General features: G+C 42.8%; 1 protein-coding gene across 1 annotated transcript; it reads left to right on the top strand.

Annotated features, from left to right (window-relative positions):
• Nucleotides 1-52,944: 52,944 nt before the first annotated feature.
• On the top strand, nucleotides 52,945-158,068 carry NR6A1 (nuclear receptor subfamily 6 group A member 1). Its single transcript, XM_082263331.1, has 8 exons — nucleotides 52,945-53,003; nucleotides 90,437-90,492; nucleotides 107,912-108,069; nucleotides 108,181-108,408; nucleotides 116,342-116,596; nucleotides 146,055-146,176; nucleotides 151,407-151,559; nucleotides 157,961-158,068. The coding sequence occupies exons 1-8, from the start codon at nucleotides 52,985-52,987 to the stop codon at nucleotides 158,047-158,049; spliced, it is 1,080 nt and encodes a 359-aa protein (XP_082119457.1). The 5' UTR covers nucleotides 52,945-52,984; the 3' UTR covers nucleotides 158,050-158,068.
• Nucleotides 158,069-288,358: the final 130,290 nt, after the last annotated feature.

The following is a 288,358-nucleotide window of genomic DNA, read 5'->3' on the forward strand; positions in this document are numbered from 1 at the left end:
AAACAATCTGGCATTGCTTGGCTATTCTTTGACTTACTTTATTAGCTACTTGTCAGCTATTCTGTGTGGCAAGGGTATTTGTCTGAAACTCAAATCCCCATGACATTGTACTTTGTTTGTATTCGGGCTTATCCCTGTTGTGCTTTCTGTACTCAACTAAATGCACTGTTAACTTTGTGGTGGACGTGTAGTCTAATGCCAAATATTCAGGACACCCTGGGTAGCCTTGTGTAAAAAGAATCCTGGAAAACCAATTATTGGATGAGTTTCCTTTTTCTTCTGTTCTTTTATTCAGTTTTGCATCACTTGATGGCTTCATCTGATGGGAGGGGGTCAGCCAAATTCAGCAAAATCCAATCTTTCAGCACAAGGGTTACTGTGCAGGAAGTCCACACAGCTGAGGGGGTGGGTGGTTTCACAATGTGTGTCTGTTGGGGGAGGTGGATTTCAGCATCTGTAAGGGATCAATAAGTGACAAGACCCCTTCAGCTCTTTGTGTTTACCTTTTAATTGAGTGTAATCATTTTCCAGGGTTACCAGCAGAAGGGTCAGAAATCAGATCAGGCAATTTGACTTGGTTTCCAGTAACCACCCTTTCCAGACTGGTGGAGATCCAGTTCGGTTGGATTGCAGCACTGAATAACGCTGGGATCTTTTCAAGCTGTAAATTGCAATGCCAAGCCGCTGCAAGCAAAGCCAACAGAATACTGGGATGTATAAAAAAGGGGATTCACTCCAGAAATAAAGAGATTATTCTCCCTCTCTACAAGACTCTAGTCCGGCCACATCTGGAGTATGCTGTCCAGTTCTGGGCACCGGTCCTCAGGAAGGATGTGCTGGAACTGGAGGGAGTCCAGAGAAGGGCAACAAAAATAATTAGGGGAATGGAGGACATCCGCTATGAGGAAAGACGACAAGCACTGAACCTATTCTCTCTGGAGAAGAGACGATTGAGGGGGGATATGATATCAATGTACAAATACTGTACTGGTGACCATAGCACAAAGAACAAACTTTTCAGGGGAAAGGGAATAAAATAAGGGGCCACTCACTAAAACTAGAGGAAAAACGGTTTAACCTTAAAATATGTAAGGGGTTCTTTACTGTTAGAGCAGTGGGGATGTGGAATTCTCTTCCACAAGCAGTGGTATCAGCGGGGGGCATCAATAGTTTAAAAAAACTATTAGATGGGCACCTTAAAGACCACAACATACAGGGGTATACAATGTACGGTTAACATCGAACACACACACACATCATAGGTTGAACTGGATGGACTGACGTCTTTTTTCGACCTCACTAACTATGTAACATTACCTATAATGTCCTATTGCGGGTCAAACCATGTGATTGCTTTTAGTATCACCTGCAATTTTTGCATATTTTTAGGGATTATAGGGTAGCCTATCCCATATGCAAAGTTAGCTAATTTTTGCCATGTCAGAATGCCTTTTCAAACAATTGTTCAAAGATCCTTTTACTACTCCTTTTACATGTACAGCATAAAGGTCTGGTAAAGTCCATTGATTGGTTTGAAGGCGTTCAGATATAGTAGTTGTCTGTCTAATGCCTCGTACACACGCAACGATTATCGGCCGACCGATCGTCCGACTTTTGTCCAGAGTTGTGTTTTGTTGGTTGGAATGTGCCTAGACTGCACACAAATTTTCTCGGCCAACAAAAATCTACTTCAGAAGTGATGTCATGTGTTGGTTTATTTTCCGTGTGTTTTTTCTTCTCTGAGCATGCCCAGTCTTGCTCATCAGATTTTTGTCTGCCGAAATCTGTACTGACTGATGGAAAATCAGCCGTTGTGTTGACGGCCAACAAAAATTTTATAGCCTGCACACCAGATTTTATTTGATCACATTTAGTATAAATAACAATATAAAAAGGCAAGTGGGGAACATAAGAACCCTAAACTTCAGAAGGGCAGACTTTCCAAAATTGTACTCATTGATGGAAAGGGTAAACTGGGACCAAACCCTGGGATCACTGACCACAGAGGAAAAATGGGAATGCTTTAGAACAATATTAAGCAAAGGCATCTTGCAGTGCATTCCTATGGGGAATAAATTTAGAAGAGACAAAGCCAAACCTGGCTGGCTAAACCGTAGCGTTAAAAAACTTATTAGGGGAAAAAAATTGGCCTTCAAGAAATATAAATCAGAGGGCACCGTATCGGCCTTCCAGCAATACAAGGAGGAAAATAAGAAGTGTAAACACGAAATCAAGATGGCTAAAATCAACTTTGAGAGACAAATAGCGGAGGATAGTAAAAAAAACCCAAAGAAATTCTTTAAATATATCAACAGCAAAAAAACTAGGGCAGAGCATATTGCACACATAATTAGCGATGATGGGAGGATGGTTACAGAGGACACTGAAAAAGCAACCGTGCTGAATTCTTTTTTCTCGTCAGTCTTTACGCAGGAAAAGGAAGGGTACACTGACCATGACTGTATGGTTAGTAGTAATACACAGGACTTGCCACTATGGCTAACAGAGGGGGAAATCAGGGAAAGACTGGATAAACTTAACACAAACAAATCACCAGGCCCGGATGGCGTACATCCGAGAGTGCTCAAGGAACTCAGTATGGTTATATCTAGACCACTGTTCCTGATCTTTGCTGACAGTATTAGGACAGGAGATGTACCAGGGGATTGGAGGAAGGCTAACGTGATTCCGATATTCAAAAAGGGCCAGAGACATATCCCGGGAAATTATAGGCCTGTCAGTCTGACATCAATAATATGTTAACTTTTGGAGGGGATGATAAGGGACTATATCGTAGAGTATGCTAAAGACAAAAACATCATCAGTAGTAACCAGCACGGGTTTACAAATGGGCGATCTTGTCAAACCAATCTCTTAGCATTCTACGAGGAGGTAAGCTGTGAGCTAGATAGGGGGAGACCAGTGGATGTGGTGTACTTGGATTTCGCTAAGGCGTTTGATACAGTTCCCCACAAGCGCTTAATTTATAAAATAAGGTCTGCAGGTATCGACAGCAGGGTTTGCTCTTGGATACGGAATTGGCTAAAAGGCCGTGTCCAAAGGGTAGTAATAAACAGCGCATACTCAGACTGGTCTGAGGTAGTAAGCGGGGTGCCCCAGGGCTCAGTCCTGGGACCAACCTTGTTCAATTTATTCATAAACAGCATTGAGGACGGGATCAGTAGTTCGTTATCAGTTTTTGCAGATGACACAAAATTGGCCAGGGCAATAACTGCACAGCATGAAGCAGATATCCTACAGAATGACCTGGACAAAATTACCGAGTGGGCAACGACATGGCAAATGAGGTTTAATGTGGAGAAGTGTAAGGTTTTGCACTTGGGGACCAAAAACATAAAAACACAATACACGTTAGGAGGGGAACCCTTGGGGGAATCAAAAATGGAGAAGGATCTGGGAGTCTTAGTTGATGATAGATTAGGCAACAGCATGCAATGCCAAGCGGCAGCTTCCAAAGCCAACAGAATATTAGCATGCATAAAGAAAGGGATGTATTCCAGAGATAAGACTATAATCCTTCCACTTTATAAAACTCTGGTCCGACCGCATCTGGAGTATTCTGTCCAGTTCTGGTCGCCAGTCCTCAGGAGGGATGTGTTGGAGCTGGAGAAAGTCCAGAGAAGGGCAACTAAACTGATTAGGGGGTTGGAGGACCTTACCTATGAAGAGCGGCTGCAATCGCTCGATTTATTTTCCCTGGAGAAAAGACGTCTGAGAGGGGACATGATAGCAATTTATAAATATCTTAATGGGGATCTCAGCTTAGAAGAAAAGCTGTTCATTCGAAGGAATTGCATGAGGACTCGAGGACATACAATGCGATTAGAGGAGAAGCGTTTTAACCTCAGGCAACGTGGGGGGTTCTTTACTGTTAGGGCTACAAGATTGTGGAATTGTCTACCACAAGAGGTGGTTTCTGCGGGTAGTATGGTGACTTTCAAAAGACTCTTAGACTTACATCTCAAGGATCAGGAGATTGAGGGCTATGTTAGATGATTACAGTCACACACACCTACACAGGTTGAACTGGATGGACTATTGTCTTTATTCAACCTCACCTACTATGTAACTATGTAACTATGTAACTATATTTGGCCGAAAAGTCAGAGTCGGTTGTCGGAAGCATCATACTAACAAGCCGAAAAACGGCCGATCGGACGTTGGCCGAAAATTCCCGGCCAATAATCGATGCGTGTGTACGAGGCATAAGCTGCGAAGCTATAGAAGCCCAATAAAGTCGCAGTGTATTGTATAGCTTACCATATATGGTGATATGTTCTATAGTGTTATGATGTATTGTAATTATTGCAGTGTTAAAAACATCTGTATAAGGATTCCTATATAAGGACTTCTAATTCCTAAACATTTTATCTAACCTGAATATCAACTGTAAATCAAATATCACATAAAGCAGTCCATACACTACTTGAATTCCTCTGCAGTGTAAAGCCCTGCTGGCATCGCTTTGTTTGAACGAAATTGATTGCTTGCTCTCACTCACTTTTGGCAAAGGAGCCTGTCGGAAAATTGCCCACCAAACAGTGCTCACATCCAATCAGAAGCCAGCACTGGTTGGGTATTCTGGCAGTTGGGGGCCCCTGCAGGGGGGATTCCTCCATGCGCACTGTTAGCATGGATGAAGGAATTGTTCGATTTCTTTTGTTCAGCCTGCAGGCTGAGAGAAATAAAATGTACAAGTGTAAGGCCAGCTTAAAGCGGTACTATACTCCGCTTTTTCATTTTTACCTACAGGTAAGCCTATAATAAGGATTACCTGTAGGTAAAATTAATATTATTATTATAATATTCACCCTACATGCAGCCACTGACACCAGCAGCGCATGCGCTCTGAAGGTCTTGCCGGACCTTCAGAGCTCCTTGCCGGCTCCTTGACATCATCGTGGCTCCGGCCACTCACAGCGCCGGAGCCACTGAACACGGAAGAGACGCCGAGGGAACATGTCAGCTCCCTCAGCGGTGTCCGGGCGACCGTGTGGGGGGGCTTTGTTCTAAGGGAAGTATTTCATAATTCATCATCATAGCACAATAGAGAAATGTCCAAAATGCAAAGAAGTTAAACTTAAAACTCAGTTGAACCCTCTGTAATGCAGTCAGGAGTCAGGCTGCAGATATAGCAATAAATATGCTTGTCTTTATTTTAGCTGCTAGGTGCTTCAGCAATCATTAATATTCCTTGTGCTGGTAGTATTTAAAAGTGTCAGACTACTGCTCACTAGTGATCGACCAATATTTTTTTTTCATTGCTGATACCGATATTTTGGTCATCGCCTATCGGTATTGGCCGATATGGGCCAATATTTTCATACTTTTAAAACATTTTTTTTTTAATTTAACAGGTACTGTTGTTGAGTGATCTGGGGTCTAAAAGACTCCAAACCCCTCCTTTGCACTTAAAAGCATTCAAAACGTCAAGTTTGGCTGTTTTGAATGCTATCATTTTTTTTTAATCTGGCACCAGTACCCGGAAGTGACGTCATAACATCACTTCCGGGTTTTTCCATGGAGACCCGATCAGAGCCGAATGCGGCTTTGATCGGGTCTTCGGCGGCCATGCAGGCTGGTTGCCCAGGTCCCGCGGTGGGATAGGAGACCCAGGCGAGCCGCAGGAGGGGGGGGGGACGTCCCCTTCGGCTTCTTGTAATGACAGCTGAGCGGCTTCTCAGCCGAATCGGATGTCATTACAAGACAGCTGACGATCGGCTATGGACGCCGCTACCGGGGTGATGCCTCTAGCTGCAGGCATCACTCTGGTACAAGCACTTTCCGAAAAATCGGTAATATCGGCCACCTTGGCCGATTCTGAGATATCGGGGAAAGTGCATATACTCTACATTGAAGGGGGCACGCTGTGGTCACTCTACATTGAAGGGGGCACGCTGTGGTCACTCTACATTGAAGGGGGTACGCTGTGGTCACTCTACATTGAAGGGGGTACGCTGTGGGCACTCTAAATTGAAGGGGGAACGCTGTGGGCACTCTACATTGAAGGGGGCATGCTGTGGTCACTCTACATTGAAGGGGACATGCTGTGGTCACTCTACATAGAGGGGGGCATGCTGTGGTCACTCTACATTTATGGGGGCACGCTGTGGTCACTCTACATTGATGGGGGCACGCTGTGGTCACTCTACATTGATGGGGGCATGCTGTGGTCACTCTACATAGATGGGGGCATGCTGTGGTCACTCTACATTGATGGGGGCACGCTGTGGTCACTCTACATTGATGGGGGCACACTGTGGGCACTTTACATTGAAGGGGGCATGCTGTGGTCACTCTACATTGAAGGGGGCATGCTGTGGTCACTCTACATTGAAGGGGGCATGCTGTGGGCACTCTACATTGAAGGGGGCATGCTGTGGGCACTCTACATTGAAGGGGGCATGCTGTGGTCACTCTACATAGATGGGGGCATGCTGTGGTCACTCTACATTGATGGGGGCACGCTGTGGGCACTCTACATTGAAGGTGGCATGCTGTGGTCACTCTACATAGATGGGGGCATGCTGTGGTCACTCTACATAGATGGGGGCATGCTGTGGTCACTCTACATTGATGGGGGCACGCTGTGGTCACTCTACATAGATGGGGGCACGCTGTGGTCACTCTACATAGATGGGGGCATGCTGTGGTCACTCTACATTGATGGGGGCACGCTGTGGTCACTCTACATTGATGGGGGCACGCTGTGGGCACTTTACATTGAAGGGGGCATGCTGTGGTCACTCTACATTGATGGGGGCATGCTGTGGTCACTCTACATTGATGGGGGCACGCTGTGGGCACTCTACATTGCAGTTGTACCCTCTGCACACTTCTCTTCTCTACAGTGCTCTCTCTCCATGAATTTTGGTTGGGGCAGTGTTCAGGGGAGTATTCCCCCCCCCCCCCCCCACCGATTCTTGAGTGAGGGCTGATTCACACTACATGCAGTCCAGTGTGTTTTCTTTCTGCATCAGAAACGCATGGCTTATAGGTTATATGGTTTCCAATGGCAGTAAAACACACTGGAACGCACCCCGGAACGCACACGTCCCCCTTTAAGGTGAAGAAAAAAAAGGGGAAAATGCACTGGAAACCATCAAAAACGTGCATGCAGAAACTTATCCGGAATGCATCGGGACAGCGTTTCTATGGTGTGAACTGGCCCAGAGAGCAGCAGACTGATTCTCTCGCATGCATAGATGTTATTATTATTATTATTATATAGTATTTATATAGCGCCGACAGTTTACGCAGCACTTTACAACTTGAGGGCAGACAGTACAAATACAATACACTTTAATACAGTAGGAATCAGAGGACCCTGCTCGTTAGAGCTTACAATCTAAGAGGGACGGTCAAGAGATACAAGAGGTAATAACTGTGGGGGATGGGCTGATTGATAAAATAAGAGTACAGTTGTTAGGTGGTTGCCAGATAGGTTTCTCTGTTTTCAGATAAATATGCTTTAATTGAATTAAGATTGCCACACCTGACAGTAATATTTATACAGCTGCTGTTACTTTGTAAGAAGTCGGGTTATTACTACTTTGCAGTCATTCAGTCATTTTGGGTTTAATGCATTCATAGACATATGATACTTATTATAAATTGTATTAACGTTTTTGTCATATTGATTTGATGTGTTTGTGGATATTCTCTGACATGAGCAGCAATTTTTAGCTAATGGATTATAGAAAAAAGGACTTTTGTGACACAGTATGATGTGAATATAATGGTTTTCAGTTACTAAAACTGGAGAGTGCAAAATCTGGTGCAACTCTGCTTATAAACCAATCAGCTTCCAGGTTTTTTTTTTTTTTTTTTATGTCAAGGCCTAAGTTCACTTTTAGACCGGAAGATCTTACCCCCTTCCTGACCAGGCCCTATTTTGCGATTCGGCACTGCGTTACTTTAACGGACAATTGCGCGGTCATGTGACGCTGTACCCAAATTAAATTTACGTCCTTTTTTTCCCACAAATAGAGTTTCTTTTGGTGGTATTTGATCACCTGTGCGATTTTTTTTTTTTATTTGAAGAAAATGTTTTTTTCACATTCTGCTATATAACATTCCCAAAAAAAAAATTAAAAATCTAAATTTCTTAACATTTTAGTGCCCATTCACACTACCGCAACTTGTCAGGTGACTGGTCAGCCTGACAAGTCGCGGTCCATGCAGTGCTACGGGAACCGTTGTAATAGGAGCGACTTAAGTCGCTCCAACTTAGAAAATAGTTCCTGTACTACTTCGGGGCGACATCGGAGTGACTTGCATTGACATTCATTGTATGAAGTCCGTGCAAGTTGCGCCGAAGTCACGGTGCACGCGGCTTCACAGGTCGCCCCCGAAGTCGTGCCGCGGTAATGTGAACCGGCACTTAGGCCGATTTGTTTTCTGCTACATATTTTTGATAAGCGTATTTTGATTGGTTTGCGCAAAATCTATCGCGTTTACTAACTGCGGGAAGGATTTATGCCATTTTTTATTGTTTTTTGTTTTTTTTTACTAGTAATGGCGGCGATCTGCATTTTTTTTGCGAGACTGCGACATTGCAGTGGACAGATCGGACCCCTAACTGACATTTTTGACACTTTTGGGGGGACCAGTGACATTACTACAGTAATCAGTTGTTACTGTAATAATGACACTGGCAGGGAAGGGGTTAACACTGTAGGTGATCAAGGGGTTAAATGTATGCCTCATGCTTACTGACGTGTGTGGGGGGGGGGGTTCTGTGACACAGACAGAGATCGCAGGTTCAGCTATGCTGAATCCTGTGAGCTCTTCCTGTCTGTCACAGAGAAGATCCGCCTGCTTTGTTCACATAAGCAGGCGGGTCTTCTCAGTTTCCCCGACAATCGGGGACGGGAGGCGGCAATCGGCCGGAATCACGTGAACTCCAGCGATGTAGGTCTACGTCTCTGGACCCAGGAGAGCCGAGGTAGTGATGTAGGTCTACGTCTCTGGACCCAGGAGAGCCGCACTGCCGCAGTAGGATTACTGTGAGCAGTCGGCAAGTGGTTAAAAATGTGCAATAATTGTTTTTGGTTGCAGGGGCCTGCAAACCATTGCCCCAGCGATCAGCAGATTGCATAATGCCATGCAAGTCTCTTGCACACTGTCAGTGTATTTATATTTTGAAAAAATACTAGTGCGTTTTCTTAAAATTTAATATACGTCCGATAAAAATCTGCAATGTGTGTATATTCCTCGTGAAAAAAAACTTGTGAGACATTGCTCTATAAACAATGGCATAAATAAGTGATACTGTGTGACCAATGCCATAAGCAGAAACATGAAACACTTTCATATAACTGTAAGGCCTTTTACACACGATACTCCTGTTTGAACATCTCCTTTTTCAGCCGTAAGTTTCAGGCGTATTTTCGCGCATTCGCGTGTATCCTCGTGCATATGCGTTTGCGCAAATTTGCATCGTTTCACGCAAAAGTATTCTTGCATTTTTGTATAATATGCAAATTAGCATTTTGCAGATCAACAGTATGTTAGTGTGTGTTCCTTTGTTCGCAATTGCGCGCATTTGCACACATTAGGTGTAAATTACTGTCCAAAAATGCAGATTTTTCTATTTTCATAGGCACATTACAATGATTAGGCTAAAAAAAAAAAAAAAAGCTGTACCGAGCTTTTTTTAAGCTGCCGTGTGCAAGAGGCCTAATAATATCCCTAAAGAAAAGTCCCATGTGTAAATGGAAAAAGAAGAGTCATGACACCCCCACAAGATTTTCACATACATGGGTCTGCTGGACACACTTCCAGTCAACAGACAGCTATAAATGCATAATTCACCAGGAATCCACGGAGCCCTCACGCTAGACTCTGCAACACTCCATTACCATCCCGACTAACGTCCCTACCAGTTTTCCACTGGTGCTGGCCCTCCCACCCGTACACAGGGGCTGATGGTGGGAGGTCACCACACCAGATTAGCTTTATTATGCAAAGAACGACTGTAATCTAACCATACACATCATGTTTCTCCCTCACTAATCACTACAAAGTTGACCACTTTTTGCTTTCGGGAAAGATCTGGGAGGATAAAACAAGACTTTAAACCAAGAGAATTTCTTTGTATCCCCCCCCCCATTTTTTTTCTTCCTCCCTTCTCTCCCCCTCTCTTCTTTTCCTTCTCTCTCTCTCCCCTGGTCACCTCCTTTCCATCCCCTGCCCAATTTCTTTCTCGGTGAAACGACAAACAAACACAAGGGCGCAACGGCCTAGTGCATTATCCTTAAAACAGATTTATTAAAATGATTAATTAAAATTACTCACAAACGAGTTCTTGATAAAAGGCACATCAAACAAGCATAAAATCCTCAGCATCAAGATCGGGATTCCATCGTCCCCCGAAGCTGTACAGGCTTACCGGTTTCGAGGCAGCGCCTCTTCTTCAGAGCCAATTTCTTTCTCAGTCTCCCCCTCTACCTATCCCATCCCTTTTCCATCTCCCATTTTTTGGCTTTAGCTACGAAATAGATCTAATATAGAGCCCTACGCAACTATTAATTCACCTTACGTTGGTCCCGCCCGACCATAACATAATCTATTGCACACATTCTCCTAACTTTCTATAAGCTCACTTGGTCTCTACAACGAGTTCACAAATCCCGTATACTGGTAACCAACTTAAAACTATATGGCCGCGCCCATTCTAATCTACTACCTATGCTTAATTCTGCCCAGAGTTTTATGATATCTTTAAGAAATCGGCAAATTTTGTGCTTCATCTCTTCATGCCCTGTGTGTTACCACATGTTTGTATGCATTTCACTTCTGTTTGGTTCTTGTAGTTGATATTTTACCCTTTGACCATAGATGCCTTACTCTGTAATAGACAATTGTACTAGACTAAAGTCGATATCTTGTAATGCTCTATGAGGTTTTTTCTTAATAAAAACTTTTTGTTTAAAAAAAAAAAAAAAAAAAAGAATCAGTCCCAAACATGTGAAGAACCGCAGGTGTGCTGTTCAGAGACTCCTCCAAGTGCTCAGTGAAACACCTCCGTGCTTAATGATAAGTAATGGCCACTTACCAAACGCCAGCGGTGAGACAGCATATAGAAATGCTCTGTTGAATCAACATCAATCCATGGGCAACTCCCGGTACATACCAGCAATCCGACCACATATAGCAATGCTTCACTAAAGTAAGCTCAATCGATGGATAGCTCTCAGCTCATGGATATGGAGGAAAGAAGGACTAATAGTGCATTATCTTCCACACATATATTTATTGAAAAACATTGCACTTACATCCATATGTTCAATCTAGGCATCAAACTCATGGGAGCATGGTCGCCTGCAGTGCGGATCATGCACGGTGAAGACACGGTTGGCTCCATCTGACGCATTTCCCCTCAGGAGGCGTCAACTGGGCAGCTTAAAGCGGATTTCCACCCTCTCTTTTGTTTCCTCCCCCCTCCGGTGCCACATTTGGCACCTTCAGGGGAGGGGGAAACTGGTACCTGTTTTTCACAGGTACCCTTCTCCACTTCCGGGACATGGCGGCGTCCCTCGGAAGCTCGGCCCTCTCCTCCCCCGCCGAGCCAGTAGGAATGCGCAGCGCGCTTCGCACATGTGCAGCAGGGACCCGCCCGGTCACTGTGGGGTTCCCTTACCGGCAATGGTGGCGGCAGCACCCTACAGACGATGGAAACATCGGCTGCGGTGCCGACATCGCTGGACTCCTAAAAGTGTCCTAATATTAAAAGTCAGCAGCTACAGTATGTGTAGCTGCTTACTTTTCATTTTTGGAGGGGGTGGAGGGGGACGCGGAACTCTGCTTTAAAACATATAATACTCTTCTCCCGGTATTCAGGGAATTCTAGGTGCAGCAATCTGTTTGATTGGCTAGTGCATCCTATCACCTTTTTTCTATTGTGAGTGTATTGGCTACATTGGTACATGCTATACTCGCTAACAGGAAGTCTCAATGAACTACCACAGCACCGTAAAGAATGTCGGGGCTTGTAGTTCAGTCAGAAACACGGAGCTATGTGTCTGAATGACGCGACCGTGTAGGCGGAGCCCCGCACAGCATCACTGTTTTCAAACAGAGCCAGCTAGTAAAGGGAACTTCTTCCTGTACTGCTGCCACGGGGAGGGGAGGGGAGGGGAGGAGAGGGGGTGCAGCGTGCGGCAGCTGCAACACTGGGGACATGTTATATGTTCCACCCTAAAATCGGGTGGAACATGTTTCCAAAGGTGAACTTATCCTTTAATTGAACAAGCTGAAGTTTGGATACCATGCACAGCTACACCAGATTTTGCACTCTCCAGTTTTTGTAAATCAACCCCTAAGTGTTTGTAGATTAGAAATGAGCATGTCTGTGTAGACATTTAAAGAAGATAGTTTTGCCTTCTCATTGATGCAAGTACATCTACTAACCAGAAGATTATAGCGCTAGGTCATTGGTACAAAGGATTCTGTCTCAGTACAGGCGATTATGAAAACAATGCTTATTTAACCACTTTACCTCTGAGTACCGGAGTACTACTGCGGCAAAGTGGCTCGTTATTGTCTGACGACGTAGACCTACGTCTCCAGACTCCTCCCCCTGTAGGCGGCGCTCGAGCGCCGCTGGAGGCACGCTCCCGCTGTTTTCATTCACAGCGGGAGTCGGGCCAGGGGAGGAGCAGTGGCAATCGCCGCTGCTCTGCCCCGATCGTCGGGGAATCCAGTTTGGAGATCCGCCCGCCTGTGTAAACAGAGCGGGCGGATCTCCTAAGTGACAAGGAGTGACAGATCGGAGTGTTCAGCATAGCTGAACATGCGATCTGTCCCTCACTCACTCAGTTACCTCCCCCCCACACGTTAGTAAGCACCAGGCATACATTAACCCCTCCCTCTCCAATAAAATTAACCCCTTTCCTGCCAGTGTCATTTTTACAGTAACAGTGCATATATATAGCACTGATTACTGCAGTAATGTCACTGGTACCCCCAAAAGTGTCAAAAATGTCAGTCAAGGGTCCGATCTGTCCGCCGCAATGTCGCAGTCCCGCAAAAAAAAATCGCAGATCGCCGCCATTACGCGTTAAGAAAAAAAACACCAAAAATGACATAAATCTTTCCCATAGTTAGTAAACGCAATAACTTTTGTGCAAACCTATCAAAATACGCTTATTGCGATTTTTTTACCAAACATGGGTAGCAGAAAACAAATTGGCCAAAAATTTTAAAAAAAATTGGTTTTTACATCTTTTTTGGGGGGAATTTCGTATAAAAAAATGTTAAAAATATTGTTATTTTTTTCAAAATAAACGCTCTTTTTTTGTTTATAGCGCAAAAAGTAAAAATTGCACAGGTGATCAAATACCACCAAAAGAAAGCTCTGTTTGTGGGAAAAAAAGGACGTAAATTTCGTTTGGGTACGGCATTGCATGACCGCGCAATTGTCAGTTAAAGTCGCACAGCGCCGAATCGCAAAAAGTGGCCCAGACGTAAGACAGCAAAATGCTCTAGTGGTAAAGTGGTTAAAGACACTTGGTCCAAATGGCAAATAAAAAAATGATGTCTTCTAGTTTCCCTACTTCTTTTATTACATAATTACTGGCCTTAAATTTGCAAAGAGGACAGAGTGAATCAAGTTCAGCCTCTGCCAACTCTGGAAGCTGTGGTTTGGAAGAAGTCTGCTGTACAACTGTTGACAATTTGCCAGAAAGGAGAACAATTTTCTTACTGAGTGCCCAAGGTCGGTAGACACAATTCCTTGGATTAAAATTCACTATATTGTTAAAAGTACCTGACCTTACAAATGTGCTTCAGGAAGAATGGTCAAACATTCCCATAAACACACTCCTAACCCCTGTGGACAGCCTTCCCAGGAGAGTTGAAGCTGTTATAATGGCAAAGGATGGGCCAACTCAATATTGAACCCTACAGACTAAGACTGGGATGCCATTAAAATGCATGTGCGTGTAAAGGCAGGCATCCCAATACCTTTGACAATATAGGGTGCAAAAGGAACACTGTCTCCTTCTTGTGACAAACAGCCAAATGCCAAGAAGCAAGAACAAAATCTGCATTACTTCCTCCATTGTTGTTCACTGTGTAGCTTTCGTTTTCACGTGAGAATTCTCTACGTTCCGGCATACACCACGCCTATCAAGTGACATCGATCACTACTTTCCAGCTACACCACGCTTATCATGTAAGGGTACTGTTGGCGGTGGAAACGCAAGCCTGATCAAGGTGTACTGTTCGGAACCGTAACTAAACTCTACCGAACCATACCGCTGAGTGGAAACGAGGCTTTAGTGTATTAACACTCTTCCATAGTTCAGTAAGTAGACAGGCGATGACACAACACGGCAAAGCTGGAACAATTGTAAAAGTGTAACCTCCGTGACTGTGCAAGATGGATAGCAGTGTATGACCATACAGCTTTTAGAGCCTGCTAAAAAAAATAAATAACAAATAAATAACCTGAAAAACAAAGGCATAATGAGCTTGTTTATTAAATACTTACCTTAGAACGACGCCCTTCCAGCAGCGCCCACACACTGCTGAGACGGCCGACATGTTCACCTGTCTTCCTTTCGGTTGCGTGTCCTCCAGGCATCTAATTGGCCAAAACCGCGATGCAGCTGTTCATGGCACAGGGTTCTGAAGGATTGGCACAGGTGGCTGTTCCTTCAGAGCGCATTTGTGCCAGTGATGTCAATGGCTGCATGTAAAGTAAATATCTCCTAAAAGGTGCACATTTAGGTGATATTTACACTACCTATAGGCTTTTTTATAGGCCTACCTATAGTTAAAAGTTACAGAGGGAAGTTTACTTTCTCTTTAAGGCTACTTGTACACGTCTGCTTGTACATTTATGGATGGTACAACAAGGTGCAATATATGCACAGTTCATCGTGTTACCATTCATTTTTAATGCCATCTATGAATAGCCAAAAAAGAATTTCTAAAAATAATAACTTTTAAATGAAAGCAAACTTCTTAATATTTGGGAGAGATGGTTGGTCTTGCCCCCATCCGGACACAGTTGGCTCCCAATAGGGGTGTCCGGTTGTCCTGGGGGCACGACCAACATCACCATTATGTTACAGACCCCTCATACTTATTGTTTTTATCATTAAGTTGGCTTGGAACAGCCAACTTACTGATATTGTATTTAAACTTATTATTATTCTTCTTCTTCTTATTATTATTTTTCTGGCCGGTAAATTTTTGGACACTATCTCCTCCTAGACCGTTCAAGCTACATACTCCAAACTCGGCACAGACCTTCATACTGTTCTGACTCGGTGTGCTATATCTTTTCAGACTGGTTTGAGTTACGGTTTTCCTAAAAATTAAAATTAAAAACCCAAAAAATGCCCATAGACTTTCATTGACAGGATGTTCAGATGACCCAAGCTCCAAATCCCATTAGACTCAATCAAGCTTTGATGCTAATCAATGTAAACTCATTCAAACTCATCTAATCTATCTATCAATCGATCTTCAAACCTTTTCGATCGATCGATCAATCTTCAAACCTTTTCGATCGATCGATCTTCAAACCTTATCGATCGATCGATCTTCAAACCTTATCGATCGATCGATCTTCAAACCTTTTCGATCGATTGATTGATCTTCAAACCTTTTCGATCGATCGATCTTCAAACCTTTTCGATCGATCGATTGATCTTCAAACCTTTTCGATCGATCAATCTTCAAACCTTTTAGATCGATCGATCGATCTTCAAACCTTTTCTATCGATCGATCGATCTTCAAACCTTTTCGATCGATCCATCTTCAAACCTTTTCGATCGATCAAACGATCTTCAAACCTTTTTGGTCGATCGATCGATCTTCAAACCTTTTCGATCGATCGATCTTCAAACCTTTTCAATCGATCGATCTTCAAACCTTTTCTATCGATCGATCGATCTTCAAACCTTTTAGATCGATCGATCTTCAAACCTTTTCGATCGATCGATCGTCAAACTTTTTCGATCGATCAGTCTTCAAACCTTTTCGATCGATCGATCTTCAAACCTTTTCGATCGATCGATCTTCAAACCTTTTCGATCGATCGATCGATCTTCAGACCTTTTCTATCGAACGATCGATCTTCAAACCTTTTCTATCGATCGATCGATCTTCAAACCTTTTCTATCTATCGATCGATCTTCAAACCTTTTCTTTCTATTGATCGATCTTCAAACCTTTTCTATCGATCGATCGATCTAAACTTTTCAAACTTTCTGGTCAGGCTTTTTCAAGCCAACTTAAAGTTTGTCTCAAACTTTTTTTTCTAGTTCTGTTTTACTTTTCTTGTATTGTCGGCATTGACTATGTTAAGTCATGCACCAATGTACTTATCCATATATTGACAAAAAATGGATGGTGTCCTATCTGGATGTTATGTATTTTTATTTGAAAATCTTCAAAAAAACACGGTAAAAAAATAAAAATGGTTCTCTATGCTGGCCACAAGTAGACAGATCTTATAGTTACATAGTTACATAGTAGGCGAGGTTGAATATAGACAATAGTCCATCCAGTTCAACCTGTGTAGGTGTGTGTGACTGTAATCATCTAACATAGCCCTCAATCTCCTGATCCTTGAGATGTAAGTCTAAGAGTCTTTTGAAAGTCACCATACTACCCGCAGAAACCACCTCTTGTGGTAGACAATTCCACAATCTTGTAGCCCTAACAGTAAAGAACCCCCCCACGTTGCCTGAGGTTAAAACGCTTCTCCTCTAATCGCATTGTATCTCTTTCCATATTTTTTAAAAAATCTACTCTTACTTGTTTTAATTGCCTAATTGATACTCTTTGACTTTTATCCTTAATTTGACTGCCATATTTAGGGAGCTTAAACATGCTGAAAGTATTGTTTACTGATGGTTAACATGCTGAAAAATGTATTAGGGATCGACCGATTATCGGCAAGGCCGATATATCGAGGGCCAATATGCACTTTCCCCGATATAGCGGAATCGACCTCGGAGGTTACTGATATTGCCGATATTGTCGTGACGCGGTGGTGTATGTTGCGCCATGCGCCTCCGCCCACTGGGATAGCTTCTGCCTTCTTAGGCCGCCCCCCTCAGCCTGGTCTGGAGTCGGGGAGTCTCGGGACAGTGAGTGTATAGTGCACATAGTGTGTTTAACACATCCGCCACAAACCTACACCCACCCACAGCTGCCTGGTGCCAGCCAGCCACCCACACACCCACAGGCCTGTACCAGCTAGCCAGCCACAGGCCCTGGGCCTGTACCAGCCAGCCACCCACCACAGGGTGCCAGCCAGCCACCCACCAAAGGGTGAACATGAAAATGTTCAGTAACAGATTTGTATTGAAAATTGTGTTTATTTTGCAAAACTTAAAATTTTTTAAATATCGGCCGAAAAACCGATATCGGTCGATCCCTATTATGTATATCATGAGGCCTGGGCTACTGTGAAGTAGTTCATAGACATTTTGCTTAACTTGCACATATTGTCTGGCCTGGCAATCTTTACCCATGTATGGCACTGATCTTATCTTGAAATTCTCTCTAGGATTGGTATTTAGTTAACATTCTATTGCCATAGAACTATCATCCAGCAAGTTAGCACTGATGTTTATGTGCGCTACAGAATTTTAAGGAATTCCTTTCTAAAATCTTAGAATATATTGTTTTGGAGTGAACTTTGTTTAGTCTAATTTGCATAGCTAATATTTTCTGGATTATAAATTATTGTTACATGAAAATCTGCTCGAACCTACTGCATGGCCACAACCTGACCCTAATCTGCCACAACGGATCACAGGCTTGGGAAGAAGTACAGGCTAGAATGACTGAGATCTGTAACCGTTTGTAGCATTGTTGTAGATAAATCCCTGGAATCCATATTACCAACTTTTTAATTCTGATCGTGAATTATGTATAGGCTCAGTTTGATCATTTTTGATGCATTCTTTTAATTTACGTTATTTCTGTTATTTTATTTTGTTTTAATCAGATATTTGACTTGGAAAATATTATTTGGTCTGGGGATAAACCATTCCATATTATTTGGCCATGTGACAAATTAGTATGCTCAAATTTGTCACATGGTCAAATAATATGGAATGATTTATCCCCAGACCAAATAATATTTTTAGTTACTATGTAACTATGTGACTAAAAATATTATTTGGTCTGGGGATAAACCATTCCATATTATTTGGCCATTTGACAAATTTGAGCATACTAATCAATATTTGGATGGTGCAAAGGGTTACGAGAAAATGTCTGAATGATGAAAATCTGTTATGTAATTCATTGAGCTTGCTCCGTTTTTAACAATTGAGAGCCTGAGGATCACGAAATTGTTTTTTTATCACTTTGTCAACTGGATGCATTTTAAATACGCATTTCTCTGTGTTGGAAATTAAAAATAAAGTGGTAACCCATTTCTTTATGATTACCATTTGATAATATCTTATAATGTGATTGACATTTAAAGAATTTTATTTAATTTTATTTAATTAAATTTTATTTAATTTTATTTATTAAACTTAGAAACTAAATTTCTAAGTTTAGTGACTCATCTTTACTTAAGTTCACTGGTTAATATCGAATAAAATTAAATAAAAATTAATTTAATTAAAGACACAAATATTGATTGTAGGACATTTAGCTATTACTTGGTTCAAATTTGTGTTGGACACTTTTAAGAAAGTCTAGTTTGTGTTGGTGATGTCACTGCAAAATATATTGTATGCGAACATGGATGGAACCCCACTATGACCTTTGAAACAATGCCCCCTTTAATGTGTGGAGGGGGGGGAGGGTTTACAGAAGGGAGGCCATAAAATTCTACAGGGTTCAAGATGAGGTTGAGTTGTAAGCTCTGTCATTTTCACACACTACAACTGTGTTTGCTTTAGCACTTGTGCTGCAATGAAGTTGGCCTACAGAGGCTGGACTAAAGATAAACTCCTGCTTTTGGTCACCACATGTTGTTGCCATAGTCCTTCACATATTTACCTTTCCCCTATACTCATCATTTCTTTTTTTTATTTATATCCGTAAACCATGTAATCCTAAAATATGTCAACTTTTTTTTCGGTTACAAATGTTATATTCTTTTGAAGATTGGTCTTATTTCCTTTTGGAATGACAGATTTCCATCATCTGGCCGTACTCATTAGGCTTCCGATTGGGTGAGAAAGATGCAAAAAATACTAATACAGTAAACCCCCCTCCATTGTGGGGGTTACATTCCGGACCCAGCCGCGAAAAGTGAAAATCTGCGAAATAGAAAAACCCTATTAAAATGCATTGTAGGCATGTTTTTTACTGTCACTGTACGTGTAAAAGCATTTTAAGGTCTTTAAACACACTTTTAAAACAATAGAAACTCATTTAAACACATAAAAGATACTGAGAGAGATAGCAAAAGCTATGGAAAACACAAAAATATTTCATCTTTAATGATTTATATAGTAAAATAACATTACAAAAAAAAAACCGCAATATACCGGGACCGCAAAAACTGAACCGCGATGGAGCGGGGGTTTACTGTATAACACAGTAAAGGGGGGGGGGGAGTAAAAAGGCTAATGAATCAAAATGAATCAAAAATAAAAATAAATTGGAATGAGAAAAAAATTAATAAATAAATCAAATATAGATATAAAGGTAACATGTATAATTGCATTGGTAATGCCAATTACATACATGTATATATAAATACTTGGGTTCCTAAATGTACATGGAGGGGGTTGGGGGTATAATATAATACAGTAAAAATGTTTATCAAAACCCTAAAAAAAAAAACAAAAAAAAAAACTCAGCAACGATACAACACCAATAACTCACCAATTAGATCTTTGCTTCCATAAGCATGCATAATGACGTCAGGAGCTGAAAGAGCTGACGTTATTCAAGCTTTTGTATACTATCCATCCATGTTTAACTATTAACCTTTACTTGACCTCACTTCATGTTTGGTAGCGTACAGTTTCTAAGTTTAGTGACTCATCTTTACTTAAGTTCACTGGTTAATATCGTAAAATTCATGCCATGGTTTCTTTCTAAGGCCTTTTCTTGCATTACAAATAAAATTGTGTATGCCACATCTATAATAAGTTGGCCAATTTTAAATTTATTTTCTCTACAATTCCAATGTATTTAAAAAAACTCACTTTTCAAAAGAAAGGGATGGAAGCGGGATGCTGTTTAAAAGCCTTTTTGATACAGCATATAGATTTCCTTACTCTAGTTTTCCCTTACGCTGTATATTTTTTTGTGTGTGTGTTGAAAGCAACATATATTCTTACTGCCTATAGGAAAAAATACTATATCTTGTGTTTTTCATCAATTGAAAAAAACTTGAAATGAATTTTTTTTTTCTTTGGGTTATTTTTTTTTTTACATATGTGCCATGAACAACACTGTCCACATGCAAAAAAAAAAAACTTTTCCTGAAAGAAAAACAAAAAAGTATAGTTTCATTTTTTTTTTTGTGGGGGGGGGGGGGGGGGTGGGATTTTAACACTGGGTTTTAAACTGTCTCTAAGCTTAATGGTATTCCTTTACAGGGTGTGATCTTTGGTTTGTCCCCTAGAACTGGCCCAATTATCCAGTGTAAAAATGGTAATGCACTGGAGTGTGCTGTGTTAGAAATAAGATTTCTTTTTAGCTGCCTTAACCGCTTTAAGACCGGAAGGATTTGCCCTCTTAATGACCAGGTCACTTTTTTGAACTTGGCACTGCGTGACTCTAACTGACAATTGCGCGGTCATGCAATGCTGTACCCAAACTAAATTTAAGTCCTTTTTTCCCAATTTACGTCCTTTTCTTTTGGTGGTATTTGATCACCTGTGCGATTTTTTTTTTTTTTTTTTTTTTTTTTTTATTCTTTGCGCTATACACAAAAAAAGAGTGACAATTCTGAAAAATAATAACAATTTTTCACATTCTGCTATATAACATTCCCAAAACAAAAAAAATTAAAAATCAAAAATTTTTAACATTTTCGACTAATTTGTTTTCTGCTACATATTTTTGGTTGGTTTGTGCAAAAGTTATTGTGTCTACTAACTACGGGAAAGATTTATGTCATTTTTATTGTTTTTTTTTTTTTTTTTTACTAGTAAGGGCCCTTTCACATGGGCGTTCCGCATGTCCGTATATCATCCTATTTTTTTTGCGGGTGATATACGGACATAATGCATGTCAATGGCATTGCGGATGTCAGCGGATGACCATCCGCTGACTTCCGATTTTCGTCCTTTCAGTTCTGTTCAGTTTTTTGGAACAGAACAGAACCCTATCTTTGTTCCGTGTAAAAAACGGAACGGATGCAAAATCGGATGTCAGCGGTGTCATCCGCTGACATCCGCAATGCCCATAGACTTACATTATGTCCGTATATCATCCGCAAACGGATGGGATGATATGCGGACATACGGAGCGGATGACACAAATGTCATCCGCTCCGTGAAAAAAAAAAAAGTGCCGGAGCGGATCGCATTGCGAAAGAGCCCTAATGGCAGCGATCTGCGATTTTTAGCGGGACTGCGACATTGCAGCGGACAGGTCGGACCACTGACTGACATTTTTTTGACACTTTAGACATTACTACAGTAATCAGTGCTAAAAATATGCACTGTTACTGTAATAATGACACTGACAGGGAAGGGGTTAAACTTGAACCTAGGTGAGTGATTCTAACTGTGGGGGGGGGGGGGGGGGCGTGGCTTGTGGAATGACTATAGAGACATGTGATCCCATATAGAAACATCACAGGGGCTCTATGATCATTGCAGGGAGAAAAACGGTCAGCTGTGTTTACAACAACTGACCGTTCTTCTCTCTCAGTGGGAATGATCACGGGTGTCAGGCGGCAATTGGAGCCGCCTGCCCGCTGCATTGGCTTCCCCGCTGACGGGAGCACGCCGCTGGTGGCATGCGGTCGCCCCCTAGCCTCCTGCTCGGGATCGACATACATTTACGGTGATTCGCCTGGTTAGCGGCTGCCTGCCGCAGTACATCTGCGGCGAGTGGTCATATAGCGGTTAAAGAGGAATTAAACCGTGCCCAGTTTTAGCACATATGAAATACTTACCTTAGAACGAAGCCCTGCACTGCCGTGCCATCAGCTCTGACGGACGCTTCCATCTTCACCCGGTCTTTCTTCCGGGTTCGCATCCTCCGGCCGTCTGATTACCCGCATTGCGATGATGTCACTCCCGCACATGCGCAGAAGGGTATACCGTCCCTTCAGAGTGTATGCGCCGGTGACATCACCGGCTGCATAAAGTGCAAATATCTCCCAAATAGTAAAAGTTTAGGAGATATACAAAGTTCCTACAGGTAAGCCTTATTATAAGCTAACTTGTAGGTACAAGCGTGCAGAGTGGATTTACATCCACTTTAATGCAGCGCATGGTAACAAGGCATAATACGGGTTAACCATGAAGACCCGTGTTTCCGCAGTGCAACACTCCAAACACAGACTCAAATTAAACAACATTTTTAAAAAATATTTTCTGATAGTTCATATTGCATACTTCAGTCTATAATTAATGCTCCCTCCATATCTATAATTTCATATTAATGGCTCCCTGTGTAAGATGCACCCTTTTAGATTTCTGCATTCAAAAGTAATTAGCATATCCTTTTACCTAAATCTTTTTATCATTATTCTGGAATGGTCAAAAAATTATAGTCACAATACAGCTCAAACTTAATTTCTCGCTAGGAATATTTTGTATACAAAAATGGTGGTGACAACTAGATCTTGGTTTGGAGGCAGTTTTACCTTTTACTTCAAAGCTATTCTGTCGCTAAATTTTGTAAAAAAGAACATTTCATGGTAACCTCTCCTGCTGCGCACACTGCCGATCTCCACAAAAAAAAAATAAACTAGAGCAGGGGTGCCAAACTCAATTTTATCATGGGCCGCATTAGCATTATGGTTGCCCTCAAAGGTTTGGTTGTATCTGTAAGACTAGATGTCGAGAGCACCTCACTCCCCCTTAGATCAGATATAAAAAGAGCCCCCCATCAGAATTCAAGAGACCCGACTCTCCCTTACATCACAGTGTTAAGCCCCGTACACACGCACAGATTGTTGGCCAACGTCCGATCTGCCGATTGTAGGCTTGTTAGTATGATGATTCCGACAACCAACTGCGAATTTTCGGCCGAAAAAAAGCTGGTGTGCAGGCTATAAAATTTTTGTTGGCCAACAAAGAACGGCCGATTGTTCCTCAGTCAGTACAGATTTCGGCAGACCAAAATCAGATGAGCAAGACTGGGCATGCTCAGAGAAGAAAAAACACACGGAAAGTCAACCATCACATGACATCACTTCTGAAGTTGGTTTTTGTTGGCCAACAAAAGTCCAGTGCAAGTCTAGAGCACATTTCAACCAACAAACACTGGAAAAAAGTTGGCCGATCAGTTGGCCAACAATCTGTGCGTGTGTACGGGGCTTTACACCCCTTACCTTGTGCTGCTGCTTGACCCTCGATGTATGGTATATACATACAAAGTACCTACTTATAAATATACCATACATGGATTTCATTTTTAATCTAAACTCAATTTTAAAGCTATGCAGTGTTTTAGTGTTTTTAAAAGTACTGGGACTCCTCAACTGCATAGTGCAGTTCTTTGTGCAAAAGCTGATCTTCTGCAAGCATTTCTTCTGAGTCATTAGTGCATAGGGTAGAGCTCAGATCTGAGTGGTCAGCTGCTTACAACACATGATGATTCATAGACCTGATCAGCTTCTCACAGGATATACGTCTTTTAATCCTCTATATGTGCTATAAATAGAGATTGTAGCTTTCCTGTTCACTGCTGGAGGTTTTTGCTCTCGGAAATAAATTTAAAGGAAAAACACATTTCTTGTTCCTGTCTGTCCCAACTCATTCCAAAGCTTTTCCATCCAGTGCTGACAAGTTCCCAGCACATGCGTTGTCTACTAAACTACACTCATCCTTTGGTTATCAGTGTCCCTGTTCCCATCACTCATAGTTCCCTCAAAACACGTTGACACAGTGTTCACACTTGAGGCTTCTTCATTTCCAGTGTCTTCAGTAGCAGCTCCTACCACACTACTTTCTCTGACCTTCCTATTCCCATCCACACTATGTTCTCTACAGGGGCGTAACTACAGGGGTGCAGGGGTTGCAATTGCAACCAGGCCCCATGCCCCAGGGGGCCTGTGTGGCTCCCCTATACACCTGGCTAGGAGGGGTGGTGGGGGCAGCATGTAGAGAAATCACTGTCCTCCTTTTTCCTCCTGTAGCTGCAGGAGGAAAATGGAGGAGATTGGTTCCTCTGTATGCTGCCCCCGCCACTCTTCCTATCCAGTTCACTTGTGTTCTGCTGTCTCTGGGCCCCTGTGTGCTCCCCCGGTTCCCCCCCCCACTGTGCTCCCTTCCCTCTCCTGCCAGCTGCTGCAGGGGATGTGTCACAATAGAGAACCAGGAAGGGGCCGGTAAATATGTAATTAACCATCTCCTTCCTTTTCTGAATGGACAGAGTCATAGTCAGTGACATTGTAAAAAAAAATAAAATAAAATGATAAAAAATAATATAATAAAATACCAAAAAATAAAAACTGCTGACACCAGTGGGTGAACTTCCAGGATCGCAAAGGTCACACTTGCGACCGGGCCCTGGCATTCCACCACCGTGGGGAGGCCCCAAGATGGCAGGAAGGGGGCCCGCTGCAGAACTTGTGAAAGGGTCCTGCTGCAGGACTGTAATAAAGGGCCCCGCAATGAGAGCAAAGAGCCTCAGGATCAGTGGGAAGAGCCCCAGGATTGAAGGGAAGGGCCCCGGCCAGGGGGTCGGGGGGCCCTTCATGGTTTCTTGCACTGGGGCCCTGAAGGTTCTAGTTACGCCTCTGGTTCTCTAGTGGCACATCATTTTGTTGTCCATACTGTCTTTTCTAGTCATTCCCCAATCCACGCTGTGTGTACTGCCAGTTCCATCCAGTGTTGCCAACCATCAGTATTTTTACTACCAGCCAGTAAAAATTGGGCACTTTTCTTCTGCCAGTAAATGCCAGTGACAGGAAAAGGTTTCCAGTAAAAAATATGGTGGAGACTCTGCATATGCAGTTTCGGTCTGGAGCCAGCTGGGACCATCTAAGTGCCTGCTACAGTGTGTTAGAGTGGTGCCAGCGGGTGGTGGGTCTGGCAGGGATGGTGCCTGAGCGTGTTGTGTGATGCCATGGTGCAAGGGAGCTAGGTGGAGCGGCCAGGGCCTCGTGTGTGGATCTGCGGGACAGGAGCAAGGCAAGCCAGGGACTGTCAGTGCTGTTTTGACTGAAATGGACTGAAGGGACCACCTGGCATGGAGAGGGAATGTCACTGTGACTCAGGAGAGGGGACGTGTCATGTCGATGAGGTGTCATCATCATCTCTGCTGCTGCACACTGCTATCAGTGTCGTTGTGAGAGTAAAGCTGGATACACACTATACAACTTTTGTGGTTAGATTTCCTTCAGATTTACCTTTTCTATGTAGTGCAGGGGCCTGCCAGATTGCATACAAATTGAAATTGTTTAGGTTTGACCTCATATTATATGGTTTTGGTAAGTCTAAAGGAAAAAGTCTTCAGAAAATTTTATAGTGTGTATGGCCCTTTAATTTCGTTTTCGTGTGTGCCTTCCCCTTTCTAATTTATTTCCTGAGTCCTGTCCCTGAGCTACTTACCATATCGCACACAAAATAAGAAATATGTTTTTTGCCCTGCCCCTAATATCTACCTTAAATCACATTGCAAATTGAATATTGCCCGTTTGTAGCCTACATACTGAAAACTGCACTTAAAACTGTAATTTTTTTAACTTTTGGAAATGTCAGTAAAAACTTGGCTGTGCTAGTAAATTTTGGGTGTTGTCAGTAAATTTCAAACTGGTAGGTTGGCAACACTGATTCCATCCCCCTCAGCAACAAAGGGTGTGGAATATAGACAGGTAAATAAAATTGTCCGTCTCTGCACTGAGGAAGGCGTGCCCACACGTTACACCTTCCACCCTCCCTGGCCACTGTGCCCATCATACTGATAGGCTCATGGCCGAGTAGTTTTATGCTACAGGTGGGGGGAAACTGAAAGAATAGTTCCCTATCAGACCCACTTCACTTTTGATTGACCGAGAACGGGAGTGGGTGGATCCATAGCCGCTGTTCAGTCCAATAGCAGCTTCTAAATCAACCCTGTGCACTGTCAATTGAAAGTGAATCACACCTAATGGGAAACTAGTCTTTGTTCCCTATCAGGCTTAACCCATTTGATTCTGAGCCATTTCCCAAATATGGGCATTAACCATATTTGGGTAAAGACATCGCTTGTATCCCCAGTCCGTTTGTCAACATTTTGCTTTCAGCCGGAGTCTCCCAGCCGACAACTAAATGAGCCAGGGGATACCAACAGGAGTGTCTGCAGAACTTTTTTCAGGGGGGAGCATCATTTTAAGGTCAACCATGCTCTGCCCCTTTTCAACAATGTCATGAAGGGGAGGGGCTTGGTCATTATACTTATTTTGAATATTTATTTTTAAAGAGCAAACAGCAGCATTTATTTTTAAAGCATTTGTCAACCCAAAAAAAAAAAAAAATTGATTGTGTTCCCTTAAAGCATGTTATACAGCACAGTACTTTGCTGTGTAATTTGGCCCCTTCTATCACCTAAAATACCTGGCTGATCCTGCTTGGCTATGTCCTCCCCTCTGTAATCTGGCCATGGTATACCATGACTGCTGAGCCCTGACACTGTGGTCAGTTTATGTGCCCCTGTCATCCGCAGCCCTCCTGCCCTCCTCTGTCCTCTCTCCTCGTCTGTCTGCTCCTGTGTAAGTGAACGCCCCCCCCCCCTCCCCTCCTGTTGCTGTAGTTTCATTTAAAGTTTCATATCCTGTCTGCACTCGTTTTAATTATCCTGAGTGCCCCTTTGTTTTATAAAAATAAGCCATTCTTTACAAGTTTTCAGAGCGCCACTCGCCGCTCATGTGACCCGCCGCCTCTCTCCTCCTCTCCCCCTCCCCTCCCCCTCCCCCTCCACTCGCGACTGCCATCAGTGAGGAATCTTAGGCCCCACCCACTGCAGGCAGCTGTCAGACGGGGAGAGGGAAAAGAGAGGCGACTTTTCATGTGAGCGGCGCTCGGCCCTCTGAAAACTGGTAAAGAACGGCTTATTTTTTTAAAACAGACACACAGGATTAATAAACAGACCAGACAGGATGGTATAAAGTGGCTTAACAACCACTTGAAGATGAAAGTTTAGATTCCGGGGGACGGGGGGCATTTGCCCCTCACTGCAGACTCCCATGGATACGACTCTACAATCCCTGCTGGGAGAAGACAGTGATTATCTCTAGTGGCTATAGCAGCCACTTGCAATATTCAGAAGTGAATCCGGCAGGTTGGTTCCAACTCATTCCAGAGCTTTTCCATCCAGTGCTGACAAGTTTCCAGCACACAGGTTTTCTACTACACTATACACATCCTTTATATAATAAAGTGAAAATGTAAATCACCCAGCCACAAACATACAAAGAAACACATTAAGTGAAGCCACCCCCTTTGACAAAGTCGGAAGTGACGAAACACGTCAGGGCGTGGCTACACGGCACATCGGAGAAGTGATTGAAGGTGGTTCCCGAGTGTCCTTTTCGCCAGCGTGGAGATGGTGAGGACTGAGGGAGCACCCCAGACCCCCCTTATTTGTGACATGCGCTAATTTGTTTAACATCTTGCGAGTGCATCTTACGATGGGTTTTAATATTAGTTAATAAACATTAGAGACCTTATTGCACTAGTGGAGCTCTCCCTTTTTTTTTTTAATGCACATAAGAGAGGAGGAGTGGTTCAAGGTGAATGATCTAAGGACGACCCCCCTGAGTATAACTAGTGTTTCTACTGCGCATGGGCCCTAACCATGAAAATGGGGGGCAATATTATAGGTTGAGTTACCAGCTGATGGGAGCGGTATTACGAAGGTGGTGAATTTTGTGGTGACCCAATTATATCACGGGACTCTGATTACTTGATCACTAGTCACCTTATGAACTGTAGTGGACTAAATGCGGATTTGCTTTTGTGCACATCTTCTTTGAAAGATCACCGTTCATTTAATATTTATATTTTCACTTTTTGTCAAGTTTACATTTAGTTATTTATTTGACTTCACTTAATTGGTTTCTTTGTATGCGCGGCTGGGTGATTAACGTTTTCACTTTATTATATTGAGTTCTATTTGTTTAAGCCGCAGCAGGATAGTTTGATTATCATTTTGGTTATATGGATTATATTGGAACTACTCGTTTATAGGTTTAATACCTACCTGAAGCATGAGACCTTTCTCTTTATATACACATCCTTTAAATATCAGTGTCCTTATCCCCCATTTGCTTAACTCGGCTTAAGCCCTTATCCCTGCCTTCTGGGGTTCGTCCAATGTTCCCACGTCTAAACTTTGGCTGCAACAAGTTGAGGAAATGAGTCAGATAGAAGAGCTTTCTTTCTTGACCAAAGATAAGCTGGACATACACACGTCAACTTGGTGGCCCTGGATCTCTTTCAAAACCACCTCCCAGTACGTTCAGATTCTCTTAGACGCACCCTCAGACTGCACCACCACCATCACTGCTCCCGCTACTCCCACCGGGTAGCTTTATAAGCAAAGTTGGAATAGGATGTTAGATGGCAGATGTCTACTAGATATGTATTCTACGTGGTGTTACTGTCTCCACCTCTCCACTGCGAGGGGTTTTTGCACCTTTCAGCTTGGTGTTACCCTATACCCCCTGGCCTGCTTTCCCTACCCCCCACCCCCACCCTTCCTCCTGGCCTTTCCTTTCTTCTGCTTCTTTCCTTCTTTTCTCTCCTTTTCTCTATTTTGTGTCTTTCCATACTTTTCTCTCTTTATCTTTTCTCACTCTCAAAAAGAAAAGTGCCAAGTCTGACTTGTTCCTTCTACTTTTGTTGTCCTCCCACTCGCTGGCCTCATAGTTGTTCTTTTTGTATATTGGTTGTCGGGATTCACTGCTCTCCACCTGGGTGGATGATATTGGCTTGTTGTATACAGTACATATCTCAGTTTTTTCGAGATGTCATGCCCTATGTTTGTTGGTTTTGTCATGCACTGTTTCCAATGTTCATGTCTTTCTTGGCTTCAATAAACATATAATAAACAAAAAGAAAATATATCAGTGTCCCTGTTCCCATCACTCATAGTTCCCTCAAAACACATTGACACAGTGTTCACATTTGAGGCTTCTTCATTTCCAGTGTCTTTAGTAGCTTCTGTTGCAGCTCCTACCACACTACTTTCTCCGACCTTCCTATTCCCATCCACACTATGTTCTCTAGTAGCACATCCTTTTGCTGTCCATACTATCTCTTTTCTGGTCGTTCCCCCATCCTCAAGTTGATCGATCAACTTTGTACATCCAGCCTGCCCATTAATGGTTCGAATCCCGACCAGTTCCTACTGAACAGGCTGAGATTCAAACCGTGTATGGCAGGCCTACATGAACATTTACTTTCCTTTGTTTGCATCCTCTACCAATAATTAAATGAGCCCCAGTGTTTCTCTTTATTCATACACTCATATTTGATGAGCAATTTGTTAACACAAATTACTCACACACAATCCCAGAAGCCGACTCTTCAGTAGAAACGCGTCGGGGGGAGCCAGCCGTGCTGCTACAGGTCCCGGATCGCACTGCAGGCGACCGCGACTTCTTCTGAGCATTTTGCTGTATACCTCATCAGATGCTTGTAAGTGTTTTTACCATTTTTTATTCAATAAACTGTGGGTAACGCACTATCAGTCCCTTCCTCTTCTTTATTGTGGCCCTCCTGTTGGCAATTCTACCTGTGGAAGCCTCCAGACTCATAAAAAGATACCGGGAAGTTCTGTCCATCCAGCCATCCCACTGGATATCTTATCAATCGTGGCCGTTTGACTGGATTCCTTGGTACCACAGTACATGCTCCATTCTCTCTCTATTGTGGTAAGAGTCCATTCACATCACTGGGTGTCACTTTCAGTTTGCAGTTTTTGTACCAGGTCACGCTTTATTGGATTATTGTTTTGGTAAAAGGTTAATTCACCTATCACCAACGAGTTGGTCCAACATATACATTCTGTATAATAATAATTAGGTATTCTATATAAAGATAACAGGAAAGTATTAATCGTCTCTATACAGGGTGGTCCCTACTCTGAATATATAACTCTGGCATCCACATTGGAATATATTTACCGTATTAATAAATACACAGTGCGCGATTCTTATCCGGAGGTTATCCCATACCATCCAATGTACTGCTGTAGCATTTTTTTCAGTACTAAACATCTAAAAAGAAATATAGTTAAACCATTTTTAGTGAATATTTTGTTGTATGAGTGGTAATGCTTTAAAAAAAAAAAAAAAAAAAAAAAAAACGAAAAACCTTCCCCCTTGCCTGCAAAAAGGAGCTGGTGGAGGTTCTGAATAATAACACCACAATGTAAGTTTTCATTGTGAAGCCAGGGAGCCAATATGTAAAATATATTATTGATCTCTAAAAGTATAAATCCAAATCAAGGATGGAAAGTTGTCCACTGTATTGTATGTATTTTAACATTCAAATCTGGGGATATATTGTTACAAAAGGAAAGATTTAGCCCCTCCCTCGCTTTGATGACATTATGTTCTCTCAACCATCCCAGGCAGGTGGGGTGTAGTGTTAAAAAAAAAATATCTTGGAACATTTTAATTAGCTGCATTTGGTAAATGACATTTATATCTGCCAAAATCCTGTGTTACAATATAATGAATTAAAATGTAAGACAAATAATCCAGCTAAATCACTTCTATATTATTCGGATTAACTGGGTGACATTATTCCAGTATATGTTTATGAAAGGTGACTGATAAAGGCCTGCCAGGCTGGGCGTGATGACGTCATGCCCGGCCTGGCAGTTTCAATACTGCACTGATCTCGGCATTCAACTGAGATCGTTTTTGTTTTTTTTTTTTAAATTTCAGGTTTTTTAGCCTGTAGGAAAGATCTGAGATCTTATTGACCCCAGATCTCCCCATAAAGAGGATCTGTCATTCACTATTCCTATTACAAGGAATGTTTACATTCCTTGTAATAGGAATAAAAGTGATCAAAAAAATAAATAAATAAATTGAAGGGAAAGTGTAAAAATAAAATAAACAATAATAAAAAAAAAAAATTTAAAGTGTCCCCTTCCCTGCGTGCTCACACGTAGAAACGTACGTAGCGGCCACATATGTCAACGACGTTCAAACCATACATGTGAGGTATCGCCACGAACGTTAGAGCGAGAGCAACAATTCTAGCCCAAGACCACTGTAACTCTAAACTGGTAACCTGTAAAAAATTTTTAAAGCATGGCCTATAGAGATTTTTAGGTACCGAAGTTTGGCGTCATTCCACGAGAGTGCGCAATTTTAAAGCATGACATCTTAGGTATCTATTTACTCGGCGTGGCATCATCTTTCACATTATATAAAAAAATTGGGCTAACTTTAGTGTTTTTTTTTTCTAATTCACAATTTTTCCCCCAAAAAAAGCGTTTAAAAAATTATTTTGCAAATACCGTGTGGCATAAAAAGTTGCAATGACCGCCATTTTATTTGCTAGGGTCTCTGCTAAAAAAAAAAATATATAATGTTTGGGGGTTCTGAGTAAATTTTTAGCAAAAAAAAAATTATGATTTTTACATAGCAGCGGAAATACCAGAAATAACCCAGTACGGAAGTGGGTAATATTGCTAATCAAAGTAACATCAATATAAATAATGGTCTTTTTTCAAACAGAATACTGAATTATTTCCACCCGCATTTGAAAAATGTTGTGTATATTAAATAGAGAACCAACAGAAGTCACCTTTTATTAATATCAACACTATAATCAGTATAAAAAAAATGTGACTGTTTAGGAAATCATCCAAAAATATGTGTGCCCATCAGACAGATGCCTTTTCATTATTGATCATTTCCAAATCATTGTTTTAACAGTGCCCACTGTTCAACCGTAGCGCTGCACAAGTTGCGTATACAATTTTGCTCCAACCTTTACCAGTATCATCTATATTTGAAACCAGCTATACTGTACTGTGTTTGATCAACTACAAATGGTTTTTGGCCTTAAATAAAATTAGACCTCCTCCACCTCAGCTGGAGTTTTGCATAAGAACCCCTGCAGCTATTGCTAATCAATCCCATTCGGGTGGTCTTCCAGCTGTCAGGTACATACACATCGGAATAAGCTGCTCAGTAGCAATGCATTGTTGTCCATTATTCATCTGGTTTCTCCTCCTACTCCAGTACCATGCTGTGCTAATTAACAACCAAAAAAAAAGACTACCATCTTGAAATTCAGATCAAGTCTTTCTGTAAGACCAAAAACCGAGTGATCACATGATCACTAGTCTTCGAGCGGAGAGCAGTCAATGAAAGCTGGAGACAGCTGTCAATCAGGCAGCTGGGTGGATTCTGACAATATGGTAGTGATCCTTCCAGAGCCTGAAATGGCTCTGTGACATCCGCTAACAATGGGCTATAACCCACTATAAGTCAACTCTGGGTGACAGGAGTGCAAAAGTAGGTGCGCTCCTTTGACCCACAACAGCTGTATGGCCAAAGAACTTTGGCCATGCTTCTCTTTTAAAGAGTTCTCCGTGCAATTCAAGGATTTAGTGCTAAAATTCAGGAAACCTAGACAATAGAACACAACTACCACTACATGGCAGATGAGGTTTAATGTTGAAAAATGTAAAGTAATGCACTTGGGCGTCAGAAACACGAAAGCAAGCTACTCACTAGGGGGGAAACCTCTGGGTGAGTCTAGGATGGAAAAGGACCTGGGGGTACTGGTAGACAACAGGCTTGGCAGTGGCATGCAATGCCAAGCCGCTGCAAGCAAAGCCAACAAAATACTGGCATGTATAAAAAAAGGGATTCGCTCCAGAAATAGAGATTATTCTCCCTCTCTACAAGACTCTGGTCCGGCCACATCTGGAGTATGCTGTCCAGTTCTGGGCACCGGTCCTCAGGAAGGATGTGCTGGAACTGGAGAAAGTCCAGAGAAGGGCAACAACAATAATTAGGGGAATGGAGGACATCGGCTATGAGGAAAGACTACAAACATTGAACTTATTCACTCTGGAGAAGAGACGCTTGAGGGGGGGATATGATATCAATGCACAAATACTGTACTGGTGATGACCCTAGAATAAGCAACAAACTTTTCAGAGAAAGGGAATACAATAAGACACGGGGCCACTAAAACTAGAGGAAAAACGGTTTAACCCAAAATACGTGAGGGGTTCTTTACTGCCAGAGCAGTAAGGATGTGGAATTCTCTTCCACAAGCAGTGGTATCAACAGGGAGCATCGGTAGTTTCAGAAAACTATTAGATGAGCACCTTAGAAGACCACAACATACAGGGGTATACAATGTACGGTTAACATCAAACACACACACACATCATAGGTTGAACTGGATGGACTGATGTCTCTTTTCAACCTCACAAACTATGTAACTATGTAAGTATATGTGAACTGTTTTGCCTAATAAAAATTGTGCAATTCTTTTCAAAAAGTCTTGTAATCTTGAACCCATACACACATTCTTCATATTTCATACTGCACTGCAGCTAAGCAATACAGTCTGTTGAAAGGCCAGCCACAGTCTGTAATTGGTCAATGAAAGAGCAGCAGCTGTTTGATGAGGTCATTTCTGTGTTTTCTGCTGTGCAGAGAATAACAGAAGACTGATATCAAGATAGTTTCAGATCCCGAAAATACTCTTAAAGCCTAACTAAATGCTAAAGAACCATGTATAATTAACTAAATCATTAGTATGACCTCATCTGGAATATGCAGTTCAGTTTTGGGCACCAGTTCTTAAAAAGGATATCGGGGAACTGGAGAAAGTGCAGAGAAGAGCAACCAAACTGGTAAGAGGCATGGAGGAGCTCAGCTATGAGAAAAGATTAGAGGAACTGAATTTATTCTCTCTTGAGCAGATTAAGGGGGGATATGATCAATATGTATAAATACATAACGGGTCCATATAGGGAACTTGGTGTTGAGTTCACTTTAAGGTCAACACAGATGACAAGGGGGCACTCTTTACGTCTAGAGGAAAACAGATTTTGTCTCTAAATGCGGAAAGGTTTCTTCACCGTAAAAGCTGTGAAAATGTGGAATAGACTCCCTCCAGAGGTGGTTCTGGCCAGCTCACTAGATTGATTTAAAAAAAGGCCTGGATTCTTTCCTGGGTGTACATAATATAAATGGGTACTAATATTTATAGGTAAAGCTGATACAGGGAATATCTTGATAGCCTCTCGGGGGATCAGGAAGGAATTTTTTTCCCCTGCTGTAGCAAATTGGATCATGCTTTGCAGGGTTTTTTTTAGCCTTCCTCTGGATCAACTGCGGGTATAGGATTATGTATATGGGATTGTATGGTTGGGTTTTCATTACTGTGTTTTTTTTTTTGTTTTTTTTATAGGTTGAGCCAGATGGACTTGTGTCTTTTTTCAACCTGACTAACTATGTAACTACATTTAACAAAAAAAAATACTTGTTTTCACCTCTTATTCTTTCTTTTTCCTTTCTCTGGGCAGCTAAACTCCTGCAGCTCTTTGAAGCCAGTTCCATTTTAAGTGTTTGTTGGTTGGCATTTTTTTCAGGGCAGGTTTTCCTAATGGTGGCTGTAGTGGACCATGCCTACAAACTGTGTGTTAAAATGCCCACTTTTAGTCTCAATCTGAATAATATTTACAGTAACAAGGTGACAAGACAGGAGCCAAACTGGGAGACAGGGAAAGAGTGTTGTCACCCTATAAAAGGACGTGTCCAAACAAAAGCCTTCATGGCAGGATTCCCAGATACAGTGGGGCGTTTTTTACTTTAATGCATATGTAGCACTGCCCCCTAGAGAGCTGCTGAGAATTACACTTCTTGGGTTCCCCTGGGTTACCTTTAGCAACTGACAGCAGCTACATGGCATTAAAAGTTCTTGGCTCAGACAATAATCAGTCCAGGGGATTTGGTTTTGTGTTTTATTTAGAACTGGGATGGGAGAAGAGAAGAGTGGGATACTCCAACTAGTAACTATGCACAATTATGTGGACAACTGACTGTAGAATGCGGTGAGGCCGCTGCTTCACCCTGCCACTGAAGTGAAGTTAAATTGACCGTTCCCGTTTGAATATTCTCTTCAGGGTTAACTTGGCACTCCCTTTTGGCTCACTGTCTGTGTGCTGACACCCGTCCGCTGACTCTAGCCACTGGAGGGGTTCCCTTCCTGGGCAGACCCATTGGCAAGCTCCCCTTTACTCATGGACACTGTTTTTCCAGAGTTGCTCTGCCTTCACCTCCACAGTCAGCTTAACTGGGCCTCTGGATTCACCACACCACTGGTTCACTAGACCGACTGCCTACGACCACCCTCACAGCTGCAGAAGAGGAGACAGCCGTCACCCTCCTTCTGGGACTTGGCTTCCTGCCCACAGACCCCCTATCACATGTGCCCTTGGCTTTTATAACGTATCCTAGGATGCACCCCTGCTTGTGCAAACCCACTGAGATAGTTACAAAAGCCTGTGCGTCACTGGCTGGGTTTCCTCCACTGTCCGACATGCTCCCCTTTTGGATGCAGTGGGGACACTCCCTCAGCCCAGATGAATCACACCCTGGACATATGCAACAGGCCTAACTATTAATCAGGCTCTCCTGATAAGCAGACAGAGCAACTATACTTTCTCTGCCTAGCACCTACCTAGACGGGTGCTTCACATAGAATGTATTACGGCAGAAAATGCTTAGGCTTTAGAACTACTTAAAGCTAATTTTAAGTGAAAATACAATACATGATTTTCTTATAAACCCGTAACTAGATTTTTTTTTTTTTACCTGGAGTTCAGCTTCAAATTCCAGTCTTGTGTCCATATTGTTCCTGTGTAGTTGGTATATAGACACGGTTTGGAATATAATAATCTAACTTTATCTTTGTGCCCATGTGTTAGGTCAAGTTATATTGGCTGATATATATGGTATAGCTATATCTGCTTGTAAGTGTGCATAAAGGACAAAGCAGCTCCCACGGTTCATCAGTAGCCACTAAAATATTGAATAATTGAGGTGAAAAATTACATTGCAGAATTCCAAACTGTCTGGGTTATGTGGTAATCTTATAGCTATTCAAAATGTGTTTTGGGCAGGTAAGTTAAGACATTAAATCGTTCAGATTTGACCAAAATATAAATAGCTGCCTCCACCATGCTTTTACATCATATGACCAAAAATGATGCTGTATGGGCACCTTATATTTTATATTTTGTATTTTTTGGGCTAGATCCACCAATGCAAGATACAGGCCTTCATTCATGTAAAAATAGCAGGTAGTTTTGGGCAAGCAATTGATGTGGAGCATTTGAGGCAGACCGTTTTCTAAGTGTCTTTCTCTATTAAGACATATTGCTTTATACAGGAGGTGATTTCCTGAATGCCTGGCATCCACTTTATAAAACTCTGGTCCGACCGCATCTGGAGTATTCTGTCCAGTTCTGGTTGCCAGTCCTCAGGAGGGATGTGTTGGAGCTGGAGAGAGTCCAGAGAAGGGCAACTAAACCAGGACCTTAATTATGAAGAGCGTCTACAATCGCTTAATTTATTCTCCCTGGAGAAGAGACGCCTGAGAGGGGACATGATAGCAATTTATAAATACCTCAATAGTGATCTCGGCATAGAAAAAAATCTATTCAAGGATTGCATGAGGACTTGAGGACATACAATGCGATTAGAGGAGAAGCGTTTTGACCTCAGGCAACGCAGGGGGTTCAATACTGTTAGGGCTACAAGATTGTGGAATTCTCTACCACAAGAGGTAGTTTCTGCGGGTAGTATGGTGGCTTTCAAAGACTCTTGGACGTACATCTCAAGGATCAGAACATTAAGGGGTATGAGAGATGATTAAGGCCACGTGCGCCTACACAGGTTGAACTGGATGGACTATTGTCTTTATTCAACCTCAACTACTATGTAACTCATTTAAAATGCTGCTCTGTCACCCTGTGAAAGAGCGATCCACCACAGATAGTTTTTTTAAATAGATGCAATAGAGAGTGCCGATTTTGTAAACAAGCCCCTATGCCCCCGTTCACACTGGGGCGACCTGGTCGCCTGACAGGTCGGCGTAGGTCGCCTTCCATAGAGAAGCTGCGGACCCGTTCTAATAGGAGCGACACAAGTCGCTCCGACTTAGAAAAAGGGTCCGGAGCTTCTTTGGGGCAACCCGGAGCGACTTGCATAGACTTCAATGTTATGAAGTCCATGCCGGCCGCTCCGAGGTCGCGGTGCGAGCAGTGCGCCGCGACCTATGAGGTCGCCCCAGCAAGTAGCGTCGCCCCGGTGTGGACGGGGCCTAAAGATGGCCACCTCTAGGTGCCTGCACACCTATCCTCTTTCCATTGGTAAGCCAGGTTCCCTGAATTGTGGGGTGCTGTGATATGTAAAGAGCCTGGCATTGTCCCTTCTTACCTCCCAGACCTCGTTAGTGGTTATTGACTCGTCTAATTATACCAGTAAGTTAGAAGTGAAGAGGGTTGGGTCAAGATGTGATGTGATGGAGCTGGAGAGAGTCCAGAGGAGAGCAACTAAACTGATTAGGGGATTGGAGGATCTTAATTATGACGAACGCTTACAAGCGCTTGATTTATTCTCCCTGGAAAGGAGATGCCTGAGAGGGGACATGATAGCAATACACAAGTACCTCAATGGTGATCTCAACATAGAAAAAAAACGCAATGAATGCATGAGGACACGTGGCCATACAATGCGATTAGAGGAGAAGAGATTTAACCTAAGGCAGTGGTGTCCAAACTTTTTCAAAGGGTGCCAGATTTGATAAAGTGAACATGCATGAGGGCCGACCACTTTGCCTGACATTTGAACCATTAAAATTAAATACACACATACACACATATACACACACACACTATATATATATATATAGGAAATAATAAGCATCAGTACTTTATGAATAAAATCATACTGAAACAGGCAGTAGGATTGGAGAAGTGACCTCCTCGGTCAGCTCCATACACACATACATATGTATACATACACACACATACATACACACACACACATACATACACACACACACACACACACACACACATACATACGTACACATACACACACATCCATACATCATATATACATACATACACACCCATACATACACACACACACACACACACGCGCATACATACACACACACGCATACACACACACACACACATACACACACACACACACACACACACACATACATACATACACACACACACACGCATACATACACACACACACGCATACATACACACACACGCATACATACATACACACACACACATACACACACACACACACACACATACATACATACACACACACACACACACACACACATACATACATACACACATACATACACACACACACACACACACACACACACATACATACATACATACACACATATATCACACTTGCAGAAACAGGCAGTAGGATTGTAGAAGTGACATCTCCGCGGTCAACTCCACAGGATCCTTGGTCGGCTCCTACAGGTGGCTGTGTGCGGTGAAGGAGAGAAGGCATTCCGCACTCCCGCGCAGTCGTGGGTGGCGCCGGGCAGATAGAGCCAAGCGGGGGGGGGGGGCGGAGCGGGACTCAGGAGCAGCCGAGCTGCCGAGGGAGGCCAGAGGCCCCGCCCCTGAGCCATCGCATCGGCATCAGGGCGGGGATGTGAGGAGGCATTGACCAAAGGCATTTACAAAAGTCAGCAGTGTCTCAGGGGGCCGTATAAAACTAAAGGACGGGCCGGACTTTGGACATGACTGACCTAAGGCTACGCAGGGGGTTATTTTTTTACAGTAAGGGCTACAAGATTGTGGAATTCTCTACCACAAATGATAGTTACTGCAGGGAGTATGGCTACTTTTAAAAGACTATTAGACGTACACCTCAAGGATGAAAACATTCAGGGGTATGTGAGATGATTGTATCCACACACGCCTACACAGGTTGAACTGGATGGACTATTGTCTTTATTCAACCTCAACTACTATATAAGAGCTAGACCAGAAAAGCTGGTTGATATCTACACCCAGGGATTCAGTGGACTTTGAGGAAATGTTACTTGGTGCAGGCAGCCCAAGTGATCGGACACGATACCGTAGCGTCACATGTCTTTTAGATATGTACGAATGGCCTCAAATATCAAGGTTAAACTGACTGGTTTACATATTAAAGCCAAGGGATCATAGAGAGGTCAATGGTAATGCAGCCTCACTCCACCCAACACTTTGCAGTATAACACAAGGAGTTGCCATTAATATGCAGGGAAAGGAGAGAGCATGGGGTCATGTAATCAATAGGGCCTTGGGAGTCCTTAATAGGGTCAGCTGGAATTCCTGCAGGGCCTTGTAAAATCCACAGATTGTTATCCTCTGGTTTTTTTTTTTTTTACTGCTAAGTTTCACTGCCAGGTCCTGAAGAATGCAGTTGCTGATGATGCTGTAACACTGAATTGTTCAAAGTTTCTTTTACTTTTATATAACTGTATTTTATTTATAAATATGTTTCAAGCATACACCTAAATAGGTAAATTAGTGAAGTCATGCACAAAAACTGGTGTGAAACTAAATTGTGTGACCAATCAAATTTTATATCATCAATTTCAATATTGTATAAAATTCTGAAATATCCTGTACAATGACTTGTTTGAAATTCCTTTTGCATTTTATATACACATTTTTAATGCATAAATATGTTTATACGTGAACCTACATATGTAGGTATTAGTGGCCATTCACACTACCGCTACTTGTCAGGCGACTGGTCAGCCTGACAAGTCGCGGTCCATGCAGTGCTACGGGAACCGTTCTAATAGGAGCGACTCAAGAAAATAGTTCCTGTACTACTTCGGGGCGACATCGGAGCGACTTGCATGACATTCATTATATGAAGTCCGTGCAAGTCGCGCCAAAGTCGCGGTGCACGCGACTTCACAGGTCGCCCCCGAAGTCGTGCCGCGGTAGTGTGAACCGGCACTTAGTGGTTGCACAGATGAAAACTGTTGCAAAACTAAAACCTGTAAACAATCGACGTTCAAAACTTTATTTTTACTTAATACTTAATTTATGAAATATACTGCACACATGTTCACTTTTTCCAGATAAAATGTAAATGCTTTTATTCACTCCTAATGATGTCATACTCTTCATGGTGAATTCAAGGTCACGTGCAATGGGTGTTCTATGGGTGGTTGAATCCAGGCAATGCTATTATACTGGGCAGTTAGATCTTGGTGTGGTTCTTTTACTTGAATCGGGTACACCAGTCTCTGTTCAAAGTATGTTACCATCACTACTGTACAGTATATACAAACACAGTAGTTAACCTACTATTGTGATTTGTAGAGGAAACTGGAAACCTGTGGAAACTCAGGGGAAGAAATGTAAGCTTAAAGTGGTTATAAAGGCAGAAGATTTTTCATCTTAATGCATTCTATGCATTAAGTTAAAAAAAACTTCTGTGTGCAGCAGCCCTCCTAATACCTACCATCTCGATCCAGCGATATTGCATGAGGGCTCTCCCTCCTTATTGGCTGAGACAGCAGCGGGGCGCCATTAATGTCAATCAAACACAGTGAGCCAATAAGGAGAGAGAGGGTGTGGGGTCTTGGTGCATGAGATCCAACGATCCAGCATGAGAGACTCGGCTGTACGGGACTCTCCCTCCTTATTGGTTGAGACAGCAATGGGGCACCATTAACTCCCTCTGCTGTCAGTCAAAGGCAGTGAGCCAATAAGGAGAGGAGGGAGGGTGTGGGGTCTTGGTGATTAAGATCCAGTGATCCAGCATGAGAGACTCTGCTGTACGGGACTCTCCCTCCTTATTGGTTGAGACGGCAATGGGGCGCCATTAACTCCCTCTGCTTTCAATCAAACGCAGTGAGCCAATAAGGAGAGGAGGGAGGGTGTAGGGTCTTGGTGCATGAGATCCAGCATGAAAGACTCAGCTTTACTGGACTCTCCCTCCTTATTGGCTGAGACAGCAGCGGGGCGCCATTAACTCCCTCTGCTGTCAAACACAGTGAGCCAATAAGGAGAGAGAGGGTGTGGGGTCTTGGTGCATGAGATCCAACGATCCAGCATGAGAGACTCGGCTGTACTGGACTCTCCCTCCTTATTGGTTGAGACAGCAATGGGGCACCATTAACTCCCTCTGCTGTCAGTCAAAGGCAGTGAGCCAATAAGGAGAGGAGGGAGGGTGTGGGGTCTTGGTGATTAAGATCCAGTGATCCAGCATGAGAGACTCTGCTGTACGGGACTCTCCCTCCTTATTGGTTGAGACAGCAATGGGGCGCCATTAACTCCCTCTGCTTTCAATCAAACGCAGTGAGCCAATAAGGAGAGGAGGGAGGGTGTAGGGTCTTGGTGCATGAGATCCAGCATGAAAGACTCAGCTGTACTGGACTCTCCCTCCTTATTGGCTGAGACAGCAGCGGGGCGCCATTAACTCCCTCTGCTGTCAAACACAGTGAGCCAATAAGGAGAGAGAGGGTGTGGGGTCTTGGTGCATGAGATCCAGTGATCCAGCATGGGACACTCGGCTGTACTGGACTCTCCCTCCTTATTGGCTGAGACAGCAGTGGGGTGCCATAACTCCCTCTGCTGTCAAACGCAGTGAGCCAATAAGGAGAGAGAGAGTGTGGGGTCTTGGTGCATGAGATCCAGTGATCCAGCATAAGAGACTCGGCTGTATGGGACTCTCCCTCCTTATTGGTTGAGACAGCAATGGGGCGCCATTAACTCCCTCTGCTGTCAGTCAAACGCAGTGAGCCAATAAGGAGAGGGAGGTTGTGGGGTCTTGGTGTGGCTCCGTGTCTGAATGGACACACAGAGCTGCGGCACGGGTGCCCCCATATCAGCTGCTTGCTGTGGGGGCACTAAGCAGGATGGAGGGGCAGGAAGTGTTGAAGGGGGACCAGAGAAGGAGGATCTGGGCTGCTCTTTTCAAAACCACTGCACAAACGAGGTTAGTATAACATCTTTGTTATTTAAAATAAATAAAAAACGAGACTTTAGTATCATTTGGATGCAGACTGTGTTCCTGGTGGAAATAAAAAAAACAATTTAATTTATAAAATATGGAAAAGAAAGGTTGGTTTTTATCAAAGTTTTTGTAAACGAATGATTGCACCACCGTCAGAAAAGTATTTACTTACTATAAAAATGGTGAAAAATTAGTTAGATTGCTTGGATTCTTTACAGCGTTTTTTTTAGTTACATGGTCATGTAAATGCTGACGACAACCAAACATTCTACAGCAGGGGTATCCAACCTGTGGCCCATGATGGCTATAAATGCGGCCCAACAAAAAAATTGTAAACTTACCGTATATATTCGAGTATAAGCCGAATTTTTCAGCATGTTTTTTTATGCTGGAAAAGCCCCCCTCGCCTTATACTCGAGTCACGGTATCACTTACCTTTTCCCTGGTCAGTGCGCATGCGCCGCCACCGCTCGGGAAAGCCCATACATGTTAGGCTATTCCCGGGCAGACAGCACATGCGCGGTGACGTGTTGGCGCCGTGCGGCGCCATTTTTAAATGTAAGGCGGAAAGGTAAGTGAGACTCCTCCTCTTCAGGAGATGCAGTGCTGCGGGTATGGTACAGATTCTCCTGTACCATGCCCCCAGCACTGCATCTCCTGTACCATGCCTGTACCATCTACTGTTTCATGCCTGTACTATCTGTGCCATGCCTGTGCCATCTCCTGTGCCAGGCCTGTACCATCTACTGTTTCATGCCTGTACTATCTGTGCCATGCCTGTACTATCTCCTGTGCCATGTCTGTACCATCTCCTGTACCATGCCCACAGCCCTGCATCTTCTGTACCATGCCCGCAGCCCCTGTTTTGGGTCTCGTGGTGGTCCAGTTGGGTCCAGTAGCTGCTGCATTTCCCACCCTAGGCTTATACTCAATAAGTCAATAAGCTTTCCCAGTTTTTTGTTTTAAAATTAGGTGCCTTGGCTTATATTTGGGTCGGCTTATTCTCGAGTATTTATGGTAATTGAAAATGTTGATTTTTGTTTTGGAATTTTTCTGTTAAAATGCATTTACACTTTACATACATAGACGGCTGAAGAAAAATTTGCGAGTCTCTCTACTGGACTTTTATAGGTTTTATCTTTCCAAAGAAAAATATCCCACTTTTCACAATCACGTCATTAGTTTTTTGGCAGCACCTATATTTGTAAGCAACTATTTTCAAGGATGAAGCACATGAAGGGCACAATTAAAGCCAAAATATCTGATGAGCACCTTGAGATTTCATTGTGAACTGCCACTACATTCATCGAAGCAGATACTGGTGCATTTTTTAAAAACAATATCAATACAATGTCAATGTCAAATATTGCATTAGTGTCATGTTGCCCTCTTTTACTTGCTCGATTATCCCTCCCAGTTCTTAAACTACAGAACAGTTCTACTCTACAGAAACTACAGAAATAGTTATATTATCTGTCCATATATTGTCTAATTTTTCAGGCTGATGAAAATGTGTACATGGCCATATCCAAGGCCGGCCTTAGGTGTTCAGGCGCCCTGTGCAAGCTAATCTTGGGGCGCCCACCCCCCCATCCTTACCCCTCGCCCCCTGGTCACCTAAACATACACAGAGGAAAAAAATATTTGTAACAAATAAGAGCGATACAGGGGCTGCAGGCATGGTGCAGGAGATGCAGGGGCTGCAGGCATGGTGCAGGAGATGCAGGGGCTGCGGGCGTGGTGCAGGAGATGCAGGGGCTGCGGGCGTGGTGCAGGAGATGCAGGGGCTGCGGGCGTGGTGTAGGAGATGCAGGGCTGTGGGCATGATACAGGAGAGGCAGTGCTGCGGGCATAGTACAGGAGATGCAGTGCTGCAGGCATAGTACAGGAGAGGCAGTGCTGCGGGCATAGTACAGGAGATGCAGTGCTGAGGGCATAGTACAGGAGATGCAGTGCTGCGGGCATAGTACATTAGAGGCAGTGCTGCGGGCATAGTACAGGAGATGCAGTGCTGCGGGCATAGTACAGGAGAGGCAGTGCTGCGGGCATAGTACAGGAGAGGCAGTGCTGCGGGCATAGTACAGGAGATGCAGTGCTGCGGGCATGGTACAGGAGATTCTCCTGGAGAATCTCCTGTACCATGGCCGCAGCAGTGCATCTCATGAGGAGTTGCAGGGGCTGCAGAGGGGTCTCACTTACCGTTTGGTGAGGCGCCTTGCATTTAAAAATGGAGCCAACATGTCACCGCGCATGCGTCGTCTGCCCGAGAATAGCTGTGTATGAGCTTTCCCGACTCGCGGCGGCGGCACATGCGCGGTGTACCTGTCGGGCCAGCCGCTGACATTTTTTTTTTAAGGTGCATTGCTTTTTAGCCAGCCCCAGGGCAGGGGGACTTGTCCTGGCAGCACCTGCTGTGACTCGTCCTGTGAGTAACTGACTGCGAGCTGTGATGGCCGCATGGCGCCCCTGTTGCCCATGGTACCCTGTGCGGCCGCACAGCTCACACACCCCAAAGGCCGGCCCTGGCCATATCTAGTAAATGAATTAAAGGGACCATCATTTGTTTTCAAAAATGAAAAGAAGAGCGTCCTATAACGAATAATATTAATACTTATCTGACCCTCTACAGCACCCAGTTTACTCTCCATTTGGTTAGTAAGGAGGCGTAATGGTTATGGTTGGGACCCCAGACATGAACACAAAGTCTGAACCAGCAGTCTTTGTAGTTGAATTCCATGTTTTTGTATGTTTTATATGATTTTTGAGTACCCAGCAATGAACAGTTTTCTGTTTTAAATTCCTGTGCATTGGAAAGAAGTTGACTTAAAAATGGACAAATCCTGTAACATGGCATGTTGTAGAAAGGTTAATTCATTGTATTTTACCAGATAAAGTGGCGTGGAAGATTAGAAAATGAGCTGCAAAGTGGAGATGAGCAGGATTTGAAGCTTCTTCTTAGTCGATTGTTCAGGCAGATTGACAAAAGTTGTCTGTGATCTGTGGGCAAAACATTCCTGTCCTGACAACTACCAGCCCTAAACAACCTCCCAGAGAGGCCATAAATAAAATCACAAGCCCATCAGGCACACACCTTCACCATGGTAAAACCCAGCCCTCCTGATACTGCCTGTTCTCTTTCCCTTTTATTTTATGTCTTTGATTATTCAACTTTATTTATCAAAATCTCCAATGAAATTTCTAAGGAAATTAACTCATGTTGTGTGTTTAAGAAGTAAAAACTTATAAAAATGCACCTCAAAGGTGAAAATGAACAATGAGGAAAAGTTAAGTGACCAAGCTAAGGCAAAACTAAAAATTGGAATTGATAAAAACAATTGTATCTCAGTCAAAATAAAAGGCAAATGTCACAAATTTCAAAATTTTGTCTTCAGGACATTTACAGAAATATTTTCAATGACTTAGAAAAGACTGATTTTCAGATTATTGTAAAGAAAATTGTGACATTTTGCAAACTGCACTAATTTTTGGAAAAAGCTTGGCCACATCTTTTTTTTTTAAAACAAAAAACGCAGAGTGCCTCTAAGTGCAGTATTTAATGCGACAATAAAAGACAGTACATAGTTACTCACACAAGTATGAGGTTTAGGCATAGGATAGCTCCGGCGATCCGGGAAGGATGCTTACCTCATAAATAGATATGGGCAATGCCAGCAGGGGCAGTCAGGTGGAAGAGGGAGATGCAGTGCTAAGGAGACTGTCGGTGGCCCTCAGGGGTGCCCCCTAGTCTGGTGGGGGGGTGACTTTGGGGCAGAACTTGAGTGCTGGAGGATTCCTACTAAAACAAAGAAGAGGAAGTCTTCCTGGAGGCAGAGGAGCAAGAGAAGGACAGAGAGAGTAGCACTGTGGGGACCACAAAGGGGGCGGGGGGACTGCCACATGTAGCCAATCTCCCTTGAAGACAGCGGTGTGCCCAAGTCTTCAGCCTGTCTCTAGAGATCTAAGAGTCAGCCGGGTGGGCTGGTGTGAAGAGGCACATGCAGCCAGGTGGGTTGGCATTGCCTGAAGAAGTGGTACTAGGCTCAATGACCACAGAGGAAGTGAAGGACAGAGTTTGAGCTTTGTCACTCCAATGAACTACTAAAAAGGGACTGAGAGTTCCTGTCTATATCGGGGGGTCGCTGAGCTGACAGTCAGGCCCTGTCAACTCCCCTCAAGGAGTGAGCCATCAGAAACCGAGTGGAGGAGAAGATACCATGTATGCACAGGTGGCTGAAGACAAAGAGGCTGTATATAGAGACTGCATATAGGAAATTGTCTCCCCCCCCCCCCCCCTCCCTGTCAGGAGAGCTGCCGATCGGCTCTCCTCTACTCGTGCCTGTCAGGCATGAACTGAGGAAAGCCGATCAACGGCACTTCCTATTTACTATGTGACCAGCTGTGATTGGACACAGCTGGTCACATGGCAAAGAGCCTACGTCATTAGGCTCTTTACCGGGATCGGAGATGCGGTGAGTCAGAGTGACACTCCGCACCACCGATCGCCGCTCTGCTGGACGTCGTATGACAGCCAGTCAGGATAGAGCAACCACTTCCCGGCCGTCATTTTGCTATATGGCGGGCGGGAAGTGGTTAACCTGCAGCTCCTATATGGAGTGTGCTACATACTATATGATGTAAAGCAGACCCGTTGAAAGGATTTAAAAAATAAAAAATTATAAATTAGCCTTTCGACTTCAGTCTGTTTATAGCAATACACAGGTGAATGTTCAAAAATGGCTGCTTACATCCCCAGAGTTGGAGGAAGTGGGTGTTCAGCAGGAATTTCAAATGCACATTCAACGCTCTTTGCGTGGTTTAGGGTCTTTTATATCCGGCGATTTATTCGCTTATTTTTTGTGCATTATGCAAAGTGAAAGAGAAGCATGTTTTTTTCTTTAATGGTGCAGATGTGTTAAAATCGACAAAGCTAAATATTACATGTATTTTTGTGCATTTGCATTTACCATACTTCTCAATGGGCTTGCTTTACACTCGTAAACATAAAAATTTGGTGTGTTCCATATTTCAAAAAGTGCAACACAGAAATGTAACTGGGCTCTTAACGATGCCGTACCATTCCTAGTAACCCATTGTCTGCCAGGGAAAAGCCTCTGTTCTATGCAGCAACAGAGGAGTTAACATTCTCAGAAGCTAGCTGTTATTGTTCATCAGAGAGAAGAGAAAATGTAAATTGTATGTCCGCAAGCTAGAGGAGCTGTCATGTAAGATTTGGTATCGTCTGATTGTAACTTTCCCACTGCGACAGAATTGGGCTGCCGACTCTCTGAGCACAATCCTACTTGGCGTGCCGTCATTTTCAGGAATGGAGATGTCAGATGGAGAAATGAAACTGCTAGCATGATGACTGGAACATTCTACTTCGTTAACCTAGATTTATCCTCATTATCTTGGATCTGCGTTTAATCTCAAATCATGCTTCATATTGCAAGTCACTTAAAATAACTCCACCTCAAGTATCTCTGTACAGTATTGCACAGCAGGATTTTTCTAGATAAATCCTTCTTTTTTGGGGGTGGATATACTGGAAGATATAAGGCAGATATTAAAAACTTGTTAAAACCGCATGTGATTCAAAAATAAATTGCCAATGACCGAAATGGTTGGTAATTCTATTTTGTGCATCCAATTGTGCATTTTTTCTTTTGTTGTGATCAGTGATGTAAATACTTCCATTAGTAAATGGCCAAAAAGTAAATTTATTCTAGACCTACCTAGAGACCCTTGTTGCTGACCCACCAATTGCCTGATCCTGTCCCCTATGAGGATAAGCCAAAGTAATAGGAACAAAATGAAGCATCTGAAACAATCAGACAACAGACCTCCCAGAGCCTCGTACACACGCAACGATTATCGGCTGACCGATCGTCCGACTTTTGTCCAAGTTGTGTTTTGTTGGTTGGAATGTGCCTAGACTGCACACGAATTTTCTCAGCCAACAAAAATCTACTTCGGAAGTGATGTCATGTGATGGTTTACTTTCCGTGTGTTTTTTCATCTCTGAGCATGCCCAGTCTTGCTCATCTGATTTTCGTCTGCCGAAATCTGTACTGACTGACGGAAAATCGGCCGTTCTGTTGACGGCCAACAAAAAATTTATAGCCTGCACACCAGATTTTTTTCTGCCGAAAAGTCGGAGTCGGTTGTCGAAAGCATCATACTAACAAGCCGAAAATCGGCCAATTGGACGTTGGCCGAACATTCACAACCAACTATTGATGCGTGTGTACGAAGCATAACTTGTTGGTAAATTTGTGAGCAACCCATCCAATCTTAAAAAAGTGAAGTCTGTAGGCTCCCTTAACCACTTTAAGACCGGAAGGATTTGCCCCCTTCCTGACCAGGCCCTATTTTGCGATTTGGCACTGCGTTACTAACGGACAATGTGTGATCGTGTGATGTATCCAAATAAAATTGATGTCCTTTTTTTTTCCCCACAAACAGAGCTTCCTTTTGGTGGTATTTGATCACCTGTGCGGTTTTTATTTTTTGCGCTATAAACAAAAAAACAGCCACAATTTTGAAAAAAAAAAAATATATATTTTTCACATTTTGTTATATGACATTCTCAAAAAAAAAAAAATATATAAAAATCAAAAATTTTTAACATTTTAGGCCAATTTGTTTTCTGCTATATATTTTTTGGTAAAAAAAAATCGCAATAAGCATATTTTGATTTGTTTGCGCAAAAGTTATCACGTCTACTAACTACGGCAAAGATTTATGTCATTTTTATTGGGTTTTTTTTGCTAGTAATAGCAGCAATCTGCGATTGTTTGCAGGACTGCGACATTGCGGCGGACAGATCGGCCCCCTGACTGATATTTTTGACACTTTTGGGGGGACCAGTAACAATACTACAGTAATCAGTGCTAAAAATATGCACTGTTACTGTAATAATGACACTGGCAGGGAAGGGGTTAACATTAAGGGTGATCAAGGGGTTAAATGTGAGCCTAGGGGAGTGATTCTAACTGTGGGGGGCGGGGCTTCTAAAATGACCATAGAGACATGTGATCCTATATAGAAGGATCACATGGGCTCTATGATCATTGCAGGGAGAAGAACGGTCAGCTGTGTTTACAGCAGCTGACCATTCTTCTCTCTCAGTGGGGAACGATCGTGAGTGTCAGGCAGAAATCGGAGCCACCTGACACGCATCATCTTCCCCTCTGACGAGCAGGGATGGGAGCACGCCGCCGGTGGCGCACGCTCGCCCCCTAGCCTCCTGAGAGCGAGCAATGTATACCTACGTCGCTTTGCCTAGGACTGGCTGCCTGCCGCAGTAAATCTGTGGTAGGCGGTCGGTAACTGGTTAAAGGGTAACTCCACTTTCATGGGAAAAAAATAAAAACAAAATATATTAAAGCATATACCATTGCAACTCAATTCATATTCTGATTGAATGTTAATAAAATTTACTTTTTTTTTTTTAATATGCAGGTCTGTAATTTTCTGTAAAATGGAGTGCAATATGGCTACTTGGCGGTGTTCTGTACACAGAATGTGTATAGTACGCCCACTAGAAACATTTTCTGCTTGTGTGATTGGCTCACTGATTTTACCAGAAGTCTACACTAAGGTACAAATCAGATTTCAGGCATCCCCTGCAGAAAAAAATTACTTTTTGGTGAAATACTCCCAATAGGAAATCGCATCTAAAGGGATGCAGACCCTGCAATTTTCCTCATTAGAGCCTTGCAGGTGCAGCAGTTGATTGATGATGAAACCACTCCCATACAGACTCACTGAGCACATGGACACAGACAAACACACAGTGGTTTCTTCAGAATAACAAAAGGTAGGAATCTGCAACAACGTTTGTTAAAATCCTTGTAATCTACAACTGCTCAAAAAAATTAAAGGAACACTTTCTAATCAGAGTATAGCATCAAGTCATTTAAACTCCGGGGATATTGATCTGGTCAGTTTAATAGCAGAAGGGGTTGTTAATCAGTTTCAGCTGCTTTGGTGTTAAATTAACAGGTGCACTAGATGGGCAATAATGAGTCAACCTCCAAAACAGTAATAGTTTCAAAGGTGAAGGCCACTGACATTTTTTTACCTTCTCATCTTTTCTCACTGTTTTTCACCATTTTTGCATTTGGCTAGGGTCAGTGTCACTACTGGTAGCATGAGGCAATACCTGAACACTATAGAGGTTGCACAGGCAGTCCAAATTTTCCAGGATGGCACATCAATACGTGCCATTGCCAGAAGGTTTGCTGTGTCTCCCAGCACAGTCTCAAGAGCATGTAGGAGATTCCAGGAGACAGACAATTACTCTAGGAGAGCTGGACAGGGGCCGTAGAAGGTCCTTAACCCATCAGCAGGACCGGTATTTGCTCCTTTGTGCAAGGAGGAACAGGACGAGCACTGCCAGAGCCCTACAAAATGACCTCCAGCAGGCCACTGGTGTGAATTTCTCTGACGAAACAATCAAACAGACTTCATGAGGGTGGCCTGAGGGCCCAATGTCCTCTAGTGGGCCCTGTGCTCACTGCCCGGTACTGTGGAGCTTGATTGGCATTTGCCATTGAACACTAGAATTGGCAGGTCCGCCACTTGCACCCTGTGCTTTTTACAGATGAGAGCAGGTTCACCCTGAGCACATGTGACAGACGTGAAAGGGTCAGGAGAAGCCATCAAAAACATTATGCTGCCTTTAACATCGTTCAGCAGGACTGGTAGTGTTGGGTCAGTGATGGTCTGGGGAGGCATATCCATGGAGGGACGCACAGACCTCTACAGGTTAGACAATGGGACCCTGACTGCTATTAGATATCGGGATGAACTCCTTGGACTCATTGTCAGACCCTATGCTAGTGCAGTGGGTCCTGGGTTCCTCCTGGTGCACGACAGTGCCTGGCCGCATGAGCAGTGGTGTATTTAGGTTTTGTGCTGCCCTAGGCCTGACTAAAATTGTGCACCCCCTAATTTAAATAACATACCGGCAGGTAGCATTGTGACCCCTTTATGGGGGTGCCAGACTGATTTGCCTCCTTTACCCTGCCCTCTGGCCTAATTCGCCCTAGAAGACTGGCACTATACTAAAAGTGTAGCGCAAGCCGGCAGGGACCCTTTTTCCTGCGGGAGGAGGCTGTTTTTCAGTGCGGATAGCAGCTTTTTTGCTGCCCCCCTGCAAAGTGCCGCCCTAGGCCTGGGCCTTGTCGGCCTAGGCCAAGATACAGCACTGCTCATGAGGCGAAAGTATGTAGCCAGTTCCTGGAGGATGAAGGTATCAATACCAATAAATGGTCCCCACGCTCGTCTGACCTAAATCTTATAGAGCATCTCTGGGACCTTATGTTTCAGTCCATCTGACGCAACCAGGTTGCACCTCAGTCTGTTCAGGAGCTCAGTGATGCCCTAGTCCAGATCTGGGAGGAAAAAACCCAAGACACCATCCGTCATCTCATTAGGCGGATGCTCCGATATGGTCAGGCATGCATTCAAGCATGTGGGGGCCATACAAACGACTGGGTACCATTTTGAGTTGCTGCAATGAAATTTTAGCAAAATGGACTGGCCTGCTGCATCATTTTTTCTCTTTGATTTTCAGGGTGTCTTTGAATTTAGCCCTTTGCAGGTTGATCATTTTCATTTCCATCAAACAATGTGACATCCTTTCATTCCTAACACAATACCCAGTCCATATTAGTATAGATATTTAGCACAATATTTTTCCCCATTGAGATCTGATGTGTTTTCCTTTAATGTTTTTCTGCAGTGTACATAGATCATCCAAAGGGGGAATGTTTTTTTCTCAACAAAAGTGGAGTTGCTCTTTAGGCAACAGAGCAAATTGCATGGTGGGTCCTGGTGTGAGGACCCCCCATGTTGCCTGAGGTTAAACCGCTTCTCCTCTAATCGCAATGTATGCCCTCGAGTCCTCATGCGCTCCCTATGACTGAATAGCTTTTTTTCTATGCCGAGATTTCCATTGAGATATTTATAAATTGCTATTGTAAAGACTACAGGCATTGAACTTATTCTATCTGGAGAAGAGATGCTTGAGGGGGATATGATAGCAATGTACAAATACTGTACTGGTGATGACCCTAGCATAAGGAACAAACATTTCAGAGAAAGGGAATACAATAAGACACGTGGCCACTCACTAAAACTAGAGGAAAAACGGTTTAACCTTAAAATACGTAAGGGGTTCTTTACTGTCAGAGCAGTAAGGATGTGGAATTCTCTTCCGCAAACCATCGTATCAGCAGGGAGCATTGATAGTTTCAAAAAACTATTAGATGGGCACCTTAAAGACCACAACATACAGGGGTATACAATGTACGGTTAACAGCAAACACACACACATCATAGGTTGAACTGGATGGACTGATGTCTTTTTTCAACCTCACTAACTATGTAACTATGTAACTTTTATTGAGCATTGTAAGGTCACACTAAAATTTGATGGGATTGATCTAAATCTGTACGTCTTCCTGCCTGCTAATTCTGATGTAATAAAGCTGAACAACTAGCACTTTGGAAGTAATCTGTAAGTGATTCCCAGGGTCTGTCTTGTAGTTTTGGAAAAGTACTTGATTTACTTTGTAAGTTACGTAATACCTAGCTGTTCTTTCTCCTCCATAGATGACCGCGTTGACCAGAGGGCGTGCCTTATCTGTGGGGATCGGGCCACAGGACTACATTATGGGATCATCTCGTGTGAGGGCTGCAAAGGATTCTTTAAGCGGAGTATCTGCAATAAGAGAGTATACCGATGCAGTCGCGATAAGAATTGTGTAATGTCACGAAAGCAGAGGAACCGTTGCCAGTATTGCCGCCTCCTTAAGTGCCTCCAGATGGGAATGAATAGAAAAGGTATGCTCTTAAAACGCCACTAAACGTGTGTGGGCTTTTAAATGATGTGTTGTAAAAAGCACAGGTGAAACTCATCACTATCCCAATCATAATTTAGCTATAATTATATCAGAATCCGCATACTAAAGGATGCTGAGTTCTGATTGATGGCTATGAGGTAGAGGTTAAGCCTCGAAACGCGTCAGCCGTCATCTTATCGGATATGGACTAATTTATGGACTACTCCTGACATTTGAGCAACTGAGCTCGATATGATCTATTTTCACCTATGTTTGTGAGTAGCCATTTTTACATGTTGCATGAATAAAGCCTGTTAATGAGGATAATGCGCTAGGTCGGTGCGCCCTTTCTTTGTTTTTCTTTACCTAATAATACCCACCTGTAATCTTACTGAAATGATTTTCAGTCTAGAGGATCAATTTTCATATTGGCAAAATTTTTTTGTGGTTTAGAAGGGATGAGTGGGATACTCCAACTAGTAACTATGCAAGATCTTGAGGACAACTGACTGTAGAATGCGACAAGGCCGCTGCTTCACCCTGCCACTGAAGTGAAGATATTTAAATGTTCCCGCTTGAATATTCTCTTCAGGGTTAATAACTTGGCAACCCCTTTACTCTCACTGCCTGTGTGCTGACACCCATCCGCTGACTCTAGCCACTGGAGTGGTCCCCTTCCTGGCAGACCCCTGGGCAAGTTTCCCTGTACTCACGGACACTGTTTTTCCAGAGTCACCGTTGCCTCCAAACTCCACAGTCAGCTTCCACTGGACCTCCGGGTTCAGCCACACTTTCTGGTTCACCAGGCCAACTGCCTGTGACCACCTTCCACAGCTTCAGAAGAAGAGACAGCCGTCACCCTGTGGCATTGGAAACTTTCCCAATACAGGCAGTTGTATTCAATCATGTTTAAAAATTCCAGGAGGTTTCCCAGGCTGCTCTAGGTACAGATATGTCAACAACCGCTATATGGCTGCTCCTGGTCACGAAATTAGAGAATAATTTCCTGAAGCACAAATAAATGTCCAGTTATATGCCATCTCCTTCCTACCTAAATTTTCACAGCGTTGCCAAAGTTAGTGGCACAATTTTGCACGTATAAAGTGTATAAACTGCCTTTTTACTTGCATGAGGAAGAAGGTTTATACAAGAAATGGAACATACAGTATCTCTTTCATCTAGAGACTAGTTATTAAATGGATCGTATTTTGTGAAATTGTATAGGCCAGAAATTTGCTGCCTCCTTTTTGCATTCACTGGTTCTCTTCAAAAGTTCAATCGTTTTTTTTTTTTTTCCTGTCACGATAAAAATAGGAATACATACTGTACTTATTTGATGTCAGTGGCTTACTAGTGGAGTATATCCCCTGGGACTGCCCATGGGCGTAGCCAGACTTTTTTTCTGCCTAGTGTCCTACTCCTGTAGGGGGCAGTATAACCCAACAATTATGAAGATCTGAAGCTGTGTCCATCAATGAACAGCAGAGAAATGGGAAAGTCAAAAATCCCATTTTTAAAAAGCAAGTTTAGTTCATGTACTGAATAGTTTGTACTATTATTTCAAGCATAATACTTTTATATACACTGAAACTTAAAATTTTCTCTTTTGTTTATTGACGGACACAGTTCCTGATCTTTTGGGTTTTTGGGTTTACTGCCCCCTACAGGAGTAGGACACTAAGCAGAAACAAAGTCTGGCTACACCTATGGGCAGTCCCAGGGGGGTATACTCCCTCTCTCTGCTATAGGTACTAAGTTTTTTTCTGCCTAGTCAGGAGTAAGGACCTAGTTCTTTGCTGGGATCTCTGGTCCTGGCAATTTTTTTTTAGATAGATTTTTTTTCTCCTGTTTTTTTTCCTGTGAGATCTACAATCAACTGCCGGATTGGGCGATAGGCTGGATCATTTAGATCCAGTGGTCACCCCAGTCTGGCCAGCGAGCGCATGCTGACCTCAGCTCCGAGCTAGGTCGGCTGCATCACAGCCCCACCGGACAGGAGCTGGCCTGCGAGTTAAATGCCTCGTGAGGTCGCATACGACCGTGTCTCGGCCCAAGTCGCAACGTTCCTCCTAGCCGACAGCCCCCCCATTTCGATGGTGAGGGGTTCTGTCTGGAGCAGTGACCGCCTGGCTCCTGGTATGGTGAGTAGCTGTCCCCCCTCTCCCCCTTGAGGGTTTTGGGATGGAAGTGAGCCCCTCCATGGGACTGTCGAACCCCCTGGTTCCCCTCCTTTCCGTCAGGCACCCCCATCATCTGTCCCCCCTATCCTACCCACCCTCCTCCACTTAAGCTGTTACTGTGTGGGTGGTCTGGTAAACCACCTTGGGTGAGGGCAGGCCGCTTTGTTGGTGATGGGGGGGAATGCACCGCCGGCGACCGGACCATCAACGGGGGAGAAAGCTGTAAATAGTGGGGGCTCCAGCCTGGGCCTGTCCTTGAGACCTAGGGAACCCTCCTGGCTCCCTGGGAGCCTCGTGGTGCAGAGATTTTCTTGTAACGTGTGCTCAATGCATGCCAGCCATGTTTGTGTAGTCTGGTGGCCATTTTGCGGTGGTTTGCTATTGAACATAGTGGTGGCCGTGACAATGAAGCCCTCTGGGTGGCGATTTTGGTGGTGGGAGCCCCTCATCTCCTGGTGCTGACTCCTGAATTCTTTCATTTCCTGATCGCCACTCATGTAGTGCAGATTCTCCAGGTGGCTGCGGTGCCTGGTTTCTTGGGGGTGGTGAGTCTAGTGGGATCCTCTCCCTCTCTGCTGAGGATCGATTGGTGCTCTGACTGGCAACTGGGTGGTGCTGCCAGAGCGGAGGGGGTTGTCCCTTAGTAGTGCTTTACACTTTTTTTTTGTGGGGGTCTCCTGGTGACTCATGGAGTCTTTGGAGCACATTTCCCCACCTGATCCCCTCTCTGGGGCTGCGGGGCCCTCCAGGTCCCATCCATCCATCGATGCACTGACGGCTGTTCTGGAGGCCCTTGTGACCCGGGTGGAGGTAAGTTTGGGCGATGGGCTGGCATAAAGCGCCCCCCACCTTCCCCTGCCTCATCTGTCTCCTCAGAGCCTGAATCTTATTTGGCCGCCACGGACAAGGGTCAGTCAACCTGCTGGGTCTGTGACCACGCACCCTGAATCCTCAGATAGTGAGGATGATTCCTCTGCTTCTGCAACCGTGCACAAAAAGGTGTTAGTGGATGCACTTAAAAAAACATTTTTTACTTCTACCCTGCATCGGGAGTGATATCGGTCCGATGCAGGGTAGACCGATATCACTTCCGATGCAGGTTGGTCCTCCAAGGCTATAGAGGGGATCAGAGATGATCAAGTCTTTTATTGCTTCTGTGGCCAGTGTAAAAAAAAAAAAGACAAGTTCTTTATTGAAAAAAAAATGCCCCCTGGCGTAGATTCATCGTCAATCACAGCGCCTGGTGCCACCACCCATTGACTCAAAAAAAAGAAAGAAAACGGTCCACTTGTGCTGAAGACTTCCGCTGTCTGACAGTTCTTAAAAAATAAAGAGCGGGGTCACACTTGTCTCCTCCCTTTCCTGACTTGCTAGGCTGCATGCTCGAATAAGGACCCGATGCCCTATTTTAAAAAAATGTTTGGGTGGAGATCCCTCCCACATTGTTTTTTTTTTTTTTTATTGCCGGCATTTGTTTTTTTTTTTTTTACATTCCACTGTCAGCGGGGAACCACACTGACAGTTGATGACTCATCGGTTGTTAAGGACATGGCGACCATTCGCTTCTTAACAACCATGACAGTTACAGGTTGTTAAGAACGCCGGCGGCCGCCCTCTCCTTCACTGACAGTTGATGACTCATCGGTTGTTAAGGACGCGGCAACCATTCGCTCCTTAACAACCATGACGGTTACTGGTTGTTAAGGACGCCGGCGGCCGCCCTCTCCTTCACAACCAGCCAGTGACAGCGTGCGGTAAGGACACCGGTGGTAAATTAATGCAGGCTTTAACTACTAAAATACCGCATGACTTCACAAAAAATAACAGTGCAGTATTTTAGTAGCATTTTTTAGTGAACACTAAAAAGCTTTTTGGAAAACAATATGTGGTACCTTGCCACATACTCAGATGCAGTAAGATACAGCTTTGTGAATGGAGCCCAATGTTGCACGACTGAGTAATTGGTAATAAATCTGAACATTGGCCTGGGCAAGAAGGGGGTGAAAGTGTCTGGTATTGATTTTGATGTTAATAAAATGTCAACCTATAACTGCAAATCTATTGCTATTCTGTTAGGTATAGGTTAGAAAGTAGTAAATTAAAATCTTGACTTTAGGTATGCAGGGGCCTGTCCATATTAACCGCTTGCTGACCGCCAACAGTAATATTACTGCGGCAGTGCGGCTCACCTGGGTCCAGCGAGTGAGAAACGGAAACGGTGAGAAGACCTGCCTGCTTATGTAAACAAAGCAGGCGGATCTTCCCAGTGACAGACAGAAAGAGATCAGCAGATTTATCATAGCTGAACCTGCGATCTCTGCGTCTGTCACAGGACGCCCCCCCCCCCCACAAGTCAGTAAGCATGAGGCATACATTTAACCCCTTGATCACCCACAGTATTAACCCCTTCCCTGCCAGTGTCATTATTACAGTAACAGTGCATAGTTTTACCACTAATTACTGTAGTAATGTCACTGGTCCTCCCAAAAGTGTAAAAAATGTCAGGGGTCTGATCTGTCCGCTGCAATGTCGAAGTCCCTCAAAAAATCGCAGATCGCCGCCATTACTATTAAAAAAAAAAAAATACATAAAAATGACAAATCTTTCCCGTAGTTAGTAAACGCAATAACTTTTGCGCAAACCAATCAAAATACGCTTATTGCGATTTTTTTTTTTTTTTTTTGCCAAAAATATGTAGCAGAAAACAAATTGGCCTAAAATGTTAAAAAAATTTGATTTTAATTTTTTTTTTGGGGGGGAATTTCATATAGCAGAATGTGAAAAATATTGATTTTTTTTTTTTTCAAAATTGTCGCACTTTTTTTGTTTATAGTGCAAAAATTAAAAATTGCACAGGTGATCAAATACCACCAAAGCTCTATTTGTGAGAAAAAAGGACGTACATTTTGTTTGGGTACTGCATCGCATCACCTCGCAATTTTCCATTAAAATAACGCAGTGCCGAATCGCAAAATAGGGCCTGGTCAGAAAGGGGGCAAATCCTTCTGGAGCTAAAGTGGTTAAAAATCAATTAAAATAAATTATTTAAAGCAAGACCAATCCATTGCTTTAATGGTTTCTCTAAACTGTTACATTCAAGGCAAGTCGTTTATGATAATGGTTACAAGTGCTGGTGCTCTGAGCCGAACTGTAAGCCATCAAACGACTGTTGTCATAACTGATCACATGGGCAGCACAATGGCAACTGCAGGTCAGATAGTGGCTAAGCTGGCAGCTTCCTTGGCTGTAAAGGTTTAGTTCCTCTTGGTCCTCTTCCTGCTGGCCACACGTATATATACGGCCTCTCGGCAGGTGGGTTTTACTTCTGAGAGGCCACATATACATGGCCCTATGTAAACACAAAACTCTGCTGAGAGCGCGTGCCCGCGGGAACCGGAATGCTCCCGATGCATACTTGCGTTTGGGAGCTTTCCAATCATGTGACCGCGGTATCAGCCAATCACAGCGGTCACATGACACGAATGCCCGCCTCTGCCTTCCGCCATCTAGAAGTTCTGAAAGGGCCGGGAGGTGACAGTGGGAAGGGGTTAAGTTTTGAAAATGAAAAAAAAAGAAGCGGATTGTTTGATATGCACAGCTGCTCCAGATTCTGACTGTTTTCCAGTTACTTGTTGCAATAAAGTTTTCTATTGACAATTGAAGTTTTGTGAAAATAAAGAATACGTTTTAAAGAATATGTAACCACTTGCCAACTGCCCGTCGCATATATACTATGGCAGGCTGGCTTGGCTGCGCGAATCGCGATACCTGTATGGCACTTTGCAGGAGCGCTCTTGTGGACGGGCCACCCGCCCCCACTAGGCAGCCGGGATGCCGATCCACGGGATCCGCGGCACTGATTGCCGCCTGGCACCCGCGATCGCTCCCCACTGAGAGAGGAGGACGCTCTGCAGTTGTAAACACAGCAGACTGTTGTTCTCTCTGAAATGATCACAGAGTGCCTGTGATCCTCCTATATATAAGATCACATGTCTCTGTGTTAATTTCACAAGTCCCTCCCCCATACAGTTAGAAATCACTCCCCTAGGCTCACACTTAACCCTTTGATCACTCCTGGGTTAACCCCTTCCCTGTCAGTGTCATTATTACAGTAACAATGCATATTTATAGCACAGATTACTGTAGTAATGTCACTGGTCCCCCCAAAAATGTCAGTTAGGGGTTCGATCTGTCTACTAGGGGGATTGGAGGACCTTAATTATGAAGAGCGTCTGCAATCGCTTGATTTATTCTCCCTGGAGAAGAGACGCCTGAGAGGGGACATGATAGCAATTTATAAATATCTCAATGGTGATATCGGCATAGAAAAAAAGCTATTCAGTCAAAGGGATTGCATGAGGACTTGAGGGCATACAATGTGATTAGAGGAGAAGCGTTTTAACCTCAGGCAACGTGGGGGGTTCTTTACTGTTAGGGCTACAAGATTGTGGAATTCTCTACCACAAGAGGTGGTTTCTGCGGGAAGTATGGTGGCTTTCAAAAAACTCTTAGACGTACATCTCAAGGATCAGAACATTCAGGGCTATGTGAGATGAATACAGTCACACACACCTACACAGGGTGAACTGGATGGACTATTGTCTTTATTCAACCTCACCTACTATGTAACTATGTTACTATGTACTACATCGCCATTACTAAAAAAAAAATAAAATAAAAATCTTTCCCCTAATTTGTAAACGCGATAACTTTTGTGCAAACCAATCAAAATATGCATATTGTGATTTCTTTTTTTTTTTTTTTATCAAAAATATGTAGCAGAATACAAATTGGCCTGAAAGGATGAAATAAATAGATTTTTAATATTTTTTGGGGAATGTTATATAGCAGAAAGTTAAAAATATAGTTTTTTTCTTTTTTTTTCAGAATTGTCGCTCTTTTTTTGTTTGGCTGGAGCAGACTATGATTTACCTGCTACTCCTCTGTTAAGCAGGCAGAGCAAATTCTTCTTCCTGCCTAGCACCTATCTAGGAGGCTGCTACATCATGCAGGAATTTTCTACCTTTAGACTCTAGCCCATAAGCTTACACTTTCAAAAATCATGCTGGCATAGATAAACCCAGTGGCAGCTGGTGAATAATAATTTGAGGGGGGGGGGCGGCAAAACCAACCCCCCCCCCCCAGCAGGACGGCCGGAATTCAAATCTACCACCTCCTCCCCCCCCTCCCGGGACAGGCGGCTGGCTGGTTGCCCAGCCGGACAGTCAACATCCTTACCTGCTCCTTCCCCGAGCGGCTGTCAGTCTCCTCCGGCCGTACAACTCCCTTCTTCTTCCTGGCCAATGGCCAGTAAAATCGCATTCCTTTTCAGCCAATCAGGAAAGGGGTCTCACGACCCGCTTCCTGATTGGCTGGGAGGAAAATCAGTGTGATGATAGTGAATATTCATATATTCATTCGCTATTGTCATACAACTGGGTGGGCTGCGCCCCGAGCCCACTCTTTTTTGAAATAGTAATAAAGAAATATGACCAGCGCTACGGACTAGATGTTTGGGAGAGAAATATATTAGATAGAGGTGTAAGCTGCCCCAATCAGACCTTGGGTGTAAGGTGCAAGTGTTATAGAAGAAGTGTGAAGATTGGTAGTGGCGCTACCTCTGAAAAAAAATATAAATAAAAAATGCCCCTTGTGAAGTGTAAGGGGAAGTGTACTGGTAGACAATAACCCACAAATGGTGCAATATCTAAAAATAATAATAAATGGATAACAAAGATATATTCAAATCAAACAATACATGCGAAGAAATTGTATATATATATATATATATATAAACCGATGTGGTGACAAAAGACCCACAACCGAAGATATGTGAGTGATTTCCAAATGAATGTGCCACTTGATCTGTAACAGCGTGAGTGAAAAAAATATATAAATTAAAATAAAATAAAATAAAAAAGTGGATAAGTGAAATTCCACGAGTGGCCACTAGGTGGCGCAAATAGCTTGGTACAACCTGTATGTTGATGTATGGAGATGTTCCTTTTCGAGATGAACGAGCAGTCAGAGTAGTCAGCGGCGGGTGCCCTGAGTGCTCACATGAAAGGAAAAATACCCCATGGTGAATAATAGTAACATACAGTTGTAAATAAGCGGCGTAGTAGACTCACTCGTACAGTAGATCAGGGTCAGAATAGTCGTGTTCGCCGGGAGGCTTCCGCGTTCCACGGCCGACAACCGGAAGTGACGTTTGACGTCGGAGACTCCGCCCTACGCGTTTCGTCACAATGACGTCAACTGGAGCGGCGTCAACATAGCGTACTCCCGGAATATTTATAGCCGCCCGTATCCAGGTAACGGAGGGGACGGAACAAACACCGCCATATTGCTACTCCCTCTCCGGAAGCCATATTACTCAGCCACTAGCTTCATTATGGATGTGCAGGGGAACGGCCATACTTCATCATATCTGATCTCATTAATTTGTCCGAGTGTGCTACGAGCCTTTAGCTTACTAAAAACATAACTTTATTGTGATCAAATAAAACATGCTAAAAAGGCCGGATTATAAAAAATGAAGAATAGATAAAAGAATATACATAAAAAAGAGGGCCATATCTACGTATATATCATACAAAGAATAAAATTATATATAAATATATACGTATCTATATCTTCTTCTATACCACTCTTTTTTGAAGCCTATTAGAGGCTCTGGCTTTAATCACGTGCTTCAAAAAAAAAAAACCCTACTGGAATCCATGCGTCCGGCGCCCTGCATGTAGATTAGGGGGCCGGACGATTGGATAGGGGGGGCGGCGCCCCTGCGCCCCCATTGTACGGGCCGCCACTAAATAAACCCTGTGCTTTTCACAATCTCAATACCAGGAAAATGCATTTAAAAATAGGTGGTATGAGATTTGAGCATATGTTCTAATCTGTTAATATCCAGAACAAGAAATGTACAGTATTGATCATGATAATTAAGGAAGGTTCCAAAATCCTGGGGAATTTCTGTATAATGTAATTGGGAAATAGGATTAGTGAAAAAGAGTTCAAGCTAGGAGTAATTTCACAGAATTCTTTAACCGCTTGCCGACCGCCGCACGACTATTTACTGCGGTGGTCAGCCCCTCACAGGCAAAGCGACGTAGTACTACCCTGCTAGCCTGGGAGGGTCTAGGGAGCAAGCGAGCGCGCACCGCCGGAGGCACGCTCCTGCGCGGTCACAGACCCCCCCGCGCGTGTGACCGCCGGTCACTCGCGATCGTCCGTTAGAGAGGGAGAAAGGCAGGCGGCTGATGTAAACAATCCGCCTGTCATTCTCCCCTGTGTAAGAATAGTGATCATATGGTTCTACTATGTAGGACCGTTGATCATTGTTCCTAAACCTCAAGCCACAGCCGATCACAGTTAGAATCACGCCCCTAGGGACACACACAGCCCCTCCCTCTCAAAAAAGTTAACCCCTTCACTGCCAGTGTCATTTTTACAGTAACTGCATATGTATAGCACTGATTACTGTAGTAATGTCACTGGTAACCCCAAAAGTGTCAAAAATGTCAGTCAAGGGTCCAATCTGTCCGCCGCAATGCCGCAGTACCGCAAAAAAATCGCAGATCGCCGCCATTACGCGTTAAAAAAAAAAAAAAACAACAAAAATGACAAAAATCTTTCCCTTTGTTAGTAAACGCGATAACTTTTGCGCAAACCAATCAAAATCCGCTTTTTGCAATTTTTTTTTTTTTTACCAAACATATGTAGCATAAAACAAATTGGCCGAAAATGTTAAAAAATTTTGATTTTTACATTTTTTGGGGGGGAATTTCATATTAAAAAATGTGAAAAATATTATTGTTTTTGCAAAATTGTCCCTCTTTTTTTGTTTATAGCGCATGATCAAAAAATCGCACAGGTGATCAAATACCACCAAAAGAAAGCTCTGTTTGTGGGAAAAAAGGACGTCAAATTCATTTGGGTACAGCGTCGCACGACCGCGCAATTGTCCGTTAAAGTCCTTGCCGAATCGCAAAATAGGCCCTGGTCAGGAAGGGGGTAAAATCTTCCGGGGCTTAAGTGGTTAATAATGAACATAAACCATGGGTCATGAAAGTTATCTATATAAAATGGGATGCCACATGCTTCAATCCTCTCATTGCAATACAAGAAAAAAACGTGAAAAATGATATGGAAGGCTTGATTATATTCTAGCTTTTTGCCTCTTTAATAAAGGGAGTTTGTTTTTAAGGCTATTTAAATTAAAGTACCAAATGTACAAACACAAATGTTTGTCAGTGGAGACAACACAGTATTTCTATAGCAAATTGCCAATTCCAAAATCTGAACTCTGAACCAGAAGACGTTCAAGGTTGCCCATTTTTAAAGCTATGCATCCTAAATCACTGACACACCATATATTTTCATAGTGTGAGATCTCCACCTAGTGGTGAATCAAAGTTTGACTCCAAACACAATATCTTACCATTTAATATTATACAATCTCATTTTCAAAAATGTGGGACGCTGTGTAAAATTCTACATAAAAAACAGAATGCAATGATTTGAAAATCTCATAAACCCATATTTTATTTATAAAGAAAATAATAGAAAACACATCAAATGTTTAAACTGAGAAAATGTATCATTTTAAAGAGTAAGTTCACTTTTTTTTTCTAAATTCCAGCTCCCCCTATGTACCACTATACCCTTAACCACTTCAATACAGTGCCCTTTCACCCCCTTCCTGCCCAGGCCAATTTTCAGCTTTCAGCGCTGTCACGCTTTGAATGACAATTGCGCGGTCATGCTACACTGTACCCATATGACATTTTTACCATTTTTTTTTCACCCAAATAGAACTTTCTTTTGGTGGTATTTAATCACTGCTGGATTTTTTATTTCTTACAAAAAAAAAAAAAGACAGAACATTTTTGAAAAAAAAAAGTTTTTCTTATTTTCTGTCAGTAAATTTTGAAAATAAGTAATTTTTCTCCTTCACTGATGTGCGCTGATGCGGCACTGATGGGCACTGATCCGGTAGCACTTATGGGCACTGATAAGGTGGCACTCATGGGCACTGATGTGGTGACACTGATGAGGAGGTACTAATATGCCGCACTGATAGGCGACACTGATGAGCACTGGTAGGCAGCACTGTTGGCCAATGACGGGCGGCACTGATGAGCACTGACGGGAGGCACTGATGAGCAGGCACTGATGGGCACTGACTGGCAGCACTGTGGGCTTTGATTGTGGGCTTTGATTGTGGGCACTGTTTTTTAACTTTTCTGTAATCAGGGCACTGATGATCAGTCCCCGGATTACCTGTCCTAGACTTCCCTTTGAGGAGGAGCCACTGATCGGCTCTCCTCACCACACACTGACAGTGTGAAGCGAGGAAAGCCGATAAATGGCACTTCCTCATTTACATGTGACCAGCTGTGATTGGACACAGCCGATCACATGGCTAAAGAGCCACGTCATTGGCTCTTTACCAAGATCGGGTCGCGCCGTGTCTTAGCAAGACAGCGCGGCTACGATCGCTGCACTGCGCAGCCCCGCGGGCGCTCGAGAAAGGTCGTTCTGGGGCGCCGTCCTATGATGTTGTCCCAGAATGATAGCCGCACCGCCCTGCCGTCATTTGATGGTGGGCAGGCGGTAAGTGGTTAATGTAACCCTGTCGCAGAAAAATAAGCTTCCTTTAATTTTTAGAACAAGGCCTTACCTTAGCCCCTGCTGTATTTCAGAGACTCTCTGGTATATAGATTTGGGACAGAGAAACCAGTAAGACACAGGAAGGTGTTTAGCAGCTGATCTCATTAGCACACGTCCTTCACCCATCAACTATGTTTGCACAGCATCTCCGACATCTCGCCACCTGAATTTGCCTGGCTTGTCAATGTAGGCTGCCACAGCTGCTATGTCCGCATGCTAAACTCTCTGGAGCCTGCAGGTTGGACACCCCTGATGTAGAGCTGCACGATTCTGGCCAAAATGAGAATCACGATTTTTTTGCTTGGAATAAAGATCATGATTCTCTCACGATTCTCTGTGTAACATCTTTTACATTATAAAAAAAATTGGGATAACTTTACGGTTTTGTTTTATTTTTTTATTCATTAAAGTGTATTAATTGCGTTTGAAAGACTGCTGCGCAAATACAGTGTGACATAAAAATTTACAACAATCACCATTTTATTCTGCAGGGTCTCTGCTAAAAAAAATATATATAAATGTTTGGGGGTTCTAAGTACTTTTCTAGGAAAAATAAACTGATTTAACTTGCAAGCAACAAGTGTAGGAAAAAGGTTTAGTCTTTAAGAGGTTAAACTTCCTTCCTCCGACAGAGGGAAAGAAAAGATACAATGTAATCATTTGTGTTTACAGTTCAGTGGGAGACTAATGCTGATAGGCTTTTGCGGGAGACTCTTTTTTTTTTTGACAGCTGCTCCCTCACAGCTATGTAAAGAATCGAGCAAGTGTCATGTTAAGATCGTCAGAGGGAGTGAATCGCGATCTCGATTCTGTTACGATTAATCGTGCAGCTCTACCCTGATGTGTCCAGAGTGATTGGATAGATTGTGTCTCCTCCTATTCCATAGTTTTGGTAAATCTAAAGGAGATTATTCAATCAGATCGTATAGTGTATAGCCACCTTTATAGACATAAAATTAACTAGCTGCGCTTTCAGTGCAATTATTTTGTGCGAGAATGTGAGTTCCCACTATGTGAAGATGTGAATGGGGCCGACAGCTGAGTGTCTCCATCCGCTCCCTCCTATGTACTTGTATAAAGATGGCCATACACTATGCAATCTGATTGGTACAATTTCTTTTAGATTCACTAGAACTATATAACAGAACGACCCACCTGAACAAGCTATCAATTTGTATCAAATCAGACAGGCCCTTGCACTAAATAGATGGTAGATCTAAAGGAGATTGTACAATCATATTGTAATGTGTATGGTCACCTTAAGGGGTGGAGAAGTACTTGGCTTGACCCAATGCAATAATTGATTTCTGTAGCCAAGGTAACCGGTAACATGCCAGTAGGTACAGGCATTTAACTTATGGTAGTCTGCGCAAAACTGCAGACTTCCCATCTTTGTTTCGCTCCAGAACCATGAAAGCAACCCATGGGCTATAACTTTTTCAAATCACCCTGCTCTGTAGCATGTTGCGGAGCAAACCCTTGACGACCTGGCCTAAAGCTGGGGGAATATGAAGGTACCTCTCTCGAATAAGGGGAGCATCCCCCCATATGGATTGGGTGGTCGATGGCCTCAGTGTAGCCGTAGTCTTCCAGGTTGTTGGCAAAAAACAGTAGATGCTTTTCAAGCAGTTGGTGAAGCCAGCAGTTAGTGATGGCAGCCTTTGTTGCAAGAGGATAGTACCAGAAGGGGATGTCCAGCTCTTCCAACAGTAACTTGTGTTGCGTTTCATCCAGCAAGGACATGGCTTCTTGTAGTGGGGCACAAAATGCCTCCAACCCGGGTGGAGCCTTCACGACGCAGTGATGGGGCACTACGTATAGGTCTGCTAAGGTGGCATGGTTGGGGAATGAAACCAGGGTTGTCCTCAGGTTAATGAGCTGCAGCAGAACCTTTCCCTTATGAATCCTGAATAAGGTGTGTGACACTATCCACTCCCTTGACACCGCTGGGTCCTTGCGGGGTTCCACCATTACTCTTACTCCTTGAAGCTTCTTGTGGAACCCAATGGGAAGAGACCAGACTACCTCTTAGCGAGGGGCCAGGATTAGTTTTTGTTTGGGTGGGCTGCAGACGTCTCCCACTTGTTTTGGCTGTTTCCTCGCTGCCTTCTTTTGAGCTTTGTAGGCCTGTATCACATATAGCACCACTATCTCTAGCAATTTTTTTTTAGGATTATATAAAGCACAAACACTTTACCTCTAAGTGACAGATTTTATATAAGGAAATAATTTAAGCAAACTAAGCTGGGATCCGTAGCAAGAGGGCTGCACATATTTATTTATACACCATATCACCATTTTATATTCATTTAAATAGATTTTTATCTTGCACAACACTAATTTTATATTTATTAGTATGACAACCCACCCATCGAGGCATGGACTCCACTAAACCTCTGAAGGTATGCTGCGGTATGTGGCACCAAGCTGTCAGCAGGTTGCAAGGTGGGGCCTCCATGGATCTGACTTGTTTTTTCCAGCACATCCCAAAGATGCTTGGTTGGATTGAGATCTGGAGAATATGAAAGATTTAAAGTCCATGCCTCAAGCTCATTGTGTTTCTCAAACCATTCTTGAATTCATCAGACCAGGCCATCTTCTTCCATTGCTCTGTTGTCCAGTTCTGATGCTCACGTTGCCCATCGTTGACTGCGGACACGGGTCAGCATGGACACCTGGACGGGTCTGTACAGTGCTGTATCTTGGCCTAGGCCAACAAGGCCCTGGCCTAGGGCAGCACTTTGCAGGGGGGCAGCAAAAAAGCTGCACCCCACATGGAAAAAAAAACAGCCTCCTCCTGGCTCCCGCACGAAAAGGGTCCCCACCGGCTTGCACTACACTTTTAGTATAGTGCCAGTCCTATGGGGCAAATCAGTCTGGCACCCCCATAAAGCAGTCACACTGCTACCTGCTGGTACTGATGGGCACTAGTAGGCTTCACTGATGGCCACTGATGAGGTGGCATTGATAAGCTGCACTGATAGGCTGCACTGGTGGCCACTGATTGGGCTGTACTGATGAGGCTGCACTGATGGGCACTGATAAGGCGGCACTGATGAGACTGGACTGATGGGCACTGATAGACTGGTTGTGGTCTGTGGTTTACAGATGACAGGGCGGGTCATAAACAGGAAGGGGTGTGGCCTTTACAGGAAGAGGTGGGTCATATTTAAATTAGGGGCTGCACAAGTTTAGTCAGGCCTAGGGCAGCACAAAACCTAAATACACCACTGGGTCTGTAGCTATGTAGCCCCTTACGCAACAATCAAAGGTGCACTAGGTGGTCTGGTATTTTTCGATCAGAGTAAGCATTAACATTTTAATCAATTAAAGCTACAGTAGCTCTTCTATTGCATCTGAATACACAGGCTGGCATTTACTCCCCATGTGCATCAATGAGCCTTGGCCGCATATGACCCTGTCACCAATTTCCATTTTTTGGATCACTTTTGGTAGGTCCTGCAGAACAGGAAAATCCCACAAGCTTGACAATTTTTTTCTGCTTTTAACACACCCAATTCAGGGGCAAAATGTTTGCTTTCTGCCTAAAATCATTTTAACTCTGCGTATTGAATAAAACCCCCAAAAAGTATTTTTTATGAAAGCTAACACCCTAGAAAATAAAATAGTAGTTTTTTATGATATACAATATTAGTGCAAAGATCTCAAAATTTGCTCTAAACAAGGCAGATTGCCGTTCTGTCAGTAGGGAAGGCATTAATCCTGTGTTTCTGCAAAGCAGGAACATGGACCAGTGCCTTCCCCTATTAAAGGTACCTCCCGCAGTTTAGTAAAACACAGGGTAGGCACACATTTAACCCTTTGATCACCTTTGATGTTAACCCCCTTCCCTGCCAGTGTCATTAGTACAGAGACATTGCATAATTTTAACACTGATCATTGTAATAATGTCACAAAAAAGTGCCACTTAGTGTCTGATTTGTCCGCTGCAATATCGCAGTCCAGCTATAAGTCATTGATCGCCATTACTAGTAAAAAAAATAAATAAATAAAAATGTAATTAAAAAGTCCATAAATCTATCCCATAGTTTGTAGAAGCTATAACGTTTGCGCAAACCAATCAATATATGCTTATTGGGATTTTTTTTTTTATCAAACATATGTAGTAGAATACATATTTGCCTAAATTGATTTAGAAATTAGAATTTTTTTTTTTATTGGATATGTTTTATGGCAGAAAGTAAAATATATTTTTTTTTTTTTTCAAAATTGTCTGTCTTTTTTTTTTTTTTTTTTTGCAAAAAATAAACAACGCTGAGGTTTTTTTATCACCAAAAGAAAGCTCTATATGTGATTAAAAAAAAGGACATAAATTTTATTTGGGTACATCATCGCATGACTGTGCAATTGTCTGTTAAAGTAACAGTGCCGTAGTGCAAAAAAATGGCCTGGTCATGAAGGGGGGGGGGGGGGTAAACTTTCCAGAGGGCAAGTGGTTAAAGCGGAGTTCCGGCCACAGAATCTCTATATAATCCTGTTTTATACAGTGGAATAATATTTTTGCAAGCATAAAATCGTGCTTTTTAAAATTTCTGCAGAACGCCGCCATCTTTGTGCTGGTTTGCCGAGTCTGCTGTGGGGAAATTTGTGCCCTGCTTCCTGGTTGTAGTGGGCGGAGGCCGGTGAATCCAGCGCGAAATCTCGCGCATGCCCAGTACTTTGCGATCGGCTTGGTATTGGTTTCCATAGGGACGGCAGCCATCAGCACTGTGCTCCGCCTAACATTGCGTCATTTCCTGTTTGAAAATAACGCAATGAGAGGAGCGGCCGGGTGCCTACGTCACTGCCAATTGAATCCTGGGAGCGACGAGTAAGAGCTCCCAGGACGCATTAAGGGACAGGAAGTGACGGCGTGGGCCGCGGCCGAGGAAGGAGGAAGTGGATGTAAAGGTGAGTATATTATCCTCTGTAAAAAGGGAAGTAAAAAAAAAAAAAACCCCTGGGAATATCCAATTCTGGCTCATGGAAGGATAAGGAAGCGGATCCCATAAAATGTAAAGGCATGATTTTCTGCCCGGAACTCCGCTTTAAATTGTCAGAAATAGCAATTTTTTTTACAACAGTTGAGAATGTGTTTTTTTTTTTTCTTTTTGCTAATATGGCAAGAAGGTCTTTGGACAGTTGTTGAGCAACATTTGACCTTGCCTATCTATTCACCTTCTTGCGCATACGTGATTTTTATTACAGAAACTGTTTTTATGGCTAAATCATTCATCGCAAATGCTAAATGGTCCTTATTTAAACACCACAATGATTTAAAAAAAAAAAAAAACATTTTACCCAGCACTACTATATTAGAACTGGACAGCAGGCATGCCATATTAATATTTTAGGTATATTTAGCCATGCCTCTTGGCTCCAGTACGCAACAGCCATCTCTTCTTTATCTGCAATGCATTTTGGTGGATTTCTGACCAGTTAGGATTTTGTATAATATAATTTGCTGCATCGAAAGCATGTTCTGGTTTTCATGTTAATGATGAAGTATGTTGTAAAATAGGTGTCGACATGTATGATCCTAAATGAAAGGGGAACTAAGCCCTCCTATCCATTACAGCCAATGAAGTTGCCATTTTAGCCTGTTTGATCTGCAGTTACCATGGTGGCTTGACAGTTCACTTGAGAACACAACCAGCTGTGTCAGTTATCATTCAGTCGGTTCACACTATGGCGACACGTTCACATAATGGAAGTCAATGCAAGTCGCTCCGACTTCGGTCAAAAGTAGTGCAGGAACCTTTTTCTAAGTCGGAGCGACTTGAGTCGCTCCTATTAGAACGGTTCCCATAGCACAGAATGGAGCACGACTTGTCAGGCGACCAAGTTGCTTGACAAATCGTGGTAGTGTGAACCGGCAGTCATGGCGTGCCTTGAATATAACTATTTTGGAAAACAAATAAATTATTATTGTAGCACTGCCACTATGGGAGCTGCTTAGATTGGATTCCCCTGGGTTACCCATAGCAACAGTTTGATAATTCTTAGCACCTTAAGTCCTTGGCTCAGTCAGGAAACAGTCCAGGGGATTTGTTTTTTTTGTATTCTATTTGATCTTGGATGGGAGAAGGGATGAGTGTGATACTCCAACTTGACAACTATGCACAACTGGAGGACTTCTATTTGCATTGAGTGCGGCAAGGCCTCTACTTCACCCTGCCACTGAAGTGAAGTGTCGAAAGGCAAACTATTCAATAGATTACTCTTCAGGATCTAACTTGGCACCCCCTTTCTTGCTGACTGTGTGTGCTGACCTTCTGTCCACTGACCCCCATTGGAGTGGTCCCCTTACTGGGCAGACCCCCGGCAAGCTTCCTGTTTTTCCCAGGTGGCTCTGCCTTCATCTCCACTGTCAGTTTCTTCTGGACTTCTCTGGCTCAGCTCCACACCTGGCTCACTAATCCTACTGCCTGTGACCACCTTCTTCTCTGACAGGAGGAGAGACAGCCATCACCCTCCTCCTGGGACCTGGCTTCCCGATCAGACATCCTGTCACATGTGCACTTGGCTTTTATGGTCAATCCCAGGATGCACCACTGTTGTGCCCTCCCACTGGGACTGCCACAAAAGCCTGTGTGTCACTGGCTGGGTTTCCTCCACTGTCCAACAGGTTCCCCTATTGGACACAGTGGGGACACTCCCTTAGACCAAGTGAATCACACCTGGACACATGTAATAGGCCTAACTAGAAATCCTGCTCCCTGATAAGCCGGAAAGCAATCTGATGCTTTTACCAGCACTTGACTAGGAGTGTGCTACATTCTAATTATACAGGATTTACAGTATATACCGCCAACAGTTTCCCCGGCACTTTACAACATGAGGGACGACAGTACAGTTACAATACAAATCAATGCAGGAGGAAACATAACAAAACACAATAGGCATTAACAGCAAAAGTAAATATGAAACTGTAAGTCCTGGTTCACACTGGGGCAACTTGTCAGGCGACTTAGCTGCCTGACAAGTCGCCCTCCATTCAGTTCAATGGAACTGTTCTAATCGGAGCAACCCAAGTCGTTCTGACTTAGAAAAAGGTTACTGCACTACTTTGGGGGTGACTTTCATTGACTTCTATTAGAGAAGTTGTATGCAAGCCTCGCTGAAGTCGTGCTGCACGGGGCGGCTTCTGAGTCGGGCAACTTTGAAGCCGCCCCAGTGTGAACCCAGGCTAAGAAACAGCCTTGAACTCTGACTTATGGGTGTTTTCAGACTTCTACCACTGAAAATAGATCTCTTTGGAAGCCAATTTATTTAGGAGGGTGATCGGACAGGGCAGGGCCGGTACAAGGGGTGGGCGGAAGGGGCGGGTGCCCTGGGCGGTACCATTTAATAGAGGAAGGGGGGCGCAGGTGAAGTGTCGGCAGAGTACACTGTCTGTGTGTATAACTGTACACACCATTGGCTTTATATCAGCAACAATGTGCCGAGTGTGCTCCTGCACTCGGCACAAGACTGGAACTGCAGAGCCCTTCCCTTCCCGTGGAGATACTCCCCCTGACAGGACCTTCTCAATTCACAGTGCCGGCTTTGTGTGACGTCATTGAGACGCCGGCCGGCGGAGGCGGGATGGCAGAGGATCGCTGCCAGGGCTGAAACCTAGAGGAGGAACCAAGTGTGTATCCCACACAGGGGCGGACTGACTATTAGGGCGCTCGGGCATTGCCCATGAGAGGCTCAGTCCGCCCTCCCTGACGGTGGTTTCTGCAGCACTCGGAGAGGACTGAGAGGACTCTGGTGCTGGCAGGGATGAGCGAGCAGCGGTAGTTGCAGCAGTAGCCTCAGGCTCTCTGGGCACTTCTTCCCCCGGGGAATTAAGCTGAGGGGCGGGGCCACAATCCACATCCCCGCCATGTAGAGTGCACTGCAGAGTGGATCGGTCTCAGAGCTGGTAGCAACCTGTTTGCAGCACAGCAGCAGGTTAGTGTGTGATGGCCAGCCCTCTGCCCAGTAGTTTAGTATATCACTGCTTTAATCTATACCATCCAGGCTGAGTGTTGATTTCTGTATACACTGAGTGCACACTGATAACTGTATAGTGAGTGCCACTCAGTGTACAGATATCAGTGTTATATATAGGGAATAGCACTGAGTACAGTCACAGGTATTAGCACTCTGTACAGAGATCAGTGTTATTGGGAATAGCACTTAGTGAGTGCTATTCCCAATATATAGCACTGATATCTGTACTCTTAGTGCTATTCCTTATAAATAACACTTATATCTATACACTGAGCGGCACTCAGTATACAGATATCAGTTTTATATATATATAGGGAATAGTCCTCACTGTACAGATATCCAGGAACAGTCTGACCATTTGGGCACCAGGGCAGTGCCCGGGGCCATTAGGGGGCCCCATGAGAGCCCCTGTCCTAAATTTCTCTCCACTCCTCCTTCTTCATATGGAAAGGGTCAAGTTGAAGAGGAGCGGGCGACATGGGTTGGGGGTGGTGTGTACATGGAGGGCACAGTGTACAACTGAGGACAGTATACACTCTCACAGTGCGCAGCTCCTCCACATGTGAAGGGTCCTGTGATGAGAGGAGATGTGAGGAGAGAACCCACCCTTTGTCCTATGCTGTGTCTGGGGACAACCCCACTCATGTCCCTTCCTCCCAGGGCTGGACCCGATCACACTGTCAGTCCATTCTGGGCTCTGCTTCCCCTGCCTATCTTTTTGTTTCTCCACCTAACTCTGGAATATGTGGCAGGGAAAAGCCTCTGCTATGCCTGAACTGGGGGACAGCCCCCAGTGCCATTGCTGGGGATCATTGTTGCAGAAATTGATGCGAATGCTGTGGGTTATTATTGCGTAAATTGGGAGCTGTTTTATGTATTCTCTTGTTTTGAAATGACACTAAATCTTTCTTTACACGGGGGGGGGGGGGGGGGGGGGGGGGGCGCAGTTTGCCATCTTCGCCCTGGGCACCAAATTACCTTGTCCCAGCACTGGGACAGGGATACACAGCATGCTTTATAATATGTGTATGTTTTATGGCAATATGTTGGAGTGCACATCACAATGGAGCAAACTTCTTGAGGCCACATTATGTGGAGGAGGAATGGTGATTTGAAGTGTACAATGACTGTCCTTTTTCAGTACAATTACTATTTGGTATCAACATTCCTGAAGCCTTCAGGGCAAGTCAAGAGATAAACAGCTCTGGGAATAAATCCGATACCAAACAAAGACTGGGCACTAGAAGGACCTGTTTGGATGGACTCTGCTCCTAGTAAAGACAGGTCTTCGGTGTGTCAATGGTTAATCAGGATCAATGTCTTATCTCAGTTTTATCTGAGCTATTCCAACAATGAACTGATCATGATAGAAGTTGAAAAGGGTTATCAGTAAGTCACTGGACTAACATTTATTTTAAAAGCACCATAATTTTGTAAAATACCCTTGTCTGGATAAAGAGATCACACCCATGTTGTTGGATGCCTAAGGCAAAGTACTTTTTTTTTTTTGCAGTAGACGAAAGTGTCTGTTTGATGTGTGTGTGCTTGTTGTCTTATCTGCAGGGGGCTAAAAATAAAGGTTGAGACATGATTAAAGTGTATCCTGAATTCAGTGGACTATGCAAGCTGATTACAGTAACTTTGGGGAGGGGGAGATGCATACCAGATACTGCATGAAACATCTGTTGTGTTCCTTGCCAAATGCACTGGAACCAGTCTGTACAGTTTGTATATCGGGGTAAATATCAGCAATGCCCAACATTCTGTTACTGTCAGTGGGTGTGATTTTGCAAGCTTAACCATTACCTCCTCTCCTCTTTGCTTTTACAATATATAATGTCTCAAGAGTGTGCATAGCACCCTCTAAAAACAAAAATGTACAGTATCTCACAAAAGTGAGTACACCCCTCACATTTTTGAAAATATTTTATTATATCTTTGTGACAACACTGAAGAAATTACACTTTGCTACAATGTAAAGTAGTGAGTGTACAGCTTGTATAACAGTGTAAATCTGACGTTCCCTCAAAATAACTCAACACACAGCCAATAATGTCTAAACCACTGACAAAAAAAGTGAGTACACCCCTAAGTGAAAATGTTCCCTGCCCGGTGTCATGTGACTCGTTAGTGTTAAAAAGTTTCAGGTGTGACTAGGAAGCAGGTGTGTTAAATGTGGTGTTATCGCTTTCACTTTCTCCTACTGGTCATTGGAAGTTCAACATGGCACCTCATGGAAAAGAACTCTCTGACGATCTGAAAAAAAAGAATGGTTGCTTCATAAAAAGATGGCTCAGGCTATACGAAGATTGACAAGACCCTGAAACTGAGCTGCAGCACGGTGGCCAAGACCATACAGTGCACAGTGGCTTAACAGGACAGCCTTAATCAGCCAAGAAAGTTGAGTGCACGTGCTCAGCGTCATATCCAGAGGTTGCCTTTGGGAAATAGACATATGAGTGCTACCAGCATTGCTGCATAGGTTGAAGAGGTGGGAGATCAGCCTGTCAGCGCTCAGACCATAAGCCACACACTACATCAAATTGGTCTGCATGGCTGTCGTCCCAGAAAGAAGCCTCTTCTAAAGATGATGCACAAGAAAGCCTGCAAACAATTTCCTGAAGACGAGCAGACTAAGGGCATGGATTACTGGAACCATGTCCTGTTGTCTGATGAGACCAAGATAAACTTATTTGATTCAGATGGTGTCAAGCGTGTGTGGTGGCAACCAGGTGAGGAGCATAAAGACAAGTGTTTCTTGCCTACAGTAAAGCATGGTAGTGGGAGTGTCGAGGTCTGGGGTTGCATGAGTGCTGCCGGCACTGGGTAGCTACAGTTCATTGAGGGAACCATTAATGCCAACATGTACTGTGACATACTGAAGCAGAGCATGATCCCTCCTTTCGGAGACTGGGCTGAAGGGTAGTATTCCAACATGATAGCAACCCCAAACACATCTCCAAGATAATCACTCCCTTGCTAAAGAAGCTGAGGGTAAAGGTGATGGACTGGCCAAGCATGTCTCCAGACCTAAACCCTATCCTATCTGAAGGGTATCCTCAAATGGAAGGTGGACGAGCGCAAGGTTTCTAACATCCACTAGCTCCATAATGTCGTCATGGAGGAATGAAAGAGGACTCTAGTGGCAATCTGTAAAGTTCTGGTGAACTCCATGCCCAAGAGAGTTAAGGCAGTGCTGAAAAATAATGGTGGCCACACAAAATATTGCCATTTTGGGCCCAATTTTGACATTTCACTTTGGGGTGTACTCACTTTTGTTGCCAGTGGTTTAGACAATAATGGCAGTGTGTTAAGTTATTTTAAGGGGACAGCAAATTTACACTGTTATATAAGCTGTACACTCTCTACTTTACATTGTAGCAAAGTGTCATTTCTTCAGTGTTGTCACATGAAAAGTTAAGAAATTTTACTGTGTATATATACAAAATTTAACTTTAATTGGAGATTGAACTCCTCGCTATTAGTGAACCCAGAAATTCAAAAAAGTGTACAATATTCTCTAACAAACTACTTCAGGGAAAATTGCTCCCCTGATGTATCTCCGATGACTATCTGGGAGACCCACAAAAGTGTGATTAGGGCTGAATTATTCAAACAAGGCGCCAGAAAAAAAGAGAGAAAGGGAAGAAGACCAATTAAATATGCTCATTTCGAAAATTGCGTCTCTTGAAACCCAGCATAAACAATTTATAACACTAAAATTGGAACAAGAATTGCTTGTCCAGAGAAAGGCCCTCGCAAATTTATTCGATTCCAAAATGAAGAGGTCTTTATTTTTCAATAAATCCATCTATTATGAGTATGGTGACAAGGGCAGCAAGTATTTAGCAAGAGCTTTGAAGGAAGTCCATGCCTCAGGCAATATACACTGTATTCAAGATCCCAATGGCAAACCAGTGTATGACTCATGCAAAATTGTGGATATCTTTGGTGCATTCTACACCAAATTATATAATATACCTCTGCAAAATAAGCCGGCTGAACTTGCTTCCCCGAGGCACCAATGCATCCAGGGCTATCTCATAAGCAGCAGATTGCCCACCTTAATTAACATGGACATAGTAAAATTAGAGGGGTATATATCCCCAGAGGCGACTAAATTGTCCATTTTGAATTTAAAAACTGGGAAAAATCCAGGACCTGATGGTTTTACTTCCCAGTATTATAAACTATTTGAAAACCTCATTACTCAGCCCCTTACCAAAGCTTTCAATGTCCTTACTAAAAAGCACCAGCCCTTACGGGAATTTCTATTAGCTCATATCTCTGTGATACCGATGGCAGGTAAGGACCCTACTTGATGCGCGAATTACAAGCCTATTTCACACCTGAATATTGATTTAAAATTATTGGCAAAAATTCTGGCAAATAGAATCAAACCTCTTCTTGCTCAAATCATTGGGCCCGAAAAGGTGGGTTTTATGCCGGGTAGGGAAGCCTTGAATTTGATCCACGGTGCACATAGGTCTAGAATTTGCTGTCTACGGACGTCGAAAAGGCCTTCGATAGGGTCTCCTGGGATTATCTGGTGTCTACATGTAATCATATTGGACTTGGTGACAATATGATGTCATGGATACAGTGGCTCTATTCTGGCCCCACTGCAAGAGTCAAAATAAACAATCTATTGCTGGATCCCATTCATATGCATAACGGTACTAGACAGGGCTGCCCCTTATCTCCCCTCTTGTTCATACTTTCCTTAGAACCCTTAATCAGAACCATAAATCTGGAGAAGGCAATACATGGCTTTCACATGGGCTCTAGAGAATTTAAACTGTCAGCTTATGCTGATGATTTGCTTTTTTATATTTCTCAACCCCATATCTCTATTCCCAACCTAAACAAACAGTTTTAACTCTTTAGGTACTTATTAAATTTCAAAATAAATCATAGTTTCTCCAACTCTATCGGGAGTGATATGTTCATGGCCTCCGATTTGCTAACTATTACAAACTGTCCTTATAAATGGGAAAAAAACTTCTTTAAAGTACTTGGGTATTAAACTCACTCCTAGTTTAGATTCCCTATTTGAGGCCAACTTTCTTCCCTTGCTCAAAGTGATAGAGAAGGACCTCAATTGGAATTGGAACACAAATCATTTTTCATAGTTTGGCAGGGCGGCCATCTTGAAAATGACAGTGTTGCCTAGACTATTGTACTTATAGCCCGCATTGACGATTGAGATTCCATTGTCCTTCTTCTGAAAACTTAATAAAATACAAAGAACTTTTATTTGGGCTAATAAACATCCTAGAATTCAACCTAAATACTTACAAATGCCAAAAGTGAAGGGTGAAATGGGAGTTTCTGACTTCCGGAAATATTATGATGCCACGCATCTAACGAGGGTCCTCGATTGACACTGTCATAGTGAGAATAAGGATTAGGTTAACCTGGAGAGGTACTGGTCCAATTTCCCATCACACTACCTACTTTGGACAGATCCCCACAATTATCCAAGTTCGGTTAGGCATCACCCATTGATAAACACTACACTAAACATTTTCCAAAAAGTAGCACCTGGGCACAACTTGTCTACTAATCCCAGCCCTTTGACACCGTTGGCTAACAATCTGGATTTTGTCCCAGGTAATGGTAACTCTTTCCTTCCCTTTTCCCTCCAACAGACGGTATTGATCATCCCTTGCTGGTGACTCATTATTTACGTGACTCCAAGCTTCAATCTTTTACAGATCTTAAAAAGATGAGTACCCCGGATAATCCATTGAACTATTGGACATATGTCCAAATACACGATTTTATTCTTAATAACAAGCAGAAACAAATGTTTGTAAGACCAATAACCAGTTTTGAAAAAACCCGCCTCAGCCAAACGCCGATCAAAGGGGCCACATCTCAATCCTATAGTTGGATTATTGGTGCACCCGCTGATTTTGCAGACAGATATAAACAATTGTGGGAACGTGACCTAGGATGCGCATTCTCAAACTACCAATGGCAAAAAGCTGGTACTTTCTCACATAAATGCTCTTTGAGCACCCGCTTACAGGAAACCTCGTATAAGATAAGAACCCTGTGGTATATAACTCCTGTTAAAATTAAATCCTGGTCTTCCCAGAATTCTGATTTATGTTGGAGAAGTAACTCCGCCAGAGGCACGTTTCTTCATATATGGTGGTCTTGTCAGGCCATACAAAAATTCTGGAAAGAGGTCATACATTGGATTACATTAATCACAGAAACCTTTATTGAGTTAGACACTGCATGTTGTTTGTTCCATATTAATAAGCTTTCATACAGAAAATACAAGAAATCTCTAACCAGACATCTTCTCAATGCAGCTAAAACACCCATACCTTTACATTGGAATTCTAAAAGTATTCCTACAATGAATGAATGGATCTCCAAGGTTAAATCTATCTTTGAAATGGAAGAAATTCTGGCTATTAGGAAGGAAAATAATGATCAATTTCACAACCTTTGGGGGCCCTGGCAGTTGTATACTCTCTCTGTAGAATACAAAACCTTGTCTTCCAACTAACCTGAATAGTACATTTTTATAGAACAATGTTTGATGGTGGATACAAGATCTTTCTCTACCTCTTTATTTCCTTTCTTGGGGGGGGGGGGGGGGGGTTGTTTTTTTTCTCTCCCTTTCCCTTCTTTTTTCACCTTTCCCTTGCCGGCCAGACTCATCTGGCCGACATTGATGGATTGTGGCTCTTCCCAAGTAGAAGAGCCTCAATCTTGGCTTCTCTGGTTGCAGTCTTTGGGACAAATCTCTTTGTAAATACGATGTCTTATTACATGTACTGCAATAACTGTTTTCTTCAATTTATATTTTTGCTTGCCCTCGGGGTTTGACATACCAAAATGTTTATGACTTGGTTACAGTAGTTATCCTGTTCTCACGCACTGTATGTTTTTTTTTTTACCTGTAACTTAATTTGCAATAAATGTTTTATTGTGAATTAAAAAAAAAAATAATTAAAATAAAAAAAAAAAAAAAAAAATGCATATGAGAGACCGCAACAAGGTCGGAAGATCCCATCCAGCTCCAAATAAAGCCAAATGCAAAGATCAAAGACATTGCCAACATCTGGTTTCTCCCAGGAAGGATTCTGTGCTCAAAGTGTGAGGAGTGCAGTGTGAAAGTGGCTATCCCTGGATCGAAAACAGGCCTGTTCAGCAGGGACCATTTGAATTTCGTCCATGTATGAGCAGGCTGGTTGTACAGAAATCGATCTACTAATCAACTTCTGTACAACCAGCCTGCAAGGTTTTTCCCAAACGATCAGTGCCACCATCTATTTTCGCTGCCAGAACACAATGGCACAGTGACCATGATTCCCCAATCATCTTGAATGTCTGGATGGGGGGGACATTTTTTTCATTCAACCTACTTGGTTAAAAAAAAAAATATATATATAATAATTGGCCAGCTTTAGAGAAGACCAGAAAACTAGCCAATGAGACCAAAGTAGTGTTTATGGGTTGACCCCTAGATTGATAGGTAATTATTTCAAAAGCAAAAATGCTATTCATTTCTAGTATTTGTCTCCATATTAGGAGGCTGTTTGGATACCCATTGAAAGCGGAGCTCCAACTAAAAGGGGAAGTTCTGCTTGTTTGCACTCTCCACTGCCTCATTTGCGACTTATATGGGGGGAGTTGGTACCTGGTTTTGACTTGCAATCTGAGCCAGAAGTTTGCCCCCCCCCCCCCCCTCCTTCCCCCGCAGTCTTCTGGGACACATCACAGGTCCCAAAAGACTACAGAACCATTGACAAGGCACAGTGCGGCTCATGCATGCGCAGTAGGAAAAAGAGCGTAGAGAGTCAGAGTGTCTTAAAAGTTAAGATAGACAGAGGTGCACAAATCAATGAAAACCTGCATCTAAAAATTGTTAAACATTTTCAGAATACTGTTAATGTTCAAAACATTCCAAGAATCTTTTGATCATGCAAGGGACAAGGCCGAAACACAATATTGGATGCTTGTGATCTTTAGGCCCTCAGACGGCACTGCAATAAAAACATGCATGATTCAGTAATGGATATCACTATGCTCAAGAATACTTCCAAAAATTACGGTCTGTGAACAAAGTTCGCTGTGTCATCCAAAAATGCAAAGTAAATCTCTATCATGCAAATTAGATGCCATATCTGACCATGATCCTGAAATTACACCGACTTCTCTGGGGTAAATCTCATTTAAAATGGTCTGTTGCCAAGTGGCTAACTGTTCTTTGGTCAGATGATTAGAAAATTGGGATTTTTTTGGCAATTGTGGAGCGCCACGTCCTCCGGACTAAAGAGGAGAGGGACCTTCTGACTGATCAGTGCTCATTTTAAAAGCATTCATCTCTGATGGCTTTGGATTACATTAGTGCATATGAAATGGGCAACTTGCCCATCTGGAAAGGCACCATCAATGCTAAAAAATATATATATATTGAGGTTTTAGAGCACCATATGCTTCCATCCAGACAACATAGTTTTTAGGGAAGGCCTTGCTTATTTCAGCAGGACAGTGCTAAACTGCATACTACATCTATGACAACAGCATGGCTTCATAGTAATAAAAGACCCTATACAAAGAAAGTAAGGGTGCTGCTTCAGGCTCTTGTAGATCCTTATATGATGGTAACCTCTGGGAGTGCAGGCAGAGAAACAGCTCGTCTCAGCTCAATAGAAGTCAATATGGAAGGAAAAGAAGTCCCAGGAGTCTCACAAAAGCACTCATGTAAAGAGTGGAAGCAGCCTCAGCCTAGACTCCATTAAGCCCACACCCCCGACCTGTTTCACCCCACCCACAGGGGTTAATCATGGGAAGCCATGAGGCTGCTTCCACTCTTTAAATGAGGGTAACGTGCGTCTCATGGGACTTTTTTCCTTCTTCATATTAGAAGAGCTGGGTGCCTAACGGGCCGGCAGTACCTTTCACAAACTAAAAATATTTAAACAATTTTGAAATGAAAAATACAACAGTGTTAAAAGAAGAATCGGATCGCATGGTGGTTCACACTAGTGCAATCCGATTCTATGCAAACTTTCAGATCGCACTGCGATTTGCGATCTGATCTGGGGGTGTCGTTAACTTTTAATTGACACCCCCAGTGTATTGCATATGGCAGTGTGCACTGCCAGGGGTGCGGATGCAATGCAGGAACCCGCTGTATATTCGTAGCGTTCCCGCATCACAGAAATGTGAACTGGCACTTATAAAGCTTGCATTTTTTGGGCTCTTTTGCATGTTTTTTTGAGCTTTTTTTAACAAAGTTTTTTTTTTTTTTTTCAAAAAACCCTCCATTTGGCAAATTTTTTCAAATTTTTTTTGTGCGTTTTCAAACTTCTTTATGCTCTTTTGTGCTTTTTTAACATGTTTTAAGCTCCTCTTAAAAACGTGAGTTTGGTGGGGGGGTTCTGCCTGTAAGAGCTTATGCCTGTAAACTCCTGAAAAAGCCATAGCCATGGACACATGGGCTAACATGGAGGGGAGTTTCCAGGCAGACAAGTTAAGAGTTTAAAAAAGCTCAAAAGCCTGTAGGAGCCGCTTCTTTGAGCTGCAGTGTGCATAAGCCGTAAGTGTAATTGCTAATTTATTTCTATGCTATATTGCCCTAGGTATGGGTGGAATACATCTGTAGGCTAGATTTTGGTTTTCATTGTATAGCCTTTTTATACTCCTGTGTACAACTTAACTTGTTTAACCAGTTGGATTAAAAAAACTCTTTTTTTTCTGAGACCTTATCCCTAAACTCTAGCTTACCACTAATTTGTGGTCACTGATATATGCAAAACCGTCCCACCTAATCACCTAAGACAATGCAAAAAAGGTTGGGACTTTGAATGAGAGACATGACTGAGTAAAAAATGTTATATCATATTTATTGATACATAAAAAAGGGGGTAATAATAATGTATTGCACGTATAGGCTAGCATGGTATAATAACAGTAAAGTGATAAAGTACATATGTACACCCCGACAATAACAATCTCAAAAGAACCAACATGGCAATGAAACAGTAGTACAGAGTATTAGCATGACTTCATAACATCCATTGACTGACGCGTTTCGTGGACTAACGCCACTTCTTCAGAGTCGGTGTATGATCATATCTATAAGTAAATGAGTATAAGCGTATAAGTACATTGCATTAGATGGTAGTCTGGAAATTGGAAGAGAAGGGGAGAAAAAAGGGGGGGAATGGGAAACAAGGTCCCCATAGCCCCAACACTTACACAGTGGTTCCAACAGTGACTGGTTCTGGGGGTGGGGGCAGCAACCCCTGATGTCTCCCCCGGGAGCTGAGGGCACGAGGGGTCCGCGGGTAAGGCGAAGGTGTCACATATAGAGTAAATTTGTAGAAATGTTGCTGGGTAAGCGGAGTATATCTGAATAGAGTAAATGGCCATAATTAATGGTAATTAATTGTATTAGGTATACAACTTGATGTTACTGAACTGAAGTGTGTGGTGAAGGAGAATAAAAATGGTGTGAGGATGGAAAATTAAGTGAGGTGAAATAGGGGGATGTGATGAGGGACTGAGATAATAAATAAAAAAAAAAAAAAAAAAAAAAAAAAAAAGGATTGTAAAATGGTTATGGTTATGATAAATGTATAACAGTAGCCAAAGTATATCTATATGAAATGAGTATAAATATTAACTGTAATAGATAAGTATGTACTATATAGGGGATATAAGGCTACTTAGTTGGTATGTATAGTAATAGAATATCTACATGACTATGTACTTTGTGAAGAACATAATGCTAGTAAATGGTATATGTAGTAAGGGAGTTGTGGTAAGGGAATGTCAAAACATATTAGCTTGGAAATTATATTGAGTGAATGGGTGTGGGGGTGATATGTGGTGAAGTGAAGTAGTAAAGGCAGAAAAAGGGGGGAGTCATGGGATGGTGGTAAATTGTGAATGAAGTGATAGATGTGAATGAGGACGGAAGAAGCCCGACTGATAGCTGTGCCTGATTAAGGAAGCGTGTAATAGTGACTGAATGAAGAGCGGGGTGAGAAGGGAAGGGAATTGGTGTGAGAGTAGTAGAAGTAGAAAGATGATATAAGATGACCTGTAACAAGAGTAAATCCAGCCAGAAAGGAGAGTGTGACATACTATAACGCCTGAGCCCGCCGACCATCAAGCGCCCAGCGTCACGAGGTGCAGAGATATGGAGCCGCAGAGCGGAGGCAGACGCCATACCGCCCAGCCGGCTTCCTCTTATGCACCGGATGGAACAGCAGCCGTCGGCGTGCGGCGCCAGATGACGCCACACGCCGGCGCAGAGCGTGACGCCGATGTGTGTCGGGACCGCCCACCCGATCCGCCGTGCTCGAAGAGCATAGGAGGAAGGGGAGGGCCCCCGTCACACATCGCAGCTCCCGAGGTATGCAAAGGGGAGAGAGCCATCACCGCCAGCCAGCACCGCTGGAGCAAACTGGAAAGCCATTAGATGATCACATATAGGCCTGTGAAAATAAATATGTATCAAGTATAGAGTATATATTGTATATAAATATACGAATATAACTGGGGTTGATACCTGTGACTAAAGTGCAAAGAAACCCCCAGCGAAGCAGGAGGGAATCTATATTGACACAGCACGTTTAGGCTAAAAAAATGTAAGCCAATATGTGCAGTCAATGCACAGTGAAACAAAATTGTATCAACCTGTCATGTCTCTCCATCCCTAATTCAGGTAAGACAAGGAGGGGGGAAGGCGGGACTTTAAATGAAACGCACGGTGGGATTAGCCGTGCGCCTCCATCCCTAATATCAATTGAGACAATGCAAAAAAGGTTGGGACTTTGAATGAGAGACATGACTGAGTAAAAAATGTTATATCATATTTATTGATACATAAAAAAGGGGGTAATAATAATGTATTGCACGTATAGGCTAGCATGGTATAATAACAGTAAAGTGATAAAGTACATATGTACACCCCGACAATAACAATCTCAAAAGAACCAACATGGCAATGAAACAGTAGTACTACTGTTTCATTGCCATGTTGGTTCTTTTGAGATTGTTATTGTCGGGGTGTACATATGTACTTTATCACTTTACTGTTATTATACCATGCTAGCCTATACGTGCAATACATTATTATTACCCCCTTTTTTATGTATCAATAAATATGATATAACATTTTTTACTCAGTCATGTCTCTCATTCAAAGTCCCAACCTTTTTTGCATTGTCTCAATTGATATTAGGGATGGAGGCGCACGGCTAATCCCACCGTGCGTTTCATTTAAAGTCCCGCCTTCCCCCCTCCTTGTCTTACCTGAATTAGGGATGGAGAGACATGACAGGTTGATACAATTTTGTTTCACTGTGCATTGACTGCACATATTGGCTTACATTTTTTTAGCCTAAACGTGCTGTGTCAATATAGATTCCCTCCTGCTTCGCTGGGGGTTTCTTTGCACTTTAGTCACAGGTATCAACCCCAGTTATATTCGTATATTTATATACAATATATACTCTATACTTGATACATATTTATTTTCACAGGCCTATATGTGATCATCTAATGGCTTTCCAGTTTGCTCCAGCGGTGCTGGCTGGCGGTGATGGCTCTCTCCCCTTTGCATACCTCGGGAGCTGCGATGTGTGACGGGGGCCCTCCCCTTCCCCCTATGCTCTTCGAGCACGGCGGATCGGGTGGGCGGTCCCGACACACATCGGCGTCACGCTCTGCGCCGGCGTGTGGCGTCATCTGGCGCCGCACGCCGACGGCTGCTGTTCCATCCGGTGCATAAGAGGAAGCCGGCTGGGCGGTATGGCGTCTGCCTCCGCTCTGCGGCTCCATATCTCTGCACCTCGTGACGCTGGGCGCTTGATGGTCGGCGGGCTCAGGCGTTATAGTATGTCACACTCTCCTTTCTGGCTGGATTTACTCTTGTTACAGGTCATCTTATATCATCTTTCTACTTCTACTACTCTCACACCAATTCCCTTCCCTTCTCACCCCGCTCTTCATTCAGTCACTATTACACGCTTCCTTAATCAGGCACAGCTATCAGTCGGGCTTCTTCCGTCCTCATTCACATCTATCACTTCATTCACAATTTACCACCATCCCATGACTCCCCCCTTTTTCTGCCTTTACTACTTCACTTCACCACATATCACCCCCACACCCATTCACTCAATATAATTTCCAAGCTAATATGTTTTGACATTCCCTTACCACAACTCCCTTACTACATATACCATTTACTAGCATTATGTTCTTCACAAAGTACATAGTCATGTAGATATTCTATTACTATACATACCAACTAAGTAGCCTTATATCCCCTATATAGTACATACTTATCTATTACAGTTAATATTTATACTCATTTCATATAGATATACTTTGGCTACTGTTATACATTTATCATAACCATAACCATTTTACAATCCTTTTTTTTTTTTTTTTTTTTTTTATTTATTATCTCAGTCCCTCATCACATCCCCCTATTTCACCTCACTTAATTTTCCATCCTCACACCATTTTTATTCTCCTTCACCACACACTTCAGTTCAGTAACATCAAGTTGTATACCTAATACAATTAATTACCATTAATTATGGCCATTTACTCTATTCAGATATACTCCGCTTACCCAGCAACATTTCTACAAATTTACTCTATATGTGACACCTTCGCCTTACCCGCGGACCCCTCGTGCCCTCAGCTCCCGGGGGAGACATCAGGGGTTGCTGCCCCCACCCCCAGAACCAGTCACTGTTGGAACCACTGTGTAAGTGTTGGGGCTATGGGGACCTTGTTTCCCATTCCCCCCCTTTTTTCTCCCCTTCTCTTCCAATTTCCAGACTACCATCTAATGCAATGTACTTATACGCTTATACTCATTTACTTATAGATATGATCATACACCGACTCTGAAGAAGTGGCGTTAGTCCACGAAACGCGTCAGTCAATGGATGTTATGAAGTCATGCTAATACTCTGTACTACTGTTTCATTGCCATGTTGGTTCTTTTGAGATTGTTATTGTCGGGGTGTACATATGTACTTTATCACTTTACTGTTATTATACCATGCTAGCCTATACGTGCAATACATTATTATTACCCCCTTTTTTATGTATCAATAAATATGATATAACATTTTTTACTCAGTCATGTCTCTCATTCAAAGTCCCAACCTTTTTTGCATTGTCTCAATTGATATTAGGGATGGAGGCGCACGGCTAATCCCACCGTGCGTTTCATTTAAAGTCCCGCCTTCCCCCCTCCTTGTCTCACCTAATCACCTAATGTATACACACATTTTAGACAGCTGTGAAGGGATGCTGTAAAGTAAGAATGCTTTCAAATATACTCTGCTCAAAAAAATTAAAGAAACACTTTTTAATCAGAGTATAGCATCAAGTCATACTCTTGGGATATTGATCTGGTCAGTTAAGTAGCAGAGGGGGTTGTTAAGCAGTTTCAGCTCCTTTGGTGTTAATGAAAATAAAAACAGGTATACCGGATGGGCAACAATGAGACAACCTTTAAAACAGGAATGGTTTTACAGGTGGAGGCAAAATAATTTTTTTTCCCTGCTCATCTTTTCTGATTTTTCATTAGTTTTTCATTTGGATAGGGTTAATGTCACTACTGGAAGCATGAGGTGATACCTGGACCCTGTAGAGGTTTACAGGCAGTCCAACGTCTCCAGGGTGGCACATATTAATGCCGTTGCTGGAAGGTTTGCTGTGTTTCCCAGCACAGTCTCAAGAGTATGGAGGAGATTCCAGGAGACAGGCAGTTATTCTAGGAGAGCTGGACATTGCTGTAGAAGGTTCTTAACCCATCAGCAGGACTGGTATCTGCCCCTTTGTGCAAGGAGGAACAGGATGAGCACTGCCAGAGCCCTACAAAATGGCCTCCAGCAGGCCACTGGTGTGAATGTCTCTGACCAAACAATCAGAAACAGACTTTGAGGGTGGCCTGAGGGCCTGACACCCTCTAATGGGCCTTGTGCTCACTGCCTGGCACCATGGAGCTTTACATTTGCCATTGAACACCAGAACTGGCAGGTCTGCCACTGGCGCCCTGTGCTTTTCACAGATGAGAGCAGGTTCACCCTGAGCACATGTGACAGATGCGAAAGGGTCTGGAGAAGCCGTGGAGAATGTTATGCTACCTGTAACATCGTTCAGCGTAACCTATTTGGTGGTGGGTCAGGGGAGGTATATCCATTGAGGGGCGCACAAACCGCTACAGGCTAGACAATGGCAATCTGACTGCCATTTGGTATCCAGATGAAATCCTTGGACCCATGGTCAGATCCTCCTCATGTGGCGAGTATGCAGCCAGTTCCTGGAGGTTGAAGGAATTGATACGATTGAATGACCCCCCACGCTCGCATTGTTTCGGTCCATTCGACACCGCCAGGTTGCACCTCAGTCTGTTCATCTGGGAAGAAATACCCCAGGACACCATCCATCATCTCATTAGGAGCATGGCCCGACGTTGTCAGGCATGCATACAAGCACCTGGGGGGCCATACAAACTACTGAGTACCATTTTGAGTTGCTGCAATGAAATTTCAGCAAAATGGACTAGCCTACTGCAACATTTTTTCACTTTGATTTTTGAGGTGTCATTGAATTCAGCCATCTATATGCTGATCATTTTTATTTCTATCAAGCGATGCGGCATCCTTTCGTTCCTAACACATTACCCAGTCCATATCAGTATGGATATCCAGCACAATATTTTTCCCCATTGAGATCTGATGTGTTTTCAAAGTGTTCCTTTAATTGTTTTGAGCAGTGTATATATTTGAATTGCCTATTTTTATCAATTTATAAAATGCAAAGTGAGCAAACAAAAGAAAAATCTAAATCAAATCAATATTTGACATGACTAACCTTTGTGCCTCAAACCAGCATCAATTTTTACAATACCAAGTTTGGGGCTTCATTTCTGCAAATGAAGCTGCAGATTTGGTCGGGATTAATGGTGTCCTCACTACTGAGAACAGATACTTATCCATCATGCCATACCATCAGGGAGGTGTGTGATTGGCCCCAAATTTATTCTGCAGCAGGTCAACGACCCCAAACATGCAGCCAATGTCATTAGGAACTATCTTCAGTGTTAAGAACAAGGAGACCTGGAAGTGATGGTTTGGCCCCCACAGAGCCCTGATGTTAACATTGAGTCTGTCTGAGATTACATGAAGACAGAAGGATTTGAGGCAGCCTACATCCACAGAAGCTCTGCGGTTAGTTCCGAAAGATGTTTAGAAGAATTGATGCTGTTTCTTGAGAAGAGGAGATAAAGTGTCAACATGTATAAATACATAAGGGGTCCATATAGTGAACTTGGTTTTGAGTTATTGACTTTAAGGTCAACACAGAGGACAAGGGGGCACTCTTTATGTCTAGAGGAAGACAGATTTTGTCTCCAAATACGGAAAGGTTTCTTCACTGTTAGGGTCCTTTCACACGGCCGCTCCGTGTGTCCGCAAATCATCCTATTTTTTTGCGGACATAATGTAAGTGAATGGCACTGCGGATGTCAGCGGAATACCATCCGCTGACACCCGATTTTCCTCCTTTCAGTTCTGTTCCGTTTTTACGAATGGAACAGAACCCCATTTTTTCTTCCGTGTAAAAAACGGAAAGGAAGGAAAATCGGATGTCAGCGGTGTCATCCGCTGACATCCGCAGTGCCATATACTTACATTATGTCCGCATATCATCCGCAAACCGATAGGATGATATGCGGGCACACGGAGCAGATGACAGAAATGTCATCCGCTCCGTGGAAAAAAAAAAAAAAGTCCCGCAGCGGACCTTTCACATGGAGCGGCCGTGTGAAAGGACCCTAAGAGCTGTGAAAATGTGGAATAGACTCCCTCCAGAGGTGGTTCTGGCCAACTCACTAGATTTCTTTAAAAAAAGGCCTGCATTCTTTCCTGGGTGTACTTAATATAAATGGGTACTAATATTTATAGGTAAAGTTGATCCAGGGAATATCAGATTGCCTCTCGGGGGATCAGGAAGGAATTTTTTTCCCCTGTTGTAGCAAACTGGATCATGCTTTGCTGGGGTTTTTTTTTGCCTTCCTCTGGATCAACTACGGGTATAGGATTGTGTATATGGGATTTTTTGGTTGGGTTTTCATTACTGTTTTTTATTGGTTGAGCCAGATGGACTTGGCTTTTTTTTAACATGACTAACTATGTAACTATGTAATTTGTTAATTTATAAAAATAATCTATTAACACTTCTATTTCTAAAAAAAAAAACATTCCTAATTTACAGCATTTTTTCACACTTGTCTAGAACTTTGCACAGTAGTGTGCGTGTGTATTTACGTATGTGTATGTATATATATATATATATATATGTGTGTATATATTTATACAGTATATGTATGTGTATATATATATATATATATATATATTTATTGTTATTTCGTTTTTTTTTCTATTCATACATATTTTCTGAGGTAGAAACCTATATAGTTTTGAAACCTTTTTAATATAGGACAAAATTGATTTCTACATCCAGGGTTTGTAAAACTAGAAACCTTTTATAAGCTAGTAAAAAAAAATGCTTTTTTTTTCGTTTGCAGCTATTAGAGAAGATGGAATGCCTGGTGGAAGAAACAAAAGTATTGGTCCTGTACAGGTAAGACACTGGGCAATGCTGGGAACCATTTAAATTGTTGTACCTTAGAAGTCTGTGGGTTTCCTCAGTCTGAGCTCATTTGATTTTACTTACTGTACTTATTGTCATGTCTGGCCCTCAGCCTCACTATATGTGCATGTTTGCAATTTGGCATGACACGGACACAGCCACCTTTTTCCTTCCACTGGCACTAAAGCAAAGGCATTTTTTCCTTTCATTGACCCAGCACTCACACTGACGCCGTGGCATTTCTGTCTTCCCCACGGTTAGCAGTATTTTGTAGGTATAAAGATTGTAGCATATACAGGGAGTGCAGAATTATTAGGCAAATGAGTATTTTTGAGGATTTATTTTATTATTGAACAACAACCATGTTCTCAATGAACCCAAAAAACTCATTAATATCAAAGCTGACTATTTTTGGAAGTAGTTTTTAGTTTGTTTTTAGTTTTAGCTATTTTAGGGGGATATCTGTGTGTGCAGGTGACTATTACTGTGCATAATTATTAGGCAACTTAACAAAAATCAAATATACAGTATACCCATTTCAATTATTTATTTTTACCAGTGAAACCAATATAACATCTCAACATTCACAAATATACATTTCTGACATTCAAAAACAAAACAAAAACAAATCAGTGACCAATATAGCCACCTTTCTTTGCAAGGACACTCAAAAGCCTGCCATCCATGGATTCTGTCAGTGTTTTGATCTGTTCACCATCAACATTGCGTGCAGCAGCAACCACAGCCTCCCAGACACTGTTCAGAGAGGTGTACTGTTTTTCCTCCTTGTAAATCTCACATTTGATGATGGACCACAGGTTCTCAATGGGGTTCAGATCAGGTGAACAAGGAGGCCATGTCATTAGCTTTTCTTCTTTTATACCCTTTCTTGCCAGCCACGCTGTGGAGTACTTGGACGCGTGTGATGGAGCATTGTCCTGCATGAAAATCATGTTTTTCTTGAAGGATGCAGACTTCTTCCTGTACCACTGCTTGAAGAAGGGGTCTTCCAGAAACTGGCAGTAGGACTGGGAGTTGAGCTTGACTCCATCCTCAACCCGAAAAGGCCCCACAAGCTCATCTTTGATGATACCAGCCCAAACCAGTACTCCACCTCCACCTTGCTGGCATCTGAGTCGGACTGGAGCTCTCTGCCCTTTACCAATCCAGCCACGGGCCCATCCATCTGGCCCATCAAGACTCACTCTCATTTCATCAGTCCATAAAACCTTTGAAAAATCAGCCTTGAGATATTTCTTGGCCCAGTCTTGACGTTTCAGCTTGTGTGTCTTGTTCAGTGGTGGTAGTCTTTCAGCCTTTCTTACCTTGGCCATGTCTCTGAGTATTGCACACCTTGTGCTTTTGGGCACTCCAGTGATGTTGCAGCTCTGAAATATGGCCAAACTGGTGGCAAGTGGCATCTTGGCAGCTGCACGCTTGACTTTTCTCAGTTCATGGGCTGTTATTTTGCGCCTTGGTTTTTCCACACGCTTCTTGCGACCCTGTTGACTATTTTGAATGAAATGCTTGATTGTTCGATGATCACGCTTCAGAAGCTTTGCAATTTTAAGAGTGCTGCATCCCTCTGCAAGATATCTCACTATTTTTGACTTTTCTGAGCCTGTCAAGTCCTTCTTTTGACCCATTTTGCCCAAGGAAAGGAAGTTGCCTAATAATTATGCACACCTGATATAGGGTGTTGATGTCATTAGACCACACCCCTTCTCATTACAGAGATGCACATCACCTAATATGCTTAATTGGTAGTAGGCTTTCGAGCCTATACAGCTTGGAGTAAGACAACATGCATAAAGAGGATGATGTGGTCAAAATACTCATTTGCCTAATAATTCTGCACTTCCTGTATGTGCAGCGTATACAGCAAATGGGCACAGGTTCTGTTTTTTTCCTCCACATTTAGGCCACTCCCACTGGTATAAGTTTTATTCCAGATTATTTTTTATTGTAAGACAATTTTCTTAATACAAGAAGTCACACACAACTGAACAAAATCACTTCTGCCTCTGCCTCCAGACATTGACTTAAAAAAATATAACAATACTGGTGTAAATGTAGAGGGTGTGAGGCTAGAAATAAACAGTTGATTTAAAAATATTTGCATCGTTACCTTAACACAGTACATAATATAGAAATATGACCTGTACATTCATAATAGATGTAGCACCCCCCCCCTAGGCAGGCGCTAGAGAGTGAGTATACTTTTGGCTTTGTCGGAGGAGCAGCAGGCAAATTCTATATTGCTTTCTGAGCACAGAACAGAGAGCAGGATCTGTGAGTTAAGTCTGCTCATGGTGCTCAGTGTGTGATTAATCTGGTCTAGGGGAGTGTTTCACACTGGTCCAATAGGGAGGCATATTGGACAGTGGAGAAAGCCCAGAACAATTAGTTCACAGGCTTTGATAGCCCCAGTGATTGCCACAGACTGCTGTGCATTGTGGGGTGTGGAAAAAGCCAGGAGCACATGTGCCTGGGGTCTTTGGCTGGTGAGCAGAGTCCCAGAAGGAGGGTGGTGGCTGCCTACTCTTCTACAGCAATTGGTGTATGGTCACAGGCAGTCGGCCTGGTGAGCCAGAAGGAAGGAGCTGAACCCAGAGGTCCAGGAGTGCTGACTAGAAGGGTTGAGACACTGGAGAACCTGGAAAAATAGTATCGTGATTACAGGGGATTGTGTCTAAGGGCCTGACCAGGAAGGGGGCCACCCCGGAGTAGAGTAGTCAGAGGACGGGTGTCAGCTGGCGGACTGAAAGGGGGTGCTAGGCGAGTACCCTAAAGATAGTGTGCAACCTACTCTTTTGTTTAGAGACTCTACAATTCATCTAATTGCAAGGTGAAATTTGCAGCCTGGCTGCATCATCAGATAGAAGTCCTCAGAATTGTGAATAGTTCAAGTTCCGGAGTATCCCACTTTTCTCTTCTCCCATCGCTATTTATAATAAAACAACCAAAACCCCTAGACTGTTCAGTGACTGAGCCGGAAAAGTAAAGTGTTAAGTTCTGCATGCAGTTGAGATCGGTAACCCCGGGGATCCGAAAATTGAACAATCCAGCAGTCCTCTAGGGGGCAGTGGTACATATAGAAATTATGTTCGATTCCAAGTGTATCGCCACCATGGCAGTACCTATCTATAAAAAATCATTTGCCCAAAACTCTCGTAGTGTACCAAAGAAGCTTAAGTACAGGGAATGTGAGTACTTCCCTTGAAATATAGGTTAGTATACAATTATGACGCCAAGGTCCCACTAAATAATGGAAGTAGTGTATCAACATTTCCTGTTCTACAACTAGGGGCAGTAGAGAGCAGAATACTATTCTGAATCCCAACCATGGCGCTACCTGCCTTGAATTTGCATGTTCTCCCTTTGCCTACATGGGTTTCCTCCCAAACTCCAAAGACATGCTGGTATGTTAATTGGCTCCTGTCTAAATTGGCCTAGAATGTGTATGTAAGGTAGGGACCTAAGATTGTAAGCTTTGTGAAGGCAGGGACTGATGTGAATGTACAATATATATGTAAAGCGCTGAATACATGTTGGCGCTATGTAAATACCTGTAATAAATAATAATTCGGGTCAGCCGCAGTCCTGGAGTCTTTAACCAATTTTCCCATATTTTAGAAAAATTGTTAGAACAAATACTTTGTTGACTTACCAACCTTTCCCTTAGTAGCAGAGCGTTCACCGAGTTTATCCACATGTCATTTGTCTGAGGGGTAGGCGATGTTATGTGCAATTTTGCCATTCCCACCCTTGTATTTGTATTCTATCCCAGTATGCCCCACTTCCTTCATAATCTTAGGTATGCTCACGTGTTGTCACATGGTTTCGACCTGTTAAAGCTGGGTACACACGGATCGAAATTCAACCGTGTGTAGGGACTGGACAAGTCATGATCTGTGTGTAGCCCTCTCTGTTCAACCCTGCAGACGGTTGAATTTCGATCCGTGTGTACCCAGCTTTACCAAGTCCAAACCATGTGACAACACGTCTGTCAAACAGATCCACAGGAAAACCTTTTTCAATCATCGGGTGCAGTGCTGATTAGTGTACTACTGTCAAAATACAATGTCTCGTGGGGGGATTCCTGCATCCGCCTCACTTGTGAGGATGGAGGAAACTGTTTTTTCTCTGTCGCTCATTGACAGACGCAGTCCTCTTGATTAATATCAAATTGGGTTATACTGCCCTCTACAGGAGTAGGACACTAGGCAGAAGGAAAACATTCTGGCCACACCTTAGGGGCAGTCCCAGAGGGTATATCCTCTCTCTCCCTGCTACAGGATGTCAGTTTTTTTCTGTCATCTGAATGAGGACATTGTATTGCCTTCCCTGTGTCCTAAGCCCAGTCATCCTCGGGAGTGTGCGTTACATTCCTTGGATGTGGTTCGGGCAATCAGGGTATACCTGAAAACTACGGACTTGTTTCGTAAAACGGATTCACTTTTTGTGATCACGGATGGCCCCAAAAAGGGGTTGCCTGCATCTGCCGCGACTATCTCCAGATGGATCAGACAGACGGTGGTACAGGCTTATTCTATTAAGGGTCGGAATCCTCCGTTCCCTGTTAAGGCGCACTCCACTCGGGCGCTTAGTGCTTCCTGGGCCTTCCGCCATCAGGCGTCAGTGGTCCAGGTCTGCAAGGCGGCTACCTGGTCGTCGGTTCATACCTTTACAAAATTTTATAAAGTTGATGTGATGGCATCGTCGAATGCCTCTTTTGGCGGCAAGGTTTTGCAGGCCGCAATTTGAGGAGACCGTTGGTCTACCTCGAGGGTTTTTTTCTGTTGGGTTTTCAGTTGAGTCTCATCCTTTTGTCTAAAGAGCCTTTAAAACTTCTAGTTGGCACTGGTTGGGCCTTCTAGATTGGATTTTGATTTCTGTTATCCCACCCCTCATTTGTGGCACTGCTTTGGGACGTCCCAATTTGATATTAATCAAGAGTACTGCGTCTGTCAATGAGCGACAGAGAAAAATAGATTTTTGTAAAATCTTACCGTAAAATCCTTTTCTCTTAAGCTCATTGACAGACGCAGTACCCGCCCCTCTACTTTTGAGTTGGGTTGGATTAAATTCTCTGACACTGCTTTGTGACATAACTGACATCCTGTAGCAGGGAGAGAGAGGATATACCCTCTGAGACTGCCCCTAAGGTGTGGCCAGAACGTTTTCCTTCTGCCTAGTGTCCTACTCCTGTAGAGGGCAGTATAACCCAATTTGATATTAATCAAGAGGACTGCGTCTGTCAATGAGCTTAAGAGAAAAGGATTTTACGGTAAAATTTTACAAAAATCCATTTTTGGCTGAAAAAAAAAAATATGAACACTAAATGTGTACCCAGCTTAACTGTAAAACAGGGTATATTTCCCCATTTGGGTATTTATAAAGGTGTTTATTTAAGCTTTTTATATTGTAACATACAAAAACAACAAAAACAATTGCTATCTAAACCAAAGTGATGACATTAATGTTGGCTGTGCAGAGCCCCATAATAGTAAGAATAAGGGTAATACATAATACAACGTGTAGCACGACCCCCTTGAGAGCTGCTGGTTAGTGGAAGTTCCTCTGCACTCACCTGACCCTGAGAAGTATCCAACCCGCTAGGCACTATAGGTTCAGACATTTCAGAAATGTTCTCCAAAGATACACTGACACAATAAAATACAGGTTTCACTGTTTACTGAGATAAAAGGTAAATCAAACAACTTATTAAGAACAAATAGGATTCTGTAATAACAGATATTAGAGTGTCACTCCATTAAACCCCAATTACTACAAAAAGGGGCTCAAAAGACCGACACTGCAGGAATAAAGGCTTAATCAACATAGTATTATACTCCATAAGTGAGAGTGGCTGAAGTAATTATCAGCTTTAACTGTCAGAGCTACTATTGGATGTATTAACCTTGAATCTTGCTTAACTTCTACTAAACTCAGAACTGGCAATATCTCATGTTTATCTAATGAGAATCTATCATTATGTCAATGGGTCCCCTTTAAGAATTGTTAGTAATGAAGTTCCTGCTCTAGCAAGGCCTTGCAGAATCTTCACTGGCAGTTGGAGCTCTTTCACTCTTCAATGTGATATTTGTAATCCAAATGTAGCGGTGTCTATGAAATCTTATCTGTTGTCAGTGTACTTGCGATTTCCAGTGTCACCAGGCATTCTTTCACAGCAGCAGTGTCCACATGTGGCTCTCCGGTCCCCAGGCAGAATATCTCCTCACAATGCTGCATCACTGGGAATGTTCAGCTCTCATTGTTCTGGTTATATGGGCTCCGCTCTCTCTAGGCCGCACTTTCAGGCCTCCGTCACTGACTGTCTCCTCTGGCACCTCTCCGCTCGATCTGTCCTCCACGAGTCCCAGAAGCAAGAGAGTGCGAGCTTGGCCCCACCCAGAGGTATATCCCCTCTCCCATGATCCTTCACTCTCCCATAGCTCCCTGGGAGTATAGTCCCCTCTGCCATCTATGTAACAATCCACCTTCCTCACCAGACTACATCTCCCACAATCCAATTCGTCCATTTACGAGGAAAGTTGATCCTTCTCATAAACTCTTAAAGGAGCACTCTAGTTGCATTAGAAAGGTAACTCAGTTATATATACTCATGACATATATACATATACAGTAGTCCTAGCTTGGCTACACAACGTAACTACCACACATACAACCATAACCCATACACACACCCATACAACACATAGTGTTCTCTTCAGCTCCAGCTAGAGGACATAGATCTGACCCATTTAGGTAGACCAGGGATCTCCAAACTACAGCCCTCCAGTTGTTGCGGAACTATACATCCCATGAGGCATTGTAAAACCCTGACATTTACAGACATGACTAGGCATGATGGGAATTGTAGTTCCTAAACAACTGGAGGGCCATAGTTAGTAGACTCCTGAGATAGACGATTGAGAAAAGGCCAGATCCGCCATTTGAGAAACCGAGTTGTCTAGCCAAGGTTGCCATATTTTAGTTTTTGGAACAGGCACATCCCTTGTAAATACATTTATACAAAGGTAGTGCCTGGTTTATCAAGCGCCCACAATGTGGGTGGAGCCGGATCCTTCCAATGACACAAAAGCTCCTTTTTGGCATAGAAAAATAATCACACGAAACATGATACGGTTACAGGTAAATGGAATATAATTATCTAGTACCCCAAGTAGACAAACCTCTGGAGTTTTTGGAGCTTGCAGATCAAAATTAGTTTTCCGCAGATCAAACAATTCAGCCCAGAAAGAAGATATTCGTGGACAGGACCAAAACATATGCAAAACTTTAGCAGACACTTCCCCACATCCTGGACAGCAGGCCTTTTCCATCAACCCTATGGGATTAAGCTTAGCGGGTGTATAATGCAATTGATGGATACATTTAAAATGGGTAAACTTATCAGTCATACTAATAACATCTTGCAAGAAAGTTTCAGTGACCTCCTCCCAATCCTCATCCTTAAGATAGGCATGGTAAGTATGCCATTTCCCATAGGAGAAAGCAAAGGGGTGGGGTGCTGCAACTTGCAGTGCATAATAAAAAGTAGTCACCAATTTTTTAATATCCGGATCCGCCATGAGATGTTCCAAAGGAGAAGTAGATAAGTCTACCCTCAGACCCCTATGGGTATTGTTAATGTTTACATATTGTTTATACTTGTAGCACCTTCCTAGATAGGTGCTAGGTTAAAAGCATCTTTGTACTCCGTCTGCTTATCAAGGGAGCCTGATCTGTTAGTTTGGCCTGTTGCATGTTTCCATATGTGCTTCACTGGGTCTGAGGGAGTGTCCCCACTCTATCCAATAGGGGAGCCTGTTGGACAGTGGAGGAAACCCTCCTAGTGACACATAGGCTTTTGTGAGGGTCCCAGTGGGAGGGCACAACTGCAGTGCATCCTGGGATTGCTCATAAAGGCCAAGGGGACATGTGACAGGGCGTCTTTGGCAAGAAGCAGAGTCCCAGAAGGAGGGTGACGGCTGTCTCTCCTCCTGTTGTGTGAGGAAAGTGTTAACAGGCAGTCGGCCTAGTGAACCAGGTGTGGAGCTGAGCCTAAAGTATCCTGTGGAGCTGCTGGCAGAGTCATCTGGGAAAAACAGTGTCCGTGAGTACCAGGGGACTTGCCTAAGGGTCTGCCCAGGAAGGGGGACCACTCCAGTGAAGTCAGAGGATAGATGGTCAGCTCACACAGTACGGCAGAGTAAAGGGGGTGCCAAGTAGAACCCTGAAGAATAGGGGTAAAGGGGGTGCCAAGTGGGGCCCAGAAGAGAGAGTTTGCTTGTTAAATACTTCACTACAGTGGCAAGGTGAAGCAGCAGCCTTGCCACATTCAACTCAGATTAGAAGTCCTGAAATTGTGCATAGTTCAGTTGGAGTATCCCACTCATCCCTTCTCCCATCCCAGTTCTCAAATAAACAACAAAAAAACAAATCCACTGGACTGTTTTCTGACTGAGCCAAACACTTGAAGTATCTGGAATTGCTAAGTTGTTGCTATGGGTAACCCAGGGGAATCCGTATCCAGCAGCTCCCATGGGAGTAGTGCTACATACTGTTTAAATATTGATTAAAATGAGGGCATGATTTTGTAGGCGTGCACAAAAGTGACCATGGTCACTAGAGTAAAAAATGGGGTCACCTTATCCCAAACATCAGCCATGTACAGGGGCTTATTGCTTCTGTTGTCGCCCACTGATATACTAGTGCAGTATTGTTTTCTCATTATACATGATTCAGATAATTCATGCATTGCATACATGCACACAAAGAGCATGCATGATTCATACATTGAAAGTTACAATTAAAGGAAACATGAGACAATGTTAGTTTCTGGTAATTTACCTCACAACTCTTTGTGCAAAGCCTAAATGTAGGTTATATGATTACTTTGGTGGTCTGAATAAATCATTTGCTTGTTAAGCACATGGTGTGCCGTTATCTTTGCAGGAATGTCATTTCTTAGCACATATAAACACTTTGTAACCCATTCCTAGCAGTGGTATGTTTCAGAGTTTGAAGAAATCATTCTTAAAAAGAGCAGATTTCTGGGGGTCTGCATTTTTGACGGATTGGTTTTTCGCCTATCCATCGATTTTAGCTGTTTTCAAGCACAGTGTTTAACCACTTGGAATTTGCACGATAGAAAGATGGCTACGGCGCAGGCTTAAAATGCCTGTGTGCTTCGTGGGGGCTTATCACTGATCAGGGTAAAGGGCCATTAATAGCAGCCCCTTTACCACATGATCAGCTGTCAGTCAATGAAGTGGAAGTAAACAGAAGCCAGTTATCTGCTTTTTTTTTCTTCTTCACACTGTTAGCATGAAGAAAAGAAGAAAGCTGTTAATCGACTTCTGTTAGAAGCAAAATGGTCCCCTTAGTCCCCACCAGTGCTGCTAATCAGTGCCCTCCAGTGCTTCAAATCAGTGCCCACCAGTGCCATCCATCAGTGCCCATCATTACTGCTCATTAGTGCCCACCAGTGCCATCTATCAGTGCCCATCAGTACTGCTCATTAGTGTCCACCAGTGCCATCTATCAGTGCCCATCAGTACTGCTCATTAGTGTCCACCAGTGCCATCTATCAGTGCCCATCAGTACTGCTCATTAGTGCCCACCAGTGCCATCTATCAGTGCCCATCATTACTGCTCATTAGTGCCCACCAGTGCCATCTATCAGTGCCCATCAGTACTGCTCATTAGTGTCCACCAGTGCCATCTGTCAGTGCCCATCAGTACTGCTCATTAGTGCCCACCAGTGCCATCTATCAGTGCCCATCATTACTGCTCATTAGTGCCCACCAGTGCCATCTATCAGTGCCCATCAGTACTGCTCATTAGTGCCCACCAGTGCCATCTATCAGTGCCCATCAGTACTGCTCATTAGTGTCCACCAGTGCCATCTATCAGTGCCCATCAGTACTGCTCATTAGTGTCCACCAGTGCCATATATCAGTCCCCATCAGTACTGCTCATTAGTGCCCTCTATCAGTGCCCATCAGTACTGCTCATTAGTGCCCACCAGTGCCACTAATCAGTGCCCATCACTGCCTCACCAGTGTCACTAATCAGTGCTGCCTATCAGTGCCCATCAATGCAGCCTCATCAGTGCCCATAAGTACTTCTCATTAGTTCCCACCAGTGCTCCCAATCAGTGCCCATCACTGCCTCATCAGTCTCACTTATCAGTGCAGCCTCATCAGTGCCCATCAGTGCAGCCTTTCAGTGCCACCTCATCAGTGCCCATCAGTGAAGGAAAAAAAATTATCTGTTTGCAAAATTGTATAACAAAATATGAAAATATTTTTTGCACAATTTTCTATCTGTTTGTTTAGCAAAAAAATAAAAAACCCAGTGGTGATTAAATATCACCAAAATAAAGCTCTATTTGTGTGAAAAACATGATAAAATGTCATATGGGCCTGGTCAGGAAGGGGGTATAAGTGCCCAATAAGCAAGCGGTTGAAGACTAAATGTTTTGTTGTTGTATTTTATGTATTAAGGTTATAAAAATGTCCCACTACCTGTCCTATACACACTTACCTGGCTCCATGTCACTGCTAGAGTGCGGTCTTTAGCTCCAGCACCGCTCCCCTTACTTCCTGGTTTACCAGGAGAAAATGAGGGCAGCTGGGCCATAGGCGTCTGCTGCTGTCAGTCAAGCCCCTGTGAGGAGGAAGTTTGGGGCACACACAGCCCAGCACGGGAGCATGTTCACATTACTGCCTCCTTAGCACCTGGTTCACTACAGGGGGCATCCAAAAGAGCAGACAGCGCTGGCAGGGAATGCCAGAAGAGGAGGTAAGTAACCTTTCTTTCAGCACAGTGGCACAGAGCAGGTTAGGCCCTGCTCACACAGGCATACCTAACCTGTACAAGTGTTATCTTTGCCTGCAAGGGATGTACAGGTGTACCGTGCATCCATGTTTAGACCATCCCAGTTCAGGGCATGCACCTGCACACACCACACCCTCTGGCTGTCAAAATTCCCAAACAGTGCCTTCATTTCATTAGATACAGTTGCTGTTCAGCCAAAACATTTTAACAGGCTCCCTTGCCAAAAGTTGATTGAACAATCAATATTTATCAAATGAAACTTTGTCGAATGAAACCATGTCTCGAATTTTGGCCAGCAGGAACCCGGACAAAATCGAAGAATTTAATGGCCAGCTGTACTTCTAAATATCTTCCATAAAAGCTCCCAGAAACTGTTGGCAGCACTGTGCAATACCATAGTCTGGTTGGTTGACAGCGTATAACCCCCCCTACTCTCATTCTGACTTATTTGTAGAGGAATATGGGAAGATAATATAAAGAGAGATCTGAGGCACTTGTACTAGCAGTATTTTAAAATGTGTGTAGCACCCTCCTAGGTAGGTGCTAGATAAAAGCATCTTATGCTCCTTCTGCTTATCAGGGGAGCTTGATCTATTAGTTTGCCTGTTGCATGATCCCAGGTGTGAGTCACTGGGTCTGAGGAAGTGTCCCCACTGCATCCAATAAGGGAGCTTAGTGGACAGTGGAGGAAACCCAGCCAGTGACACATTGGCTTTTGTGGGAGTCCCAGTGGGAGGGCATTCTTGCAATGCATCCTGGGATTGCTCATAAAAGCTGGGGGGGGGGGCATGTGACAGGGGGTCTTTGGCGGAAAGCAGAGTCCCAGGAGGAGGCTGACGGCTGTCTCTCCTCCTGCTGTATGAGGAAGGTGGTCATAGGCAGTTGGCCTAGTGAACCAGGTGTGGAGCTGAGCTGCAGAGGATCCAGTAGAGCTGACAGTGGAGCTGCTGGCAGAGTCAAAACTGTGTCCCTGAGTACCAGGGGACTTGCCAAAGGGTCTGCCCAGAAAGGGGGACCACTCCAGTGAAGTCAGAGGATCAAGGGGTCAGCTCACACAGAGTGTCAGAGTAAAGGGGGTGCCGTATAGAACCCTGAAGAGTAGGGACAAAGGGGGTACCAAGCAGGACCCCAAAGAGTGATGTACAATACAATTCATCAAATCTATCTTCACTTTAGTGGCAAGGTGAAGCAGCTGCCTTGCCCCATTCAGCTATATTCAGAAGTCCTAGCAATTGTGCATAGTTTATTCAGTTGGAGTATCCCACTCATCCCTTCACCTATCCAAGTTCTCAAATAAAACAACAAAAATCAAAACCCCTGACTGAGCCAAGCACTTTGAATACACTATATTTTCAATTTGTTGCTATGGGTAACCCAGGGGTATCCGTAACCAGCAGCTCCCATGGAAGTAGTGCTACATGTGTTTAAAGTAGAATTTTGGGCTTTACCTAACAAAGCTTAAATATGCTCCTTCCCCGAACCTAATACCTATTTTGACTATCCTATGTAAGAAAGATCTGAATCCTTCCCTTTTTCAGTCCGCTCCAGTCACGTAATTTCCCCATGTCAGCCAGCTGCAGTGGAGTGAAGAGATGGTGTGACACTGGCTGGTTATGCCTTTGAGCAGTGACATTAACCATAGGCTTACTATGTCCTATCTGTTGTTAGTGCTCTCTCCTCTTCCCTGCAGCGGTTCCTGGCTGACACAGGGGAGCTGGATCATGTGACTTGACCAAAACAGGCTGAAAATAGGTTATAATAAGTATTCATTCGGGACTGCAACTTTTAATGTGTAGATTTCTCATTCAAATGTGGAAGCACATGGGCTAAGTACTTGTCTTTGGTAGGATCTTGAAAAAGAATTGGACTTTAATGGCACACGTACTAAAAATTATATGTTTTTATTGAGAAATAGTATAAAATTGTTGAACAAGAAACCAAAGAAAAACAGACCTACATACAATCTTAAAAAATAATAAGGCGTACAGCCTCAGATACATGTGCAATTTCCGTCACACATAATGTATTGTATATAATTCTCAAATTACAACAACAATAGAATACATCACATATTAGATATGTTCATGAGATGGCTGTAGAAGAAAATATACAAATGTCTCTGATATCTGTCTATACAGTGTTGATGAACAGACGTTGAGTTTATCCAGGTTGCCCTACATGTTTCGCTTATCACTGTAAGCTTCCTCTGGAGCAAGTGGTACATGGAACATCTGAGTGAGAATCAGGTGATAAGTACTTACAAGGTAGATAAACCTTACAAGCTGTAACGGGTAACGAGGGGGTTTATTCTTTGAGACTAAAGTATGCTGCCTATACACGCACCAATGTTATCAGGGCTGTATGGTAGTATTTGTAATGGAGCCCATAAATAATTATCTCCACATGACCAGGTATGAGATGCTTATAGAGGGCATCAAATATGGAGCCTGGCAGGGGGGACCCCGAAATCGGGATGCCAAGAAGGACTCAAAGGCTTCAAGACTGATACAGCCAGGTGTCTCAAAACAGGGGCTCGCTCCAGTCAACAAGAATAATGTCCCCCCGGATGGGGGATGCCGTCAGTGCAGGGGGGAAGGGGACAGGAAAGGAGGGTGGAGGGGGTAGTTATAGGTGAAAGAGTGGGGCGGGAGGTTGAGAGGAAGCAGGGGCCTTGGGGGGGTCATATCTTAAGTTAATAGCTCAAATTGTTATCCGCTGATCAGAGTTATGGTATTTTTCAGCAGTCTGCTGAACAATTCTGTTATAAGGTCCTGGTCATTGAAGTGACCATAAGCTTATAGCAAGGAGAGAAATGAGGTCGGCTCGGCATACGGACCTGGCCAGCTGCAAGCAGTGCTGTAGATCCATATTCCGTACGGACCTGGCAGTGAAAGGGTTAAGCAGCTAAAATAAAGCCGGCCTATGGGCAGAATTTCAAAGGAAATTTCTTAGGAAAAGAAAGTTTGTTCCTTTTTTATAATCATTATTGGGTCAAACTGACATTTTTTTTTGACTGCAGTGACCAGGAAAAACTGAAGGAGCAAGATAGAAATTTTTTATTGAATGAATGTCTAACAGTGTATGTGGGTTTTGTTCAGCTATTCCTTCCAAAATTAAATTTTAAAAGCAAACAAAATCTTTGTGTGAACGGCATTCAAATGTTCTGTGAATTTTCGTACCAATTTTCTTAAAACTTTTCCTAAGTATTTTTGTTCAAAATTCGGTCCCATCTATGGCCAGCTATGTTTTTCTTTTCCCCCCTTTTGGGATAAAGAGGCTTTACACAAATTAAATCTGACCATTGTAAGCACATCTATCACTGCTAAATGGTTTGTCGCAATCCTCTGACACTTTTGCTGAATAGATCGGTCTGTTAAAGGAAGTTAAACAATAAAAGACTTACTGGCTGGACCCAAAGGTGAAAATAAAGGGAAAAGGTCTTAAGAAAATATTGCAGCCATCACATCGAAGAAATGTTGAACTGCAATTTAACTAATTTTTATTTTTTGGCTTTGTACCGCTTCACTGTGTGAACTTTACAAAAAGGCAAAGGAGACACAAGCGCACAGCCGACCTCGCGTAATACTGTTTTAATTGAAGACATCAAACTGAACTTTTAAAAGCAGATGCACTCACATGATCGTGGATGGTTAAGGGCATGTACATTAGCTCATCTTCTTGATGTCCCCTTCAAGGCTTACATGGAGCTCGATCACTGCTCCTAATTCGCCCGATGGTGGAACCCTAGGATCTTCTTGCTGAGGCTCCGGCGTAGTCAGCCATGTGCGCCTCGGGTCTGGGTGCAGGTGCACTTGGCTGACTATGCTGGAGCCTTGGCAAGAAGATCCTGGGGTTCCACCATTGGGCGAATTAGGCGCAGTGATCAAGATCTGTGTAAGCCTTGAAGGGGCCATCAAGGAGATGAGCTAATGATCATGGATGGTTCAGGGCATGAACATTAGCTCATCTCCTTGATGGCCCCTTCAAGGCTTACACAGAGCTCGTTCATTGCTCATAATTCGCCCAATGGTGGAACCCCAGGATCTTCTTGCCAAGGCTCCGGCATAGTCTGCCAAGTGCCCCTGCGCCCGGACCCGAAGCACACTTAGCTGACTATGCCGGAGCCTCGGCAAGAAGATGCTGGGGTTCCACCATCAGGCGAATTAGGAGCGGTGATAAAGCTCTGTGTAAGCCTTGAAGGGGCCATCAAGGAGATGAGCTAATGTACATGCCCTGAACCATCCATGATCTTTAGCTCATCTCCTTGATGGCCCCTTCAAGGCTTACACGGATCTTGATCACTGCTCCTAATTTGCCCGATGGTGGAACCCCAGGATTTTCTTGCCGAGGCTCCGGCGTAGTCAGCCAAGTGCGCCTCGGGCCCAGAGGTTGGTGGATCCTGGGGTTCCACCATCGGGCGAATTAAGAGCAGTCATCGAGCTCCGTGTAAGTCTTGAAGGGGCCATCAAGGAGATGAGCTAATGTACATGCCCTGAACCAGACATGGAAGTAAGTCACACATGTGCAAGTCACAAGCAAGTCTCAAGTCTTAACCTTCAAGTCTCAAGCAAGTCCCAAGATACTGTGATGAAAAGCAAGCAAGTCAAGTCGACTCCCTGCTAGAAGTCAAGCAAGTCAAGTCATTTATTTTGGTCAAGTCACAAATCAAGTCAAAATACTGATCTACCCCAATTTTCACCTTTAAATCAGTTAAAAGTCAGTGGTCAGGAAAGGTGTTGTTTTATTTTCAACATTAACAAAACTGCTTAGTGCTTTTTTCTTGGCATATTAAAGAAACACTTTGAATGCCCAAACAGCTCAAAATCCTTCATCAGGTCATGTTTTAACACCACAGTCACTAAAAACATGTTGGGTATTTAAATTGTTAAACAGCCAGTGTCCTAAAAATCAGAACACACCGAGGTGTTTTAAGTGACTGTGGTGTCAGAAACATAACAGGCACATTCATTTTGCTTTAACACATCTTAGGAAAATGCAAATATTTAACCACTTTACCACCGGAGGATTTTGCTGTCTTACATCCAGGCCACTTTTTGCGATTCGGCACTGTGTGACTTTAACTGACAATTGCGCGGTCGTGCGATGCTGTACCCAAACGAAATTTACATCCTTTTTTTTTCCCACAAACAGAGCTTTCTTTTGGTGGTATTTGATCACCTGTGCAATTTTTTACTTTTTGCGCTATAAACAAAAAAAGAGCGTAAATTTTGGAAAAATAACAATATTTTTCACATTTTTTTTATATGAAATCCCCCCCCCCCCCCCAAAAAATGTAAAAATCTTAATTTTTTTACATTTTTGGCCAATTTATTTTCTGCTACCTATGTTTGGTAAAAAAAAATCACAATAAGCATATTTTGATTGGTTTGCGCAAAAGTTATTGCGTTTACTAAGGGAAAGATTTCTGTCATTTTTGGTGTTTTTTTTTTTAACGAGTAATGGCGGCGATCTGCGATTTTTTTTTTTTTTGTGGGACTGCGACATTGCGGCGGACAGATCGGACCCTTGACTGACATTTTTGACACTTTTGGGGGTACCAGTGACATTACTACAGTAATCAGTGCTATACATATGCACTGTTACTGTAAAAATGACACTGGCAGGGAAGGGGTTAATTTTATTGGAGAGGGAGGGGTTTATGTATGCCTGGTGCTTACTAACGTGTGTGGGGGGAGGTGACTGAGTGACACAGGGACAGATCGCAGGTTCAGCTATGCTGAACCCTGCAATCTGTCACTGTCACTTAGGAGATCCAAACTCGATTCCCCGACGATCGGGGAAGAGCGGCGGTGATCACCACCGCTCCTCCTCTGGCCCGACTCCCGCTGTGACTGATGCAGCGGGAGCGAGCCTCCGGTGGCGCGCGTGCTCCGCCCACAAGGGGAGGTGTCCAGCGACGTAGGTCTACGTCGCTGGACGGGAACGAGCCACTTTGCCGCAGTAGAGCTCCAGTGAGCGGTCGGCAAGTGGTTAACAACTAAAAAAAGTAGTCATTTCGAGTCATATGTCTCAAGTCAAGTCATGAATACCAAGTCAAAGTCTAGTCAAGTCTTTTATTAATTTTAGTCAAGCAAATCTCAAGTCCTCAAACTGGTGACTTAAGTCTGACTCAAGTCAAGTCATGTGACTTGAGTCCCCCACCTTTGCCCTGAACCATCCACGGTCATGTGAGTGCATTTGCTTTTAAAAGTTCCATTTGATGTCTTCTAATATATTCAGTATTACCCGAGGTCGGCTGTGCACTTGTCTCCTTTGCCTTTTTTGTACAGATAATTTGTCCGCCACCCAGTGGAATCAAGGAGAGCTGCAACGACCAGGCTTTTGAAAAGTGAACTTTTGCTTAAGAAAGACTATCTATCAGCCAGTATCGGTGCATTTTTGATCAGCGCATGAATTGGTGAAAAATATTTTCTTTTTTTATACTGTGTGAACTTTGCAATCAAATATGTGTTAAACATGTTACTTTTATCTTTATCGTATTAAAAAAAAAAAATAAAATAAAATAACGCTTGTTAAGTAACCTCATTGTTCTTACCAGATTTCTGATGAGGAGATTGAAAGGATTATGTCTGGTCAGGAGTTTGAGGAAGAAGCCAACACATCATGGAGTAACAACGGAGATAGTGACCACAGTTCTCCGGGCAATGTAGTGTCTGAAAGTAACCAGCCTTCTCCAGTGTCCACACCTTCCTCCAGGTAGATGCACAACATTTCCATACCCTCTTAAAAAAACAAAAAAAAATATCACTGCATTCTATTTTAGCATTTGAAACTGGCAGTGCTGACCTTCAGAATCTCCTTTTTCAGTAGATCAGTGGAACTAAATGGATTTGGTTCTCTTCGGGACCAGTATTTGGGCACTCCAGCACCAACGCACTATCAATACCTACCTCACCTATTTAGCTGCACTACTCATTCTGCTATAATACCATCGCAGACCCGAAGTCTGGATCCTCAGTCGCACACACTCATCAATCAGCTACTGGCTGCAGAAGACACGCAACCACTTAATACCCCTATGCTGATCGAAGATGGGTAAGTGAGCTATGTACCCTAGTGGGATGCATACAGGGAATTACTCTTTTTTTATCAAAGAAAATGACATTTATTAATCAAAGAAGACATATACAGTTCACTGTCATTTGTAAGTATATTGACTGAAATGTCATCTCTTTTTATCTAGTTTTATAGATTTATGTGCTAAATGTATTAGAGTGAATACCGTAAATGACACATTTTACCGAATAATGCAGTAAGGGGCAGGAAAATCGCAAAGACATGAGCAGCTTGAGTCTGACCCAATACATATGTAAATGCTCAACCTACAAAATTGTTAGTTAGGTTGAAAAAAGACACAAGTCCATCTGGCTCAACCAATAAAAAAACAAAAAAATAAAAAATACAGTAATGAAAACCCAACCATACAATCCCATATACACAATCCTATACCCGCTGTTGATCCAGAGGAAGGGGAAAAAACCCCAGCAAAGCGTGATCCAATTTGCTACAGCAGGGGAAAAAAATTCCTTTCTGATCCCCCAAGAGGCAATCGGATATTCCCTGGATCAACTTTGCCTATACATTTTTAGTACCAACTTATATTAAGTCCACTCAGGAAAGAATCCAGGCATTTTTTAAAGCAATCTAGTGAGCTGGCCAGGACCACCTCTGGAGGGAGTCTATTCCACATTTTCACAGCTCTTACGGTGAAGAAACCTTTCCGTATTTGGAGGCGGAATCGGTTTTCCTCTAGACGTAAAGAGTGCCCCCTTGTCCTCTGTGATGCCCTTAAAGTGAACAACTCAACACCAAGTTCCCTATATGGACCCCTTATGTATTTATACATGTTGATCATATCCCCCTTAATCTCCTTTTCTCAAGAGAGAATAAATTCAGTTCCTCTAATCTTTTCTCATAGCTGAGCTCCTCCATGCCTCTTATCAGTTTGGTTGCCCTTCTCTACACTTTCTCCAGTTCCCCGATATCCTTTTTAAGAACTGGTGCCCAAAACTGAACTGCAAATTCCAGATGAGGTCTTAATAATGATTTGTACAGGGGCAAAATTATATCTCTCTCTCTGGAGTCCATGCCTCTGTTAATACAAGAAAGGACTTTGCTTGCTTTGGAAACCGCAGCTTGGCATTGCACATTGCATGCTATTATTAAGCTTATTATGATCAACCTTTGGTTGCAAAGGTAATGCAAAGAAAGCAAAAACATTCATTGCTGGGAATGATCTCTCATGATTTACCAGAAATGTTGTTTTCTGGCCTTCCTAACAACCTTTTAAGCCAAAATATTATAATAGAAAGTCTATTCCCATGCAGATATTGTTTCCACCATCAATCCAAATTGAAGATGCAGGTGTCCCACCAGCTTTGAACTTTGGTCTATGTAGTGAACAGGTGTGGACCCATTTTTCAGGTTAAGAGACCTCCCTTTCTTGATATGTACAGAAGTGATGTTAATGTGGCCCGGCCATTTACATGGCCAGAGACTGTGAGCCTGGAAGGAAGACGGGGCAAAGATGGGAGCGCTGGCAGCAGTGACAGCTCAGTGCTGGAGGGCCCTATTTGTTAGCTAAGTCTGGGGTGCATGTGCTCTGTTGCAAAAATTAGATTCAAATGCATATCATTCTGTTTTTTTTTTTTTTTTTTTTAAAAACTGAAAATGCATTTAAAAACTGATTAGTGTGAAAGGGCCCTAACATGCACCAAACCGGCACCAGAAAAATGCAGCAAGAAGGACTTTTAAAACCGCAGCTGAAAATCAGCCGAAGATTTCCATAGGATTTAAAGGGACGTACTATGCGTTTTTAACACATTTTTTCAGTAGATTAGTGTGAAAGCAGTCAAAAACACAACTGAAACAGAATTCACAGGTGTGAAGAGTCCCATAGGATATATAGAAATGCATTTTTTATGTATTTTTCTTCCACTTTAAACTGAAAAACTGATCATAGTGAAAGGTCTGTGAAAGGGGAAGGAGGGGAGTGCTGTAACAAACAATTCATGGCACAATCCCCAAATATATCAAATAATGGGGTTTCCCGTTTGCTCTCCAAAGGGAGAAAAGACAGGGACAAAATAGGGATTTTAAGGTGCCTGGTTATGTTGTAAACAACAATTTAATAAACATCCATATATAAAAATTTCAACAATTTATTAGTGTATAGAAAGTTAAAAACATTTCGTATAGACAGTACAACAATGTTACAATCCAATATACATAACAATATTGGTGAAATCCAAGAGATAGCATATAAATGCCTAAGGATCGACGCGTTTCACCCTTTTCAGGGGCTTCCTCAGGATCCAGGATTATATCCATTCATAGAAGAAACAGGGGGAAAAAGAAAAATGTATAACTTTGGGATCAAAGAGTGCTCCCACTATTCTTTCCACGTTAGACGTTAGAAGGTGAAGCCACCCAGTATCCTGTGTAGAGACTCATGAATGGGATTCCTCCACTCCACTCCACTCCTCTACTATCAGTATAACCAAGATAGCAGAGGGTATATCCCCTTGAAAACTCTACAACAGGGTGAGGCGGCCTTTTTGCAGTTGCCAGACGGACCTTGTAACAAATCAATCCGATGTCTTGTGAAAGTGTGTACGTCTGCTCGACATTCAGCCAATAGTTCAGCCAATAGTTCAGCCAATAGTTCAATAGTGAAAGGTCTCTTTCACGCACATCTTAAAATGCATAAACCTGCAGGGGGCCAATAAAATAAAATAAAAAAAAACTGTGTACAGTTTACTACTGCTTAAAAAGGTTATGAACAACTTTAAAGGGGTTGTAAAGCTAGAAGGGTTTTTATTTTAAGGTATTCTATGCATTTAGATAAAGAAGACCTTCTGTGTGCAGCAGCCCCCCCTCATGTTTATCGGAGCCCATCTCGATCCAGCAATGTTGCAGGAGAAACTCGGCTACCCAGGACTCTGCCTCGTCATTGACTGTCAATCAAAGTCAGTGAGCCAATGAGGAGAGAGAGGGGACAGGGTTGAACTACATGCTTGCATTCAATATATTTTATGTGTTTAACCGCTTGCCGACCGCCGCAAGTACATATACTGCGGCGGTCAGCCCCGTGCAGGCAAAGTGAGGTATGGGTACGTCACTCGCCTGCGAGCCAAAAGGGGGCGAGCGCACGCCGCCAGAGGCACGCTCCCTCCCCCGCTCGTTCATGGACACCTCCGCGCGTGTGCCAGGTGGACCCGATGTCCGCCGGTCACTCGCGGTGGTCCGTTACAGAGGGAGAAAGGCAGGTGGCTAATGTAAACAAAGCCGCCTGTCATTCTCCCCTGTGTAAGTGCAGAGATCATACAGTCCTGCTATGCAGGATCGTATATCTCTGTAGTTACACCACTAGCCACATCCCTTCACAGTTAGAAGCACGCCCCTAGGGACACACTTAACCCCCTCCTCCAATAAAGTTAACCCCTTCCCTGCCAGTGTCATTTTTACAGTAACAGTGCATATGTATAGCACTGATTACTGTAGTAATGTCACTGGTACCCCCAAAAGTGTCAAAAATGTCAGTCAAGGGTCCGATCTGTCCGCCGCAATGTCGCAGTCCTGCAAAAAAAAAAACGCAGATCGCCGCCATTACTCGTTAAAAAAAAAATGACAAAAATCTTTCCCTTGTTTAGTAAACGCAATAACTTTTGCACAAACCAATCAAAATACGCTTATTGCGATTTTTTTTTTTACCAAACATATGTAGCAGAAAACAAATTGGCCAAAAATGTTAAAAAAATTTTGATTTTTACATTTTTTTGGGGGGAATTTCATATAAAAAAATGTGAAAAATATTGTTATTTTTGCAAAATTGACGCTCTTTTTTTGTTTATAGCGCAAAAAGTAAAAATCGCACAGGTGATCAAATACCACCAAAAGAAAGCTCTGTTTGTGGGAAAAAAAGGACGTCAAATTCGTTTGGGTACAGCGTCGCACGACCGCGCAATTGTCCGTTAAATTCACGCAGTGCCGAATCGCAAAATAGGGCCTGGTCAGGAAGGGGTTAAAATCTTCCGGGGCTTAAGTGGTTAAAGCTTTTACTGTCTCAAGACTGTAAGACCTATTAATATTATTTTACTAATTAAATCATTGTTAATTAAATATTTTTGTGTTTTCCATAGCTCTTGCTCTGTCTCTCAGTATCTTTTATGTGTTTAAATGTGTTTCTATTGTTTTAAAAGTGTGTTTAAAGATCTTAAAATCCTTTTAAAAGTAAAGTGAAAGTTATAAAAACATGCCTAGGGTGTATTTAAATAGGGTCTTTCTATTTCGCGGATTTTTACTTTTTCAGGGTGGGTCCGGAACGTAACCCCCGCGATGGAGGGGGGTTTTCTGTATTAGATCTAGTAAGAGAATAAAAAAATGGCATTCTTTACCAGCACTTTGGATGGAATGCAATTGTTCCACAAGGTGGCGCTGAAGGCAGCATTTACATATTGTCAGTTTCCCATTCATTTCACTATTGCTTTCCTCTAAGGGAGATTAGCTTTTGTTTTCTAATGCTCTAGGGCCCAATGATTTTGTGCCTAAAACTTTTTCCTTTAACCTTCACTCCTATGATAAGGTGACCAGATTTTTTTTTTTTAATAAAATCCGATGACATATTTTTTTCTTACTTGGCAAATTGTAAACTATTTATAATCAGATTTTCCTCTTAAATAATATATTCAGTGTATGTGCTATGTGTTTATGGAATGATTGTATGATATATACTTAATTTCTCACATTTGGTCCAGGAGATTAGAAAAAAAAATAAAAGATAGTTGTTCGAATTTTTTGGGATAGGACTACTAAATGTTAAGAAGATAAGATAGAGAAAAAACTTGTAGGGAGGGATGGGGGTGGCAAAATTCAAATCCAACCCGGGCAGGGGAGACTCCAGACAAATTTTTTTGGGGGTGTTATGGTGGTGTTTGTGGACGTGGCCGGCAAGTGGGCGTTTCTTCATGCCGTACAATGGTGATCACTATGTCCGGGCCTCTGTATACCAATAAAAAGCCAAAAAATGCAGCACAACCCAGTACAGGTGCATCTCATAAAATTAGAATAGCATCAAAAAGTTAATTTTTTTTCAGTAATTAATTTCAAAAAGTGAAATTTTTAGGATTATGGCTTACAGCTAGTGAAAACCCAAAATTCAGTATCTCAGAAAATCAGAATATTACATAAGACCAATAAAAAAGTATTTTTAATACAAAAAGTTTTTACTGAAAAGTGTCCATTTACAGTAAAGTATGCACTCAATACTTGGTCAGGGCTCCTTTTGCATGAATTACTGCATCAATGAGAAATGGCATGGAGGCGATCAGCCGGTGGCACTGCTGAGGTGTTATGGAAACCCAAGGTTTTTAGATAGTGGCTTTCAGCTCGTCTGCACTGTTGGTTCTGGTGTCTCATATTACTCTTGACAATACCCCACAGATTCTCTATGGAGTTTAGGTCAAGCAAGTTTGCAGGCCAATCAAGCCCAGTTAAAGAATTTCCTGGTAGAGGGCTGCACTGACTTTGGACTTGATAAAACACAGTGGACCAACACCAGCAGATGACATGGCTCCCCAAATCATCGGTGACTGAAAACTTCACACTGGACCTAACCACTTTACCCCCGGAGGATTTTCTTGCTTTACGTCCAGGTCACATTTTGCAACTTGGCATTGCGTGACTTTAACTGACAATTGCGTGGTCATGCAACGCCGTACCCAAACGAAATTACGTCCTTTTTTTCCCACAAACAGAGCTTTCTTTTGGTGGTATTTGATCACCTCTGCGCTTTTCATTTTTTGCGATATTAATAAAAAAATGCGACAATTTTGAAAAGATAATAATTTTCTACTTTGACAGTTAAAAAATATCCAATATATTCAATTTTTGTCATATATTTAGGCCTAAATGTATTTAGCTACATGTCTTTGACAAAAAAATTCTCAATGAGCGTATTTTTAACCGCTTTAAGACCGGAAGATTTTACCCCATTCCTGATCAGGCCATATTTTGCGATTCGGCACTGCGTTACTTTAATGGACAATTGTGCGGTTGTGCGATGCTGTACCCAATTTAAATGTATGTCCTTTTTTTCCCCACAAACAAAGCTTTGTTTTGGTGGTATTTGATCATCTGTGCGATTTTTACTTTTTGCGCTATAAACAAAAAGCGACAATTTTGAAAAAATAACAAAATTTTTCACATTTTTTTTATATGAAATTCCCCCCCCCCCCCCCCCCCCACCAAATTTTTTAACATTTTAGGCCAATTTGTTTTCTGCTACATATTTTTGGTAAAAAAAATCACAATAAGCGTATTTTGATTGGTTTGCGCAAAAGTTATCGCAGCTACTAACTACGGGAAAGATTTTTGTCATTTTTATTGTTTTTTTTTTTTTAACGAGTAATGGCGGCGATCTGCGATTTTTTTTTTTTTGCGGGACTGCGACATTGCAGCGGATAGATCGGACCCTTGAATGACATTTTGACACTTTTTTGGAGACCAGTGACATTACTACAGTAATCAGTGCTATAAATATGCACTGTTACTGTAATAATGACACTGGCAGGGAAGGGGTTAACTTTATTGGTGATCAAGGGGTTAATGTATGCCTGGTGCTTACTGACGTGTGTGGGGGGAGGGGACTGTGTGACACAGGCACAGATCGCAGGTCCAGTTATGCTGAATCCTGTAATCTGTCCCTGCCTGTCATATAGGAGATCCGCCCGCTTTGTTTACACAAGCGAGCGGATCTCCTCACCGATCCCTGACGATCGGGGAAGAGCGGCTGTGATCACCATCTCTCCTCCCCTGGCCCGACTCCCGCTGTGTCTGAATACAGCGGGAGCGAGCCTCCGGCCGCACGCGCGCGCCGCCCAGAAGGGGAGGAGTCCAGCAATGTAGGTCTACGTCACTGGACGGAATCGAGCCACTTGGCCGCAGTATGCTCAATGTGAGCGGTCGGCAAGTGGTTAAGTCACAAGTGACACTAATACAGTGATCAGTAAATTTTATATGTACTGTATATAATGTACACTGTGACAGGGAGTGAAAGGGTTAATTAGGGGGTAATCAGGGGGTTAAATGTGAGCCTATGTGTACTGGCGTCAGTGTAGTGCTTCTGTACTCACAATAGATGTTCTCTCCTCTCATGCTTTAACCGAAAAGGACTCCAGGAGAGGAGATTACATCATATCCTGTTCACATTACACTGGCACAGGATGTTCTGCCATTGGTCAGAACCGATCAACAGGTCCAGGCCAAAAATCATTAGCCTGGGCCTGATGACCGGTCCTGAACCGAATCAGAACATCGCAGGGACAGCGGGGGCGAGTGATTTGCCTTTGTTCACATTACACGGGCACAGGATGTTCTGCCATTGGTCAGAACCGATCAACAGGTCCAGGCCAAAAATCATTAGCCTGGACCTGATGACTGATTGGGAATGAACCGAATCAGAACATCGCGGGGACAACGGGGGAGCGCGCGCGTGCCCCCCCCCCCAACCCTGCGCGCGACGGCTGTACAGGCACGACGATTCGCACAGCCGAGCCAGCCTGCCGCAGTCTACCTGCGGCAGGCGGTCACCAACTGATTAAATACCATCAAGAGAAAGCTCTATCTGTGTGAAGAAAATTATAAAAAATTAATTTGGGTACAGTTTTGCATGACCGTGCAATTGTCATGTAAAATGTGACAGCACTGAAAGCTAAAAAATTGGCCTGGGCAGGAAGGGGGTGAAAGTGCCTTTTATTGCGGTGGATTAAAATAAAACCACTTACAGAGGACAAGAACTTGCACGTTCATTGAGCAAGACATCAAGGCCAACAATCAATGCTCCTCAGTACACGTCATGCAATGAAAAAATATCTTGCAAATAATAAACAATGTAGTAAATGGCTATGGCTTTATATGCCTTTGTGATTATAACCTTCCATCATTACATTTTTGTGTTTCTCTTATACAGGTACAAGGTAACACAATCTGAGCTATTTGCTCTTTTGTGTCGGCTTGCAGATGAACTCTTGTTTCGCCAGATCGCATGGGTGAAGAAGCTGCCATTTTTTTGTGACCTTTCCATCAAAGATTACACATGCCTATTGAGTACGACTTGGCAAGAGTTAATACTTCTGTCTTCGCTGATAACTTACAACAAGCAAATCTTTGGGGATCTAGCTGACGTCACCTCCAAATACTCACCTTCAGAAGCAGAGCTTCATAGGTTAGTTTCCAAAGGATATCACTGTTAAATTGTGCCCATATATGAAGACAAAAAAAACAAAAAAAAAAACCTATTTAGTATATATCTTCAGTACAAGCATATTTCACCATGCTTTCCTTTAAACATACACTATATTACCAAGTATTGGGATGCCTGCCTTTACACACACATGAACTTTAATGGCATCCCAGTCTTAGTCCGTAGGGTTCAATATTGTGTTGGCCCCTCCTTTTGCAGCTATAACTGCTTCAACTCTAAAGGGAAGGCTGTCCACAAAATTTAGGAGTGTGTCTATGGGAATGTTTGACCATTCTTCCAGAAACACATTTGTGAGGTCAGGCACTGGGATGGACAAGAAGGCCTGATTTGCAGTCTCTGCTCTAATTCATCCCAGAGGTGTTTTTTTTTTTTTTTTTATAGGGTTGAGGTCAGGACTCTGTGAAGGCCAGTCAAGTTCCTTCACTCCATACTCACTTATCCATGTCCTAAAGGACCTTGCTTTGTGCACTAGTACGAAGTCATGCTGGAATGGGAAGGGGTCATCCCCACATATTTGGGAGCATGAAATTGTCCAAAATGTCTTGGTATGGTGACGGCTTAAATATTCCTTTCACTGGCGCTAAGGGGCCAAGCCCAGCTCTCTGAAAAACAACCCCACACCATCGTCTCTCCATCAAATGATTTGGACCAGTGCACAAAGCAAGGTCCATAAAAACATAAAAAAGATGAGTGAATTTGGGGTGGAGGAACTTGACTGGCCTCAACCCAATAGAACACCTTTGGGATTAAAGAAGTGCAACGGGGCCTTCTCGTCGAACATCAGTGCCTGACCTTACAAATTCCCATAGACACCCTCCTAAACCTTGTGGACAGCCTTCCCAGAAGCGTTGAAGCTGTTATAGCTGCAAAGGGTGTGCTAACTCAGTATTGAACCCTACGAACTAAAACTGAGATGCCATTAAAGTTCATATGCATGTAAAAGCAAGCGTCCCAATACTTTTGCTAATATAGTGTACTTCAAGCACAAAAATAATTATTTGTGATAGATTACAAAAAATCACAGACCTCTCCCCTTCTTCCCTCTCTTCAACCCCATAACCTTTCACAAGCAGAGAGCACAGAATATTATTAGCCCCCAAAAATTCTGGCAAAACCAACAGATATTTGTTGCGATTATTGAGCAGATATCTGTATAACAAAACACTTTCAACTGTATATTTATCAGATCAAATAAAAGAAGTTCAATTTTTTTGTTTACATACACTTTACCAACCTTTTTTTTTAATTTTATTGAAGTATTTAACAGACTGCAAACAATTATCTAAAATGAGTAGATATCTTAAGGAGGAAACAAGACCTCCGATGCTTAACGGTTGACACTATAAGTGGTAATAGAGATAATGAGTGAACTGTGCATTAAACCAGTTAAGGTAGGAAAACGATATACAAACATTATATGCGGAAGGGGCAGGCATTGCTCAGTTTTGTTTAACTTATACAGCATATTCAGTTAGGACATAATAGTAGTACCCAGAGGGTAAATAGGAGAGAGGTAAGGGATAAGAGTTTTAAAGGGTGAGTAGACGGGAACTAGGAAGCAAAACCAGGGTGGTCAGGACTCAACAGACAGCTCTCGGGAGGGCAGGGGCAAAACGCTCTTGGGAATAAATGCCTGGGTATGTGTGGTTGCAGGTCCAGTTATATGGGGGGGGGGGTTAATGAGGTAGGGATCATCGAGGATCTGTAAGCCAGGGGTGCCAATGTTTAAGAAATTTTGGAATGGCTAGGTGTGCTTTAGCAAAGAGGTGTTCCATACGACAGTGGTCGTTAAGAGTTGAGATAGCCGCTTGGGATTCTTCCATGCCCATGCTAGAGATAGGCGTGCCGCTATCCAAACATGTGTGACGATAGGGTGGTATGTGGTTGGCCAGGCATTCAGTCCCAGCCTGAAGAGAGCCATCTGTGGAGTCACAGTAATCTGTATGTCCGAGATTTCTTAAAAAAGGAAAGTAGATATAGACTCCCAGAAAGGTTTCCGATAAGGGTAGTCCCACCAGTTGTGATAGATGGATCCTTCTAGGCTGCAGTTCCTCCAGTATTTAGTGGATTGGTTTGAGTAGATATGTGCCAATCTTGTTGGTGTGTAATACCATTGATAATATATTTTCATCACTGATTCCCAATGGGTTACATTTCTAGAGAATATGGTAGAAGATTGTGTTGCTTGGTACCAGATGCAGAAGGGTAGGGTGATTTGAAGGATCTGTTCCCAAAAGTCTAAAGCAGGGGATTTGAAGTCAGGTACTGGTTTAGAGAGTAAGTTGTAGATGAAAGAGATGCCTTTGATTTTGGTGTTCGGCTTGGTGTAGAATGTGGGCAGGTCTCTGGTTGAAGTTGTAGTAGAAACAGCTATCTTTAATAGGGTATGTCTTATGCTAAGGTATAGATAAAAATAGTTTTTATTGCTTAACCACCCCCCATTCGCGCTACAGCCTATATACGGCTGCAGCGCGGACTTGAATTTTCGGGAGGCCGTTTTTAAACGGCCTCCCAGTGACACGCCCCCAGCGCGCTCCTGCGAGCGCGCTGTGGGGAAAATCTGTGTCAGCCGTGTCCCTTGGACACGGCCGATCACAGATCGTGGTGAATGGCCAATCACAGCGGCCATTCACCACGTGATCGGGCCGTCCAATGAGCGATGATCTCATATGTAGACATATGAGATCATCTCTCATCGCCGGCACTCCTTCCTCACACGGAGCCTGCAGTGTGAGGAAGGAGGGGGAGCCTCACAGCGCCGGGGACACAGGAGAATGTAATCAGGGCACCGATCACCAGTGCCCTGATTACTAAAGGTAAAAATACACACACAGTGCCCCCCCATCAGTGCCCACAGTGCCCGCCATCAGTGCCCCCCATCAATGCCCACAATCAGTGCCCATAGTGCTGCTAGTCAGTGCCCATCAGTGCCTGCTCATCTAGGCACTGATGAGCACTGACTGGCAGCACTATGGGCACTGAGTGTGGGCACTGATGGTGCTGCCCATCAGTGCCGCTCATCAGTGCCACCCGTCAGTGTCCAGTGCCATCCGCCAGTGCCCATCAGTGCCGCCTATCAGTGCCGCCCGTCAGTGCCGCCTCTCAGTGCCCAGCAGTGCCACCTCTCAGTGCCCAGCAGTGCCACCTCTCAGTGCTCATCAGTGCCGCCTCTCAGTGCCGCCTATCAGTGCCGCCTATCAGTGCTCATCAGTGCGGCATATTAGTACCTCCTCATCAGTGCCCATAAGTGCCACCTCATCAGTGCCCATCAGTGCAGCCTATCAGTGCCCATCAGTGCCGCCTCATCAGCGCACATCAGTGAAGGAGAAAAATTTATTTTCAAAATTTACTCGCAGAAAATAAGAAAAACTTTTTTTTTTTTTCAAAATTTTCTGTCTTTATTCTTTTTTTTTTGTAAAAAATAAAAAACCCAGAGATGATTAAATACCACCAAAAGAAAGCTCTATTTGTGTGAAAAAAATGATAAAAATTTCATATGGGTACAGTGTAGCATGACCGCGCAATTGTCAGTCAAAGTGTGAGAGCACTGAAAGCTGAAAATTGGCCTGGATGGGAAGGGTGTTTAAGTGCACAGAAGGCAAGTAGTTAACGAATACTTTGAGGAGAGCTGTTGATAGCAAAAAAGGCATTGTTGAGAGAAAAGATCTCTAATATGTTGGATCCCTGCTTCCATTCAAGGCTGTAGTGTAAGATCGGGAGATGGTAGTTGCAGCGAGCTGAGATGTAATCGTTGTAACACTTGTATGTGGAGACCTCATGATTGTTGAAAAAGGGATTTCCATGCGAATATAGTTGCATTGACTACAGCCAGATAGCAATGTGGTGGATGCTAATTAAGCCATAAGGCACTAAGGAGCAGCTTAGGTGTTGTGGACGTTGCAGAGAATTCAATTTGAGACCAGGTGGTGGGCAAGCAAGGTGATGACCATCAGCATTTGGCTTGGTCCAAGAGAGCCAACTTGTAGTATAGCTTAATATCTGGAGCTCCTAGCCCTGCATAGGCTTTAGAGAAATATAGGAGAGAGGATTTGATATGTGGTTTCCTGGAGGCCCATATGAAGGTGTTACCAATCTGTTGCAATTTTGAAACATCTTGAGGAAGAATAGGAAGGGGTAACGTCCTAAATAAGTAAAGCAGGAGTGGTAGGAGGAACATTTTTGCTAATTCTATGCGTCCAGCCCAAGAAGCTTTAACTGAAGACATTGCAGTGCTAATATCTTGGAGTTTTTGAGTTACAGCAGATAAATTAATGCGTAATAGGTAGGAAGAGGGAGAAACGAGTTGAATGCCTAAGTAGATCATAGAAGAATTTGGAGCTCAGGAGAAAGGGGAGAGTTTGGATATGGCATCTTTATCAGTTTGTGAAAGGGAGATGCCCAACATAGAGGACTTAGAGTGATTTAATTTGTATAGGGATACTGTGCTAAAATTATCTAGTAATTGACAGAGGTGGGGAAGTGAGCGTACTGGGTCAGTTAGTGAGATGATAGAATTATCGGCATACAGTCCTATCTTGTGGGCAACCTGGCCCACCTGTATACCAGAAATGTTGAGGTTGGATTGGATAGCCTGTGCTAGAGGTTCGATCACAAAGGCGGAAATCAGGGGTGAAAGTGGGAACCCCTGACGAGTGCCATTAGTGATCGAAAATGGATTTGAGAGAAGACCTGAGGTCCATACTCTGGCCCTGGGGGAGGAATATAATCCAAGGATAGCTGGAAGGAAATTGCCAGTAATGGCAAATTTTACCAGAACCTTTTCTAAATATTTCCAATGGACCCTGTTAAACGCTTTCTCTGTGTCAAAAGTTATGAGCAGAGAAGGCATTTTGTGGTGTTCGGCCAAGTGAATAAGGTCAATGCATCTTCTGGTGCCATCTGAGGCCTGTCTATTGGGGATAAAATTCACTTGAACAGGGTGAATGAGTTGGGACATGAAGTTGGCTAGACGAGAAGCAAGCAATTTAGCATAGAGTTTAAGGTCTGTATTGAGGAGCGAGATGGGACGTTAGTTTGCCAGGTCATGAGGGGACGTGCCAGGTTTGTGGATAGTGATGACTACGGATTCAGGAGACTCTGCAGGGATGTCACCTGTGGCCAGAAGTCTATTAACGGAATCACAAAGATAAGATTCTAGGTCATCTGAGTAGGTGTTATAGTAAGCGTTGCATAACCCATCACAGTTTGGGGCCTTGTGTAGAGGGAGAGCTTTGATTGCTGCCATTAACTGTGTTAGTAAAGATTTGGAAGAGATTCTGTAGTTGTGTGGTCTTCAATGAGGGGGGTGGTACTGAGCATAGGAAGGACTGTATAGCCTGTGTGGTAAGTTGTGGGTCAGAAGAGGTCTGGAGATTATACAAGCAGGAGTAGAAGGAGCTAAAACAATTGGCAAAATCTTTTGAATTTGTGGGTCTTTGTCCTTTTGAATCTATTAGGTAAGGGATTTTTGACTGTGCTCTTTTGCGCTTATATTGACTTACTAGAACTTTACTCGCCTTGCCCCTCTGAGAGTTCCAGGAGAGGGTCGGACTCCTTGGAGATAAAAATTGAGGCAGCATATGTAAAAGGTATTAGTGGAAGGGGTTAATGAAAAACGTATCCTGTTCCACCATAATACTTCAATAGTTATATGGATCTAATTGAACTTTTACACTGTCCGAGCTTCCAAGGGACTTGCTTTTAGGGACGGAGGTGTTCCCCCTATTTAGGTGATCATACAGCAACAGCTGTGAACACCCCATCCCAGGCAATAGGCATCAATATACTGGCCGGTTGTTATTTATATCTATAGGTTTTGTCTTGTCTTCTGTTTCATGTCACAGTATTTCATTTTTGATGAGTGTTTATGTATGGCACATGCATTTATTTGTATTTGCACATCATTTTTCTTATATTATTATTACCGTAAATAATTACCGTATTTATCGCCGTATAACACGCACTTTTTTGACCTGAAAATAGGGGGTAAATGATGTGTGCGTGTTATACGCCGATATAGTGTTAAGAAGTAGTTTTACTTAAATTTAAAGGAAAATAATTTAATTTGTCTCTCTGCCTATTTAAAACCAACTATATAACCACTTTTCCCATGTTCTATGTGGGATATTTTTTTTGACATAAAAAATCGAAGCTGGCCTGTAGGTACAAACTAAGATCTGTCAGATTTATTACGGACCTCTAAAGATCGTATACGGTCCAGGTAGGAGGAGATGGTAGCAGTGCATTTGCGTTTCTCCTGGGCACCAAGTTTTAAAAAGATTCCTCTGATAATCGACTTATGAGCATTCCAAAAAGTTGTGGGATTATAGACAGAGCAAATGTTGGAGGTGAAGAAGTAAAAAAGCAGGTGCGCTAAACTAATGCAAACTCTAGTTAAACAAATGACAAAAATACAGAACTAAAATAAGTGAAGTGTGAAACAAGGGTCCGTCATATAAAAATAACAGAAACCATATGTGCGCATGACTGGAGAGAGGAAGGAGAATCTGCCTTCAATCCAAGAGAGCTGCAGTTTAGCATAGTGTTGGAAGATACATTTCCTGTTACCATGGATGAAATTTACACTGGATGAGATTCTTCACCACCACATTGGAGTTGGTTTACCGTGAGGATCTGTATCCGTACTAATTACAACCAGAGGGGACCGATCTAGTCATATGCCAGGAGGAGAGGAGGATATCCATATACAGTGGAGCTAACATACCAGCCTTTAAATTCATCCATCTGGTAAGAGGCCAGGGGAGGACTGGGCAGGGGGGCAATTGCCCCCCGGGCCACTCTGATGCTCCGTACAAAGGCTGCACCACTTCTGCCACAGACATGCCTGAAGGATTCCTGGTGAAGAGAAGTAAAAAGTCCCTGCTGCTGACCTACTGAGTGCAGGATGAAGACAAGGAAAGAGCGCAGGCCTCTACCCCAGCATGGATGATGTAAACTGTGTCTGAGCATAGGCCAGTTCCATGCCCCACTGGAGACTCTCCTCGCTCAGGCAGCCATGGCCGAGCAGTCCTAGCTCCCCCCAACTGCCCCCTGCTGACCAGGTCAGGAACTCGGATCCGGTCGGTGGGTAGAGAGTACCTGGAGCAAAGCTTCAGCCTGGAATGGGGGTCAGGAGGAGGACGGGAAGAGGGAGAGTGGGAGAGGGCCGAGTCGCTGCACCATGGGCCTTTGGTTTGTACTTGCCCCCTGGGCCGAAAGTTGCCAGTCTGCCCCTGTAAGAGGCTCACCCTCTCTCTCCTGTTTAGGAGAAAAGGGTTCTGTTATTATCCTTCCCCCCCCCACCCGAGCATGAGGAGTTCCATCGTGGATCTGACTATTCACACGCCCTTTTGTTTTCTCACTCTGGTAAGGGAGCCAGTCCATTAATGGTGGTGGGATTACCTGCACATCCAGTTGCTGTGGATTTTTTCACCTGGAGCCACATTGAATGTGTTTTGTTTTACCACGGACTTTTGGACATTGTACTTTTACACTGTTTTATTTATTTATGCACCCATATATGTTATTGGTTGTTTTCTGACCAGTTTTCCGTCACCACTGGTCCAACTGGTTATTCATTTATTGTGTTTTTGCACATAAGCTCACTTATTTGCACCAATTTAGGTTACTGGCTGCCCATTAACAAGTCACCCTTGCTGGTTTGTACTGGTTGAATCAGGCAGCCATTTGTTGAGTTTTGCACATATGGTTTCTGTTATTTTTATATGACGGACCCTTGTTTCACACTTCACTTATTTTAGTTCTGTATTTTTGTCATTTGTTTGACTAGAGTTTGCATTAGTTTAGCGCACCTGCTTTTTTAATTTATCACATTGTTCCTTATTTTGGATCTAAGGTAGCAGCTTTACTATACTATATTCCAGCGCACTTTCTTTATTTATCTAATGTTGGAGGTGAAAAGGGCTTTAATTTCAGTTCTGACCTGTTCTTGATACTATTTCTGATTGAGAAGACAGGCATTCATGTGCCATATAGTGTGTTGTCTGGTGGAGTGGGTGAAGGAGAGTGAGATGGATACTGGGGCATCGTCGGACCATGTAATTACTCAAATCGAAGATTCAATAACTTGCTGAAGCAGTGTTTTAGAGGACAAAAACTGGTCAATCCTGGAGTAGGCTTTTTGGAATTGGGAATAAAAAGAATATTCTTTATCTGTACCATGTTGGCTTCTCTAGGGATCATAAAAATCTTCCAGGAATAAGAGGAAGGAAATGGCAGAAGAGCGTCTAGGCTTAGTGCTAGAGGAGTTTAGAGAGGGACCAATAACTTAATTGAAGTCCCCACAGATAACTATTTTATCTCTGGGGTAGCATCTGAGTTTCTGTAGGATGGTTTTGTAGAAAGGTTTCTGGTGGGTGTTAGGGGCATAGATATTGACAATAATTAATGGAGAGTTGTTAAATGTAGCAGATAAGATGAGGAGTCTGCCCGAGGGGTCCTGTTCAACATGGGAGTGGGAGAACGATACAGAAGAGCGTACTGCAATCATAACTCCCCTTGCCTTCTTATCTGCATGGGCATAAAAGCAATGAGAGTAAAGCATATGACTGCAAGGGGAGCTTCGGTTTTAGAGAAGTGTGTTTATTGAACACAAAGTATATCAGTGCGTTGCGAGATTGCTTCTTTCCACAGAAGAGAGCGTTTAAATTCACTGTTGAGGCCCTTGACATTGAGAGAGGTAATTTTCAATGTCATAGCAACTCAATGGGGGAAGATGCCAAGATGTTACTGAAAAGAGTGTTGCTCCAGTAGCTGGGGAGTTCCCAGAGAGCTGAGCATAAAAAGAAAACTGAGGCAGGATAAAATCAGTATGTTTAGTCAAGCTTAAGTAATATAACTATATTACAGATATAATGATATTATAGCTATATACGTAGGTTCAATGAAGAAATAAAAACAAAAAAAGAGAACCAAAAATAACAATCACACTATTATTGTGGGGTGTGGAAACAGAACAATAAGGCATCCGCTCCTCCAGAGGATTAACTAAAGGTGCTCCAGCCGGTAGTCACCGGGTGCGCGCCTGCGAGGTAGCTGCTGAGATATCATTATAGAGGGAGACTCCAGTAAAAGGGTCTGGTAGCGAGCAATGAGATCTAGCTGCTCGCATGATTTGATCTTTGATGTGGGAAAAATGTACCCAAGCCAGGATATCTCTAGGGATGAAGGCCGGTGGGGATTTTGGATCCTATGAGTTCTATTGAGGAGCATGTCGTGAGATTTAGGTGAGGGGAGTAATTTGCGTCTAATCGGCTGCAAATACGGCACAATCTCGGAGGGAGTTACGGTTTCAGGAACTCCTCTAAATGTGATATTGTGCCTGGAGTGATCCACCAGGTAAGCATTTTTCAGGCTCAATTGTTGCAGAGCTTCTGTATGTTTGTCTTGTATGTCAACCACTGCAATGTGAGCTTTGGTAGCAGCACTAAGATGGCGTTTAACATGATCAGTTTGGTCCTCTAGGAAGTCGACTTCATCATCATGCAGTTGATTAATGGAGGTTTTGAGTTCCCTTTGTAGATCTGTTCGAAGGGACCGAAACATAGCTTCAAGGGAGTGCTCTGAGGCTGGATTATCTGTAGTTGGGAAAGCTGCCAGTGAGTTTGCTGGGAGAGTCTCTAAAATATCCTAAAATATCCCACTGACTTTCAGAGCCGTTTTAATAAGATAATCTGTTATTTACTTGAAGCAGAACTACACTGCATCTAAACACCACAAAACAAAAACCCAATTTGATTCATTTTTAATATTAAAGCAAACTCATCTATACATCCATGTCCTCATGTTTTATTTTGCTGAGAAATCAGTGTGAAAAAAAATCTTAGTATTTCTTGCTGTTATCATCTTGAGTAAGGGCAGGATGATTTATGTAGTCTTTACTTCCTGGAGCCCTTAGCTCAGGCATGCAAGCAGGAGGGTGTGCTAAGCTGAAAAAAAAAGCCTCCTCCCCTCCTGAAGACTCCTAGGATGTATGACATCATTTGCCTAGGCCAGAGACCAGTGAATACACTCCTCACATTTTTGATAATATTTTATGATATCTTTTCATGTGACAACACTGAGCAAATAACACTTTTCTACAATGTAATGTAGTGAGTGTACAGCATGTATAACAGTGTAAATTGACTGTCGGCTCAAAATAACCCAATACACAGCCATTAATGTCTAAACTGCTGGCAACAAACGTGAGTACACCCCTAATTGAAAATGTCCAAATTAGGCCCAATTAGCCATTTTCCCTCCCCGGTGTCATGTGACCCGTTAGTGTTACAAGGTCTCAGGTGTGAATGGGAAGCAGGTGTGTTATATTTGGTGTCATCGCTCTCACTCTGTCATGCTGGTCACTGAAAGTTTAACATGGCACCTCATGGCAAAGAACTTTCTGAGGATCTGAAAAAAAGAATTGTTGCTTTACATAAAGATGGCCTAGGCTATAAGAAGATTGCCAAGACCCTGAAACTGAGCTGCAGCACAGTGGCCAAGACCATACAACGGTTTAACAGGACCAGTTCCACTCAGAATAGGCCTCGCCATGCTCGACCAAAGAAGTGGAGTGCACGTGCTCAGCATCATATCCGTAGGTTGTCTTTGGGAAATAGACATATGAGTGCTGCCAGCATTGCTGCAGAGGTTGAAGGGGTGGGAGGGGGGGCGGGTGGTTAGCCTGTCAGTACTCAGACCATACGTTGCAAACTGCATCAAATTGGTCTGCATGGCTGTCATCCCAGAAGGAAGCCTCTTCTAAATATAATGCACAAGAAAGCCTGCAAACAGTTTGCTGAAGACAAGCAGACTAAGGACATGGATTACTGGAACCATGTCCTGTGGTCTGATGAGACCAAGATAAACCTATTTGGTTCAGATGGTGTCAAGCATGTGTGGCGGAAACCAAGTGAGGAGTACAAAGACAAGTGTGTCTTGCCTACAGTCAAGCATGGTGGGAGTGTCATGGTCTTGGGATGCATGAGTGCTGCCGGTGTTCCGTGAGAATTACCTACCCCGTGAGAAAAACTTACCCTCGTCACTTCCTGCCAGGAACAGCTGAGCAGCGCAGCAGTGCGCATGCCCACAGCCCCGGATACCCAATGGAACAGCTGAGGAGCTGAGTAGTGCGCATGCGCACTAGTATGAAATGATCACGGTGTCCGTGAAAAAAACCTACCCACGCAGCAGTTACATTAAAACAGCTGTGCTGCACATGAGTCATCTCCGCTCCTGTCCCTGTCACTACCCTGATCTTGGCTAGTAAATATAAAAGCGGTTCTAGGCTTGGTGATTTGTTTTCATACACCCGCCACCGCTTTTATATTTACTAGCCAAGATCAGGGAAGTGACAGGGATAGGAGTGGATATTGTAGCCCAGCTGTTTTAATGTAACCGCCGCGTTACACACACTGAGGGTGCACCGGAAGTGACGAGGGTAGGTTTTTCTCACGGAGTAGGTAATTCTCACGGAACACCGGCACTGGAGAACTACCGTTCATTGAGGGAACCATGAATGCCAACATGTACTGTGACATACTGAAGCAGAGCATGATCCCCCTCCCTTTGGAGACTGGGCTGCAGGGCAGTATTTCAACATAACGACCCCAAACACACCTCCAAGACGACCACTGCCTTGCTAAAGAAGCTGAGGGTAAAGGTGATGGACTGGCCAAGCATGTCTCCAGATCTAAACCCTATTGAGCATCTGTAGGACATCCTCAAACGGAAGGTGGAGGAGCGCAAGGTCTCTAACATCCATCAGCTCCGTTATGTCATCATGCAGGAGTGGAAGAGGACTCCAGTGGCAACCTGTGAAGTTCTGGTGAACTCCATGCACAAGAGGTTTAAGGCAGTGCTGGAAAATATTGGTGGCCACACAAAATATTGACACTTTGGGCCTAATTTGGACATTTTAACTTAGGGGTGTACTCACTTTTGTTGCCAGCAGTTTAGACATTAATAGCTGTGTGTTGAGGTATTTTGAGGGGACAGCAAATTTACACTGTTAGTGCCGGTTCACACTACTCCGACTTGGTCGCCTGACAAGTCGTGCTCCATTCTGTGCTATGGGAACCGTTCTAATAGGAGCGACTCAAGTCGCTCCGACTTAGAAGAAGGTTCCTGCACTACTTTTGTCCGAAGTCGGAGCGACTTGCATTGACTTCCATTATGTGAAGTCCGTGCAAGTCGCACCGAATTCGTGTCGCCATACTGTGAACCGACTCTTATACAAGCTGTACACTCACTACTTTACATTGTAGCAAAGTGTCATTTCTTCAGTGTTGTCACATGAAAAGATAGAATAAAATATTTAGAAAAATGTGAGGGGTGTACTCACTTTTGTGAGATACTGTATTACTCATCAATGTTTTTGCATTTATTCTGTTATATGATTTTGTAACCCTCTGTTTGACTTCAGCACATGGATGTACAGTATTGTTGGATGGAAGTCTGATTAAACTACAGAATTATGTTGTAAAGATTTTGTTACGCCTGAATTTACAATATTTAACAGAATGCATAGGATGGCAAACGCTCACACCATATTGCTCTTGATGTTACCTCTACCATTCCCCTAAAGTTCAGCCATCACATTTATGTAATATGACTTTACTACAGTGATCCTTGACCATTGTGGCATAAATTAACCGAAATGAGCAAGGGGTTTTTGTATTAGAGGTACCAGCCTGTCACTAAATCTGCTCTTATCTGTTTTTCGGGGTATGTAATATGGAAATTGATTTATGATGTGTGTTTTTCATAATCAGCCTCTTATCAGGCGCCAGATTAGGCTGTGATTTAGGGTTGGTTTTGTGTTCATGCACAGCTGCACCAGCCTCTAGCCAGCTCCAGAAAGCGACTAACAAGCTTACATGCCAAGTAGTTATCTGAAGCTCATTATTTCAGGCTCCTTTTCTACTCCTCCATCTCATAATTCTTGGGGAACACCTTCATTGGTTAGTGGCACCATTTAGGAAAGGTTTGCTCTGCTGTGAACTTTTTTTTTATTTTTTTTTTTCCCGAAAGCTGTTATCTAATGCTATGATTTGTTAATTCCGGTCATCTGTGTGCTCAGCTAAAATAAAAAAAAGTAAATGTTATTTATAGGAAATGCAGAAAAGAAGCACAGAGCTAAAGTGAAAGTTCACCTTTTCACCCCTGAAAATGGAGAAAGCATCCCATGTATTTTGCATTCTATCATACACTTACTTTATTGTTAACATTTTTTTTTTTTATCCAAAAAGTGGAACTTTCGCCTTAACCACTTAAGCCCCGGAAGATTTTACCCCCTTCCTGACAGAGCCGATTTTGCGATTCGGCACTGCGCGACTTTAACGGACAATTGCGCGGTCGTGCAACGCTGTACCTAAACGAATTTGACGTCTTTTTTTCCCCACAAACAGAGCTTCCTTTTGGTGGTATTTGATCACCTGTGCGATTTTTTTTGATCATGCGCTATAAACAAAACAAGAGCGACAATTTTGCAAAAATAACAGTATTCACATTTTTTTATATGAAATTCCCCAAAAAAATTTAAAAAATCTAAATTTTTTAAATTTGTTTTCTGCTACATATGTTTGGTAAAAGAAAAATCGCAAAAAGCGTATTTTGATTGGTTTGCACAAAAATTATTGCGTTTACTAACTAAGGGAAAGATTTTTGTCATTTTTATTGTTTTTTTTTTTTTTTAAACGAGTAATGGCGGCGATCTGCTTTTTTTTTTTTTTTGCGGGACTGCGACATTGCGGCGGACAGATCAGACTCTTGACTGACATTTTTGACACTTTTGGGGGTACCAGTGACATTACTACAGTAATCAGTGCTATACATATGCACTGTTACTGTAAAAATGACACTGGGAGGGAAGGGGTTAACTTTATTGGAGAGGGAGGGGTTAAGTGTGTCCCTAGGGGTGTGCTTCTAACTGTGATTGGATGTGGCTGTGTTTGTAAGAACAGAGATCAACGATCCTACATAGCAGGACCGTATGATTTGTGCTGTTACACAGGGAAGAATGACAGGCTGCTGTGTTTACATTAGCCGTCTGCCTTTCTCCTGCTGTATCCGACGATCGCGAGTGATCGGCGGACATCGGGTCCGCCAGTCACACACGCAGGCTGCTTGGGCGAGCAGGGGCGGAAACGCGCCTCTGGCGGCGCGCGCTCGCCTCCTATTGGCTCACAGGCTAGTGACGTACCAGTACGTTACTTTGCATGTGAGGGGCTGAACGCCGCCGTATATAGTCGGGCGGCGGTCGGCAAGTGGTTAAGGACTCCTGACATGCCACATTTGGCATGTCATTTTTTTGGGGAGGGAGCGGGTACCTAGATTTGAAAGGTATCTGCTCCCACCTAGGTGGCTCAAGCGGAAGTTCTTCTGGGACGGCACAGGTCTCAGAAGATTGCCCATCCACTCAGGACGAGCAGCGCGACTCACGCAAGCTATCACAGCCGTGTGCCCACACTAGTGATGCCGGCACAGGAGGGAGAGAACCGAGGCTCCCTGCAGCTGCATCTCTGGATCGTGGGACAGGTGAGTATTTGTGTATTAACCATCTCTGGACCGAGAGATTTTCCTCAACGACCCGGCCATATTTTGCAGTTCGGCACTGCGTTATATTTTAACGGACAATGGCGCGGTCGTGCGACGCTGTACTTAAATAAAATTGATGTCCTTTTTTTCCCACAAATAGAGCTTTCTTTTGGTGGTATTTGAGCACCTGAGCAATTTTTATTTTTTGCGCTATAAACAAAAAACAATATTTTTCACATTCTGCTATATAACATTCTCAAAAAAAAAAAAAAATTAAAAATCAAAATTTTTTAACATTTAAGGCCGATTTTTTTTTTCTGCTACATATTTTTGGTTAAAAAAAAAAATCGCAATAAGCGTATTTTGATTGGTTTGTGCAAAAGTTATTGCGTCCACTGACTACGGGAAAGATTTATGTCATTTTTATTGTTTTCCTTTTTTTTACTAGTAATGGCGGCGAACTGCAATTTTTTGCAGGACTGCGACATTGAGGCGGACAGATTGGACCTCTGACTGACATTTTTGACACTTTTGGGGGGACCAGTGACATTACTACAGTAATCAGTGCTAAAAATATGCACTGGTACTGTAATAATGACACTGGCAGGGAAGGGGTTAACATTGTGGGTGATCAAGGGGTAAATGTGAGCCTTGGGGAGTGATTCTAACTGTGGGGGGGGGGGGCGTGGCTTGTGAAGTGATCATAGAGACCTGTGATCCTATATACTGTAGAAGGATCACAGGTGCTCTGTGATCAATACAGGGAGAAGAATGGTCAGCTGTGTTTACAACAGCTGACCGTCCTTCTCTCTCAGTGGGGAACGATCGCGGGTGTCAGGTGGCAATTGCGCACACATGCGGAATTCTGATGCATGCACACACGCCACTGGGTTCTGGCATTTGGGATCTCTTAGATATTTGTGTTGTGTGTGTGCAGCTCTATGTAGTAAAGGATCTCTATATATTAAATAAAAAAAGGGGGTAATGTTTGATTATGAGGGAGGAACCAGGATAGAAAAAAAGTATTTCTCTTTCGTTCATTGACACACAGCTCCTGATCCTTCTTACCATTATACTGCCCCCTACAGGAGTAGGACACTAGGCAGGAAAAAGCTTGACTATGCCTATGGGCAGTCACAGGTGATATACACCCACTCTTAGCTATAGGCACTCAGTTTTTTTCTGCCTAGTCAGGAGTAAGGACCTAGTTACTTTCTGGGATTTCTGGTCCTGGCAATTTTTTCATTTTAAATCAAATTGTTTTCCTCTTTTTATTATTTTGCTCCTGTGAGAACTACAATCAAGTGCTGGACTGGGCGGCAAACTGGATAATATAGATCCTTAAGGTCCCCCCAGTCCAGCCAGCGAGCATGTGCAGACCGCAGCTCCGTGCTAGGTTGGCCACGACATAGCACCACTGGACAGGGGCTGGCCTGCGAGTAAAACGTCTTGCGAGGACGCATACAAACTGGCTTTTGGCGTTTCCTCCTGGCTGATAGCACCCACATTACAATGGAGTAGTATCCTGTCCGGAGTGGTGCCCACCCTGTTCCTGGTGTGGTAGGTAGTCCCCCACTACCCCTGGAGGGTTTTGGGGTGGGCATGTGCCCCTCCCAGGGATGGTCGGACTCGTGGGTTCCCCTCCCTTCCCCCCAGCACTTCTAAAATTTTGGTCGCTTTGGGTCTTTCGGCCCCTCCCTCCTTCCTGGGTGAGGGTATGTGCTGGCTGTTGCCACATGCTCATAAGGGGGGAAGGTTGAAGTTGCTGCTGTCCAAGCTGCTGACTGGACTGCTAACCAGGTTTTCCTGCGGTGCAACGGGGGGTTGAGCAGGGTTCCCTGCCATCCTGGGGGTTGGTGACTAGGGCAGGGATGTCCTTTGGGCCTACTTGCGGCGGTTGTTGGGCTGGGGGAGCAGATAGTTTAGCATCCGTGGGCCTCACACGGCCAGATCCGGTCTCAAATTTAGGCCGCAGCTTTGCTGCCTACTACTCTGGAACTATGTGAGGCAGCCCCTGTTAGCATGGCTGAAGCCACTGCCTCCCGTTTGGGCATCCGCCTTCCCTCCGCTGCCCCTGGGTGGTTGGCTCCACTGGGGCTTGCGTCCAGGCAGCCTACTAGGCAATGCGGCCGAGCCGGGTGCTGCCGTTGGGGGCGGCCCCAGTGCGTGTAGATGAAGCCCCTACTCTTCCTTTAGGCTTCTGCTGGGCTGAGCATCTGTGCAATTGAGGCTGGGCCCCCACAAAGAATTTAGGCTGAGGATTGCAGCCTGCTGGGCTATATGGTCAGCTTGGCACCTCCCTTGGACTGGGTGGCACTGTGGGGTCGCTTAATTTTTAATGACAGTCTTACTGGCATTATTGTGTGGGGCTACTGCCTTGTGTTAGTGAGGGTACCCTGCCTGCGTGTCTGCGTCTTGGCGGGCGGCCTGCTTTTAAGGAGGCTATGTCCTATTATGTTAATAAGAGAAAGCCCCTGCACTATCACCAGTAGGTACAAGGAAGATAAAAAAAAAAAAAAAAGCAATGTAGAAAGTGGAATCAGCTGCAGCTCCTATTTCAGCCTTTCATAGATAACTGAATAAATCGCAATTGGTACAATATTGAAGCTGCACTTATACAAAATAAATAAATATCATTCAGTTGGTATAATCATACGTGGATAAAACAGTAGTAACTTTTATGCTGCATAAGAAGTAATAAATACAAAGTGCTGGTAGTGCCATAAAACTGCAGTGATCAATATATATATAAATATGTCCTATTATGTCCTCTTTGGAGGGCGACTCCCTTGTTTTTTTTGCGGGATCCAATAGGTGGTCCATTTGTGGACCCTTGGCCGGCGTCCCCTTGCGGGATTGCAGTTGGCGACCTCCCCTGATTGTTATTTTCGGGGTGAGCTTAGTATATAAAGACCCTACCGGGTCTGTGTCCACACACCCTGAGTGCTCAGATAATCAGGGTGATTGCTAAGCTCCTCTAGCCGTGCTTAAATAGGCGCTGGTGGATGCACTGTTTGTATCAGTGCCTGAAGCGGTCAAAATTGAGGTTACGGCTGTTGCCGCGTCGGAGGCACCAGTTCCTTTTGGCACCCACAGGCCCTCTAAAGCGGTGAGGGTGTTCTTCTTTCTGCTTACCTTGGCAGCTTGTCACAAAACAGTGGGGTTGTCCAAAATGCAGTGGTTGCTAGGCATTTTTTTGCTTGTGGTATCCTTATTAGGATTTACTGCGTTAAAGGTGGACGGTCCCATCTGTAGTGGACTCGCCGGTTTCCAGGTCATATTGGGTTACCTTTATCCCGGTTGAGGAGTCCCCGACCTTTACAGGTCCAGCTAATAAGAGGGCGGATGCTCCTTTCCCTTTTTAGGCGCACTGTATTAGGGTGCTTAGTGTCTCCTGGGCTTTCCGTCTTCAGGCGTCAGTGACAGAGGTTTGCACAAATCCAAAGCATGGCAGTAACAAGGCCTTTGGCTCTTCCACTGGCTTGGCTATTGAAGCCTTAATCTTGAAGGAGCGGGGTGTATCTGGCCCCGCAGTTTATACGCTGATAAATTTTAGGAAACCAGTCTCTAGAAACATTTATTACAGAGTCTGGAAAATCCTAGATTACCTGGTGTGAAGCCAGGAAATGGCACCCTTGCAAATATATCATCGGGAGAATTCCAGCTTTCCTTCAAGCAGGGGTAGATATTTAATTAGCCTTGAGCACTATTAAAGGGCAAATTTCAGCCTTATCGGTTTTCTTCCAAGAACCGATCGCTTCCTATTAGTTGTTTCAGACCTTCATCTGGGGAATGTTACTTTTGCTTCTGCCTGTGAAGCCACCATTGTGTTCTTGGGACTTAAATATTATGTCCTTGGGACTTTGGCACTGGCAGTTTTCCAAAAACATCCTTTTGAACCTCTGGGGCAGGTTCCCCTGCTTCTTCTGATCAGAAAACTGGTCTTTTTGATTGCGATATCTTCGGCTAGAAGGGTATCGGAACTAGCAGCTCTTTCTTGTTAAGAGCCATTCTTGATTTTTCATGAAGATAGGTTTTTTGCACAAGGTGGTATCCGCCTTTCATTTGAATCAGGACATTATACTACCTTCCTTTTTTCCAGATTCTCACTCAGAGGAGGAAAAGTTGTTGCATTCTCTTGATGTAATACGTGCACTTAAGTTTTACTTGGAGAGATCAGCTCAGATTCATAAAACTGAGAGCTTGTTTGTGCTGCCAGAAGGGCCCAGGAAGGGGTTTGCAGCATCTAAGTTTACTATTTCTCATTGGATTCACCAGGTTATTACCCAGGCATATGATTTAGAAGGGAAGGTTCCACCTTTTCCTGTAAAGGCATTTTCTACCAGAGGAGTAGGTGCCTCTTGGGCACATCGCCATTAAGCCTCTATGGCTCAGATTTGGAAGCCTGCAACCTTGTTGTCGGTGCATATGTTTACTTGTTTCTGTCAAGTGGATGTTGGGACCCAGGAGGAATCTGCATTTGGCCACAGTGTTCTGCAGGCAGCGGGGTAATCCTTTTGGTGGTCAGGTGGCAGTATTTTTTGGTGTCCCCCCTCCCCTCAGATGCATTGCTTTGGGACATCCCATATGTTATGATTTATGGCTCTGTGTCCTGTGATGCACAAAAATAAAAATTAATTTTTTAATACAGACTTACCTGTAAAATCCATTTCTTGAAGTACATCACGGGACACAGAGGTCCATCCCCTCTTCTATGAGGCTTTTATTGTTTGCTACAAAACTGAGGTACTTCCTGTGCGGGAGGGGTTATATAGGGGGACATCCTTTCTGATTGGTTGCCAGGGTCCTTTACCTAAAGGTGGCTAAATAACCCATATGTTATGATTTATGGCTCTGTCCCCTGTGATGTATTTCAAGAAATGGATTTTACAGGTAAAGTCTGTATTAAAAAAAATCTATTTTTGGGCAGGAGCCCACATTTATTTTAAAATGGTCTTATGGTCATACAGAAGGTTTCTTACTTGGAAAAAGGGGATTTAATAATGCAGGATTGTTTTTATCAAGAATTAGGTACATAGTTACATAGGTACATAGTAGGTGAGGATGAATAAAGACAATAGTCCATCCAGTTCAACCTGTGTAGGTGTGTGTGGCCGTAATCATCTCACATACCCCTGAATGTTCTGATCCTTGAGATGTACGTCTAAGAGTGTCTTTTGAAAGCTACCATACTACCCGCAGAAACCACCTCTTGTGGTAGAGAATTCCACAATCTTGTAGCACTAACAGTAAAGAACCCCCCACGTTGCCTGAGGTTAAAACGCTTCTCCTCTAATCGCATTGTATGCCCTCGAGTCCTCATGCAATCCCTTCGACTGAACAGCATTTTTTCTAAGCTGAGATCCCCATTGAGATATTTATAAATTGCTATCATGTCCCCCCTCAGGCGTCTCTTCTCAAGGCAGAATAAATCAAGCGATTGCAGACGCTCTTCATAATTAAAGTCCTCCAATCCCCTAATTAGTTTAGTTGCCCTTCTCTGGACTCTCTCCAGCTTCAACACATCCCTCCTGAGGACTGGCGACCAGAACTGGACAGAATACTCCAGATGCGGTCGGACCAGAGTTTTATAAAGTGGAAGGATTATAGTTTTATCTCTGGAATACATCCCTTTCTTAATGCATGCTAATATTCTGTTGGCTTTGGCAGCTGCCGCTTGACATTGCATGCTATTGCCTAATCTATCATCAACCAAGACTCCCAGATCCTTCTCCATTTTTGATTCCCCCAAGGGTTCCCCCCCCTAGCGTGTATTGTGTTTTTATGTTTTTAGTCCCCAAGTGCAAAACCTTACACTTCTCCACATTAAACCTCATTTGCCAAGTCGTTGCCCACTCCGTTATTTTGTCCAGGTCATTCTGTAGGATATCTGCTTCATGCTGTGCAGTTATTGCCCTGACCAATTTTGTGTCATCTGCAAAAACTGATATCGAACTACTGATCCCGTCCTCAATGCTGTTTATGAATAAAGAATTGTTTGATAGGTCTGTTTTTTTCACATCTTTTTACTTTGTATTCAATAAAATTGTACATAATTTTACAAATAATGTGTGATCATTGGGCACCTTTAAAGTCCACCTGTATAGTAGTATTCAATTTTGATCTACCTACCAAAAATGACTTTCTAATTCTAGTTAGAGAATCAAATGTGTCAGAATGGTGTGAGCCATTACTTTTTTTTTTTATGTGCTCATTTTTTTAAACCAAGTTCTACCATATAGAATTTAGTTTATTTTTTTGTACAAGGAACACACACACATTTCAACCAGTTAGTATTATTTTCCTGTTGAGAAAAACAAAAGGAAAGCTAAACCCTGCCTGACTTTGTTGAATTCAGCCCTATTTGTCTACTTTGCTATGCTTTTTAGAATTCCGGTTTTGATCATAACTAAACGTTTTTCACATACTGACTGAATTGTTCCTCTGGGACTTAATAACTTCTAGGTTTTGATTTATGTAAGAGCCTCCCAATCAACCAGCTAGACAAAGAGCAAAAGAGCCATAACCCTTTGTGGTTAGTTATAAATTCCCTGTCAGTGGTCTGGCTTCATAATCTGGGTTATAACATATGATTGCTTTTAGCATTATGTTAAGAATTGGAGTCCCAAAATAATAAAATTTGCATTTTTTTTTTTTTTTTTCAATAAAACCTGAACGGGTTTATTTTAGTAGTTAAGGCAAAAGCATTTATAGTTGTGTTTGCAGATCCTTGTATATTGTAATACATTTTGTCTGGGTGAGTAGTTCAAGGATACAGTTGCAATTTCTCTAATTTGAAGGATTATATATAAAGCTTTGACTTTGCTACTTGATTAGCAATTAAGTCTATGTATATCCTGTGTACTCTGCCATCCAGAGTTTTTACTCTGACGTGGGTCGATGCTGGGCTGCATCCAGCAGTTGTTACCCTAAACCATTTACTGGGAGATTATTATTGCTTGTGACAAAATATAACTAGTTACAGTTTGTGACATGTATGTTTAACTGTGTGCATATTACTATGTGCGTATTAACCACTTTAAGACCGGAAGATTTTGCTGCTTAATGACCAGGCCATATTTTGCGATTCAGCACTGCGTTATTTTAACGGACAATTGCACGGTCGTGCAATGCTGTACCCAAATGAAATTGACATTCTTTTTTCCCCACAAATAAAGCTTTCTTTTAGTGGTATTTGATCACCTGTGCGATTTTTATTTTTTGCGCTATGAACAAAAAAAGAGCAACAATTTTGAAAACAATTTCACATTTTTTATATGAAATTCTCAAAAAAAAAATTAAAAATCAAAATTTTCTAACATTTTAGGCCAATTTGTTTTTTGCTACATATTATTGGTAAAAATTGGTAAAAAAAAATCGCAATAAGCATATTTTGATAAGTTATTGCTTTTACTAACTAAGGGAAAGATCTATGTCATTTTTATTGTTTTTTTTTTTTAACTAGTAATGGCGGCGATCTGCGTTTTTTTTTTTTTTTTGCCGGACTGCGAGATTGCGGCGGACACTTAGGACCCCTAACTGACATTTTTGACACTTTTGGGGGTACCAGTGACATTACTACAGTAATCAGTGCTATAAATATGCACTGTTACTGTAAAAATGACACTGGCAGGGAAGGGATTAACTTTACTGGTGATCAAGGGGTTAAGTGTGTCCTATTGATTCTAACTGTCAGGGGGCGTGGCTTGTGAAGTAATCACAGAGACATGCTGTCCTATATAGCAGGATCACATAGCCTTTGTGATTACTTCAGTGAGAATGACAGACTGCTGTGTTTACATCAGCCGCCTGTCCTCCTCTCACTGCTGCGGGAGATTGCGAGTGGCCGGCTGCCATCGGAGCCGCCGGTCAAACGCGCTGGCTCCCCAGCTGACGAGCGGGGGGGCGGGAGCGTGCCTCCGGCGGCGCGTGATCGCCCCCTAGCTCCTCCCAGGCGAGCGCCGTACATGTACGACACTTTGCCTGGGAGCGCCAGACTGCCGCCGTACAACTGCGGCGGGCGGTCGGCAAGCAATTAAATTAATAGTGTTAGTCTCTCATGCTAATAAAATGAATAAAGTGCTAATATGTGTTATAATAAAAATAATAATAGAACTGCTGCAACTTATACTACAATATAATCACCAAATCAGTGTAATACATCAAAAACCATACAACCAAGTTGCGCAAAAATATTAATAAATATAAATAAATATGTAAAAAATGTGATTCCAGTATATCATATACAAGTAAAATATAATCTAACTGTGCAAAATTTGCATATAAGATTTAAGATATTATATGCAAATTTGGCACAGTTAGATTATCCACTTAAGCCCCGGAAGATTTTACCCCCATTCCGACCAGGGGGTATTTTGCGATTCGGCACTGCGTGACTTTAACGGACAATTGCGCGGTCGTGCGACGCTGTACCTAAACGAATTTGGCGTCCTTTTTTTCCCACAAACAGAGCTTTCTTTTGGTGGTATTTGATCACCTGTGCGATTTTTTGATCACGCGCTATAAACCAAAAAAGAGCGTAAATTTTGCAAAAATAACAATATTTTTCACATTTTTTTATATGAAAATCCCCCCAAAAAAAATAAAAATCTAAATTTTTTAACATTTTCGGCCAATTTGTTTTATGCTACCTATGTTTGGTAAAAAAAATCGCAAAAAGCGTATTTTGATTGGTTTGCGCAAAAGTTATCGCGTTTACTAACAAAGGGAAAGATTTTTGTCATTTTTGTTGTTTTTTTTTTAACGCGTAATGGCGGCGATCTGCGATTTTTTTTGCGGTACTGCGACATTGCGGCGGACAGATCGGACCCTTGACTGACATTTTTGACACTTTTGGGGTTACCAGTGACATTTCTACAGTAATCAGTGCTATATATATGCACTGTTACTGTAAAAATACACTGGTAGTGAAGGGGTTAACTTTATTTGGGAGGGAGGGGCTGTGTGTGTCCCTAGGGGCGTGCTTTCTACTGTGATTGGCTGTGGCTTCAGCTGTAAGGACACTGATCAACGGATCTACATAGTAGATCCATGGGATCAGTGTCTTTGCAGCGAGGAGAATGACAGGCAGCTTGTTTACACAAGCTGCCTGACATTCTCCCTCTCCCCCGCCGATCGCCGAGTGGCCGGCGGACATCGGGTCCGCTGGTCACACGCGCGGGGGGGTCCGTGACCACGCGGGAGCGGGAGCGCGCCTCCGGGGGCGCGCGTTTGCTCCCTAGACCCTCACAAGCAAGCAACGTAGCCCTACGTTAGTTTGCCTGTGAGGGGCTGACCGCCGACGTAGATAGTCGTGCGGCGGTCGGCAAGTGGTTAAATTTTACTTGTATATGATATACGGGTATCAAATTTTTTACATATTTATTTATATTTATTAATATTTTTGCGCAACTTGGTTGTATGGTTTTTGATGTATTACTCTGATTTAGTGCATATTACATATTATATTCACGCTGTGAGCCAGCAGGTGGATCTTTAGTCACCTTTTCACGTTTTCCTCTATTCCCTTTATTCCTTTGTAAAAATCCTGTAGTTCAAGATGATTCAATTCAAGTGATTGAGGCTACTCATTCTCCTCACTCCCCTTATCCTGCTTGAATCACTTTCAGTAATAGAGATTATGCTCAATAAAAAGCAACTTCTGTGCTATTGCATTAGAAATCCCACTGTGCTGTGGGAATCCTTTGTCTTGTATTTAATATTTAAATGTTGATATGTAAAATAGAAGATCAATGTGGCTAGCTGGTATGCATTAGAAGGTTTTTAGTTTTATTTATAGGTTGGATGCAGCAAGAGGGAGCCCCAATATGAATATCTGCGTCATTTATGTAACGTTGTTGTCTTTCTAACACTGGGACCTTGCTTAACCACTTCTGGACCGGAAGATTTTCCCCCTTAATGACCAGGCCATATTTTGCGATTTGGCACTGCGTTACTTTAATGGACAATTGCGCGGTCGTGCTTTGCTATACCTAAATAAAATTAATGTCCTTTTTTCCCACAAATAGAGCTTTCTTTTGGTGGTATTTGATCACCTGTGCGATTTTTATTTTTTGCATTATAAACAAAAAAAGAGCGACAATTCTGAAAAAAAAAAAAATATTTTTCACATTCTGCTATATGACATTCCCAAAAAAAATTTTTATATCTAAATTTTTTAACATTTTAGGCCAATTTGTTTTCTGAAAACTAATTAAAGCGGGGTTCCAGCCTATTTTTCAACTTTAGTAATTCCTGGAGTGCTCGCTATGCTGATCAACAATTGGGCATTTTCAATTTTTTTCGGGGTTCCCTTACCTTATTTTCAGGGCATTTTTGATTGTACTTCCTCCTTCTCCCCCCTCTGTGGCCTCGGACACCAACGTCACTTCCGCCTTTGCATTGCATCCTGGGAGCTGTTTGTCATCACTCCTAGGAGGCTGGAATCAGGAAGAACTCCCAGTATCAGGAAGAAGGACACAGCAGATTACACTGCGGCTTTAGATGCCCACATCCAGGATGGCCGCGCCCAGACAGCTTTTTTAACCACTTGCCAACTGCCGCAGGACTATTGACTACGGCAGTCAGCCTCTCCTGGGCAAAGTGACATAGTACTACGTCGCTCGCCCACGAGCCTGTAGGGGGCAAGCGCGTGCTGCCGCCGGCGAGCTCCCTCCCCCGCTCGTTCCCTGCCTAGCCAGCACGTGTGACCGGCGGCTCCGATGTCTGCCGGCCACTCGCGATCTCCCACAGGAGAGGGAGAAAGACAGACGGCTGATGTAAACACAGCCATCTGTCATTCTCCCTTAGATCATCACAGAGGCTATGTGATCCTGCTATGTAGGATCGTATGTCTCTGTGATTACCTCACTAACCACACCCCCTAACAGTTAGAATCACGCCCCTAGGGACACACTTAACCCCTTGATCATCAATAAAGTTAACCCCTTCCCTGCCAGTGTGTCATATTTACAGTAACAGTGCATATTTTTAGCACTGATTGCTGTAGTAATGTCACTGGTATCCCCAAAAGTGTCAAAAATCTGTCCACGGCAATGTCGCAGTCTCGCAAAAAAAATCGCAGATCACCGCCATTACTAGTTAAAAAAAAAAACAATAAAAATGACATAAATCTTTCCCGTAGTTAGTAAACGCAATAACTTTTGCGCAAACTAATCAAAATACACCTATTGCGATTTTTTTTTTACCAAAAATATGTAGCAGAAAACAAATTGGCCTAAAATGTTAAAACATTTTGATTTTTTACATTTTTTTTGAGATTTTTTTATATAAAAAAAGAGAAAAAATATTATTTTTTCAAAATTGTCGCTCTTTTTTTGTTTATAGCGCAAAAAATAAAATCGCACAGGTGATCAAATACCACCAAAAGAAAGCTCTGTTTGTGGGAAAAAAAGGACTTCAATTTCATTTGGGTACAGCGTCGAACGACCGCGCAATTAGAAAAAAAAAACCCAATTGTTTGGGATTATGAATGCCACTGGACACAGAGAAGAAAACCAAGTAGTAAAAAACATCAAAATTGTATTAAATTTTACATAGAAATAGTATATAAATGACAACCGTGAAAACACATATAACAATACAAGCTAAAAATTGCATGCAATGACAGATAACCCTAGATATAGAAGACTCCAAGGCACACGTGGTGAAGAGAACCGGAGAGACCCTACGCGTTTCGGGTAAATACCCTTCTTCAGGGTTCAGGCAGAATTCAAAACACAAAATGTGCCTGTGTGAGTAAAAAATACTGTAAGGGTATAAACAAAAAGACTTTTTGCTTCTATTGAGGTATCTCAGTAGCAAGTACCTACCATTGAGGTCTTCCCAAGGTAGGGATGAACTGTCAATTAAAAACCGGTAGAAGCTACCAGTGAAGAGAGGTGCCCGATTTCCAGTATGCACATGGTCTAATGGGTAGGTATAAGAAACAAGGTACAGTGGTAGAGAGGTGTCACGCTAATCTCAATAATAACAAGATCAATCTGACAGTACAAAACTCCCCGTGAGAGATAGTGTCCAAATCAATCCAGTGGGAGTGCAGGGAAAGAAGGGTCCACCACCATATAAAGTCACCAAACACTCTTACCAGCAGTTTAGACCCAAAAGGGTCATACAACACCCAAAGTTAATGTATGCAGACAGACGGTAGGTGAAGTCCAATGGTCTGACCAGACCATAAATGTGTGGTTCAGGGTGAAGCCAACTGTCTGCAGAAGATCTTGCAAGAGTTCCTGCTAACTCTACTAGCAACATATTGAACAGACTTTTGGTCTCTTATGACCCAGGGATCAGACCAAATTTTAAAAATATTCCAGTTGATGTAGTCAACATATTTATTAACAGCTTTGTATCGATCCAGGAAACAACCATGAGCCGCAAGCAGAGGCGTAACTAGAACTTTCAGGGCCCCAGTGCCAGAAACCATGAAGGGCCCCCCGGTCCCCTGGCCAGGGTCCTTCACTTTAAGCCTGGGACTCTTCCCACTGATCCTTGGGCCCTTTTCTCTCGTTGCGGGACCCTTTATTACGGTCCCGCAGCAGGACCCTTTCACAAGTTCTGCAGTGGGCCCCCTTCCTGCCATCTTGGGGCCTACCCACGGTGGTGGAATGCCAGGGTCTGGTTGCAAGTGAGACCTTTGCGATCCTGGAAGTTTACCCACTGGAGTCAGTAGTTTTTATTTTTTGGTATTTTAATTGTATTATTTTTTTATCATTTCATTTTATTTTTTTACAATGTCACTGACTAGGACTCTGTCCATTCAGAAAAGGAAGGAACTGGTAAATTACATATTTACCGACCCCTTCCTGGTCCTCTATTGTGACACATCCCCTGCAGCAGTCAGCAGGAGAGGGGGGGGGCAGCACAGTAGGGGGGGTTAGGGGAGCACACAGGGGCCCAGAGACAGCAGAACACAAGTGAACTGGATAGGAGGAGTGGCGGGGGCAGCATACAGATGAACCAATCTCCTCCATTTTCCTCCTGCAGCTACAGGAGGTTAAAGGAGGACAGTGATTTCTCTATATGCTGTCCCGCCGGCCCTCCTATCCCAGTGTGCAGGGGAGCCGCACAGGCCCCCTGGAGCATGGGGCCCGGTTGCAATTGCAACCCCTGTAGTTACGCCCCTGGCGGCAAGGCTATTGAAGGTTCTTCTAGATCGCAGCAATAGGAGGTTGAAAGAGGGGATTGGACTTCACCTACTGTCTGTCTGCATACATTCACTTTGGGCCGTTGTATGACCCTTTTTGCTATCTCTCACGAGGAGTTTTGTACTGTCAAATTGATCTTGTTATTATTGAGATTAGCGCGACACCTCTCTACCACTGTGCTTTGAAGATATTGTATTCATATCTTTTGTGTCAGCTGCTTTTCATATATGATCTTATTATAATGATTTATGTTTGATATTAGCGCAGCAATTTTATCTATTAATAAGAAACAAGGTGAAGATGGCTGCGGTGCCATAAAACAATGGACGCCACAATGATCCACAAATGGTCCAAACCGTAACCCCAGAAGGAGGGGGTTATTTCAAGATGTAAATGACCGCGCAATTGTCCGTTAAAGTCACGCAGTGCCGAATCGCAAAATAGAACCTGGTCTTTGAGCAGCCAAATCATCCGGGGCTAAAGTGGTTAAAAGTAAGATTTTGACTTAAATCCACTACCGTACACCTTGTAAGTATGGGAACAGCGGTTCTGTAAAGGGCGATGGATTAGTATTATAGGGGTATTTTTAGTTAAAAAATGTATTTGAGGCCGGAACTCCGCTTTAAAGTCACAAAAAGCTGAAGTTCGGATATATAGTAAATTAGGATATTGTATATGAAAAAACTATCACATGTCAGGAAGACTCAAGTTTAGGAGAAGGTGGATGGTTTCTGTCAAAAGCAATGTTCAGGTAAATATCATTTAAAGATTTGTTATATTTGCATCCTATAATATTTGCTATAGACAAAAGTAGAAGGTAACTTTTAGGTTAGCATAGAAAAGAGAGCTCGGTTGACCTAAAACCTCCAAAAATGTTTTAACATTTTGCAGCTTATCAGTTTACATATTCGGCTACATAAATTTTTCATGTTAAATCTCACTGTCTCTATGGAAGAGCGGCATTGTCGGGTTAGTGCCTGTTCACACTACCGCGGCACGACTTCGGGGGCGACCTGTGAAGTCGCGTGCACCGCAACTTCGGCACGACTTGCACGGACTTCACATAATGGAAGTCAATGCAAGTCGCTCCGATGTCGCCCCGAAGTAGTACAGGAACTATTTTCTAAGTCAGAGCGACTTGAGCCGCTCCTATTAGAACGGTTCCCGTAGCACAGGATGGACCGCGACTTGTCAGGCTGACCAGTCGCCTGACAAGTCGCGGTAGTGTGAACCGGCACTTATGCTGCTCTCCTGATTGTGATTACAAACACCTTCCCCTTTTCTGATTTTCAGTACATAGAGAGAAGGCGGTTTATAGTTCCCCTGAAGATGTGTGCTGTGAAAACTGATGACATTATTAAAGATATTAACTCCGGAAGTTACAGAGACACTGGGAATCTAGAAAGATAAACATGTATTTTTGTGCAATTACAGAAAACTTACTTAGCTTTGAAAAAGAAAACTAATGTAACCCCCACAGCTAAAGACTGGTAAGCTGCAACATATTACATTTTTGTTCCTGAGTTTTGATATCCTTTAACCAGTCCTAATGACTTTCTTTCTCCCTTTTTACTATATATATTTTTTTTAAAGCATTTTTTATCATTTTTGTTCATTATATTTGTTTTATTGGTGGCTACAATACAAAAAAAATGTGAATAGCTGACATGCCATTAAAAAGGAAAAATCACTTACAAACTTGTTGATCTTTTTAGATTTAGTGAGGAGGGCATGGAAGTGATGGAAAGGCTTATTTACTTGTATCGAAAATTCAGCCAGCTGAAGGTTAGCAATGAAGAATATGTCTGCATGAAAGCCATCAACTTCCTGAATCAAGGTAAGTACTTGATAAGTGTTTTTATAATCAGGATTCAATACGCACTTTATCTGAGAAGGGGTTAAAAAGAGGTGTTCGCTGGATTCTTGTGATGGGAGCAAGTGACTTTCCATGTATTAATCACATTATAATAGCTGTTTAATGCAGACACCAAGGCCAGAACACGCGTCATTTAACACATGCAGTTTCAGGCAGCCACAATGACAGATTATTCCTATCCAGATAAGGATTGTGTGACAGATCACCAGCTGTTCTGGCTTTGTCTAGGGATGTTAGCAACATAAGATCAATGTAGTGATCATTGGAAATACTGTTTTAGAATTCAGGGGGATAGATATCAAGCAAGTTAGCAACAAAATTAGATTGTGAGCTTTTAAAGCAAGCCATAAATTATGCAATTTTCTTTCCTATAACCATGGGTTGAAGGAAAGAAAATGACTCGATTCCCCAATCAATGCTGACTCTCTCCTACTGCAGTATTGTATTCTGACAGCGGGAGGTTTCCCCCGCTGTCAGAATATAATGATCACTGCTGGCGGCTTTAGCCACCGGCATAGATCACACAAGAAAAACCAGACAGGCTGGTTAACCAGCAGGAGAGAGGAGGACGACTCAGGTCAGGTACCACTGCCAGTACCAGTTTACCACCACCACGCAGCCAGCCGGTACCACTCAGCAAATATTCACTAAGGTACCACTCAGCAAATACCAATCGGTACCACTCAGTAAATACCACCTAGGTACCAGTGTACCACGCAGTCAACCAGTGCCACTCAGCAAATACCACTCAGGTACCATACCAGTGTACCACGCAGCCAGTACCACTCAGCAAATACCATGCAGGTACCACTCAGGAATCAGGATTCACCACATAGGTGTCTCATTGTCCCACAGCAACATTAAAATAGTTCTGTGGATAGGTGTCTTTTATACAGGTAACAAGCTGAGATTAGTAGCACTCCCTTTTAGAGAGTGCTCCTAATCTCAGCTCATTGCCTGTATAGAAGATACCTGGGAGTCAGAAAATCTTGCTGATTGATAGAGGATCAAATACTTATTTCACTCATTAAAATGCAAATCAATGTATAACTTTTTTAAAATGCGTTTTTCTGGATATTTTTGTTGTTATTCTGTTAAAATGAACCTACCAGATTATCAAATACTTTTTTCCCTCTCTGTAACAGAAAACATTAGGCCTAGATTTGAAGCAATTTGAATTCTTTCATTTTTTTTTTTATTAGATATTTTTTATAGCAGAAAGTAAAAAATATTGTTTTATTAGTGGATCTATTTGTATGAAAACATTATAGAAATGCAGTTTGGGTACAGCGTTGGATGAACGCGCAATTATTTGTTAAAGTAGCGCAGTGCTAAATAGTAAAAAATGGCCCGATCATAAAGGGGGTAAAACCTTCTGCAGCTAAAGTGGTTAAGTACATCGTGGCGCCAGCACTGAGTTTGTGCTAAGAACGCCAAGGTAACCGTCCATGGGACGTGTCAGTGAGAGAAAGGAGGAAGTGGTCGGGGGGCCGTGAGAGGAGAAAAGTGGCGCGGCAGCGGTGGTAGAGCTGACCGAAGGAAGCCGCTGATTAGAGCGACCAGAGCTGGTCCGCGCCAAAGCAGCAGGAAGAGGTGTGACCCCGATCCGAGGCTGGACTGAGCTGCCCAGTGCCGCCGAGAGCAAGAAGCCTGCCTGTTTTAACCAGACTCCCACAGCAGACCGGCATTATTATGATCTCCGCTGTATGTGGTCAGCTGTTTATGGACATAAAACTGTATGAAATATCACATATATTACATTGGAAAAGTTCAGTAGGAAGAAGGATTTAACAGAGGCAGTGAAAGGAAGAAAAGGGGGCACAATAAAACCTTAAAGGGACCTATTTTTAGACTGCTCAGCAAGACACAGAAGTCAGACCTAAAATAAAAGAAAAAAGGGGTGGTGTGTGGTTGTAAGAGAGTGTAAGAGAAGAGCCAAAAAAAAGGTATAACGAGCCTAAAGAGGAGAAGAAAAGAAGAGGAAATCGGTAATGAAGTGTAAAACAGTGAAAGGGAGCGGAGTCGCAAAATCCCCAAAAATAAGTGCCAGCCCAGGGACAATTAAAATATATATATGTCCCAAGAAGGAAATACAGATAAAATGGCTGAGGAGAAACAACTTGTAGCCCGTGGGAAACAGGTAGTGAAGAGTAACAAAAGTGGGCAGCAGAGATCATCTCTGGGAGCAAACATGTTTAATCAATCGAAAATTGATAGAGCAGGAGAAAGTGACCCGGAAATTAGAGAAATGGAGGATCAGACTTTAAAAGTACAACTACCTACAAAATTAGAAATAGCAGACAAGTTCGCCAAACTAGAACTGTCCCTTAAATCAGACATGGCAACACTTCATGGAGATCTGGGATGGATCCTGACACGAGTAGAGGAAACAGAAAGGAGACTGGATACCCTCACTCAAGTATTAAATGATTTGAAAGAAGAAATTAAAATTCTACAAATGGAAAGGAGGAACATTGCATAAAAACGGAGGACCGGGAAAATTGGAATAGAAGAAAAAACCTGAGAATCCGAGGTCTACCAGAGACAACACAGGGAGAAGTCTTAACAGAAGATGAACAAAATATTTAACCCATTATTAGGGAGAGCATTATCAGAAAATTTGAAGGTAGAAATGGTCCATAGGTTCAGAAGACCGCAGACTGAGTGTAGCAATGGAAACCTTGAGATACCTTGTAGTAAGATTCAAACACTACGAAGAAAGAGCGCAAATATGGAAAAGACTGAGGGGAAGACCTCCACTAAACTATGAAGTGGCCACCCTGCAGATGTTTGCTGACCTAGCTTCCAAAACACTAGCAAGAAGGAAACATCCTATGCCATTACTGGAACAGATGCGCAAACAGGACATCCAATATAGTTGGGGTTTTCCTGCATGTCTAATAGGTCAGAAAGAGGGCCCATTAGTTAGACTCAGACTCCCGTAAGAACCACAAGACTTTTCTAGAAAACTAGATTTACCTGTACCAATCATTTCTGGAAAGTCTGACGTAGGAGAGGAAAGATTAAGACTGGAAGAGGATCAATGGCAATTGGTCCCAAAGAAGAATGGGTCATTAAAGCGATTGATGAACAAAAACAGTGGAAATCCAGATAGGGGACTTAGGCAAGGAGACATTAAGTAGACAGGAGGTCTATTTAGACAGGGAAAAATAATTTAATATTTATTTTTCTCCGTATAAAGGACGGGATACCCTGGCACCAGACGATTTCTGGGCACTTACAATGTAAGGCCCACAAGGTGCGTGAGATAGAGTTCCACCATAATGAGAAAGAGTAGACAGTTGGAGGGGAATCAAAGGAAGGAGGATACTTTCAACTCAAAGAGTAGGAACAGGTCAAAACCCATACATATGAGAACAACAGTAACGGGGAAGGGAGAGGGAGGGAAGAGGGGCAAAAAAAAAAAAAAAGAAGGTGGAGTAATTCAGCCCAGATATCTCAACATCCGTGATTTAATCCTCTGTATTGCTATAAAGCTCATTTTTGTAGAATGACAATCATGTTCCATGTTCTTGTAACTGTTTAAAAAGTTTCGTCCTGCTAACATATTCTAGACCAGTGATGGTGAACCTTGGCAAACCAGATGTTTTGCAACTACAGTTCCCATGATGCTCTTGTACTCTGCAGTGTAGTTGAACATCAATGCCAAGATTCACCATCACTGTTCAAGACCACACATTCCATTTTACCTATTACATTTTTAGCTTTATAGCAAAGCATATCTTTAATAATATTGCTGTTTCCTGAGAAATTCAAAGTTAATGCCAGTGTGTTTTTTTCTGGTGTCAGCTATGTTTCTACAATACAACTTTTTTTATCTCACCTTTTTATTTATTGAAGATTTTTTTTTTTCCTTTTGTGGTTGTGGTCCAAATACTGTGTAAGGAACTGTGTTTTTGTTCGTGTTTTTATGTACAGAATGATATTATGAGTGTAAATTTCTGTGTCTTCCCACTATGAGATTTAAAGTTCATTTGTAAAGGACAGAAATATTGTTCTTGCTGTTTTTGAAGGTGCATGTTCTAGGGGTTTCATCCCATTTCTTCCTTCGCTACTTAAAGTAGAACTATAGGCAAAACTTTGTTTTTTTCATTTTTGGTAGAACAAGAGGGTTATAAGCCCTATAAGATTTGTTTTCGCCTTCTGTGCCCCATTGCGGAGATTTACCTTCACTTCCTGTCCCATATCCAAACAGGAAGTGAGAGTAAATCCCTGAAAATTAAGGGAATTCCTTGAGGACCCCCAGGTCACTTGAACTAGTTTCCCCATTGTAAGATTTCTACTCTATTACTTTTCTGGGGACAACTCAAAATTCAGGATTTTCCCTTACTTTCACTTTTAATGATAATGGTAAACAGAACATATAGTATGGGTGAATCTTCCTAATGGGGAAACAGATGGTTCTAATCCCTCTGCACTCTATTCAAAATGAAAAAAAAAAATGTTGCCTTTAGTTGTACTTTAACGTGATTATAAATAATCACTTTGTAAAACAACTTTTTCAGTTTAACCACTTGCCTATAGTGCACTTTCACCCCCTTCACGCCCAAGCCAATTTTCAGCTTTCAGCGCTCCAACATTTTGAATGACAATTGCGCGGTCATGCTACACTGTGCCCATATTAAATTTTTATCATTTTTTTCACACAAATAGAGCTTTCTTTTGGTGGTATTTAATCACCTCGGGGTTTTTTATTTCTTACAAAAAAATAGGGTTTCCATCCGTCTGGATTTCATGGACAGGATCGAAGGCAGCCTGTTAAGCCAGCCATAGACGTATTTAGCCGCACAAGGAACCGGCTGAATTTCCATTTGTTCATCCATCGATCAACTTCAGTACAGCCAGCCTGTCAGGCTATTTTTGCCCGACCACTGCTGGCAGTGATCATTGTATTTTGTGGGTAGAGCAGGCTCCTCGTGCTGAGAACACAATGACGCTGCGGAAGAGATTCCCCCATCAATGCGGACAGTGTTTATAGGGGAATCAAGCAATTTTCTTTCCTTCAACCACTGGTTGAAGGAAAGAATATTACATATTGTATGGCCTGGCTTACTGAGGCTTGCAATCACAACTTTTTTTTTTAAAGCCAAAATGCTGAAAAATGGGAAATACTGTGTGGGGACCCTTCCAGTTATGATCCCAACCTTAACATCCATTTTTTTTTAAACAGATATCCAAGGTCTTAGCAGTGTTTCCCAGCTGGAGCAGCTGAATAAGCGGTACTGGTACGTCTGCCAGGACTTCACAGAATTTAGGTATCCACATCAACCCAACAGATTCCCAGACCTTATGATGTGTTTGCCTGAGGTCCGCTACATTGCTGGTAAGAATAACATCTACATATCTCATACCATCAAACTTAGTAATAATAATAAATATAGATAAAATGAGCACAACTCCGGCTATAGCTGGAAATTTGTTTTTGTGCTTTCCTAATTGTTACATTTCTACCATACTGTATTAAGGTCAATAGGAGTTCCAGAGCAATTTGCAGGCTTACAAAAAAAGAAACTAATTGCAACAACCTACATTTAGTTTACTGACATAAGATGAGTTAAAGATAATTTCAGAATGGTTGAACTGATGGTTAATAACAACAGAAAGAGATATGCGTTTCTTTATAGAATTGAACTGTTCAGGAATGGACACAGGGGCAATCAAGCTTTTGTTGTTGTCACAGCATCAGTTCAGACAAGGTGTACTATAATCCCGCACAGCTCACAGACCTAAATTTAAGAGCTAAATCTAGACAGCATATATGAGATACAAAGAGAAAGCATAGCTGATAGAGAAGTGTATAAAAACAGACAAATAGAGGCCAAATATATTATCAGTGATGCTAAAGCATAGAAATGGGAAAAATTGCTAAACCTGTTAAGGAAGTAGACAAAACCCTTTTTAAGTAAATAATAGTAACAGGAAGAAAAATACTATGGTATCACAAAAATGAAAACTGGGTACAGTACTGATGTTGAGGAAGAACCTAATGGAACCTAATAGTGTTCTTGGAAGTAAATGACAGTATTGGTAGAAACGTTTGAAGACCTATTGGTTCCAGACATGAAGTTTCATTTTAAGGGTTTCTAGAGGAGGAGATAGACGATAAATGGACTCACTTAAAGCCTATGTAGGCCTCAGGCACACTGCAGCTCAAAAAAACTGCTTCTACAGGCATTTGAGCCTTTTCTTTTACCTTTAAGCTCCCTTAGCCTACTCCCTATGCACACTATAGGCATTTTCAGGAGTTTAGTGCACGGGGAGTTTGGAGGCAATAAAAAAAATCACTTTTGCGTTCAGCAGAGGAGCGTTTGAGCATAAAAAATGCTCAAAAAGCTCAAAGCACGTTAACACATTCTGATGGCTATAATTTTGGCCAATAGAATGTACTACCACCAGACGCAGGAATGTGCATTAACGCGTATGTAAAGCGTGGCTTTTTACCACGTTTTTGCTGCTGCTAAACTCCTGTAGAAGAAAAAAAAAGTGTCAGTTGCATAAAGTGTCCATGAGGCCTAAAGCGATGGGTTCTGGTGCTTTTCATCCCAGAGTTCTAAAAGAAGAATATGGATTTTTTTTCTACAGCTTACCTGTAAAATACATTTCTTGGAGTACATCACGGGACACAGAGCCATATTCATTACATATGGGTTATAGGCCACCTTCAGGTGAATGGACACTGGCAACTAATCAGACAGGAAGTCCCCCTATATAACCCCTCTTATAGAAGTTTTGTATAAGAGGGGTTTATGAGGGATTTACAGTGCCTTGGGAAAGTATTCGGCCCCCTTGAACTTTGCAACCTTTTGCCACATTTCAGGCTTCAAACGTAAAGATATAAAACTGTAATTTTTTGTGAAGAATCAACAACAAGTGGGACACAATCATGAAGTGGAACGAAATTTATTGGATATTTCAAACTTTGTTAAAAATAAAAAACTGAAAAATTGGGCGTGCAAAATTATTCAGCCCCTTTACTCTCAGTGCAGCAAACTCTCTCCATAAGTTCAGTGAGAATCTCTGAATGATCCAATGTTGACCTAAATGACTAATGATGATAAATAGAATCCACCTGTGTGTAATCAAGTCTCCGTATAAATGCACCTGCACTGTGATAGTCTCAGAGGTCCGTTTAAAGCGCAGAGAGCATCATGAAGAACAAGGAACACACCAAGCAGGTCCGAGATACAGTTGTGGAGAAGTTTAAAGCCGGATTTGGATACAAAAAGATTTCCCAAGCTTTAAACATCCCAAGGAGCACTGTGCAAGCGATAATATTGAAATGGAAGGAGTATCAGACCACTGCAAATCTACGAAGACCTGGCCGTCCCTCTAAACTTTCAGCTCATACAAGGAGAAGACTGATCAGAGATGCAGCCAAGAGGCCCATGATCACTCTGGATGAACTGCAGAGATCTACAGCTGAGGTGGGAGACTCTGTCCATAGGACAATAATCAGTCGTATACTGCACAAATCTGGCCTTTATGGAAGAGTGGCAAGAAGAAAGCCATTTCTTAAAGATATGCATAAAAAGTGTAGTTTAAAGTTTGCCACAAGCCACCTGGGAGACACACCAAACATGTGGAAGAAGGTGCTCTGGTCAGATGAAAGCAAAATCGAACTTTTTGGCAACAATGCAAAACGTTATGTTTGGCGTAAAAGCAACACAGCTCATCACTCTGAACACACCATCCCCACTGTCAAACATGGTGGTGGCAGCATCATGGTTTGGGCCTGCTTTTCTTCAGCAGGGACAGGGAAGATGATTAGAATTGATGGGAAGATGGATGGAGCCAAATACAGGACCATTCTGGAAGAAAACCTGATGGAGTCTGCAAAAGACCTGAGACTGGGACGGAGATTTGTCTTCCAACAAGACAATGATCCAAAACATAAAGCAAAATCTACAATGGAATGGTTCACAAATAAACATATCCAGGTGAAGGTTTTGCCCGCCCAATTTTTCAGTTTTTTATTTGTTAAAAAGTTTGAAATATCCAATAAATTTCGTTCCACTTCATGTTTGTGTCCAACTTGTTGTTGATTCTTCACAAAAAATTACAGTTTTATATCTTTGTTTGAAGCCTGAAATGTGGCAAAAGGTCAAAAAGTTCAAGGGGGCCGAATACTTTCGCAAGGCACTGTATATCTGCCCCTTATTTAGTTTTACCTAATTTGTCTGACTGTAACGCTGGAATGTTTTTGTTACTAAAAACGCTTACTGCATCCCCCATGATTTTTGAGATCATCAAAAAATGCAGAAAATAATGAAAAGGTCTACCTGGTATTTAAAGTGGACCTTCAACCTCCTGCAGCAATCGCCTTCTCTCCATCCTGCCCCACCCCCTCCCCCCTCCACAGCACAGATATCGGGAAGGTGGGGGGTTGTTTGTTTTTTATGTAATAAAAGCCTCAACCTCCCCCCCCCCATCTTCCGGCATTCGCCTAGGCGAACAATGCCAGTGCCTCCTGGGATGCATGCCACGCAGTCCCTGTCAAGGAGGAGGGGGGAGAGCCTAGCACCAGTACCGGGAAGAGTCGGCATCGGTCAAGATGCAACATGGTGTCACCGGACCCATGCAGTGACTGGAGAAAGGAGGATCCCAGCAGGTCACCGCTGGATCTGCTGGCTAGTTGCTGTGCAGAACACAGTATCAGGTAAGCAGGGGAAAGGCTTAAGCTCCATGTACACTAAGAAAAAAGAATGTATCAGCATGCAATCAGACAATTGACAGGGCAATAACTGTTTGTCCTCATGGGAGTCTCTCACCTAAGTTAGGCTGGTCATAGATGCATCACATTTTGTCTGGTTCAGCAGGCACCAGCCAAATTTTGATCCATGTGTGGCTGTTCCTGTTCCAGGGAATTTGATGATTGACTTCTTTTGAACCGGCTTTTTGATAAACTTTCCTTGAATCAGTGCTATAGCACTGATCAGTGTATTCTGACAGTGGATGATTCCCTAATGTCAGAATAGAATAACACAGAGTGGAGGATTCCTCCATCTTCCTCACTTGTGGGTATGGGGATATCTAGCCTTATTCTCTGACAAAATAGGTAAATCTAAATTTCTCTGTCGCTCATTGACAGACGTAGTCCTCGTTGATTAATAACAACTCGGGTTATACTGCCCTCTACAGGAGTAGGACTAGACAGGAAAGAAAACGATCTGGCCACACCTTAGGGGCAGTCCCAGAGGGTATATCCTCTCTCTCTCTGCTACAGCAAATCATTTTTTTTTTTCGGTCTAGTTAGGAGTAAGGACCTAGATGCCTTGCTGGGATCTTCGGTCCTGGCAGGATTTTTTTCTTAGAAAGATTTTTTTAGACAGCTTTTTTCTCCAGTGTTCCTGTGAGATCTTCAAGCCAAGGATCATTCTCAGTTCCCTCCAGGAATCGGATCCGGTTGAGCAAGCGGACCAAGGAGCCTCTAGTCGGGTGACTTCGGTCTCTTATGCTCAACCAGGAGAAATTACCACTCCTGATAGGAATCAAGTTTCTGATAAATGTGTGGGAACAGAGAGCGATCAGACTTTGTCGGATTACCTGGACCAAGCAGCTCTAGGGCAGCCTGGTTCGGATCCAGTCAGACAATATCTGGGTGATGACTTAGGTCGATCACCAAGGATTTCACCATCTGTGTCTTCATCAGAGCATCCCGGAGGGGGATCTGTTGGCATATCGGCTCAACAGGAAGGCGCGGAGGTGGGCAACGCGCGCCCGCGATCCTCTAGCGGACGCAGCAGGCGCGCTGAACGGCCTGTAAAGGCAGTGTCAGCTACTATATGTCTTCCCTCCTCTCAGATTGCTGCTGAGATTTCTCCGCAGGATAGAGATGGAGAGAACTCCAGGTATCCTGGAAATTCTAGGCTAGCCTCGTCAAGCCGGTCAGGCCGACTTGGACATACTAGTCGCGAACGCTCCTTGGAGACCTCCTCTCAGGGAGGATTTGCGGCCTCAAGGACCGATCTTCCATCGTGCTTTACAGTCGCTGGTTTTAATGGCCTGGCCATTGAGACCCAGGTACTGAAGGACAGAGGGCTGTCAGCTTCAGTTATTCCTACTCTAATTAAAGCAAGGAAAGCGACTTCCAGCAAAGTCTATCATCGCACATGGAAGACTTATATTGCGTGGTGTGAATCTTTGGGATTTCCCCCACGTACCTATTCGGTGACCCGAATCTTGGCTTTTCTGCAAAAGGGGGTTGAGCAGAAACTATCCTTGAGCACCATCAAGGGTCAGGTTTCAGCATTAGCAATCTTCTTTCAGAAGCCTTTGGCTACTCATTCCTTGGTGAGGAATTTCATTCAGGAGGTGCGGCACTTGGCTCCGCCAGTCCGCGCGCCCTTTCCACCCTGGGATCTTAATTTGGTTTTGTCAGTTCTGCAGAAACCTCCCTTTGAAAATATCAGGGAGATTCCCTTGCTTACATTATCCCAGAAGGTGGCCTTCTTGGTGGCTATCACTTCTGCACGCAGGGTGTCAGAACTGGCTGCATTATCATGCCATTCCTCATATCTAGTGGTTCATAGGGATAAGGTAGTTCTTCATCCGAAGCCATCCTTTCTTCCTAAGGTGGTTTCAGAATTTCATCTGAATGAAGATATTGTGCTACCTTCTTTGTGTCCTCAGCCCAATCATCCTCGGGAATATGCGTTGCATTCCTTGGATGTGGTTCGGGCAATCAGGGTATACCTGAAGGCTACGGAAACGTTCCGTAAGATGGATTCACTTTTTGTGATCACGGATGGCCCCAGAAAGGGGTTGCCTGCATCTGCCGCAACTATCTCCAAATGGATCAGACAGACGGTGGTACAGGCTTATTTTATTAAGGGTCGGAATCCTCCGTTCCCTGTTAAGGCGCACTCCACTCGAGCGCTCAGTACTTCCTGGGCCTACCGCCATCAGGCGTCAGTGGTCCAGGTGTGCAAGGCGGCCACCTGGTCGTCGGTACATACCTTTACGAAATTTTATAAAGTTGATGTGATGGCATCGGCGGATGCCTCATTTGGCCGCAAGGTTTTGCAGGCCGCAATTTGAGGAGACCGGTGGTCTACCTCGAGGGTTTTTTTGGAATTTCAGTTGAGTCTCATCGTGTGATTGATGAGCCTTTAAAACTTCTAGTTGGCACCGGTTGGGCCTTCTAGATTGGATTTTGATTTCCATTTTCCCACCCCTCATTTGTGGTACTGCTTTGGGACGTCCCGAGTTATTAATCAACGAGGACTACGTCTGTCAATGAGCGACAGAGAAAAATGGATTTTTGTAAAATCTTACCGTAAAATCCTTTTCTCTTAAGCTCATTGACAGACGTAGTACCCGCCCCTCTGTTTTGGAGTTGGGTTAGGTTAAATTCTCTAAACACTGCTTTGTGACATAACTGATTTGCTGTAGCAGAGAGAGAGAGGATATACCCTCTTGGACTGCCCCTAAGGTGTGGCCAGAACGTTTTCTTTCCTGTCTAGTCCTACTCCTGTAGAGGGCAGTATAACCCGAGTTGTTATTAATCAACGAGGACTACGTCTGTCAATGAGCTTAAGAGAAAAGGATTTTACGGTAAGATCTTACAAAAATCCATTTTTCTCCCATGCCAGTTATGACCAGCGTTGGTCTTTCTGGCAGTAAGCACGGTAGTTTAGTTGATCTACTTTAAATAATTCGAGTAGTAGTAGTATAAATAATAATTCTCATGATTAAAATCATAATAATTTATTTTTAACATTGCAGGGAAGCTGGTGAATGTACCCCTGGAGCAACTACCTCTGCTTTTTAAAGCATTTCTTCACTCATGCAAAACAAATGTCAGCAAGGAGTAAGCATCCAGAGGAAATGGCTTAACAGCTTCCAAAAATGGCTGCTTTGAAATTGTTAAAAAGGAAAAAAAAAAAAAGACAATTACTCCCTATATGGGAGCCAAACGTTTGCTTTTTGTTTGTTTTCTTCACTCTTTTCTTATCTATTTATTTCCTGACAGAGTTGAATGTATTATCTTCAACATGGATGCACAAAGAAAAAATGCAGTTTCTGCATTTCATTGCTGTTTACAGACCTAGGATTTTTACGCCTTTTTTTATGGGAGGGTCTCTCTTCCTGTATGGATGAGAATATAAGTGTTATGGTGTTGCTACTTTGTGTTTTAATTTTGTCCTTTTTTTTTTTTTTAGATTTAGTTATTCTTTTGTTGGGAGTGGGGATTGCATTTTATATAGTGTTTTGAATGAAAAAAAAACTACCTCAATTTTTTTTTTTTGCTTTATTTTTAAATATTTTGGATTGTAGGCAATACAATATTTTAGATAAACTTGCTGAGATGAACCACGTGATTGTGCCGTTCTTTTATGTTTTTTCAGTGTTGTACAGTGTCTGGCTTTGAACAAATTTAAAAGCTTACTTTACCAAAGCTAAATATACGGCCTTGGATAGCATGTTATGGTTAGTCAGGACTTGGCTGTAACATTTGATAAAAATATGACTTGTTGGAAGCTGGTTTAATACATTACATCTACACATACAGTACTGCGCAAGTGTTTTAGGCATGGGGAAAAAATGCTGTAAATTAGGGATGCTTTCAGAAATAGAAGTGTTATTCGTTTATTTTTTTTTTAAATTAACAAAATGGAAAGTAAAAGAACAGAAAAGAAATCCAAATCAAATCAATTCTTTGCCTTCAAACAAGCATCAATTCTTTAGGTTACACTTGCATGCAGTTTTTGAAGGAACTCAGCAGGTACGTTGTTCCAAACCCCAAACTATTCACAGATCTTCTGTGGATGAAGGCTGCATTTGGTCTCTTCATGTAATTCTGGAAAGACTCTATGATGATGATAAGAGTTTTGTGGGGGCCAAACCATCACTTTCAGGACTCCTTGTTCTTCTTTACGCTAAAGATAGTTTTCAGTAACATTGGCTGTATGTTTGGGGTCATTGTCCTGCTGCAGAATACATTTGGGCCAATCACATGCCTCCCTGATGGATGGCATGATGGACAAGTATCTACCTATACTTCTTAGCATTGAGGGCACAATTGATCCTGACCAAATTTCCAACTCCATTTGCAGAAATGCACCCCTAAATTTGCAAGGAACCTCCACCATGCTTCACTGTTTCCTGCAGATACTCATTAATGTACCACTCTCCGGTGAACAAACTCCCTTCTGCTGTAGCCAAATATTTCAAACCTCGACTAATGATTCTAGAACACCTGCTGCCATTTGGAAAATGTTTGAAAAGATCAGGCAAGGACCTGCTGCCATGTATCTGCACCCTAATTCCTATGTTTTCATGCATAGTAGAGTCACTTTGCCTTGTTTCCATGTCAGAGGTATGGCTTTTGGCCTCAATTCTTCCATGAAGACCACTTCTGATCAGATTTCTCTGGAGAGTAGATGGGTGTACCTGGGTCCCACTGGTTTCCACCAGTACTGTGCTGGTGGCACTGCTGGATGACTTCTGATGTTGAAGGGAAGTAGCTATGATGTGTTTTATCTGCTGCATTAAATTTCCTTGGCTGACCGCATCTATAGTCCTCAACGTTGCCAGTTTTCTTTGTGCTTCTTCAAAAGAGCTTGAACAACACATCTTAAAACCCTTGTGTGCTTTGAAATGTTTTGCTTGTAAGAGAGTTTGCTGATGCAGTATATCTACCTTGCATCTTGTTGCTGTGCTCAGCCTTGCCATGGTGTATGACCTGTAACATGAAACTGTCTTCCATGACATCACCTTAGTAGGAGAGTCTGCCTTTTCCTCACCCACTTTTAAGCCTCCTACACAGCTGTTTGTTTCAGTTAATGATTATGTTTCAACCTACACATGAAATTGATGATCATTAGCCTCTGCTTGGTATAATTAATCATACACCTGATTCTGATACTACAAAATCCCTAACTTTGTGCAAGTGTAGAGCGTGTGCAAGTGTAAGAAATGATGCTGGTTTGAAGCCAAAGGGTAGTCACACCAAATATTAATTTGATTTACAGCCCATTCAGACTGGCGCGTCAGGATTTTGTGGGGCGACCTCGGCGCGACTTGCACGGACTTCATATAATTGAAGTCAATGCAAGTCGCCTCCAGGTCGCCCCAAAGTAGTACAGGACCCTTTTTCTAAGTCGGAGAGACTTGTGTCGCTCCTATTAGAAGGGGTCCTGTACTATTCAATGGCGAGCGACCGACCGCAGGCGACCAAGTCGCCTGACAAGTCGCGCTAGTGTGAATGGACCCTTAGATTTCTCTTCTGCTAACTTTATATTTTGTAAATTTATAAAAATAAACAATTAAAATATATATTTTTTAAAGCATTCTTACTTTACAGCATTTCCTCACATTTGCCTAAAACTTTTGCACAGTAGTATACGTAGGCAAATTTAGAACAGTATAAACTTTCAAGACTTAAAACAATAAGTAAATATAACTAGTATCCAATTGTGCAATGATTGCAACAAAATTGCAAACACCTAGAATGTTAAACTATTAACCTTAAATTGAATATTTTTTGTGCAAAACTTTTCAAGTGGTCTAAAAATAAGTACTGATATCTGGGGCTCACCAGAACATATAATTACATGAGAAAAAAATAGTAATGCTGAATACTTTTGTGTTATGGAATGTCCAAGTTGTTTTTCCTTCAAAGTTCTCTTTCTGTCTTTCATATTTACAACATGATTTGTGTAACAAAAAATATAAATTCCTGAAGTTAAAGAATAAAAGAATAAATAGTTATAGCTGGAAATACAAACGCACCAGATAAAAAATAAAACTTAATGAAAAGTAAATTTCAGGCTTCAATATTGAAGAACCTATAAATGAATTTATTAGGATATATATTATGTAGGTTATATGCCACATAATATCTGAAGAACAAATACAGTAATACAATATATCTCTGTATCCAGACAGAGAAACCATTGGGTTTATTCAATTTTTCATGTAAATTTTAAATTAATTATGAAATGGGATTATATATAATAATCGTATAGTACATTTGTAATTTGAAATGGAAACAGACTACATACCAAAAAAAGGCTATACTTTTTTTCAAACCTACATATAAGAAACAGTCCTGTTACAACCTTGTCACATTATATACTTCATGTGCTCTACATTTTTCTAAAGTCCATATATGAGCAAAATATGTAAAACATTTTCCCCCTTTTAAATACTTGCACAGAAATAAACACATTTTTTTTGAATTATTTAGCATATATTTTTAATGTCTTTGGGCTCTCAAATCCCAGTCTGATCGAAGAAAATTTTTGATTTTGAGTTGTGTTCTTATAGCTCATAATTAATATCCAGTTGACCTAAAGAATACATGTAGATGGCACATAAACCTTTGTTGGATTACTTGAAGCATAGAAGTTTCTGTGCCCAGCACTAGATTTCATACAATTCTTTTAAAGAAATATATATATTTTTATTTAAATCTATATATTTTATACAGCCTGATTATAAAAGCAAGACACTGTATGAAATCAAAACCAAATAGTTTCCTAAAGAACTGGGTCCCAGAGTTTGACTCGGCATTTTATTGCTGGTGTCTTCTCAGCAGTTTCAATCATCTTCTCATTATACTGTCAGACCAGGAGTGAAAATATGTTCCATGTTGTAGCCTTTGATACTAAAAGTCTCTCACTGTAATACAAGAATTATTTTACTGCACTGCATTCAGTAAACAAGGCAACTGTGACTAGCAGACATGACTGGAAAAAGAGAAAGCATTGATTTAAAATTCATTGTTTTTCTGACATGCTGTATGTTATAAAAAGTCAATTTTATTGGCAAAGTATGTTTAATGTTTGGATATAATGAGTTGTTGTTTCAGTGGTTTTGATTTACTAAAACTGGAGAGTGCAAAATCTGGTGCAGCTGTGCATGGTAGCCAATCCGTTTCTAACTTCAGCTTGTTCAAATATGCTATTACAAAAAAAAAAAAACTGGAAATTGATCAACCCCTCAGTGTCTTTATGTGAAACATTCACAAGCCTGGGTAGTTCAAACTAAACAAATCATGAAAACAAAAGTGAATAAGCGAAATATACATGCCAGTACAAAGTAGATCCATACATATAGGCACCTGATATCAAAATAATTTCCTAAAAACATTGAGTTTGGCATCCTGAGCATTTTTTTATTGGTCCTATAATAATCTGAGACCTCATTAAGAAAGGTTCTTGAAATGAGAAGGTGTGTGACCAAGCTTGACTTTAACCAGAAAAGTAAAAACTTCCATTTAGCTTAAAGTGGTTGTTGTAACCCTTAGTGCTTGTGTGTTGTCATTTGCCCATCTCTATGCTGTAATATACCTAGTTGATCCTGCCTGTTCCTGTGTCCCCCTTAGTGTGTTGACCACAGTAATTATGGCTGCTGAGCCATGATACTGTGGTCAGTTTATGTGCCTCCATCGTCCCGCCGCTTTCCCTCTCCCCATCCCCTCCATCCCTGCCTGTCAGCTCAGAAGCCCTCTACCCCCCCCACCGCTGTGGCTGTAAAATTACTAATAACATATCCTGGAAACACCTCTGGTACGGAAAGATATGCAGTGCAGCATCTGTCTTTTAGAAATTATGCAGTGAAATACCTTTATTGCAGAGCGCCTCTGAACACTTACATGTCCTCCCACCGCTCTCCTCCTGGCTGACGTCAATGGGGAATCTCAGCCCCTCCCACTGTAGACCTCAGATCAGGGAAGGAGAGCACCAGGAGGTCACGTGATTGCACAGCGGCTCTGTAAAATAAGGTATTTTGCTGCATAGTTTTTAAAACACACAGATACTGGACAGTATATCTTTGTGTAACAGAGGGCATTCCAGGATTTGTGAGTAGTGGCTTTACAACCACTTTAAGCTGCCTGCATGTCTGGATCTGTTGGTTGTTTTGACAAATATTTTTCACTGAAGCGAGCCTCTGTATTTGCATTATTTTGTCATTTGGTTGGGTTGATTAGTCCAGTTTTGTGTTAAATGTATTTTAAATCAACCATTGTTTCATTTCTATTTTAGTCATCATAGACTTCTTCAACGTATAAGCATTACATTACATTTTGTTAAGCGAATACTGTGTAGCCCTTACAGAGTTTCTGTTGAGATATGACCTCTTTGTACCCGAGTCCCTTCGATTTTTTACTTAAAACAGGGTAAATGGAGTGTTTCTATTGTAAAACTCAGGTATTCTGTAAAAAAAAAAAAAAAAAAGAAAGAAAAAAGGAGTTGTGTACAAATAATTTTGAGACAGTGGGATTGATTTACTGAAGCAGTAAAGACTTTGCACTGTGCTTAGTGAATTATGCGTTGGGTTGCTTTGTTCATTCAATCATGTGCTATACAAAATCCTGTTTTTCTGTGCATATTGTATTAAATATTTTAACACAATACAGAAGCTACATGTCCGACAAATACAGAAGTTTAAAGTACAGCATTTGTGTTACATTGAACAATTACCATTATGAAAAACCATGGTCCACAGGACCAGGCACCTTCAGGAATGTACCATAACCTGTATCCCAGCCTAGGAAAATAGGCTATTATTCCCTGCCTAATGGGTGCAAAATACCCGTAACATGGCAGTCTTTTAAAAAAAAAATTACCCTTGCGCATAATTGGGTTTTTAAAGTCAACACAACTGACCCTTATTTACTAAGCTAAGAGAAGTTTAAAATTTATGTAAACCCTAGAAAAGAAATTGTCTTATTTGCTCTGTTTTTGTTTGTTATACTACTGGAAACATTTTGGTATATCTATTTGACAAATGCAAAAACCTGTTGATCTTGTCTGAAATTCAGAGCTGTTTCTCTCCATACTTCCTGGGTTATCGAAAAGAACCTCACCATCTTGGACTACAAAATTATTGTGTTGTGTTATTCTTTGAGAAAGGGGGGTTCAGTAATTTAGCAAAAGATACTGATCGACAAAAGTTTTCCAACATTTCCATTCCACAGAAGTCAATTATTAGATCAACTTCTGTTGCGCAGAAACAGTTATAGATAGATTGAATTTCGAATGGTTCCTGCTGAAATGGCTCCATTTGGATTCATCCATGGCCAGCTTAAGTAACCAAGTTGTGAATAATTATTAGGTACTAGCAACAATGCCTGTTTTTTTCCAGGAGAGATCCAATTCACAAATCTGGACAGCTATTTCAAGCAGTATATAAATTACGAAAAAATAAATAATGGGTGTGGCACTGCTCTGTGAGTTAATGCTTCCAAATAAAATAAAATATGTGTAAGTAAAAGTAGCCTCAGTGGGAACCTATGTGTTATTAAATCCCACTCAATATGTGCACAATGTTATGAATCAAATGTTTATGTGCAAACACTGGATGTTACTAAATAATCATACGAGTAATATAAGTACTGTATTTTCTGGCGTATAAGACTACTTTTGAACCTCAAAAAAATGCCTCCAAAATGGGGGGTCGTCTTATACGCCGAGTATAATATCTCCAAGGTAACCTAAGTATAAGTATTACCGGTAGATGAAAATTGGGGGGAGGTCGTCTTATACGCTCAGTCGTCTTATACGCCGGAAAATACGGTACAGAATATTTGCCAAAACAACCATTGAAAAAAATAAATTTCAAATTAAAGTGACAGGTGCTCATTAAGGTTCTTCAAACTTTAAATTAAACAATTCAGACGTGATAAAATTCATCGGTATGAAAGAATTCATAAACATGTATCAAGAAATATATATATATATATATATATATATATATATATATATATATATATAATAAAACCCAAATTTAGCATATTAGTAGGTCCATCCGTAACTAAGAAAGTGACAGGTGCTCTTTAAAGGTGCTCCAAAAATGTGTCAGAAAAATAAATAAATGTATATCCTCAGAATTGGCACAATAGTAAGTCCATCAATAGTTCATAAAGTGGCAGAAGCGCTTTAAAAGTGCTCCAATATCCATATGTGAAATTAGTGCTTGGTGCTAGTGCTTCAACCCGTACTCCCCCTCTTTCACTGCACTCACCAGAACGCACTACCCCCCAGCATTCACAGCACACAGTGGCTGAAACCACAGACCTTATATCCACAACTGAGTCATGTTGCTCTCTCCTTTAATTCTCTTGCCCTATCATTTTTTATGTGGAGATACTAAAGGCAAGACCCCATAGTGCAATACTGTGTAATCTTTTTAATATAAATAAATCCGAAATGTAATTACATCAAAAAGGCGTTTAAACAGCATAAAAACAAGGAAGCCTGGGTTGTGATGCATTCCACGAACCTTAACCGGAAGTGACACAGTGATGCTGGTAGCTCTGCCCTACGCGTTTCATCAGTATGACATCATCAGGAGTGGCCAGATGGACTTACTAATGTGCCATTTTGAGGATATACATTTATTTTTCTGGCATGTTTTTGGAGCACTTCTAAAGAGCACGTCACTTTATTAGTTATGGATGGACCTACTAATGTGCCAACTTTGATTTTTTATATATATATATATATATGTATATATATATATATATATATAATTTTTTTTTTCCTGATACATGTTTATGAATTCTTTCATACTGATGCATTTTATCACATATGAACTGTTTAATAACACCTTAATGGGCACCTGTCACTTTAATTTGAAATTTATTTTTATTTTGTTGGTCGTTTTGGCAAATATTTTGTACAAGGTTATGTACTTATATTACTCATATGATTGTTTAGTAACATATAGTGGTTGCACATCAACAACATTTGATTCATAACATTGTGCACATATTGAGCTGGATTTAATAACATATAGGTTCCCACTGATGCTACCTTTACTTACATGTACTTTTATTTTATCTGTAAACATTACCTCACAGAGCAGCGCCACACCCACTATTATTTTTTTCAACATTAAACGCCACCCTGGTGGTTGCTTTTCGAGGCAGCAGCTTTCCTACATAGTGTTTAGAACCACAAAAGCATTGCTCAGAACCAGGGTTGGCATTTAAATAGTATATAATTGATATTTACTAAAACAGACCCGCCATACAAATCTTCCATCATTCTCTAGCTTGAGCCAAAGTTAAATTGTAGACAGTGGTTAAAAGCAATCATGCCTGAATGAACATTGCCAACTGTAAACTGCTCTATGTTTGTAGTTTAATGCCAGAAATGTTGGAGTCATTCTGGAATTTGGAGTGCCCGCTGAGACCATTTGAGAACCTCAGCAGGAATAGTGTGTGCCAATAAATTGGCTCTTTGGACCCTTTACCCCTTGCACTTCAAGGGTTAAATGCTCATTAATGGGTACCTGAAAAAATGACTTTCACTTAACTAATCCTTTGCTTCTGCAGGCTCCTCCTTCCATATATTCCAGGACTCTTCTCTTCAATGCTCAGCCCGACAATTGTGGCTGTGATATCATCAAGTAGAATGCTGTACCTATAGTCCTGCATTGTATGTAAGGCTGCCAAGGACCCACCCACATTCCAGAGCATTGGAGAGGAGATGTAAGTGCTTACTACCTAGGAAGAGAGGAAAATGATAAGTAAAGGTAGTTTGCCTGATACCCTAGGCCAGTGATGGCGAACCTTTTCGAGCTTGAGTGCCCAAACTGCAACACAAAACCAACTTATCTGTTTCAAAGTGCCAGCGGGTTAATACCAGGGGGTAAGAAGGTGATATATCACCTCCCAGCCACCTGTCAACTGCCTTCTGAAAAATGGATCCAGCATGGATTGCTTCTCAGAAGAGTAGCAAGGGATGCTGTATATGTAAATGCACCCCAACCCAGCTACTCACCTCTGCATCCCAAAGTCCCCCTCTTTGCTTACTTCTACATGCCCTCCTTTGCTCACTATTGCACCCTTGCAAAGCTGCTAACCTTGTAAAGGATAGCCGGTCAGTGGTGTTCGCTTTTCTTCCTCGCGTGCCCACAGAGAGGGCTCTGTGTGCCAGCTAAGGCACGTGTCCTATGGGTTCGCCATCTCTGCCCTAGGCAAAAGTTTGCTTTTAAATCTTGCAGTGTAGGGGGTTGTAAAGGTTTTTTTTTTTTTTAGGTTTTATTCCAGCTTTCATAAATCAGCCTCTTACTGATATAAATCTATCTTATACAAAGTAAAATTATTACACTTCTGAGCCCTTCAATAAGAACAAAGAAATTGTTAAAGTTTTCTCAATCATATAAGATGTATTCACTTAATCACACTATTAGGTGGCTGGATCTTTTTCAGATTTAGGAGAGACCTGGCACAATATAAAATGGCATATTTTTAATGTTGCTTATATGCCATATTGTCCATAACTTTCAAAGCTTTGGCTTCCACATTTTGCCCATATATGAGCAATTTGGCTGCTTTTTGCTTCAGTTGAACATCTTCCACATTTACTTCCCAGTAGAGATAAGCTGTACAGTGGCTGCCTATAATAATAATATTGTCATTGTATGATATGTATTTTTTTATCATTGCTGTTAGATATTCAGTAATTGTCAACCAGATCTTCAGCATCAATAGCTAGATGTTAAAAAAGGACTCATGTTTCATACTAGCCTTCACTGGCTATAGAAACCTTTATAGGAGATCTTGACTGGTATATTCATTTAAGGCTTCCTTGTAGCTGAACATCTTACAATTTTATGGGTAAGGGGCATAGAAGTGTTTTGACTTTGATGACATTGCATCATTCAATTCCATTCCTGTACTACATAGTCTCATACTTGAACAGTATTTTGCTTTGAGGACCCATTAGCTGGCTTCCAGCTGCTGCACAATTGTGTCCTCGGAGACTCTGATGTGCACATCTGTAAGAGCATTCTTACCCTTCCATATTAGTGACTACACTAGCCGACTAGCCTTTTCTTTTATTTGCTTTTCCTTTTTTTTTTTTTTAATGGTAATACGGGTATGCTTATTGGCTGTGTTTATCACTAATTTTCTTAAAAATAAAGATTTGCCACAAATCTCATGCCAGAAGGTTGTTGTCTAATATTGTAATTGTGCCTAATATTTTGTGCTTCTGCTGCAAATAAGATATTTTATAGAGCAAAATTTGTAACAGTGTCAGTTGGTACTTGGGCGCTTTATAAATGACTGTGTTAAAATTGCAAAATACCAATGTCTTCGCTACATGAATCGTGATAGGAATAGAAGACTCTGAGTGCCAGTTCACACTAATACGACTTGTCAGGCGACTTGGTCAGCCTGGCAATAGGAGCGACACAAGTCGTTCCGACTTAGAAAAAGGGTCCTGTACTACTTCGGGGCGACTTGCATTGACATTCATTTCATGAAGTCCGTGCAAGTCGCGCCGAAATCGCGCTGCACGCTACTTCAAAGGTCGCCCCCCTAAGTCGGAGCGACCTAGTGTGAACCGGCACTGATGGTTCTGTATAATGGAAAAGAAACTGGGTAAATGGAAAAACAAAGAATGCAACTCATGCATTGGCTTCTGGATTATATAATGGATGTACTTAAGGAGAATGCTTCCACAGTTACCTTGTCTTTTAAATAATTGTTATATTTTTTCATGTACATTAATGAAACTTTTACGGTCTCTTAACATGATTGACAACCCTAGAAATAATGTTTTAACTGAAAAACAAACTGATCGATGTTTCTTGCTTGCCACTTACAGATATGGGATCTGTTTTCTGAAATGGGTTCTTTTTTTTTTTTGCTAAATGATCACTCCATTACAAGAGGAACAAAAATTAGATGCACACTTCTGATAATGTATGAAAATTACTAAAGGAGACACCATCGCACGGCGCTAATACCATTTTATTGAACAAAGAACAACATTACTAACAGATACTCACATTTTCCATGAAGATAACAGGCACATAACAGTTCCCTTTCTTCCTCTCTCTCCCCCGGTTGGCCCCTTCAGATGTGTATGGAGCTCGGACGCCACTCCTGAAGTGCCTGGTCACCCGAATCCTCCTCCCTGTGGTCCCGGCATTCACAGCCGAGCCGGGTAGTCGCAACTGCGCATGGGCGCCGCGGCCCTGCCGGAGGACTGTAGGTGGAAGGGCAGTAAGGAACGGAACAACATGTTTCAGAGGCGAAGCCTCCTTCCTCAGGGTTTTTTGGTGTATTACTGATAATATGCCTGGAAAAGGGATTCTGCTAACTTTTTGTGGGATATCACACTACCACGATTGAAAAGGCAAAGGTCTGAGGGCCAAATTTGTGTGCAGTTTAAAATGATCACTTTTACAGTCTCTAAATTGTAAAACTGTAAAGCAAGGTATACACACAGGGTTTTTTTTTTTTTCGTTTTCCTTCAACCAGCGTGTTGAGCGAAAAAAAAAAAAAAACACAACTCCTAAATCCAAGCAAGCAATAGGAATGCAGGGATCTCCCCCACTGCACTATTGTGTTTTGACAGTGGGGACTACCCCCCCCCCCCCAATTCATGAGATAATACTGATTAGTTCATGCAGTTATTCATCTCTGTTGCCCTCTGGCTTTATTAGGTATCAGACTAATACTATATGCAGGAAGTATATGACACACAGAAGGTGCCAGTCACTAACTATGACAGAACACGATCACCCACCCACATGAGTATTATTCTTGCAGCGCACTGAACTTCTCCCACATACCAGTGCTGGCATAGAGGTCTTTTTCTGTACAATAATCAAGAACAGATGTATTTATATTTACCTTTACCCTGTCTTTTGTATTGGAATGCTTCCTTAAATTGCTTTGCAGTGCTTTCTGCAAAGCAAAGAAAATGTTTGGCCATTGTGTCAATATATATGGCATTGTTACTGAAGACTGTCTGTAAGTTGTCATAAAAATATTCTATTTTTTTTTATCAACAGACCTCTTCAGTTAATGTTTCCCATACCTGGTATTTGGTGGCATGCTGTTGTTTATAAAAAAAAAGCGTTGCAGCCCACTGCAACCAATACTCATTGGTTATTGGAAAATAGGGCCCGGTCATACATGGATCAGTTTTTTTTTTTTTTTTTTATGGGCTGATCGTAAAAACTGAATGGATTCCCCCATCCACACGAGTGAAGTGGGTGAAGGAATCCTCCCTTTCCTGTTGTTTTGTGACAGCGAGGACCCCTCAACTTCAGTATACACCGATCAGCACTGCATCACTGATCGAAGTCGATTATTGGATTTAATTCTCTGAAATGGGAATGGTCATAGATGGATTGAAATTGAGCTGGTTCCTGCTGAACCAGCTCGATTTCTGTCTATCTATGGCCAGTTTAAGTACAATTTTGTGTCTATGGTTGGAATCACTTCTTTAATTCTTACTCCGATCAGATTTAAACAAAAAAAAAAAAATGGTTATGTCATTGCTAAGACTCTTTTCAGTGATGTCAGTTAATCTTTTAAAAGCAAAATGAAAAGCATTCTCAGTGTTTGCTAGTGGCTAACAACATTATGGTGAGAAATGTGTGCTTTGATCATTCGTGCATAATTTCATAATACTTTTTACACAGCTTGGCTCATATTCTATGTGAGTTGCAGCTGTATTATTCAGAGATGCTTAAAGCCTCGTGCACACGATCAGATTATCGAACGATCTGTCGTCCGTTTTTTGTTGCATGCTAGTCTCATGTCGAAAGAGAAGAGGTTACTTTCATACGAAAATTCCCATAGACTGAATTCAACTTCAGAAGTGATGTCATGTGTTGAATTGTTTTGTATGCGTTATTTCGTTTCTGAGCATGCCTAGTCTTGCTCTTACGATTTTTTTTTTGACGAAAACTGTACTAATTAAACAAAAATCAGACTTTGTGTTGGCTCACTATAAAAATTGTATAGCCTGCACATCCAGTTTTTGTCATCCGAAAATTCATGATCGGCTGTCGAAAGCACTATACTAACAATCCGAAAATCGGCAGATCGTTTGTCGGACTAAACTTTCCTTCCGATTTTCGCATCGTGTGTACGGGCCTTAAGAGTCTGATGACAGTTTTCTCATTTGAGCACCGCTACACAGCTCTACTATAACAGTGCTTGGATGCCATAATGAAATAAGACTCCTGTGCTCAAATTAAGACATCCAAGGTTTTTTATTGTGTTTAAGTCCTGTTAATAATCCTGTCCTTGCCACTGTCTTCGAGTAAGCACCATTACCTATATGCTTGCTTTGGTGTACAAATATCTAAAACTCTATTTCACACAAAAGGAAGAAACTATAGTTCCCACATGAAAATATCAGCTTTTAAACATAGGCAAGCTTGGAAAAATGCATAAATGAGAGCATCTGCTCCAAGAAGTCATTTTTTTTTCTCTTGCCCAATCTAGTCAAATCCTGACATTGAACTGACAGTCAGAAAAAAACAAGTTAAGATTCAGCCTGATAAAATGATTATTTAAAAAAAAAAAATGAAAAAAAAAAAACTATATATATATATATATATATATATATATATCTATGTATATATATATATATATATATATATACATATATATATATATATATATATAAAGCATTTTCCAGAGTTGGTGGCGGTGCATTTTCCTTTGTTTTTTCATCTCCAGTTTCAGAATATATGTATTCAAGTTCAAATGATTAATGTGTTTCCCGGATTAAGCCAAAGTTCAAAATGTTGAACGTATTTGTAAACTACCTCATGCAAAAGGGTCTAAAGAGATTTCTTTACAGGATGTATTTAATGAAAGCCCACACTTAACCAGAAAAGTACCTCTTTTCACATTGGAACAGCGGTTTTATACTTTTGCAGGACAGAAGGGGTTTTTTGTTTTTTTTTAGGAATTCCCCTGAAACTTCGCCAGTATTAACGCATCCTAATATATCTTATCTGCTTTTGTGCATGTAGTACTTAAGACACAATGACATGGATTCACTATGAGCCTTAAAAAGCTATTTCTTTCTGCATAACAGGAAAACAGAATGTTGCTCACAAAAAGTGTGGCTTCCTTTTCTTTTTGTCAGCTGCATTTTCTAATAGGATAATAATGATTTGTGATATGTCTGTGTAATTGTGTAAATAATGTAAATCAGGAGTGTATTATCTCTGAAATCCTACTGAGATTGGACCCTGTTGCAATCCTTCCTTTTCCCCTATAAATGTCTCGTTATTAATTTAGTACAGCACAAATCGTACTGCATCGTTAATGTATCTCTGTAACTTCACTACCTTTTTTTTTTTAAATGTGACCAATGTATTTTAAAACGCATGTCTAGCAAGTGTTAGAGATTTTTAAATCAATAAAATGTGAACTCTTGTTCTAACCTGACTACGTGTTTCCCTAATATTATTGCATGGTGAAGAGTTCAACATCTGTCCAAGTCTACAGTGGGCAAGTATGTCATAACTACCAGGACAACCTGAGGCTTCTTTGTTGTTTGCCTAAAGGTACCCATTGACATGAGACGAGGCCCCTAATTTGACTGATTTTGATTGGGGCCAATTCTGTTTAATTTATTCATAAATGATGTAGAGGAGGGGCTATCGAGTAAAATCTCAGTATTTGCGGATGATACTAAACTAAGCAGGACAATATCTTCTGGGCAGGATGTGGAAACCTTACAAGCGGACCTGAACAAAATTATGGGGTGGGCAACTACATGGCAGATGAGGTTTAATGTTGAAAAATGTAAAGTAATGCACCTGGGTGCCAGAAACCAGAAATCAAGCTACTCACTAGGGGGGGAACCTCTGGGTGAGTCTAGGATGGAAAAGGACCTGTGGGTACTGGTAGACAACAGGCTTGGCAGTGGCATGCAATGCCAAGCCGCTGCAAGCAAAGCCAACAGAATAATGGGATGTATAAAAAAGGGGATTCACTCCAGAAATAAAGAGATTATTCTCCCACTCTACAAGACTCTGGTCCGGCCACATCTGGAGTGTGCTGTCCAGTTCTGGGCACCGGTCCTCAGGGAGGATGTGCTGGAACTGGAGAGTCCAGAGAAGGGCAACAAAAATAATTAGGGGAATGGAGGGCATCGGCTATGAGGAAAGACTACGAACATTAAACTTATTCTCTCTGGAGAAGAGACGATTGAGGGGGGATATGATATCAATGTACAAATATTGTACTGGCAACCCTAGCATACGGAAAAACCTATTCAGAGAAAGGAAATACAATAAGACACGTGGCCACTCACTAAAACTAGAGGAAAGGCGGTTTAACCTTAAAATATGCAGGGGGTTCTTCACTGTGAGAGCAGTAAGGATGTGGAATTCTCTTCCGCAAGCAGTGGTATCAGCAGGGAGCATTGAGAGTTTAAAAAAGCTATTGGATGGGCACCTTAAAGACCACAACATACAGGGGTATACAATGTACGGTTAACAGCAAACACACACATCATAGGTTGAACTGGATGGACTGATGTCTTTTTTCAACCACACTAACTATGTAACTATGTAAGATCAAGGAGTAAAAGGTGTGGGCAACTAAAGGCAGACCTTGTCATTTTACTTGCAGAAAAAAAACAAAAAGAGGGTTTTTTTGACTTTGTATGAGTTGTGTAAACCATCAAAGCTATATTTCTTGTGTACATCATACTGTACATACAAGGTATAAAGATGGTATGAATAAAAAAACAAAAGTTTTATTGAGTAGTCTTTTGCAACACAAAATAATAAACCGCAATACATTATGATATTGTATACATGACTAATGAATTTAGTCCATATGCTCAAAAGATGCAGTAAAGCTTTGAAAGCATAAAAAAACAGTATAAATGAGTAGATACAAGTAATATAGAATGTTCATGGTTGACAGAAATAGATGTATCAAAATGTCGAAACATAAGGTAAACCTAAACAGGCTCTACACGTTTCGTGAAAAATCACTTCCTCAGGAGCATGTGCAGTCCGTGCATCTATAAGGAATATATGTTAGTTCACAGTCATGTGTCCAAACAGGTGACACATATATGAACAATATCAAATGCAAGTATGACTTACATATCCACTCAGTCTGTTGCCATGCAATATGTGGGATGAGGGGCTGCCAGAAATGTCTACCCCAGGAACTGAGGGAGCGATGCCTCTGCACGCCAGAATGCTGTATAGGGACTAGAAAAAGAAAAATATACAATGCTAAGAGGAATCAATGATGCCCCCAGCAAACCGTCCAAAGATAGTTGTCAGAAAAAATAGAAAAAGTAAAGAAGTGAAAGGTAGAGTGTGATAAAAATAAAGGTGAATACAGAAACTGAGTAAGAAGAGGTAAGTAGTGTGAGTTAATAGAAATAGTGTCTATGGTGGTAAAAGGATGTATGGTATATCCAGAGAAGAGCGATGACATGAGAGAAGACCAAAAGTGAATAATAAGACAATGGAAATAAGTAGAAAGAATACCGTATTACTGGGTGAAAATAAAATAAAAGAAAGTGGAAATAGATGTGGTATCATAACATATGTAAGAAAGTATAATCTAGGTGAATAAGTCGCCATGGAGTAGTTACATCATATGGTCTAAGGCCTCCCAATGGGAGAGTTGGATACCACAAATTCCACAAGGTATGATTTACTTGCAGACAGACCTCGGCTGTCAAGGGGGAAAATGAGCAAACAAGATAACACCTATTGTCCATTCACTGTTTTCTTCCCAGAGGGAAGCCTTGGGTGGGTCTTCCAGCAGTGTGTTTGTACCAACTTTCCCTGGCCCTCACCATAAGCATAGATACAAATATAAGCTCAGTATTTTCCCTAAGGAAGTTCAAATTGTGCCTGTTGGCATGCCCACTGAAATTTAAGGGCTTAGCTTAAAGATCAACTCTCCTTTATAGGTACATTATCCTTTATAATACATCTTCCTACAAAAAATAATGTTTTTTAGGAGACGTTGAACATTTAAATGTGTTTTACATTAACTGGCAATTTTCCCACAATCAATCATCAATCAATTATTCAGCTGATGCACGATAAGCCATTTTTCCACATATAAATGATAAGACCTCTCTATAGCAGTATTAGAGAATAAGTTCAGCTTTGGAGAATGTTACACCCCTCAACCTCTGAGCACCCCAGTCCCACTCCCCCACCTCTCATGACATTTGACAGGGTTACCTCTCCCCGCATCAGCTATCACATTTCAAAATCTGCGCTGTTGTACGGGGCTCTGTCTGCACATCTGCGAATGAATCATTTGCAAGCAGTGCAGCTTTTAAACTGACAGTCCATATGGAGGTATGGGCAGAAAGCTGTCTGACTTGTTTGCAGGAGCCTGACATTGCACCTGATTTGCTTATCGTGGGTGCAATGCTTTGAAGGCTACTTGGGTAAAAAATAAAAAAAAAAATGCAAATTTTTTTTTTCTTCAAAAATGTGTGCATTTTTTTCTTCCTCCAAAGGTGAACTTAGCCTTTCGAGTGTTTTTCCAATTTCGCTCTGTAAAATTTGAGGAAAACCCACTACAGTATGTGTTTGTTATGTGTTCCTATTTGCATAGCATACCCTATATATATATATATATATATATATATATATATATATATATATATATATATATCTGTGTGTGAAAATAGTGGCTGGGTGGATGTTCCAAATTAATCTCATTACTGCACCACACCCTTGTAAATAACTAGTATATATATAATGTATAGTATTTCTTACCTTTTAGACTTTTCTCAGGTGAGTAAATGATGACTGGCTTGCAAGTACACTATATTACTATAAGTATTGGGACGCCTGCCTTTACACACACATGAACTTAAATGGCATCCCAGTCTTAGTACGTAGGGTTCAATATTGATTAGATATTAGGCCATTCAGTATCTATTGGTCAGTTCAGTACATATCAGCAGTGCATTTTATATATAATATATATTGATCAACCAGTACTAAAACCCCCCAAAAATTCACATTATGTCCGAAAGGCCAACAAGGAGAGGCAGACGCTCACAGGCCACGAAAAGAGGGCAAGCAGCCTCTGTGTCCACAGTGAAAAGTGGTGGTCATAGTTGACATGGTGCCTCTTCTGCAGGTGGGGCACGCCCGTCCTTTTTTTTCCAGTGCTGCCCATCTAATTCAGCCACAACATGTAGAAGAGTTGGTGGAGTGGATAAATAGGCTGTCTTCATCCTCCTTGTCCTCTGACACTCACGCTCACACTAGTTTGCCTTCCACGGCAGCTGCCAAAGTGGCCCATTCCACAGGCTCCTTCTCCACAGCTACTTCTTCTGTCTCCCCACCATCATGCACGGAGGAGTCACCTGAACTATTCCATCATAGTGTCATTGACATGCTGCTGGAGGATGCGCAGCAATTTGAATGCTGTGATGTTGGTTCCCAGGTTGATGAAGGGAATAATGTAAGCCTAGAGAGAGGGGGTGAAAATGACGGACAAGAAACTAGCAGTCATGTTGCCACAGCTGCAGCATACTGCCAAGTTTGCTCCAGTGATGAGGAGGGAGGGGATGATGAGGTCACTGACTGTACTCTGGTGCCTGACAGGATAGAGGAGGAAATAGAGAAGGAGGAGGCACAGCTCCAACGAGGCAGGATTTGCTCCAGGGGCCGCCATAGGAGTAGCCAACCTATTGCATTACAGCACAGAGCTCCACAGGTGCAGGATGCTGCAAACTCCCCATGGACTTCCAAAAGTTCATTAGTGTGGGCTTTTTTCAGCACATGTGCAGTAGACTGCAGCGTTGCTGTTTGCAACATCTGTCTGAAGTGGATCAAGCATGGCCAGAACACCAGCCACTTGGGCACCACATGCTTGACAAGGCATATGACGACCTGCTATGCAGTTCTTCGGCAACAACACCTGAAAGAGCCGCAAGATAAAAACAAGCATACTTCACCTTGCTCTTCCTCTGAGATTTCTAACCCTACTATACCTCATGTCTTCTCAAATACCTGCATTGAGAGGGATGATGGTATAGCAATGAATGCCACAAAGACTTGCACCCAATCTGCAAGCAGTACACCACCGCTTGATTTGAGCAGCAGTAAAATTTCACTATCCCAGTTGCTGAACCGTAGAAAGAAATATTGTCCCAGCCATCCACATGCTCAGCATCTTAATGCTAGCTTGGCCAAATTGCTAGCATTACAATTTCTGCCTTTTCATCTGGTAGACTCTGCTCCCTTTTCGCAAATTTGTGGAATGGGCTGAACCAGTGGCAGGTACCAAAAAGGCATTTCTTTTTGCGTAAGGCCATTCCAGCTCTCTACTGTCATGTGGAAGGTAGTTCTTTGGCCTCATTGGACAGAGCAGTCAGCAGGAAGGTGCACATTACTGTTGACTCTTGGTCCAGCAGGCATGGACAGGGACGTTACTTTTCCTTCACGGCGCACTGGGTAATTCTGCTGGCAGCTGGGAATGATGCAGGTCAGGGTTCAGTGTTGCAGCTTGTTTTGCCACCACACCTCTAAAAAGCTGGTGCTGGTTCTGCCACATCTGGCTTCTCCACCACCTCCTCCTCCTCCTCCTCCTCTTCTTCCTCCATGTCCTCTTCTGCTCAATTGTCTTCTGAAGCAGCAGTGCTCCCTAAGAGTTTAAGGGGTTACACAAGAAGTCAGGCTAAAAGATGCCATGCCTTGCTTCAGTTGGTCTATCTAGGGGATAGGAGTCACACCACGACAGCTTGAGCCAGGAATGGTTGTATGCGGCAATGGCACCAACCTTCTCTCCGCCCTCCGACAGGGACACTTGATACATGTTCCATGCTTGGCACATGTCCTGAATCTGGTGGTGCAGCGTTTCTTGACCAGATACCTGGGCTTCCAAGATCTCCTGAGGCAGGCCAGAAAAGTCTGTGGCCATTTCCGGCATTCATACAATGCCAGTGCTCACTTATCTGACATTCAAGGGGAATTCAACCTGCCAAACAACCGCCTCATTTGTGACATGCCCACCAGGTGGAACTCGACATTGGCATTGCTGCAGTGGCTGCACACGCAGCAGAGTGCCATTAATGAGTACCTGTGTGAGTATGGCACAAAGACAGGCTCAGGGGAGCTTGGCTTTTTTTCACCACGCCAGTGGCTTTTGATAAAGGATGCATGCACCATCCTGTCACCATTTGAGGAGGCCACAAGGATGGTGAGTCGGGAAGATGCATGCATCAGTGACACTATCCCTCTAGTCTACCTGCTGGAGCAAACGCTTCATAGAATCATGGACAGGGCACTTGGGGCAGAACAGCGGGAGGAAAAGGAGGACTTCCTTTTCTCAGAAGGCCCCCTTTATGCAGATATCATTCCGGCAGGGCCGTAAAACACACAGGAGGAGGAAGAGGAGGATTGTGGCAGCATGGATGTAGAGGATAACATGCAGCAGTCTTCAAGGGATGGTTTTGATTCCCCAGAAACCCCAGGAGTTGTACGTGGTTGGGGAGAGGTTGCTCCTAACAATGTCATCCTTAGTGACCCAGAGGACTCAGAAGCTCATGCTTCCTCCAACTTATGTTGCATGGGCTCACTGATTCTGCAAAGCCTGCAAAAGGACCCAAGGATTCGTGCTATCAAGGAGAGGGATAATTTCCTGGTTGGCAACCCTTCTTGATCCACGTTACAAGGGTAAAGTTGCAGAGCTCATCCTGTCTTCGCAGAGGGAGCAGAGGATGAAACATCTTGAGGAGGCCTTAAAAAGAAAATGTGTGTACCACCTTTCCAGACACTGGGAGGTTAAAATGCTCTGGACTTGTTTCTGAGGCATCGTTCAGCCAAAGGAAGAGTAGTGGAGAAGGCAGCTGGCTGACCAATGCCTTTAAACAGTTCTTTAGTCCTCAGCAGCACCCAGGGCTGTTAGGTTTAAGCAACCATTGCCAGCATCTCCATAATATGGTGCATGATTATCTAGGGGCAAGAGCAGACTTGGAGACCTTTCCAAGTGAGCATCCACTGGGTTTTTGAGTCTTGAGGATGGACAACTGGCCAGAACTTGCTCAATATGCAATGAAGCTACTGTCCTGCTTTCAGCGTGCTTTCCGAATGGATGTTCAGTGCTGCTGGAGGTCCTCTGTCCACAGACTCTGTTGACCAGCTGACTTTTATCAAAATGAATCAGTCCTGGATCAACAGCAGCTATCAAGCCCCTGATGCTGATGTAACAGATTGAATTTGCTTGGGGTCTGCCACCCCTTGAACACTGCATATCCTATTCCTCAACCTTGATTCTGCTAGCTTCCAACAATGTTTTTGGTTTAGGTCACCACCAACCCCCAAGGCCTAATTTTTCATCACTTGTATGACAGGTGCATACAAATTTAATTGTGTATGTAATTCTTAACAGCAGGCCCTGTCTCTGTGCCCTGCACCCAGCAAGAGTAATTGTGAGGGGTTACCTTGTTCAGGCACCACCAACACCAAAGGCCCAATTTTTGGCACTTGTATGACAAGTACATGCGATTTCAAATTTGTATGAAATTCTTACCAGCAGGACCCGTTCCTGCGCCCAGCAAGAGTAACTGTGAGGGGTTACAGTGTTCAGGCACCACCAACACCGTAGGCTGAATTTCAGGTTTTAGTTCCTGCCGATACTACCTTCCAGGTCCCCATCACTCCCGCAGGTTTGCATAGCCAACACCCAACCTTGGCCAGGTCTGATGATAGCACAGCGCCCCCACTAGATCACTGATAAGAACATATACAACACTTGATCTTTGCCAATTTCAAATTGGTATGGAATTTTTACCAGCAGGGCCCGTTCCTGCGCCCAGGAAGTGTAACTGTGTGGGTTGCGGTGTTCAGGCACCACCAAAAACCAAAGCCCAATTTTTCTGCACATGTATGACAAGTACATGTATTTTAAATGTGTATGGAATTTTTAGCAGTAGGGCCTGTCCCTGTGCCCAACAAGAGTGAGTGCGCTGGGTTGCAGTGTTCAGGCACCACCAACAACCAAGGCCCAATTTTTCTTCACCTGTATGACAAGTAAATGCGAAATTTGTATGTATATTTGTATATGACATTTTTTCCTTTAGAAATGTCAGTATTGCTGCAGCAGGCTACATACATCATAGAGATGCGCTACTTTACAGGCACATTAGGGACTCCCCAGGCATTACATTTGAAGGAATTTTTAATTTTTATACTTTCACTTTAAGCCTCATTAAAATCAGTATATCACTGCTCCTTTAAAAACGATAGTTTTTTAAAAAAAAATTCGCATTGCTACATGTTCCCCAGGTCAAGACCCGGACCCCCATACACTTTTTTGGGGCAATAACTTGCATTTAAGCCTTCAGACTGCAATGGAGTTTTTGTTCGTACAAAATTTCCCCTGTTCGAACCAAACAGGGGGGTGTTCGGCTCATCACTAGTGCTGATATACACTCGCCGGCCTCTTTTTTTGAATACAGCTTGCTAGTACCAGATTGGACCCCCCTTTTGCCTTCATAAGTGCCTTAATTCTTCGTGTTGGAAACATTCCTTAGGGATTTTGGTCCATATTGACATGATAAAATCAAGCAGTAGCTGCAGATTTGTTAGCTGCACAGCCATGATGTCAATCTACCGTTCCACCACATCCCAAAGGTGCTCTGTTGGATTGAGATCTAGTGACTGTGGAGGCCATTGGAATACAGTGAACTAATTTATCCTTTTCAAGAAACCAGTTTGAGATGATCTGAACTTTGTGACATGGTGCATCTTGCTGAAAGTAGCCATCAGATGATGGGTACACTGTAGTCATAAAGGGATGGACATGGTCAGCAATAATACTCAGGTACGCCATGGCGTTTAAACGATTCTCAGTTGGTACTAAACGAAAAAATTGTCAGAATACTACAACATATAATATGCTACATATAACTATATCAAAATTACATATACAGTCAGGTCCATAAATATTGGGACATCAACACAATTCTAATCTTTTTGGCTCTATACACCACCATGATGAATTTGAAATGAAACAAATAAGATGTGCTTTAACTGCAGACGTACAGCTTTAATTTGAAGGTATTTACATCCAAATCAGGTGAACGGTGTAGTAATTACAACAGTTTGTATATGTGCCTCCCACTTTTTAAGGGACCAAAAGTAATGGGAAAATTGGCTGCTCAGCTGTTCCATGGCCAGGTGTGTGTTATTTCCTCATTATCCGATTTACAAGGAGCAGATAAAAGGTCCAGAGTTCATTTCAAGTGTGCTAATTGCAGATAGCAAAAACATTAGGTGTGGCCAAATCAACTGTTTGGAACATCCTTAAAAAGAAAGAATGCACTGGTGAGCTCAGCAACACCAAAAGACCAGGAAAACCATGGAAAACTGTGGTGGATGACTGAAGAATTCTTTCCCTGGTGAAGAAAACACCCTTCACAACAGTTGGCCAGATCAAGAACACTCTCCAGGAGGCAGGTGTATGTGTGTCAAAGTCAACAGTCAAGAGAAGATTTCACCAGAGTGAATACAGAGGGTTCACCACAAGATGTAAACCATTGGTGAGCCTCAAAAACAGGAAGGCCAGGTTAGAGCTTGTCAAACAATATCTAAAAAAGCCTTCACAGTTCTGGAACAACATCCTATGGACAGATGAGACCAAGATCAACTTGTACCAGAGTGATTGGAAGAGAAGAGTATGGAGAAGGAAAGGAACTGCTCATGATCCAAAGCATACCACCTCATCAGTGAAGCATGGTGGTGGTAGTGTCATGGTGTGGGCATGTATGGCTGCCAATGAAACTGGTTCTCTTGTATTTATTGATGATGTGACTGCTGACAAAAGCAGCAGGATGAATTCTGAAGTGTTTCGGGCAATATCTGCTCATATTCAGCCAAATGCTTCGGAACTCATTGGACGGCGCTTCACAGTGTAGATGGACAATGACCTGAAGCATACTGCGAAAGCAACCAAAGAGTTTTTTTAAGGGAAAGAAGCAGAATGTTATGCAATGGCCAAGTCAATCACCTGACCTGAATCCTATTGAGCATGCATTTCACTTGCTAAAGACAAAACTGAAGGGAAAATGCCCCAAGAACAAGCAGGAACTGAAGACAGTTGCAGTAGAGGCCTGGCAGAGCATCACCAGCGATAAAATCCAGCGTCTGGTGATGTCTATGCATTCCAGCCTTCAGGCTGGAATTGACTGCAAAGGTTCTGCAAGCAAGTATTAAAAAGTGAAAGTTTGATTTATGATTGTTAATCTGTCCCATTAATTTTGGTCCCTTAAAAAGTGGGAGGCACATATACAAACTGTTGTAATTCCTACACCGTTCACCTGCTTTGGATGTAAATACCCTCAAATTAAAGCTGAAAGTCTGCAGTTAAAGCACATCTTGTTTGTTTCATTTCAAATCCATTGTGGTGGTGTATAGAGCCAAAAAGATTAGAATTGTGTCAATGTCCCAATATTTATGGACCTGACTGTATCTGTGCAACAGGTAAACAAAGTGCTAAATGTGCAAAATGAACCCAATATATTGCTCATAAACATCAATAAATTATAATGGAAATAATAGTGTTCAAATCAAGAATAAAGTCCATATCCAAAAAGAAGGCTTTCGTGTTCAGAGGTAGAAGAATGTCACCACTGGTAGCACCTGTAGTGACATTCTTCTACCTCTGAACATGAATGCCATATTTTTGGATATGGACTTTATTCTTGATTTGAACACTGTTTACTTATATCCAAAGTACTTTTCACTTTCTAATATAATTTCTATTAACATTTTGTGATGTTTATGAGAAATATATTGGGTTCAGTTTGCACATATAGCACTTTGTTTACCTTTTGCACAGATATATATAATTTTGATATAGTTATATGTAGCATTTTATATGTTGGAGTATTATGACAATTTTTTCATCTTTTTCAAGGTTCGATGTGTTGTGCGTTCAGAGATGGTATTCTGCATACCTTAGTTGTAACGAATGGTTATTTGAGTTACTGTTGCCTTTCTATCATCTCGAACCAGTCTGCTCATTCTCTTCTGACCTCTAACAAGGCATTTTTGTCCACACAACTTCCGCTCACTGGATATTTTCTCTTTTTTGGACCATTCTCTGTAAACCCTAGAGATGATTGTGCGTGAAAATCCCAGTAGATCAATTTTTTAAATTCTCAGACCAGTATGTCTGGCATCAACAACCATGCCACGTTCAAAGTCGCCTAAATCCCCTTTTTTCCCCAGTCTGATGCTCGGTTGAACTTCGCCAACACTTCTAGATGCCTAAATGCATTGAGTTGCTGCCATGTGATTGGCAGATTAGCAATTTGTGTTACCAAGCAATTGAACAGGTGTACCTAATAAGGTGGCCGGTGAGTCTATACAATTACCTGCCCATTAGGGGCTCATGATCTCAAGCCACATGGCAGGAAGATTGCGATCCGCCATCTTGTGAGTGTCTGGAGACCAGGACCTTTGAAATGAAAGAGGCTTGTTGTCTGCAGTGCAGTCAGTTTTCAATTTACTTTTGAATAAATACTATTAGAAAAAGTTTTACACTATGATACTCTGTCTTCATTTAAGATTTGGTAAATATGATTTGAAGGAGGATGGAGATAGATTGGATTCCTAATATAATTTGGATCTGGGGAACATCTGAACTTACAACTACGCGGTTTAGAGGCAAAAGCGTTATTTGATCTAACATTAACCACTTGCCGACCGCCGCAAGTACATATACTGCGGCGGTCAGCCCCGGCCAGGCAAAGTGACGTATATATACGTCACTAGCCTGTCACCGGTTTGTGAGCCAATAGCGGGCGAGCGCGCGCCCGCCCGCCCCGGCTCGTTCACTAAGGAGTCCGTGCGTGTGACCAGCGGACCCGATGTCCGCCGGTCACACTGCGATCGTCGGTAGAGAAGGAGAAAGGCAGGCGGCTAATGTAAACAAGCCGCTTGTCATTCTCCCCTGTGTAAAAATGGAGATCAGACGGCTCTACTATGTAGGACCGTTGATCTCTGTTTTTACAGTAGTAGCCACAGCCAATCACAGTTAGAAGCACGCCCCTAGGACACACTTAACCCCTCCCTCTCCAATACAGTTAACCCCTTCCCTGCCAATGTCATTTTTACAGTAACCGTGCATATGTATAGCACTGATTACTGCAGTAATGTCACTGGTAACCCCAAAAGTTTCAAAAATGTCAGTCAAGGGTCCGATCTGTCCGCCGCAATGTTGCAGTCCCGCAAAAAAAAATCGCAGATCGCCGCCATTACTCGTTAAAAAAAAAAAAAACACCAAAAATGACAAAAATTTTTCCCTTTGTTAGTAAACGCGATAACTTTTGCGCAAACCAATCAAAATACGCTTTTTGCGATTTTTTTTTTTTTTTACCAAACATATGTAGCATAAAACAAATTGGCCGAAAATGTTTTTTTTGGGGGGGGAATTTCATATAAAAAAATGTGAAAAATATTGTTATTTTTGCAAAATTGACGCTCTTTTTTTGTTTCTAGCGCATGATCAAAAAATCGCACAGGTGATAAAATACCACCAAAAGAAAGCTCTGTTTGTGGGGAAAAAAAGGACGTCAAATTCGTTTAGGTACAGCGTCGCACGACCGCGCAATTGTCCGTTAAAGTCACGCAGTAAAAAATGGCAAAAAAAACCCTGGTCAGGAAGGGGGTAAAATCTTCCGGGGCTCAAGTGGTTAATTTGGGTCAAATACTGGAGGCGAGGGTATATATATATATTTGTCGGTGAAGGGAAGAGCTCTACAGTTAGTGGAACAATCACAAGTGAAATATATGGACTGCACAGTAATTGATAAATTAGCATGAATTAATTAGGAAATGAATAGCATCTTTAGCACGTTTATATATCTGCACTGATTTTTGAACCACACAGACTACATAGGAGAACTAAACAGCACTTACTGATTGATTAATGACAATCATTTATAAAGAAGGATATTATGTATCTTATTTAAGAGAATATTTTACTGATGGCATTTGTTGTTTTGATGTTGATTTTGTCACGTGTGTTATGTTTTGATCACATGCTGTATCAATCAGCCTCTTTACTGCCTTTTTTTTGTTTTTTCACAATATATTTTTATTGGTCTTTTTTTATAAGAAAAAGACAAGTACAAGAGGTACAGATAACAGTACAGAAATAAATGATGATACAGTCAACAAGAAATAACGTATTGTACAACAAATAAAGGGAATTAATTTTAAAACATACAATGCCAGTTCTTCATAGTTATCCAAGCATGAATATAAATCTTCAAGAGAAATGATAGAATATAAAATCACTTATTGACATATAAGTCCTTGATATGTTCAGCTAGAAAACAGGTTAGGTCAAGAAATTTGGAATAAGGTATCAATATTATAAAGGGTAATTCTTAGGGTATATAATAAAGAAATCTTAGAAAATATTTTTAATAAAGCTATGTACAATGCATAATAAGGCTAACAGGCTTCATAAAGAAAGAAAAGGGTTGAAGAGGACATAAAGTCAAACAATATTGCGTAAGTGTCAATATTCTCAGATCAGCTCAATTCAGGTTTATATTTATCTGAATATAGAAAAATGACCCAGGCTTTCCAAGTATTATGGAAGCTAGAAGTTGTTAATTTAGACATTACAAGGGTTTCCCCCATATCCTAAACTGGGTTTACTGCAGAGATCCATTCTTTCACCATTGGCACCCTCAATTAATTCCAGTAATGTGGGATTCATGACTTTGCAGCATTTGTTACCTATTACGTTAGAGAATGTTTGTATCTCTTGGAGTTGGAGATGTGGAGCAGACAACAAGCCTGATTTAAGTTTTAGGTTGGTATCAGTAATGTGCACAATCCAGTCTCGGGTCTGTGTCCAGAAGCGCGCAATAAAGGGTCACTGCCACCAGATATGCATTACCGTGCCTTCATCCTGTTCACATCTCAAGAAAAGGTCAGTCGATTGTGGAAACTGTCTTTTAATTTTATCTGGAGTAGTGTACTATAAGTAAGCACTTTGTAGGAAGTTTTTTTGTAAATGAGTACTAATAGTGTTTATGAGCCAAAATATATGCACTTCTCAATTGCTCATCAGATATTTTGCACAGAATGTTCCCATAGTTTCTTAAATTAGTTTGACCCCCCCCTCCTTATACTACGTTTTTACAATCAAGAATGAGCCAACAACATGTTTTGCAAAATAAAGCCCTGACTCCAATCTCGTAATCGATCTGGAAAAAAATAAATTTCTGTTTGTGGTTAATAAGGCAGTCCCCTATTTGTGGGTGTGTCAGGGAAGATCTCTAAGGAGAACTGGCAGATACGCCAATGGCCAAGATGGCCACACGCATGCACATTAGCGCACGCAACGGCGCATTGGCGTACGCCGCGGTGCGTCCTAATCACGAGTAATCACTGGCCTATATAAACTCAGCACTGGCTATCACTCATTGCTGGATTATCTTCCGCTAGTTCCCATGCCTTGAATTTCAGCTTGATTACCCGTTACCAACTCGGCTATCCTTGACCTGCCCTGGCTTATCTCCTGGCTCTGAACCTGGCTTGCCTTACAGTTTTTCTCCTGCCTGCTCCTGATTGACTTCTCGTGTTTGACCCTGGCTTGATCCCGACTACGCTACCTGCCTTGTTCCTGATTGACCTCCCATGTTTGACCCTCGGCCTGGCTACTGACTTTGATTTTATTGACCTGCCTACACTTCCAGTGATCCTGTGGCTGTTACCACCGTATCCACTACATATCCGATTCGTGAAGCAGCTACACCTGCAGGAAACCTGTGCACCTTTGGGCATAGCACCCTCTGTCACCATCTCCAGGGGCGCTCTGCACTCAGTCGCAAAAGGAGCCCTCTCGTCACCTCAGCCTCCAGCCTGGTTCCTGACAGGGTGCGACCAAAATGGTATGCATTTGCCTCCACAGGTCTCCTGCAAGTCATCTAAAAACTTCATTGTACCTGAATACAAGCAGTATACAGCTAAAAATGGGGAGTCATGAACTCCGGATTGAAAAGGTTTATTATAGACACCTGGAAGAAAATCTGGGTTATTCACAGTGTTAATGGGCTTGGGGCAGAAGAAATCTGATAATCGGAAGCTACCTCATGAAACACTTCTAATGTGACCCCTATTAGAGGGTGTTTTTTAATATAGAATGAAGAGCATGTCTGTGGTATCCAAGATAAAAATTTTAGTGGGTGGACCCAAGCTCACTCTTTTCAAAGCCATTCTTTGTTGTTTTTATGGCAATTCCATTACATTATTAGCGTTAAATGGGAAGCATAGTAGCCTTTTTGTGTACATTGTCTTTAGTTTTATTTTGTGGTTGATTTTAGGTCATCAGTCACTTTTAGCTGCTGTATCGTAGATGAGTATTCATAGATAAAAATAAAACATCTTTGCACTTTGTGAATACAGAATGCAGCACACTATCTGTCTAAATACGAGACAAAAACTAAAACAAACTAGGTGCGCTATTATTTAAAAAGTTATAAATCAAATATATCCAAGTAAATACCCCACATTTTCAGCGACAAAATCACATACATAGACTGATGAAAAGCAAGTACATATCCCTTTAATTGTAAAATCACATATACAAAAAAAATCTTGGTATCAAAAAGTCCATCCAATCCACTAAATATAATGTAGGCAGATCTTGTGCAATCCAGTGTTTCCTTTAGTACATCAGACCACCAAGTGTTCCAGCATCTTATCAGATATCCGTGATCTCTATGTTATAGTAAATGCACAGAGCTTAAGGAAATGGATGTCATTACAGCAGTTTGCACAGCTCACTGCCAACTACAAAAGGTATTAATGGTAACCTTTAGAGATTGCAAGATAGAACCAAAGGCAAATCATATGGCCTGATATTGCTAAAATGTGTTTTATTAAGAAAGAAAGGTACAGGCAGTTGCTGGGTTACAAACAAGCTAGGGTCTGTAGGTTTGTTCTTTAAGTTTTTAGGAAAGCGTAGGGAAGGGTTAACACCCCTGTAACATTTGTTTTGCTGCCTGTCACTGAGTAGAAAATTTCACTTCACTTTCTATCTCTATGACGATTGGGCTGGTGATAAAGCTTCGGTGGAGACACCTTTTTCCCATGATAACTCTTACAGGTGTGAATTTCCCTTCCTAGGGGTAAATTTCCTCTCATTCCCTGTTGTCTCCCTCTGTTTGTAGGTAGGAGCCGTTTGTAAGTCGGATGTTTGTAACCCGGGGACCGCCTTTACCCACAATGTGCTAAAGAGAAACCAAGCTTTTATCCCCGCATCACTAGCCAGTCAGAAGGCCAGGCCACATCCAACGCGTTTCATCACACAGTGTGCAGGATAACCTTAAGGAATTCTGAAATTCCATCACTGAATGTGAATGACCACTTTTCCTTGGTTGTTTTTAAGGAAACCTCTTGACTGAAGATATTTTGGCTTTAGTTTTCTCATAAAGTCCCTTGTGAAGTTGTTCACAATATTTGATATCATTTCTGGAGAAAATTATTAACCGCTCTGCCTGCCATAATCTGATATTTAAGCACTTTAGTAAGTGTAGACGCCTCTGTTTCTTTTTTTTCTAAAATGTTTTTTTTTTTGTTGTTTTTCAAAGTGTGGTACAGAACAGAGACTATCGGGCATACCCAGGCTTGTACACAAAATGGGAACAAAACACCAAAAAGAAAACCCAACCAAATAATATAGCTAAAAAAACAACCTATAATCGCTATAATACAAATACCACTCGTAGCACTCAGGGCTGAAGTAAAATGATGAAGTACACATTCTCCCAGGACCCATATACCTAGGGAATCAACCTCCTACAGGAGTATATATGAAAAATAGCACTATTACACTTGTATTTAACCACTTGCCACCTGCCCACCGTCAAATGACGGCGGAACGGTACTGCTCTAGTTCTGGGACCCCGTCATATGGCTCTTTACCCATGTGATTGGCTGTGTCCAATCACAGCCGATCATATGTAAATGAGGAAGTGCCATTGCTCGGCTCTCCTCGCCACACTGTCAGAGTGTGTGGCGAGGAGAGCCGATCAGCGGCTCCTTCTCAAAGGGTAGCATAGGACAGGTAATCAGGGCACTGATGATTACTGTGAAGTAAAAAAAATATGCCCATAAATCCCCCCAACCAATGCCCACAGTCAGTGCCCATAGTGCTGCCTGTCAGCTCATCTGTGCTGTCCATCAGTGCCGCCTCTCAGTGCGGCATATTAGTACCTCCTCATCAGTACCACCTCATCAGTGCCCATCCGTGCAGCCTATCAGTGCCGCCTCATCAGCACACATCAGTGAAGAAGAAAAATTATTTATTTTCAAAATTTACTCACAGAAAATAAGAAACATTTCTTTTTTTCAAAATTTTCTGTCTTTTGTCTTTTTTTTTTGTAAGAAAAAACCCAGCGGTAAATACCACCAAAAGAAAGCTCTATTTGTGTGAAAACAATGATAAAAATGTATATAAAAGGGAGCAAAGTACGGAACACGAGAAACTGGCAATATAACCTTGCTCACCCGGCGCTCACAAAAACTATAAAACTAAAATAAAGCTGCTGCTATACTGATAATAAATCGGAAAAAAGGTGTATGAAAACAAGATACCCAGAACCAATGGCTCAAAATCCTTCACACACTAGCAGCGCTAAAGTCCACATAAAATGAACCTATATAATAAATGTTTAGGGAAAGTCCATGCACAAAGTCCCAAATGTAACCAGCTACTGGAGATGGTGAATCCTTGCAGGAAACCAGAAAGACCTCCACGACACCGCTGTGTGCACCCTTAAGTGGGAACACTTACCAGATATGATCTGTATATGCGCCAAACATATCAGTCAGTGGGATCACCATAGTCTCCTCCAGACACCCGCAATTTGGTCAGCACCTCAATCGGAGCACCTTACGGTATCAAACCGATAATCGCCTCACCAACATGTGGACAGTTTGCATGTAAAATGATAGAGCAACATAGCGTAATCCAGCAAAACTGTGCTTTTATTCCCAAAACATAAAACCCTCAATAGTTGCACTTACAGAGTAAAATCAACAGCATTATAATGAAAGGATTGAACTGGATGGACTTATGTCTTTTTTCAACTTCACTAACTATGTAACTATGTAAAGGAATGCCGACAGTCCTACCGCCGTTTCCCGTCCTGTTCGCCCGCCGCTCGGTACCTAGCTGCGAGCCTCGAGGAATCGGCGTGTGACGAGGGCTTCCTGCGTGATTACAAGACCACGCTCTGACGCGTTTCGTCAGTGAATGACTTCTACCGAGGGCGTGGTCACGCAACGTAATCACTCGTATTTAACTACATTGTAGTGGGCGGTAACGGCAATTGGCCAATCATATGGGCAAGTTGCCTCCCTCCCACTTCCGCCCTTTGCTCAGCACTCTTCATGTATGCTGCACTTCCGCCCACAACTGGCGTCACCGCTTTCACTGCCCGGATCGCGATCCGTATATACACACAGATCACATTATCCGGATCAAGATCATCAGCGGATCATATAGCCATTACTTTTACAGTATTCATATTAAGTACTGAATGGCTTCAGTACTCAAATTTGGCTAACTATTATAAAGTGCAAATGCTGTGCATACATGTTATTCATACATCATAAATTAATCATACATAATTCATATAATCATATTAAAACCACCAATAAAACCTTATATACATAAATTAAAATGGCAGCAGGGTGATTGTGTACCCCTACACTTTCATATAGGTTACATACAATCAGAATACAGGTATGGAATCAGTATAAAATACAGGTATAGAATCAGCATAAATATATATAAAAAGATTTTTACTTAATACATATAAAAACATTTAGTATATAAAATATATATAACACGGAGTTCACAAATTAATAATTACTGATAAAACAGTTAATGTCGAGATCTATATTGAGTCCTTTCGGATATAAAGAATTAGTTTGAAAAATCCAGTATGTTTCACGTTTAGACAATTCCCTAACTCTGTTAGAACCCCTCCACACCGGATCTACCCTTTCTATGCCCCAAAATTTCAAATATGTGGGATCCTGGTTGTGATACTCTTTAAAGTGGAGGGATACATTATGGTCTTTGAACCCTTTCCTAATGTTGGCGATATGTTCTGATATCCGAATCGCCAGGGTTCTCTTGGTCCTGCCAATATAGAGAAGACCACAAGGGCACTCCATGCCATAAACGACATGGGTCGTGTGGCATGTAATTAAATCTTCTATCTCGAAATTCTCCCCATTAGCAGACGAATAAAAAGAGGTGAAACCCCTTAAATGGGTACGCACTAGTTTGCATGTTTTGCACCTTTGGCATGCGTAAAAGCCCTTCTTATTCTCCCAAAACATTGTAGGTTTAGTAGGGGGATCTAAAACCTTACGCACAATTTGGTCTCCAAAAGTAGGTGCTTTTCTATATATGAAAGAAGGCCTAGATGGTAAGTTATTGCCAAGAATCGTATCAAGGCATAGAACCCCCCAATGTTTCCTGATAATTTCCTCAATCTCTTTGTATTGGGAATTATACTGGGTTAAGAAACTCCACTCATGTTTGTTATCAGGAGTATTAACCCGTTCTGCTAAACAGGACTGTTGGGAAATTGTCGCCACCTCAGATATATTTTTATCTAACGATTCTCCGTCGTATCCCTTTTCTAGGAATCACTGGCGAATCACCTGAGCTTGCGTCTGATAGTCGCCATCCGTGGTACAATTCCTCCTTACCCGTAACAATTGCCCCTTAGGGATGTTACGCAACCAACTGTTATGGTGCCCACTATGGACAGGGAGGTAACCGTTGCGGTCCGTGGGCTTAAAGTAGACCCTGGTCTCTAAAGCCCCGTTCCGCAACATGACCTCCACGTCCAAATAGTGGATTGAAGCTTGACTCCAGTTAAATTCTAATCGGATGTTATTGGTATTTGAATTTAATGAGTTGGCAAACTCTGCCAACTCACTCTCAGGACCCTCCCATATAAAAAACAGGTCATCAATGTACCTCTTGTACATTTTGAGCTGTGATCTTTGCTGGGCATAGACGAACCTATCCTCCCATTCCCCCATGAAAAGGTTGGCAAGGCTCGGAGCAAACTTGGCTCCCATAGCCACTCCGCGTTTCTGACTAAAGAACCTGCCATTATACCAAAAATAGTTATTTGCCAAGCAAAATTCCAAGGCATACCTTAAGAACCTTTTCTGGGGGTCTGGGAGGTCTGTTCGTCTACTAAAAGCCCAGTTGAGCGCTAATAAAGCATCCTCATGCTGGATCACAGTGTACAAAGAGGATACATCGGCTGTGACTAAAAACATCTCTTTATCTGGGGGAACTGTGATTTCTCTCAACCCACATAAAAAAATCCTTTGTGTCCTTCAAATAGGACCTCAAGTTAATTACACTGATCTGAAGGAAGCAGTCGAGGTATTCTCCCATCTGAGCAGTGACAGAGTTGATCCCATTCACTATGGGTCTGGCAGGGGGATTAACAACATCCTTATGGATTTTAGGTAACGTGTAGATCGTGGGGATCCGATTAAAACTTGGTGTGAGGTATCTTTTTTCTTTATCGGATAACACCCCCGCTGATCATACCCATACGTTACCAAATCCTTCAATACCCTTCGACATTCAGACGTCGGGTCCCCTTTCAATTCCACATAGGTCTGTGTGTCAGAGAGCATCTCAGACAGTTGTTTATGGTAGTAATCCTTCGTAAGTATAATGACTCCGCAGGTCTAATAACGACCTCCTTCCTTTTCTCTAAAGCTTCCAAACCTTCTTGAATATGGCGTGGGTTCACAGCTTTTTTAGGTTGCAAAGTTTTAACATCCTGGATAACTAGATTTTTAAACACATCCACGTGGTGGTTGGAAGGCTGTGGGGGGTTAAACAGGGAGTGGTTTTTAAGGCCACTATCTACTCCAATGGATACGTCTATATTATTATTCCGATTCCTATTAATAGTTCTATTTGGATTAAGAAAGTAGTGTTTTAAATTAATTTTGCGGATATACTTATGTACATCTATGTACACATTAAATTTATTCAGCGGCTTGTGTTTAGCACATTTAAGTCCCGCATTTAAGATCTTAGTCTCTTTTTATGTTCGAGTAATACCCGCTAAATTATATATTCCTCCTAGTCCACTAGTCTTCTTTTTTTGTTGTTGGAGTTTCCTCCCTGCTCGGCATCCTCGCGTCCGAGGTCTGTCCTGGAAATTTGTTGTGTGGATACTCCATTCCTCTGAGGAATCGGATATCCTGGCTGATGTGGGTTTGGTGGACCCCAACCTGTCGGTTTCCCCCTCCAAGGTCTGTCACCCCTGCGCCCTCCCCTGCCACGCCCTCCCCTCCATAAAAAAGGACGGGGCAGTGAGGGCGGGGTGGATGGATCACAATAGTCCTCTAATTGTTCATACCTATTATGTAGAGGGACCATAGGAGAATTAGCACCATAATCCCTATATGGCACTCCATAACCCGCATTAGGTCTATATGGGATTTGTTGCCATTGAACTTGGTTGGCATTAGTGTGAGATTTTTGTTTTTTCTTATTATTGGGTCTACTCACGTCCTGAGACGGGTTAGGATTTTGCGCCCCTATTGTGCCTGTCGACGCAGATGGGACTGGTGTGCGTGGAACAATGGTTGAAACTGTTCCATTATAACGGGGCTTTAGAGACCAGGGTCTACTTTAAGCCCACGGACCGCAACGGTTACCAAGTTTTAATCGGATCCCCACGATTTACACGTTACCTAAAATCCATAAGGATGTTGTTAATCCCCCTGCCAGACCCATAGTGAATGGGATCAACTCTGTCACTGCTCGGATGGGAGAATACCTCGACTGCACGACCAGTGTAATTAACTTGAGGTCCTATTTGAAGGACACGAAGGATTTTTTATGTGGGTTGAGAGAAATCACAGTTCCCCCAGATAAAGAGATGTTTTTAGTCACAGTCGATGTATCCTCTTTGTACACTGTGATCCAGCATGAGGATGCTTTATTAGCGCTCAACTGGGCTTTTAGTAGACGAACAGACCTCCCAGACCCCCAGAAAAGGTTCTTAAGGTATGCCTTGGAATTTTGCTTGGCAAATAACTATTTTTGGTATAATGGCAGGTTCTTTAGTCAGAAATGCAGAGTGGCTATGGGAGCCAAGTTTGCTCCCAGCCTTGCCAACCTTTTCATGGGGGAATGGGAGGATAGGTTCGTCTATGCCCAGCGAAGATCACAGCTCAAAATGTACAAGAGGTACATTGATGACCTGTTTTTTATATGGGAGGGTCCTGAGAGTGAGTTGGCAGAGTTTGCCAACTCATTAAATTCAAATACCAATAACATCCGATTAGAATTTAACTGGAGCCAAGCTTCAATCCACTATTTGGACGTGGAGGTCATGTTGCGGAACGGGGCTTTAGAGACCAGGGTCTACTTTAAGCCCACGGACCGCAACGGTTACCTCCCTGTCCATAGTGGGCACCATAACAGTTGGTTGCGTAACATCCCTAAGGGGCAATTGTTACGGGTAAGGAGGAATTGTACCACGGATGCCGACTATCAGACGCAAGCTCAGGTGATTCGCCAGCGATTCCTAGAAAAGGGATACGACAGAGAATCGTTAGATAAAAATATAACTGAGGTGGCGACAATTTCCCAACAGTCCTGTTTAGCAGAACGGGTTAATACTCCAGATAACAAACATGAGTGGAGTTTCTTAACCCAGTATAATTCCCAATACAAAGAGATTGAGGAAATTATCAGGAAACATTGGGGGGTTCTATGTCTTGATAAGTTTCTTGGCAATAACTTACCATCTAGGCCTTCTTTCATATATAGAAAAGCACCTACTTTTGGAGACCAAATTGTACGTAAGGTTTTAGATCCCCCTACTAAACCTACAATGTTTTGGGAGAATAAGACGGGCTTTTACGCATGCCGAAGGTGCAAAACATGCAAACTAGTGCGTACCCATTTAAGGGGTTTCACCTCTTTTTATTCGTCTGCTAATGGGGAGAATTTCAAGATAGAAGATTTAATTACATGCCACACGACCCATGTCGTTTATGGCATGGAGTGCCCTTGTGGTCTTCTCTATATTGGCAGGACCAAGAGAACCCTGGCGATTCGGATATCAGAACATATCGCCAACATTAGGAAAGGGTTCAAAGACCATAATGTATCCCTCCACTTTAAAGAGTATCACAACCAGGATCCCACATATTTGAAATTTTGGGGCATAGAAAGGGTAGATCCGGTGTGGAGGGGTTCTAACAGAGTTAGGGAATTGTCTAAACGTGAAACATACTGGATTTTTCAAACTAATTCTTTATATCCGAAAGGACTCAATATAGATCTCGACATTAACTGTTTTATCAGTAATTATTAATTCGTGAACTCTGTGTTATATATATTTTATATACTAAACGTTTTTATATGTATTAAGTAAAAATCTTTTTATATATATTTATGCTGATTCTATACCTGTATTTTATACTGATTCCATACCTGTATTCTGATTGTATGTAACCTATATGAAAGTGTAGGGGTACACAATCACCCTGCTGCCATTTTAATTTATGTATATAAGGTTTTATTGGTGGTTTTAATATGATTATATGAATTATGTATGATTAATTTATGATGTATGAATAACATGTATGCACAGCATTTGCACTTTATAATAGTTAGCCAAATTTGAGTACTGAAGCCATTCAGTACTTAATATGAATACTGTAAAAGTAATGGCTATATGATCCGCTGATGATCTTGATCCGGATAATGTGATCTGTGTGTATATACGGATCGCGATCCGGGCAGTGAAAGCGGTGACGCCAGTTTTGGGCGGAAGTGCAGCATACATGAAGAGTGCTGAGCAAAGGGCGAAAGTGGGAGGGAGGCAACTTGCCCATGTGATCGGCCAATTGCCGTTACCGCCCACTACAATGTAGTTAAATACGAGTGATTACGTTGCGTGACCACGCCCTCGGTAGAAGTCATTCGCTGACGAAACGCGTCAGTGAGTGGTCATGTAATCGCGCAGGAAGCCCTCGTCACACGCCGATTCCTCGAGGCTCGCAGCTAGGTACCGAGCGGCGGGCGAACAGGACGGGAAACGGCGGTAGGACTGTCGGCATTCCTTTCATTATAATGCTGTTGATTTTACTCTGTTTGTAAGTGCAACTATTGAGGGTTTTATGTTTTGGGAATAAAAGCACAGTTTTGCTGGATTACGCTATGTTGCGCTATCATTTTACATGCAAACTGTCCACATGTTGGTGAGGCGATTATCGGTTTGATACCGTAAGACACTCCGATTGAGGTGCTGACCAAATTGCGGGTGTCTGGAGGAGACTATGGTGATCCCACTGACTGATATGTTTGGCGCATATACAGATCATATCTGGTAAGTGTTCCCACTTAAGGGTGCACACAGCGGTGTCGTGGAGGTCTTTCTGGTTTCCTGCAAGGATTCACCATCTCCAGTAGCTGGTTACATTTGGGACTTTGTGCATGGACTTTCCCTAAACATTTATTATATAGGTTCATTTTATGTGGACTTTAGCGCTGCTAGTGTGTGAAGGATTTTGAGCCATTGGTTCTGGGTATCTTGTTTTCATACACCTTTTTTCCAATGATAAAAATGTCATATGGGTACAGTGTAGCATGACCACTCAATTGTCATTCAAAGTGTGACAGCGCTGAAAGCTGAAAATTGGCCTGGGCAGGAAGGGGGTGAAAGGGAACTGTATTGAAGTGGTTAAATACAGAACAGTATACTTGTTAGTTGTCTATAGTATCTGCATTTGTATAAGAGGCTTCCGCTCATATGTCCCACACTTTGTAATTTTTGGGACAGCCGTGAGATAGATAAGTGGCCTTATATAATGGCAGAGCCAAATTGACCAAATTCTTCCAAAAAGGTATTGATGGTGCAGTGGGGGATTTCCACCAGAGAAAACCAGCCTTGCATGCATAGTAAAGTAGCAACCCCATAAGGGTTCTGACTGCCCAGGCTAGGGGCCAAGGGGTCAACAAGTCCTAACAGACATACCTCCGCTGTTAGCGGGATTTGGTGACAAATAGTATGCATGTGCTGACCTCAGACTAGAGTTTTTTTGATCAGAGGATAGGACCAGAACACATGAGTAAAGTCTGCTGATGGAGAAGCACACCTCCAATAGGAATATGGTATAGAAGGGTATATTCTGGTCGTGCAATAGACCCTATGCAAGATTTGGAATTCAATTATTCTGTTCCTGGTGGAGACCAGGTGGGAGAAGGAGCACCCCCACATATCTTCCCAATATTCTGCATCTAATGAAGGAAAGTCTCCCACCCACTTGGCCTTGAGAGACTCCATCCCTACGTTCAAGTTGGGTAGTAGATTTTTTATAGATCTTAGACAAAGGCTTGACCATGGACTCGTCCCTGAGCAGATCCTCCAGAATCGAAGTATAGAAAGTCACATGGGATCTCTCAAACTGGGAAATAAAAGCATTTCTGATCTGTAGAAATCTGAACAGGTACGAGTTAGGCAAACCATATATGTGTTTTACCTCCTCGAATGTCCGCATCCAGCCTCCAGTACATATCTGGTCTATATATTAAATATAGAGAGGATTATGTGGTGAGATGTGACCGGGATGTATAGGGCATAGGGAATTAGCTGTGGACCATGCTTTTAGAACAATTTTCATGGTCTTTCTCAGGGGGAGAGGTGTGCGCAGGGCCCTCGATAAAGCAGATTCCTTAGCGCCTCATAAGAGCCCAAACAAGCTGCATTGGACTTGTCTGAGATTAGCCAGTTGTGTGCATGGAACAATAATGCGGCCAAGAAATATTTATAAAGGTCAGGGCAAGAAAAGACCGCCCTCACATCATGGTCTCTGTATCACTGTTAACCTAAATCTGGGTTGATCTGAGCCATAAATAAAGGAGATAAAGACCGTATTAGGCGAAAAGCAATAGTGTACCACAACTCCAGTGTCTGCCAGATCTTTCTGGAGGGATTGTGCAGTCAAACGTGGGTTTTGAATTGTTTTTCTCAAAATCCTGCGAGCTGTTCTGTCTGATATTTTTCTTGGTCTTCCAGATCTTGCTTTAACTTCCACTGTTCCTGATGACTGCCATTTCTTAATTACATTCCGAACAGAGGATATTGACATCTGAAAATGCTTTGCTATCTTCTTATAGCCTTCTCCAGCTTTGTGAGCGTCAACCATTTTCAGTTTCAGTTTTCTAGACAACTGCTTAGAAGATCCCATGGTGCTGATTGTTGGGGCAAGGTCAGATGAGTCTGGGCATTTAAAACCTTTGAGATTGACATCACCTGGTCTTCCAAGACGATGATTGAGAACAATCCATGACACTGGCAGGTCTCAGCCTTGCAAAGGGGGCAGTGCATGCTATAAATTCTGCAGGGTGCCCAAACTTTTGCAGACACCATTTTTGTTTTCTGTAATTTTGAAAGTGTCAATGAAGGAAATAAAATCTAACTTTTGTTGACATATTATAAGATTGTCTAATCTGTAATTTGATGCCTTTTGGAGATTTTTCCATCTTTCCTTGGCTTCTTTATGCACATTAATACAAATTTTTACCTGGGGTGCCCAAACTTTCGATCCCCACTGTGTGTGTATATGTATATATATATATATATATATATATATATATATATATATATATATATTAGCAGAGACCCTAGAGAATACACATTTGGCATGTTATTTTTTTTTGGAGGGGGGGGGGGGGCGATACCTAGTTTTGACAGGTACCCGCTTCCAGTTCTCTTCTCCCCCTCCCTCCCTGCAGGTCAGAGGTCCCAGCAGATTGCCCAGTCATTCAGGACGTGCAGCGCAACTCGCACATGCGAAGTGCACACCCGACTGTGAAGCCGCAAGCTGTCACAGCCGGCTGCCCACACTAATGATGCTGGCACCGCCGAGAGGAGAGAGAGAGGAGCGAAGCTTTTGGGCGGCCGCATCATTGAATCCTGGGACAACTGAGTATGTGTTTATCAGCTACACTTTGTTTTATCCAGCTGTAAAATAAAAAATCACTGTGTCTGTCTCAATTTTAGGCTGCAAAGCAACAAAATGTGATTATTTTAAAAGGGGGATGATTCTTTACCTACTGTATATATGTGCCCTGAACTGTTTGTGTATATATATATATATATATATATATATATATATATACACACACATTGTATAATATGCTGGCTCCTGTACTATACATATACACTGCATACTCACTGCTGTCCTATTGTCCTCTCCTCTCTGGGGTTGAGCAATGATTGCATTGATCATGGGGAAGCCAGGTTTCACCTCCCTACCACTCCTCTTATCAATCAGTCGACACTTTTCCTGATCGCTTACTCCTATTGACTGACGCTGATGCTGCTGCTGCCCAGTCTTGTGACTGGTTTGAGTCATCAGGAGAGATGAGGAGGGGGTCTGCAGCGCTGCCTGGTGGGGGTACTGTCACTTGGTTCGGCTATGTATACTCTGTGTTGGGGGATGATATGATTCCGAACTGCCTTAGAAACCAGCAGCGGGCAGACATTGGCACAGCTGCAGTGGCTCAGATTTATCACCCACACCCCCATGTGTGCAGTGTAGCTCAGTGCACAGTGCGCCCCCCCTTCCCTCGGGGCCCATGTGCACCACACACACTGCACACATGGATAATATGCCACTGCTTTGATCTAAAAGTGTATTAAGACTCATCTCTAGGTTAAAAGTAAACTTTAAATACACTGTTAAAAAAATAAATAAAGGAACACTTTTTATTCGGAGTATAGCATCAAGTCATTTAAACTCCTTGAATATTGGTCTGGTCAGATAAGTAGCAGAGGGGGTTGTTAATCAGTTTTAGCTCATTTGGTGTTAATGAAATTAATAATAGTTGCACAGGATGGGCAACAATTAGACAACCTCCAAAACAGGATTGGTTTCCCAGGTGGAGGCCACTAACATTTTTTTCCCTACTCATCTTTTCTGACTGTTTTTCACTAGTTTTGCATTTGTCTAGGGTCAGTGCCATTACTGGTAGCATGAGGAAATACCTGGACCCTATAGAAGTTGCACTTCAGGCCAACTCCTGCAGGATGCCACATCAATACGTGCCATTGCCAGACGGTTTGCTGTGTCTCCCAGCACAGTCTTAAGAGCATGGAGGAGATTCCAGGAGACAGGCAGTTACTCTAGCAGAGCTTAACAGGGCCGTAGAAGGTCCTTAACCCATCAGCAAAACCAGCATCTGCTTCTTTGTGCAGGAAGGAACAGGATGAGCACTGCCAGAGCCCTACAAAATGACCCCCAACAGGCCACTGGTGTGAATGTCTCTGACCAAACAATCAGAAACAGAGTTCATGGGGGGAGGCCTGAGGGCCCGATGTCCTCCCTGCCTGGCACCGTGGAGTTCAATTGGCATTTGCCATTGAACACCAGAATTGGCAAGTCTGCCACTGGTGCCCTTTGTTTTTCACATATGAGAGCAGGTTCACCCTGAGACGTGAAAGGGTCTGGAGAAGCCGTGGAGAATATTATGCTGCCCGTATCATCCAGCATGACTGCACGACAACGCCCAGCCTCATGTGGCTAGAGTATGCAGCCAGTTCATGGAGGAAGAAGGAATTGATACCACTGAATGACTCCCACGCTCGCCTGACCTAAATCCAATAGAACACCTGTAGGACATTGTTTTGGTCCACCCGACACCACTAGGTTGCACCTCAGTAATGCCCTGGTCCACATCTGAGAGGAAATACCCCAGGACACCATCTGTTGTCTCATTAGGAGCATGCTCCAACGTTGTCAGGCATGCATAGAAGCATGTGGGGCCATACAAACTACGGAGTACCATTTTGAGTTGCTGCAATGAAATTTCAGCAAAATGGACTAGCCTGATGCATAATTTTTTCACTTAGATTTTCGGGGTGTCTTTGAGTTCAGCCCTCTGAAGGTTGATAATTTTCACTTCCATCAAATTATGTGGCATCCTTTCCTTCCTAACAGATTACCCAGTCTATATCCGTATAGATATCCAGCATGATATTTTTCCCCATTGGGGTCTGATGTGTTTTCAAAGTGGTCCTTTTATTTTTTTGAACAGTGTAGTTTGTTTGGACCAAGCTGGTCCAAACAAACAATTTACTTCACTAACAATTGCAGCAGCTGGGAGTGCTGTATAAACTGTAGCCTCAGCTACATACAGTATACAGCACTGTGTTTCGGCAGTGGGTCGAACTCTGGAGTGGGTATTGAATATCGTCCAGGACAAAAGTTTGTGACACGAAAATTAAAAGTTTATTGAAAAAAATGTATCAGATCAGGCCAATGCGTTTTAGGGGAAATGGCTTCCCCATTTTCAGGGCTAGAGTACGGAAAAGTGGAATATACCTGGAAAATTAGGGGGTGTGGCAAAGACATGGCACTTTGAGGATGTCTGCCAAGAGAGCTCCAAGCCCCCAGTGCTCTACTACAGCCAAAACGGCTGTTTGCAGTTCAATAGCCCACATGTCCAAGAGCAAGAAGACCCCAAACCACAGTGGGACCATTCCAGATAGGATCTCCTGCATTTCTTCATGCCGCTCAACGCAGACTCTTGGTCGGTCTTGGTACCAATTATGAGACCAGCTCTGGGAGATTGAGTACGCTAACTTGGCTTCAAAGCTTCAAGAGGGGGGAACAGCCTCTGCAGGGTCCACCTCTGCCTCACCTACATCTTCACGACTCTCTGCCCTGCTCTCCGATCCCAGCACAGCTCACCTCCTTCCTCGCACACACTTTTGGCAATCATTAACCGAACATGTGTTTACCTCCAGCAGTGAGTTAAAGGAGCTGGAGGGGGAGCTTGTAGAAGGAAGCAACACACAAGATCTCAACAAAGCAACCCCGACCTAAACCCGCCTGTCAATGAGCCTTTAAAATCCCATCTTTGAACGCAGTGGCCTCATAGAAACAACTTGCATGTTCGCATCAAACTTTGTTGATGCAAACTGTCTAGACTTGATATCCCCACTGTTATACATCATCTTTGGGCATCTCTAGGAGTGGATGCCTGATCGCTTTGCGACTGCAAGGAGGGAGACTAGACCGTTAGGAGGTACATACCACCAGGTCATGGCTGCTCATGAGCAAAGTGTGGATTGCACTCCCCTAGGGTCAGTGGTCCATCCTAGCTCTTTGGAGGTAGCAGACCCGGGGATGCCATTCAATGTGATTCTCTTGTCATCTCCATTATATTTTGGTTAGAGGTTTTCTTGAACATATCAGAGGGGACCCTAATATAGTTCTATGGATATTTGATGTTTTGTATTCTGCCCCTGGACATGGCTTACTCGCCTGCCAGGTTTGTCCCTACCCACTAGATTTCCTTGTCCACCTGGAGGTCGGATTCTGCACTCTTGGCTGGTCGTTGGGATGGACTTGCTGAGATGGAGCACTATCCTCCACCTCCCACCCCAATTGGCAGCCAACACCTGTGGCATCTTGGGCTGGGGGGACAATGGGATGGGTTTTTACATTGACTCCACTCATTAACTACTCTGCTTATGATATTCTCCCAGTGGTTCTAGAGCGCTAGGGAGACGTTACAATTTTTATGAATGGTTCCCCTATGTCTCCACCATGCCTCTTTATTGTTAAACATTTGTGTTGCATGTTGAAACATTGTTTGCCAATTGCACTATCACCAGAGTTCACACAGGTCTTGTCTCTCACTCCTTTGTTTTTGAGGTTTTTTTATTTTTCTATGCTCTCTTGTTGCCCAGCCCACATCCCCATTACGGCACCTCTCAGTCTTTAGGGAGGAGCATGTAAAGGAGTAAACCTTTTTGTACCTTTTTCTTTTTTTGCTGAGACCAAAAGCCACTTCTTAATCCAGCCTGATTTTGAGAGCAGGTGACCTCTTTTTTTCCCCCTTCCACTCTTTTTACATTCACTCCCCTCCCCCCACCCTTTTTCCTTTTTTTTTATTTCCCGTGGGTTTGGGTGGGAGGCTTTGATGGGTGTCCTCTGTGTTCTTGGGTCTCAACTGCACTATGCCTACTCCTACATTTCAGTCCCACAGTCCCAGTCAATGCCTGGCCACCTACCAAATTTGTCTCCAGGAATGTTAAGGGCCTCAACATTCCAGAAAAAAAGATCAGGAGTCTTGGGTTAGTGGAAATCCAGGGTTCAGGTGGCCTATCTACAGGAAACCCACTTCAAAACCGGTCAAGTCCAACCCATTTGAAACTTTTGCTTCCCACACAAATATCATGGTACATCTCCATACTCCCAATCTTGAGTAGTTAGTATTCTGCTAGCTCATGATGTAAACTGGACTGAGAAAGAGGTGAAGGTCAACCTTGTGGGTAGATACTTCTTTATGAAGGGGACCATGGAAGGCTAACCTCTGTTCCCAACACCATCCAGATCTCCTTCCAACAATGGTGCTTAAAGGAACTTGACACCTTTGCAGAGGGTATCCTCATCCTGGCGGTTTATGTAAATGCATTACTACACCCCCTAATCGATATTACATGTGGCTTTTCCCATTTTTCGTATGCATTTCTTTAACACTTTAAACAACTTTTACATTCAGAATTGTTGGTGGATGTTTGGCGACACGTATGCGCCAACATAAGGAAAGAGATTACACATCCTTCCCAGCGGCCCATCAAACATATTCTCGAATTGACTACTTTTTTCCTCCCTGAAACTGACCTCCGACGAGTTCACAGGTTGCACATTAACGCGTGCACTCTCTAACCATGCACCTAATATGCTGTAACTTTCTTTCTCGGCTAATGCTTACAAAACTTAACAATGGAAACTCAATGCCTCTCTTTTTCGGGAAGAGGACGTCCAGGTCACGATATCGATGGAACTCATGTACTTTTTTTTATTCCAACCACTTCTCTGTCTTTTACAGTTTTGGAGGCGAATAAACACTTTATTAGAGGTTTCCTAATTGCAAAAGGCTCGAAAAGAATAAAAACTGCGAACAGAACCTTGCTCTCTCCAATATGGTACCTCAAATCGCTTCATAAACTTGCCCTAGCCCTTGTGACCTATCAGGAACTTCAGACACTCCGAGAACTACGTGAAAGTCTGAAGTTTGACGAGTGGGGCAACAAGCCAGGGAAAATGCTAGCTAAGGCCACAGGGAAAAACCTCTCTGAACACACTTCCCAAATATAGTTTCTGGCGACAGGAAACTGTTGCATACCTCCCATGATATAGCAAACTTTCATGCCTTTTATGTCCTATACGGTAAAGACAAAACGCAATGTGCGAATTAATGCCCTATCTCATTGCTCAGCGTAGATTTGAAGTGATTTACTAAAATCCTAACCAACAGATTTCTGTCTCCTATTTAACCACTTCCATACAGAGCAGTTAGACACCCTTCCTGCCCAGACCAATTTTCAGCTTTCAGCACTCTCACAATTTGAATGACAATTGCTCAGAGATGCTACACTGTAACCAAACAAAATTTTTATCATTTTTTTCACACAAATAGAGCTTTCTTTTGGTGGTATTTGATCACAACTGGGGTTTTTTTTTTCGTGATATATGCAAAAAAAGAGCAAAAATTTTGAAAAAAAAACACTTTTTTTTAGTTTCAATTATAAAATTTTGCAAAAAATTATTTTTTCTTCATACATTTGGGCCAAAATGTATACTGCTACATGTCTCTGGTAAAATTAACCCAAATTCGTGTATATTATTTAGTCTGTGTGAAAGTTATTGAGTCTAGAAGCTATGGTACCAATTACTGAAAATTGATCACACCAGATGTACTGACTGCCTATCTCCTTTCTTGAGGCCCTGAAATGTCAGGACAGTACAAATACCGCCCAAATTACCCCTTTTTGTAAAGTAGACAGTCCAAGGTATTTAGTAAGAGGCATGGTGGGTTTTTTGAAGTTGTAATTTTTTCCCACAATTCTTGGGAAAATGAAGAAAAAAATTATTTTTTCTTTTTTTTCCCACAAAGTTGTCAATTTATAAGCTATTTCTAACACATAGCATGTACACAGCAAAAATTACACCCAAAAATACATTCTGATACTCCTTCCTAGTATGGCGATACCACATGTGTGAGACTTTTACACAGCCTGGCCACAAAAAGATACTCCACGTCCAAGAAGCACCTTCAGGCGTTCTAGGAGCATAAATACACATAAAACTTTCTTACTACCTATCACACTTTTCAAGGCCCTAGAGCACCAATACAATGGAAAAGTCCACAAAATGACCCCATTTTGGAAAGCAAACACTCCAACGTATATTCTATGAGGCATTATGGGTCGTTTGAACATATCATTTTTTTCCACAGGTTTTTGGAAAATGTGGGAAAAAATGAAAACTTTTTTTTTTTACACAAAGTTGTCAATTTATAGGATATTCCTAACACATAGCATGTACACAGCAAAAATGACACCCCAAAATTCATTCTGCCACTCCTCCTGAGTATGGCAATACCACATGTGTGAGACTTTTCACAGCCTAGCCATATAGAGGGGCCCAACATCCAAGGAGCATCATCATGCATCCTAGCCACTTGCCTAGGCCTATTTTTGACATTTGGTGTTTACAAGCTAAAATCAGTTGTTTTGCTAGAAAACTGCTTAGAACCCCCAAACATTATATATTTTTTTTTAGCAGAGACCCTAGAGATTAAAATGGAGATTATTGCAATATTTTTTATCACACCGTATTTGCGCAGCGGTCTTCCAAACGCAATTTTTTTGGAAAAAATTCACCTTTTTTAATTAAAAAATAAGAAACCAGTAAAGTTAGCCCAATTTTTTTCCATAATGTGAAAGATAATGTTACGCCGAGTAAATAGATACCCAACATGTCATGTTTCAAAATTGCGCACGCTCACGGAATGGCGACAAACTTTGGTACTTAAAAATCCCCATAGGCGACAATTTAAAAATTTCTACAGGTTGCCATCTTTGAGTTACAGAGGAGGTCTAGGGCTCAAAGTATTCCCCTTGCTCTAACGATCGCGGCGATACCTCACATGTGTGGTTTGAACACCGTTTACATATGTGGGCGGGGTTTCCGTATGCGTCGCTTCTGCGCGCGAGCTAACGGGGACAGGGTGCTTTAATTTTTTTTTTTTTACTATTTATTTTATTTATTATTTTTTATTTTTACACCGTTTAACAAAAAAAAAGGATAATTTTTATTTCTATTACAAGAAATGTAAACATTACTTGTAATAGAAAAAGGCACGACAGGACCTCTTTTTTGTGAGATCTGGGGTCAAAAAGTCCTCAGATCTCACAAGTACACTAAAAGTTAGAAAAAAAAAAAAATTATTATATAAAATGAAAAAAAAAAAAAGGACCTTTAAACCGGTTGCTAGGCAACAACATTTTCCGTAGCTCCGGTCCTCCAAGACCATAGAGTCAAGTGAGGGCAAGCTTGCCCTCACTCGACATCCTGTCTGTGAGGATCCGGGACCGGATCGTTTTCCCCGCTGTCGGCGGGTCCGGTAAGCGGGGAAAAGGACCGGACGCGGCGGGAGGGGGCACCTCTTCCACCATCCCGGAAGGGTGATCCCACGGCGAATCCGCCTCTGGGACCACCCTTATCGGAAAGCCAACCGTCCACCGTTTAAAAAAATACCAGGGTTATGGCAGCTATCTAAATATCCTATTTAGGTTTAAACGGAGGACGTATATAAACCTTTTTGGACTTAGACATGGTGGCTGTATGAAGGGCGACAGGTACTCGGGTACTTTGTTGGGCAGGTGACAGGTACTCTGGTACTGATGAGCAGGTGGCAGGTACTCGGGTACTCCGATAGGCAGGTGACAGGTACTCGGGTACTCTGATGGGCAGGTGACAGGCAGGTGATAGGTACTGATGAGTAGTACTGATACCGATAGGTGATACTGATACGTGATAGGTTCTGATGAGTACTGATGAGTAGTGATGGGTACTGATGAGCAGGCGGCAAGTACTAGGGTACTTCAGGCGTCAGGTACTCTGATGAGCAGGTGGAAGGTACTCGGGTACTCTGATGGGTAGGTGACAGGTACTCAGGTACTCTGATGACGGGTACTCCGTTGACAGGTACTCAAAGTACCCGACTATCCGTCATCAGAGTGCCCGAGTATCCGTCATCAGAGTACCCGAGTACCTGTCATCAGAGTACCCGAGTACCCGTCATCAGAGTATCCGAGTACCCATCATCAGAGTACCCGATTACCCGTCATCAGAGTACCCGAGTACCTGTCATCAGAGTACCTGCGTACCTGTCATCAGAGTACCCGAGTACCTGTCATCAGAGTACCCAAGTACCTGTCATCAGAGTACCCGAGTACCCCCGTCATCAGAGTACCCGAGTACCCGTCATCAGAGTACCCGAGTACCTGTCATCAGAGTACCCGAGTACCTGTCATCAGAGTACCCGAGTACCTGTCATCAGAGTACCCGGGTACCTGTCATCAGAGTACCCGAGTACCTGTCATCAGAGTACCCGAGTACCTGTCATCAGAGTACCCGAGTACCTTTCACCAGAGTACCTGAATACCTGTCACCAGCCCATCAGAGTACCCGAGTACCTGTCATCAGAGTACCCGAGTACCTGTTATCAGAGTACCTGATGGGCTGGTGACAGGTACTCGGGTACTTTGATGGGCTAGTAACAGGTGCTCTTTATTGGGGGGGGGGGCAATCAGTGTGTTTGGGGTGCACTTTACTTGGTAACTAGCTGTTACCACACTCTCTTCCTCACACAGGATCAGAGTGTGAGGAGGAGAACACGGTGACAGCTAGTTACCGTGTTCTCTGTTGACATTTGTGACCGGTGTTCCGTGAGAATTACCTACCCGTGAGAAAAACCTACCCCTCGTCACTTCCGGTTCTCGGCACTGTATGTAACGCAGCGGTTACATTAAAACAGCTGTGCTGAAATACGAGTCATCTCCGCTGCTGTGCCTGTCACTTCCCTGATCTCGGATAGTAAATATAAAAGTGGCGGCGGGTGTATGAAAACATTAATCACGGAGCCGAGAGCCGCTTTTATATTTACTTGCCGAGAGCAAGGAAGTGACAGGCACAGGAGCGGAGATGACTCGTATTGCCGCACAGCTGTTTTATGTAACCGCCGCGTCGGTAGGTTTTTTTCACGGTACACCGTGATCGTTTCATACTAGTGCGCATGCGCACTAGTAAGCTCCTCAGTTCTTCTATTAGGTATCCGGGGCTCTGAGCATGCGCACTGCTGCGCTGCTCAGCTGTTTCTGCCCGGAAGTGACGAGGGTAGGTTTTTCTCACGGGGTAGGTAATTCTCACGTTACACCAGCTGTGATTGGACACAGCCGGTCACGTGGTAAAGAGCCAATTTCATTGGCTCTTTACCTAGATCGGGGATCGACTCTGTCCGAGGGACGAGCCTCGTCCCTGATCGCTGCTCTGCGCGCCCCCGGGGGCGCGCATTGCAGAGAGAACGAGCGGCTCGTGCTGGAGCCGCTCATGTGATCGGCTGTGATTGACACAGCCGATCACGTGGTAAACAGCCAATTTCTATTGGCTGTTTACCTTGATCAGGGATGGGCTATGTCCGAGGGACGAGCCTCACCCCCGATCGCTGCGCTGCGCGCCCCCGGGGGCGTGCAGTAGCAGCTAGAGCGGGCGGACGTCATATGACGCCCGCCCGGATCCATACAACCACCATGCCGACGTCATATTACTATGACTCGGTATGGAAGTGGTTAAAGAATAATCCACCCAGAACAGGTGGGATTTATTCCCCCAAGAAAAGCTAAAGACGGTACCACAAGAGCTCTCAATGTGATCCACCAAGCTCAAGTCACCAGCACCTCGACACTACTGCTTTCTACTGATGCATTTGACCATGTACACTGATCATTTATGAAACTAGTTCTTCAGCATCTGGGCCTAGGCATTTGCTTTCATCTGCTAGAGTCAGGGTCAATTAGGTGCTTTCAGATGAATTCTCATTGAGTAATGGCATCCAAACAAAGCTGCCCCTTGTCACCTCTTACTTTTGTCTTTATTCTCGAACCATTACTCAGACATGTTAGAACCAATCAAAACATTTCTGGGTTACGTATCCCGCAAGGAGAACACAAAATAGCTGGATATGCCAACAATCTACTGTTTTTCTATACTCAACAATTGATTTCCCCACCAAACCTTATGAAAGAATTTCAGAGATATGGCACGCTCTCGACTTTTGAAATCAATTTTAGCAAATCAGAAGCCCTAAATATTAACTTGACTCAGTCGACACTGAACACGCTTCAACCACACTTCACTTTCAAATAGGCTACTACTCAAATTTGCTATTTAGGTATTAATCTCACTCCCTCCCTCAAGGGGATTTTGTCTGCCAATTTTTCCCCCGTTTTTTTTTGACTAGAATCCAACTATAATAAGAAGAAAAGACCTTTTAAAAAGTATAAAATGAAGGAACACTATCATCCTTTGAATGTTACAAAGATTATAACAGAATGTGTAAAAAGGAAATCAAGGCAGCAAAAATTCAAAACGAATGAGGGATTGCAAAAGATAGGACAAACCCCCAAAAATTCTTAAAATATATTAAAAGTTAAAGGGTCAGGTCTGAGCATGTAGGCCCGTTACAAAATAATCTTGAGTGGGTGACTGGGGACAAAGAGAAGGCAAATATATTAAATCGTTTCTTTAGCTCTGGGTATACAAAGGAGCATAGGGGAGCTCAAATGATCCACAATGGTTAAAGCAGTTGTAAACCCTATAAAAAAAAAAATAAAAAAAAAAAACCTGCAAGACAAAGGCATAATGAGCTAGTATGCATCGCATACTAGCCCATTATGTGTAACTTACCTTAAAACGAAGCCCCGACACGGACCCCCGGACATCGATGCGGGCGCTGCCATGATCCCTCGTAGTCACTTCAGGGTTCGGCGGCTCCGGCGCGCTGATTGGCCGGAAGAGACGGCTCCAGCGCGCTGATTGGCCGGAGCCGCGATGACGTCACTCCCGCGCATGTGCGCGGGAGTAATTTTTCCAGCAAGCTCCCGGCAACTTAATTGAAGGTCCCCCCGGACCTTCAGAGCGCACGCGTCGCTCGCGCGAGCGGCTGCATGCACTGTAAATATCTCCTAAACAGTGCCGGTTTAGGAGATATTATTTGTACCTACAGGTAAGCCTTATTATAGGCTTACCTGTAGGTAAAAGTGTCAAAAAGCGGGATACAACCGCTTTAAAAATTGAAATGGCTCAGAAATATTTAGACAAAATAAAGGTGGATTAAGCACCTAGCCAAATGGCAAACACCCGCAGATCCTAAAAGAATTGAGCTCTGTCATTTCAAAGCCATTGTTTCTAATATTTAGGAACTCTTTAAAGACTTGAATAGTGCCACTGAATTGGTATAGGGCCAATGTGTTGCCTATATTATATAAAAATGGATCACAGTCTTTACTAAGTAACTATAGGCCTGTTAGTTTACATTCTACTGTTAGGAAGATACTGGAGAGTTTAACAAAAGACCACATAGATGAGGTCTTGCTGGAAAAAAAATATTTTAAGCAACAGACAGCATGGATTACTGAAAGACGGAGATTGTAAAACAAATCTGATTTATTTTTTATGAGGAGGTAAGTAAAACCTTGGACAGAGGGGTGGCTGTGGACGTAGTATACTTGGATTTTTCAAAAGCGTTTGACACAGCTCCCCACAAACAGATAATCAGTAAAGTAATGTCTACAGGCTGAGAAAGATCAGTTGGTAAATGGATAGAAAACTGGTTAAAAGACAAAATTCAGAGAGTAATGGTTGGTGATTCTTACTCTGAATGGTCTAAGGTTATCAGTGGTATACCCCAAAGTTCAGTGTTGGGAGTGGGACCCTTACTTTTTAATTTATTTATAAATGATATAGGGCCTTGGATTAAAAGTACCTTTTAGTCTTTGCAGATGACACCAAGCTATGCAGTGGAATAATGTCCTTACAGGATGTCTCCAACTTACACGCAAACCTCAATGCACTGTTTAATTGGGCAACTATGTGGCAGATGAGGTTTAATGTTGATGAATGTAAAGTTATGCACTTGGGGGCTAAGAATATGCATGCATCTGACATCACGGGGGGGTACAACTGGGTGAATCAATGGTGGAAAAGGGTCTGGGTGTTTTCATAGATCATAAGATTAATAATAGCATGCAATGCCAAAGCTGCAGTTTCCAAAGCAAGCAAAATCCTTTCTTGTATTAAGAGAGGTATAGGCTCCACAGGGTGAGATATCATTTTACTCCTTTACAAATCATTAGTAAAACCTCATTTGCAATATACAGTTCAGTTTTGGCCACCAGTTCGCGAAAAGGATAATGGGGGACTGGAGAAAGTGCAGAGAAGAGCAACCAAACTAATAAGAGGCTTGGAGGAGCACAGCTATAAGGGAAAATTAGAGGAACTGAATGTATTCTCTCTTAAGAAGAGGAGATTAAGGGGGAATATGATCAACATCTATAAATACATAAGTTATCTATATATACTGTAGTGAACTTGGTGGTGTTCACTTTAAGTTCATCAAGGGAACAAGAGGGTACTCTTTACTTCTATAGAAAAGGAGATGTAATCTGCAAATACTGAAAGGTCTTTTCACAGTAGGAGCTGTGAAAATGTGGGATAGACTCCCTCAAGAGCTGGTTCTGCCTAGCTCAGCATCTTAGTTATCAAGGTGAAGGCGCCTGGTTTTAATGTTTTGGCCCTGTGTATAATGCAAATACCTGCTGCCCTTTTTTATTTTAATGGTGCTGTACCACTAAAATCACAAATATTAAACAAATAAAAAAACAGGCGCTGGTAGTGATGTGGGCTTGTAGCATATATGTTGTGAGTATAAGTGATAATATTCATGGTGAATAAGGATATTATATATTGTAGCAGAGCGTCCCAGAGAGAGACAGAAAAAGTCTTGTTCAGGGTTTATACATCCCCCAGGCATCTCTCGTATACCTTTAGGGATCTTTGATCCATGATCCAGTTCGGATCTTGGTCCTCTTCCCCAGGCCAATTTAAACTCACCTGAGACAGACAGCAGTGCTCTCTCAGCCTGGGAAATCAGACGTTTGTCTATGAGAGCGGAAGGTCAGTAAACTTATCAGATTGTGTCTTTGGGAGCTGACAAGCTGTAGGCTTGTTCAGCCTGTTAGTGAGGGCCTGCATTTTGTATAGTAAGTGCCGGGACACGGCTAGGTTTTTGTTTAGTTATTATTTCTCCTGCTTGTTTTTTTCTTAAAGCACTGTACAGCACCTGTATATAGACTTGTATATAGCACCAATAAACACCGCACTGTTTGTCACTACCTCATTGGATTTGGTATCTGTGCCTGAAAGACTGCTTATCCCAGGGAGCTTTGCACCTGCTACCTGTTCCCCAGCTTACAATATATAGTGTTCTTGCCAATAAATTATACCAATATATAAAATGAAGGTGGACCATAAATAAATTATAATACCTTATTAAAATAGTAATGACAACCTATTAAAAAGTGAAAAATAGAAAATATATATATATGTGTGTGTGTGTGTGTGTATGTATATATATATATATATATAAAATATTGTGACTTTAATGATAACTAAAATAATGCAAAAGTGTGACACTTGTGATTATTCGTTAACACTTGCATAACATAAAAATTCATATGATTGACATTAAAATTCGTAGTTCATATATATTATTCGTGCAAATGGTGAAAATAGTCTGTGATATTTCAATAAAATCTTCAAAGTGCTTTTGTGCTCTTGATAAAAGTAAGCAATATTTGCTTCTTACCAGATGGCCTTAGGACCTAAATCGCTTTTGATCCCTTTAAGGATGGATCAATCCTTCACTGAACTCATCCAATCCAAATAGGTGGTAGATGTTCCAATCTGGATCTGGACCATAGGATATGGGTCTCAAGCAGGTGTGTATAGAAAGAAATATGGTAGGGAAGCCAAATATATTGTAAATCCCTTTTTTATTAAAGTGACAAAATAAAGATAAAAATTGGCTGCTTACAGTGTATAGTGCCTATCCTGGCACTGGGTGAAGACGCTGTTTGTTTTGGAGTCTGTGGAGGTGACACCTTTGGTGCTCTGTGATATACACAATCTCCTGCACAGCCCTAGTAGCATTGCAGCGGTGGTGTGCGTTCCAGACAGGGCGGAAATGATGTCACTGGCTCACTCGATTTCTACGAAATTACGAATTTTATTGTCAATCATATGCGTTTTTATGTTATGCAAGTTTTAACGAATAATCACAAGTGTCACACTTTTGCATTATTTTAGTTATCACTAAAGTCACAATATTTTATATATATATATATATATATATATATATATATTTTTTTTTTTTTCTATTTTTCACTTTTTAATAGGTTGTCATTACTATTTTAATAAGGTATTATAATTGATTTATGGTCCACCTTCATTTTTTGTATTGGTATAATTTATTGACAAGGACACTATATATATATATATATATATATATAATATCCTTATTCACCTTGAATATTATCACATATCATCACAACACATATGCTACAAGCCCACATCACTACCAGCGCCTATTTTTTCATTTGTTTAATAGCTCAGTAGCTTGCTTTAAAAAATAACTAGATTATTTCTTAAAAGTACATAAAAATAACTGAATACTAACATCTATAGGTAAAGTTGATCCAGGGAATATCCGATTGCTACTCGGAGGTTAAGGAAGGAATTTTTCCCCCTGCTGAAGCAAATTGGATCATGCTTTGCTGGGGTTTTTTGCTTCCCTCTGGATCAACTGTGGGTATAGGATTGTGTATATGGGATTGTATGATAATTCATATCTTTTTTTTCCTTTTGTTGGTTGAACTGGATGGACTTTTTTTTGACCAAACTAACTATGTATGACCTGAGACAATGGTCCACCAAATACACTTCTTGGTTTGGAGGTAGTAATGAGTTAAAAATGAAAGTACTCCCATGCCTCCTCTATTCAGACCTTACCAATCTAGAGCCCCAAAGTATTCCGAAGAGAGTTCATGTCCTTCTTATGGGCTAATAAATCCCACAGATTATCACACACATTACTGTCCCTACCCAAACAGAGTGGGTGTCTGGGCTTTCCTGATCCATTAAAATACCACATTGCTGTCCATCTCTTCAATGTCATGAACTGGTGCACTCATGCAGGCAATAAACATTGGATGCAATTGGAGGCGGCTTCTGTGGCTATCCCTCTCCAGGGTATCTCCTGGCTCAGGAATGCTCTCCCTCTTTAGTGACTTCCCACCCCTTGGGACACACAGCTATTATCCTCTTTATGGAAGGGGATGACCTCATACTGGCATGTTTCCCTCATACCTAAAGCCAGTGTTCGGCCACCCTAACTTCTCCCAAGGACTAATGGAGAGGTCCTTCAAGGCATTCCAGTCAGCAAATCTCACATGGGTGGCCGCCTTCCTCACTCTGACAGGTTATTAGTCTTTGACACAACTCCAAACTCTGACTGATCCTCCCCTGCCATTCTGGAACACAATACAACTGAAATATTTCTTGTCAAGCCTGGAAAGCCCCCACTACCATTACTGCCCATGACTAACTTTGATAAGCTCTGTGTCTCCGCATCGCCCATCTGCCATGGCCTCTTCTTGGCTTACAAGATGATCGCTCCCACATCTGCTCCTCAATACCCATTATAAATATCAAAGTGGGAATCAGACCTGGGAATCTCATTCTCTGACCAACAGATCATAATTTTATGCTTTACTCATGCAGAATCCATCTCTAATTCTATGCAAGAAACAGGATTCCAAATCCTTACAAGGTTGTTTAAAATAACTTCATCAAATTTTCCCACAGACTTCACCTAAATGCTGGAGATGCCACACTCAGCAGGGCACCTATCTTCACATATTTTGGCCTTGCCTGGATTTACAACTATTCTGGATGCAAGTCCATGATCTAGTGTATAAGCTGATTGATGTGCAACTGGGAGAAGACCCTGCAGATTACCTGCTGGGCTCTGAAGCAGCTCGATCCTATTTGCGGGTGAAACGCGTCCCAGTGACGTCATCACCCTGGCTGGCGGGCTGTAAGTGGATGCACCCACATTGAGGAGTAACTGGACAGAAGGATCAGCGTGGCAGATGGAGCATTTATGATGATCTGTATATGGGACATCTCTACCCATGCTGTCTGGCAGGATGGGCCACTGTAGTGCTAAGGGAGCAGTATCCATCCACTGACCTGTTATAGGCTTGTTAAACTCAGCTTACCTACACTACAAATGCCTCAAAACTATTTTAATTTAACATTCCAACCTTCTGGCTTTAAGAAACACTTAAAAAATTAAAAAAGAAAGAAAACTGTAGTCAATTGCAACTGTTTTTGCAGATCAAGCAGAGGACAAAAATATAGAATCTCTCAATTCTAAAGAAATTATTATGGAATGACCATGTACTTTGCAGTTCTAAAACAAACATCTGTACCTGGTTACATGTGCTAATTAGTCTGCAGTTAAAAAAGAGTGCTTGCAAACCATGGTGAGCTGCTGCACCAACCTGATTGACTTAATGGCTCCAACATGAAAGATGTCAGTTGAAACAAAGGAGAGGGTTCTTCTTCAAGAAGGTAAATCATCACGGAATGTTGCAAAAGATGTTGGTTGTTCCAAGTCAGCAGTGTCTAAAATCTGGACAAATCAAAGGGGAAGTTTTGTTAAAGGGAAGTGTACTGGTAGACAAAGGAAGACATCAAAGTGTCAAGATAGAAAACTTAAAGCAATATGCCTTGAAAACAGAAAATGCACAACAAAACAAATGAGGAACAAATGGTCAGAAACTGGAGTCAATGTCTGTGACTGAACTGTAAGACATTAAGGAAGGAAGTAAGGAAATGAGATTTAGATACAGAAAAGCCAAAAGAAAACCATCATTAACACCTAAACAGAAAAAAAACAAGGTTACAGTGGGCTAAAAAAAAGGAATGATGGACTGTGGATGACTGGATGAAAGTGATATTCAGTGGTGAATCTCGAATCTACATTGGGCAGGGGGATGATGCCCGAACTTTTGTTTGGTGCCGTTCCAATGAAATGTATAAAGATGACTGCCTGAAGAAAACATGCAAATTTCCACAATCATTAATGATATGGGGTTGCATGTAAGGTAAAGGTACAGGGGAGATGACAGTCATTAAATCTTTAATGAATGCATAAGTTTATATTGAGATTTTGGACACTTTTCCTATTCCATCAATTAAAAGGATAGCTGGTGATGATATCATTTTTCATATGCCAAAAGCTGTGAAAAATGGCCTTCAAGAAAGACATAAAATGTCAATGTCATGGCCGGCAAATAGTCCAGACCTCAATCAAATTGAAAATCTATGGTGGTAATTAAAGAAAATAGTCCATAACAGGGCTCCAACCTGCAAAGCTGATCTGGCAACTGCAATAATAGAAAGTTGGTCGATAGTTACATAAATCCATGCCTCTGAGAATTCAAGCTGTTATAAAAGCCAGAGGTGGTGCAACAAAGTACTAGTAGTGTATATTTTGAAGGCTTATATGCAATTAATTAGGCATACAAAGGGTATAGGGGTCCGGGTACTACCCTGGGGGTTAACTCAATCAATGAACGCAAAGTTTGTAAAAGAAAAACATAATTTAAATGAGCAGTGATTTACTGATGTTTAAAGTGAAACAATAAAAATAGGAAATAACAAAAATATTTAAATTTAAATATTGTGCCTAGTGGGTCTGCCTGTGGCACATCTGTACCAAGTATTGAAACCTGCTGGAGCAATAATGACATTTATAAAGCCAAAAAATGATATTTTCCCTGCAAAAAAAACTGCTTGGGGAGCCAGTCTTTTTGATTAGGCCACAAGTTAGTGCACTCGGAACAAGATTAGAGATTTTTTGGATAAATTCTGGTGTCTTTTTCACAGACTTTGGATAGAAGTAATAGGTCCTGAAGAATTGGGCTTTGAGTGTTGGTGGTGCCTTCACACTGTAACCCTATAGAGGTACTCTTAATGAAAGCAAGAATTGGCCTTTCTGTGAAAACTTGAAATAATATGCAAGTGTCAAACAGGTGCAGAAAAATTTGTCTTTGTGTGTCAGTGGTGCCTTTGCAACATAACCCTATTGAGGTACTCCTAAAGAAAGCAAGAAGTGGACTTGATGTCAATAATTGAAATGATATGCACCGGTCAAACAGCTGCAGAAAAATTAATCCTTGGCTGTTAATTGTGCCCATGAAAGCTACACCAACAATTTTTTCCAGATTAAATCAACACCCAAAAAGCTAGATAGCCTAGACAGACTTTCAGAGATTCCCGATCCAGAAAGTACTTTATCAGGGACATCGGCATCAGGGACTTCATAGCTGCTGCTAATCCAGGACTGATTCATTTTGATAAATGTCAGCTGGTTCACAGTGTCTGCAGACAAATGCACTCCCTTATCTGTACAAAATCTTCGGCATCACTGAATGCCAATTCAGAAAGCACGCTGTGCGTGCAGGGCAGCCCAGTCGCTCAGTTGCATACTGGGCAAGTTCTGGCCAGTGGTCTATTCTCATGATCTAGTAACCCATTGGATGATCAACTGAAAAGCTCTCCATATCTGTTTTTGCCCCTAGATAATCTCCCATCATATGGCGCCGACGCTGCCGATGGGATGTCGAAGCAGAAAGTCCTTGGCACCTACAACTAAAAATTTTTTGAAAAGCATCACTGAGGCAGCACCCTTCTTCACTGCTCCTCTCCTGACCAACAAAACCTCAAAACTATATTTTCCATGAGACTGTAACCTACCATAGTCTGGAACGGCATTACATAAACTCCTCTTGAAGGGGTCCTAAAACAATTTTATCTTCTGCTCCCTCTGTGGGGATGGGGTGAGTTCAGAGAATTTCTACTTGTAACGATGGTCAAGGAGGGTTGCCAACCAATAGTGATCCTTCCCCTTGATGCCACATATTCTTGGGTTCTTTCGCAGGCTTTGAAGAATGAGGAAGCCCATGCACTGCAAGTTTGCGGAGGCATGAGAAGAAGACTCCTCGGGGTCACTGAGGATTACAGTATCTGGAACTGCCTCTTCCCAGCTACATACTACTGCCAATGGTTCTGGGGATGGAAAACCATCTGTTGAGGGTTAACGTATGTCTTGCTCTGCTTCAATGCCTCAAAAACTGCCATAATCCTCCTCCTCCCTCTCCTCTTGTGTGTTGTATGGTGTCAAGAATGGTGTCTGCATAAAGTTGGCTTTGAGAGGAAAGGAAGTCCTCTTCATCCTGCTGCTCTGCCTCGAGTGCCCTGTCCATAATGCCACACAGAGTGTTCTCCAGCGGGAACTCAACAGCGATTGTGTCACTGAAGCATGCATTGTCACAGGTCACCATCCTTGTGGCCTCCTCAAATGGTGACAGTACAGTGCATGCATCCTTTTTAGCAGCCATTGGCGTGGGGAAAAAAAGCTGAGCAAGCCTGAGCCTGTTGGGCCATGCTCACACAGGTACTCGTTGACGGCCTTCTGCTGCATGTGTAGCCGCTGCAGCATTAGCAAAATCGAGTTCCATCTTGTGGGCATGTCACAAAACAGGCGGTTTATGGGCAAGTGGAATTCCCGCTGAATTTCAGCCAGCTGAGCACTGGCTTTGTATGATCACCTGAAAAGGCTACAGATTCTTCTGGGCTGCTTTAGCAGATCTTTCAAACCCGGATACCTGCTTAAGAAATGCTAAACCACCAAATCGAGGACATGTGCCAGGCATGGCACATGTGTCAACTTTCCCTGTCTTAGGGCAGGGAGGAGGATTGTGCCATTATCGCACACCACCATTGCTGGCTCAAGCTGGGCCTGCCCCTGCAGAGTGCTACATGGCACCTTTTAGCTTAACTCATGGAATAGCCCCTTGAACGCTTAGGGGGTACTGGTTAAAGATGGACGAACATCGGCCGGGGCGGTTCATGAATGTCAGCCGCAAATTTTCTCAAAAGTCCGCGAACCGCAAGTTCCCCAAAGGGCCCCATTGACTTTAATGGGAGGCGAACTTTAAAAAGCTTTACGTTATATTTGCAGCCACAAAAGACGTACTAGCTGTGCACAAATAGTACCAGCACATGGACAATGTCATAACAGAAGTATTGCAATTGGAAAATTTGCCCTAAATTATTATTTTTTTTTTTTACAGCAAAAAATTATTATTATTTTTTTCATAAATCAGCCAGAACTGACAGCAGCCGGTAAATACATTGTCTAATACATATAGGGTCCATTCACACATCTGTAAAATGGGTCCGCATCCATTCCACAATTTGGCGGAACCTTTACAGACCCATTGTTTTTCATTTCCAGTCTGAAAAATAAGGCATTCACAGGATAAAGACGTAAGTTTCGGCCATTCCAGGCCCCAAAAATTAGCCCACATGCGTTTACCTGACAGCTAAGAACGTAGTATTCTGTGGCTGAAGGTACATTAGGCATTCACATGATACAGAAGTAAGTGTCGGCCATAAAAGGCCCCAAAAATTAGCCCACATGCGTTTACCTGACAGCTAAGAACATAGTATTCTGTGGCTGAAGGTACATTAGGCATTCACAGGATACAGAAGTAAGTGTCGGCAAGTATAGGCCCCAAAAATTAGCCCACATGTGTTTACCTGACAGCTAAGAACGTAGTATTTTATGGCTGGAGGTACATTAGGCATTCACAGTATACCGAAGTAAATGTCAGCCTGTATAGCCCCCAAAAATTACCCCACATGGGTTTAACTGACAGCTAAGAACGTAGTGTATTTTATGGCTAGAGGTACATTAGGCATTCACAGTATACAGAAGTAAGTGTCGGCCTGCATAGGCCCCAAAAATTAGCCCACATGGGTTTAACTGACAGCCAAGAACGTAGTATTTGATGGCTGGAGGTACATTAGGCATTCACACAGGATACAGAAGTAAGTGTCGGCCATAAAAGGCCCCAAAAATTAGCCCACATGCGTTTACCTGACAGCTAAGAACATAGTATTCTGTGGCTGAAGGTACATTAGGCATTCACAGGATACAGAAGTAAGTGTCGGCAAGTATAGGCCCCAAAAATTAGCCCACATGTGTTTACCTGACAGCTAAGAACGTAGTATTTTATGGCTGGAGGTACATTAGGCATTCACAGTATACAGAAGTAAGTGTCGGCCTGTACAGGCCCCAAAAATTAGCCCACATGGGTTTAATTGACAGCTAAGAACCTAGTGTATTTGATGGCTAGAGACGCCTCAGAGGGGACATGATAGCATTTTATAAGTATCTCAATGGTGATCTCGGCATAGAAAAATAGCTATTCAGTCGAAGGGATTGCATGAGGACTCGAGGGCATACAATGCGATTAGAGGAGAAGCGTTTTAACCTCAGGCAACGTGGGGGGTTCTTTACTGTTAGGGCTACAAGATTGTGGAATTCTCTACCACAAGAGGTGGTTTCTGCGGGAAGTATGGTGGCTTTCAAAAGACTCTTAGACGTACATCTCAAGGATCAGAACATTTAGGGGTATGTGAGATGATTACGGCCACACACACCTACACAGGTTGAACTGGATGGACTATTGTCTTTATTCAACCTCACCTACTATGTCACTATGTAACTATGTACATTAGGCATTCACACAGGATACAGAAGTAAGTGTCGGCCTGTATAGGCCCCAAAAATTAGCCCACATGGGTTTAACTGACAGCTAAGAATGTAGTGTATTTGATGGCTAGAGGTACATTAGGCATTCACACAGGATACAGAAGTAAGTGTCGGCCAGTATTGGCCCCAAAAATTAGCCCACATAGGTTTACCTGACAGTTAAGAACGTAGTATTCTGTGGCTGAAGGTACATTAGGCATTCACATGATACAGAAGTAAGTGTCAGCCATAAAAGGCCCCAAAAATTAGCCCACATGCGTTTACCTGACAGCTGAGAACGTAGTATTCTGTGGCTGAAGGTACATTAGGCATTCACAAGATACAGAAGTAAGTGTCGGCCTGTATAGGCCCCAAAAATTAGCCCACATGTGTTTACCTGACAGCTAAGAACATAGTATTTGATGGCTGGAGGTACATTAGGCATTCACACAGGATACAGAAGTAAGTGTCGGCCTGTATAGGCCCAAAAAATTAGCCCACATGGGTTTAACTGACAGCTAAGAATGTAGTGTATTTGATGGCTAGAGGTACATTAGGCATTCACACAGGATACAGAAGTAAGTGTCGGCCTGTATGGGCCCAAAAAATAAGCCCACATGGGTTTAACTGACAGCTAAGAACGTAGTGTATTTGATGGCTAAAGGCACACTAGGCATTCGCACAGGATACAGAAGTAAGTGTCGGCCTGTATAGGCCCCAAAAATTAGCCCACATGTGTTTACCTGACAGCTAAGAACGTAGTATTTGATGGCTAGAGGTACATTAGGCATTCACAGTTTACAGAAGTAAGTGTCGGCCTGTATAGGCCCCAAAAATTAGCCCACATGGGTTTAACTGACAGCTAAGAACGTAGTATTCTGTGGCTGAAGGTACATTAGGCATTCACACAGGATACAGAAGTAAGTGTCGGCCAGTATTGGCCCCAAAAATTAGCCCACATAGGTTTACCTGACAGTTAAGAACGTAGTATTCTGTGGCTGAAGGTACATTAGGCATTCACATGATACAGAAGTAAGTGTCAGCCATAAAAGGCCCCAAAAATTAGCCCACATGCGTTTACCTGACAGCTAAGAAAGTAGTATTCTGTGGCTGAAGGTACATTAGGCATTCACAAGATACAGAAGTAAGTGTCGGCCTGTATAGGCCCCAAAAATTAGCCCACATGTGTTTACCTGACAGCTAAGAACATAGTATTTTATGGCTGGAGGTACATTAGGCATTCACACAGGATACAGAAGTAAGTGTCGGCCTGTATAGGCCCCAAAAAGTAGCCCACATGGGTTTACATGACAGCTAAGAATGTAGTATTTGATGGCTAGAGGTACATTAGGCATTCACAGTATGCAGAAGTAAGTGTCGGCCTGTATAGGCCCCAAAAATTAGCCCACATAGGTTTAACTGACAGCTAAGAACGTGGTATTCTGTGGCTGAAGGTACATTAGGCATTCACAAGATACAGAAGTAAGTGTCGGCCTGTATAGGCCCCAAAAATTAGCCCACATGTGTTTACCTGACAGCTAAGAACATAGTATTTTATGGCTGGAGGTACATTAGGCATTCACACAGGATACAGAAGTAAGTGTCGGCCTGTATAGGCCCCAAAAAGTAGCCCACATGGGTTTACATGACAGCTAAGAATGTAGTATTTGATGGCTAGAGGTACATTAGGCATTCACAGTATGCAGAAGTAAGTGTCGGCCTGTATAGGCCCCAAAAATTAGCCCACATGGGTTTAACTGACAGCTAAGAACGTAGTATTTGATGGCTGGAGGTACATTAGGCATTCACACAGGATACAGAAGTAAGTGTCGGCCTGTATAGGCCCAAAAAATGAGCCCACATGGGTTTAACTGACAGCTAAGAATGTAGTATTTGATGGCTGGAGGTACATTAGGCATTCACACAGGATACAGAAGTAAGGGTCGGCCTGTATAGGCCCCAAAAATTAGCCCACATGGGTTTAACTGACAGCTAAGAATGTAATGTATTTGATGGCTAGAGGTACATTAGGCATTCACACAGCATACAGAAGTAAGTGTCGGCCTGTATAGGCCCCAAAAATTAGCCCACATGGGTTTAACTGACAGCTAAGAACATAGTGTATTTGATGGCTAGAGGTACATTAGGCATTCACACAGGATACAGAAGTAAGTGTTGGCCTGTATAGGCCCCAAAAATTAGCTCACATGGGTTTACCTGACAGCTAAGAACGTAGTATTTGATGGCTAGAGGTGCATTAGGCATTCACAGTATACATAAGTAAGTGTCGGCCTGTATAGGCCCCATAAATTAGCCCACATGGGTTTAACTGACAGCTAAAAATGTAGTATTTGATGGCTGGAGGTACATTATGCATTCACATGATACAGAAGTAAGTGTCGGCCTGTATAAGCCCCAAAAATTAGCCCACATGGGTTTAACTGACAGCTAAGAATTTAGTGTTTTTGATGGCTAGAGGTACATTAGGCATTCACAGTATACAGAAGTAAGTGTCGGCCTGTATAGGCCCCAAACATTAGCTCACATGGGTTTAACTGACAGCTAAGAACGTAGTATTTGGTGGCTGGAGGTACATTAGGCATTCACACAGGATACAGAAGTAAGTGTCGGCCTGTATAGGCCCTAAAAATTAGCCATTCAATGGACATGAAATGCCTTTGATGCCGCTGTATGTAGCAAACCAAGGACCAGGAATTGCTGTGGGTGGATAGCGGTCTGGCGGATATTTGTGGCCTGGCATGAGGAATTTCAATGAACCATGGTCTACTGGTCACATGTAAAGCAAAGAAGGAGGGGAATTTGGGACTTTAGATGAGTACGGCTAGACACGGGGGCCAAACACTGCAAGTGAAATCGTTGCAAAAGAATACAAATTGAACAAAACAAATAAATATCGACCCATGTATTACATAAAGATACATAAATTACTTTCTTAATAGTAAATAAACGATTTTATTGTGAAAACAAATTCTCCATAGGTACACAATTATATATAATGTAAAATACAAAACTCTATATAAACCCAGTTAAAGGGGGACCCATGGAGAGCTAACACAAAATCGAATATCTAATCAATCAATTAAAAACTATAACATGGTAGGTCTAAATATTGATAAATATATTGATACCTGCAAAGGGTCATAGGAATGAGAATAAATACACGAATGGCATATACAAAATCATTTGTTAAAACAGACCTGAAGGCTATATTGGCAATAATACATAATCTTGTAATACATGGGTCGATATTTATTTGTTTTGTTCAATTTGTATTCTTTTGCAACAATTTCACTTGCAGTGTTTGGCCCCTGTGTCTAGCCGTACTCATCTAAAGTCCCACATTCCCCTCCTTCTTTGCTTTACAATATTAGGGATGGAGATTAGCTAGACACTCTATCAAGAACATACAGTGGCAGATCCTCTTCCTTTGTTTGTCCTATTTTTGGGTGGAAGACACCCGTTTTCGTTGATCTGCCACGTTAGGTTCTTGTAGAAATTTAAATACCTATATATTTCTTTCATAATTAATTAATCATATTTTAATATCATTTTTTATCATTATTCCCCTTGTTGCTCTGAATGTTTTATATATTTTGGACAATCAGCTCTTTTTGTTCCTTCAAATTCATTATTTAGATTTTATACATTTCAATCGAGCCCTATAATATCCAGTCTGTATGTAATTGACCTAAGCTGTTTCAGGCTTCCTGCCCGGGGCTGCGATGGGTGGCCAGCCGCCTCCCCCTGGGCTTGTCTCTGCTTTGGCATCCGGGCTTGGGGGGAGGGTTGTCACGCCCCCCATTGGCGCCATGCTATAGTTGCCTGATGCGTGACGCCTCACGGCATCACGTTGCCATGACGACTCCTTTCCATTCTTATGTGACGTCAGTTGGCGACTTGCTCCTACCGTTGTCCGGTCTGATTGACCGGATATGGGAGGTGCCTCAGCCGCCTTTATATACTGACGCTCAGCATAGCGTTGGCGTGGTTTCACTCCCGCTACCTCGGACATGCGGTTTTGGACGGACCTGTTTACTTACTAATGGCTTCTTTATCTTCTGGTAATCTCTATACTATTCCATTTCATTCACTAAACTTTTTTCCCGATAGAACACTTCAATGCTCATTTGAACCTTGTCACTTTCTGCATGCACTGTATTAAGTTATTTGACACTTTTTCTTTGGCAGTTCTCTCGTTCCGAGCAGTCCTATCCTTTCCTATTCACTTCTCCTATCGGGTGAGGTCACTCCGTTTCCACTGGCCCTATTAAGCACTGCACCTTTTCACTTTCCCCTTTTTTTGCATGCACCTTTCACTCTGGTGCACAACCCTTTGCACATCTTTTTTGAGCTCGGGGCCATGGGTATATGTTTTGTTGGTACTGGTTCTTAACCTATACCTCATCACTTTATGTCCTTTATGTTTTTTACCAAGCTCACTTTTTCCTTGTGCCATTGTTATGATTTTATGCACATTATGCATATCATTCGGCACATTTGATTATCTGATTAGTGATTTTTTGGCACATATTTAGGTCCAGTTATTTGATCTTATATGCCTTATACAGTATGGTTTATTTGAGAGTTTTTCCCTTCTCAATATATTCATTTCAATACTTACTTTATTTATCTATATATTTTCAGATTGTGCTGGTTACCTTTGTGCCGTTGCCATCATCATTTTTGAGTGATATCTGTAAAGCCCTTTTCATTATTTACTCATTACTACCTTGTTTCTGGTCCCTTCCTCCCAATTGCCCTTGTGTGCTGGCGTGTACCATGCCTCAGCCCCGGGTCAGGCTTCTTCTGGATCAGCTTGGGTCCTTCTACATCAACATGGATTGCTCTTGGATTTATGACACCGCACAAGTTAGTGTCTAGTCTGACTCATTTCCCACTTGAGTTCTGATGACTATAATTGTTTAACCCACACTCTCATTTATAGATACAATATAATGCTCCTGATGAGTGGACGGAGGTCCACGAAACGCATCGAGCCGACACTTACCTAGACAACTCCATTCAAGGCCTCCTACAAGGAGCCGACATTTACTCACACAAATCCTTCTGTTTTTTTCAAGATTATGTATTATTGCCAATATAGCCTTCAGGTCTGTTTTAACAAATGATTTTGTATATGCCATTCATGTATTTATTCTCATTCCTATGACCCTTTGCAGGTATCAATATATTTATCAATATTTAGACCTACCATGTTATAGTTTTTAATTGATTGATTAGATATTCGATTTTGTGTTAGCTCTCCATGGGTCCCCCTTTAACTGGGTTTATATAGAGTTTTGTATTTTACATTATATATAATTGTGTACCTATGGAGAATTTGTTTTCACAATAAAATCGTTTATTTACTATTAAGAAATTTGACAAGTCATTTATGTATCTTTATGTAATACATGGGTCGATATTTATTTGTTTTGTTCAATTTGTATTCTTTTGCAACGATTTCACTTGCAGTGTTTGGCCCCTGCGTCTAGCCGTACTCATCTAAAGTCCCACATTCCCCTCCTTCTTTGCTTTACAATATTAGGGATGGAGATTAGCTAGACACTCTATCAAGAACATACAGTGGCAGATCCTCTTCCTTTACTGGTCACATGTGTTGAATTCCTCAGAGATCCATGCCTCATTCATTTTTATAAATGTGAGGTAGTCTACACTGTCATGAGCTAGGCGGTCACGATCCCCCTTGCTGCGCTGAACGTCCTTTCGGACAGGACACTGGACAGGGGGCAAGCCAACAGTTCCATTGCAAATTGTGCAAGCTCTGGCCGGAGGTCAAGCCTGCCCACCCAGTAGTCCAGGGGTTCATCACTCCTCAGAGAGTCCACATCGACCGCTAACCCGATGTAGTCGGACACTTGTCGGACACCTTTTTTTTACGCTCCGACATTTGGGCCACAGAAGCCTGCCTTTTTCCAGAACAACATGATGACGGCATCATGGAAGGTGGAGTGGAGGACAAATGTGAGGAGGAAGGAGAAGAGGCTGGACGGTGAGAGCCTGGAGTGTGGCTTTGTGGGTTCTGACGGTGTTGCTCCCACTGGGCTCGGTGATGGGATTTCAGGTGCCTTCTTAAGGCAATTGTCCCTAGGTGAGTGTTGGGCTTACCGCGACTTATGCGTTGACTGCAAAGGCTGCAGATGGCAACACTGTTGTCAGCAACGGACACATTAAAAAAAGCCCACACTGCGGAGCCATGTGCCTGCGTCCTGGGAGCGCCAGATGTGACTGTACATGGTTGATGGGTCACTCCTGATACATTTGCAGTCTGCTTTGTACCTCTTGTGCAATGCAAGTTCTGCCTGCCTCTCCTCCCTATCTGCCGGTCCGTCCGTCCGCCAGTTCTACAAATAATTGGCCAGTAACTGTTGTCACTGTGTGTAGCACAGTTAACACAGCAAGAGAGGCCAAATTTTTGCAGGACTAAAATGCACTCTTAGAAAATTACACTGTTAAATAACACCCCACTTCAATATGTGGTATTGGGGGGCCACTGGTCTATCACACCAGTTGTTCAAAAAATTGGCCAGTGAGTTTGGCGCTGTGTGTACCAGACTTAACTCAGCAAAAGAGGCAATATTGTTGCAGGACACAAATACACTTGTAAAAGTATACTCAGATAACACCCCGCTTCAATCTGTGGTTTTGGGGGGCCCCAGGTTTATTAAAACAGTTCTACAAATAATTCGCCAGTAACTGTTGTCACTGTGTGTAGCACAGTTAACACAGCAAGAGGCCAAATTTTTGCAGGACTAAAATACACTCTTAGAAAATTATACTGTTAGATAACACCCCACATCACTATGTGGTATTGGGGGGGCCACTGGTCTATCACACCAGTTGTTCAAAAAATTGGCCAGTGAGTTTGGCACTGTGTGTATCAGACTTAACTTAGCAAAAGAGGCAATATTGTTGCAGGACACAAATACACTTGTAAAAGTATACTCAGATAACACCCCACTTCAATACGTGGTATTGGGGGGGGCCATTGGTCTATCACACCAGTTATAATACATTATAAGTGCTTTTATCACTGTTTGTAGTATTGCTGCAGCAACGCTCAGTCACCACACCTGTCACAATGCTGCACAGTGCACAATAATACTACTAATCCACTATAATATGCTTTCTACAAAGTATATTATACTGTGGATTACCCCCCTCCCCCCCCTCTATATAGTGCACTGCACAGCAATACCAACAAAATTGCAGCCCTTTAAATGACTTTTGTGGACATTAACAGAGCAATTTGTGTGACTGCTGCCGATCTCTAACTGCCCCTAAAGCACAGACTGGATACCTGTCCCTAACCTGAAAAGAGACTGGACCTATACCAAAAATTGCAGCCCTTTAAATGACTATGGTGGACATTAACAGAGCGATTTGTGTGACTGCTGCCGATCTCTAACTGCCCCTAAAGCACCGACTGGATACCTGCCCCTAACCTGAAAAGATACTAGTAGACCTATACCGAAATTCCAGCCCTGAAAAGGACTTTTGTGGATCTTAACAGAGCTATTTGTTTCTGGCAATCTCTCCCTCATGAACACAGCAGACCTCTCCCTGCGCTGGCAAAAAGCAGAATGTGAAATGGCCAACAGCTCAGGTCTATTTTTAGGGTAGGGGGCATGTCCATGTGCTGAAATGTTATAATTGGCTGTCCCGTTCCACCTGACGGCTGTGTCATGGGTCAAAGTTCTCCCCAATGTAAACTAATATGGACGCCGCGAACAACGCCATGTGTTCACAAATTTGGCGGGTAGTGAACAAGCAAAATTTGCTGCGAACCGACCGCCGGGTGAACCGCAAGACCATCTCTAGTACTGGTGGTTCATAGGACAATTCAGCAGAGGAGGGCATGGAGGAGGAATGGGTGGATCAGACAAATCTCGCATCATCACCAGTAGTTGTGTGGAGATGTGGCAGGACAACAAGCTGCAGCACTGAGCCCTGTCCTGCATCCTCACCAGTTGCAAACAGAGTTACCCAGTGTGCTGTGAACAAAATTTACTGTACCTGACCATGCTTGCTGGACCACATGTCAGCAGTAATGTGGACCTTGCAGCTGACTGCTTTGCCCAACGATGCCACAACATTAAATGAGGAAGCAAGAAATTACTGCGCTAACTAATAAGTGAAAAGCAGCTGACACCAATCACTAGACAAAAAAGTGACAATGAATACAAAAAATGGGAAAAATGTGCAGCGCTAGTAATGATGAATATGTATAAAAAAATAATACATAAGAGTCCGAAACATAAAAAGTCCATCAAAAAAATCCCATGTGAATAATTATGATGAAATAAATCCAACAAAGAGAACGTGATCTTAATGTGCAGCAAATCCCAACACCAGTGAAGATAAAGTGGATTGCGCTCACCAGATGGATGGGACCCAGATACCATATAGTATAAGGGTCAAACAGGCTTTGGGGAATATTTGTGGAATGTCCCAGCTGGATTCACCGACCTCAATGGATCCCATATAGATCAGCAACGAGTATGGACAATCCAGATCTCCACTCCAACGTGGTTATAGATAAAACCAAAAAGGGGGACAAAAATAATGTAATACTGCTAAAATCAATTTATTAAAAGATAAAGCCCCTACACTTACAAACATCCATAAATGAATTGCATGTCAGGTATACATAGCAGGGCTGACTGTAGTCCTCTTAACGCGTTTCAGCATAAATGCCTTTCTCAAAGACTTATAGACTTCTGAATGATCAAGAGACATATGAGAAGCTAAAAAAGGACCCTCTAGTGGAGTATATAACATCATTGAAACTATTGTTGGATAAAGCGTTGGGTGATAAAGTGATTACGAAGAATGAATATCACTTTCTATTTAAACAACATCCAAAAACCCCACATTTTTACCACATTCCCAAGGTCCATAAGGATCTTGAAAACCCCCCCGGTAGGCCGATAATAGCTGGTATCGACAGCCTAACTAGCAACCTAGGCTGCTACATTGATCATTTCCTGCAAGATTTGGTTGTGACTCTTCCATCATATGTGAGAGATTCAAGCCATATGCTGGATATTTTGACACCAGTAAAATGGTCTCCTCGAATTCAAATGGTTATCTTTGGACGTGTCTTCATTGTACACGTCCATTGAGCACATTTATGGCCTGAAGGCGGTTGAAAATTACCTTAGCCTCAGTAACTTGCATCCCCTTCAAACTATATTTCTGGTTGACTCCATCAATTAAGTTTTGAACCACAATTATTTTTCTTATGTAGGGGAATATTACAGGCAGATTAGAGGAACAGCAATGGGGGCCAGGTTCGCTCCCAGCTACGCCAATCTTTTTATGGGGTACTGGGAGGACCTATTCATTTGGAACAACAATCCTTTCAGGGCTAATCTAGCCATGTACGCCAGGTATATCGATGATATACTCATTATCTGGGATGGCACATTGGAGGATCTAGCGGGCTTTGTTCAACATTGTGCGAACAACCCTTTCGGGATCTCTTTTACTCAGGTAATTGATGAAACCCGTCTAGTCTTTTTAGACCTGGAACTGCGAGCTGACTCTGATGGAAGCTATGGGCCGGATTTAAAGAAACTGCAGCTTCAAACATCTATGACGTGTTTCAGTTTCTCCTCTTTAAAATCAATTAACTAGCGCTGCGGCGAATTGGCTAGTGAAACAGCAATAATGAATTCCGCCGTCAGCGGTATTCACTTACGATCGCGGCTTCGCAAATGAGCATACTTATGTCTTTGTGCTTATAGCAGTTTCACATAGCGATGTGGGCTAGTTGATTAGTGCACACATCACGTCTGTAATTCATCTCCCTCTGCTGTAGGTTCGAGGCTTACCCTCACCACCTAACTTTTTTATTTTCTTTTTTTGTTTATATTTCAAAAATGTAATGGATTACATCATATATTTTGCTAAATAATGTTACACTCAGAAGCGCTTGCAAACTTACAGCATTTTAAGTGATTTTATGATCTTGTCTGTGTGTCGAATCGATCTTATGATTGAAAGTAGCAAAGGCAAGTGACCAAACCCCTACACTACTTCAGGTCAAGATGAAACCTCACAATTTTACCATGGTCTTCTTCCCAGATTACATACACTGTTTAGTACTTTAGCTATATGTGCTTTTTATCCTTAACACACTCCTTTTTTTTTCACCAAACAGCTTTATTCTGCACAATAGCTAAGTGCTTTGCAACTTCACTGCAGTTAACAACGTCATGGGTTCAAATCCCAACAATCACTACGCTTGGGATATCTTTTCACTCTCATTTTTTTTTTAGTTTTTTTAAACTATCTTGAATTTGGGGGGGGGGGGTGGAGGGGGGTGGTGTCCTACCCAAATTTCAAGCACATTAATGGAACCAACACAATTTTGATTTTATGAGTGTGGTCCTAGTTTTCTCGAGATGCAATTCTTTACATATTTACCATGGTTCTTACAATTTCTTGACCAATAAACATAGGTGTCTGATATTGGACTCTCTCCATATTAGGGTGTACACCGATGTAGCTTATTCCTATGTCTATGTAATCTTACAGTTTATGTTGTTAAGACAAAATACTTTACCAATAAGCCACCCTTGGGGCATTTGGCCACTTTCAAACGCCTCGTACAGAGTACTGGTTCGTAACATACTGGAATCATGGCACGACCCTGGGTGACCAGTGTTGACACTCATGATGCGCTGTTTGGCGTCACAAACTAATTGGACGTTCAGGGAGTGGTACTGCTTGCGGTTGCGGTACTCCACTTCATGGCTCCTTGGTGGCTAATGGCTATGTGGGTGCCATCGATTGCCCCTAGTATTTGCGGCATGTGTGTCCGCAGGTAGAAACCCAACTTGACTTAATTCCACTCATTTTCATTCTGTGGCCAGTGGATAAAATTGGGCACTATATCGACTATGGCATTAATGACCAACATGAACACCCTTGAAACTGTGGGCTGGCTAATGCCCATGATACTTCCCGAAGTGGCTTGGAAGCTGCCACGCCCTAAAATATACAAAGTGGCCAGCAATCTGGCCATGCCGGGCACTGCATGGCCGCGCTGTGTGTCCGGGTCAATTTTGTCTGATATGAGCTGGTAGAGGTGGAGAATAGTTCCTCGCTCGAGCCGGAACTTCCTCCTGACATCAGAATCCCGCAGCTTGTCCAAATAGATCCTTGGAGCAAAAATGCGTGGCTGGCGAGGTAAGGGCACACGGACTGGAGGTGCTGCTGGAGGTGCTGCTGGAGGTGCTGCTGCTGCTGCTTCCCCACCTTCTGCTGCCTCCTGTGCTAGGGCCTCCTCAAACAAGGCACCGATGAATGCCAACATTGCACCATCTAATGCGTCTGGGATATCGTCCTCCATTTTGAACGCGCAAATTTGTGAATGCGCAGATATATATAGAAACGGGCGCTAATTATCACACCTGTGAGCCAGCTATAAAAGGAGCACATGGACAATATGGCTTTTGGATGTTATAGATCGATGTTTCTTATGTGCTAGCAAGACCCTGTGACCCACAACGTACATTATCTTGAGGTAAGACAATTGTATCTCTCTCTCCCAAAAAAAAAAACCAACAAATTCTCTCTCTCTCTCTATATATATATCTATATATATATATATATATATATATATATATATATATATATATATATATATATATATATATATATATATATCTAGATCTGTCTGTTTGTGTGTTCTTGCTCACCGTTATTGTTTACTGAAGGAGAGAATTTGTACTTATCTTGGGTGTGCTTAAGTTGTCTCTGGTGAATCCCCTCCAACCCACAATAGCTTGGGAACCCCTCAAGTGTCTTTTAATCATTGGCAGTTGGCCCCATGTGCATGTGGTTTTGACATGTGTTTTCTCATGTTTGTTAAAGGTGTGCAGTCTAGATTTGGCATCTAAACCTGCCCCCTTACCTTCCCAGCTTCCAAAGACACCATTTTTGCTTTCCTGATAACTGTAATTTATTATGTGCACGTATGTAGGTCATGCGATTTCTCATGTATGTTTAATGTTTGCAGCCTCCTTTTGCCTATAAAGGATTACACCACCTCCCCCACCAAGTCTGTTTGTGCCATTAGGTAAGTGTTTGGAGGGCCTCGTGTGATTTGTGCCCATATGCGTTTTCTTATGTGTTTTTTTCATTTTCTTTGCAGTCTCTTCTGCTCTTTTGCCACCAACACCACCACCACCACCACCACCAAGTCTGTTTGTGCCATTAGGTAAGTGTTTGGAGGGCCTCGTGTGATTTGTGCTCATATGCGTTTTCTTATGTGTTTTTTTCCATTTCTTTGCAGCCTCTTCTGCTTTTTTGCCAACACCACCACCACCACCACCAAGTCTGTTTGTGCCATTAGGTAAGTGTTTGGAGGGCCTCGTGTGATTTGTGCCCATATGCGTTTTCTTATGTGTTTTTTTCCATTTCTTTGCAGCCTCTTCTGCTCTTTTGCCACCAACACCACCACCACCACCAAGTCTGTTTGTGCCATTACACTGGGCTCAACGGATCTCCTCGAGATGTTATCCCATGGGATGGCAACAGTCCCTCATGCTTACAATTTGTGGGCTTACTTAGCCTGATTGGTTCTGGTGCCGTACGGCATACAGTACCTACACCATCTGGTCATCCCCTGTGTGCACCTGGGGTCCAGTGAGGTTCGCCGGATCCATGGTCTATGGTTACCCGGAGTGTCTGTGGTCGATAGGAGAGGAGTTCTGTTGCAGTTTTGTCCCTGGTGGTGGATATCGCATGCCTGTTTGACCTTCTGTAACAGGGGGTCCAACTGTCCGGCAAGGTTACATCCTTATTGTTTATGTGATCTCTGCCTGAAACTCTACTTGCAAGATTGATGTGGGATTCACAGTCATATTCCCAACATCTGAAATCTCCCTCCTATGGACTTATGGACTTTGGTTCACCTTCATATTAGTTAGTTATCTATTTAGTGGCGCTGTACCATCTTTACATTTTTTTGGGTTTGATATACTTTGTACTAGCAGCCTTTAGTTTCATCTTTTTTGTGCGCAGCTTTCTTCCCCTTTATTTTATTACATAGTAGAGACTCACCCTTTGGAATTTTGAGGGACAGTTCTGGACGGAGCAGATGTGTCTGCTCCCCTGATCTCCTTTCCGCCATCCCAGCTGTGTTAAGAGAGAAGAAAAAGTTTCTCAACAAATGGACTCACGCTAACTGTAGGTTACGCAGTCATGAAAACGCTCTAACACCCACTCATTACCCCTCCACACTTCCCTGAAAATTTTATTTAGACATTGATACGGTGGTGATGCAGATTTGTACAGTGCAAGCATCATTCTTCTGGGTGAAGCTTGTAGCGTTAAGGATACGTACTCCCTGCTTTTGTGCTGATTGTGTTTCTCTGATGTTTTTTGTGCCTCAGCCCTGCCTGTTCTAAGTGTTGGTAACATATCATTTTTGGAGGGCTGCGGAAAACTAATCAGGTTAGACTTACACTCTCTAGGTTTTTGGGGACGAGAGAAATAACAATCCTCCTTTTTACATGGCCCCTGTACACACCTCTAGGCACCTCCCTTCTGTTGGTTGACCCCACAGCAGGCAGCTTGCTATGGAGGCACATGAGATGAAGCCAAGCACCCTGTGCCTGTTCAGGCACTAGGCTGTGAGCCAGCCTTGCCCCCCTCCCTTCCGATGGTCTCAATGATTAGGAGTGACAGCATCAGGAGGCAATATTGGCATGCTGTCACCTCAGTTAAGGAGGAGGGGGAGTCTGTTCCAGACAAGTATTTGTGCAAAATTTAAGACAGTAAGAAAATGGTCCCAGTAAGTCTGAGGGGGAATATGCACACCTATCACTTGGAATACTAATGCATAGAATGCATTCACATAAAGAACCTGCTGCCTTTAGAGGAACTTGAAGCCTGATCGGGGACATACACAGTTAGCATTTCTCCACTTACTAAGTAGACACATTACTGCAAAAGCACACAACTTACCATCATCACGGTTTTTTTGGCCCCCCGAACAGGATGGGCTTGCTGGCTCAGGAGAAACTGCACAAAAAGAACACAAATTGTGAACTGGAATGTGGTACATTACCGAGGAAGAGTATTTATGAAAGATTGATAAACACACATTTTCAGTGTTGACTAAATCAGGACATGAGTAAATTACAATGTCCCCAAAAAATTTACAAGTACAAAGCATACCATTTCCAATGTAGAGAAACTAACACCAATTTAGAATAGGGTGGCTTGAGAAAACTTAAAAAATATAACATGTCCTGTAATGCTCCCCAAAACCACCTTTCAAACATGAAGGTTAAGCAAGAGTGTTTCATGACCAACCTTCCTGTCACATATAGCAAAACTACACTTGCTTTGACTCCAACTTAGATTATCCTAGATACACATCATCCTAGCACACACAATACATGTGAGAATCTAATTTTAGGTACTTACAGACTAGTTCAGGGGAGCCACTAACATCATCTGCCTCCACCCCTGGAGTGGGGGAGGATGGGGGAGACCCTTCATGGGGGGATGGTGGCCCTTCATGGGGGGATGGTGTCGTATCTCCTAGAAACACAAAGACACAAATACAATCCTTGAACCAAAGCTATTTGATAAAGGCACACAGAAAGTAGTTGGGAAACATTGAAGGTAGTAGTTACAGTGGACTGGGTAAGCAGCGGCCCCTCTTCTCCAGTCCTCCACAACAAACATCCTCAATGTCAGCTGCTACATAACCCCAATGCCAAAATATATATATTACAGCCCTTATATTTCCCAGGACACATTGAACACACAAACACATGTAGAATACTTACTTCCCATTTGAGGAGAGCCCAGGTCCTCATCAGAGTCTGACCAATTGGCCTCTTCTTGGGCAACTGTGTCTTCCTGGCCCGGATCCAGGCGACTTGGCCCTGCCTGAGGCTCCTCTCTTGCTGAAGTTACATCAACCACAAAAGAAAAAAAAACAAACAATCATTCCTCCAAGTTCGACCTAATACACAACACAACAGCACATCCACATTACTTACACTGGGCCTGAGAAGTCTGAGGCTCAAGATCCTCATCACTGGTTTCTAAAAAAATAAACAACAAAAATAATACATTATATATTATTTATGGACACAAATAGGCAGTAACCTCTCATCATGCTAGCACCATACTCAATGCCCCTACAATTCAGAACATAGAAGTGCACTTACATCAACGAGATGCATTGAGCATGTTTTAAAACAGGAGGGCACCATGCAAATTAAACGGTCGCCTAAGGCCTTGCACCTACAGGGGCCTTGCAGCCAGTGGCGGAGCACCAACATTTCGAAGGGCGCAGTCAGGGAAATCGCCCAAGTCAAAGATTGCTTTCAATCCTCGGATCTAAAATTGGCAGCAGTGTGCTGCAGTCCCTTCACTGCATCTGCAAGGAGTCTGTTGTCCGCTGACACTTACTCCTCCTTCTCTGACTGGGGATTGGCCGTCTGATCATGTTATCCTAAGATGTTGAGGAATCAGTAGGTGTGTACCTGCACCAGTAGGAAGTGACTGCCCGGTCAACTCACTCTGCTATCATCAGTTGTTGCTCTGGGAGGAGAGCTCCGCCCTGGACCCGGAACATACAGGTAACCAGGCCCAGACTTGATATTTTGCAGGCTGGTCATAGATTTGTGGTGTCTACTATGCAAAGGGGGTGAGTAGCCCCAGGGAAGTTGGAAGAGTCCGAAAATGGTTGGTGGAGGAGGAGGAGAAGAAGGCCCTGGGTGGCTGGGGGACAAGGAGAGGGCCCCTGGGTGTTTTCTAGAGGAGGAAAGATCCCCAATGACGCCAGAGTCAATTGCCAGGGAAGAGAGTGGAGCTGAGCAAGTCCTGCATATCTGACTTGAAAGCCAAACATGGTGTAGATGGAGCCCTTTGCCCTACACAATGACAGCACCGGAGGTGGAAGGTGAATGGTAGCGGGTCTTTGACATTATATAGCATATGGACTCTGTCCATTATTGGTAGTTTTGTTTGGAGTTGTCCTTTAGATTTTTAACTCTGTTGTTTTTTACCCAAACTGTGAGAGACTGAGGTATGACAGCCCACTATGCTGAGACTTATAGTGCCCTAGAATGTTGAGAACTGAGGAATCCTTAGTCCCTAACAGAGGGCACTACAAGTCTTAGCATAGCAGGCAGTAGTTCCTCAGTCCCCTACAGAGAGCAGTACAAGTCCAAGCAGGTAGCCTTCTGCGGTGGGACTTGTTGTGCCCTTGACTGTGGTGGACTGAGGAAGGGAAGTGTAAGGGGGTCTCTGTAAGCTCAGATGTATGGGGGAGCTTTGGTGACCACAGAGTTCCCTTTTACACCAGAGTCCCCAGCTTCCCCCCTCAAATAATGGTTCCGTGAACTCTCCTTACATCAGAGTCTTCACACTTCCCTCTTACAGTGTAGTAAGTCTGGAGACTCCGATGTAAAGGGGGCTCTGTAAAATGTGATTAGAGATTTGACATTTCTACCATTTTTTTTTTATCTACTTACGATCCACAATTTCGAGCTGCTGAAATGGCTCGCGTATTTAAGTGTGGCCGCCCTCCTCCTCCCCTTCTTCACCAAAAGCACAAGAGGGTGTCGCCCGTCCGCTTTGGCTAGAAGCAGAAGAGAAAAAAGAAACATAAAAAAGACTAATGTACATAGTAGTAATAAAGGTTGTGAAGAGACACTTGATGGAGGTAGGAAAGGTAGGGGCGAGAGGGAGGGGAGGGGGGGGTGGTGGTATTAGTGTTGTTGCATACCTAAACACATGTCCACCTACCCAAAAAATTGTAACCTATCTGGTCACATGTAATGTATATTTTTACTTACCGGAGATTTGCTCCACAGCCTTTAGCAGGAGCCTGGGTGAGCGCCTTTTTGCATCACTCCAGGCCCGCTGCAGATCCACCACCTCAGCCTGGAACTGGAATCTCCGCCGCAGCCTCATGTCTCCGCCGGACACGACACATCATCTTGTGCTTTTGGTGAAGATGCATATTGAGTTTATCATACCCCCAGAGGAGGAGGAGCTGTGGAAAGAGCAGTGTATGTTTGAGTCCAAGTATGTCCAAAATAGTACAGTCTTCCAAAAACATGCTAGGTCGTCTTTGAGATATTGTAGAACAAAGAATTCCATTTCTGGTGATACATATACATCGATGTCCAAATCTACCTCCCCACACTGGTGATTTCCTCTACATGATATTGCCATTTTCTCAATTGGCCTTTCATTACACACCCAGGGCCGCCATCAGGGGGGGACAGGCAGTCACTGTATTTACAACCTTATTGCTGTCCATTTAGCAGGGTGAAAGTAACTTTACATACATGTAGCATAGGTATCAACTTTTGTCACCTTGTTAAAGGGACAGCAGTATGGGTAGCATTACAGTGACTGTTATTAGTCCAGGCTCACTAAACTAGCCAATGCTTGGAAAAGCAAGCCATGCAGATTGCTTTTCAGGTCCCTTTTAACATGAGCTGTCTGATTGGGTGTGGCTGTTCATTTTTGACGCAGACCTGATAAGCCCCTCCATTCTCCTTTATGGAGTGTTATATGTAAATGGTATTGCTTCATTTGAGATGCAGATTTAAACTATGTATGGCCAGGCTGAAGGTACCCAAGTTGATTGATCGATCAACTTGAGGACAACGTACAACCAGTCTGTCAGATTTTACACACACTTATCGCTAGCATCTCTTGTAGCCACTAGCAATAATCACTGTGTTTTCCTGGCAGGGGCAGCACCGGGAGAACACAATGGCTCCGCAGGAGGGTTTCCCCTGTCTGTGTTGATGGTGGAATCAAGGCAAAATTTTTTTCCTGCAAGCCACGGGACAAACAAAGATAGTTTCTTTAATTAATCCATGATTTTGCCAAAATGGGAAAAAAAAAGATGTTTGCTTTGTATATTCTTAAGTTTGCTACATAACTAGAACATGTAACAGTGTTATATCATTGCAGGAGATTTCCCCTCACTTCCTGTCTTGGTGTCACCAGGACAGGAAGTGAGGGAATCTCCCGGTGGGGATATAGCCAGCAATTCTTTCCTTTTATATATACTATGGACATTATAAGGCAACAATTGCAAGCTATTTCCCCACAGTGATATTCCCCCACTTCCTGTTCTGGTGACACTAAGACAGGAAGTGAGGGGAAATCTCATGCAATGATATAACCCTATTAGAAATTTGAGTTCCGTCTAAAAAGTATACATAAAGTAAGCACTTGGTTTCCAAAGTGGCAAAATTCTGGAGGAGTTAAAACCCCATAGTGTGATCGGGGAATCTGACGCTGTGCTCCTACACTCCTCAATGTGTCTGTTCATTATGCTGTGCTGAATTATCCTGGATTTGCAATTCCTGCAAGAGTTGCACATGGTATGTGGGAGATGCGAATTTAATGTGGCAGAATTATCCACACAATCACACATAATCCTTTTTAAAGGTCCCCAGCAGAATTTGATGGCATAGTGGTTCACAGCAGTGCCATCAGATTCCAGTTAGATCTGTAAATTAACAAAGCAATGGGATCTGGGGGCGTATTTAACTTGCAATGGACACCCCCATTGAAACACATATGGCAGTGTGAGATAGAGATGTCCCGAACTGTTCGCCGGCGAACAGTTCCCGGCGAACTTCGCATGTTCGCGTTCGCCTCCGTGGGCGAACATATGCGATGTTTGGTCCGCCTCCTATACATCATCATTGAGGCAAACATTGACCCTGAACCTCACAGTCAGCAGACACATTCCAACCAATCAGCATACCTCCCTCCCACACCCTCCCACCTCCTATAAATAAGCAAGGGCAGAATCCATCTTAGATCATTTCTGAAGCAGTGTGTTAGTGAGAGCAGGGAAAGTGCTGCTGCTGCTGCTGTTAATAGCTAGGGACAGTTGTTAGTCAGTGTTACCGGTCTTGTTAGTCACTGTTCTTGGTACACTCCTGCTGTAAGGACAGCACCCCAAAATGCCCTTCTTAGGGCTGGTATTTGAGTTTTTTTTTGGATATATATATATATATATATATATATATATATATATATATATATTGTCCCCAAAAAGCCTTTTTAGGGCTGGTATTTGTGTAATTTTTTTTGATATATATATATACACATATATCTATTGTCGCCAAAAGCCCTTTTTAGGGCTGGTATTTGAGTATTTTTTTCTATATATTTATCAGGCATTTTTGGAGGCAGGCATGACTTTTTTGGGAATAGTGTCGGGGGGGGGGGTGGTCTAAAAAGTGTACCTGTGAAGTTTCAGCTCTGTAGCATGCCCAGAACCAGAAAAAAAAAGATCATATAGGTGTAAAAGTAGGGTTCCCACCATCCCTGCTCTACTGAAAAATGATCTTTTTTTCTGGTTCTGGACATGCTACAGAACTGAAACTTCACAGGTACACTTTTTAGACCCCCCAGACACTAAATCACACAAAAAAGTTCTTAAAAATTGTCATTTTTGATAGAGAGCCAATTATTGGAAAAATTAAAAAAAAAATAATAATTTCTTTGGGTTTATTGTCTGGGGGGTCTAAAAAGTGTACCTGTGAAGTTTCAGCTCTGTAGCATGCCCAGAACCAGAAAAAAAGATCATATAGGTGTAAAAGGAGGGTTCCCACCATCCCTGCTCTACTGAAAAATTATCTTTTTTTCTGGTTCTGGACATGCTACAGAGCTGAAACTTCACAGGTACACTTTTTAGACCCCCCAGACACTAAATCACACAAAAAAAGTTCTTAAAAATTGTCATTTTTGATAGAGAGCCAATTATTGAAACATTAAAAAAAAAAAAAAAAAATTTCTTTGGATTTATTGTCTGGGGGGTCTAAAACGTGTACCTGTGAAGTTACAGCTCTGTAGCATGCCCAGAACCAGAAAAAAAATAGAATTAGGGTTAGGGCTAGGGTTAGGGTTAGGGCTAGGGTCAGGGCTAAGGTTAGGGTTATATTTAGTGCTTAGGGTTAGAGGGGTAGGGTTACTAACTCTAACCCTAAGTATCTCATCGTAACCCTAACCCTATCCCCTAACACTAAACCTAACCCTAACCCTAACCCTCTAACCATAACCCTAACCCTCTAACCTTACCTAACCCTCTAAGCCTAGCCATAAAAATAACCCTAACCTTAAACCTAACCCTAGCCCTAACCCTAATCCTAACCCTCTAACCTTAAACTTAACCCTCTAACCCTAGCCCTAACCCTAACCCTAACCCTAGCCCTAACCCTAATTCATATTTTTTTTCTGGTTCTGGGCATGCTACAGAGCTGAAACTTCACAGGTACACTTTTTAGACCCCCCAGACACTAAATCCAAAGAAATTTTTTTTTTTTTTATTTTTATTTTTTTTTTTAATTTTTCCAATAATTGGCTCTCTATCAAAAATGAAAATTTTTAAGAACTTTTTTTGTGTGATTTGGTTCTGGGGGGTCTAAAAAGTGTACCTGTGAAGTTTCAGCTCTGTAGCATGTCCAGAACCAGAAAAAAAATTTGAATTAGGGTTAGGGCTAGGGTTAGGGTTATTTTTAGTGCTTAGGGTTAGAGAGTTAGGGGTAGGGTTACTAACTCTAACCCTAAGTATCTCACCATAACCCTTACCCTATCCCCTAACACTAAACCTAACCCTAACCCTTAAAGCCCAGTTCCTGTCCCATTTTGGTCGGTTCTGGTCTGTTTGCGGTTGTTTGCGGTGCGTTAAACGGGGAGTTTGGTCTGTCACTGTGAAGCGGGCGTAACCCTTACACTACCTGATCGATACAACATCATACCTGATCGTATACACACACTGGATGTTTTAAAGGTGATTTATGCCCTTTATGGATTAAAACCCGACTCTGCGTCAACTACGTAATTTTCCATGGGAGTTTTGCCATGGATCCCCCTCCGGCATGCCACAGTCCAGGCATTAGTCCCCTTGAAACAACTTTTCCATCACTATTGTGGCCAGAAAAAGTCCCTGTGGGTTTTAAAATTCACCTGCCTATTGAAGTCTATGGCGGTTCGCAATGTTCGCCGGTTCGCGAACATTTGCCGATGTTCGCGTTCTCCGTTCGCGAACATTAAATTTTATGTTCGCGACATCACTAGTGTGAGATGGGTGTGCTGGGAATGTGATCCATTAAGACAAGTGATTATACACTCATGTGTTTCGTTTAGAGGTGATTTGTTCAAGGCAATCCTTTGAAGACATGACCATTCCAGATTTTTGTGATCACTGATTCCATCTCAGGTGAACCAATTAGCTGCTGTGTGCAGATCCAGCTTATGATGGTGAGAGTGTCAGACAAGACAAACGGTGCAGAGCTTGCAGTGTGTATGTATGTTTTTAAGGCAATAATTTTTGGCATAATTTATTTAGGGAATATAATGTTTCTAATCTTGCATATATGAAAAGGGGCAATCCATTTGTCTTTATGTAGACAGATTCCAAAGCGTCATGGCAATCTGTCAGAGATAATTGTGTTTCATTTTGTGTAAAAGTAGAAAGCAAGCAAATCTATCTATATACAGGCATACCCCCCTTTAAGTACACAATGGGACCAGGGCATGTATGTAAAACGAAAATGTACTTAAGCCCCGGTTCACACTTCTGCATGTGCGGGGTTCGCATGTAATGTCGGAGCGCACTGCTCCGACATTACATGCGATCAGCTGTGCGGTGCGAGTTTAGCCATGCAGTTTGTATGGCTAAATTCGCATCGCACCCGCAGCAAACACGCACAGGAGGCATTTTTGCTGCCGCATCAGGATCGGATCGCACAGCGGTTCACACTTGTGCGATCCGATCCTGTGCGAACTGCACGATCGCACTGCGATATGCGATCAAACTGGGGGTGTCGTTAAGATTACATTGACACCCCCAGCGTATCGCATATGGCAGTGTGAACTGCCGGGGGTGCGTGTGCGATGCGGGAACAGGCTGCGAATTCGCAGCCTTCCAGCATTGCATAAATGTGAACCGAGCCTCAAGTGAAGCAATCCCTTTTTTGTTTTCTCAATGCATGTAAATACACCAGCTCCCTAGGAAATTTTGTGCACCTTGACATTGCCTTGCTCCCAAACCATGTGGGAGCATGTTAAGGGGATCCAGGACTATGACATGATAGATTACCTAGGCAAGCTGGCCAGCAACAAAAAGGATATGTTGCAGTCCTGGGTACCCTCTCGGTGCTCCCTAAGTTTGTTATCCCTGTCACTTATGGTTTGTGAGCAGTGTCATGCCAAGCTGAGTCCTTACTCACGAGTGTATGTAAAGTGAGTGTACTTAAAGCAGGGTATGCCTATCTATATCTAAATTTCCTAGATGTGAACCTGTTCCCTACTAATAAATATATCTAAATATATATATCTAAATATATATATCTAAATATATCTAAATATATATATATCTAAAAAATATAAATATATCTAAATATATATATATATATATAAATATATCTAAATATATATTTATATATATATAAATATATCTAAATATATATTTATATATCTAAATTAATATATATATATTTACATATCTAAATTAATATATATATATATTTATATATCTAAATTAATATATATATATATATATATATATATATATATATATATATATACACACACACACATAGAGTAGGGAACAGGTTCACATCTAGGAACTTTCTATAACAGGAAGCTTCTATCTCACGTCTAATAGGCAGAAAGTGCATGCGCAGATCTGCAGACCATCTGCAAGTTAACTGCACACCCGCTAGATAAGCAACACCCCCCCCCCAGCCACCATCCCCCCCTATCTCGCACATTCACCCCCCCCTCCTTCTTACCTTACAGATAAATGCCACAATCTCATGGGTAAAGAGCGCAGGAGCCATTATTAACTTTCCGAACGAACTGTACTGTTTCCGGAAACGTGTGCACCCAAAAATAGTTTCGTTTCCGGTTGCATTTACAAATGTGATAACGCAGATTTTTATATTAGCGAATTTGCCAAAAATAATCACCTTACACAACCATTAAGCATATCTAACAAATAGACAAAACATACATTTGTGGACACCAGAAAACTTTATTTAGACACATGAAGACATTTAGAAAAAACATTTGAAACATGCTCTTTATTACAAAGACAATACATAGCTCAAACATTTCACATGACATATTTTTGGCACAGTCTCCACAGTATACCATTGAAGCCACAGAATTGAATATTTTAAAGCAAAACACACTTTGTACAACTTTTCTAGCATATACATCAACAAAGAGCACATAATCTGAAGATACATGTGCAGATTGACAGAACAATACACAATTATGTTAACACCCAAAAATACTTACAGAGAGAGAGAGTCAAGTGCGCTATGTGTCTTTGAACATAACAGACAACACAGCAAAATCACACCTCCATAAATAACAAAGGCCCCCAAATGTTAACCATAAAGCATGTGACACACAATATATTTGACCTCTTGCTAGGCCAAATCTTTACTACACTCTGAGTGACCTATATATAATCAAGGGGAAGACACACCCAGTAATGGTTACTCCCAGGCAAAAAATTAACTGTGTGTGTCCTGTGTGTTTTGGAGCATGCTCAGTTGCCAAAAAAAGGGAAATAGAAATGAGGAGGAGGAGAGAGACCTAAACAGCCCAAATACATGTATGTATGTATGTATGTATGTAGGTGTGTATATATGTGAATTGATAAAATTCTCTCTTCAAGTTTGAGGGGGATTTGTACAGCTCAAGGATCAACTCCCAAAACAGCCAAAAAATCCAATCCTATTCAGTTCAATGGCCCCTGTTCCCATGTGAGCATTTTGACGGCATGAGGAAAGCACCCAACGCTCACTGAGAAATAGCACAATGATTAGGGAGTCTGCCTTCCTGCTGTAGGTTTGTAAGTTCGAATCCAGAAGGAGCCCTCTGTATGGGCAACACTTGGATATCTCCAAACCTCCAAATGTTCACATCATTAATTTTGTTCATGTTTGAAAAAGGCATGTGTATCAGCAAACCTTTAATCTAAAGACATGAACAAAATACAAAAGATGCCACATAAAGTCAATATGTAGCAATATTGTGAGCTAAAGCTATATTTGTTTGTTGGGCATACTTTGCTAATTAGCCAAGTATGGGGATATATATATATACCTTCAGTTAAATGTGTAGTAAAATGGTAACACTTGGCCATACCCATATGGAAGAAAAGGTAGTATTTGCAATATATTTAGAAAAACATTCTTTTGAAACACATAAAATATTGTCAAAATTGTGACATTTCCTTGATATGTGTGAAATGCTAATAATCTTTCTTTGAAATATGTTTTACATCTATTTTTGTTCTATCTGACGACCCGTTCCCCAATGTAATATTTTGTGGGATTTTTCAGATAATGTGGAGGTTCTATATAAACACTGTAGATTTCACTGTTATGATTTCTGAGTTAGCAGGAAAGGTGTATGGAATGTGATGGTGTTTACTAAGGGATCCCTTGTTGGAAGTGTGCATGTTTTTCCAATTCCGCCGGTTTTTTCCATTTTCTATGGCCGAGACAGCGGATTGTCAATCGGTATTCAAAAAAAAAATTGCCCAAAATCGCGCTGGTGGAATTTTTTGAGCCTATTTGGCGTTGTGCATGCGCACATTCGCGCGTTCGCAGCTCGGGGCTGGAGGAGCTTTTTAACCTTTCTACACTTTCGCAGATATCTCTCTTTCTAAGTCAGTTTTTGACTACGCCAATTCGCCGTACTATGAATCAGGCCCATAGTCTCTAAAACTCACTTTAAGCCGAGTGGGGGCAATGCCTACCTCCATGCAACCAGCAACCACCATCCCAGATGGATAAAAAATATCCCCTTTGGGCAGTTCTGCAGATTGCACAGGACCTGCAAAAAAAGGATTGACTATGAAGAGCAAGGCACAATCCTTAAAGAAAGGTTTGTAGAGAAGGGCTACAAAGTAGAACACATCGAAGAGGCATATGCTAAATATTGGTCACTGTATGGGAGTGACACCTCTGTCGAACATCCTTCTCCGATTTGATAGCCTCCAGCACACCAGAAACTCCAGAAAGAAGCCTCCTAAGGTTAGGAGTTTAGAGTCAGTCAGGTTCAGTACTGTGTACAGCAACAAAGCTTTTGACATCCAACGCGTGATTCAGCGGAATTGGAAAATTCTCAAACAGGATCCGGTTTTAGGAAGTATACTGCCACCAAGACCGGAAATAGTGTTTAGAAAGCCAAAGGATCTGAGGAGCCAAATCGCACCCAGTAGGGTTCGTAAACCTAGAGTCCCCAGAAGGGTACCAGCATCTAACCCTTGGTTCTCAGCCTTCGACCAGAAGGGTAACTTTAGGTGTGGGGTTAAAAATTGTGGAGCCTGCTCCTTCATGTGGCATCGAAAGAAAGAGGTAGCTGGCACAGATGGACGGAGCCACATGATTAAACAGTTCATTAATTGTGGCACGAGCTACCTTGTCTACGCTCTAATTTGCCCATGCGGTCTATTCTACATCGGACGCACCATACGACCCCTGAGAGTAAGATTCGGGGAGCATAAGTGCAGTATACTCAGCAAAAAGACTAAGGAAGGACCGAGAGACCGCAACAACTACTCAGTACCCCGCCATTTCTGTCAGTTCCATGATGGAGACCCTACAGGGTTAAGGGTGTTTGGCATTGAAGCCATCAGTAAGGATCAGGATGATGGGGTGAGGTTCCAGAGACTCTGCAAGAGGGAATCTTACTGGATATTTACTCTGGGGTCCCTATCACCAGGGGGCATCAATAAGGATATAGAGATCCATGGGGTCGTGTAGGGCCAATGAGTACATGTGATCAGGTTAGTTCCGGGGACGAGAGGCTCATTGGTTTTCATTCTTTAGGCCGGAGACAGGGTCCGTTGGCTTGTCTGTGCCACGGGTACCCTCTATTCGGTCCATTCATTTCTCTGCTTTCTGATAATTTTTAAAATAATTTTAATAATAATTTTTTAAATTAATTTAACCTTGTATTTCTAGAACAATGTCTACGGATGTTGTGCTTGAATTTTAGAATTACACCTTAGACTATGGTCCCATTTAGTTTGAAATCAGCCATGTAGTCACGGATCTGGAACAAACCTGTGCCTGTTAGTGAACGATTTCATCAGTTCACCCAGTCTGGAGGACGTGTTTTCCCCTGGAGGGACAGATTAGTCCATCCTCGGGTCAACTTCCAAAAGAAGATGTACACTCATGCATTCTCCTCGGTTATAATTAATTCAATTCAAATTGATTTTAATTTTCTCTTTATTCTGTGACCATACTGAGTATTCATTGTATAAATTTAGCTATGCAGTGTAGCATGTATATATATATATATATATACACACATGTGTATATATGTCCTTATAAACATTTTTTGGACACTTTAGATCAACATGGACGAGGGCTCTACCCACTCTATATACACACTGGGTAACGTAGTTTTGCATGCACGGGTGTGTGCATGCGTGTGTATGCCTGCATGCCCCTTGGGGGTACCTGTATGTGAATATATGCATATGCACCCACGCATTTATGTAGTAGAACTACACTATTAATAGTAAACTATTTTTTAGCCTATAGAGGGTATTCCTTAGCCCAAAAGGGTTTTCTATTTGGATCCAAGGAGGGTGGGAGCCGTTCAGCAAGGGGCAGTTTTATGTTATAGGCTTACATGTAGGACCGCTAAAAGCCCCTATGTGGAATAGAGATGGGATATGGGGCTGTGCAGAAGGGGCGTGGTTAGTGATTGTCAGACCCAATGGAGGGCTAGGCAGAGTCACCCTGGAGACGGACCGTCTCGCTGTATACAAAATTTCTAGTCGGAGGAAGTGACGTCAGCGGAAGTGACGTCAGGTGGAACGCATGACTCGACAACCCGGAAGTTGTCTAGCGGCATGCGTTCCACCGGGCCGGTGATCGGTACACAATGACCGATCGGCTCCCACTTCCTCCCTGTCTCCCCTCCTTTGCTATCGGTATGGATCCCCCCCCCCCCTCCTGAGCTATAGAATCGGCTAGGTGAAGAGGACACTATGATGGGGAGGGGAAGGACAATTACCACTTATGGACAGGGATATGGCCCGGACCACACTTGATGCCACAGCATAGTGAAGATCTGCAAAGGTAATAGAGGGAGAGACTATGGATCAGGTAACATACTAGCTGCCCTCCATTGTCAGTCTGAAGAACATACAATGCCCTTGTGTGTATTGATCAATTTGTCTTATCAGTTTTGGTATTGGCTTTTATTGTTTTTTATGTATATGTTTTTAATTATACGTATTCATATTCTTTGTATTGTACTTTATCTGCATGATCGATTTATGCCACTGTATGCTACCCCATTGGAGGATTATCATCAATGGTGTCATGAGAGGGAGTGATGTGGTGCTCTGGCCACTCCCCCGGGGGAGGGGACACTCGTACCTGGGGGTGGGGACTGGATCACTGCATTACTATTTTACCAAGGAGATAGCCATGAGACAGTGGCTCTGAGGAAGAGGCTAGGCCTCGAAACGCATCAGCCGTCATCTCATCGGTTATGGACGATTACATGGACTAACCCAGACATTTGAGCAATCTAGCTCGACATGATATATTTTCATCTATGTCTGTGAGTAGCCATTTTTATATGTTACACAAATCAGGCTAACCATTGGTCCAACTCTAGTGGTGTACTGTTGTGGTTTTTTTCATGATTGCATAATATTTTCCTCATAATTGAGTGATTCCATACTTTTTTCCTCTGTTTGAAGTGTTTCTTAAAGCCAGAAGGTTGGAATGGTAAATGAAAATAGTTTCGAGGCATGTCTGTGATTAGTTTTTATTCTACACAATTAAACAATTGAATTGCATACTTTTTGCCAGGGGTTGTAGCTCATTAATACTTACATCCAGGTGAAGTTATCCATCTGGGACTCACTTACACATACTTAACTATAAGGGTCTGTTTTAGATCGTCTGTTTCCTAGGAGCAGAAAATTTAATTTGAGTTATGTCCTATTACCTGTCAGGGATCTAGTTGGCTTTATTTGCATATAATTCCTCAAGTTAATCTAACATAGCCTGCGCAGTTTGGACATCCATTATAACCTCAGGTTCTAGTAGTGTATGTGTAATTACATAGTGTAAGGGATTAGCTCGGTGGCGGGTGTGGATGACCCCTTGGGGGGTGCGTTTTCCCAGAGAGGTAGCCGACAAGTGCTTGCAAACAAACAGTGTGGTTTATTAAATGGTGTTTTCTTCACCAGGCTGTATGCAGCAAAACATCCAAAATAAAATAAAACAGAAAATAAATCCTTGCCTCTCTGGGCGGCTACCTTCTCACAACTGGAACCTGCCTAAGTGTCTGTCTCCAACCTACCGTCGGGCAGACTTCCTTGTCCTACAGCGGACACTCAATAGTCCTTTTATAATAGCTTCACAGGGCAACACAGTCCTTTGTTTCTTTCACACAGAAACACTTCGTCTTCTCACCTTTGAGACGTATTCACCCTTGGTTACCGTCCCGGGCACACATCACTCCGGGGGGTCTTCTCCCAGGCCCACACATCCTGTCGGGAGGCACACGCTGACTGTCCTCCTGCTCCCAGCCCACATGGCTTCAGGATGCAGCTTCTGGAGGCAGCAAACAATAGGAATTTCTCTGAACAAATTATAGAGCCTTAACTCCCTCATTCTGAACAGGTGAAGGCCTTTCAACTTCCTGCTGGCTAGCTCTGTAGCCAACACCCTAAATTAATTAATGGACTTTCTAAATCAGGTGGAAATGTATCTCCTTCCTGTGACTACATTCCCAGATTTAGCTGACTTCCTGTTACATACCCCCCCCTCTTGTTTCAACCCTAGGGTTGGGACACAGATTTCCAGGCACGCATGTGTCAAGCACTGCTGACTCACTGATAAGCCTCCTATTATCCTCAAGCTTCCGGATGAAACTGTTTTGTCATCTTCATTGACGGATTTCTCATAAATGCCACACAGTTTGTCTCTCATCTCATATACACATTCTTCAACTGCATTTTTGGCATCATTTCGCTCCTTCTCGTTTCTGTCATCTTCATTGACAGCTTTCTCATAAATGTCAGACAGCTTGTCCCTCATAACCGTCTGTCCAATCCACCACGGAGGACCGTGATCCATAGGCAACTCAATTGGGCTAGTCTTAATGTCTTCAACATTCTTAAGACGCCTCTCTCTGCAATCCATAAATGTTTTCCACAAAACTTTGAGAACCTTTGCTTCACTAAGCTTTGTTCCAAGTAGGGACTCTTGACATCCCTCTGTGACTTGAGTTGCCTCTCCATACAGCTGTACACAATCATTGACTTTTTGTTGTAAAAGGGAATGATCTTCCTTCTTGAGCTTTGCTTGCTCTAAGATGCTGTGCAGAGGATTTTCCAATTGAGACAACAGGCTGTCACACATTTCTTCAAAGTGACCCCTGTTCCTTTTCCCAGAGATATCAATATCATTCAAACATTTCATATTCATAGGCAGATCTGAAGCATTTGCACTCATCAACTTCTTAAACTTTTCGCCCTCCTGAGCGAGTCGCAGTAAAGGCCTACTATTTGATTTGATATTCAGTTTATATTTCTTGCCAAACTCTTCACAGAAGTAGCCAACCAGAACATCATCAACTTTCCTTCCACCAACATAGGGGTCAAAGGCAACAACACAGTTGAACCCAGCGATCTGGGTGGTATCCATTATAGACCTCCTCTCTGCATCAGTGAAGAAGCATGGAACTGCAACACATTCTTTTACAGGTTTCTTCAATGCACTTTCTGCTGAACTATTTGACCGCTCAAGGTCACCTAGTTCTTTTTCTCTATCTGAATTCCACATGGAATGCATCTCAAGATCACGATCAAACTTCTGCCACCCGTCTTTCACCAGTTCCATTTTGGAAACACTCCCTGAAAGGCACTTATTCATTTGCTTCACGTTTTCACCAACAGCCTTAGTTTTCTCCACTAGGTTTTCAGCCTGAACTGAGAAATCACCACATTTCTTACTCAGCTCCTTTGTTTGCTGAAGCTCTAATGATACATTTTCCAATGCTTGAAGTTTTTGAAGGAACGGTTTATTCCAAAGGGGTGATTCAAGCCACATGTCGTCACATTTCTGAGGCTCACTCAGGACAGACCCCAAAACACTGATCCTTTTAAAAACTGCATCAGGCACACTATCCCCTCTTTGGGACAGATCCTCTGTTGCCTGGAATTCCTCTTCCAGTTCCTGCAACGGAATCTTCATCTCTTCTAGTTGCTGTTCTAAGGCTCGCTTAGACTTTTCTAGCTCCTGAACGCTTTTCACAACATCATCCTTGGAGCTGACCAATTCTTCCATTTCTGTACGCAGCTGTTTAACACTTTCTAGTTCAGCCTTACACTCTAGAGCTTCCTCCAAAGAGCGAGCCAAGAACAGGGCTTTGCTCTCGTTATCACGCACCTCCGTTTCTGCACGTGCGCGTTCTTCTGCATATTTTGCAGACACATTCTTCTCTTCACCAAGCATCTGATCAAACTTCTTTTTCACATCTTCAACACACTGTAATGAACCAACGCTTTCTTCCATGCGTTTTTTCATAACCGCTATCTGAGCTTGCAATGTTGCGACTTGCTCTGATAGGTTTTTCTTTGCTTCCGCCTCCTCTTTTAATTGTTCCAGGAAGCCATTTTTCTCATCTTCCATTTGTTTGAGCTTTGTGCTAAAACTCAGCCTTTGACACCTCTCTTCCTGTAAGAGTTCCTGCGTGTCTTGCAGCTGCGATTCCAAGATAGAAAAATCTTCCGCAATTTCTCTAGATTTGCTGTCTGCTTGAGAAAGCTGATTTGTAACATTGTCCAACTCAACCTGCAGTCGGTTTGCCTTCTCTGACAGCTTAGCACACAATCGGTCACCTTCTGACACCTTGACTTGCGATTCCAGAAGCTGTGCCTCTACTTTTTCCCTCTTATGTTCACAATCTTCTTTTCCCTGCATAAGAGCCTTCACCTCATTGGCTAGCATCTGGGAATAAGAATGTAATTCTGCCACACAGGCTTCTTTCTCCTTTAACTGCTGCTGGACACGTTGGGCTTCCCCTTTCCAACTTTCACAGTCCGCACGCCATTCATTTACCACATTGCTCAAAGTAGTGAGCTCATACACAGTACTCAGTAATTTAGCCTCTCTTTCACTTTTCTCGTTGTCGCTGAGAGACAATGTCGTTTTCAGAGCGACATTCTGTTCCTGCGACTCCTGCAGGTCTATTTTTGTAGCTCCCAAAGACTGAAGACTTTTTTCCAGCTGATTACGCAACTCCAACATATCAGCCATACTTTGCTTCTGCAAAGTCTGAATTTCACTTTCCTTTTCCATGAGGATGGTATCTTTCTCCATTATAGTCTCTCTGCGTTTTTGCAACTCGACCAAAAGAAGAGCAGTGGATTCTTCCCACTGTGACACATGAGACTTGAGTAGTTCATTCGTTTCCTGCAAGTTTCTATGCTCCATTTTAAGCAATTCCAAGGCTTGTTCCTTTTCTTCCATTTTCCGTTGCAAGGCATCCAACTCAGCCCTGCACACATACTCGGTTTCCTCCAAACCGATGGCCTCCATTGGCTGCTGGCGTCTCTGTTTCCAGCCTGCCATGCTCTCTTGATGAGCCTTTTGTTGAGCTGCAAAGCTCCGCTGAAAATCCGCATTTGCCTGCTGTTGAGCTGCATTTGCCTGCTGTTGAGCTGTATTTGATATAATCAGTTGTTTCAACATCTCCTCCATTTTGAGCTTACTTTTCATCTGAGCACACTGCGTCTCCATAGCAGTTTCATCAGTGTTGCTAGGGACAACAACCTTCCTCTTTAGTATACTCTCTTTAGACATGGATGGGGCTGGTTCAGACGGTAACATCCCCTCCATCCATAGAATCCGGTCTCTCATTTCATCTATCTTTGCATTCTTCAGGCGTTTTGAACGCCCCATCTTCAATAACTCCACAAACAAATTTTTCACAGTCCAGCAAAAAATTTTCAGACCACTGTCTCTTTAACACATGTAGTTTTTCTCTCTCTTGCAAGATCTCTTTTCCTGCACACACAGTTTGTGCAGTCACTTGCACCAGACACAACAAAGTTCATCAAATAATTTTGAGACCGCTGTCTCTTTAAAACACTTTTTTTTTTTTCTGTCAGGATCTTCTCTCCTGCACACATAGATTGTGCAATCTCATGCACCAGATAAAGTTCATCAAACATTTGCACTTCCTTGCAGGGATCTCTGCTTATGCCCACTGCATACCTCCACCATATGTAAGGGATTAGCTCGGTGGCGGGTGTGGATGACCCCTTGGGGGGTGCGTTTTCCCAGAGAGGTAGCCGACAAGTGCTTGCAAACAAACAGTGTGGTTTATTAAATGGTGTTTTCTTCACCAGGCTGTATGCAGCAAAACATCCAAAATAAAATAAAACAGAAAATAAATCCTTGCCTCTCTGGGCGGCTACCTTCTCACAACTGGAACCTGCCTAAGTGTCTGTCTCCAACCTACCGTCGGGCAGACTTCCTTGTCCTACAGCGGACACTCAATAGTCCTTTTATAATAGCTTCACAGGGCAACACAGTCCTTTGTTTCTTTCACACAGAAACACTTCGTCTTCTCACCTTTGAGACGTATTCACCCTTGGTTACCGTCCCGGGCACACATCACTCCGGGGGGTCTTCTCCCAGGCCCACACATCCTGTCGGGAGGCACACGCTGACTGTCCTCCTGCTCCCAGCCCACATGGCTTCAGGATGCAGCTTCTGGAGGCAGCAAACAATAGGAATTTCTCTGAACAAATTATAGAGCCTTAACTCCCTCATTCTGAACAGGTGAAGGCCTTTCAACTTCCTGCTGGCTAGCTCTGTAGCCAACACCCTAAATTAATTAATGGACTTTCTAAATCAGGTGGAAATGTATCTCCTTCCTGTGACTACATTCCCAGATTTAGCTGACTTCCTGTTACAATAGTTACATAGTAGGTGAGGTTGAATAAAGACAATAGTCCATCCAGTTCAACCTGTGTAGGTGTGTGTGGCCGTAATCATCTCTCATACCCCTGAATGTTTTTCTCCTTGAGATGTACGTCTAAGAGTCTTTTGAAAGTCACCATACTTCCCGCAGAAACCACCTCTTGTGGTAGAGAATTCCACAATCTTGTAGCCCTAACAGTAAAGAATCCCCCACGTTGCCTGAGGTTAAAACGCTTCTCCTCCAATCGCATTGTATGCCATGATATGTTATTTTGTCCAGGTCATTCTGTAGGATATCTGCTTCATGCTGTGCAGTTATTGCCCTGCCCAATTTTGTGTCATCTGCAAAAACTGATATAGAACTACTGATCCCGTCCTCAATGCTGTTTATGAATAAATTGAACAAGGTTGGTCCCAGCACTGAGGCTTGGGGGACCCCACTTACCACCTCAGACCAGTCTGAGTATGCGCTGTTTATTACCACCCTTTGGACACGCCCTTTTAGCCAGTTCCGTATACAAGAGCAAACCCTGAGGTCGATGCCTGCAGACCTTATTTTATAAATTAAGCGCTTGTGGGGAACTGTATCAAACGCCTTAGCGAAATCCAGGTACACCACATCCACTGGTCTCCCCCTATCTAGCTCACAGCTCACCTCCTCATAGAATGTTAAGAGATTGGTTTGACAAGAACGCCCATTTGTAAACCCGTACTGATTACTGCTGATGATGTTGCTGTCTTTAGCAAACTCTACGATATTGTCCCTTATCATCCCCTCCAGAAGTTTACATACTATCAAAGTCAGACTGACAGGCCTATAATTTCCCGGGACATGCCTCTGCCCTTTTTTGAATATTGGTACCACGTTTGCTTTCCTCCAATCCCCTGGTACATTTCCTGTCATAATACTGTCAGCAAAGATTACGAACTGTGATCTAGATATAACCTTACTAAGTTCTTTGAGTACTCTTGGATGTACGCCACCCGGGCCTGGTGATTGATGTGTGTTAATTTTATCCAGCCTTTTCCTGATTTCACCCTCTATTAGCCATAGCGGCAAGTCCGGTGTATTACTACTAACCATACAGTCATGGTCAGTGTACCCCTCCTTTTCCTGTGTAAAGACTGACGAGAAAAAAGCATTCAGCACGGTTGCTTTTTCAGTGTCCTCTGTAACCATCCTCCCATCATCGTTAATTATGTGTGCAACATGTTCTGCCCTAGTTTTTTTTGCTGTTGATATATTTAAAGAATTTCTTTGGGTTCTTTTTACTATCCTCCGCTATTTGTCTCTCAAAGTTGATTTTAGCCATTTTGATTTCATATTTACTTTTCTTATTTGCCTCCTTGTATTGCTCGAAAGCCGATACTGTGCCCTCTGATTTATATTTCTTGAAGGCCATTTTCTTTCCGCTAATACGTTTTTTTAACATTACGGTTTAGCCAGCCAGGTTTGGCTTTGTCTCTTCTAAATTTATTGCTCATAGGAATGCACTGCAAGATGCATTTGTTTAATATGTTCCTAAAGCATTCCCATTTTTCCTCCGTTGTCAGTGTTCCCAGGGTTTGGTCCCAGTTTATCCTTCCCATCATTGAGCACAATTTGGGAAAGTTTCCCTTCTGAAGTTTACTGTACTTATGTTCCCCTCTTGCCTTGTTATATTGTTATTTAAGCTAAATGTGATCATCCTGTGATCGCTAGAGCCCAGGTTGTCCTGGACTCCTACCTCCGAGATTAGGTCTGGGTCATTAGTGATCAATAGATCCAGGACTGCATTTTCTCTAGTAGGAGAATCCACCAACTGAGACATGTAGTTGTCCTGTAACGTTTCCATGAATAGACGGGCCTTCTGGGAGTGTTTAGTCCCCTCTTTCCAGTCAATGTTGGGATAATTGAAGTCCCCCAATATTATGACTGATCCCAGTTTTGCCACTTTACCCAACAGTGATATAAATTCCAGCTCTACCTCCTCCCTTTGGTTGGGTGGCCTATAGCAAACCCCCACAATTACTTTTTCCTTTACTTCTTCCATATGGAGTTCTACCCACACGTATTCTAACTCCATGCTCACCCCTTCCATAATATCACTCCTCTCTATCACCCTTACATTATTCTTGACATAGAGACATACCCCTCCCCCTCTTTTTCCTACCCTGTCCTTCCTGTACACCGAATACCCTTGGATATTGGCCAGCCAGTCATGTGAGGGGCCGAAACAAGTTTCCGTTATTCCCACAAGGTCTATGTCCTCCTCATGTACGAACATTTCCAACTCATCCATTTTATTAGCTAGGCTCCTGGCATTTGCATATACTCCTCTTAGTTTTGTGGAAGTTGATAGTGAATGGTGATTATTTTTATTCCTTTGCTCCCTCCTGACTGACTCTACTTCTGAGCCCCCCCCGTCTCCTATTTTAAAAGCCCCTTGATCTTGGTGGCCATCTTACTCCCCAAAAGAGCTGTACCATCCCCATTAAGGTGCAGCCCATCCTTACTAAAGCCGACTGAGAAGTCAGCCCAGTTCTCCAGGAACCCAAACCCTTCCTTCCTACACCAGTTCCTCAGCCACTTGTTAAGTTCCCTAATCTCCTTCTGCCTCTCTGGTGTGGCTCGAGGTACCGGCAGTATTTCAGAGAAAACCACCTTGGAGTCCTTGAAATCGTTCTTTAGGATCCTCCACCTTCCTCTTACTTGGTCATTAGTGCCCACGTGCACCATGACCGCTGGGTCATCCTCAGCCCCGCCCAATAATCTGTCTACCCGATCCGCGATGTGCCGTACTCGAGCGCCCGGTAAACAACATACTGTCTGGCTACCGCAATCTTTTCGACAGATTGCCCTCTCTGTCCTCTTGATGATTGAGTCCCCCACTACCACAACCTGTCTAACCTTTCCTGAGTCTCGGACCCCCTTCTTCCTGGAGCCGCCACTCCCCTGGAAGCTGGGGGAGGGCGCCTGCTCCAGCACTGCCACCCCTGAGCTGATATCCCCCTCAACCTGCAACTTGGCAAATTTGTTAGGGTGTATCAACTCAGGACTGGCCTTCCTGGCACTCATCTCTCTACCCTTCCTAACGGTCACCCAACTGCCTACCTCTGATGCCTGCGTCTCCTCTACTCCTCCCACCTCTATGCTGTGTGTGAATGAGGTGTGTTCCTAGCAGCTGCTAGACCAGTTAGGACACCATTGTCGTGGTTTAACTTTTTCCAGTGGTAGTAATGTGTTTTTTACAATTTGATTATTGTGGGTTCTAACAAAGCTGTGTATTTTCCTACAATACTGCTAGTGTCCTCATATAAGATATCCTTGTGGAATCCTCTTCTTTATATACCTGCTACACCTGGCTCCCCTGTCATCCAAGTGTTACAAACACTCTCTCACTGTCCCCCTACTCTGCTGCCAAAATGTGCATTCCACTCTTTTGGCAACAGCCGAGCCCACCCCCAATGGGGGTCTGGCTACGTAAAATACAGGATATTTGCATAATGGAGGATATCTAATCCTTGTCTAACCATGAAGCTGAACAATTTAGCAACCTGGTTCTATTGGTTTGACAACACTTTCTTTGTGGCTTATCCCATTGACCTTAATAGTTGAACTCATTGCTTTTGACTTCCTCCGGGTCAACCACAAAGGGGAATCCTGACAGGTCAATGTGCCCCAGAACCAACCATTAATGGGATTCTTTTTTCTCTCTCCCTCTGCGCCCCTCCCCCCCCCCTTTCCATCCATACAATCAAGTTCTCTCTTGTTGTTTTCTTTACTATTTCTGGCTCATCTCCGAAAGCTCATTGGCGTGAGGCCATATTGTATATGTGTTGAAACCCCTTTGTTACGTATATCCTAGACACCTGGGTAAAACACAGCCACTGATCCCAATACAAAACCTATGCAAGCACCCCCCATACAGATGTCATTTTGGGAGTCACAGCTGTGTTCCTATAGCTGCTGTGTCCACATTGAAAGCAATGGGACTGTTTGTATGCAAGGCCGGTGCAAGGATTTTTGACACCCTAGGCGAAACCTCATTTTGCCGCCCCATTGTGGCTCCGCCCCTGACTCCACCTCCTTTGCCCCCCCAACTCCCCGGAAAAGCAGTAGACCAGTTTCACATGTATATGTATATGAAAACCAGTATATTTATAATAAGAAGGAAACAAGGCATGAAGAAAAGGAGGCATAGTATGACGGGGCCATTGCAAGGATTTTTGACTACATAGGCGAAGATTCCCCCTCCCCCCCCCCCCAACCCATCCACACCATCCTCTTGCTACTCCCTGTCTGAAACCAAGCTGATATCTCCTTCACATCGCCGCTGTAATGTGATGGGGCGCGATGTGAAGGAGGTCACATACCACTGAAAATGGAGCTGTGCTGAACTTCCACCAAATGGCAATGTGTAATGAGGGGGTGGTGTTATGCATTCCTCAGTTCCCCTCACTGCAGCTGAGGTCAACTAAACTTCCAATGGCTGGGTTCCCCCCCCATAAGCAAACTCCCAGATCACCTCCCCCCCCCCAGATACTCCCATTTTGATCACACCTTCCCAGATACCCCTACCCTGGTTACACCCCCAGATACCCCCCCCCCACTTTTATCACACCCCTAGATTACCCACCCCACCCTGATTACATCTCCCTAGATACCCTTACCCTGATTACACCTCTAGATACCTCTCTACACACTGAAGAGCACTACATCTCTACTGGAGAGAGAGTGGCTGAGAGAGAAGGGTGGCTAACAGAGAGGGGTGACTGACAGAGAGGAGGGCTGTGTTTAAGTAAAGGGCATGAGAGAGAAGGGGGGACTGAGAGAGAGAAGGGGGGACTGAGAGAGAGAAGGGGGGACTGAGAGAGAGAAGGGGGACTGAGAGAGAGAAGGGGGGACTGAGAGAGAGAAGGGGGGACTGAGAGAGAAGGGGAGACTGAGAGAGAGGGAGACAGAGAGAGGGGGGCAGAGAGGGAGGGTGAACAGAGGGTGGGGCTGAGAGAGAAGGGGGCTCAGAGATAGGGTGGCGGATGGAGAGGGTGGCTGAGACACAGGGGGCCTCAGAGAGAGGGTGGCAGACAGAGAGGGGGGCTGGGAGAGACAGTGGGGCTCAGAGAGAGGGTAGCAGACAGAGAGGGGGGTTGAGAGAGAGGGGTGGACAGAGGATGGGGCTGAGAGAGGGGGGGGCTCATAGAGAGGGTGGTGGATGGAGAGGGGAGCTGAGAGAGACACAGGGGGCCTCAGAGAGAGGGTGGCAGAAAGAGAGGGGGGCTGAGAGAAATACAGGGGGGCTCAGAGAAAGGGTGGTGGACATAAAGGGGGGTTGAGAGAGAGGGGCCTCAGAGAGAGGGTGGCGGACACAGAGGGGGGCTGAGAGAGAGACAGGGGGCTCAGAGAAAGGGTGGCGGACAGAAAGGGGTGTTGAGAGACAGGGGCCTCAGAGAGGGGGTGGCGGACACAGAGGGGGGCTGAGAGAGAGACAGGGGGCTCAGAGAAAGGGTGGTGGACAGAAAGGGGGGTTGAGAGAGAGGAGCCTCAGAGAGAGGGTGGCGGACACAGAGGGGGGCTGAGAGAGAGACAGGGGGCTCAGAGAAAGGGTGGCGGACAGAAAGGTGGGTTGAGAGAGAGGAGCCTCAGAGAGAGGGTGGCGGACACAGAGGGGGGCTGAGAGAGAGAGACAGGGGGCTCAGAGAAAGGGTGGCGGACAGAAAGGGGGGTTGAGAGAGAGGGGCCTCAGAGAGAGGGTGGTGGACACAGAGGGAGGCTGAGAGAGAGAGAGAGACGGGGGGCCCAGAGAAAGGGTGGCGGACAGAAAGGGGGGTTGAGAGAGGGGCCTCAGAGAGAGGGTGGCGGACCCAGAGGGGGGCTGAGAGAGAGACAGGGGGCTCAGAGAAAGGGTGGCGGACAGAAAGGGGGGTTGAGAGAGAGGGGCCTCAGAGAGAGGGTGGCGGACACAGAGGGGGGCTGAGAGAGAGAGAGACAGGGGGCTCAGAGAAAGAGTGGTGGAGAGAGACAGAGGGGCTTAGAGAGAGGGTGGTGGACAGAGAGGGCAGCTGAGAGAGACATTGGGGGGCACAGATGGAGGGTGGTGGATAGAGAGAGGGGCTGAGAGAAAGGATGTTGACAGAGATGGGGGGGGGCTGACAAAGATTGTGGGGGTGACAGAGAGGGTGGGAAGATGAGAGAGAGAGAGAGACCTCAAAACCTGTCCCTAACCACAGTCCCTCCTCTGCCCCCTCATCCCAGTCTGTATGTGCAGTTAGGTCTGTTTCAGTGTATGATGCTCAATACCTTGTTGATACTGAAGGTGCTCTGCTGCTCCTTCCAGCAGCTCCCTTACTGCTGTTGCTGGAGCAGAGAGGAGGTTGGAGGGGACCGAGTCCAGGCTTTGGGACTCCACGGATGCTTCTGCGCGCCTCTTCAGGACTGAACTCCACAAGAGCTCCATTGAATATGTCCAGCCGAAGGATGACGTCATCGCTGTGAGCCGACCGACACTCCGATGGTATTGGTATGGCAGTGGGACGGGGCGCACACCGCTACTGAAGGCACTGTGTGGTCACGGTGCTTGGACAAGCAGTCCCATAGCATCGGAGTGTCAGTCGGCTCACAGCGCTGACGTCATCCTCCGGCTACAGCATTCGGCTCCATCGCTTCAGTCTCCCCTCTGTCAGGTATCATAAGACTCCTGCGGCAGCCGGGGGATTACACGCGACTTGCGGGTGTCTGCGAGCCGCCGGCCAAAGGCGGGAGACTCCCGCAAGTCGCAGGAGACTGCCACACCATGCCACTGCTGGGAAAAAAAAAATTATTTTGCCGCCCTCCCTACCCTGGCGCTCTAGGCAGCCGCCTAACCTGCCTATTGCTGGCGCCGGCCCTGTTTGTATGGGGATGAAAAGAATGCCAATGCATCCCCTTGAAGGTAAACATGGCTCTCATACAAGGTATGGATTCATATGCCCTGTGTGAATGAGGCCATAGAGAAATAATTGGCAGTAAAACACAAGAGATTGGCAGCATAAGGCTTTGCAGTACTAACTAACCATTAGGGGAGATAAAAATAATACTGTATACAAAGTAAACTAAAACAAACTAAAAAAACTGTAACAAACTGAAGGTTGTAACAGAAAAACAGGTGAGCCTAAATAGAGAAATTGACGGCACTGTGCTACGCTGGGAGAAATGACAGGGTGTGTAGTAATAAGGACAAGCTATTGGAGTGGATTTACTAAAACTGGAGAGTGCAAAATCTGGTTCACCTGTGCATGGTAGCCAATCGGCTTCTAATTTCAGCTTGTTCAATTTAAGCTTTGATAGAAACCCTGGAAGCTGATTGGTTTGTTTACAGAGCTGTACCAGATTTTGTACATTTTAGTTTTAGTAAATCAACCCCATTATGATTAGAGCAAGATTGCATTGAGTGGCTGAGCTAATTGTAGGAAGCGTACAGAGAGCAGGAGGGGCAGGAGGGGCATTCATAACAGTGTGATAAGGACACGATACTGTACTGAGTGGTTGAACTGAATAGAGGAGACCATGGATGGATGGACTGGAGAGAGGAGACTGAGATTGACAGGAAGAGCAATGTGAGTAGCGTTACAGGATCCAGATATTGCCGGTCTGAATGGAGGAAGCAGAAGTGATAGATGAAAGATTCAAATGACAGGGGGGGGGGGGGGGCAGTGCGAGCAGCATAATCAGAACAAGATGGTAAAGTGGAATTTCACCTAACTAATCCTAAAAATGCTCTCTCCTCCTTCCTAACACATATTCTGACTAACCTGTGTAAGAAAAATCTGCATACTTACCTATTTTCAGGCTGCTCCGGTCTGGTCACATGATCTGGTCCCTTGTGTCAGCCAGCATTGCTTCAGGGGAAAGGGGGGGAGTACTTACAATGGATGGGCTATAGTAAACCTGTGGGTGATGTCACAGCTCCAGGCTTTACTATCACTGTTGGTGGAGTTATTTCGCCTCTCCCTTTTAGCCATTTTGCCTAACACAGACAAAATCACATGAATGGAGTGGCTTGAAAATAGGTAAGTATACAGATTTTTCCCACACTGGTACGTTGGAATGTGTAAATGAAAAAAAGGTGCAGCACTATAAAACAGAATAAAACTTTTAAGAAAATCTATGATTTGTTTGTTATTTCATTTTTTAAATTTAATGAAAAAAAAAAATATCCTTCAATCCCTACTGACTTAAATTTCTGTGCTAAACCATACAACTATGCAAAACTACAGATTATTTCTCCATTCTATCTATCCCCTGAACACATCCTAATGAAGAAATGCATAAATCTATAGTTAATCTATAGTCAATCTATAGTTTTCGGCTGATCCACTAATGACGCCGGCTTGCTGCCTCCTGATAGGCCGGGCAAACCCAGAAGAATAGACAAGGAACAGAGGGCGCACCAGCCTAGTGCATTACCTTTGCGATACCTTTATTATTGTAAAAAGAGCAGATGTATATTTACAAACAACATCAGCAATAAGGCACAACAACATCCACAATGTGCTTGAAACCACCTGGTCCCCTAGCAAGTTTCAAGAAGAGAAGTTTGTTTCCAGAGGCGAGATTGGAGAAGTGGATTGAAGATGCCAAAGGAGGAGATGCTGCTTTGGAGGGTAACAAACAGTGCTGTCAGACCTTCTTATTATTTTAAGGGGTCTTATTATTCTCCCACTCTACAAGATAGAGATTATTCTCCCACTCTACAAGATAGAGATTATTCTCCCACTTTACATGACTCTAGTTTGTCCACATCTTGAATATGCCGTCCAGTTCTGGGCACCAGTCCTCAGAAAGAATGTGCTGGAACTGGAAAGAGTCCAGAGAAGGGCAACAAATATAATTAGGGGAATGGAGGACATCAGCTATGAGGAAAGACTACAAGCACTGAACTTATTCTCTCTGGAGAAGAGACGATTGAGGGGGGATATGATATCAATGTACAAATACTGTACTGGTGATGACCCTAGCATAAGGAACAAACTTTTCAGAGAAAGGGAATACAATATTCATTAACTAGAAGATAAGGGGTTTAACCGTAAACTATGTAAGGGTTTCTTTACTGTCAGAGCAGTAAGGATGTGGAATTCTCTTCCACAAGCAGTCGTATCAGCAGGGAGCATCGATAGTTTCATAAAAATTATTAGATGGGCACCTTAAAGACCATTACATGTTTCTTTACTGTCAGAGCAGTAAGGATGTGGAATTCTCTTCCACAAGCAGTGGTTTTAGCAGGGAGCATCGATAGTTTAAAAAAACTATTAGATGGGCACCTTAAAGACCACAACATACAGGGGTATACAATGTATGGTTAACAGCAACCCCACACACACACACACACACACACACACAATATGGGTTGAACTGGATGGACTGATGTCTTTTTTCCACCTCACTAACTATGTAACTATGTAATTATTTGGTGAGTGCGGCATATCGGGGCCCATGGAGGGGCACTTTTTTGCCTGTTTGCTCATGATTGCACTTTTGCACAACACTGGCATGAATGAACATTTGAGACACTAAAGTAATATTCGGCAGATCCCACAGAGTAATACTCTGCAGTTGGCACAAATTGTTTCTGCACAGGGTCTGAGGACACATATTCGTCTTTCAATACACTTCAATAATTTACATTTCTTGGGAGAATTCATGGAGCAATAATCTGAAGTTTTGGTATGATATAACATTGGAAACATAAGAGCAATATTCGGCAGATTTTGCTGAACAGCATTTTTTAGTTTGCACAATTGACTTTTGTTTGAACATATGACACAACAATGTTTAAATACACCTGGTTATAAGTTTAAGAGTAATACTCTGTAGATAGTATGGAGCAATAATCTATAGTGTTGTGTGGTTTATTGCAGAAATTGAAGACACAGTAAGAATTGAAGTTTTTAATTATATTTGAAGAATGAAATAATAAAAAAAATAATAGGTTTTCTGATAGATTTTATAACATTTTCACACGTTTTATGAATAGCTTTTAAGGTATAGTGCTGTACCTTTTTAGAATTTGTATTGCATTTGTGTACCAGTTTGGTTCACAAAATCGTGTTCAGCTGATGACCATATATGTGATTTTCCCCATCAGTGCGGGGAGACCAAAAGAATATAATACCCTCCTGTCTGAATAGATGTTAGGAGGGGGAGGGAGCATTTTAAAGATTAGTTAGGTGGTGCCTGGAATTCTACTTCAATTGAGTGGCCAGCCTGAATGAAGGAGGCAGAGAGATAAATGGAGGGACCAAAGATAGAGGAGGGGCAGTGGAGGCAGCAAGATGGTGTCGGATATAGCACTCAGCTGCTGGGTTATGTAGAGAGCACAGAGGGATGAGTCAAGTGATTGAAGAGGGGAGTCTGAAAGTGACATGTGGGACAGTAGAAGCAGTGTTTATATGGCATTAGGACATCCTTGCCATATAAATCTGACATAATCAGTATAACAGGGTGAAATTATCTATTGGTATGGGTTATTGGAGTAAATGTAATTTAGTTTTAAAGCTCCCATGTATAGATTTGCATAGTTAAGCCCAAAACGGGTACCCATTGCTGTCCCTCTGATCTGTAAATAGAAATCTTCCATAAGGGTGAAGTACGGTAGTTATGTGTGAGAATGAAGTGTGGCCTTCGGAAGAATGGAGGCATCAGTGGTTATGAAAATAAATAATTCTTGATAATCAAAGTATTAGTATGTGGCATAATAGAGTGGAGTGAGGCCACATCCATTGTTAGCCAGTGTAAATGTTTGGCCCAGGTCTCATCTTGTAGCAAATCCTTGGTATCTCAGAGGTAGGAAGGTAGATTTTTGATGACTGTTTAATGATGATTGATGATCAATGGACTGCAATAGATTGAAAGTCAAGTCGATTCCTGAGATGAGGGGGGTTTGTTTGTGACTGCTGATTGAAAAACGTGGTGTTAGGATTTTCTATGATAAGGAAGTCCTTTTCAATCTTTGTCAGTAAATTGTTTGCTTGTGCCTGCTTGATGAAGTTTTGGTATCTTACCAAAAAAAAGGTTAGTGGGGTATGCTGCATGCTGAAGTAATCCTTGTCCACAAGGATTCTTTTTATTTCTGAGATGTAAACCTCTCGATCTTCTATTGCTATCTCCTTTAAAAATTATATTTCTTTCAATATTTTGGTGCCTACCTTTTTTCTTTGTTAAAGCGATTGTAAAGGTAAAAAAAACAAACAAACAAACATATCTATACTTGCACAGAGCAGCCACAAACCTCTTCTTCTCTGGTCCCCTGCCGGAGCTCCTGGCCCCTCCGATTTCCATGGGGGCAATTGTGCATGATTGTTCCTGAGTCCCACCGCTGCATCCATTGACACAGACATTGGGACTCGCCCCTGCCCCACGCTCCCTCGTCACTGGCATTGGTTGACAGCACTGGGAGCCAATGGCTTCTGGTGCCCCAGCGAGACCCGAAAGTGAGTAGAGAAAAGAGCTGCAGGTGTGCACAGCGACGGATCGAATGAGGGCTCAGGTAAGCATAAGGAGTGAGGGGGGATGCTGATGCCTAAACATTGTTTATCTTAATACAAGGAATGCATTATAGTAAAAAATGTGAATGTGAACCATTCCATTGTAGATTTTGCTTTATGTTTTGGATCATTGTCTTGTTGGAAGACAAATCTCCATCCCAGTCTCAGGTCTTTTGCAGACTCCATCAGGTTTTCTTCCAGAATGGTCCTGTATTTGACTCCATCCATCTTCCCATCAATTGTAACCATCTTCCCTGTCCCTGCTGAAGAAAAGCAGGCCCAAACCATGATGCTGCCACCACCATGTTTGACAGTGGGGATGGTGTGTTCAGGGTGATGAGCTGTGTTGCTTTTACGCCAAACATAACGTTTTGCATTGTTGCCAAAAAGTTCAATTTTGGTTTCATCTGACCAGAGCACCTTCTTCCACATGTTTGGTGTGTCTCCCAGGTGGCTTGTGGCAAACTTTAAACGACACTTTGTATGGATATCTTTAAGAAATGGCTTTCTTCTTGCCACTCTTCCATAAAGGCCAGATTTGTGCAGTATACGACTGATTGTTGTCCTATGGACAGAGTCTCCCACCTCAGCTGTAGATCTCTGCAGTTCATCCAGAGTGATCATGGGCCTCTTGGCTGCATCTCTGATCAGTCTTCTCCTTGTATGAGCTGAAAGTTTAAAGGGACGAATAATTTTGCACGCCCAATTTTTCAGTTTTTTATTTGTTAACAAAGTTTGAAATATCCAATAAATTTCGTTCCACTTCATGATTGTGTCCCACTTGTTGTTGATTCTTCACAAAAAATTACAGTTTTATATCTTTATGTTTGAAGCCTGAAATGCGGCAAAAGGTCGCAAAGTCCAAGGGGGGCGAATACTTTCGCAAGGCTCTGTATATATATATATATATATATATATATATATATATATATATATATATATATATATATATGATATGATACATACATGTTGAATCTATGAACCCTGTTTGAAACTTCCTTTTAATAGCTGAAGTGATGTCAGGAATATGGAACATCTGGGGATAAAGAACCCTCGGGTTGTTCAATTTGTAAAGGATACATTTGTGGTCTCATTTTTTTTATATAATAATTTGTCGTCATTTTTAATAGTATAGACTCAGTTTTTCCAAAAATTGGTCCATTTACAGAACCTAATGAGCTTCTATTATTTGCTCCTTTTTCGGTCTGGAAATATACCTGTTAATCCTTTCAGAAATCCACTGTTGCTATTATTTTCAGACCTGCTCAGTTCACCTCTATGTTATGAAGAGGGGGAGATGTTCTGCAGTCTTAAGACACTTACTGTCCTGAAAACCCCGATCCGCCAAAGATATAGTTCCCAGGACAAGAAATGTTATACTGGCAGGATCACCAAGGGAAAATTATCTGGAAAATGCCCCAAAAAATGTTAAAAATAATAACATTTCCTCTTTGGTTTTGATAAAATTAAAAAATATCCATGTGACTACATAGCAATATAATATAGATATTGCAATTACATTATACGGTGCAAGTTCCAATTTACATTGCACTAATGGTATTTTCTCATATATGCATGCCTAAATTTATATATATTTTTTGTTAGTTATATAGCTCCTATTACTGTATGTAAATGATAGCCATGGCAGCGTCTATGACTGTTATTTCTATTTTCGTAAAACATAAATGTTGGAGTGAAAAGATTATATATAAATAGTGAACTTAAATATATCATTTTTTCTCATTTAAAATTATGCTGAACAAATTGGCATAACAGAGATAAAGGAAAAAAAAATGATAAGAAAATAATTTATGAAACGTGGATTCGATTTAGTTTCGAAGCTTTAGAAATCATTTTGTAATTTGTGGCAAAACCTTACATTTATCTACTAACGCAAATTGCCTCACACCTTTTGTCAAGGAGCTGAAAAATAACTTTGTAGTTAGGGACTGCAGTTTGTCAGCTTCCTGCTATTTCTCAGTGATCTGTCAATCACACATACTGAAGAAGAAACCCCACTGCCTTCTGGTATAGTACATTGCATGACATCCATTATCAAGTCCAAGGTCCCTAAAAGAAGACTCTTGTCAGGTTGCTTCATCAAAGTCTCTTTCTGTGACCTTCATGCAGATAAACTGCCTCTCTCCCAAACAAATATTCTTTGTTTAGGTTATAAGCGTCTCTAATACTGCTGCATTTATTTTAACAGCATTTCCCAATGCTGTGAAAATTATAAATAGAATGTGTAGTGCACAGAGAAATGAGCTGTATTTACTAGATGCTGCTCGTTTGTGCTAAATTTACCATAAGGTTCAATTTTTTTTTTTAGTTTATTTCTCCTTACTTAACACATTTAGCCACACTTGATAAAATCAGCAGTTTTTCTAGACTATGGTTTAATCCCCCAAGTAATTTTATATTTCTTGAGAGCAGTGGCACTTTAGAATAAAATGCTGGCAGTTGAAATTTTTACATGTGGCATGGTTCCACAGTATTTTCAGGAAAAAATACACTAAAATAATTTTTTTTTGTAGTAAAATGCAAAAGGATAGGGGTTACATTGAGTAAATAGATAGTAAACATGTCAAGCCTTAAAATTGTAAAAAACTATAGCCCGATTTTTTCACAGGCAGTGTTTTAAAAGCCTCCTTAAGAAGCTAGCATTTTAGAGTGAACTATGAATTATTGCATTGGAACTATTACTCCAACTCCGTGGCGTACCTAGAGCATTTGGCACCGGGGGCGGATCCTATATCTGGCACCCCCCCCCCCCTTAAACTGTAAAAACACCCACAAAAATTTGTAATGTTTTCAAGAGTATTTATTGCACAAATTTCACAGCCCCCCATCACAGTGCCCCTTGCAGTCTGCCCCCCCCTCCCTGCAGACATGATACAAGAGATGGTCAGAGACTACAGACATGATACAAGAGATGGTCAGAGACTGCAGACATGATACAAGAGATGGTCAGAGACTGAGGATGTGATACAAGAGATGGTCAGAGACTGCAGACATGATACAAGAGATGGTCAGAGACTGAAGCTGTGATACAAGAGATGGTCAGAGACTGCAGACATGATACAAGAGATGGTCAGAGACTGAAGCTGTGATACAAGAGATGGTCAGAGACTGCGGACATGATACAAGAGATGGTCAGAGACTGCAGACATGATACAGGAGATGGTCAGAGACTGCGGACATGATACAGAAGATGGTCAGAGACTGAGGATGTGATACAAGAGATGGTCAGAGACTGCAGACATGATACAGAAGATGGTCAGTGTAACGCCGAGTGCTCCGGTTCCCGCGGCTTCCCCGGAGCACTCGAGTTGTCCTCTGGGCAGCAGCGCTCCGGTCTTCCTCCCCAACCGTGAGCGCTGCTCCCCAGCATCTCCTCCAACTTACCCGCCGGGTCCCGCCACCTCTTCCTCCCGGCGCACGCCGGGCTCCTTCCTGTTCTCCTCCCGGCGCGCGCGGCCCCGCTCCCTAGGGCGCGCGCGCGCCGCTGCATTGAATTTTAAAGGGCCAGTGCACCACTAATTGGTGCCTGGTCCAATCAGTCCAAACCACATAAAAACCCACTTCCCCTTCCTGTCCTCGCCGGATCTTGTTGCCATTGTGCCTTGAGAAAGCGTTTGGTGTGTTTCCCTGCCTGTGTATTGACCTTCTGCCGTTGCCCCTGACTACGAACCATTGCCGCCTGCCTTGACCTTCTGCTTCGTCTGACCCTGCCTTTGCCTTATCCTTCTGTACCACGCCTGAATCAGCTGTCCGTGAGGTTGAGCCGTTGCCGGAGGATACGACCTGGTTGCTACCGCCGCAGCAAGTCCATCCCGCCTTGCGGCGGGCTCTGGTGAAAACTGGTAGTAACTTAGAACCGGTCCTCTGGTACGGTCCACGCCATTTCCTCACTGACACAGAGGATCCACTCCTAGTGTCTTCTTTGACCGCCAGTCCGGACCCTGACAGTCAGAGACTGAGGATGTGATACAAGAGATGGTCAGAGACTGCAGACATGATACAAGAGATGGTCAGAGACTGAGGATGTGATACAAGAGATGGTCAGAGACTGCAGACATGATACAAGAGATGGTCAGAGACTGCAGACATGATACAGGAAATGGTCAGAGACTGCGGACATGATACAAGAGATGGTCAGAGACTGCAGACATGATACAAGAGATGGTCAGAGACTGCAGACATGATACAAGAGATGGAACAAAGATAACCCCTGGGGATTGGGACTTTCAACGGCAAGAATCAGGACTTGAGTATGAAAGTATATAAATTTTATTACACATGTTATAAAGGTAAATCATACATAATCACGTATAAAGTATATGATAAAAACAAGGTCATAGATACGTCTTGGAACCAGGAGGGTCTGAGGTGTCTGGATCGGACTAGACGCGTTTCGGTCCAAATGCCTTTCTCAATGGTCCACAAAACACCAGAGCTCAGACTAGGAGCATAAAAGGTAACAATAAGTATAATACAAAGGGTAAGTATGAGGTTAGATTTAACATGTATTAGACAATGTTAAAAGCAATGTAACATATAATACATTATACATAGTGTTTGTCGTATTTAGATGTGAAAAAGGGGGGGCAAAAAATGCCTCTATGATTACATACCAGATATGTAAGACCTCTGTGGAATCCAGGACGTGAGACCAAAGGGATGGGCCTTGGTGGATGAGAAAAAGGCCTTCAATTGTCTATGGCCGCAAAGAGTATGTGCTCATTAAGTTGGGTCTATGCAAGATAGGCTCAGAGCAATATGTTAATATTTATATGGGCTTCCAAGGGGGATTACAATAATTATAAGCCAAATACACAGTGGTATGGCAAATGACAGTGAGAAAAGAGCTCCACGGACAGAAAATCCCACGAGGATCTCCAAAATAAGGTCAAAAACGCACAGGTCATCTAGAAAGTTATGAAAAGAAATAGAGGAAAAATTAAATGAAATACGTCAGTAATGGGAAATAAAAGGGAAAATGAGAAGGGATATTGTTGGTAAAGAATACCTGTAAAATAGTAGTAAAATAAGCATGTCCCCCGATGGATTTATAGTGCTGGGACGTATCCAGCCATGCATCCCTGTTGACATGAAATATGTCAAACATGAAATCGTGAGGGATATCAAAGGGTAAATAGGTAGGAAATAAATGCAAAGGTAGAAAAAGGTCTCATTTCCCAACATGAGTACTACAGTTGATAAGAAAAAAGGAAAGACTGAGAAGAAAAAAAGCTGAGTAGTGGGGAGGAATATGGGAGCGGTGTGTAGTCTGGGATAGGAATCGCCAAGTGAGGGAAAGATAGTACTGGTAGAAGTCTCAAAGGGTGCCCAGGTATCAGAATAAGTATAAGTCAGAGTTCAATGGCAAAAAACGGGTATCCTAGGCCTCACTTTCTGTCCTACCACCGATATAGATAAATTTACTTTCAAAAAAGATCTAAATCTATTTGCTCGAAAAATTCTCTTACAAAGTCAACACGCTCAGAAACATAACCCTAAATTACTGCAACCCAAAACCAAAAAATTAGAAACGGAAGCTTTAGATACACTAATCGCCCTACTAGAGGAACAAGATGGTTTGGATCTAATAGACAGGATCGATTTGGACTCGTTATTAAACGAACATCCTCAATCTGGCGCAACAAACCGCTTTCAAAAAAAATCGGATAAATTTCCTGCCCTAAACAGCAATACCAATCTAGCAGCTTTTGTCATGTTGGTATCTCAAGACATTGAGAAAATTAAACTTTCTCCTCAGACTCGAGCTTCTAATCTCAGTCTAGAAGAAAACCAGGCACTTACCGCTCTCACCAAACAATTACAATTAACTATTAAGCCCTCCGATAAGGGGGGCAATATAGTCATTATGCACAACCAACAATACGCCAATATGTGCTGGAAAATCCTTAATAACTCAACTTGGTATCATAAAATATCCAGAACAACCATTGATAAGTATTTTGCAGAATTCTATGCCTTGGTGGACAATGGTTACTTAACAGGTTGCATAGATAAAACCACTTGGGATTTTCTTAGAATCAAATTCCCCACTATTCCTACTTTTTATAGTTTGCCCAAAGTCCACAAAAACAAAAACGACCCGCCTGGACGACCTATCGTCTCGGGCAGGGGCAGTATATCAGAAAACTTAAGTAGATATGTGGACAGCAAACTGTATCCATTCGTGCAAACTCTCCCTTCCTTTGTAAAGGATACCATACACCTCCTTCAATTGTTGGAGGGCATGTCGATCCCTGCGGATGCCCTGCTGGTGGCTATAGATGTTGAAGCACTATACAGCTCCATCCCCCACCAGCAGGGTATCCGCACGGTCGCACATGCCCTCACACAATCCAACTTAGATTCCCCAGCCACACAAAAATTTATCCTACAATCACTTGAATACATTCTCACTCGTAATGTATTCTCTTTCGATGGTTCCCATTTCCTCCAGGTACAGGGCGTTGCGATGGGGACATGTTGTGCCCCATCGTACGCAAACCTGTACCTGGGGGAATGGGAACGTTCTTTCCTCTCTGAGGAACAACACTTGAAATACACCCAGCACATATTGGCATGGCATAGGTACATTGACGATGTCCTCATTGTCTGGACAGGCAATGAGGAATCACTCCTAGACTGTGTTCACTCTATGAACAGAAATAATTTCAATCTTTCATTCACCCTCAGCTACAATAGCAAGTCCATTGACTTCCTGGATATCACCATTAATAAAAATCAATTAGGAAACATTACTACCACACTATTTAGAAAACCCACCGCTGCTAATACAGTACTTTACGCAACTAGTGCTCATCCAGCTCCTTTAATAAAGTCTATCCCCTACGGGCAATATTTGCGACTCAGACGCAATTGCTCTGAAGATCCCATTTTCAAGTTGGAAGCAGATAAACTTAGAACAAGATTGACCTCCAGAGGCTATACACAAACCTGCCTTAAAAAGGCCTATCGTAGGGCCAAATCGCAACAACGACAAGACCTCATATTCAAAAAATCGATCAAAACTTCACGTGACAATAATCAGATCCAACATCAGGCACGTATTATAACCTCGTATACGAAACAACATGATAGACTTTACAATGTCCTTAACAAATACTGGCACTTACTTACATGTGATCCACACCTTAATCCCTTTGTTACTGACCAACCGGCGATAACTTATCGCAAGACCCGTTCACTCAAGGACAAGTTAGTTAAAAGTGAATACACAGGCGAATTTCGCCAAGATCCCTGTAAACGCTTAGGAACTTTTAAGTGCGGAGGGTGCAATATATGCCAATACATCTGCACAGACCCTAATATAATTCTGCCTAATGGATCCCCATACAGACCTTTACATTTCTCTAATTGTCAAACGATAGGAGTAGTCTATCTCCTCCTCTGCTGCTGTGGGTGCTTTTATGTCGGGAAAACGAAAAATGAATTTCATAAACGAGCTCAACGACATATTACATGTATGCGCCAACGCAATCCCGATCTCCCTCTTGGGAGACACGTCCTGACCACACACAGCGGCATCTTCCCACGCTGTTTTTTTGTCATCCTTGACCGCGTACACCCCAGCAGCAGAGGAGGAGATTGGGACAAAACTCTTTTACAGAGGGAATCCAGATGGATCCATAATCTTAGAGCTACCATCCCCCCAGGACTCAATGAAAGCATCAGCTTCAAGCCCTTCCTTGAGGGGTTTTCATCAGGAGGATGGGATCCATAATCTATCTGTGGTTAAACGACAACACTATGGGGCAATGTTCTTCTATGTAATATCTGCTTCATTTTAAAACTACCAAATGTATATATATACCCATTACATATTGGACACGATTCCCTTTTTTCTCCCTATTGAGGACATTATCCTATGACAACACCCTGGGGCAATGTCTTTAAATATAATTCATGTTTCACTTTAAAATTACCAAAACACATTCACATACCCATAATATATGGGACATGTTCTCTTTTTCCCCCTCTCATTCACATGTACAGAATAAATAAATTTCTCTATATCATATAACATATAAGTACCACTATGTTTGTTATTCAATATACCCTTCTTACAGTGGCTTTTTGCTCCTGTTTTTCATTAAATGCTAATTCAAAGTATCCAATATCAATTCATATCTTTTTTCTATACTTTGCCTCTTTTTTATGCAAATATGTGGCTATTCAATACACCTTCCTTGCAGTGGTCTTTTGCTCCTGTTCCTTTTGAATGCTATTTCAAAGTATCCAATATCAATTTACATCCGCCTTTTTATATTTGCATTTTTGTGTAAACATAGAGTTTGCCTTGTTTATATGTCTTTAGTCTTGGTTCTGTCCCCTTAGCCGCAGCCAAATGTCAGTGACAGTGTATGCTCTCCGTGCAGATTCTCCCCCCGGCGCACATGGGGGCGTTCTTTCGCCCCATCACCGGTCACCTGATCCCGCCGTGGGCGGAGATTCAGACCCGGACACTGTGCGTCGGCGTACCCGGAACGCACGCCGCGGCCAACCATGTGTGGGCGGCGTCTGTGCGCTCCAGACACGGGGGACCTCTATTGGTTCACACACGCCCTGGGAGGAGACCAGACGTAGGCTCCGGCGCATGCGCCGGCGTACTTAATGGCGGACCGCGCTCCACTCAGAGCGCGCCGCCATTACTCATACACACAGACCTACACAGGTAAGTTATTCTCTCCCTGGATATTCTAAACTGCTCTTAGGACACCCGCTCTTGTTATAGAACTCTGGCTTACATTTATTTCTGGTATCTGGGCACTCTTAGAGACTTCTACTAGGACTATTTTCCCTTCACTTGGCGACCCCTATCTTTGACTCCTAGGATACCCGTTTTTTGCCATTGAACTCTGACTTATACTTATTCTGATACCTGGGCACCCTTTGAGACTTCTACCAGTACTATCTTTCCCTCACTTGGCGATTCCTATCCCAGACTACACACCGCTCCCATATTCCTCCCCACTACTCAGCTTTTTTTCTTCTCAGTCTTTCCTTTTTTCTTATCAACTGTAGTACTCATGTTGGGAAATGAGACCTTTTTCTACCTTTGCATTTATTTCCTACCTATTTACCCTTTGATATCCCTCACGATTTCATGTTTGACATATTTCATGTCAACAGGGATGCATGGCTGGATACGTCCCAGCACTATAAATCCATCGGGGGACATGCTTATTTTACTACTATTTTACAGGTATTCTTTACCAACAATATCCCTTCTCATTTTCCCTTTTATTTCCCATTACTGACGTATTTCATTTAATTTTTCCTCTATTTCTTTTCATAACTTTCTAGATGACCTGTGCGTTTTTGACCTTATTTTGGAGATCCTCGTGGGATTTTCTGTCCGTGGAGCTCTTTTCTCACTGTCATTTGCCATACCACTGTGTATTTGGCTTATAATTATTGTAATCCCCCTTGGAAGCCCATATAAATATTAACATATTGCTCTGAGCCTATCTTGCATAGACCCAACTTAATGAGCACATACTCTTTGCGGCCATAGACAATTGAAGGCCTTTTTCTCATCCACCAAGGCCCATCCCTTTGGTCTCACGTCCTGGATTCCACAGAGGTCTTACATATCTGGTATGTAATCATAGAGGCATTTTTTGCCCCCCCCTTTTTCACATCTAAATACGACAAACACTATGTATAATGTATTATATGTTACATTGCTTTTAACATTGTCTAATACATGTTAAATCTAACCTCATACTTACCCTTTGTATTATACTTATTGTTACCTTTTATGCTCCTAGTCTGAGCTCTGGTGTTTTGTGGACCATTGAGAAAGGCATTTGGACCGAAACGCGTCTAGTCCGACCCAGACACCTCAGACCCTCCTGGTTCCAAGATGTATCTATGACCTTGTTTTTATCATATACTTTATACGTGATTATGTATGATTTACCTTTATAACATGTGTAATAAAATTTATATACTTTCATACTCAAGTCCTGATTCTTGCCGTTGAAAGTCCCAATCCCCAGGGGTTATCTTTGTTCCATATTCATTAGGGATGTTGGCAAGATCCCAGGTTTAAAACACAGAATTCGAATTTATCTTTTCTGATACAAGAGATGGTCAGACTGCAGACATGATACCAGAGATCGTCGGAGACTGAGGATTTGATACAAGAGATGGTCAGAGACTGCAGACATGATACAGGAAATTGTCAGAGACTGCAGACATAATACAGGAGATTGTCAGAGACTGCAGACATGATACAAGAGATGGTCACAGACTGCAGCCATAATACAACAGTTGGCCAGAGTGCAGACATGATAAAAGATAGAAGAGCACTAGGGGGGGCCGGAGAGCACAGAGGAAGCAGAGAGCACTGGGGAGAATTAAGGGGGGGGGTTGGAAAGTGTGAGGGGTGGAGAGCACTGGGGGGGGTAGAGGGGGGGTGCTGGAGAGCACGGGGGAGGGGGAGCCAGGATGCAAAGGGGGTGGAGAGCACTGGGGGGGGACTGTAGATTACTGAGGGGGGGCAGGGTACACAGGGGGGTGGAGAGCACTGGGAGGGGGGACTGGAGATCACTGAGAAGGGGGAGCCAGGGTGCACAGGGGGGTGGAGAGCACTGGGGGGGAACTGGAGATCACTGATGGGGGGGAAGCCAGGGTGCACAGGGGAGCGGAGAGCACTGGGGGGGGGGGGGACTGGAGATCACTGAGTGGGGGGGGGAGCCAGGGTGCACAGGGGGGTGGAGAGCACTGGTGGGGGACTGGAGATCACTGATGGGGGGGAAGCCAGGTTGCACAGGGGGGCGGAGAGCACTGGGGGGGACTGGAGATCACTGAGTGGGGGGAGCCAGGGTGCACAGGGGGGTGGAGAGCACTGGTGGGGGACTGGAGATCACTGAGGGGGGGCAGGGTGCACAGGGGGGTGGAGAGCACTGGTGGGGGACTGGAGATCACTGAGGGGGGGCAGGGTGCACAGGGGGTTGGAGAGCACTGGGGGGGGACTGTAGATTACTAAGGGGGGGCAGGGTACACAGGGGGTTGGAGAGCACTGGAAGGGGGGACTGGAGATCACTGAGAAGGGGGAGCCAGGGTGCACAGGGGGGTGGAGAGCACTGGGGGGAACTGGAGATCACTGATGGGGGGAAGCCAGGGTGCATAGGGGGGCGGAGAGCACTGGGGGGGGACTGGAGATGACTGAGTGGAGGGAGCCAGGGTGCACAGGGGGGTGGAGAGCACTGGTGGGGGACTAGAGATCACTGATGGGGGGGAAGCCAGGGTGCACAGGGGGGCGGAGAGCACTGGTGGGGGACTGGAGATCACTGAGGGGGGGCAGGGTGCACAGGGGGATGGAGAGCACTGGGTGGGAACTGGAGATCACTGATGGGGGGGCAGGGTGCACAGGGGGGTGGAAAGCACTGGGGGAGCTGAAGAAAACTGGGAGGAGGGGGGCTAAAAAGCACTGGGGGGGGCTGGAGAGGAGGGGGGTTTGAAGAGCACTGGAGTGGGGTGCTGGATAGCACTGGGGGGGCCAGCAATGGAATTTGTATATTAGGGGCGGTGGGACAGCTGCATAAAGAGGAATTGATCTTCTTTTCATATATCTCCTGCGTCTGTTGAATGCCTGCAGGAGGAAGAGGAGGAGAATCAATCATTCAATGGACACAGGAGATATATGAAAAGAAGATCAATTCCTCTTTATGCAGCTGTCCCGGCCGCTTCTATCCAGCACAGCACAGCACTTACCTTCTTTCTTCCCGCCTCCTGTGAGCAGCGCTCCGCTGACTGAAGGAGCTGCTATTGCACCTGCCTTCACAGGGAGATGCGTGCCGGCCCGACGGTGCCGGCGGGCACCCCTGAGCGGCCTGACACCCCCCCCCCCCGTTCGTGGCACTCGGGGCGGTCCGCCCCCCCTTGGTACGCCACTGCTCCAACTCTGGCATTCACGGAAATACCATCACTTAATTTAGGCTTATATACACATGATTGCCCTATGCATGTGTTTGCATTCTGGTGTGCCAGGGGGTAACAGGGGTGCTTTTAAATGTTTTTCAAATTATTTTTATACAATTATTATGGTTTATATTTTTTTACACTTTTTATTGTATTTTTTTTGTTAAGTTTAATTTTACAGCTATTTTAACCACTTAAGGATCGGAGGATTTGGCTGCTCAATGACCAGGCCCTATTTTGCGATTTGGCACTGTGTTACTTTAACAGACAATTGCGCGGTTGTGCGATGCTGTACCCAAACGAAATTGAGGTCCTTTTTTCCCCACAAACAGAGCTTTCTTTTGGTGGTATTTGATCACCTGTGCGATTTTAATTTTTTGCGCTATAAACAAAAAAAGAGCGACAATTTTGAAAAAATTACAATATTTTTCAAAATTTTTTATATGAAATTCTCAGGCAGATAAAGTGGTACTAGATGTGGAGGTCAGCACCTTCAGAAGCAGATCCTGCATGCCAAATCTATCTACACACCACAGTGGAAAAACATATTTTTCCCAGTTCAACTTTTCCACTGTAAGTACCGGCTCGGCTCCACTCGGCACTGCTTGGCCCTGCTTGGCTCAGTTTGCTTTTCCACTGCGTGGTACGAGTCGGCACCTTTCAGCACTGTATAGGCTCTACTCGGCTTGGTTTGCTTTTCCACTAAAGTAGTAAGTGGGTGGGATTACATTGATTCTCTGACCAATCAGTGGCTAGTAGTGACAAACAATCAAGGCTGCATGCAAAGGATTGTGGGATATGGTATAGGTACGGCCCGTTTGGAACCCCAACCGAGGTGGTACTGTTTAAGCGAGCCGTACCATGTAGTGGAAAAGCGCATCTGTACCAAACCGTACCGAACCGTTCTAACACGTACCATGCGGTACCATGCAGTGGAAAAGCGCCAAACCGAGCCGTACCATGCAGTGGAAAAGCGCCATAAGATAGGTCATCTGGTGCCAAGCCTGGAATTAGGTGTTCATGACCTAGCTCCTGCACGCCTAGACATTGACGCAATGTGCCTGTGTGGATTTGCCTCTGTACGCAACTGAATGACTTTAATACTGCCCTTACTACTGGTTCCTGTATCACAGTTAACTTTTTGACTGCCCAATACTAGTAGAATGCATGTGTTACATAAACAAGTGCATTCCTAAGAGGTTAGAAATAACAAAATTAAAACATTTTCCTTCCCTTTTGTTTTTTATTTATGGTTTTTTGTCAGAGTATTTTGTTGTTATACAAACTTTTTAGACAATAGGAAAAACTTTAAAAAGATAGAGAAATGATAACAGATGCTTATACTCAGCATTAAAAGTGCAAATGCTATTTAGTATTGTATTTTTCACTTTGTTGGGCTTTTGTTTTTGCATTTGTCAAAAAAAACTGAAATGGGGTTAAAAAAAAAAAAAGTAAGTGAAAACCCTAAAGAAAATATAATATTGAATTAGTTGTCTGCTTCCTTTTTGTGTACTTTGTTGTTTTTTTTTTTTTATTAGAAAAAATACACTTTTTTGCCTTTTTTTTCTTATTTTTGTTGTCTATCAAATAACCAGGGTTTTTTTCCCAAAGAATAGGTGCAGGAACTCACCTTCCCTACTTCCCTAGCCAACTCTCCGCACCCAACCCTGTCGTTACGTGAGGAGAGAAGTAAAGAGATGCCAAATCTGCGTATTGCTTAAGGCCCAAGGGGCACAGACAACCGCACTTAGGAGCACATAACACACAGGGCTCAGGAAAGTGTACTCTGCAGTAAGGAGATGTCTGTATCGTTCAGGGGACCGAAAAAAAAATCAGCACAAGAGACAGTACATACATACAGTATATAGATGTACACTTGGTGAGGTTTTATTTACAGTATTTCACAAAAGTTAGTACACCCCTCACATTTTTGTAAATATTTTATTTTATCTTTTCATGTGACAACACTGAAGAAATGACACTTTGCTACAATGTAAAGTAGTGAGTGTACACCGCTGTATATCAGTGTAAATTTGCCGTCCCCTCAAAAAAAGTCACCACACAGCCTTTAAGGTTTAAACTGCTGGCAACAAAAGTGAGTACACCCCTAAGTTCAAATGTCCAAATTGGGCCTAAAGTGTTTTGTATGGCCACCATTTTTTTCCAGCACTGCCTTAACCCTTTTGGGCATGGAGTTCACCAGAGCTTCACAGGTTGCCACTGGAGTCTTTTTCCACTCCTCCATGACGACATCACGGAGCTGGTGGATGTTAGAGACCTTGCGCTCTTCCACCTTCCATTTTAGGATGTCCCACAGATGCTCAATAGGGTTTAGGTCTGGAGACATGCTTGGCCAGTCCATCACCTTTACCCTCAGCTTCTTTAACAAGGCAGTGGTCGTCTTGGAGATGTGTTTGGGGTCGTTAGCATGTTGGAATACTGCCCTGTGGTCCATTCTCTGAAGGGAGGGGATCATGCTCTGCTTCAGTATGTCACAGTACATATTGGCATTCAGGGTTCCCTCAATAAACTGTAGCTCTCCAGTGCTGGCAGAACTCATGCAGCCCCAGACCATGACACTCCCACCACCATGCTTGACCGTAGGCAAGAGACACTTGTCTTTGTACTCCTCACCTGGTTGCCGCCACACATGCTTGACACCACCTGAACCAAATAAGTTTATCTTGTTCTCATCAGACCACAGGACCTGGTTCCAGTAATCAATGTTCTTAGTCTGTTTGTCTTCAGTAAACTGTTTGCGGGCTTTCTTGTGCATTATATTTAGAACAGGCTTCCTTCTGGGACGACAGCCATGCAGACCAATTTGATGCAGTGGGCAGCATATGTTCTGAGCCCCCACCCCTTCAACCTCTGCAGCAATGCAGGCAGCACTCATATGTCTATTTCTCAAAGACAACCTCTGGATATGACGATGAGCATGTGCACTCAACTTCTTTGGTCGACCATGGCGAGGCCTGTTCTGAGAGGAACCTGTCCTGTTAAACTGCTGTATGGTCTTGGTCACCTTGCTGCAGCTCAGTTTATGGTCTTGGCAATATTCTTATAGCCTAGGCCATCTTTAAGTAGAGCAACAATTCTTTTTTTCAGATCCTCAGAGAGTTCTTTGCCATGAGGTGCCATGTTGAACTTCTAGTGACAAGTATGAGAGAGTGAGATCGATAACACCAAGTTTAACACACCTGCTCCCCATTCATACCTGAGACCTTGTGTCACGTACCTGGTTGGTGAGCCTGATGTGCAGAGGAAGGCCTCATGTACAGCTCCGGCTCAAGGGCCACTGGTGGTGAGACAGTAGCCGCTGGAGCACGGCAGAGTAAGAGCGCCTATAATCAGTCCAGAAGTCTGTGTGGGCAGATGGCTGGAAGCAGGCAGACTGGCTTGCCTTGGCTGAAGATAAACTGTGGATGCATAGTAGGAAGCAGGTGCCAGAAGATGCTGAGCTGGACCGAAGGAGCTGGATCAGGCAACTACGGCAGGCAGCAGCATAGTCAGATCACAGGCAGGGTTGGCAACGAATGCCGGTTCAACAAGTGCAGCAGGCAGAGGCAGAATCCAAGGTAAAGCCAGGTGTCAGGACAAGTAACAGACAGAATGATAGGAAGCAAGCCGGGTCAAGATCAGAGGTCAATTGCAGGAATCAGGAATGCTGTAGACCAAACAGCAATTAGCCAGTGCTAAAGTCCTGTTTAATTAGGCCGTTTGGGGCCAGATGTGCATCCGCGAGTGCGTTTGCATGTTCGCACATGTGCGTTCGTGCCAATGCGTAGCCTTTCCTGACACCTTGCAACACTAACGAGTCACATGACACCGGAGAGGAAAAATGGCTAATTGGGCCCAATTTGGACATTTTCACTTAGGGGTGTACTCCCTTTTATTGCCAGCGGTTTAGACATTAATGGCTGTGTGTTGAGTTATTTTGAGGGGACAGCAAATTAACACTGTTATACAAGCTGTACACTCACTACTTTACATTGTAGCAAAGTGTCATTTCTTCAGTGTTGTCATATACAGTATATATATATATATATATATATATATATATATATATATATAGTGCCTTGCGAAAGTATTCGGCCCCCTTGCACTTTGCAACCTTTTGCCACATTTCAGGCTTCAAACATAAAGATATAAAACTGTAATTTTTTGTGAAGAATCAACAACAAGTGGGACACAATCATGAAGTGGAACGAAATTTATTGGATATTTCAAAGTTTTTTAACAAAAAAAAACAGAAAAATTGGGCGTGCAAAATTATTCAGCCCCCTTAAGTTAATACTTTGTAGTGCCACCTTTTGCTGTGATTACAGCTGTAAGTCGCTTGGGGTATGTCTCTATCAGTTTTGCACATCGAGAGACTGAAATTTTTGCCCATTCCTCCTTGCAAAACAGCTCGAGCTCAGTGAGGTTGGATGGAGAGCGTTTGTGAACAGCAGTTTTCAGTTCTTTCCACAGATTCTCAATTGGATTCAGGATTGGACTTTGACTTGGCCATTCTAACACCTGGATATCTTTATTTGTGAACCATTCCATTGTAGATTTTGCTTTATGTTTTGGATCATTGTCTTGTTGGAAGACAAATCTCCATCCCAGTCTCAGGTGTTTTGCAGACTCCATCAGGTTTTCTTCCAGAATGGTCCTGTATTTGGCTCCATCCATCTTCCTATCAATTTTAACCATCTTCCCTGTCCCTGCTGAAGAAAAGCAGGCCCAAACCATGATGCTGCCACCACCATGTTTGACAGTGGGGATGGTGTGTTCAGGGTGATGAGCTGTGTTGCTTTTACGCCAAACATAAAGTTTTGCATTGTTGCAAAAAAGTTTGATTTTGGTTTCATCTGACCAGAGCACCTTCTTCCACATGTTTGGTGTGTCTCCCAGGTGGCTTGTGGCAAACTTTAAACGACACTTTTTATGGTTATCTTTAAGAAATGGCTTTCTTCTTGTTTACAGTTTTATATCTTTATGTTTGAAGCCTGAAATGTGGCAAAAGGTCCATTTGTGTTTATTCTGATATTCTTCCGAGTCGTAAGCAACTTCCGATCATGCGCGGCCTTTCGTATCCAATTTTTCTCATATGAACACAGTACTTATTTAAAGAAAATCATTAGTTCTGTTGATGGACGAAAAAAATTTTGAGTTGATCCCCTATGTTTTTTTTCGTTCAGTGGATCAGAATTGGATGTGGAAAAATCTGTACACACTATGCGAAGATTGAACGATCTGTCCAAATACGAAAATTGTTTCTCCGATTTTCTTAGTGTGTACCCCACTGAAGAAAGAAATGAACTATTCATTACTGAGAATGATGTGCAGCCTCAGTGGATTGTTACAAAAGCACAGTTGCTGCCCCCTGTCCATCATCAGTTAGATGTGGGGGCTGTGGGTATAGGAATATGCTGCCTTCTACTGTCTGTATTTGTAAATAGCTTTGGGGGAAGAGAGTATTATTGAGTATTATATTGTTTTTGTGTGCACTAAAATTCATTAAAGTGTATTTTTTCCTGAAAAGTTGCATTTCTAAACCACTGAGCAAATATCCTGTGACATTAATGATTGAAATGTTATTATCCAGGAACTTTTCTTTCAGGAATTACGAGATTTTCTAACAAAAAATAAAGATTTATACTAGAGTTGGGCTGAACGACCCCCTGTTCGGTTCGCGGCAGAACTTTCGAACAGCGCAAAAGTTTTTGAACAAATAAACCCCATTGAAGTCTATGGAACCCATTTTGAAGGCTTATATGCAAGTGACTACGTGTAAAGTAACCTTGGTATAGGATTACCTATAGCGCTTGCTTAATGATAAAGTGCAAATATGTGTTATGAATAATAAACAATCCTATAATCTTACAAAAAATATTAAAGTGCATATAGTTGTGCAAAGAGCCACGTGAACTAGTATAAGTGGTATAGAAAAAAACAAAATCGCTCATTCAAAGGAGTTCACACTAAAAGTAAAAATATTTAAATGCTCTATAAAATATAAAACGGAAAAAATCAAGTTCATAGGTAGTGCATGAGATATATGAATATTCTCATAAATCCTCCATACAGTTCATGTGACAAAAGTTCAATTAGATTAATACAGTGCAGAGTGCAGGTGCTCAGTGGCAGGTTTTCCAATCAATCCCTGGTGTCACTCTTTATTTTCCACTGTGGCTAGTAGTAAAATTACTCACTCACTAGACCAAGTGAGCCTTATATGCCTTATGGCATTAAGACCACATGAGCTTTAGTGACCCCCAGGGCTGGGATGGATTCCCTCCGAGTGGATACCTTCTCCAATGGTGTCACTCCTCCGCTGCCCTCCTCTGGCTGGGAATGTATAAAAAAGGAAAGCTCCAAATAGTGCAGTATCGTTTGAACAGATAATTTATTGCACAAAAATCAAAAGGAACAGTTTACAGGGTCGCAATGCAGGTAAATCATAAAAAACGCCATCACACAAACGAGCTGTGGAGTGGAGAACGGTACTTCCGGCTTGCGTTCCACCCAGCTCATGTGACGTCACGACGTGCGTTCCACCTAACGTGTTTCGTCATTGGCTGACGTATGCAAGTAATTGGGCATACAATGGTTATGGGGTCCGGGTACGGCCCTAGGGGACATGTATCAATGAAAAAAAGCTTGTAAAAACATAATTTTTAAATGAGCAATGATTTACTGATGCTTAAAGTGAAAAAAATAAAAATGAGAAACAACAATAAAAAATAAATTCCCTTAAATATAGTGCCTGGGGGTCCCCTTAGTCTGCCTGTAAAGTGGCACAAACCTTCTGCAGCAATGAGATTTATAAAGTAAAAAAATTGAATTTTCCCTACAAGCTTTCTTTATTTTGTAAACAACGGCTTGGATAGCCAGTTTGTATAATGAGGCCACAATTTAGTCAACTAGGAACAAGATTAGAGATTTTTTTGGCTATATTCTGGTGTCTTTGGCAGACTTTGGATGGAAAAAATGTTTTGCACCACAGTGAGCAAGCCTTACGTGAAGAAGCCAAATTATAGTGTACACAGGCTCAAGTTCTTGGGGGAACATAACTGCCAATTATTTGTTTACCAATGTTCTCCCCTTACAAAGAAGGTGTTATAGAATATTTGAAAACAATAAAAATGTATCTAAAACACTAGCAGCGCTAAATAAAACAGAGGGCTATGAAAGACACTTCAACAAGAGTCCTCAAAACACCACTCCTACAGTCCAGTCTGAAAATCGTGTGTCAGATATAAAAACGAACACAGTCCATCGGAAAGGTAAGGGAGTGAGGGATCTTGACTTATCCACCAGACTTCCACCACCAACTGGTGCTCCCCCCCTATTCTCAAAACTCACCAGACAATCGGTGAAAAAACTCCTTCAAAACATCCACCAATCGGCGAGTGTAAGACTCTAGACTTGGACGGTTAGATAATCCCTTCCAACGTTGCTCCATTCAGACCCACATGTAAATGAACAGAGTAGGGGCGAAAATAGTGTAATTCCGCACAAAATGTATTGAATAAAAGGAAAAACAAATTGAGCCCCTCTCCCCTCCAGATGTCTACTTACAGGAAGGCCATTAATGAAGGCATTAAGTAAAATATACACGCTTGATGACCACCAATTCCGATTCCCTGATGCCGAGAAATCTTGGAAGAGGTCCGGCGTGATGATAGTGCAATAGGCGACTGCGCACACCGGCTCTAGAGTGCGCGGTCGCCTATTGCCAGTGTGCGCGGTTGCCTATTGCACTATCATCACGCCGGACCTCTTCCAAGATTTCTCGGCATCAGGGAATCGGAATTGGTGGTCATCAAGTGTGTATATTTTACTTAATGCCTTCATTAAGAGATCTTCAAAGGAAAATAGCAGCGGTATTTCAATCATGTGGATCAAGCATAATAGAAAGCTACCAACCATTATTCCAGCAAAAGAGCAGATACTTATTAAAACGATAATTCCACATCACAAACATATCTCCGCCAGTGAATGCCGGGGCCCCAACTGGCTGATATAAATTTGCGCAGTGGAGTTCGCATCACACTGCCATCCGGATCGGCGTTCCCTCGTTCAGGATAGCCGCTCAGAGCGCCCGCAGGTAGGGATGATCAGGCAAGTAGCGTGCAGTATCCATTTAATGGAAGGTTTCCACAACTACAGGTCTTTCCTCAATGCCAGTTAAAGCCATATTCACTGTGCATAGCGAATACGGGTAAACCGACACTGGGAGACATAATGGCAATTTAACTAAAAACACATCCTGAAAAGTCTCCACACAAATATTAATAACATTTCCACAACAGCCCCTCATCTGTCTTATGCTCCTATGTGTCCCTTGATGAATCATCTTCTTCCAAATAAACAGAACATTTCTTCTTACAATAAAAAGAATCCATTTAAAAGAGTTAAAAAGAAAGATAATGGGTCAAAGGAAATGATACTTGGGTTCCGCTAGTCGGGAGGTGACTTTAGAGGAAAGACATGAGATGATGGGACGCGTTGATCGTCAGTCAGGCTGGGATCCTTGGTGTCTGATGCAGGGGCAGGATTTCGGGGCGTCTTGTCTAAGCGATCAGGACAAGGTCATCTGCTTGGGCTTGGGTGACTCGGTCGACCAGACAACAGAATAATTTCACTACAGCATATGGGAGGAATAGAAACAAAAACATCATACGTATATATACTCTTATTTCCTTTAACCAAGATCCAATGGAGAAAAATCACCAAATGCTCCCAAAGCCTTAAAAGGATTCCAACCCTCGCTAGCTTTAGCTTTGGCTCTGCCTTGCAGTGAAGTTACCTTATCCATATGGGCCAGGACCTTATCACTGGTGTCTGTTATCCAGGTACAACAGTTTTCTCCTATAAATTCTCAAAAATCCCCCTTGGAAGCTAAAAGATAATCTAGTGCTATTTTCACCTGCAGTACTAAAGTTTTCATTTGTCTCTGCTCTTTAATAATTTCCCTTAATTACAGATTCACCGGTTTCATTAAACATCTCATCCACAATGGACGAGAATTTATTCAACCGTTTCATCAGCTCGATCCCCCACCCAGTCCAAGCTGGGAACCATGCCCATGCTTGATTGTGAGAGGAAAATAGTTCTCTGCGAGCCCTGTCTAGCACCCTTGCCCTCCTTAATAGCAGATCCTCACGCTCAGTGGCAATTTAAGATGCGGGTAAAAGCACACAAATCTTTTGCATAAGCGGGCATTACCTTACAAGTCGCAGAACCACAGTAATAGGGACCTGTCAACACCATACATGGAGAATTTTACTGTGGGTCATGGGCACTAAGCAGTAACATAATAGACTGAGGAACTGCTCCCTTATTCTGTGTGTCACAACCGTCCTTCCAGCAGATATAATCCAGTCTGTTGGTGTTATTAAAAAGACCCGTGGTTTTATTGGTGAGATTGACTGTTAAACCTGTCCCACAGGTTGTAGATCCTATAAAGTTAAAGCACATCCTTGAACTACCTAGTTGTCCCGATACCCAAATTGGATTGGCCAGCAAAGAGCAAGAGTCAGGGCTAACATTAAAACTATAACTGATGTTACCCTCTAGGAATGTGTCATTAAATTCTATAGACAAGTGTCTCCTGGTCGTCTTCATGCCAATACGAACGTAGTTTTTAGCATGCACTCAGGGGCGTAACTACAGGGGTTGCAGGGGTTGCAATTTCAACTGGGCCCCATGCTCCAGGGGGCCTGTGCAGCTCCCCTGTACACCTGGATAGGAGGGGAGTCGGGGGCAGCATGTAGAGAAATCCTGTAGCTGCAGGAGGAAAATGGAGGAGATTGGTTCCTCTGTATGCTGCCACTCCTCCTATCCAGTTCACTTGTGTTCTGCTGTCTCTGGGCCCCTGTGTGCACCCCTGCCCCCCCCCCCCACTGTGCTGGAACCAGGAAGGGGTCGGTAAATATGTAATTTACCAGCTCCTTCCTTTTCTGAATGGACAAAGACATAGTCAGTGACATTGTAAAAAAAATAAAATAAAATGAAAAAAATAATACAATTAAAATACCCCCCCCCAAAAAAAACTACTGACACCAGTGGGTGAACTTCCAGGATTGCAAAGGTCACACTTGCGACTGGGCCCTGGCATTCCGCCACTGTGGGGAGGCCCCAAGATGGCAGGAAGGGGGCCCACTGCAGAACTTGTGAAAGACCATAATAAAGGGCCCCGCGACAAGAGTAAAGGGCCCCAGGATCAGTGGGAAGAGCCCCAGGCTTGAAGGGAAGGGCCCCAGCCATGGGTCCGGGGGGACCTTCATGGTTTCTTGCACCGGGGACCTGAAGGTTCTAGTTACACCTCTTTATGTACTGCTGCCATTGCTGGGATGTAATGGCTAGGTGGGGGTTTGGAGGACTCCCAGCTAGTCCTGTTTACCACCTTAGCTAGCTGAAGGTGTATTTTAAACAATAGGTTGGGATGCTGTTCATCACTACCCTTGCTAAAATACACTAAGCTAATTAAAAAAAATAAAAACAATACTCCTCATCATCATTCTTGGACGTCGTTGAGCAGTTTTTTGCAGTGGCTGGTGTGGATCCAGTTATCCCGTCCCTCAACCTTCAAAAAAGTCGGCGTGGTCAGCTGAACCTGGTACAGCTCGGAATATCTCGGCTCCGGTCCCGTCCTTTGAGGTTTCCTCACAACGACCCAATCACTTATTGGAATAGAATGGATACCGGTTATTGTGTCAGGGTCTGGAAGAGACTCCCGAACTTTGTGATGGACTTTTTGGAGCTCCCTTTGCAGGAACTGCACATACCCCGTCAGCTTGGAATGTAAAGATGAAAGCTGCTGAGGAAAGTACAGTCTAGCTTTGACAGGGCTCCCTATCAACACCTCATAAGGTGATAATCCATGGGGCTGTCTAGGGGCATTCCTGATAGAATAAAGAGCAGCGGGGAGACATTCGGGCCACAGATTTTTAGTGTCAGCCATAATTTTTGAGATCTTATTTATCACAAACATATCTCCACCAGTGAATACCGGGGCCCGGCTGGCTGATATACATTTGCGTGGTGCAGTTCGCATCGCGCTGCCATAGATCCGGACTGGCGTTCGCTCGTTTGCGATAGCCGCTCAGAACGCCCACCAGTAGGGATGATTAGGCAAGTACCGTGCAGTGTCCATTTAATAGAAAGTTTCCA

This window comes from Pelophylax lessonae (genome assembly GCF_965119305.1).
Source record: "Pelophylax lessonae genome assembly, chromosome: 7".
In the NCBI taxonomy this organism is placed as follows: Eukaryota; Metazoa; Chordata; class Amphibia; order Anura; family Ranidae; genus Pelophylax; species Pelophylax lessonae.

Bases quoted from the DNA above. Each gene is read 5' to 3' on its own strand.
- NR6A1 (XM_082263331.1), top strand. The intron at 90,493-107,911 runs GTAAGACACTGG...TGTTCTTACCAG, and splicing joins AAAGTATTGGTCCTGTACAG to ATTTCTGATGAGGAGATTGA. The intron at 116,597-146,054 runs GTTAGTTTCCAA...TGATCTTTTTAG, and splicing joins TCAGAAGCAGAGCTTCATAG to ATTTAGTGAGGAGGGCATGG.